The sequence below is a fragment of the Stegodyphus dumicola genome, chromosome 8 (assembly GCF_044657685.1).
Source record: "Stegodyphus dumicola isolate Sdum_Otavi_A_Nest chromosome 8, ASM4465768v1".
Classification (NCBI taxonomy): Eukaryota; Metazoa; Arthropoda; class Arachnida; order Araneae; family Eresidae; genus Stegodyphus; species Stegodyphus dumicola.
The window spans coordinates 91,353,887-91,585,826 of NC_140775.1; the positions used below are offsets into that span (position 1 = coordinate 91,353,887).

The following is a 231,940-nucleotide window of genomic DNA, read 5'->3' on the forward strand; positions in this document are numbered from 1 at the left end:
CTTATTATAAAAGTACTGTAAATAAAATATGACTCGAATCCTACCTTTGTTGCTTAACTTCTTCTATGTTTCATCTGTTTTAAGTAATCCGCAAGAGGAGAAAAGCTCGTATCAGTTAAACATTAGAACACCGTAAAACATAATGCTGAATAATCACTAATAATTTACACAACACTGGTAAAACACTCAGAACACAAAAATTGGAGCTATGTTCCGATTGCAATTAAATTTACACTTTCAGAATCCTCCTGAAATGATGAAACTAACGGACTCAGGCCCGTTGCTTTAAGTTAATTACAAGCCGAGAAAGTGCCTTGAAGAAAAAATGACAGTACCTATTGTTTCGTCTAAAATCAGAGTCGTAGCAGGATGAAATTCCTCTCCTTGGGGGTGGGGGTCATCGCAGTTTCCTTCTTTGTTAAAGAGCACAGAAGAAAAATAGAGCAAAAATAGCAACTCCTCGTTTAATTATCGGATGAGCTTCTAAATTAGCATCTCTAAATCGCATCCTTGAGCATAAAATCAGATCTGTTTTTATTTTTTTGATGACTAATATTTCTGGAGATATAGCCCCTTAAAATTGCAGCCAGTACCTTTTGTTCTGCTTGCGGTTTCCACATCCGGTAGTAAAACTGCACCTGTTGTCTTCCGAATTCAGAGCTGGCTTGACACACCATGTGGGAAATTAACAAAATTACGTTTAATTGGAGTTATAATTACCTAGAAGCTACAAAAACGGCATTAAAAGTTTCCAGAGTTGATTCTACGTTCAATGATAGGAATCTTGAGTAGCTTGGAGCAACAAAACCGCAGTTATGAGCTTGTCATTTATACGCTGCTGACAACACATTGCATTTGCATATGTATTTACTAAAATATTAATTACTCAAAAACTAATTCGTCTACAAGTAAGTGATTAGCATCAAACCACTCGTCTTGGCTTTATCTAATCGGCTAAATAACTTTCTTGTCGAGAGTTCGAAGGAATACGCAGAAGTCTTGAGAAACCGCGGAGCCTGAAATAAGCACGGCCACTCGTTCCGTCCCATAGGCCCACTCAGAGGGGTATGGTGATCGAACTGAGAAGGGCGGGTTTGTCCTCAAATCGCAGCTGATACCCACATGGATGCGAGCACGGTGCATCGGCTATCGCGAACATGTTTGGAACAAGGAAATGTGAAGGGGTGCCATATATGGAGGAAATGTGGAGGGGCGCCAAAGAAGGAGGGGTGCAGGTGCAGCCAGAGTGACGTCAGCACGCGTGGATCGACGCAACCGCCAACAAGCTGTGGCGGTCCTGCAAGTCACTTGTACCGCGATTCTGCAGCATGTGCAAGATACCCTGCATGTTCCGTGTCGACCAGAACCATTTCCCGTCGATTGGTTGAACTTGGCCTGCACTCATGGCGTCCGTTAAAAAGACTGTCATTGACCCCACAGCATAGTCGCCAACGTTTAGAATGGTGCCGGACTGGAGTGATCTGGATGACAGAATGGCAAAACGTCGTGGTCTCAGATGAGTCACGCGTCTCTTTATTCAGTGAAGTCGCTGCATACGTGTGTGGCATCGACGTGGAGACAGATCTAATCCGGCAGTAACTGTGGAACGCCCCACCGCCGAACAACGTGGCATAATGGTTTGGGGCGTTATTGCCTATGATTTCAGGTCACTTCTAGTTCGTATTCAGGGCACTATGATGGCCCAACGATACTTGGATAATGTACTTCGGCTGGTGGCAATCCCTACCTTCAGGGGCTGCCTAATGCAATTTTTCAGCAGGATAACGCCCGACCACACAGTGCTCGCATTTGCCAACATGCTTTGCAAGGTATACAGATGCTTCCCTGGCCACCGTACTCTCCTGACATGTCACCAATCGAACATGTGTGGGATGTGATTGGACGCCGTTTTCAGACTCTGCCCCTGCCTCGTTCAGAAGACGAACTGTGGCAAATGGTTGAAAGGGAATGGAGAGCCATTCCTCAGACACCATCCGCACTCTTATTGACTCTATGCCTAGACGTGTTTCTTCGTGCATTGCTGTCCGCGGTGGTCCTACAAACTAGCTTGTCTCGACATAAAAATCTACACATTTGTTTAGAATGGACAAAAGCTCATGTGGGGAACTACGGTAATGAAACTGTCGATAGGCTTGCTAAAGAAGCAGCACAGAATCACGAGATAACACAGACCTTGACGGTTTCACGCCCAGTATCTAATCTAAAGCGTCACTTACTTCTCACAGCCATCTCCTTGTGGCAAAATGCATGGAGTTCGGAGGAAACTGGTCGCCGAGCATTTGCCCATGTCCCTAAAGTAGATTTAGACCGATTAATCATGCCACCACAGCTGATCTTCTACATTACGGGTCACGGGCCTTTTCCCTTATATTTCGAGAGACATGGACTCTCTTCCTCAGCACTCTGTAGTTGTGGACAACTGGGCAATCCAGAACACTATTTAATCGATTGTCCACTTACTACTGAATTCCATATTCCTTTTCCACCAACGGATAGGACTGCCTTTAGTCGTTTTTTGATTAAGCAACGGCATCAAGTCAAAAAGATAGTCCGTTTAATTGACAAACTGATGAATCTGGGACTTGATCTTTGTGCCTTATAATATCGACATATGATTCAACTTCTTCAACTGCTTGTATATATTATAACCCATCTACTTTTATGCTCTGAAGTGTTTGTAACCATTGTAATCTATTATAATCCATCTGTTATAAGTCGCTGTGTATAGCAGCAGTCAAATATTTGTATATTCTCTCTCAGCATCTTTTTCTAAGTGCAATCAGGTAATATTGTCTATAACAGTTCAGTTGTCCCTGTATCTATGGTACATTTAATACCAGGTGCTGTTTAGTATCTGTATATCTTGCATTTGCCTATTTACCGATGAATAATAATGTTATCTTTTGCATATGCACATTTATTATCAAGTGCTGTTAAATATCTGTATATATTGAATTTGCATATTTATCTGTTGCATATGTATTGTCCTAATAGTCTCTTTGTTGTCCATAGCAGCTATCAATGTACTTATGATACATTTTTTACCAGGTGCTGTTAAATATCTGAATATATTAAATCTGCATATTTACCTATGAATAATAATGTTATTGTCTATATTTTTATCTTTTGCCCATGTATTATCATACATATAACTGTCTGTATTCCCTCATAATGCACTATGATAATATCTACATTGAAAGTATTTTGCGTTTTTCACTATATAATAGTATATAATATCTTGGCATATCTAGTTGTGCGTATTAATGATACATTGTTTGCCAGTTGCTGTTAAACATCGGTATACCATATACTTGTATATTTGGCTATACATTATACTATTACTGTCTTCTTTTCATCAATTGCCCATGTAATATCATACATTTAATTCTCTGTGTAATAATAACACTGAATGTATTGGGGTGGCTAGAGATTTTCATTGTATAATATATATCCAACCATTATCCATTGTTTTAAATATATCCATTGTATTTATACCAACATTGTATTTATTTTGTGTTTTTCACGGTATAATATATGTTCATAATTTGTGGCATACTTAAGTCTATATTTCATCCTTTGCAAATGTATAGTAACACATTTAACTGTCTGCATCAATTTATTTGCTGCATAAGGATCACATGCGTCATGACAATTTCAAATGTATATTTGTGTTACCAACACTGAATGTATTTTATATTTTTATTGTATAGTATTGTATAGTATCTACTGTATCGTATCGTATTGTGGAATTGTTTAGTATTGTATAGTATCTTATATCAGTTGGCTTTATACAGGTCAAATATGTTAATTTTTATTCATTATAATCGTTTAATTAGCTTTTGTATTGTATTGTAGCATTGTATAGTATTGTATGGTATCTTATATTAGTTATCTTTTATGCAGGTAACTGCATCAATTTATTTGCTGCATTAGGATCACTGGTGTCATGACAATTTTAAATGTATTTTTGTGTCACCAACACTGAATGTATTTTGTATTTTCATCACTAGTGTCATGACAATTTTAAATGTATTTTTGTGTCACCAACACTGAATGTATTTTGTATTTTCATTGTATAGTATTGTATAGCATCTACTGTATCGTATTGTATTGTGGTATTGTATCTACTGTATCGTATTGTATTGTGGTATTGTATAGTATTGTATAGTATCTTATATCAGTTGGCTTTTAGTACAGGTTAAATATGTTAATTTTTTTTGTATTGTATTGTAATGTAATATTGTATAGTATTGTATGGTATCCTATATTCGTTAACTTTTATGCAGGCTAAATATGTTATTTTTATTCCTCATAATCGTATAATTAGCCTTATTGCATGTTTTTCCCACAATACCACGTGATCAATTGTATTGTACCGCTATTGCATTCTGTTACTAAGTTTGGTACGAATCCTGTACCATAATTGCTAGTAACCAATGTATCGACCTTTGTATATCTTAAACACAGTTGCATGCTAAATATATTTTGTATAACATATTCCTTTTTCCTAAATATTGTTGTACTATAGGGATTGAATGAGTACCGAGATCAAATTATATTGTACGCTACCTACTTCTTCTGTATCACATCACTACCTGCGGTATTGTAACATGACTTTGTCATAGCGAATATCTAGTTTATTACACTGACTTTCAATATGTTGCTTTGTCAAATATATGTACTTGGCTATGCAATGTATCCCGATCCAGTTGTTAGTCTTCTGAATTAAGTCGAATTCTGAATGCTTTACGCATTTCCCATGTATCAGTACTTCCAGTCACACACTGATGGCTATTGTATTCTTTTATTTTTATTTCTTTTGGTATATCCTCTGTGTATTGCTGTAATCATTTACATTCATTATGTCACTATGTTCTCTATTTTTATGTTATATTGTCATTAAGTCTAATTCTACTGTCTATATTTTACTCGTTGTATATTATTGGGCTGCCCAACATCAGACTGTACTTTAGCTTATGTATATTCTATATTTGTGTGTATTACACCTTTGTAAAATTTTTGCTTATTGTCAAAACTCGCCCTTTTTGGCCCCGCATGCTTTTGTTATTTTATTTAATATATGTGGGGCCTGGGCGGTTGTTGGGACTGTCTTTCGTGGGCATTTGGTCTGTTGGACTGCCCCCGGGTTGAATTTGGCTCTGGGTTTGGGCGCCTGGTGCGTGGCGTCTTGTGATTCCTCTTTAGGCTCTAGATATAGGTGGACGTGGTGCTATACCGATTAACCTTTTGGTAAAGGGACAGTGCCCACGTCCTCCGTTGCTTATCGCTTATCCTACTGAGCCATGATTAACCACTATGGTAAAGGGGCGGTGCCCACGTCCCCTCGTCACTTATCACTTATCCTACTGAGCCGACGCCGTTCTCGCTCTGTATTCTGACTATCATTTTGAAATAAAGATCACTTATTGCTGCTTGCTGTCTCTGTCTTTTTTCCAAATTTCACCATTTTCTGACGACTCCTTCTTGGTGTTGCATTTTTAATGTCGAGCAGCGTATTTTACAAAGAACATAGAACTTCTCTTTAAACACATAAATAAAACTATATGTAAGCACTTCCGAGAGAGGGATCTATTAGCTTAACACTGAAGTTATTTTCATGAAAGAAACTCATTGCACTTTCAGACACAAGAGACTGGGTCTTCTTTCATCTATAACAATTACGGTGCTGAAGTGCTGAAACATACCTGCTTTTTTTTTTTTTTTTTTTTTCTATAAATACGATGGAATCTACACTTACTATTGCTTATTGAAATAAAGGGGGCGGGGCAAGGAAAAGGAAAAAATAATAAGTATAGTGAAATAAACAATTATCTAACAATTATATTTAATTATCTAACAATTTTATTGTTCTCATTATCTAACAAAACTGTTAGATAATGAGAACTGAAATGTGACTAATTAATTAACTTGGTAGATACTGAATGTGGAATCTTATAAAGAAACCTATTTTACTGACTGAAGCCTTTTATTGTTTGAGCAGCATATGATTAGTGATGAAAAATTTATCACGGTCTTAATGCAAAATTTTAAAGATGGCTTTAAAATAATCGTATTCACCAACTGATAATTGCTTTAGTTAATTTTAATAGAAAAAAAATCAAAGGATATCTGTACAGAATAACAATAAAGAGTAAGGAAAGATTTTTTAATGCAGACTTTTTGAAACACGCCGCCTTTAGCATGAATTTTCATAGCTCTCTTAATTTGATTGCTGTATAATTCATAATGTCTTTACCACTTTAGTTTATTATACAATGGTCAAAAGAAGAGAGCTTTGGGTTTTTGCATTAAATAAGGTGAATCTTACATTAAAAAAGAAAAAAATAATAATTTATTCAATATTTTGTTGATCTCTCAGCCCTTAATATCTAGAATAGTAAATCTATGGAATTTTTACTGTTAAATTAACTTCTTTTTTAAAGTTTCCCATATTTGTCATAATCTGCCAATTTCAGTCCGTCGCTACCAAACAGTTTAATTTCATGATTTGTCTTTATGCTTTTTTGTTTCTCGCTAGATGGTATTAAACTAAGGAAAATTATTAAATTAGCGCATTTGTACAGAATTTGTACTACTTGAAGAGAAATCTGCATCTTACTGTGCCAAACTGCACTGAATCTCTTAACTGCTACTTATACCAAGCAAAATTTGAATGTGATCAATTATGGATATTTAATTTAGAATCTGTATTGTACTTTTATCTATTAACAGATTTGTTATTACATCCTCTATTAGTTTTAATATATATCCTGTTTATAAATTTTATGCAGAATTAATTTCCCCATTTCCATATATACTATGTTACGTATGCCTTAAGTATCAAATTCTTCATACCATAAATACTTCATTCGTCATATCGTAAAGAGACAATCCAGAACCTTCAGAGTAGAAGATGACGTGAAGCTGTTTTAAAACTTGCAGTGTTAAGATATGAATAGATTGTTTTCGCTTGCACATAAGCCATAAGTTCTGAAATAAAACATAAGTAAAATTCATATAAAAACAGTGCTCAAATAGCTACATTCAGTGTTGGCTTAAGCATTTTCGCCGCTCTAGGCAAATAATACAGTTGGTGCTTTTCGTATATTCAACGTATTAATACTTGCAATCAAAACATACATTTATTTAATAAACTCAAAGAAGAAAAATTTAATGTTTGCAAATTATAATAAATTAAATATACGGGTCTTTTGTAAGACAAAGATGATAATAAAATGAGTTTTTTAAAATAAATTTCAGATCAGAATGTGGAACTGTCAAAACTCTAGGTCCACCCGTAAATTAGGAAAATTATTTTCTAAAGACTACAAATAAACGCAGGAAGAAATTTCTTCAACTTAAGTTCTAGAAATTTAGTCCCTGCTTCGTGAATATTATCTATTTAGAATCTTAAGTACTTAAATTCGCAAACTTAACTTTGGCTTCCAAGTTTGTGATAAAGAGTGATTTAGTAATTAAAAATCAAACTGAACTTGATTTGCTCCATTTGAAGATCTAAAAATTAGACCTTGAAACTGAGAACCGAAAAATTCTCATCTATTTCATGATTTAGACAAAAGATCATAGATACATTAGAGGATTCTGAATAGGGATACTGCATCGACAGATGATTTAGCAGCATTACTGAGCATTTAATTTAAGGACTGACACCCGCATAGACACCCACATGGAAGGTACAGTGCTCTGTTAATCAAATTCAAATTTTTACACTGAACACCTGCATATTTGTTTTTCATATTAGCACCACTATTATATCACTCACTCCGACAATTACTAAGCTGAAGATTAATCTAGTTCAAATAGTTCAACAAGAATGCTATCGATCTTTGGATTTCAGAAACCAAGTGAACCTTCTTTAAGTCTGAAAGTGTTTTAATTTATTTTAGCATATTTTACAATCAAAAAGGTTTTTTTTTCTTTATGGTTTATGTCTGGTGTGCAGTCAAATATGTTCGAATAATTTTCTACTATAAATAATTTGGGCTTGATTTCCTTTTTAACATTTGCTACCATTAAAATAAAAACTTCATTTTTAATTTTTCTTTCCCAAATGGTAAGCTTGTGTCATTTGCTTTGTCATGATTCTTCAGATATGCTTCTGCAGTAAACTTCTGAATCAAACTGTCCGAGTAATTAGACCAACTGAAGGAAATTCCAATCGCATTCTCAGATAACTTGAGGTAGTTCTGCTTGAAGCCGAGTGATTTTAGCAAGCTATTGAAGAACTACGATTAGTCTCTTTACAACCTCTCTCGAATATTTTCTTTAGCATTCAGTTTTTTTCTTGTATATTGACATTAACATCCTTCTTCCTTTTTAATTTTCTTTCTTTTACAATCCATTGAGTACATGCTTTGATGTCACAAACTGTTATTTTATACTGTTGCATGATTTTCCAGTTCCTTCTAGTATTCATGAGATTATAGCAGTTTATTATTCCGAGTAAGCGAAAACAGCATCAGCATTCCACAAATGTTGATACTCTTTTCCATCGGTATCATACTTGTTCGCAGTTTTCCCAAACACTCATCGCACGACTGAGCTGGCTGCATGGGCGTTTTCAGGGTTTTTTCAACGTGTAACGTGTATATGAGCCAGCTTCCCTTAAAAATTCCTCCACGAAGGCATCCCTTCTCTTAGGCGGATAGCTGCCAAGTGTTTTGCTGTAATCACATAAACTAAACCAAACTCAAACTCTCGTAAGCAAGCTCACACAGGAACAATACTTTTAACTTTGGGATACGTACAAAGGCTGTTTACACATTTTTAGAAGGATTTCAATAAAAAATTTTACAAAAGCAAATGTTTAGGTTAGCTTTACTTGATTTAGGCAAAGCACTCGAGAGCTACCTGCCTAAGGTGAAAGATGCCTTCGTGAAGGACATTCGACCACATCTGAAACAGGCTCGTATTCACGTTTTACACGGGAGAAATCACTAAAACGCCCATGCAAACAGCCCGTTCGTGGGATTCGAACCTCGCACAGAACTGCCAGCATTCGGCGACTTTTTCACTCGGCCGCTTGCAAGTGTTTAGGAAAAAAAAAAAATCCTGACAACAGCTTATTATTTGATATGAAAAATATTAACTATTATAAATTTATTCTTCTTTCAAAATGACCCACGCAAACATGCTGTGGATTGAAGGATATGTTTTTGCGCTTTCCAAAGAGAAATGTTCTTATTTCTAATTTAAAAAATGTCGTAATATGAATGGTATTGAAATTTTTAACTGCAAAATAAGCAACATTATTAATTGGAATGAGAAAAACCGCCAGTCGTTACTTCTACATGGAAAGAAGTCTCCAAACGTCTACCTGAAAAAGGTAAAACTTTGGTAAGCAGAAAAAATCTGCCGACGCAGAAATCGGTTGCAAAGTCTAAGTAAATCTGTAGCCAATACTGAATAAAATAATAAACGAAGATTTACAGCTTAAACCTACTAGAAACCATATGGCTCAACATAGAACAGTTTATAGAAATTCGTATGAAAATTATTTAGGAGTAGATAAATGGAAATATATTGTGATCCTTGATGAAGCGTGGGCTTACCTAAATGACTGCATTAAAAAAAGGCCTATTTCTTATCAAAAACGAAGAGAAAAAATATAGTAATCTAGTTCCGTCAATGGAAAGAAAGTTTCAGCAAGGAGTTTGTGATTGTCGCAGAATTCTTGCAATAAGAAATTAAAAATAAGATGAGTTAAAAAAATGTTAAAATCAATTCAACGTACTGTCAAGAGAAAATTTTAAGTCCTATATTTTCAGAAGAAATTCCATTTCTTTATCCCTGGTTTTCAAAGAATGAAATTTCATCTAGATGAAGCAAAAAGTCATATTTCGAAAAGTACCATTGCTTTCCTGGACAAATATGAATATTGATACATGTACTGTGTATGTACCCTTTCAACGTATTCCAGCAAGGTTCTCTGACGTTTCACCTATGGATTGTTGTGCCTTCATTCTCTTGAAAGGAGTTCTTTCTAAGCACAAACCTACTGCTATAGATCCTGATATTATTAGGTAATCTTGCGTTTTAATATACGTCTGTAACAGACATGTCGATGGAAGTAATAAATTGTTTTTAAGCTTTCCAGATTTTTGCTGAAACTATTAAATTTAGATGTGTAACTTCAGTTTGCTGAATACAGTAGACCTGAATAATTTTGTCAATGTATAGTTTTCTTAACACTCATACTGTTTGCTCCTTTTTTAGGTTAGTTTCTCAACGCTAAGACTTTCCAAAGTTCAGCTTATGCAAGCGTTTCATGTATTAAACGTACCGAATAATTTTATCGTTCCTTCGTTCACTTTAGATCTTACTGTATTCATATCCAGATGGGGTTTTTCCTTCATATTTAAATTAGTGCTGCCAACAATGAACAAAAAAGGATGTTTTTAATGATAATATGAAAATAAACGGGATGTTCGTGTGGATTTGGAGTGACTTAAACTGTAGGTATTATATTCTTTTAATGCGAATTGAGAAGTGATTCGATGACTGATGGTATTGACTAAATTTTACAACATAGAAGCAAAATAACTGTAGCAACAGCGAAACACACAAGGAAAATTAAAAACACAGATGACTTTTAGAAGAGAGAGAGAGAAAAAAAAAATAATTTGAAAATTAATGACTTAGTCCTTACAAAGAAATAATATGATCTGTCAAAAGCTACCTTAGAATGGTACAATTATAGCAATGAAATATATTGTTACGTTTTTCTTTTCTGACACCAGTTCGTTAGCTTATTTTCTTCCTTCACGTTCGTACGGGGTTCGTGTGGATTTGGAGTGAATAACGACGACAGCACTTGATAGAATATCGAAACACACTTTATTTACCAATATTAATCAGGACAGCTGCAAAATCACTTTTACAGTCGTTGAACTGTTATAAACACGTTGACCCGTTCAGCGACACACCCTTCACACTGTTAGGCAATAACGGTGGAGACAGCTTCACTGCACTTCTTACAGCAGAATTCAATGGGAAATTCTTTTCAGTCCCTGCGTGAACGGTTTTGAAATGGCGTTCTGCTTTCCTTTTCTTCCCAACTGATACACTTACATACCACAATAAACACACATTTTTGTCCTTTACCTGGGTAAAGAAGTAATCGGTTTCCTATTCCGAATGAAAGTGGTAAGTTTTTCTACATTTTGCTAGAACACGGCATCATTAGAACAGACATATCTTAGTACCAATATGTAAAACAGACTATCTAAATTAGCAAATGTCTAATATACACCCTAGAAACATAATGTGAGCAATCTCATGCGTATGCAATCAACTATGAGTTGAGGTTGACATTGGCAGTTGCGCGGGAGAAATAAGCAGTTTTTGTCGTCAGCGTCACCTCAGTAGAGGAATCAAGGTTAGCCAATCGGAACGTTAACACGATCTACCGAAAATGTCCCCGCGAACTACTCGTAGCTCGCGATCAACGGTTTAGCAATCACTGTCCTAAAGCATCCCGAAGATGCTCGATAGGATTCAAGGCCGGTAATTGAGCTGGCCACTCCATGCTCTGAATTGTTTGCTCCTGAAGATAATCATCAATGATGCGAGCCCTGTGTGGTCTAGCATTGTCGTCCTATAGCAGGAAACCTGTTGCTCCGGCATAACGGTGCCCATAAGCATCAGGATGTAGTCCTGAGGGTTCCCGGTTCCACGTGGAAAGGCATGGAGGTCTGTGCGTCCACCCCAAAGAGATACCACCACAAACACAGGCACTGTCTTCTCCGAATGCTTCTCTTTCACGGATATTTGATTTATGGCAAAAGGTTCCATGTTCTCTCCAAATCAAATAGCGCCTACTTTCGCTTTGCAAAACCTTGACTCATCCGTAAAGAGAACAGGCCCCCACTGTTTAGCCGTGAAATGGATATGTTGACGTGCCCACCTCAAACGTTCCATTTCTATATTGTGACGTGAGCGGCAAGCAAATGGCTGGTTGCCTCGCGTACAGACGCACATTTGACGTAGACACCAACCTGCTGGTGGCTGCAGCAAGGGACGATTTGAGTTGAGTCGGAAAGGCTATTCTATGCCTTCATACGAATAACAAGAAATATCGGTCAGCGGCGCTCGTCGTAACTGTTCGTCGTCCTTCGCTGAGCCTTTTGGGATGCCTTTTGAGATGCCTTTTGGGATGCCTTTCGAATCTGTAGTTAGAAACTGTTGCCAAAGTTTATGCATCACAGAAGGATTTACATTTAGTAATCTGGCTACTTCTGTCTGACGTGTCTCTAGTCTCCCAATAGCTTTCCATCGCAGTTTTTCGGGCAAATGATACCTGGAGGTCATTATTACGATTTGGTTATCTCGGATTTCTTTTCTCAGTATCACAGCGAAATTTACAGGGTTTCTCTCACACCTGAAGTTTTATGGTCCTCGCAGATGACGCATTTAAACTGCAGCGCCACTCATTTGCATACTGCAGTTTTATTCAACAACATATTCAAATTTTATACGGAATGGCTTATTTTTGGACAAGTTATTGCTATTTTTGTGATTTTTCCTTAGTTTTTTTAAATCGGTATATTTCGGAAAAATAAAGTTTTTCTGAAATTAACTATGAGATGATCTGATTGATATCCTTGTACTGTGATAAAAATTTTGGACATAACTATTTTTCTTTAAATTATGAGAAATATTCATGCTACATACATAAGATATGCAAATTGGAAAAAATATATGATACATGGACTTGCAATTGTTATATAATAGCTTATTAATGATCCGCTAGGAAACAATGTTCTGTTTATAGATACTATGATGTTGGATCGCTCGATTTACACGGAAGATAGGTTCCGCGGAAAACCGTGAAAATTGAAATCTTGGATTTTGCTATGTAAAACCGTGTAAAACTAAAAAAAACTAAATGTGCATAATTTATTTATTTATTTACTTTACGCATTAGGAAAATATAAGATCATTCAAAAAATTATTTTAAGTTTAATCACTGTCATCACTTTCATGAGCTATTAGTCTTTTCTTCTTGATATGTATGATGTCACTTTCATCACATGAGCGTTCTTAATAAGATTATGCTTCAATGGTTGACGAATTAGGGAAGATCTCAGATCGACAAGACTTTGTAGTGAAATCCGTAAGTAACAATTGCCTGGGTTTTTTCCCCCTAAATCTTTGTAAACCTCCTCATATTGATTAAACACTTACTAAGCTTCCGTTGGAATCAGAGAGCTCGTTGAACATTCGTGTCATATTGTAAAAAAATGATTACCGAAATCCTCAAAACCTTCTCCTCCTATAGTTTAGGTCAATTTATTTTATCTGAGAATATTCATGATTTAATGGTAATCTATCATTCTCATCTTTAGCAGCATTGGGTCATACTACTTTCCAGAAAGCGCTCAAGTTTGGTTATTTAATCTGCATATATGTCAGTCCAACATGCTTGACACAATCTAAGATTGTAAATTTCTTCCAAGCATCCATAAGAGACTCATTATTCTCCCTTTATTCTAAAATATACCTGATGGTTTGTTTGATATACAATGCATTAAAAAAGTCGAAATTATTCCTTGATCTAACGACTGTAATAAGGAAGTTGCATTCTTTGGTAAAAAGATAATTTCTACATTTTCGTTTTGTAAATCTTGAGGATGACCAGGTGCATTATCATTTAATAGAAGAGCATTAAAAGGCAATCCCTTTTTACTTGAACAATTTTTGACATCTGGGACAAACATGTTATGAAACCATTCATTCAAAGCTATGTCAGTGACCTATGCTTTCTTATTAGCCATCCAATAAACGAAAAGGTAATTTATGTTTATTCCTTTAAATGAGCGTGATATTTTTGATTTGTTAATAACCAACGGTTTCATTCTATAATCACATGAAGAGCTGCAACAGAAAAGAGTTGTTATACGACTTTTCGCTATCTTTTGACTACTAGATTATTTGCAAGCTTTAGCTGAATAGGTTCTTTCAGGCCTTTTTTTTTTCTCCAGAACGACCCGGACTCGTCAGCATTGAAGGTCTGATAACAAAAGTAAAGGAGTTGGCGGCAATGATTTCAGCAAATTTTGCTGGATATTGTTGTGCTGCATCCGAATCAGCAGATGCACTTCCTTCTTTCAATCTTGGATTATGTAAAGAATGTCTCTGTTTAAATCTCTCAAACCAACCATGGCTTGCGGAAAAAGATTCCTTTTTTTTTTCATCTGACGAAGTCGTCGACGGTGACCGATTCTTAAATGCTTTATAAGTCTTTAAAGCCTTATTTGTAAGAGCATTAATATCCATTAAAATCCGCTTTTGATTTTGGTCTTCTATCCATATTGTTGCGTGCGTGTCATTCGATCCATTACGGGTTCGTAATGGATTGAATGCACAAGTCGATAAAAAGTTAATAAAATTTATTATTATCCCAAGAAATAAAACAAAATGCTGAAATTTCCTCGGTGTATTGCGAATACGGCAAAGCACACTAGGGCTATCTGCCTAAGGGGAGGGATGCCTTCGTGGAGGATTTTCTAAGGAAAACTGGCTCGTATATACGTTACACATGGGGAAAACCACGAAAACGCCCATGCAGCCAGCCCGTTCGCGGGATTCGAACCTCGGACCGAACTACCAGTGTTCAGCGATTTTATCGCTCGGCCGCTGGTGGGCCGAAATTTCCTCGGAGATATTCGTACAATATCGCAATATCTCACAGTAGTTATATTTTAAACTACTAGAATATAAATAGAACTCATTTCAAAGCAGAGAGAAAGATAATCCGATCTCACCACGTATTCGCTACAGTCAATAACAGCACTAAGTAAAGAACTGAACCGAGATATTTTAATCCGGCTTTTATAAGAGTTTTAATCATGCACGAGAACATTCTTGTATTTTCTGGATAGCAAAAGAGTGCAATTACGAGATACCTATTTATTAAATGCGTGTGCTCCTGTAGATTTACTTTTTCGGCGTAGCTTTCTTTTAAAACTCGTCGCGCGCTGCATTGCACTGGGAAATTAAACAATTTTAACTACAATTCTACTAAAAGTAGCTAAATAAATACAAAACCCGTAACAATATCACTAATGACTTTTCCATATTCTCCATTGTATCATCTCTTAGAAAGCTAGCTGTAGATCTGCTTGTAAAATTGGCCGTAAGCAGAATAGTTTAAAGTTTAAGGGAACTCATACACCTTAAAGCCCATAAGATGTTGGAATAGGTGACTGTTGCAAGAATTGGGATAACTTATTTATTTTAAAAGCAATTACTACCAACGTTTTACAGCTGACTACATAATATAGCTGCTTTCTGAAATAGTAATCAAAAAGTTTGTGTTGCCACAAATATTTTTATAATTTAATCCCCTTTGTGACAACATTTTTCGTCATGTCTCCAACTTGCACAGTTTAAAACATTCTGTTTCATAATTTAATTCCATATTTAATATATAGCTTTTATAACATTTGGAAACTACTGTGAACCTAAAATTCTAAAAATTTCATGTTAAATTTTTATTTTATTTTGAGTTGAGTTTATAAAATGTATTTTATTAAAAAAATTTTTAATGTTTTCGTCCATAAAATTTCTCAATATTAAAATATTCATTAGATTGTTGGTTCAGTTAGAAAGTAGTGCCCATATAAAGAATTCCATCCAATTTCAAGTATGTACCATTAGCCATTTTTAAAATATCATGCGCGCAAGGTGGAAAAATGGCGAAATATTTTGTCACAAAGAGGATTAAATTACAAAAATATTTGTGGCAACACAAACTTTCTGGTTACTATTTTCCAAAGCAGCTATATTATGTAGTCAGATGTAAAAAGTTGGAAGTAATAGCTTTTAAAATAAATAAAATATCCCAATTCTTGCAACAGTCGCATATTTGAAGATCATAAGGGGTTTAAGGTGTACGAGTCCCCTTAAAACTGCTTCAAAAATGCACAGTGTTAGAAGATTGACATTCCACTTTAAGAAGTTTTGAGAATTTAAACAGTTTAAACAAACTCTTCAACAAGATCGTTTTGAGACTTTATTCTTCGAGTACCTAAATTCCTGGTGGGAAAAGATGTACAGTTTTTCCTAAGCTTTTAACAGTTATCTTTAGTTAAAGCTACTCTCCTATCCCTCCTAATTTCAGCTTACAATTTCCTATCAGTATATGTTTTCAGAATCGCGGTTAATGCAAATGAGTAAGAGCGGTATTTAAGTCGAAATTCCACTGACTACGTTCGAGAGAGAGAGATTCTGACTAGCGCGCGTTTGCCTTGTGGCTACACTCTCTCTAAGCTATTACTACCCTCTGCCGTATTTCAAGCCCTTGATAGCTTAGCCAGTCGAAGTGATATTTAAGGGCCAACTACTTAGAATTTTGATAGCTTTCGGTTATATATGTTTAGTTAAGATTTATTTCTTATTACTCTTGAGTGGCTCATGTGGAGGCTATGTTGTGCCCTCTGAGAAAGAAGCTGACTGTTCAACTCTTATTTTGAGAAATAAAGGGTAATTAGCCCTTTTTGAGTTTTACGTATCTGTTTCTGAACTAAAACGAATATTTGTTTACCTATTCACGAGGTCCCTATACACTTAGCTGTTAGATAAAGGTTGGAACCCCACAATTTTAAAGATTTTAAATAGGTTTAGATGGAGAATGATCGTGGTCATTGTAGGTCTTTTTTACAAAAAGCCTGAATGAAAATGGTAGATATGTTTTATGGTTTATATGATGGGAAGACAGAGATCATCAATAGGCAGTCACCTCAGACATTGCAGAGTCGTATTGAGAATTTCAAGCAGTCTCTTCTTACCTGCAGCTGTTTTGAATTCTGTTCTAGATAAAAACTTTCAAGTCTTTGAAAGACTGATGCAGTAAACCTGAAAGACACATTTTAATCTGGATAACTGTGTTCCAAGTGTTGGCTGGGTTGCTGACTTAGAATATTTCAAGGGAGACTCAAAAATTCTAAAAATAACTAAATTGAATTAACATGGATGGGTTAGAAACTAGTATCCTGAAATAGAAGATTCCTTTAAAGATAGTTTTATGCAGATGTTTATGAAGTTTTTGAAGATGAAAAGTTTTTATGAAGATGATGGCAGATGGCGTTTACAGGCACTGAAAAGGCTGAAGTTATTGCTGACAGCCTTGCTACACAATTCAGTCCAAATAACGACGTCTACTATAACCGTCCGGTTACACACGCGCATACACTCACGTGTTGAACATTTCCTAACACAACCCATCACGCCTGATCTCAGGCCGTCAGATCCAACTGATGTGCTGGAGTTCATCGATAAAATGAAGCTGAAGAAGGCCCCTGGCATAGATCAAATTTCGAATCGCATGATTAAAAACTTCTCCATTATGTATATTGTATGGATTACGGTCTTGATTAACCTTATGCTTAAAAGGTGTTACTTCCCTGACTGTTGGAAAATTGCCGCAGTCATTCCTATTCCAAAACCGGGTCAAAATTTAAATCTCCCCGTCAACTACAGGCCTTTTAGCCTCTTATCATCTCTCTCAAAAATATATGAATTTGTTTTATTTAAACGCCTCAATGAATTCTGCCGCGATCGAAATTTAATAATCCCGGAACAATTTGGCTTCCGGCCTGAACACTCCACGGTACACCAGTTACTCCGTGTAATGGAATTCATTCACGAAGGCTTTCGTAAACGAGAGAAAACTGGAATTGTCTATCTTGACACTGACAAGGCCTTTGATAGGACTTGGCATGACGGGCTTATTTACAAGTTCAAGTGGCTTGGTTTTTCGGCACAACTCATTAAAACTATCAACTCGTACTTGACGGGTAGATCCTTTCGGGTGCGAGTTCGCCATGAATACTCAACTTCGCGTCCAATCTGTGCTGGGGTTCCATAAGGAACCTCAGCTCAGACCTGAAATGTTCAACATCTACGTAAATGACATACCTAAGTCACCTAATGTCGATCTAGCTTTATATGCGGACGACACAGTCATCATGAACCAACATTTCAACACCTCCACGGTAATTTTTGCACTGCAGAATTATCTTTCAAGCCTAGAGCTCTGGCACGGACTTTGGAAGATCAAAATTAAAATGTCGCTAAATGTGCTGCCACTTTATTTATCCGAAGTACTTTAACAAATTTTTCTAACCTGCAGTTCTTCGGAGAACCAATTCCCTGGGTTCCTACCTATAAGTATGAGTCATACTTGATTCAGAATGAACTTGGCAACCTCACATTCAAAAAACAATTTCCAATGCGAAGGTTGTTAAAACCCAATTACTGCGTTTTTCGCTAGAAATAGCGACCTGTCTACGAAAAACAGTATTGTAGAAAGAAAAAGACACGAAATTTTTGTAAAATACGTGAAATTTGGTAGTTGACTGATGGAAAGAAAGAAATGACTAGTGGATTCTTATGGCCTTTTTAAAATGTTTTTCATTACACTGAGATGCAAATTGTTTAACCATTTAATCAGTAATGCTAAGTGAAAAGCTTACATTAATAGTAATTGCTATTAAGTATTTTAGTTGTTGATCAAAATCCGACTTGGAGTGCACAGGAAAGAAGGTATAAAAAGAAGCCGATTACCATTTAGTTAAATGACTGGATTTGAAATGTGATAGAACGCAAAATGATGAAGATTTGCGATATAAAGTAGTGCTAAAGTATGATATAATTCATGTGAACGAGATGTCAAGAGAATGAAGGGACTTGGATGTATCAAGTTCAAAAGTGAATTGAATGGCAGGACGAATGGAATTTATTAATGAAAAAACTTTCATTTAATTCTTCTTTATTATCGCCAAATAAAGTGAACGTATCCCCAATACAGCGAAACTAAACTGGGAAGTTTAAATAATTTGGATTCATAATAATGCATATAGGTGTCAGCAAGAAAAGGATTAAGAGGGCTTCTCATAGCTAATCACTCAGTCAGGTGGAAAGACGTATTTTGAAAAACAAAATGTGTTTATTTCAGACATAATCGAGTAAGGGAAATTAAATGATCAATTTCAATCGATGCGTGAGAAATGAAATTCTCGAAGTCTGATTTCTAGACATTTTAGCCCACCTTCCACTGGAACATTGGGGAATAAGAATTTTATATCAAAAGAAACAATGACGAAATTTGTAGGAAATATATCCTTCGGACTCACTCATAAAAATCGCTTACCTTTAGTAAATTGTGCCAGACTGCATGGTTTACACAAAATCCATAAAAGTGGCATTCATTTCTATCCTATTATATCGAATTTAGGTACCGCTTCTTACCAATTAACTAAATATTTAATATCTAGATTTTTGGCTTTACCAGTTAATAATAGTTACAACATAAAAAATTCAATAGAATTTATAAATAAATTTTTAAAATATTAATTTACACAACATATTTACAGCATTTAAAAAAAAATAGAATGATAACATACCCTTCTATAACGGAGACCATCTTTAAGATTTGTCACTGCAATAAGCCACATGTACTTCAGACAAATGTAAAATGGTTCCCATTTCATATTCAGGTATAATATTTCTATTGATTCATCTATATAATTGCACAAATCTGCTGTTGCCTAAAAATATCACAATATCTTTGTATGTTTCCCCGCAATCAAATAAAACAAATTACTATAATTACTGAGCATTTCTTCTTTTTCATATTGTCTCATATCACTTGAGATATTTCATGACTTAAGTTATAATACGTTTCCCATTTAAAATAGGATTTAATACAAAATAACAAGATTAACAACTGGGAATAATATTAGCAATTATATATAATGGGAACAATATTAGTAACAATATATATTTGAAATAATATTAACTACTGGGAAACCTGCATCTTTATTTGCACAGTTATTTTCAGATACAGATAACAGTTATTTTGAGACACAATAAAGCAATCTTTCATTTTTAGAAGCGAGGAATTCTGGGTAAAAGCTCTGATTTACCAGTAGAAATATTGCTGCATTAAAATTATTAAATTAAACTTAACAGATTTCGGTGACTTAATTATCGAACGAAATTTAATTCATCCATTTTTATCAGCTCATATTCATTCAGTGCTACATTGAAAACAAACACTACATTTCTTTTTAAATATTTAAATTTCTATTAAATTGATGCTCTTTTAATTTATGATGAATTCCCTGCATTCTTTCATCTCAAAAGTAGGGTTTAAATATTGTCGTGTAATATATAATATTCATACTTATATAACTGCTACAAATAAATTAAAAGAAAACTGTAATATTTCTATCACTTTTGAAACACATATTTAAAATTCTTTTATAATTCCATTAGAAAGAATTCTGTTAATTATGTTTTAGAATTTAGGATACTAAATTATATTAAGACCCATTATTTAGCTAATCAGAATATTTTATAATAGAATTTTTGTTCTGTATAATCAAAAATTATATATAACACAAAAAGAACTCAAAAATAAGTTTTTTTTGCAAGCAAAATTTCTTACTAGTAGGTTTGAATTCAAAGAAATTTAAATGTAAAACTATTTCTATTTTCAGAAAATAAATTTTTAAATGACTGATATAAGACATGAAAAATAGAAAAAGACGTAGCAAATATTGACGTAGAACGTAGAGAAGATAGATCGCAGATCCATACTGATGAGGAAGAATTCTGATTGCGTAGTATGCTAAAATGTTGAATCCATAATGATTAAAAAACTTGACAGCAGAGAAAGATTAAATTTCATTTGACATTTGTAGCCGCATGATACTATTGCGATAGGAAGAGAGCACGGTGCAAATTGCGTCCAAGCGGCAACAGATGTAGAAGCGAAGTGTGCACTTATCCAGTATGGAAACTTACCACGAGTAGGTTTCGGTTTAGGTTAGAAAGTTTTCAGTTCTCGAAATTTTGATTTCAGGTTCCATATTAGCTAAATCATCAACGTTACTCAAACCATGTGACATAGATTGATGTAGAAATGACGCAGTCCGGTGACGCAGTTACGATTTTTAAAAGCCTATTGTTAAATTGAATTATAAAGCTGATTTACATACGAGTATTTTTTATACTACAGATACACACAAAATATATATATATCGTATATATATACATACATCCATTTGTACATATATATTACATATATACTTATGTATTTACAGTATTACAGAAATTTTTTACAACAAATATCCTAATATCATTTCTGTGCAGTATGCTGCTGAAAAATTAGTTAATTACAGACGAAAGGTGATAAATGTTTTCTGGATTTCTTCTGGTGTATAACACTGAATTGATGGGTTTTTTACATTTTTATAAGGAGATTTTGGAATTATAATGATTTTAAATTTCATTTCTTTCATGTCTTCGTGGTATTAGCTCGAAATTTATTACTTTTTCGTCTATAATATACTAGAAACTTTCATACTATTTTCCAACTACAAAAATAACTGATCTACTACGACTTACCTAGAATTGGAAAGAAGAAATGCTCAGAGACTTAAAGAGACATATTAAATCACACATATTAAATAGCACACATAATAAGCAAGATTTAGACAAGAAAGTTCAAATTTTAAAGGATGTTTTCACCATTAAGAAAACAGACAAAGCTAGTAAAAACTTTAGTATTATTTGAAAGAGTTTCTACTATAATCTGATTAAAAAAGAACTCTAAAGCGCATAACCTTCCATAAAATTAAAACTGCGGAGAAAGCTGGACTGCAATTCATCGTAGACTTAAAATCACTACGAATAAATTTTACAACCTTTATGCTTTGCCTAAATTTCACAAAACGTCAGTCAAATTTCTATTCATAGCTAACGAACCGGCAATTATATGAAAGAAATAGACTAATGTTTTACTAAAGTACTTTAAAAAGTTCTCTACTTTATTAAAGATGCACAGATGCAAGACCACAATTTCAACTGTATTATAAGTAATAAAGACCCGATACTACTAGAAGCACTTTAAAAAATTTTTCTGTTACGACTTTGAGAATTTATACACGGCTCTTCCTTTACAAGAAGACTTTGACTGTCTTTCAACTCTACTAGATTTGTTTCCGCAAATTATTACTGTTATTTCCAAAGAAGAATGCCATTTATTAAAAAATATTCTTTTTAATAACTCCATTGCTTTAATAATACTTTTTTTAAAACAAATCAACGGAATCCCGATGGGAACTAGCACAAGTTCTGAGATTTGTAATTTGTACCTTTCCACCAAGGAAATTCATTTCCAACAACAGTTATCTCAAGTACAACGTTCATATTACTCTAACATTTACAGATACATGGATGATATTATTGCAATCAACAACTTCAATCAAATAGAATACGATCACATGTATCCTCTTATTTTTGAAGCTCAATAAAACTAACTTTCAACAAGATGTTAATTACCTAGATTTTCAAATTACGATTTTTAAAGGTATTAAAATTTACGAGAAAGAAGACATTTTGATTTCCTTACTATAAAATTCCTCTATTGGCACTCCAATATTTTCAAAAGACTAATGGTTAATACCATACATACTCAACTCCTTAGAATAAAAAATATTTGCAACAATGTCGAGTACTTACAAGAAGAAATCACTAACTTAGTCAAAATTCTCTTAAAGAATAAAACACCTCTATTCAAAATTTTTATATCTTTAAATATTTCTGGTATAAACTACTTTTTTTAAAAATTTCTCATCTAAAGTGAAATGATAACTATTACTTGAACCTTAATCGGAGGTAATAGTTGGATCACTACGATAAGAAATTTAATGTAAATATGTAAAAAGATCTTGTTTCTTTCCCTTTTAATTATTACTTATACTATTTTCTACTATACTGTAAATTTAATAACTGGCAAATCTTGCTTTTACTAAAAAAGTGGGGCTTCTAGTTTCAAAGACGTATTGTACCCCGATTACGTGAAGACGTTAATCTTTTATAACCTATATTTTCTCTTTTCTTCAACTTTGAGCCAGTTCTGTTTTCGCGTTTTAAGATGTTGCAGAGGACAGCATCTTTCAGAAGTTTCTTATGCCGGCCAGTTTGGATTTGACGTTCACCCTTCTCGTCGGTACTGATTTTTACAGACAGCATCCAACGTTTGGCAGCCCACACACAAAGTTTAACAGGATAGGACATGTTAAACACACGTTAAAATACTTAGTTCTGCTATTGGACACTTTGAACCTTATCGCATACCTTTTCCAGGAAATAAAAAATTTTTGCTTTTCCAGATTAGCCTTGAATTCAAATTTCGTTTGCAAGGAACACAGTTTGGTGGTCTTAAGATTTCAGTAAGTTTGCATTTTTTTCAAATTTTGTTTCAAATAGGTTTCAGTTTTCAACTGTTTTAGGCTCAGATTAGATTTTATTATTTATAGAAATCTCTATGAAAAGTTTTTTGTTTTCTTGGTATTAAAAGTTTAGGTTAGCATATTCGGGGACCACACAATTTTTGAGTGTTGTTTAAATGACGTTTGATTTAAAGCATATTTGTTTTGATCTTTCTTTATAATTGCTTTTGACTATCGGATTTACATATAATGTTATTAGACCGATTTGATTTTCGTCGTAGAGAAATAGTTTTTTCAATATACACTCACTTCCGAAAGTTAAGCACAGAGAGGAAAATGTTAATTTCCGGAAGCCAATCAGAATTGAAGAGGATGCAATTCGCTGCAGAGGTAGAAGGAAGTATGTAAATATGTTAGGTAACAGCCAATCACACTTTCATGTCAAGAAATATGCAAAAAAGGCAGTCTAATAAGAAGCCTGCTTTATGAAGGGTTACAGAAGTTGACTGTAAGTGCTGAAAGAAGGTATTTAAATCTTTCGTACAATTTGTTTTCAGGACATACGTGTTTCTATGATTTACAGAAGAGGAATGGAAGATTCTGAGTGCGGGCGTGCTGTGGGGCGCATTGAAGCAGGACGGCCGATCACAGATCTCGCTCTTTTCTTCGGCGTTCATCATTCTGTAATTTCATGCTTATGGAAACAAATCCAAACCATACAGACAGTTATCCGAAGACCCGTAGCCGGTCGCCCAAGTGTTCAACCCCTGCGGAAGTTCGATATATTGCTATTGTAGCCACGCGGAATCGCAGAGCGACCTCCACACGTGTGACATCGATGGTTACAGCGTCCATTGGTAAGGCGATATCTGCAGCTACTGTACGCCGAAGATTACATATGAGTGGACTGTACGCCTGGGTACCTCAAGTTTGTATTCCTCTATCCGTCCAATCAAAAGGGACACGATTACAGTGGTGCCGGGATCATGTCAATTGGAGTGTGTCTGACTGGAACAATGTCATGTTTACTGATGAGTTAAGATTTGCTCTGGAGCCAGATAACAAGCGTATAAGGATATGGCGTGAACAACGAACACACAATCAGTCCCAAAACATCACCGAACATCACGCATTCCGAGGCGAAGAGATTGTACGCTGTAGCAGTTGGCTCTACTTTTGTTTTAATAGACGATAACGCACGTCCCCATAGAGCTGACATTGTCGATGACTACCTGGAGAGTGAAGGGATTGCACATATGGCGTGGCCAGCATATTCGCACTGCCTTAATCTCATTGAAAATATCTGCGATGTTCTCGACCGTGCTGTAACTTCACGTTTCCCACCTCCTGCCACTCTTATTCAGCTGGAAATTTCTCTACAAGAAGAATGGCGATTGCTTAATTCTGCGGTGGTTGACCACCTAATTCAAAGCATAGTCACAAGGTGTAAACTTTGTATACAGATGAGGAGGGATCATTTACCGTATTAATGTCCTCTTTTCTCATTTTATGCTGTTTATTTTCATTTTATACATAATTCTGTTTAAGTCTCCAGTATGTCATTATCTAATAACTTACAAAAATTTAATATTGTTTTCAGTTCTGTATATAATTATTGATTTTGTTTTATGCATAAATATATATGCTACTTTCCTGCCGAATTTTGTGTCAATCAAAGCACTATTTGTTGATTTTTTTGCATTTTACATCTTCGTGCTTAACTTCGTGCTTAAGAAATTGTTTTTATTGTGCTTCGCATGTTGAGTATCGTGGAGATTATTTCTTAGAATTTGTTTCTATATTAATTTTCTCAATGAAAAAAAGTTCGACTGTATTTCTTGTTTGTACATGCATGTTTGTCATACGTGTGTACCGCACCATAAAGTTCATAATTACATTTTAGTACATGATTTACATGTACATTTACTGTTTGCTACATGTAGCACGTCCCGTCTTACAACATAGGACATGCTCGTGTAGTCGGACCAGCCGGTTTATTAGGACCAAAACGATCGCTTCCCGATGTGGTCCGATTAACCGGAATCGACTGTATATATATAATAATTTAAAATAAGAAATCTTTCCATGTACCATCTCCAAGGAACACAAATTAAATTTAAAACCACGAAAGAAAATATTTTAGAATGTAAATAGCATGGTAATGTATTACAATACAATGTAATAGCATGTAAATGTAAAAATACAATGTGATAGCAACGTAAATAGCATGGTAATGTAATGCGTAATGTATTACAATACATATATATGTGTATTGTAATACATTACCTATTATTGCATAAGTGTGACATTATTTGTAGCCAGGTTTAGCAAATAATGTTTTTCCCTCAATTTTATTTTCATTTATAATTACCTAATTCCACAAATTATCTCTGTTACTACATTAAGAAGTACCATTGTAACTGTTAAAAAGTAAGCAAAAGGTGATAAATTATATATTGCATATAAATATTTAAACTATAAATAGATAATCTGTCAGCAGTGATTTTAAGAGTAGAAAAATCTTAGAAATAAAGATGTAAATTTATATTTTTCTCCTTACAGGGGATTTTGAAACATCTGTGCAGCTTCTAACCATCTCCTTTACCAGCTTTCTCAGTTTTTCATCAAACTGTAAATATAGGAATAAAATAAATATAGGAATATAATAAATCAATATTATCAGATCAAGGATAACATTATAATTGGTCATTGGGAAAATATTGCGTGTATTTTTTAATGTTTCTGAATTTAAGAATTTACAGTGACTTCAAATCAGACTTTAAATGATTTAAGCACAATTTATTTTTTTACAAACTAATATAAAACACAGAAACATATCTCTGTTTCCATGACTTTCCTTCTTTTTAACTTTAATGTATTATATTTTTCAAATACTTTTCATATTTTCAAAACATTTTTGATTCTTTTTAATGAACCATTTTTCAAACTCTTAAAAATAAATTTCCCGCATATAACCAATTGAGTGAGAAAAATATTTAGTATTTTTTTAAAATACAGACACATCTTAATTTTTTGTGTTTCAGAATGTCGTGATTTTTTGTTTTGAGTGTTTTTGGCAATCTCCTATCACGTCAATCAATCAGTGACATTTTACAGCTATAGTTGCTCATTTTGTGTTACCATGTTACATTCTATTAACTTCCTTAATGTGTTAAAATTAATATTCTTATTATATTAAAATAAGGCTAAATAATAGTTTCGTCGTGGCGCATATTCATTCGGGATTTAATATACAACACTAAAAAATATTGCTGTAGATTTCATTTTTTCTTTTGTTAAAATTTACCACTATCCATCTAACGAATATATTTCTCTTCCTCTCCTAAATATTTTTATTGCCTCAATGGGCATATAAAGTCACTTAGAAAGTCAGGTGTCCTTTATTTTATCCAAGAGTACTAAATGAACTGCATTGAGAACTAAACTGTGCATCAGCAATGCCTGATAGCTTAATTGGTACCATGGAGAAGGAGTATTAAGCTTCCATTTATATCTGAACCTAAACATTTTTTATATTAATATTTTTCTTTGTATTTTTTTGAAAAAGTACTTGTTAATTCTTTATTTTTATTATTTACATAATTTTTGTTAAACAATACTTTATCGTTCTTTCTTCAGCAAAATGAGTAGAAATCCTTCGAAGCCAAATAAATGTTGTTTTATCTAGACAATGCTAAATTTTACATTTTTTATCTTTTTTTTATCTTAAGTACTAGCACCTAAAACCTATTTGCTCCTTAACTTCTGGAGGAAAATATAATGAAAAAGAGAAACAGCCTCTCTACTTCAACGGTTGTATTCCGAGTCTTTGGGGGAGAGAAAAAAAAAAGGAAAATTCACATGGAAGACAAAGAAGAGCTTTTTTGTGACATCTACTCTTTCAGATCGTGTCAAAAACAGAATTCTACAAGCCTTCTGTGTCGCATTTGTATTAAGATAGAAATTTACATCAATGTATGCTCTTCAATATTTCTTTGTTTTAATACACTTTGCTACTTAACTGTTATACTGTGAATATACATTAAAACTTTGATTACTTAATCTTCAGTAAGGCGAAGGTTTCGAGCGAATGATTTTTCGGAACTAGAAATTCAAAGGTGAATATCAAAGCATAGTTGAAAATGATACTATTTCAAAATTCAATTTTTATTTTTAAATAGGTGTGTTCTTTTAATTTTGGTTTATTGAAAACCTGGCTATATTTGGACTGATTCTTCGATTTTACTATATAAGCAAACTTTCTATGCGTTATATACTTATTTCTTAGCGCATAGTTTCAAATTAAGTATTTAATAACATATTACTTTTCGTCATATCCCAACGTATAGTAACATTTATGAAACTTAAATTTTTATTCTAAACCTCTTAAAAAGAATGTTCCATAGCTAGTTTTTTTTCCTGATACTATTAACGGTAATTCAAAAATATGCTCTTTAATATGATAGTTACTGATCTAAAAAATTGTCAACATTACGTGATTTAGATTATGTGCACCCAGTTTTTAGATTATTAGGTGGGATAGAATAAAATTGGATTCGGGTAAGCAGAAACGTTTGAGAGATGCTTTGTGTTAGCAATTAATTAGTTCCTTTATTAAAAACACATTCCGTCAAAACATTAATTGTTAAATACTTGCTTTATTCAGAAACATTACCGTCAACATTACTGCTCAAAAACTTACAGTTAAAAATATTATCGTTCTGAAAAAAACTGTTGTTGCCAATTGGGAAAATACATTTTAAATAAAATTAATACGTTGCGTTTACATTCGGGCATCCTGACTTAATTACGACCTCGGAACATTAAGAACTTATATTTAAAAAATTTAAATCTCTAATATTAATGTTTATAGTTCGAAAGTCTTTATCTGTCATATAGATTCACCGTCGTTTTCTATTCTTTTTCCGTGTCCTAGTTTTAGTAATATGCGGCGTGTTGTTATCGTTATCCCCAGTAACACTAATGTCATCACCATCATCATCGTCTTCTTCTGATTCAGCTTGACACTGCCATGACTTTAATTGGCTCACATGAGCTGTCGTACTAAAGAAATGTCCTTTCACCTTCTCTTCTAATTGAGTCACTCTATAGGTATCACTTGGTAAAACTTCTGTAACTACCAAAGGTCCTCGATACTTTTGTTGTGTTTTGGTTGATTCTCCAGTTGATTTAGGTACTCTTCTTATAACTACTATTTCTCCTCGTTCGAATGTTAAAGAATTACTTTTCTTCTTGTCATAATTTGCTTTCATTTTCATCTGTATATCTTCAATTCTCTTCTTTAACTTCTTCCTTTTTAGATGCTCTCTTTTACCAGTAATTACTTTCTTAGGTGATCTGTCTATTCCCTCATTTATCTTAGATTGCTTTGCAGATGGATTTACATCTTCCCGAGGTTTATTTCCTTTTGCAATATCTTTCTCCGGTTGTCTTTTGTTTCGTTTCTCAACAAACTTATTTTCCTTTAATTTTGTTTCTTCACCAGCAAAATTATCTATTTCTTTTTGTAAACTTTTTTCTTTCCCTGTATTAAACTCTTTCTCAAGTGTTGTAATTTTACAATTCTTACTATATTTCTTAAGCTTTTGATTATAATGCTTTTCTTGAATAGACTTACATTCTTTAATATTATTGATATCATCACTTCTAGTTTCTTCTTTAGGATATTTATTTTCTTCACTTGTATTCTGTTTAACGGTTTTCTTTGAAGTCCCTTTCCTTTTGAGTGATTTTCTACCTTTGGAATTAGTTACTTTTACAGTATTTGTATTTTCAAACTTTCCATCATAGTCCAGAGTTGCTGCCTTTTCATCGTTGTAGTTAGTGACTGGTATCACTGTTTCTCAATGTATTACTTCCAATAATGAGCCCAACTCATCTTCCGATCCACTTATTAAAACATAACCGTTATTTATTTCATCAGTTTTAACTTTCACGAAATTAACCGTATTACTTTCGATTTGAGTTTCTTGGGAAGCCTTCAGTTTAATTCGCGGAGTGTTGCTATCATTTTGCAACTGTGAAAATGGGCAGTCATTAGCATAGCGTATGTGCAAGGTATTTCCTATCTTGGCGTATGCAATATGCGGTAAATCAATCCATGTTCGACCAACTAATAAGTCGCATGGTTGCGTTTCATCTCCTACAATTAGAACTGTAATGTCCTTTCCTTCCACATTATCAATCTCTAAGTTAACAGTTACTTTTCCCAATGTTCTAGCGGCTGGTTTATTCTGGTTCCCAAAGCCAAACAATTCCTCCACATCAGGTTTTACAATAAGATTCAGTCTCTTAGCCGCAGACTGTTTCAATAAACACGAACTAGAACCCGTATCTATGATTGCAGTAATTTCTTCCCCATTATTGATGCGAGCATACTTTAAATATACAGCTGGTGAAACACCTGAATTCTGGTCCACGGATAAATTATTTTTAACATTTGTCAAGTCTGGATTCTTAGACGTACACCTTTTAAAAGTATGACCCTTTTCATTACATTTCCTGCAAATAATTTCTTTTTTAAGCTGAGGACAATCCGTCGCTATATGTCCATAATCATTACAATTGAAGCATTTCGGCTCACCTTTTCATTGCGGATGCCAGAATTATATTCCCTTTTCCTTTCGTCTGTTTTATAAAACTTATCTCTCAGATTGTATTTATTATCAAAACTGTTTTTAAAACCCACTTTGAAATTACCATCTGTCTGCATGGAATCGTTAACATTTCTTTGTCTTGAATACTGATTATAGGATCCTTCATAAAATTTAGAACCAGATTTGGGCTTAGAATTATGCCTAAAAGTTTTATTTTCTACTTGAAGTACTTTTATCCCTGCCCGAATATTTTCATATTCATCTAGTTTTTCAGCTAACTCTTCAGGATTAATGAATTTAGACCAATCATCAATGAAATGGTCTCGGATAGCAGCGGGGACCCTCTTCTTTAATTGATCAGTAATAATAAGTTGTTTTAAAGAGTCAAAATCTGTTACATTTAATCCAGCAAGCCACTCTTCAAAATAATTTTTTAATTCAAACGTGAAGTCCTTCCACGTATTACGCAAAGTTTTAATATGATCAACGAACTTTTGCCGAAACTGTTCAGGGCTTAACTTAAATTTTCTCAGTAGCAGTTGCTTAACGTGCTTATAGTCGTTAGCTTTCTCTTCTGATTCACGGGCAATTAATTGAGTTATTTCATAAGGCAATAGACCCAACAGCTGAGAAACCCAGTTTTGTTCTTCTAACCCAATACGTCGTGCCTGTCTCTCAAATAAAACTAGATAAAAACTTATATCACCTTCATTCAAATCATACTTATGCATTAATTTACTCATATCACAAATATTACTTCTACTAACATTAGAAGGAACAGAATCATTTACATTACTACTTCTGATTTCCGCTTCTATTTTCAATTTTTCAAGTTCAAAAGTTCTTTGCTTATCTTTTTCTTCCATTTCAAATGCTCTTTGCTTATCTTTTTTTAAAATTTCCATTTCAAATGCTCTTTGCTTATCTTTTTCTTTTTCTAAAATTTCTAACTTTTCCCTGTCTAAACGATCATTTATAATTCTATCTAGCATTTGTTTAGTAAAGTCTTCGTTATAATTCTTACTATTCAAAATCATATCTCTTAAGCCTACAATTTTAATATCAGAAGGAACATCTACATCAAGTTCCAAAGCAAGTTCTTTTAAATCACATTTTTTGTCTCTTGCCAAATAAGCCATCTTAGACTTTAATTTTCAAATACTAATACAATAATTATACTTAAGTTCTTTCCGTTTAATACTTAGACATAACATAAACAGTTTATAAATTCACGTACCTTTCTACTTTCAGTTTTGGCGAGCTTCCGCATTCAGTTTAGGCTTAGCGTACGTTAAGGCAATACGTTGTTAAATCTAGATAATAATTCTAGTTTATCCCACTTCTGAAATGTTAGCAATTAATTAGTTCCTTTATTAAAAACACATTCCGTCAAAACATTAATTGTTAAATACTTGCTTTATTCAGAAACATTACCGTCAACATTACTGCTCAAAAACTTACAGTTCAAAATATTATCGTTCTGAAAAAAAACTGTTGTTGCCAATTGGGAAAATACATTTTAAATAAAATTAATACGTTGCGTTTACATTTGTTTCTCTATCCCTTAGGAAACGGGTTTCAACACAACTATTTACCCTCCGGGATTTACCTTAAACTTAATTTGCAACTACAAAGTCCAGAAAAAAAGGGGTATCCCCACAAAACAGAACTGAAATTTTATGAGAATTTTTGACTAGGATACAAAATTTATGGAAATCTAACTATAGGGGGAAAAACTGATTACTGTTGTGTCAATACTGAAAACAAATATTTCTGAAAGAAAGAAATTTGGAGAAAAAACAACAATATGCGGAAAATCCGCTTCAAAGAAGTTGCGTGTTCAAGGCGAATATTTAGACATTCAAACTATATTTTGTTAGAGTTTTTCACTCAGTGCAGTGTACCAAATATTCATTTAATCGCTTATGTTAACAAAAAAAGACAGAAGAAATAATATTGATGGCGAAATCTCAGCCAGATTTACTGAGCATTCAATATTTTATCCAAAGAATTACATGAATGTCAGCTAAAGCCGTTTCCGGGATTCATGAAACTTCTCTTTTTTTTCATTTCATGCCTACAAAACGCCTAGCATCTAAAGGCATTCAGCATCATTGTTCTCTTTTCATTATTCTAAGTTTTTCTCTGACTCAAAACCAAGATGTTTCAAAAGTGATTATGATATATAAAGAATAAAAGCATGTGGATGACTCAGGATATATTTGCAGAATGCCTCAAAAATGTTGCAGGTTATTAAAAAGATTAAAATAATTTTTGCGTAATAATTTTTATGTTATACTATTTGATACTTGCAATTTAAAAAATGAAATATTTAACCTTATTCTAAAACTTTTCAGTAAGATGATAAAATGTAAAGATGTGTAAAACGGTACCAACGATAAACTGTGTAAAGTAATTAAAAATTGTGTAAAGCAATATATGCATCTCCTCCTAAATTAAAATGTTGATTATATAATTTTCTCATTTATATATATTGTTTCTAAATGGCCCATTGAAAGATTATTAACCATTTTTTACTGTATTTTCTCTTTTAATATATGAACTTTTCAAATGCATCGTAGCATATACTGGGTAACAAAGTTTTCTTTCGAATAAAATAAATTCAAATAAATAAAATAAAATTCTCAAAGCATTTGTATTAATAAATATACTTGAAGTACATATTTCGAACAAATATATAGATATTTTAAAAATAATTATTTAAAAAAATATAATTCAACTGTGTAACTCAAACAAGTAAAATGAAATTCTAAAAAGAAAAATAATTAAAATAACAAATGTGATTTAGAAATATATTATAAAGTAAAAATATATGCAAGAAAGAAAAACAATGCATTCCCTTCCCCGCTTGAGCAGAATGAAAGGGAAAGTGAAATTGTTTGCCATAAACTGAAACGTTCGTAAACTGAATTATTCTCGGCACAAAGCAAACAAGTGCGCCAAGATAAATTCTTGAATTACTCATTAAAATTTTCACAAAAATTTAAGTCATAGAATCGAACTATGAAAAAAAAATCAACATGTCACTTCAGAAAAAAGTCTTATTTACTGTAAAAATACTTTTGTTAAAAGAACGATATATGTAAATCTAATATATATCTAAAGTAGCGCTTTCGAGGTATGAAAAGAGCAAGTTGAATTTCGTCAGCCGAGCAGAACGGAGACTATAGAACTGTCCCTGCCGTTTTTTAAAGCCGGTATACATATGGATATAACTGTTAGATGCATACAGTAACAAAAAATTCATCTGATTCGTTTTATTTGTATGATTATTTACTGCAGTGGGAAGGAAATAAGCCCAGAAAATCTTGAGATGCTAATCTTGAGCTTGAGATGCTTGATTAATCTTGAGATGCTTGAGATCTCCTGTTTCAAAATGATGGAAACTTCATTTAAAATATATATAGTATACAAAGTCGAAAATCTGTACGTCCAATAACCGTAATAATCTATTTATTATCTGTAATTTCTATTAAAATTAAAGTAATTTCTATTATTATCTGTAATTTCTATAAAAAATTTTTTTAGAACTTTTATTTTTTTTATTAAGTGCTAGAATGGGGAATACAATATTCAGCAAACAGAAGAATGGTGTAAATCAATTCCCCCCCCCTCAATTAGCTGAAGTTTCGTTTGACGAGAAACATCATTTATCCACTGCAGTATTTAGTCCTGAATATTGTATAACTTTTAAATGCCTGCCAAATAAATGAACAATATTTTAATTTCTGGCTCTTGAATAGTTGTGTGTGTCGAGGGAGGGGATATCTTACCTAGCCCTGTACAAAATAAAAGCAGTTTGATGATCCACATTTCTGGAACGGAATGTTACACATAATAGTTTTCTTTTGTTGGCGCAGCAGGGAAGATGAAAGGAAGACATAAATTTTTCTTTTGAGAAAACTTTTAATTTGTGTAAACATACTGTGGTTTAATTACTTTTAAATTAAAAAAAGAGAATTTCTCTGGTTATTTTCTTCTGCATTCATTCAGGTATAATTAAAAAATATGACGCTTTTGCTAATTCTTTCGGCTGCTCCTTATGAAAGACAAAGGAATTATAAACTATTATTTATTATTTAATATTTAATGATTATTGTTTTATTTTTGCATTAATTTATTTTACTTCAGTTTTGTTTTTTGTTGGATCAAATTGCTTTTAATTTGTGTCGACCTGTTAAAAAGTTTACCACTCTCGTTTGATACAAAATCCATACATTTAACCTCTTTCTTAACCCTTTCAGGGGCGCAATGTTATGATTTTTTAAAAGTTATGAAAAAGTAAGCATAATGACATGCAATGGTCCTATAGACAACATAAATGAGTTTAAAAAATTTTTTTTCGTCCCCCTTTACGGAAAGGGGACCGGTTTCGCCTTGAAACCAGCGCCCGTCTAGAGCACTTAAGACTAGACATTTGCTTATTTATCTTTACTTTGCTGAAAAGTATCTAAACGTAACTCAAATCGCAGATTATACTAGTAAATTACTGAACAACTAATAAAGTAAGTAATATTTGCATAAACACGCATTTTTAATTATAAATAAAAAATTTAAAACAGGAAACAAAAAAGTATGAGACAAAAAGTAATTAATAATGCACTAAATTACTTGCATAAAACTATGAAATATTTTAAAAAATTATGTTTAAAACTAAGAAAATTATATGTAAAAATAAAATAAATTAAGATGCATACAATTATTTAACTATGAACTAGAAGCATGAGAAAAGCGACCGCTAAGAGAAGCATAATAAAAACGCTTTAATATAAAGTTTTTTGTGTGGAACATTGAAAGGAGATGAGTGATGGTATCTGTGGGTATTTTTTAAAATGCTTGGCTTGTTTAATATCCAGCTATGAAATTTTATGCTGGAGAGAGCCGCGAATGTGATGGTTTTCAAATATCAAAATTGAAACAAAAATCTTTTTTGTTAATGGAATATCTGAAGAAATGCTAAATGAAGATGATATAATGGAAATTGTTTCTTGTAATGACAATGCCCCAGCCATTAATCAACGCCAAACAGTTTTCACCGATAAAACACGCCAAAATATAAAACGTAACAAAAGATTTTAAGGAAAAAGAGCCGCAAAATTTTCTGACAAATGCAATACATGAACAATATCTTTATCGCAATGGCAATGCTATCAATCAACTAACAAATGGCAAGATCTGTAGTACGATTTTAAATACAAGAATTATTGCCACCAATAGCAAAGAAAGTGAGAAAGACATTGTTGAGAGCGAAAAGAATTCAATTGTCTGTTTAGTGGGAACTCTGGACAGGCCCATTACATAGCTTGAACAATGGAACTTTGTAACAGAACAAGAAATGTGTGTCTCTATAAAATTTAATGAGAAATCATTAACACATACACACACACACACACACACACACGCACGCACACACACACACACACATATATATATATATATAAAAAACAAAATAAATACAAACATGGTTTTTTCCAATGAATAATGTCCTTTAAAGTCATTAATATGTTTCATTATTTCATAAACAACCATTTCAAATTTGTTATTTTATAATTTTTACATGTCTTCTTATAAGGTGTTTCCCCCTGCCTTCGTGTTGTGGTGGTCTGCAGGCTGGGCGCGTAATCCAGAGGTCCGCGGTTCGATTCCCGGCGAAGGCGTCACTCATTTTTCAAGTCTCTTGATTCCAAATAACCTAATGTCTATACTGGCGCCGGAACTGAAAAGGGTGGTGTATGATAATTTTCCACACCCAGGATTTGGCGATTGGGTCTCCTAAAAACCGCAGTCGCTCTTTAAAAGGGGGAGTATATAAGGTGTTACTTCCGCCTTCTTGGCGTGCCTAAGTGATGTGGTGGCCTGCACGCTAGGCGCGTATTCCAGGGGTCCGCGGTTCGATTCCCGGCGAAGGCGTTACTCTCTTTTTTTTTTTTTTTTTTTTTTTAATCTTGCCTGCTTCCAAAAGTCTATGTCTACACAGTCCTATGTCTGTGTCTCTACAGTCTTACCAGATTTAAATTAATGATCTAAAATCTGGAATCACCAAATCAACGAATCTAGATCTCAGACATACTGTACATACGCTATACGTAAAATATCATTTAAATGAATTATAGGCATTAATTTAAAGCAATGAAAATAAACTCTGTATGATTGCAACATGTTGCTTCATAATTAATCAGAAAAATCCCCTACTTTTATTTGAAAAACAAGATATTCTTTAATATAGACATACTACCTAGATTTAGGTTAAACTTGAATAGATAAAACAAAATATGACAATGATAGTCATTTTGTGAAAGTTGTGTAGTAAATATTCATGCACGTGAAGCTTCCCTTTTCATATATGCGTATGCTATTGGTAGTAAAATGCAACAACATATGCATACATTTAATCATGTTAAATAGAATACTACCTAGAGGCAAGGGAAAGGGAAAGTTAAACTAAGAGGAAATGCAACTGTACTACCTTTAATAATATAGTGAGAGTTACCTTGTATTTCATACAGCATACACAGAATGCATAATATTTTTATTTTCATTCATTTCATAGTTTATTCAAAATATAATAATCATTGCTTTATTTTTTATCAAACTACACAATTAATACATGCTTAACATTAAAAATATTGTATATCAGTTTCAAAAATGCTCTGCATTCAACATAGTCTTCATTAAACTTTTACACTTGATAAAAACTTCCTTTTCCCCCCGTTATTTTATGTAATAAGTGCTATGTTAATTTTAAATTTCTGTTCAGTTTCCCTGTTAAAAATGTTAACTTTTTTCCTCCATATGGTGTACATTTGTCTAATTTTATTTTTACATTTTGATTTAGTAAAACGTTATTTTTCAGATGATATATTTACATTTAAACAGCTGTTTAAAAGGATTATTTTCAGGCTAAGAAACAAGCATTTTCATTGATCCTTCAGCGATATATTTTACAATTTCCACGAAGAATTTTTCTCAGATGCATACGCAGTCTTATTATAAATATATGCATTTATTTACAGTAAAACGTTTTTTCTTTATAAATGAATAATTTCATATCCTGTACCTAAAGTAAAGTGAATTTTGAAACCAAATACTTACTTGCTTCAAAACTGAAAGGAAAATATAAGATACAGCAATCTGCAGATCATTCTCAACAACAATCATGGGTTTAATAACAGGGAATTCATCGGTGGAATCTAAAGATTTGAGAACTTCTTTGATTTTTTCATTGGTATCATGAAGATGTTCGTATACTGCGTACACACTACTAAGAGCAACACAAAGCTGGGAAAGAAATATAAAAATATAAAAAAAGGAGAATAAATATTAATTCGAATTTAATAAAATTCAGAGAATTAAGTAATCTCCTCTTTTAATTAATGATTAATAATTACAACTGCATCTGATACAAAAGGTATCAATAACTTTCAACTTGCAAAAGAAAAAAAAAGTCTGTGCTGAAAGCTCTGGAGTAAGCAGTCATGCACGTGAAGATTCGCATTTCATGCATGCATATGCTAGTTGCAGTAAAATGCAGCATACGGATATATAAATGTGTGTCCGTGTGTGTGTGCATATGTAGAGAGAGAAGGGGGGAAAGGCAGGAAGATAAATAGATTTCATAGATACATAATGTGTTTTATTGCTGTTTCAATCAATTTGGATCACCAATATCCCAATATCATATTGTAGTGTCTCTGAATGACATATTTTGGTTTTCGATCAAGAGACCTACTATGAATTGATAGAACTTTTCATTCTATGTTTAGTGTTTATTACTTCAACTCAGATATTTTCTTTCCACTACACTTGCACTTATTTGAAAAAAGTAAGAAATCTGAATTGTTACCTAAATGTATTTTGGTAACCAAGCATGCAGCCAGTTTGTTAACTTGGGTTTGACCGATACATGTATTCAGCGGTCTCAAGCGGCCACTGAAGTATTACAATATTATAGCGAGTGCATTTCGTTTTAAATTATATATTTATAAAAATTTGTATTTTCAACTTTTTAAATAACATACTTAATAATTTATAAAATCTTACCAATTATTGGAGAAGTCAAACGAGAAGATGAGCTTTATATTTGTAAATTTTGCAGGACTAGTTTCGATGGTTTAACTAGAGGACCACTTCCTCAGCTGCCAAAGTACAAATGAATGAGATAAGATAAAAATGGCTGGACAAGAGTCAAGCTACTTGCGCCATTTATTGATGAAACAAGAAAACGAAAACATAATTTATTAAAAAGTAAAGGCAAAGATGCATTGGAATTAGGGTCTTTAACTAGAACAGAAAGATTTTAAGATTTTTTTAATGTGAAACGTATCTAAATATCTAATTCACTAATACTAGATGATTTTTGAATAAATTTGGCTGCAGAAAAATGGAAAGAGTGATTTTCGGCCCAACAGTGCTGGCAACAGAGGACTTCTATGTTTCTGTTTACCTAACATATGCCTTATGTTCCCTAACGCGAAATTTTAAGACTGTCTTAGTTTGACCAATGTAATTTAAACCACACAGGCAAGGAATCCAATAAATACCACAAGAATTCATATTCAGAATGGGGTCCTTAAGTATGGAAGTGGAAATTTTATTGATAGGAGAACAAACGACTCGAAAGTTAAATTTCTGTGCAATTGTATAGGTAATTGATGGAAAGAAAAGAATGACAACAAAATTCTTATAATCTCCTAGAACAAGAATGAGCCTTTTGATATGTTGAGGTGAGAATTTTTTAACTGCTTGGTTAATAATGTTGGGTGAAAAGCCACTGTCGATAACAACTGCTTTTAAATAATTTAGTTCTTGATCAAGAGCCAATTTGGAGGAGCAAACTTGAAGTGCACGGAAAACAAAGGAATAAAATGAAGCTAACTTCTGTTTAGTTGGATGAAATGATCTGAAGTGTGATGGAAGGCAAACCGATGAAGGTTTACGGTAAACAGTCGTACTGAAGTTAGATGTGTTACGTGCGACAAAAATGTCCAGGAATGGAAGAGAATTGTACATCCTATTTTGGATATGAATTCCTGGGGTATTTATTGGATTCCTTGCCAATGTGGTTTAAATTACATTGTTCAAACTAAGACAGCCTTAAAAATTTCGCGTTAAAGAACATGAGACATATGTTAGGAAAAAAGAAACACAGAAGTCTGTTGTTCCGAAAATCACACTTTCCGTTTTTATGACTCAAAAATTATTCAAAAAGCATCTTCCATTGGTGAATTAGACTTTTTAGATGCGTTTCACATTCAAAAAATATCTTTCTGTTCTAGTTAATGACTCTATAATTCCAAGCCATCTTTACCTTCAGCCTTTAAGGAAATTATGTTTTAGTTGTCTCGTTTCATTAATAGATGGCGCCAGCAGCTGAATGCCTGTCCCGCCATTATTATCTTATCTCGTTCATTTCTATGTATGGTTCTGTAGTTAAACCATCGAAACTAGTCCTGCAAAATTTACATTATATAATGCTTATTGTTTGACTCCTCCAATAATCAATATTCGGCGTGTTATTTTAATCTAAATATTACCAATTATTAAGCCTCCACACTTTTTAAAATAGTAAAAAAAGTAATTTGTTAACTTTTATAAAATTGCGTAAGTAGCTTTCATAAAATAATAAAAACAATATTTTGTAAAATTACGTAGCTTTCATAAAATTTTGAAACTGCAAAGAAAGAAGTATCACTTACTTTCTGATTTATTTTAAACACAGACTCCTCACCAAAGAAATGTTTTGCTGTAATTTTTTCTAAAACTACTTGCATGTAATCAAGTACGCAGGACATCATAGCCTATAAAATATTACTGGTATATGTAAAATATATTTAATTGTTAAAATTTTACGTTTCATGTCACAATAAAAGAATTTAAAGAAATGAACTATTAACTGACACATTTTCTGAGCATGAATAAGAAGATTAAAAACAAATTTTTTCCTTTATAGATTAAGAAAAATGAATTAAATACAATTTAGAAACAGAAATGTCACGCCGCTCAATCGAGATAGTGGTTAGTGACTCTGGCTGCCGTATCGAAGGGCCCGGGTTCGAATCTCGGAGGAGGCATGGATTTTTGTAAATATGCAATGTCAGTGCGGCATGGGGCACTCTAAATATATGGCGAGACGAAAGTCCTCTCGAGAGGTCGATGGTAGAGAAAGAGAGAGTGGGAGACTCTCGGACTCGTACCCCTTCCGAGGTACTTTGTCTCAAAATTGGGGGCGGAACTGGGCTAAAGTCAGGCTGCCACTTATAACATGTTCAAGGCTTTTGCCAACGACAGGCGCATTTAACTCCTTGTCATGATGAATGTCGTGGGCTTGTGATGTCAGACAAGTGAGACTGGTAAAAACAACAGCAGAAATGTGGGTTTGGGACTAACCTGAAATATACTGCTGTCAAACTTTTAAGCACATTATAATAACAACATAACTGGAAAAGTTGTCATTTGATTAACTCAAACTTTCACACGCAGACAGGCAAAAAATATAAATCACACATATATATACATATATATGTGTGTGTTTACCAAACTTGGTACGTTACAAAAGAGAGAGAACAAGAAAGGTATGCAAGCAAATGAAACTTATTTTTGTAAGGGATGTGACTACCTCTAACATTCATACTTGCTTTGCACTGATATTCCATATTTTCAGTTAAGTTGTCAAGCACACCGGAGAGCAATAACTGTTATTTTTCTAACAAAGCAGTTCCAACTCTTTACCTGAAAGAGATACATGGGCAAAGATCTAAAGAAATATAAACGATTTTCAATGAGGCTGAAGTTGGTTACTCCCTGAGAGCAATGCCTTGATTCTAAAAGTACACTGCTGGTCATGAAAGCAAATACTTTCGTGAAGGAAAGCAAATACTAAAAAGATATTTATTGCACGTAAACAGTATGGCATGAAGACAAAATGATTAAATTTGTGCGCATTTTGGAGGTTTACGAAAGTGCGAAATTAGTAGAAACAGCAGCCAACCCTGGCAGCTCAAACGACCCTTACCCCATTAAGCATGAAGGCAAACTGGGCTTGGATGACAGAAATGAGCAACTCATTTCATGCTGCTTTGCTCATTTCATGCTGATTGCAATCTTCATTCGAATCTTTTCTCATCACTTGAAACCTTCAGATCCTAAACTAAAAATCTTTAAAATAATTTAACTGAAAACTTTAGGAAGATTAGTTTTATTGATATTTAATAGAACCATTGATTAAGAACGAAGAACAGGATTGTAATTTCACGGTATCCTGAATCACCAATAATACCTCATACTTGTCTTGAATGTCACACTGTTTCAAAACACCATTTAATGAAATCTGCCAGAAATTTCAAGTAACCAATATGCTGCACACAGTGCTGGCGGAAGCAAGATTGTAATAATTATACATTTATTATGCGCATTGCAAGGCCTGCAGTAATTATCTGAGCTTAATAATTATGCGTTAATAAACAAATATTCATAATATTATTACACTAGAAAATTCTGAGATAGGATAAACTGCATTTAGTACAAATATATATTGTAAAATATCTTTAGAATGAAATTAGTAATGAAATTTGTATATATTTAGGACAGACGCCAGAGGCCTTGCGACGGCGTCAAAAATCTGTAGGCCTTGGAGGGCAGAAAGCATAGTACCAGCTCTACGTATATTTTCAATACTTTTTTGTGAAACCGTCTCTTATATTCCGTTCCTTACAATCATATTGTCGAATGAAAGTGTAGAGGTTATTTTAAGTTTCTAACAGTTACTTTAATTTTTTAACATGCTTTACTGTATATTATGTTTCCCACCTATTATTTCCTACATAATAAGTTTTTAATATCACTTTGCATGTAAATGCGGCAGAAAGAGTATTTAAAGGAAGATTTCGTTTACTTCAGCAGAAAAACTTTGGAATACTTAGTAGCACGTGTTTGCCGTCAGACTACTTGGTTGATTAAAGCTAATTATGCTTGGCCGTATTGTATGTGCCTGCTGATATTCGCAGAACCAGCAGCGTTAGATAATTTTGTACAGCTTCGGCTATGTTCAGTTTAGATTAGTAGTTTCGTATCTTCAGTTTAAGCATAAGAGGAGGCTTTTCTGTAAGCCCGAGAAAAGGGCCACATGTGTTCTTAGTTTGGAATAATAAAGGCTGAGTTTAACTCTTCTCTGGACTTCCCATTTACACACTTATACTCAGCGATAAGCCACTGCATAGTTCAACAAGGTTTCTACTAATTTAAGCATAAACAAAGTAGCTAAAAACATTACAAATGCCTCATATCTGTGAAAAGCTATAATGGCTTGGTGGCTTTAATTCAAGCTCAGTTTATTCATTTGGACAGTCTAAGAATTCATATACAAATTTTAGTGCTTCACCATAGTTACTCTTGCTATTTCATCTCTACTTCACTTTCGTCTTTATTTCTTCTAGGGAATCCGAATGAGTCTTTGCTACTAAATTGCTTGCATTTTATAAAATGCTACAGCCTTTATCGTTCTAATTTTCCCCCCATCTGCATTTCACCTGTTCTTTCATTTATATTTTCAAACTCATGAACAGCAAAAGTAACTTCAGAGGCTCTATATGTTTTCCTCAATGTAGGTAAGCCATTCCTGTTTTACGATAACAAGTAGCCATAAATTATCATTAAATTCAGTTCATCGTAAGCTTAAAAGTGAGATTCCCTGAAACTGTGAGTTTCTCTTAAAAAGTAAAATGCATTCCTTTTCTTCCTAAGACAAGCTAAACACATTTCTGTGTGACAATATGCTGATAGACCACAACAGAGTTTATATATATATATAAAAGGATGGCTTTCGATTAAGCGAGGTTTTACTTTAGTTTCTGACGTATGGTGAGTAAACGTATGGTATCTAAATATAACGAGTATTTAAAATTCAAGTTATTTAAGAAAGTATTTAGATGTGAATATTATCTAAAATAATATAAAACCTAACAATTAATTAAACTTAAGCTAATTTTCCCTTAAATATGCGACTAAATTTCTGACGGAAATCTTTGAAGAATGGGAGTGTTACTCTATCAAACCAGCAGATGGCAGACTATTTGAAACATCAAGGATGTCGGAATGAAAAACCGATCAGGTGGTAATATTGTTAACGCTATTGAAGTTGACTTATGTTAGAAATAAATTAATAAAACATTCCATTCTAATCTTAATCTAAATCTGAAAATGGTTTTCTGTTAAATTTACTGTGATCCAGGTACTATTATTATCCCTAAACTTGATGGTAGTTAAAGCGTTATGAACAACAATGTTTGCACTGATAGGAGTTGCAAGATTTGTAATAGAAGACTCATACTACTATACCCTCAAGGAGTCTTCAGTTTTTTAACTTTCAAAATTATGACCACTGCTAAATCCACTGATATTCTTCCAATACACTACAAAAGCCTCTAATGTTACCTGTATCTACCTATGCTGGGTTTCATTTCCTTCTCGAATTTCACAAAACTGCTATATTATTTCTTTCTGCTGTTTCCAGTTCAAGAACTTTTCATTCATATCTTTAATCAAATATGTATTTATTCTCCCGTTCTTCACCAAAGAGATGAGCAATTCGTTGAATTCGATTTTAGTACCTAATTCATCGTTGAAACCGCTATCAGATACCCGTCAGGAAATCAAATCCCAAGAATAATTTGATAAAATATTCTTAATATATAAATAATTTGTGAAATAAGAATAATTTGGCAAAATATTCTTAATATGTAAATAATTTGGGAAATGAGAATAATTTGGCAAAATATTCTTAACACAATAAATCTGCCAGCAAACTGCTTCAAGATAAAAAATATGAAACTTGCTTTAGAATACATTGAAGCGAAATAAACATCTGTATTAAAATACAGATCAGATTCTTATCACAGGAATATGCTTAAAATTGCCAAAAAAATTAGAGGAGATATAGATGGGGAATTTGAATTCAGATCTGCAATTAAAACCCGACGAAGGCAAGTCACGTCAGGTTCAGTATGAACATGAAGATAAATTTAGAATTGGCCTATAATATGTTTTTGATATTGCATGCGGACTCCCTTAGATGAATGTTTTTAACCACTAAAAACTTGCACTATAAGTTTTAAGTGATTTTAGTTTAAAGCTACATTTTAGTTTAAAGCTACATGTTTTTAAGATATTTAAAAAGATAAAGTTAAAACCCAAAATCACTTCAACATTCTTCAGTTAATTACATCTAGCAATCTATCTTTCCTAACTTACTCATTTCATTAAGAATATTATTGAATTTGCTTGCTGATGTTTTAAGCAATGACAGATCATTTTCCAAACTAAAATTAACTAAGATTTATTTACATATGAATTACGTATGAGTTTACTTACGTATCAAGAGTATTAATTTTGAACTTCATTTAGAAAATTTCATTTTCATCTTTTTAATAAATGAAGGGTTAATTTAAAAAAATGCAATCTTAATTTGCTTTTTATGAAATGCAGATTTTAAATTTTGTTTAATTGACATTAAATCAAGTTATTTCCCATCTTTTTGTTCCCTTAGTCATAATTAACGGTTTCGAGAGATTTGAGGACTAGTTAGGATCTAGACGTAAAAAAATAAAGAATTAATTTTACTTCTAAAAAACAAAAATTAAAACAAAATGTAATGAAACTACTAGAAAAATTTATACGATATCTTCAAAAATTTCGAGATGTGTTCTTGAAGTCTTATTATGGGCGTATCAGCAAGTTCAAGATAAAACCAAAAGCAGACGTTTTTTAGAACGCAAATTTCATTCAAAACAAAAGAAACGCATCTTGCATCCAAAATTCCAAGCATGATTTATGTCACTTTTTTAACATAGCTCTACTGCATTGCATATTGCATGCTATTGCATTTTGATCTTAGGTTTATCTTTTTAAGGAAAAATTTTAAAAAAAAATATTACAGTTTGACAGAGATTTGCGTCAAATAAGAAATCTTAATTTTCATACTTAATTATGCGTTTAGAATATACTAACATTTTTTTTTTCTAGACAGAAGCTCTGAACAACGAAATCATAATTATGGAGAAAAATAAACACATAATTTTATTAACAGTAAAATGAAATAACTTACATTAGTTAAAGACTCATGACTACAGCACTGGTCTTCCCACTTCAACTTCAACCATAAGTCAGTAACCTATATCCACAAAGAAATAATTTATTTTACCGAAAACGTTTTTCCACACGCATTTTTATCCGCGGTTACATGAATACTTAAGTATCAGTTTTTAAACCTCCGAAGCAGAACTGCATTGACATCCAAAATTCAAGAAATAGAAAAATTTGAATATTCAGTAAAAAATACAAAATTTGTATGCATGCTGAAACTAATATGCAGAAAAAAATTGCATACCAACATTTATTAATAATGAAGCGTAGGTTCGTTATTGATAAAAGCAACCCGTTTTATTCTGAGCCTGCATCTCTAAATTATGAACTTTAGAAGGAAAGGCCAAATTTTGCAAATTTTGTAGATGATACCTCACAGTGATGGAAGTTAACAGAGCCCCTTGAACGTGACCAGCAACAGAAGAATATATCCTGAGCACTAAAAGCAATCATTCCATCATTTGCCAACTATCGAACTCGTATCAGAATTAAACAACTGCTCACTAAGAACAATAAATGGATATCAAAGAGCCATAAATCACGCATAACAACTTCCTATATCTGAAACCACAACTGCATAGGTCAGTAATTGTATTAAATTTGTTTCCGATCTTGCAATGTTAACCAGAAGATCTGTATAGCCGAGGATAGTTCATAGACAGCTGCATACGGATCAGCTGTATGCAAGACAGCCAGTGAATTGCGTAACACTGACACTCTCGAACACCGAGACTAGATTGAACTGATCTATATCTCACCTCAACAAGACTCCACGACAATGTAATATCTTGTATATTGACTCATTATGATCTGCAGACTTGTAAGGATTATGTTAAATTTATTAACAGTTAAATTTTGAGTTAAACTTCCTTTCCTATCGCTTTTTAACTTCAACTTACCACTTCCGGCCAGAACGAAGTTTTAGAATCACGCCTGAATGCTAATGAGGAAGAGCGGTATTTAACCGCAAAGTTCTACTGTCTTAGTGAGAGAGATACCAGATATTCTGGCTGCACGAGTCCGCCTTTTTAGGCTACTCTCTCGTAAGCTATTATTACGCTCGGCCGTACTTTAGGCTCTTGATAGCTTCGCCGTCAATTAGCGTTAAGGGGTCAACTCTGTTAGAATCTTGATAGCTTCGGCTATATCTCTTTAGTTAAGATTAGTTTAGTTTAATTCCTAGTTTCTTAAGTTCAAGTCCAAGTGTCGGCTTTATTGTACAACTCCAAGACAATGGAGTTAAATCTTATTTGAATAATTAAGGGTCTTTTAACCATTTTCAAGTTTATTCTTTGTCTCATAAACTCAAGCGATTATTTGCTTACTAGTTCTTAAGATTCTTCACTTTCAACTGTAACTTAGTGGGGAATCCTACATTTGGCCCCCGAAAAGTTTTCAACGGGCTATGTCGTTAGAAAGTGGGAGGTTCACGTTGACCCCTCCGACCTTTCAGGTTCCTCAGACGTCTCCAAATCAATGGAAGGATTCGGATTTACATTGGAAGCGATGCGTGCCTCTATGAAGCCAGCCGCAACATTTGAGGGCAAAGGCTCAGTGATGACCTTCCTGCAGCAACTAACATGCATTTCACTTTGCATCCTGTGAACCAGCTGTAGAAAAGGACCATCGCTACTACAGCCTTAAAAGTTCAAGCCCTCAGCTGGTATAAAGCGATTGTCAAGTTCTTGTTGGGGGACCCAGGTTCAGAATCGTACAGCTGGGAAAATTTCAAGTCTGCATTATCAAAAGCATTTCCAGTCGTTAATGACCGTGCGAAGCTAGGGTCGGAATTATTTAGCAAATATCAAAGCAGTTTCGAGAATTTTTCAGAGTTCATTCTAAGAAAAATCCAAATCTTCAATTTATTATACGGGAAGATGCCCGATAGTGAACTTATAGAGGTAATTTCACCGCGTCTACTACCGTCAGCTCAAGTCCGTAACCCACAGACATTAGTCCAGCTCGCGGTGAAGTTCCAAAGCAGAAGGAACTCAGAGAAAGCGCGTGCGAACCAGTTTGGCCAACATTCAAGGTTTACTCCTCAGAAGAAACCGCAAGTTGAGCAGAATGTGTATCGGGAGAAGGGAAAAGGTGAAAAGTCCAATAACAAAAGCGCGGATAAATCAAAGTGTGGCGGAAACCAAAATCTGCGAAAAGAGGCGGGCAGAGAACCGAAATTTAAACAAAAACCGGTGATCAAGAAGGAGGCACTGTCATCGAGTGGGAAGAAAAGCCTCTCAGAAATACGCCTAAATAACAGTGGTGGTGCGAAATCTAGCCATGCCGGAGATACATATTCTTGTAAATAATGTTCCAACTACTGCCTTTTTGAACGCAGGGACTCAGTGTTCATTTCTCTCAGAAGATTTCTTTAAAGAACATTTTCGTCGTTATAGACTATTTAAAACTGCTGGACAAAAAGTAATTGCCGCCCAAGGAAAACAGTGCGTATGTTTGGGAAAAACCGCACTAATGTAAAAATTAAAAATGAGGTGTTAAATAGTCGTAAAAAATTTACTCACATCCGTAATAGTAAGGGTCGATTTCTTACGCGCAGCTGGCGCGAATCAATTTCCAGAATTCTACGTTTCAGGTGCACATGGAACCCCGTGGAAGAAGAGGAAGGGTCTATGTCGGAAATAGGCTTAGACCATCTGAAGCTTGAAGAGAAAGAAATGATTGAAAAGATAGTAAGAAAATTTAATTCTTTGTTCAATGAAAAACCTGGTTTCTGCCAGGTTTCTTCTGAATAATGCTATTGATTCAGGGAATACCCCTCCAGTCCGGTCGAAACCTTATCGACATTTTAGTTTGGTTTGGTTTGGTTTATTTAATTACGGCAAAGCACACTAGGGCTATCTGCCTAAGAGGAGGGATGACTTCGTGGAGGACTTTCTAAGGGAAACTGGCTCGTATACATCTTACGCATGGGTAAAACCACGAAAACGCCCATGCAGCCAGCCCGTTCGCGAGATTCGAACCTCGGGCCGAACTACCAGTGTTCAGCGACTTTACCGCTCGGCCGCTGATGGGCCGTTCGATATGATAGAGTCAAAGAACAGATTCTGAAACATCATATAAAAACAATGTTAGAAAATAAAATCATTATGCCAAGCACTAGTCCATACGAAAGTGCGGTGGTCCTTTGCAGGAAGAATAATGGGCCACTGCCCGACCACCCAGACGCGTACAGGTTTGCAGTCGATTATCGCAAACTTAACTGTATAACGAAGTATCCCACGTATCCCCTACCAATAATCGATGAAATCATTAAAAAAATTCGTTCTAGTAAGTTTATGACAACCTTAGATTTAACGTCTGGTTATTTTCAAATTGCCGTAAAACCCGAAGATGTTGAAAAGACTGCGTTCATTACAGTCTTTGCCTTCTTACGAATGCCGCTTGGTTTAAGCGGAGCGCCGGCTGCTTTAAAAAAGCAATGGGCATAGTTTTAAGGCCAGTTTTGGGTAAAAGTACAATCATTTATCTTCATGATATAATAGTCACCAGCGAAACGATAGACGACCATGCGAAACACTTGGAAGAAGTTGTTAATTTGCTTAACGAAGCCGGTTTTAAAATAAATGCAAAAAAATGCAAGTTCGCTGCCAAGGAGTTGCGGCAGCTTGGGTACAAGATTTCGAGAAATGCACCGATAATTCCAAAATATAAGCGATTGAAAGTTACCCTCCCCCGAACACAGCTAAGAAATTATCTTCGTTTTTGGACTTATGATGCTATTACAAAATGCTTATTAAAGACTTTGCCAAAATTGTTGAGCCTCTCCTAGTGCTGAAAAGAAAGAAAACTAGATTTTCTTGGACAGCCGAGGCGAACACCGCTTTTGAACAACTAAAAAATGCCCTAATTAATGCTCCTCAAATTCTCAGAAGGCGAACAAGATCTAGAGATTGCTGCAGATGCGTCCGATTATGCAATTGGAGCTGTGCTTTCCCAGAAAGGGCAACCGATAGCTTTCGTTTTGAATTCTACCCAAAGGAACTATTCAGCAACAGAGCGAGAAACGCTCGCTGTTTTATTAGCCGTTCAGAAATTTCGTGTCTACTTCGGAAGTTCTCCGATAACACTATACTCGGACCATGCGACAGTCGGCCGCTTGTATTCGGGGAAAAATTTATTGCCTCGCCTGATACGGTGGGCATTAAAACTACAATAATTTAATTTAATTATGAAACACGTGCCGGAAAAAGAAAATTTAGTTGCCGATGCCCTTTCAAGAATAAAAATCGATGAGGAGGGGAATACAGTTAAGTGTGCTAGGATGACTTCAAAAGTTATTGAATCCCGTTAATCCATAGTGGAAGAATTAAGAAAGGATCCGGAATTTAAAGACATTTACGCATATCTTGAAGACCATGAAAAGTTTGAACATGTATATTTAACAGCTATTCGCAATCGGGCTGAGCATTACGAAATAATCGACAAACTATTATTCTGTACAAAAGTAATAAATGATAATCAGGAATACCTGCCAGTGATCCCAGCGAGTCTACGTTTAAATATTTTAGAAGAATTGCATGATCTGCCGTCCGCTGGTCATTTCGGAATTCGAAAAACCATACAGAGGGTACGCGAAGCGGTTTATTTTCCGCCGTTGCAAACAGTAGTTACGGCGAATGTTAAGTCGTGTCATTTGTGCCAATTAATAAATGATGTTAATTACAGCCTGGCCGGGTTTCTAAAAAACACAAAGACCACTTTCCCAAATGAAACGGTTGGCATAGATTTGCTCGAACCCTACCGTAGAACAAAAATAAATAAAAATAGATATTTGTTAACAATTGTAGACCCTTTTTCAGAATGGGTAGAAGTAGTCACTCTTAAACGAGCTTCAGCTAAAATATTCGCAGATTCGTTTTTAAATAAGTATATTTTAAAATACGGAGACCCACTAAAAGTAATATAAGATAATGGAAAACAGTTTGTTAGCAGTATATTTAAAAATCTGTGCACAGGACTTGGCATACGCTATCTAAAAATGGTACCATATAGACCGCAATCGAATATCGCAGAACGCGTAAATAAAAAATATTGTAAAAATTATCAGTGGATATGTTAAGAATTACCATGTTGCTGGGACAACTGTGTCAATGAGTTAGGTTTTGCCTCGAGAATAGCAAAACACGATACCACACAGAAGACCCCCGCGGAGTTATTTCTAGGAAGAAAAATTGTAACGCCCTTGTATAAGCTGTTCTTTGTACAGCAAAGGCAAGAAGAATTCAAGTTAAAAGACATATAGAGAATTATCGATGAAGCCATTAAGAACTCTGATGTAGCAAGGCAAAAACAGAAAATATATTACGATAGAAACAGAAGGGAAATGGAATATACAGTAGGGTAGAAAATCTTAAATTTAAAACATTCCTTATCATCCGCACCCGAAAACAGAGTTTCAAAGTTTGAACCCAGGTTTGAAGGGCCGTATATAGTGAAGAAAATAAAAGAAGCCACTTTTTATTTAAAGGCCGAAAATGGCCAACAACTGGTTGCAGATATTGACCAAATGAAGCCTTACTACAGCCGTAATGATTTTAAAATTTTACAGGATTTATTACAGGATCCTGGAAGGGAGGAAAGAATTCCGCCAGCTCAAAAGCCCAGCTGGAGTCTCCGAACAAAAATATGGAAACAGACGAATCAATCACTGGGCAAGCGGATACAACCAGGAAAAGGTCCAGGCGAACAGAAACGGAGGAAGATAATGCCGACGGACCAACGAAACAGAACCTAGGATTCAACAAAAACACCAGTACCGCCGGGTAAGAGAGTGAGGCCTGCTGAGGAGGTTCCAGCGAAACAGCGATTTCAACGACGGGCGGAATCAACAAGACTCAAGCCATGTTTTCCAGTGGCAACAACTACTAGGGAGGCCCAAGGAGATCCAAAATTGAGGACGAAAAGAGATAAAAGACCAGCCGATACAACCGTGCCTGATCAAGAAGTTAGAAGGTCCAAGCGCAAGTTCAGAGACGCTGAAGGACGAATGGCCCCACCAGAGCTCAAGAGGAGACTCAAGTTCCAAAACCCGCAGCCGTCCCGTAAAAACCCGGAATTCGTACACAAAGGACAGAAGAGGAAAAGGAGTGGAGCAAAAGACACGGAGCATTAAAGTTCCAGAAGAAGGTTGGAGGTCCTGAAGTATCCTACATTTGAACAATTCTGTCAGACCATAATGGAGGAGTACAGAAAAAGATAAGTGAAAATTTCCTTGCTTATTTTGTTTTGAAAGATTCGAATTATATCATCTTGTTCTAAGTTGCAAAAGATTTTTAGAAAAGTTAAATCTCAAATAGCGAGAACTTAGTTGTAAATAGCTTGTAATCATAGATTTTTATGTTCGCAATTTGGCGAGAAGCTACTAGCAGTAAATATTTTGTTAAGAACTCGCAAGTTGCGAGAATTAAATTGTCAGTATGTTTAGACGGAAAGATTCTTTGAATACTGAAATCTGTTAACCTAAAGATTTCGTATAAAGATGGTAAATTGTAACTAAGCAACTATAACTTTTGATGTAAAGCGAATTTAAAAGTGATGTGTATATATCTAAATGTTTATGTTAAAGCAGAAATATTAGATATGTGTGTTAAAGTGTCGTAAATTTAAACGTTTACAAGAGATAAATTTTGGCCTCCGTGTAAATGAATTTGTGAAAGAATTGAATGTTTTAAAATATATGTATGTGTGTTATTCTTTCCAGCTAACACTTTAAAGTAAATTTAAGCTCTCGCTTAGTTACATTAGGAAAGTGTTGGCGTGTAGGGAGGCTTGTGAGGTCTATTATGTCAAATTTAACAATGTTAGGTGTTGTGTAGAGGTAGTTTTGTTCGCAGTAACACAACATAAGTACCCTAAGTACATTTCATAACAATTTCTGGAGAGCATGGGAGCATGGGAAGTTTAAGTATGAAGGAAAACGTGTGATGGCCAAATGTTGCCATAACGGAGTAATTGTAAGGAAGACTGAAATGTTTTGTAAAAATAAAAAGTACTTATGCTATTTCCTTCCAGATAATTTAAAAGGACTCAAAGCCTTGACCTCCTTGACCAAGAAAAAACTGATGTTTGTCGAGAAACAGATGAAAATTTTTAAAATTTTCTAGTGTTAGTATAGCTTTAGAATTGCTATAAAGTTGGCCCTAAGAACAGAAGTTTAAAGTGAATCTAGTTAATGAATGAGTTAGAAGTGTATAGTTTAACGTTAGAAAGTTTTTAGACTTTAAAGTCTTAAACAAGGTCGTTTAAAGAACTTTAGCTTTCGACTATTTAAAGTCTGGTCAGGAGTTATGTAAGGATTACGTTAGTTTTATTAACAGTGTTAAATTTCAAGTTAAACTTCCTTTCTTATCGCTTCTTAACTTCAACTTACCACTTCCTGTCAGAACGTAGTTTTAGAATCACGTCTGAATGCTAATGAGGAAGAGAGGTATTTAACAGCGAAGTTCTACTTTCTTTCTTTCCACCGACAGTGAGGCAGCCGGTCCACTGGGTAGTTAGCATATCGGACAGGTAGCCCCGCTGACGGAAATATCTTGATCAACATAACACACTTATATATACATATTGTGCTCAAGACGAGTGCTTTTGGCAGTGCAAACAAATGCTGGACGAGACGATAGTGCAGTGATGGAAGAAGGGTGCATTGCGGGTGAGAAGAACAATTTCAGTTACATATTTACAGAGTTATGGATAAGTGGTTACAAAAGACATCTACAACGTGAACAATAAATGAGTACAATGCAATATATGAGCAATTAACAAAGTGACTGATTAACAGTAAAAATAATATCTAAAATAGGGCTAAATACTAAATAGCAATACTAAAAATAATAAGAAGTAAAATACTAAAAAGCGAAATAATACATAAAATAAAAAAAGGCAAAACAGTGAAAACAATACATAAAATAAGGCAAAATACATAATTCAAGGTTCATAAGTCAGGGTTTACAGTTCAAGGAGATAAGTATATTCAGGGAATAAGAAAAACCGAATAAGCTAACTTAAGATAAAATTAGTTCATTACAGGTACAGAGCATACAGGGGCTGTGCTGGTGACGAGGATGGAAGCTGAGAATTTGCGTGCAATATTTATGCAATCGCATATGCGTTTCAATGCATTGCAATTTTTCGAAGTAGCTTCGGCCCATGCATGGATGTGGTTTGTTACTGGTTACCTAAGATGATATTTGGCGGTCTCTCTGCAAGCGAACAGATAGTGGTCCGGATCTCCTACCATCCCGCATAAGCAACTGTCGTTTTCGCGTCGTCTGAAGCGATGCAGGTAAGTCATGAAGGGACCATGTCCTGTTAGAAACTGAGTGAAGTGAGACGAGCCAGTTTTTAGAAGCCGGCAGACTTTTGGAAAAAATGTGTGAACTCTTCTGCCGGTGGTCTCTGTCTCCCACAGATGTTGCCAACGTTTGAGTAATTCTCTCTCGACGCTCAGCTTTTAAGAATGAGCCCGGAAGAGGCACGTAAAGTGTGCGAACGTGAGGGTCAGTTGCTGCTCTTTTGGCTATTGCATCTGCAGTTTCATTACCCAGTATTCCGGTGTGAGCAGGTACCCACTGGAGCTCAAGCCAATAGTAATTTGATGTTCTTAGTAAGAGCTTTTGTATGGACCCTGACTACATGTGCCTTGGATTGCCTGTAGGCTAGAGGCTGAGTCTGAATATATACTGTAATAGTTATTTTCCAGTGTGTAGACAAGTGCAGCTTTTAATGCAATCAGTTCAACCTGAAAAACTGAGTTGTGGTGCTTAAGCTTTCTTTCCCAGGTCCTTAAGATCTGGTTCCCATGTAGAACACGGTATCCGCTATCGGTGCCACATTCTCCTTTGGAACCATCGGTGTAGATTGCAGTGGCTTTGAACCACGTTGGTGACCTGCAGTTCATCGAGATGTTGAATTCGGCCGGATGGCAAGGTGGCTCGGGAATGCTTTGCTCATAGTCAGTATAAACATAAGTCCTGTCCCATAAACTTATTGTCTCTTTGAGTCGGAGCACTCGCACTATTGCACTCTCACGCTGAGCTAAGAGATGCAGAGGCGGCAGTTCAGAAATCACGTTTAGAGCATTAGTCGGCGAGGCTTTATATCCTCCGTTAATGCTTAGGAGGAATGGTCTATGTGCTAAACGTAGCATATTCTCCATTTTAGTAGTGATCGTTATACCTCACATGGAGGCCCCATACAGTGCAATACGCTCAGCAACTACAGAGTACCACGTCTTAAGCATCCTCGAAGAAATTCCCCATGTTGGAGCTGCTGAGTACGGAATTAAATATCCTGTGAAGTCGTGCCTTGACCTCCTTTGAATGTGGCACCCAAGTGAATATGTCGTCAATTATAACTCCAAGGTCCTCAAGTTTCTGACTATTTTAATATTTTCCCCATGAGGTTGATGTACGGGGTTCTTCGATGGCGCTTACCTGTGCAAATAAGCATACATTGGGTTTTTGAGTTGGCAATAATTAACTTACGGTCATTGGCCCATTTGGCCATCTTGTCCATTGCTTGTTGCGCCCTAGTCTCATATGCGTTGCGGTTGTGCCCTTTGGTTACCAGCAAAAAGTCATCGACATAAGCCAGTATTTCCGAGTGAGGATCTGTGTTAAAAAGAGTCAGCGCTGTGTCGGCTACAAGATTCCAAAGCAGTGGACCCATACAGGATCCTTGAGGACAGCCTCTATTGAAGTTCTACTGTCTTAGTGAGAGAGATACCAGATATTCTGGCTGCATGCGTCCGCCTTTTTAGGTTACTCTCTCGTAAGCTATTATTACGCTCGGCCGTACTTTAGGCCCTTGATAGCTTCGCAGTAAATTAGCGTTAAGGGACAACTCTGTTAGAATCTTGATAGCTTCGACCATATCTCTTTAGTTAAGTTTAGTTTAATTCTTAGTCTCTTAAGTTCAAGCCCATGTGTCGGCTTTATTGTACAACTCCAAGACGGAGTTCTGTTAAATCTTATTTGAATAATAAAGAGTCTTTTAACCCTTTCCAAATTTATTCATTGTCTCACGAACTCAAGCGATTATTCGATTAATAGTTCTTAAGATTCTTCACTTTCAACTGAGAACTACACAGTGGAAAATCCTACAGTCTTATTACCAAATGTTATTGGACTGAAGAATGCCCGCAATTTGTTGTTCTGTCAGGAACATCATGAAATCACAAATATAGAGCATAAGTCTGCAGGTTTGTGCAGACGTAGGTTTGGGCAGGCATTTATACTGACAGCCACATCTTCCTTTTGAAGTATTGTGATTGTGGTGGGAAATATGAATATCATTCTTACCCAGTTCTTGTGGTCAAGTGTCTTAATAATACTTTTATGGATAACAGTGTGCAAGTTCCCAAGATCCACTTTGTCAGCAGTGTTCCATAAAATGGCCATCAAGATCACTCAACTTGAATCCTGTTGAACATGTATTCAACATGCTTGAAAGACACGCAATTTCTCTTCATGACTCTCCTTAACCTTTACAGACTAACAGAACATCTAATATATGAATGGGCAGAGATATCCAAAATTGTCAGAAATATTTTCTAATTGGAATAAACTGGTGCTGTCTCTCATTTAAAGTGAGTTTAAAACTCCACTGTCAGTAGGATCTTACTCGGTTAGAGTGCATCAAGATCTGATGCACTGTACATGATGTACCAGGGCATCTAGTTTTGGAGTAATGGATGGAATCACGGTGGCTGTTTGGTTTAACATCTTCTATCCTGAAGGCTAAGGCCTTCAGGATGGAGTTTCACTTCCGTTGCGCCTCGTATCTCAGGACGTAATGGAAGTGAAAAAGTCAGCATTAGTTCCTGTCTTCAGAAGCATAGGGAGCATGTGCCAGAATTCAAGAGTAATCATCAGTATAAAATTTTCCTAACACAAGTATAGGGATTGGAAGAATATATAAGAAGTTACACTTCGTAAATTTTTTAAAACAAATATTTTGTTTAAATTAAAAAAGTCTGAAAACAAATATTTGCATTATTGAAGTATAAGTCTATGACCAAAGGTTGCGAAAATAAAGACTGGTTAAGAACTTTTGAGCCTGCTGTATATACACAGCTGATGCCTGATTAACTAAGGCTGGATTAACTGAGCCTTATCTAAAAAGTGTGAAAGGGAACGATGGAAAAATTACTATCACAGACCATTAGAATAAAGCAAATTTCTACAGGAAATACAAAAATGAGATGAAATGCATAAGATAACAACAGTAATACCAGATGAAGTCACGGTATTTAAGAACTGTTTTATCCACAGCAGTATGTAATTTAATTGTACAATGTAATTTAATTGTAATTATCTGGAATAATAAATATTATTAAATCGTCCAGTTAAGTAAGTTGCTAATTCACAAAACTGAACTAAGAAAAATATTTAGTTTTATTATTTAGCAATTTAATTAAATGTTAATCTTTCGTAAATTATACAAGAGCAATGTGAACAAAAACACATTTCAACCGTGTGCATTTTTGCCGTGTAGATAAACTTAGTATTACATAACTGATGTAAAACAAAATTAAACACATATATTAATGATTACACTTTGTTTGAATCTTGATAAAAAAATGCTTAAATTTCCTTTATTGCTCGGAAGCATTTCCTTCAGTAATTTTTTTAGGATAAAAATTTAAAAACGCAATATTCAGTGATCTACCAGGAAACTGATGTGATGTAAAAATGAGTAAGTGGGCAGCTGTGCAATTAGTATTTAATTTCTTCACACTACAAGACAAAAATTTATCTGATTTCAGGAAAAATTCGATGGCATTATTATGGCAACGAGTTTTGATAACAGCATATTCAAAATAACCATACTGATAAGCTATTCCCACTGTGCAGTAATTAGTATCTGCCAGAAATGGCTCAAAATAGGTAATAATTTTTTCTCTTAACAAAACATGCGATGGCCACATTTTACCGATTCCAGAGACAGCACAGGGTGCCTTATCTAGAGCATCAGGACAGATGTCTTAGATGATATTATAATATGTAACTTCAATTAAGATGATGTGTTGAATGTAATCATGGTGTTTATGTGAATATCGTTTGCTTCATTTTATTGTTGCAAACAGCGTAAATTCCTTTTGTTTTTCTTCCTTTAGTTTTGAGCTTTATGTGTGGCAACAAGATAATTGATTGATAGAATTGTGTTTGTGACAGCCATGTAGAATGGCTCGCTTATTTTGTATCAATTATTTCGCATCGCTGACATATTATTTATAATTAGTGTAATGAAATAAAAGTGTAGGAATACAGTCCATTTGTTGATTGATTATTGTTTGTGAAATAAAAGTAAAGAACATTTATTGTTGGTCAAAAGTCTAGCCTGAGAGCTAGTGAAGATAGTGACTGTTCTAAGTGTATTCTAACAACGCTAATATGCATATGGTTGGTAAAACATTACTCCACTTTGTGAGGTAAGTGGATTTTGAACAAAAATTCGTTTAATTTGTTGTTAAATTTTAAGAACATTGTTGTAATACAGCATAGAATTCGATTTCATTTTAATAATAGTGTTAAGTGATTTAAGAACAATTTCTGTTTTTGAATTGATCAATTATGAGTGAACTTATAACTTTTAAAACAAAAAGAACGGTTTTACGCAGAAGTGTTACTAATTATGTAAAGAAAATTGAAACTATTTTAACTGCAGATTAAATTAATTTAATAGAACTAGAGGAATGTGTCGAATTATTGACACAAAAAGAAATTGAGTTGAGGAAGCTTGATTCCGAAATCGAAAGTTTGATTACAGATACTAAAGAATTAGAAAACGAAATAGATAATGTTCAGGAGTACACAGATAAAATTTATTTGTGGAAATTTAAAGGTGAAAAAATATTAAAAAATCAAAATAGTAAAAATAATTCTAATAGTGTAATTTCAGAACAGGTTCTTGACAATATTAAATTACCCAAGTTAACATTACCGACTTTTGGTGGTAATATTACAGAATGGATAGCTTTTAAAGATCTTTTCAGTGCTTGTGTAAGAAATAATACAAATTTATCTAATGTTCAAAAATTGCAGTACTTGAAGGCTTCGTTGAAAGGTGAAGCATATCGCATTATTCAAACCATTCAAATTTCGGATTGTAATTTTGAAATAGCATGGAATCTGTTAGACGAAAGATATTCAAATAAGAGAGAACAAATTTTTGCAAATATTAAACGTTTTCTAAGCTTACCAACTATTCAAAATGAATCAGCATTTGCTATTTTAAATTTAGTTGACAATATTAATGAAGTAATTGGTTCTTTAGAAGTATTGAATCAAACCATTGATAATTTTGGTGACACTTTAATGACTTATTTAATTTTGCAAAAATTAGACCCTTCTACAAAATTATGGTGGGAACGTCAGTTAAAATGTAATGAAATTCCAAAACTTACGACTTTAATTAAATTCCTAAAAACCTATGCAAGAACACTTCAAAATAGCAAATCAACAAGTAATAAGGTACCTAAATCTGTGTTTCAAAATAAGAATAATGTTCTGGTTGCTACTTTGGGTTGTGGTTATTGTAAAGAAGATCATAGTTTAGCCAAATGTTCGAAATTTCTAAATTTATCGGTTCAGCAAAGGATAGAATTTGTAAAATCTAATCGTTACTGTTTTAATTGTTTATCTAATATGGACTTGCTCAAAAAATGCAAGAGTTTAAATACATGTCAACATTGCTTTAAAAAGCATCACAGTATTTTGCACATTGTAAATAATTCAAAGAATAAAACTCAGTTAAACAGTATATCTCCGCCTACGCAATCTATCCCTAAAAGAGATGAATTAACGAGTCCTAAGGACGTTTCAGCCACAGTTTGTGCCTCTCATTATGATTCGAATGCAAAAGGTAATCAAACCAGTCACATTTTATTGTGTACTGCTTTAATAAAAGTTCAAAATTCTGAACAACAGTTTGTGAAGTGTAGATGTTTATGTGACACTGGATCTCAGAGATCATTTATTTCAAGGGATTGTGTGAAGAAATTAGGATTACGAGTGAAAGATAATTCCATTTCTGTATCATGTCTAGGAGAATTTAATTCTATAAGTAATGAGGAAGTCGATTTAATATTCACTTCTCATTTTAAAAGTGATATTCGTGTATCAACATCAGCGTTTGTACTGGACAAGGTGACAGATAACATTCCCTATGTATCTTTGCCATCAATCATCTTCGATATCTTCAATGATTTACAATTAGCTGATCCATTATTTTACAAGTCACAACCAGTTGACATTTTATTTGGAGTAAATGTATTTCTGCATTTAATGACGGGAGAAATTGTCAAATGTGGTCCTGATCTACCATTTGCTCTAAATTCGAGGTTGGGATGGATAATTTTGGGTACTACAAATTTTGAATCTACAAATTTTGAGCCAGTATATGTAAATCATTTGAATACAAACACAGATGAGTTAGTAAATTCTTTCTGGGAGTTAGAAAAGTTTCCAAATGTACAACCTTTAACAAATGAAGAAAAACTTTGTGAAGAACATTTTAAAAACTCGCATTTTAGAGACACATCAGGTTGTTATTCAGTTGCATTACCATTCAAACATAATAGAGATATTCTAGGTGACTCCCGTGAAGTGGCGTACAGAAGATTTCAATACTTGGAGAAGAGGCTGTTATCTATGAAAGAAATTTACAACCAGTATATTCAGTTTATGAAAGAGTACTTTTCACTAGAACACGTAGAATTAGTGCCAGACACAGATTATAAATTAGAGAATAAACACTATTATATCCCACATCACTTCGTGTTGAAGGACTCTAGCTTAACAACAAAATTGAGAGTTGTTTTCGATGCGAGCGCTAAAACAACTACAGGTGTTTCTTTAAATGATACACTAATGATAGGCCCAAAAATACAAGATGACTTAATTTGTATTTTACTAAGATTTAGACTTCATAGCATTGCAATAGCCGCTGATATTAAAATGATGTACAGACAGATAAAGGTTCATGAAAAAGATAAGAGATTTTCAGAGAATCTTATGGAGAGATAGCCCGTATAAACAAATACAAGTTTGTCGTTTGAAAACAGTTACATATGGAACTGCAGCTGCTCCATATCTTGCAACCAAAGTTTTGAGTCAGTTAGCGATTGATGAAGGATTGAACTTTCCAAAGGCAAAGAATATAGTTTTAAGAGATTTTTATGTTGATGATATTTTAACTGGTGTAAAAGATAGTTCGGAAGGTATTGCATTGATAGACGAATTGCAACAACTGCTAAAAAGTGGTGGCTTTGAGCTTCACAAATGGTCGACAAGTGAACCGTCATTGTTAAAAACCTCTGACTTAACAAACACAGATAGTGACAATATTCATCGTGTAATAGAAGACAAAACATTGAAAGTTCTGGGATTGGAATGGCATCCGGACAATGATGAATTCAAATGTAATGTCGGTGTAATAGAGTATCAAAGTGTTCCGACTAAAAGAATTATTTTGTTATTTGTAGCAAAACTATTCGATCCATTGGGGTGAATAGCTCCGTTTGTAATTCTCGCTAAAATGATCCTTCAGCAATTGTGGAAATTACAGTTATCATGGGATGATCCTGTAACAGAAGAGATTGATCGAAATTGGAGAAATCTATGTAGAGAAGTTAAACTTTTGAATTCTATAAATATACCTAGGAAAATTCTGCTACCTGATTATTTTCGAGTGAACTTCACGGATTTTGTGATGCGTCTGAAACAGTTTATGCAGCAGTTATTTATATCAAAACTTGCAATAACTCTGACATTAATGTTAAACTCGTAACAGCTAAAACTCGTGTAGCACCATTAAAATCTATTACGATTCCAAGACTGGAATTATGTGCAGCAGTGTTATTGACACGCTTGATTCAGTCTGTAAAAGCTGCATTAGTTATAAATTTTGATTTAGTGCAAGCTTGGAGTGATTCACAAATCGTGTTGTCATGGCTAAGGTCAGATCCTAAAAAATGGCAAGTATTCGTATCCAATAGAGTTTCTGAAATACAATCCATCTTACCACCTGAGAACTGGAGCCATGTCGATGAAAAGGAAAATCCAGCTGATTGTGCTTCACGTGGGTTATTTCCTGCAGAACTATTATCTCATCAATTGTGGTGGAATGGTCCTTCTTGGTTAAAGTGCAGTGAGATTGCCTTGTCTAAAAATATTCTTATAGATGAAGAGGCATTACCAGATGCACGTAAAACAGTCTCATTTGTAGTTTCTGAACCTGTATAGGAACTTGCTATTATATCAAATATATCTTCATTTCCAAAGTTACAACGCATATTTGATTGGATATTAAGATTCATATCGAATTCTCAAGTAGCATATCTAGAAAGAAATACGTCTTTTTTATCTAGTAATGAAATTCGAGTTGCAACTTTCTGTATTGTCCGAATAATACAGTGATTTCACTTTTTTAAAGAAATTCAATGTTTGGAGTTGGGAAAAGACTTACCTACAAACAGCAACCTCCTTAGCTTGTTCCAATTTTAGATGACAACAAAGTGTTGCGTGTAGGAGGAAGACTGAAAAATGCGCAACTATCAGAAAATGAAAAACATCCAATCTTATTACCTTCAAAACACAATCTGACAGAAATCATAATTAGACACTTTCATGTCAAATATCTGCATGCAGCACCGGAAATTCTTCTATCTTTAATTAGACAGCAATTTTGGATCATAGCTTCTAGATCTGCTATCCGAAAAGTAGTAAGATCTTGTATCACGTGTTGCAAACTTAGAGCTAATACTGCAAGTCAAATAATGGCTGATCTACCGGAATCTAGAATAACACAATCGCGACCATTTCATCGAACTGGAATAGATTTTTCTGGACCGTTCATGATTAAACATCGTGCAGGACGTGGACAAGAATCATTTAAATATTACGTATGCTTATTTGTGTGTTTTATAATCAAGGCAGTACATCTTGAAGTGGTAGAAGATTTGTCAACAAAGGCATTTTTAAGTGCATTGAAACGATTTATTGCAAGAAGAGGGAAACCATTTGAGATTTATAGTGACTGCAGTACTAACTTTAAAGGTGCAGACAAAGAAATCAGAAAATGTTTTTTGCAATGTAAGCAAAATCAAGAAATTCACAAATTTTTGTCTTTAGAGGAAATAAAATGGATATTCAACCCGCCATCATCTCCCCATTTTGGTGGACTATGGGGATCGGCAGTAAAGTCAATGAAATTACATCCAAAAAGGACTGTTGGTGATACTGTGCTGACCTATCCGGAATTTCAGACCTTGATAGCGCAGGTTGAGGGTTGTCTCAACTCTAGGCCATTGTGTCCAACATCGGCTGATCCAAATGATTTAACTGCATTAACACCTGGTCATTTCCTAATAGGAACGTCTTTAACTGCCATACCTGAACCAGACCTAAATTATAGTTCCTTCAATCACATTGACAGATGGCATGTGAGACAGTTTATTTTTCAGCACTTCTGGAAAAGATGGAGTTGAGAATACCTGTCTCAGCTTCAACAAAGACCTAAATGGCAAAAAAGTCAAAACAATTTAGAAGTCAATGACTTAGTCCTCATCAAAGAAGACAACCTTCCGCCTCTTAAATGGAGGTTAGGGAGAATAATTGCTGTTCATCCGGGCTCAGATCAAAGAGTCAGAGTTGCTAGTATTAAAACTGGTCATGGTGTCATAAAACGACCAGTCGTGAAATTGTGTCCTCTTCCTATTCAGACTAAAAAACTATGAACTGCTTCGCATATAATATTTTGTATTATTTTTCTTATGTTTATTTTTTATTACAGACTAAGAAGTTTCAAAATGCTCCAACTGTTGAAATCCCCTGGGATTTCAACGAGGGCCAGGATGTTTATGTGAGTATCGTTTGCTTCATTTTATTGTTGCAAACAGCGTAAATTCCTTTTGTTTTTCTTCCTTTAGTTTTGAGCTTTATGTGTGGCAACAAGATAATTGATTGATAGAATTGTGTTTGTGACAGCCATGTAGAATGGCTCGCTTATTTTGTATCAATTATTTCGCATCGCTGACATATTATTTATAATTAGTGTAATGAAATAAAAGTGTAGGAATATAGTCCATTTGTTGATTGATTATTGTTTGTGAAATAAAAGTAAAGAACACATGGTTTGTCGTATATGTTTGAGCACAAGTCTCCATAGCTACAGATTTTCTCCTGTACAGGTGTTCGTGTTTTTCATCATCACAAACAGTTAGAGAAGAGGAACTGGAAAAAGGCTCTGAAATCAAATAAATCACTTTTGTTAGTCATCCACAATAAAGTAGATAAACAAGCTCATGCACTTGCTGCCAAATTCTTCCAAATGAAGATGGACGGTTGGAGAGCGTATGATGATCTAGGCAAAATTTTGAAGAGAAAATTTAAGTCTATCACCCCAGTAGAGAAACCTCTGGGTATTCACACTTATTTGAATAAATAAATAAACTAATATACTTTTTCATATGACTATATACACTGCGAAAGATGGCATCTTTTGAGAAAATTTTTCTTTATGCCATGCTATGAAGGAGATTAATCGATGTTCGAAGAATAAAGAATTTTCTTTATAATCATGCCGCTTTAAATTTTCTGGGCATAGAATCATTCAAGCATGCTAGTTGAACTGGTGAAATTTTTAAGACGATTTCATACCAACATTGATTGAGCAAACTTTTGTTGCAGGACGATACCAAATATCAAGGAGCAGCTATCGATATCTTGTGGAATCTGTGTCTTGTTGAGTTAAGTCCTTTTATGCTGAGAGAAGAACTGATATCATACTACGTAGGTGATTTTAGTATTCTGGCCATATAAAAGATATTTAAAGGCTGATTGCTTGTTTTTATTTTCCTTCAGTTTTCATAGCATGAATTACACACATGTCCATAAATTAAGGATAACGCAAAATCAGGCGAAGGAAGAGTTAGAAGCAGAACAAATCTGACTTATTTGTAAAGCTTATTTATTAAACAAAAGGTAAAGAGCAAAAAAAGATGCTATATGTTTGATATTATTAAAAAAATTAGCGACTTTTTCCTCCCTGGAGCAAATTAAAAAAAAAAAAAAAAAACACCTATTTACAAAAATCACTATTACATGGTTGGTATGATTGTTAATACATTGTATGTCTCCCAGACGATGCAATACAGTCCGTACTACGCCTAGGCATGCTGAGTATCAAATTATCGATCTGATCTTGGGGGATATTACACCACTCAAAAAGCAATACTCTCCGAAGTTCCGGTAGACATGTAGGAGGAGGTTGACGGGCTGCAACTCGTCGGCCAAGCATGTCCCACACGTGCTCTACTGTATTCAAATCCGGTGAGAATGCTGGCCAGTCCATACGGGTGATAACCTCCGATTCGCTTACAATGTTTGTACGATGAGGACGGGCGTTGTCATCCATAAACACAAATTGTGCCCCATGGCGCCCCGAAACAAATGTATATGTTGTTCCAGAATGACGTCCCGATAGATATGGCTTGTCATGGTTCCAATTTGAACATGCAGGTCAGTTCTGGAACCCAGAATAATTCCATCCCAAACGAGCAATCCTGCACCACCGTAACGGTGTCGTTCAATGATGTTTTCTTGGTGGTAACGGGTACCTGGATCTCTCCATATGAAAGTCCGGCGAGAATCAGACTGCAAGCTAAACCAGGATTTGTCGGAAAACATTACACAAGCCCACTGTTGCGGTGTCCACAATGCATGCTCTCTACTCCAGGCTAACCGCAGGCGACAGTGAGTTGCAGTAAGTGGAACGCATCTGACAGGTCTACGAGCATATAGACCAATCTGCCCTAAGCGTCTGTACACGGTCTGCCTTGAAATTGTCGTACCAGTGGCTGAAGAGAGCTGACGAGACTGGTCTGAGGCTGTGCTCCGCCTGTTTCTTTTGGCAGTAACTGCCAAATACCGGTCCTCATTCGGCGTTGTAACTCTGGGGCGACCTGTGCTGTAACGTCTACTCACATTACCATCATCTTGGAATCGTTGCCAAAGCCTGGAGATGACACTCTGGGCAATTCCAAGTTCGTCTGATACTTCCAGTTGGGTACGCCCGCATTCCAGATGGCCGATAATTCTACCACGTAAAAAATCATCCAAATGCGTGTTTTGTGTCATAACTATTTGGTTATTGCACTGAAATGCTTATAAAGCGCCTGCGAACAATTTTACTTCTTTGCCTGTGTTTCTTATACTCTCTTACACTCTCGTCATTGTCACGTACCATCGGTGTCAGAAGATGTGTGTAGTGATTTTACAGGTGATATATTTATTTTAGAGTTCGATTTCCGCGTGACTCCGAATTATCCTTAATTTATGGACATGAGTGTATAATATGAAAAATGTTTAAAACTTAAGATAAGAAATGAAAACAAATTACTCTTAGAAAAATTAACATATAGTATTTTCAGAGCTGCGAAATTATTTGTGATTTTAAAAATTTTAATATAAAAATAATTAAAAATTTTAAATCGTGATGGGAAATTTACTGATTAAATTCAACGCCCATAATCTATATCAGTTCAAAATCAAATAGAATAACTAAAAACTAAAAGCAATATTATTACATTTCTAATTCATACCATCTCATCAATTATTGAAGTTACACCTGCCGCAGATGATCCATCATAGGAATTCTCATCTTTTCGTTCCATCTGTATTTAAAAAAATATTGTATTTTTACTGTATTTCACGTTCAAACAGCAACTCTGTAAGTTAAATTCTTTTATAACTGAGTAGAGTAAAATAAGTGATGAAAAGTTTGAAGTTAGGGATTTAGATAATTTCAAATAATTAATTACATTATCAGTAAGCACAAGATGCTTAACAAAAGGTGATGTATAAATACGGCAAAGAAGAAACCAGTCAAAGATTACACTTTCTTCAAACCACTCAGAATATCCTTCCATTGATAAATAAGATCTAAAATAGAAAAAAAAAATAAAAATTAGTTAAATTGCTTGCGATATGTCTTAGGATTCCAAAAGATTACTGATAATCAATAAAAGCTTTTAATGTTTTTTCAATTAAAGAAACTAATTAAGTTTTTACAACAAAAATTTTTAATTTTCACTAAAACATAGCACATACCTGTCAGAAAGAGGCCGTTTATTGTCCCTTAAAATTAACAACTTTTGTAATTGTGAAGGAAGGAAAAAATACAATAAATTAAATAACATAAATTTCAAGTCTTTAGGTGTAAATTAAATTGTTGATTTTATATGATTTTTTAAAATGCTCTCAAATTTGTGGGACACTCTGTACACCTTTTTTTTCTAATGTTATTTATTTATTTATTCAGAAGGATGAGAAGAGAACTTCTTTAAAAAGGAAAGTTATTGTGAAAATACCCCATACAAATAATAACTCAGAACTGTTTTGCTATTTAAAAAAAACTGTGTAAGGAAAATTCCAAAATTTCTTAACATCGCATCACATGCTTCAAACACAGACACATAGAAAACATCATACACTACGCATGTGAATTCAGCTTTGAAAAAGTAGCCCAAAAGTAAAATTTAACATTAGATTAACAATAAAGAGCACATTTAAAGAATTCTAAGAAATATCTTTGCATTAGTTGTAAAGTCATTAGGTTATTTTTGAAGCAGGACAGATGAAAAATGAGCAACGCCCTCTCCGGGGCTCGAACCACGGACCTCTCGAATATCCGCCGAGCGTGCTGAGCATTACACCACGAAGGCATGCTAAGAAGGCGGGAGAAAAACCTTATACAGTTTTATTGTTATTAAGTACTTTTACTATAAAATTCAAATAAAAATGAATAATGAATTCAAATAAAATATATTCAAATAAAAACGAATATGATGAAAAATGGTATTAAATATTGATAAATACTTAATACCATTTTTTTAAAAAGGGGAAGAAAAGCAGTTGTTGAAAAACAGAAGAATTCTAAGTAGTGAAATGTGAAAAATTAAACATATATTTCATCAGCTGAATTTTTTTTTTCTTTCTTTTTTCATAATTTGGAGGGGGGAAAAGGTTAAACATGCAGCGCAAAAGAAAGCTTGCATGTTGCAAAGTTTGAAAATTTTCTTTTGAGGGTTGCGTGATATTTCATTTCTTTTAATACAAAATTCTAAGGATTATTAAACGATCAATATATAATGAATTAAGTGACAAAGAGTATTATAATATCTCAATATACTGAAACCATAAACTGAATCATTTCAGATAAAACCACAGGTATTACTGATTGTGAAAAACAACCTGAAAGTCACATAGCTAGAGAAAATGTGCTATTTGACAGTTCTCTAATAAATTTTTCAAATTTTTCTAACAGAATTAAAAAGGTCCAGACATTTTAAAAATGTTTATTCAATGAAAGAATGTTATTGGGTAAGTAGAAAAACTTTGCCAGTAGTAAAAGAATAGCAGGTATGGTTATAACGATATGTTCTAAATCATGGCTGAGCAGACTTTTTCATGGCACGGGCTACTTCTAATTTTTTTAAGGTGATGCGGTTCATTCAGTGGCGTGAGTGTGGTGAACTAAAAAAAAGGTCTACAATATTTATTATAACTTAATAATAACTACGGAATATGTATTTACATACCTACAAAAAAAATTACTATTTTAAAACTGCGTTTAAAGCAAAACGCAATGTACAAAGATCATAATAATAGCCACAAATATAAAAATTTCAAATGATGTATTTCTTATTAAACAATTCAAAATAAATCATTTTCATCTAAAATTATAGTTAGTAGAAGACTTAGTCTGCGTACTGTCCACCAGTCTTGAATATCTCGTATATAAATTATTAACTACTAATCTTGCACTGGATTCTAAGTGGTTGTCTGTGTAAGACGGGAACGATATGTTGTCTTAATTATATTTGTCGTTGAAAATGTAGCTTCACACAAGTAGGTAGAGCCATAGAACAATGTTAAATGAAATGCAACTTTTTTTAAAATTAGGATACTTTATTTATCTTAGGTTCTGAGCTACGTGCTTTTAAAATTATGTCAGTTTAAAAAGAAAACCTTCGTTTTTCTCAAGATAAAAAGAGTAAGATAAGATAAAAAGATAAAGAGATTAAAGAGAATATATAATTTATATTTTCAATTATTTCTTTCACATCAGCATTGCCAAAGGGTAACACAGGAAGGAAACAATTGGTTCTAATCTACTCAATTCTTGAAAATTTTTTTCTTTGTTTAATGTACCTCCGTTTTTAAACAACTCGTCAGAAATATTTTTGGCATTTTTTAGTTCATTCTGCAGCAACTGGGAAGATATTAGGTCTAACTTGTTTTTGAAAGTATCAAAATCCAATCAATTCTACTATTGTTTGAGTTTTTCTTTGTATTTATAAGTTGACTTCATTAAGATGGCTTGTTATATCAACAACAAAATCTAATTCCATCAACCAAACGTCATCGCTAAGTTCAACGTAAGCTTTATCATTTGATTCCAAAAAATCTTTTACCTCTTCTAGTAGCTTTCTGAATCTTTGTAAACATATACTCCGACTTAACCAACGAAAATCTGCATGGTATAACAGTTTCCAGTAATCAGATTCGTTTTCTTCTAGTTGGAACCGAAATGTTCTTCTCTGAAGAGTTCTTCCTCGAACTTAGTTCACTGTTTTTCTGCAGATTCCCATAACATGATGCATATTTAAAATTTTATAACAGAGGGCCTGTTGGTGAATAATGTAATGATAAGAAAGGAAATGCGGTATGTTATCGTCTGTGATACACATAGCCAAAAATCCATTGGCTGCTGGTCATCGATGGGGCCCCATCAGTTGTCATCGATACTACTTTATATAAATCGGATTTTTTTCCCTCCTGCATGCATTTCTTGTAGGCCCAGTAAATATCTTCACCTTGTTTTTCTTCTTTATAAGTTATATTTTTAGTAATTATTCTTTTACACTCATATCCTTAAAAACATTTTTCATAAAAATGCAAAGTTGAGAAATATCAACCATGTCTGAAAACTCGTCCGACTACAAAGAAAAGCTAATACAGTTCGTAATATCTTCGGTCAGCTGATCAGCTAGATCAGAATTCATCATTTCTATACTGAGCGTGACAGTTCTAAGCGAAAGTTGTACGTCTTTAATCGAAGAAATAATTTCATTTTTGTTCTTGAATGAATCAAATAATGAATCGCTGGCATCCAGAAACTCCTTTTTTATTATTTCTACATCCACGAAAGGATTCTTATGTTTTCCTAACACATGAAAGATGCAACTGTTGCAGCCTTAGATATGGTATTGGGTAAAATGATTGTTGTTTGATTAATTGCGATTTAAATTCTTTTGAATTTTGTTTGCGCATTTCGCTTTTTAACGAAAAATCTGTATCGAAACTCCCATGCAAGCTTTTGAAATGCCTTTCAACGCTTCCTTTTTTTTTTTTTTTTTGGAAGTGCCAAACTTGCACGACATATATAGCACATATATTTTGCACTCACCATTGTAAAAAAAAAAAAAAAAAAAAAAAAAAAAAAAAAAATCTGTTTTTCCCATTTTGTATGAAATTTATATGTTTTTCTTTTCTTAACGCTTGTTTCCGACATTGTACTCTTCTTTTAAAATTTGACAGATTACTACTTTTACTACAAAAACACAAGTAACACAAAAGTGTCAAATTGGATGTCTGAAGAACTTAAGCTACTGTTAGACCATGGAGCGTGGACGTATTCAATGCAGCGAGCAGCGAACATACGTGAACCGATGAATCTGTACCCGGCGTATGTACTTAAGCGTCATAGGAGAGCTTCCAATGAGGGTACATGTGCCGTCTACCCACTCAATTATTTGCTCAAGTAAACACAGTCGCATCTGTTGTGAAAATCCGATTCTCCGGTCTAGCTGACGTCGGTGTTCCATAAATATGTTTCTTTTAGTATGCGTATAGAGACATTAGGATTTTTTGGAAGCAGGAAAAATGAAACATGAGCTTATATACTCCCCTTTTAAGGGGCGACTGGGGTTTTTAGGGGACCCAATTGTCAAATCCTGGGTGTGGAAAATCATCATCTACCACCGTTTTATTTCGGGCGCCACTATAGAGACATTAGGATTTTTTGGAAGCAGGAAAGATGAAAAATGATTAGCGCCTTCGCCGGGAATCGAACCACAAATCTCTGGAATATGCGGTCAGCGTGCAACCACCACACCACAAAGGCATACTAGGAAGGCGGACGAAATACCTTATATACGCATTTTAGGTCTTAGTAAGGGCAAAGGGCGGTCAACCCAAACTGTCTTAGTGGTTCACCTGTCGATCGCGATCGGTTTAAAGTCCATCCCTGTTCGAAATAATTGAAAAATAAGAAGAAGAAACAGATTTTAATTATAAGCTTATAATAAAGTTGTAGCAATAATAATAGTTTTTTAATTCTTCTCTAATGTGATAATCAAGGCTGCATATAATAAAACCTGAATGTCTGAAAATGGAAAAGAAGCTTTTCGGTAGTGATAAAATATGTGACCTACCACTTTTAGTTAGTTGTATTACCATGAGTGATGAACGGTCTGCTTATAAGAGACTCGGCCAATCAGAATACAGTCATCGAATCGTAAACCATCAAAATAAATTTGCCAGTTCTGCATAAGTACTAATAATCAGACAAATGAATTGTGTTGGGAGATTCTGAAGCTAACGATTCCACACAACACGAGTACTAAATCGCAAATGCTTCCACGTTATCTCGCAGAAGCATGGTGGAAATCTGTTAGTAAAAGTAATTACTATTGTTTGTTCTTATGCATTTGCCAGAACGATTCACAAAAATAGTCCTATTAAAAACCACTCTTGCTTTTATTTTTAAAACTGAAAGGAATTTAAATTTAATCTAATTATAAAATTAGTAAGTTATTAAGATTAAGTTCATTCATAGAATCGTTTTCATTTACATATGCTTAATTAATTGCCTTTATTTTCATATCTAAAACTATATTTTAGTGGCGCCATCTAAGAAATAAACAGGTTTGTTTTTTTAACTTAGTAGTCTGACATAGCTTAGAACACAGACAAGGAAAAAAAATAATACATTAAAATAAAACATAATATATTTAGAATTTTTTAGAGAAATCTTCTGATTCCTTAATGCAGTCTTAACTAATGATCTTTTAATGTTTTAATTCCAAAGTTGAATTTTCATATATTTGGTCCTCTTCTCTACTCTGTCTGTCAACAAATTGCTTTAAATTGTACACACTGCCTTCTAGTATTTTTCGATTTGCAGTTAAAAAGAGAAGGTACTAAATTATAAATCTAAAAACATAGTTTGCTTAAATCACATTTTTTTTTACAATTTACCTTCAGTTATTTTTAAATATGATTTTTTTTAGAATTATTTATATTTAAATTAATCTGAAATGAAACAAAGTTTAAAAATAATAGGCTAATATACAATAGATATCTATGTGCAGGAGCAACTTAATAAATGTTGCTAATCACTGATTTTTAAACTCTAATTAAATGTTTTAAAGTTTCATAGGATAACTTTAGTATAATTTATTTTAATTACATATAACTGTATTCTTTTGTATTATACACATTTGTTTTTGGTAAAATTACGATCGAGAACAAATATTTTATTTAAAAAATGCAACTTACAAAAATTGCACTTGAAAAATAATACAGCCTGATAAATTACATTTAACAAATATCAATTGTTAAGTAGTAAAATTAATAAGGGAAAATTTCGATAAGTTCATAGATACTAGAAAATGAAAACAGATCAATACTGTTTCTAAAAAATGCGCACAGGGTAGACAAGTACATGCATATAATTATATTTATGGATTTAACAATTAATTTATAGATTTAAAAAATATTTAATTTACCGATAATGTTGTTGCTTAAATTGTATAGATTTCTGAAAGCTGGGTGAATAGTAAATGGTCTGTAATAATAAGTCAATGAGGAATGTTGAAAAGCTATAAACGTAAAAACCTTTTTTCATGTATCTATATTAATTCAGCCATTTTTTTCATTTAGGTCACACTTGTAGATATCTCTCAACTTAAAAAGTATACAGACGCATTTAACTACCAATAACATTTAATTCACTAAAACACAAACAAAAAAAAAATTCCACATAGTGTATTGCATAATTATTAAATTTTCAATGATCGATCCTAGTGAAAACCATTCTTTTACCTCTCATACAGTATTTCAGATTTTGAGGTGTCTAAAATATCAAATACATACTTCAAAAAGGAACGCATATTATTCAAAATGTAATTTACTAAATTAGAGCTAATCTGTTTTAAGCTAAAAATAATTTTATGCTTTTAATAGTCTTCAGTAAATAACTTAAGTTGGCATATTTCGTAAATTTTGTATAAATGAATTTTTCTAATAAAAGGATACAAATAGTTACCTTTCAACTGGAAGTTTACTCATTACATAATTAACCAAAATTCTAACATTATGATACAGGTCAAGCATTTTGAGTGATTCCATTTTTCTTTGATGTTGCTTTGAATTTAACATCGCAGTTACAAGATGCATAATTATAGGCTTTATGACTTCACAAACCTATACAGACATTGCAATTAGAACAATATTCCACATGGGAAGTATATAAAATATAGGGAAAGAAATGACTTTAATTATATTAATAGAATAGAAATTAATTTCATCAATAATTACACATAATATTTTCAAATCACTAACTTTGGAAATGATGTAGTATGCGATCTACCACTTTTAATTATAATTTATTTTTTAGATGGCTCCACTAAAATTGGTTGTTGTTTTAATCATTTCTTTTTCTTGCCATTTTATCACGTGTTCGAATATGAAAACTATCAATTATTTATTTTTGTTAAAAGCCGTTATTATTGAATTATGAAACTATTTAAATTAAAATTTAATTGAAATAAAACTACAATGAGTTATTATATTAATTAACATAATCCCTTTTCGTTTCTGCATTCTTAAACATTTGCATTTATTTTCATATTTAAAAAATACCATTTTAGCGGTGTTATCTTAAAAAATAACTAATTAATAATAGTAGATCACATATTACATCATTACTCTAACTTTATTAAACTAAGAAACAAGGTATTGTTATAATTTAAAGCATAATCAAAGTTCTTTGCAGCATAAACTGGCAGAAACGCTCAGAACCGAAAATTTACCACATCATGTTATTGCTCAATTCACTAAGGCAGCGTTTCTCACATATTTTAGCCTCACAACTCCATGCATATAGTTGTGACATATCACAAACTAGATGCATATAATTACTCTGAAGAAAGAAGATAAAGGAAAGAGATAATGCGAAAAAATAATTTAACAAATCAAGCTAATAAAATTTTTAAAAAATTGACATTAAAAAGTCATAAATTAATTCATAATTACAAGCGAATTTACATCATTGCATAGTAAGAAAAAGAGTATTTCAAAACTTTTTGCTATCCACGCATCTTATTTGTAGTAACGCACAAGCAGTAGATAAGCATAATGCATTTTAAGCATAATACAGCGCAAGGAGAATGTATTTCCCCTTTTAAACCTTTGAAAAAAATGAATAAAAAAAGCAATTATCCCAAACAAATAGAAACTAATAACACGTTAACTTACCTGTTATTTAAAAATAAAGTTAGTGAATTACTTAAAAAAAGACATTTTTCATCAATAATAAGTGTGTGCATTGGGTGATTAAAGTGCAACCAAATAAGTATCGTATGCATACCATAACGTGAAATCTTGCTGGTTTACCGAGATAAAAAATGCTCAGTTTTAACAACTTAAATATACTTCCGGGTATTAAATATACGTATTTAATAGTGATATTATACTGCTTATGCTAATTTTTTAAACCACTAATTCATGCTACTTTCAAATAAATTGACTCAAAACCATATATATCTTTCTTAACAAACTGCAATATGAAAATTTTAGATTACAGTGTGACTTCTCGAAGAATTGAACGTGAAAGTTTCAAAAAAGTATTTTAGAAATATAAAAATGGTAAGGTTAAAAAGAAACTGCAAATTGTTCTTTGTATACACTTTTCAGTTTAATAACAGAAATTATTTTAAGCAAAGCAATTACAGTAGGCTTATTCATTTAAGAATTAGTCACACAGAAAATTAAAAATATAGAACAGAAAATCTTATATTTAAAAAGAACTCTTCAAAATGGCAAAATCAAATGGTAAATAAAAAGTTATGATATTATTTCGTCGTACATTAAGACTATAGGGAGACTTGTGCATTTATTTAATAATAAAAAGGTTTAATTTTCAAGACATAGTTCGTGCATTTATTTCACTGAACTACTTCAACACAAGTTTCAGAACAAACATTTACATCAAGTGACAATACTTTTTATTTGCCAGGACAGAAAATCTGTGAACTGAAAACAATAAACATATTTAAGATGTTTATTGTTATTTTATGATGCTATGGCATAAAACTACACAACAGCTCTGTAGCATCATTAGAAGTTTCTCGGAGAAACTTCCTTTGACGTGTTTAAGAAATTTCGTAAGGCTCATATGGAGCTGATACTTGAGTTATAGGGTCTATAGCTGCATATCTTCACACATATTTTATATACACAAAATGCATTACGCCCAGAGCTCTACTACTTGAGTGGTTGCAGAATTAATAGAAAAGACGACTGCATAAGTTTGCAAATAATATTAGTATTATGACTTTTAAGAATCTCCTTGCATATTTCTGCTTATCGTAGTCACAACTAATTCACAGCAAACTTTTATTATAACTAAATAGTTGTTTCTGTTACCGAGTTACTATAATTTGCTAATAGAAAAACAAAAGAAATGTCCACCATCAAAATGAATCGGTAAAATGTGCTGTGCTATTCATGTTTGTTGTTCCTATAACTATTTTAAATGCAGACTAGTCAATGAATGGCAGGCAAAGTCTTTAAATTTGATTTTATGCTAACTATTATTTGCTCTAGATCTTTGTACAAGACAAAAAATTATTTTGTGCAGCTTTCTTTAATTGCCATTTCATCGCATATTTTTGTAAAACTAGTAGTAACTTTATTGAAGAAGATGGATTTTAGCACTGAAGGCTTGGGACGTTAATTCTGAGGCGAGTATTTTTTCTCGTGCATAATTCTTTTACAGGACTGTAATGCTGGATTATGCATATCTTGTTTTAAGATTTAACATAATATAGAAAAACTTTTAAATTTTACAATCGTAATTATTCATGAACCAGTATGCGATTTTGTGTGAATAAATAATCATCTTATACTAATACAAATCATTTACACCATATTTTGTAGCTTTGTAACGTAAATGTATGCACTAAAACATTCCTACTAAGCTTATGGGTATGAAGAAAGCCACAAATAAGGTAAGTAAAAGAGAAAATGTGTGAGTTTTAATAATTTTACATCATTTAAAAAATTAAATTTCACAAAAAATATGCTGCGCTGCTAATTATATCAACAGGTTCAGATTTTCGTGAATTACTAAAAAACTTGACCAATTAGTGATAACTTCAAGTATACAAAGAGAATGAGTATAACCACCGGGTTGCTCTTGAACTTCTCTAAACAAATAAACTTTTACCTTAAATATTAATCAAACGAAACTATCAAAACATTTTCCTTCTTATTATTATTAAAACTTTCTTTTCCTGCGCAAAAACTCAATAAATTCTGGACTTATAATTTTAACCCTTTCCTGACAATCGCAGCTTATGGTACAAATAATTAACAGCAGGCCTATCATTTTAACTCAGGATAACCTTTTGTCTATGTCACTTTAAAGGATGCAAATCAGTAGTGGGAAAGGGGCTTTAATTTCAGGAGTTTCCTTTATATTTCAGTCTCTTCGTCCCATCAATTGAAAAATAAAGATCAATTTTTCTCAGCACATGGGGGAGCGCCTTTTGGCATGTTGGTAAGATAACCATCTTCCACAGCGGTGAGCGTTTGTTCGCATTCCAGAAAAGGCATAGATGGTGCAAGTATATATAGTCTAATAAGGTATGAGGACAAAGCACGACATGAAGCTACGCAGCAGCTCTATAGTATCATTGGTAATTGAGCTATTGCTGAATCTAGTTAATAAGTTTAGAGAAACGACACCTTTTAGAGGTTCCAGGTGAGCTCCGTTCTAGCGCACACTTAATTCTCAAGCACCACTCGACGGACAGTCTGAAGTCAGTAAAGTACCGCCTCCGAGTGCCAGAATTTAGCCACACCTGTCATTTTCATTGAAACATGAATTTTATATACATTGATTACGTACTGCTGCTTTCTTTTGTAAATTACGTGCTTTACCTTAAATTTTGTATATTTGTTAGATTGCAATTTTTGTGAAGCTTACATTGTTTTTAACATCTGAACTTATTTCACAGTTCAATTCAAGCTGATACTACATATCTAATGTTCTATAAATGGTAATATAAGGAAAAACATATGTAATAATGCTAAAACAAAATGTATATAATAAAAACACATAATAAAATTACTCTAAAACGTAAACGTTTTTCCATTTGCTTTTTAAAATCTTATTTCTGCACAATATCTGAAGTGCTGTTATGTTCAATAATGTTATTTTGGCACTCATAATGTCTGAAGTCCCATTATGTTTATTTTTGAACTAGTTCATTCCGTTTTCTGCATTACTGATATGATGTGTACTGGTACATGTTTTCAATACTATAGTTGATAATTTGCAAATTAATTAATCACATATTTACTAGTACTTGCTTTGTTGTAGTGTCAGTTTCTTAAGTAACTTGCCATAGACGTACCCATGTTCTGAAGTTACTGAATTACTTTGCATGATCTGCTTTTTTTGGGTACTTTGCTTTTATAATATAGTTTTTGAATGCTTGTGTATTTGTTGATGAGTGTCTAATGCGCTGATCCTTCGTCAGATTGCAACAGAATACGTAATGATCAGGGTCGTCTCATTCTAAACACATGCACATCTCTACGTTAGAAATTTGTTGGCGTAAAAATATGTGAGGAAGACCTGTTAGATAGTAGCTGATATACGAATTATTGGAATTTGTTATCTTGTTTGCTTTTGGAAATATTTCATGAAGATGTCTGCCTTATTTTGAGAGTAATTCTACTCTTTTCCCCATATTTTACTTCTCAGTTCTATTTTAAGGCATATTTTGCACATGGGATCTTGATAATTTCATTTGTTAGATCTTTAGAGAGAAAGACTATGCTGTTTCATTTCCTACTATGTCACTGTGTGTCCATACGATTTTGAATTTTATTTGTGGATTAGCGCTGCTTAGATTCAGAAGGTTTTGTAATGTAGGGTGTTTGCTGCGATTATTTTGAAGTGCTTCTAAAGCTAACTGGCTATCTGACTTTATTAAAATTGCTTCAAACTGTTCGTGTATTTTAATGTTTCTTTATGTCTATAATTTCAGTTTGAAAAATATTATTGTTTTGTTACAGTTTTTCTTGCTATGTTTCTGACCCCTTGTTGTTGTGAACCACCTGTATATATCATTGCATAGGTATTATTTGCTTCTCATTATAGTTCACTGAAATAATGAGGATCTAATGCAGAGTATCTTCTATATGACAGTTCAGGGATTTCGTACTTATCTGGAGATATTGTGTCATTATACAGGTTTCGGAACTGGAAACTGGAAACCTGTATGTGAACAGGTTTCGGAGCTGGAAAATAGTGAATTTTACTACTTCTTTTAGAACTTGAATATAGAAAAGCTCCTGGAAGTATACATAAAGCTTGGTTAGAAGTTATTCTGTAGGCTTTTCTGACTTGCAAAAGAAAAGACCTTTGACTAGTAAAGAAGAATTCTCTTTTTCGTTTTGTTTTTCAATTGGTGCCCCATAGTTACAATATTGGTGATTACTATTCTACATAGAATTCTTCTAATATGAGGTTTCAGTCACCAACTTTCGCTTTGCTTCTGAAATTTAACGCTTTTTTGGAAGTTTTTAGTTCTAGTAGATTCGTTGCCATTTCGAAATTATTGTCTAAGGTAAGACCTAGAAATTAAATATTTTTTATTATTTTTATTTTGTCCTTTTAGGCTGAATTTAGGTTGTCTATTAATCTTTTATCTTGGTCTGTGGAAGATTACTGCTTAAACTTTTCCTGAAAAATAATTACTTTTTGTTTTTGGCATCTTTTATGTAAAATGTCAAGTATTTCATTAACCTTTTTCTGTAAAATTTCTCTAAAATGTCCACTCATTACCAGAGATTATCATTAGTATAAATATAAATTTTTTAATGTGGAGAGAAGGTGCATTTGAGAATTTATGTGTCATCGCTCAAATGTTTGTACTGAAACACAGCTCTTAAGGCAGCCTCTTGCCTTTCTACTGAAGCATTATTTTAAATTATGATCCTTTTTCTTTCTTAGAAATACTCTTTGATAAACCATAGACATTTTTTGGGCAGCCAGCTTCTGCTATTGCATTCATAACTGCTGGACACCTTAGGGAGCCAAACTCGCATTTCATACTTATGATTATGCTGCGTTTATTTTCTGCTTTATTGGTACTGACTTTTTTAATTATGGCATATATTATGTTAATAGTGCTAACGTCTTTGAGGCATCAGAGCACTTAAAATGCTCTCGAGTCGAAAGTCTTCTTGAGAGACTCAAGTTATTGCATTTGTGGAAGATGAAGGAGAGAAGGCCCTTGGTTCTCTGTCCCTGGAGTTCTTGATGAAAGTTAAGATGGAGCTGTACAATTGCAAGGGTTTCGCTCAATAGACGACATGACAATTGTTATGTTAGGAGCTACCAAGTCGAAGAATTAAGGAAAAATGTGCAGTGATTTCACGATTCGAAAGTGAACTAGAACTCTGGCATAGTTTTTGGAGAAAGATGAATGTTAAAATCAATAGCAAGAAGCAGCTAACATTGGAAGACTTGGAAAAAAGCAATGATTCGTTTTTCACAAATAAACTAACTGAGTGCTCGTTAGAACCTTGTACCGAGTAAAAACTTCATTTACACAATAACAGGTGATTCACATCAGCATGAAAGAGTAAACTGTGGTGAGTCCCTCAGTTCCTTACCTGAAGCCCAAGCGACAAATAGTGCTGTGCAAAACTATATACTAACATTGCAGGCATAAAATATTTTGCAGGGTGCCATCTGGAAGCAGTACTATGTATTACCATATGTCACCATGAGTGTGAAGTAGCTGCTTCAAAATTATTTTAGTGATCATATCATCTTGTTTCATTTTCCTTTAAAATAGTCCTTGATCTCTTCTGTTCAACTTCAATGGCTTACACACTTTGGGGCTATGTTAAGTCTAGAGTCTCCTTGAATAATTCGTTTGCCGGTTGTTTAAAGAAAAACACTGCAATAGCAGTACTGAGTATTCAAATGTATGTACATTGTGCCACTGCTGTCTCTGTCACTGAACATATGCACTGCTTCCTTGATAAAATATATGAACATTACGAACATTTTTAAGTTTTGTTCGTAATAAACAGTTTCCTCTTGCTCTTATAATTGTTTCTTGTTTCACTTTCTGCTCGTTATCTTTATTACATTTATCGTATCTACCCTCTCATTTGAAAATCAGTAGCTTAGTTGTTTTTTATTCTATACAAAACATTACTAGTACTTAGTAGTTTTTTATTCTATTCATACCCTTATTTTACCCCATTACTATGCATATCACGCCTTATACTGTATTTTACCATATATATTCTCATACCATTATGAAGTTCCAGTGATTGTACTGGAAATTTTTATACTACAGCTGCATCCACTGTAACCATGAGAAGTATTCTATTCCGTTCTCATAGATCATAAAAGCATAAACAGATTCCTTACCTCTAAGTTAATAATCAAATTATATTATAATTTAGTTAACTTCCATGAGATATAGTTCAAAAATATTAAAACTACTATTCTAAAATATTTATTCGCATTAAGTATTATTCCAAATCATTTATTCTAAGAAAATTAGACTATTTAGCACGTTTTTAATTAGAACATTTGTTTAGAAAAACTTATACATACCACATAATCTAGTTCATCAAAAATGATCTTTGAGTAACTCAGTGACCATGCCCTGTAATATTAAGAAAATAATCAGCTGAAACAAATACTCATGGATACGGAGTATATATGTATACTCAAACTGTACATGTATGTATTTAAACATTCACTTGCATAAAAGAAAAATAATTAATTGATCACTTTATGTATAACATATAAAATATGACTTATGTTTGTTGATAATTAGATTTGTAATAAAAAGCATGTGTTTTATGCCCAAAAAAGAACTGTTCACTTCCACGCCTATCGAATTAATTTCCACCTTTTCGTTGCCCTGCGTTGGCAACACACTTCTGAGATTTGTCGTTCGTAGAATTCGGTCGCTCAAAGCGTAGCTGGCCTGTAACAGTTGTAATTATTATTTTATAGCTTATCTGTACTGTTGAATTATTACTAATTGTTTACGTACAATGTTTTATTATTAAATGTATTCAGTTTGGTTTAAATAGACCGAGAGTGACTGAATTTATTAAGTATATTTAAAGTCGAAACTGCGTCATCCATTTCGGCGCCATTCTAACACAGGAACGTAAACAAGAACAAAAATTGTCCTTTATAAATAATACATAAAAATGTATGCATCTGTTAATTTACAACAAAACACGTGTTTTCAGCTTAAAAATCAGAAAAGTAACCAAGCTGCACTTGAACTCACAACCTCTTACGCATTGTTAACAGTGCACAGTGACCATGTTAACCATTGGGTACACATTTATTTGAAACGTCTTTGCACTTGGAGCATATTTAATTTTGTGGAAAAGTAAAAACAGTAGATTTTATCAATAATTAATTTATTTCGTATTATTCATTGTATATACTTCTACATAATATTGAAATAACTTAAGCAGTTAGTATTACAAAATACTTTTAAACAAATAAACTCTGGTTATAATAAATAGCAAATTATCAATAATTTTAAAGCGTGTGGTACTTTTCAAAACCAGACTAGCAAATGCAGTGATACTTTGCATTCTTTGCATTGCTAGATAGTATCCTTCCTAATTTGGTGTTGACGTATCAGAACGCCATGTGCTTCGTTGCCCAAACAAATGCAACAAATGATCTGATGACGTATCAGAACGTCATGCGCGTCTTCGCCCAAACAAATGTATGACGTACTGATACGTCAAATGTAGCCAGAGTTAATAATACACACGAAGAAAGCAGAAAAGTCAGTAACTATAGAAAAACGGAAATAGGGCCAACTGTAAATAAAAAAAAAATTCGACTTTTCTTGATTCTCAGAGCTTTCAAAACATAAGAATACAGCAATGCAAAAAAATGAGGTAAAAAAAGAATCATTCTGTAGTTTACAATAACGAATCACTTGTGTTAAAAGAGAAAAAAATCCTATCATTTATAAAGAAATCATTTGGAAATTATGATCTAAAATAAATGCCATATGATAAATTAAATTTGTTAAAATGATAAAAAATACATAAAAAGATTTCCCTGCATATGTAATTAGTAAATAAAATACTGATACAGGAGCTGGCATTGCTCTTTCGACATATGATTACCGTATGCAATATTGTTGCAAATGTTGGTCACTGTTGTTGTCAATTAAGTTGGCAGCAGTTTTGTTGCCTACGACACTCAGAGTCATTCTTGCTAACACATGTGCCAGCAACATGTTCCTGATGATGTGTCAGCAATGTGTTTTCTTGTGTAAATGGACTGATGCAGGCAACGCTGACATTGAGAGAAACTCATTCAGAAACATAATGCCCCCTAGCGTACATAGGACTTCAGTGATTTTCAATGGCACATCTTTGGAAAACTGTTGGTTACAATGAATGAACAATGTTATGTGATAATTAAAAAGAACTGAAATTTTAAATAAGATTATTCTCTAGATTAAATATTTAGCAATTTGTTTTTTAAAGGTACAGTATGGATGAAAGAAAAATTGCACGAGAGAATATAAATTGATGATATTTCATCAACTTTGATGAGATGCGCAGATAACACAAAATGCACTGATATACCAAATAAAGTACATTTTTTTTTCTTTCAAATTTCTCAAAAATACTGAGCCAAAATTAAAAAATATGTGGTTAAATAGTAATAATTAAATAATGCTGTGCCAGATATGTAATCAAACTTATACATGCAGGTGAATGATATAAGAGAAGAACAGCCATGTTGCCCAATGAAGATCAATATTTAGCACTTTCATCCAGGCACCAGACCAGAGGATTGTAGTAATCATTTTATGAGTTCTTTGCTACTAGAACCTAACATTCAAGAATTATTGCTTCCCATGGGTTTCATGAGAGAAGGCTTTTTGCCAGAATAACTGTTATTTGCAGCCTACTCCCTCTCTCACATGATACAGCTTACTTCACATGATCCAGAGAATGTCAACCTTAGATCAAATTTCGGTGGACTCAAGCTGTCTCCAGTGTGAGACTGGATCTAACCTAGAGCAGTGGTCTGAAACCCAAATTGCGTGCAGATTGAATGAACGATTTGAAAACAGCTAACAGTCCAAAATCGACATTTTTTTATCAAGAAAATAAATAACTATTTTAACTAGATTTTAAATATTTATCAAAACATGTATAAAAATAATAAAATAAAGGGAAAAAATTCAGATTTATATTTATTTTCCATTTAAAACTTAATGTTTGGTACCTGCAAAATATTTTTGATTACACATTTTAATTCAAACATACTAACATCTAAATATTAATATTTCAGACTGAAATTTAATTTAAACAATTATAATCAGTTTAATTAATCATTAAATAACTTCAATTTAAACTAAACACAAGCAATTTATGAAAACTTTCCAAGTGGGACGAAACTTAATATATAATGGCAACTGGTCTCTTTTTCTTATTTATAAAATATTTTCCTGATACATAAATTAAAATGCACATGCTGATATATAAATAATTATAAACTTCATTACATTTTACTACAGTTAATGCTGATACTTAATGGAGTCTCGATCCTGATAATTGGAACCTTGGAGAAAAATTACTACTGAAAACTATCTTCATCACGGATTGTAGATGTTCATCGATCAGTTAGATTCTGTTCTTATTAGATTTCAGTTTTGAAAAACAGCTGTTCATATATAACTGTATCCTAAACAAAGCGATTATTCTTATACTAGCGCTAAGATTCTTAATTGAGCGTACGTTTTTGACAAGTACGAATAAAAGTCAATGAGATGTGTATGCTCAGACCTTTGAAGAAGATTTATATTACATTTTTTAAAATTAATTAACTCAATTTATAGATTTTTTGGTGCTGTATTCACGTTTATTTTTAGTTGTATTGAAATTAATATAAGCTCGGATTTCAAATAAATAAAATCTTGAAATCTGCAACAAATATATAATTGAAATAATGTATTTTTAGGCTATATAAAATTGCTTCAGGGATCGCCAGTTTGAGGCCATTCATATAGAATTTTTTTATGCAATTTCATCTGAAGAGAGTTTGAGACCTGATACAATCCTTCTAACAAATGCTAGTAAAAGTGGATGGGACAACATATTTTCACCATTTGTCGTATAGTTATAGTTCCCTGCACAAACTGCGCATTTCCGCCCCAATTTTTAAGGCAGAACCCGTTAGAACATGGTCCGATGTTCTCCCACCAACCTCTTAAGAGGACTTTCAGCTCGACGGGAATTTTGAGAGCCCCCATGCCGCATCATCATCATAGATGTTCAAACAGTCCCACTGTGGGAAAATGCATTCCTCTGAAATTTCTCCATGTTGATTCTTTGATTATCTTCGATCTCCAGATGTTCTCATTAATTATTAGGAAATTAACTCAATCAGCCGCGGTCTTTCCTGCCTTCGCATTTGGGTTTAAAAAGTAATACTTTTTTAAAAACACAGTTATTCCGCATTCAGATCATGTTAGCCATCCAATTCATTCTGTTAATTTTTATTTATTTCGAGATATCAGGGGGTAATTTATATATTGTAAAGCTAAAAATTGTAGCTCCTCATCCAAATTAATTTTCATTTATACTAACAACATCAAAAATTGCAGTGTGGCTTTCCTCCAGCTTTATCATTATGCAAGTCTTAGTAGCGTATGTCAAAACAAGTCTGACAAGCATTTTGTAAATCAAAAGCTTCGTTTTCCTTGATAGAATCTAGATCTGAAAGACCTTCTTTACTCATAAAAAGTCTTATTTGCCAGATATAGCTGATTCTGGATTTCAGGAGAATTCTGGTATCAGTTGTAATAATAGATCTCAAACAGATAAAACTCATCAATGATTCAAAATTATAGGAGTCAGCTTCAAGACAGGAAGCCGGGATTCTCTTTTTTTTGAAAATAAAAGCTTTCAAATATATATATATATATATATTGCTTCCTTCTCATTTATAATTAAATCCATTCGACTTGCCGCTAACTTAAGAGCAGGGAAAGCCTCTCTTTGAGCAGGAAAAACCCTAGCAATCACATCAACATCGTCAGACACATATTGACTCCGGAGCATGTGGGAAAACAATATGCTGTGTATTAGAATATACACCAAACTTTAATAAAAATCGTCAGACAATATTAATAATCAAGTATTTCATTATTAGCAAGTTAATGCCTTGCTAATAAAGAGATTAAATAAATAATAATAAACTATAATTTACTGAATGAGATATTTGACAATTTAACAGTCATTTTATTGTTTTAATTGGTAATTAGTTTATTATTATGCACTTTTCTTTATTTTCTAATTTGAAAAAAAAAAGTAGTTTGAACCTACATTACATTTGTGTTTGATGAGTGGATTTTCTTCACTTTTTTCTAGGCTCGTATTAATTATTCTTATTATTTAAAAACCACAGAATTATCCAGTAAAATCACATATTTTTATGAATTTGTTATTTTTCAAATATAAAACATCGGGCGTCCACGAAGCACGGCAGAAATTTAAAAGTAGCCTTTAAGGCAAAACCGGTTCGTCACCACTGCCTCAGAGTATGGACTCAGTGGATCTTATACCTTTGATTTTTTTCTTTTTACTTTTCAAGAGGAATTTCTACTCAAAACATTTTAAATGCTAATGAGTATATTTGAACTTTTTAAATTATTAATTATAAAAATGAAATTGTATCAAATAATTTAAATAAAATAATACTTAATTAAACAAAATACAAGCTTATATTTTAATTTTTAATTGAAATCAAGACTTACCTTAGAAATATATCATCTAAAATTATTTGATTTTTAAGAAAAGTTATAAGGATTTGCTTTAAGATTTCAGAAACATCCAATATTAAACCTTCATTATCCTACAAGCATATTGTTCGGGTTAATAATTTATTTCGGAAACAATCTACAACAGACATACATAAAATTCAACACAATTATCATAATTAAAAATATTAATAAAATTAAAATGAAATTTAAATCTTTGCTGGAAACTAAACCACTATTTTTCATGACAACATAACAGCACTGAAGCATCTCAAAAAATCACCTCTTAGAGAGAGGTTTGAAGATGCAAGGATCTAATTTAAGAAACAATCAAATACACTCTTTTGAAAAACAATCGAAGCACCAAGAAGGACTTTTGCGATCGTGACGAAATTTGGTATGCAAAAGCATCTTGATCGAACATGCAAATGATCAAAGTTTCAAGGCAAATGAACAGGAAATACGATCATAGCGCGCATTTCTAGTGCGCAATTCGCAAAGTGTAAAACCAATAACGGAGGTGGAAAATTTATCTTTTTTTGTTGCTGCCATTGTAATTCCGTAAGGAAACAACTAAAAATGCCATTATGACGATATCGAAGACCTTACAGACAACTAAAGACTTCGAACGTGGTCGCATTGTAGGGTTGCGTGAAGCTTTGTGGTCATACAGATCAATAGGCCACCACCTGCAGCTGCAGCGTACAGACACTGCTGTGCAATGATGTTGGCAGCAGTGGTTGCTACAAGGAAATTGCCGACGAAATGAAGGCGCTGGAAGGCCAAGGAGCACAAATGCGAGACAAGATAGGATGATTGTTCGCCAGGCCCGAACCGCCCCCAACGGTATCATTGGCGACTATTCAACGCATTACACCCACGTATATACTTCCCTCGGTACCGTCCACCATCTCACGGCGCTTGTCTGAGGCGATGTTACGCTCACAGACGTTTGCCTTTGACCCTACAACATCAGCGGAGTCGTCTGGAGTGGTGTCGCAACCAATCATCATGGCTGCCATCAGACTGGCATCGTATAGTGTTCAGCGATGAATCCCGCTTTACTCGTGAAGCAGATGACCACCGTGTTCGCGTTTGTAGAGGACGGGGCCAGCGGTCCCAATCAGCCTTTGTTTTAAAAAGGCATACAGCCATAACCCTGGTGTGATGGTGTGGGGTGCTATTTCTTATGACAGCAGGTCATTTTTAGTCATCTCCCGTACATATTTAACAGCTAACTGCTGAACGATATGTTGATACCATCCCGAGGCCGGTTGCATAGCCTTTCATGGCACGTCATCCTGGGGCCATTTTCCAATGATTTTCCAATGTCAGGCCACATACCTCTCACATATCTCCGGACTGTATCGGTGCGGTTGATACTCTTCCTTGGCCAGCAAAGTCAGCAGACCTTTCACCAATCGAGCATGTCTGGGGCATGGCAGGCCGCCAGATTCGGGCACCACAAAATATCGCATATCTGGAGCGACAACTGATGAATGCCTGGCAGAATGTGTCGCAGGAGGACATTAGGAACCTCTACCATTCCTTGCCTCGACGAATTAAAGCATGCATTGCCGCCAGGGGCGGTTCGACCATCTACTAAGTTGAACACTTAATAGGTGATTGTGAGTCGTGAACAGGTACTGTGACCTTGATTTTTTAATCATTTTATTATCTGTGTATGAGCTATGCACATATTCAGTTTGATCAAAAGCAACCACTTACTTCATGGTACTTCGACTTTTTTTTTTTTTTCCAAAAAAGTGTAACTTAGGCTTTTAGATTATAACATTTTTGGTCACATGACACCTTTTTAGTAAAAAATACATAACATTTAAATTTCACACAGTAACTGTTCAGGAAACGTCCAAATTAGCAAGCTGTTCATCATACTAAATATCTTTGAGGGCGGATAATATCTCTGATGGACAAAATTGGTCCACAAATTATCAAAATAACACGAAAGAAATTACTTTTGTCTGAGGATCGCAAATATATGCCCTTTGTTTGACACAAAATTTCAAATTTTAACATTTCAACGAATTAAACTTTTAAGGTCTTGCTTCTATATTAATATTTTTTTAGATGTAAAATGTTATGTTTTTTAAATTAGCATTCAAAAAATTAAGAGCGTTAAGATGATATATATAAGAAATTAATATACTTGATGTCATTTCTCAGTTCCACTTTAGGGGCCCACCAGCGGCCGAGCGGTAAAGACGCTGAACACTGGTAGTTCGGTCCGAGGTTCGAATCTCGCGAACGGGCTGGCTGGGCGTTTTCATGGTTTTCCCTATGTTTAACGGGTATACGAGCCAGTTTCCCTTAGAAAGTCCTCCACGAAGGCATTCCTCCTCTTAGGCAGATAGCCCTCGAGGCTTTGCCATAATCACACACACATAGTTCCACTTTAGGGAATCTTTTTTTCAATGACAGTAGCAGTACTTTTAAAGCGTATGTATTTTATGAAAGCACTTCAAACTGATACATATGAATTATATTTTGAAACATTACACTTTCAAGTATCAATACGACATACATGATGTTCTTTTAAACTGAAACTACTGAATCATGTGTAGTCCTATCTATCAGCTGGAATGCCTCCAAATAATAACGATGAGATAGGGAAAAAGAATCCCGTGAAAAAAAAAAATCCGAAAGTTGCAGGATAGGGGAAAATATGGCACTCTTCTAGTCTACACAACTGAAAACTTGCATGAAACGCAGGTAAAATTTGAAAATGCAACTGCTCGGCTACATAAACGACATCAGCTTCAGTAATTCAGTCTATAATGATATGGGGAAAACAGCGGAAGCTTCAACATGCGTCTCATTTATGTCAGTGCATGATACATATGAGGCTGTTTTATCTTCATCAATCGAACGCAATCGCCACTTTTCGTGAGTTTAGAAATCGCAACAACCTGCCTGAAGACCCTCTGTTAATTAAAGAATTGGAAGGCCTGATTCTAAAGCTCAAAACATCAGGATCCTTAGCAGTTCGGTTTGGTAGAGAGCAGAAACCCTGTGTCAGAATAGACCTCTGTGATATCGCGACTGCAATCATTGACTGCACTAGTGGGACTCTTGTTGGTAGCATCAGCGGCCGAGGAATAGCGTGAAAATTGGATTTGAAGCAGTCAATAGTATAGAAAATCTTATGGAAAGTGATTCACTTTTACCCATACAAGATAAGGCGCGCGCAGAAATTAAAACACAACGATTATGATTATAACAACAACGCTGGCATATCATCTGACGTTTCTTGCTAGGATGGAGGTCGACGATGCTTAGCCGTTGCTTAGCCGTGGAAAGATGAGTGGCCAATTCTGTGGAAAGATGAGGCCTAAACTTTTTCATAAACAGGACTGTTAAAACTCACAATTCTTTTAATTTGTTAATCTGAACAATTCCATGCAGTTCATTAAATTCCATTGTATTTACCGAGAGTCACTATTTAGTGTGGCTTCACAGCAGATTTCATCAGTGGATCATTTTTCTAATGAGAATATAACTTTAATAGGATGATGCATTTTAACCTTTACTGCAAAAAATTATCTTGATATGATGACTAGTTTTGTCAGTCTCCAACTTCAATAGCGGCGTTTCTGTAACCGGTCATCTTTATGCAGGACGGAGCACCACCGCACATTGGTCAATCGGTTTAGCGCCTGCTGCGCCATCACTTTTATAATAAAGGGTCATACGTCGTTTTTTCCACTTGCATAACCGCCTCACTTCCCAGATCTAATGCTATGAGACTTTTTTTATACGGTTATTTGACGTTCAGGGTCTGTCTTGCTGGATCTCGACTTCGACAACAATAAAGGACAACAGATCAAGGGGTTTTCTGAACATTCCTGTGATATGTTACGTTCGGCCGTTGAGAATGTTGTGTATAGGATGCAATGTGTGAACCACGAGAAGTAGTCACATTGTAAGTGTTACAGGTCTATGTTCTTTCTGAGAAAGTGCTTTTATTGAATAAAATCCTACACTGAAATATTATTTTTTAACTCTTAGGGCAGTCATTTGCTGCATTAAAGCGGTGTTAAACAAAATTTCTTCTTTGTAACTGCTTTGTCTAGTTCTCAGCTGTGTAAATTAGAACAGCGCTATATTTTCCATATCGGTAGCTTTCGGAACTCACGGAATCTTTTTTCACATTCATCATTCATCCTCTTATAAATTTGGTGATATTTTCGCTGATAGCTCTATCTACACATGGCTCTGATTACTGTCAGTTTATTCAAAAGAATATAGTAAAGTTACATTAAATTTAAATACTTTACTATATATATATATATATATATATATATATATATATATATGTGTGTGTGTGTGTGTGTGTGTGTGTGTGTGTGTGTGTGTGTGTGTGTGTGTAACATTTATAAAGCGCAAATTTGGGAGCACCGAAATAAGAACACTGTGAGGTAGATGCGCAGAAATGCTGATTGCAAAGATAGTTGATGCTTAGAGCGTCCATCCGTTTTAATGATGAATAAACAGTCGAGCTGAATCAAAATCCACATTTATTTAAGTTCACGTTTTGTGGCCGCAATTCACTTGGCACTCTAAGCGTGCCCATTTCCAGAATATTCACAATTTTGATACTATACCGGTAGAAGATTGCCTAAGCGTCATAGCAAGATGAATGCGTAAGCCAGAAGAGAGAGAGAGTGTGTCGCAGTAGTACTGCAGAGGAAGAAGGGAGGGAGGCAAACAGTTTCTATTCCGAATTTTGGTTTATAATTACTTTGATTGGGCAAGAGAAATCTGCATTAAGGGTTATGTAAAATCGCATGATTAATTTGATGACGCAGTTTAGATTTATGGCTCTATTTCTAACACAGGGAGATGAAGTTTCCAATTTAAATAAAAACAAAAGAGGTTATAGTGTGTAGGAATTTATATTTATTTTAACTAATAATTTAAATTTTAGTTCAGACTTTCTTATAAGCCTTCATTCCTCTAATTGTCAGTGCCAGAATAGTTAAATTTGGTAGCGCGCGTGAAGAATGCAAATTCTACTTTGAGGGGGAAAGTTTAAATATCGAGGTTTTAGAAGGGGAGTGAGAGAGTTGGGTTCGAGCAGTCGTCTTTGCCATAGGTACAATTGCTGATTGCTGGTTCAAGTAGCTTAAATGCATTGATCTGCTGTCACTAGTGTTTGAAGGTGGTCGAAGTTCGGTATCTCGCTGAGCCCTGTAGGTTAGTTTAGCATTTGTTAAAAATTTCGAATTTTGATTTTCAATTACTTGCTGTTCAATTACCGCCCAAGTAGAGGCGAATTTTGTTAGCGTCGAGTTGACGCAGTGTAAATTTTAAAGAGTTAATAAAGGGTTTGAAGCCTTCTTCTGTGTAGTTTCCTGCTACTCCTGTATCCAGATAGAAGTTAACCCGCCTGGACACTACAAGTGAATTAAAATTAGAAGTTTGATTTCATATTTTTTATCTTACACACACACACACACACACACACACACATATATATATATATATATATATATTGTATACCAAAATGATTAATTATTAATAACTGTCATTCATTTTTATTATAAATCACACAAGCATATTATTCTGAATCACTTTGATGTACGTTTTTTGCTAATAAACTACTAATGATTATTATACATTATCTTTAGATACAGTAAGCGCTGCTTAATGTGATCGCGCTTGTCCAAGACTAGTTTGATAACTTTAAGCGATGAGAAAAACATCAATAGAATCTGACCAATTTAATCTCCATATAACTAATATACCATAAAGCATCCCTTATTTCAACATTTACAGGAAATTTACCAATTTTATTTATTTATTTTTTTCTTCTTCTTTCTTTTCCTTCTTCACATGATGTTCTTCGATTTGCTTCAAAAAGCAATTAGCAGATATCGTTTTCTGTTACTGATGCTTCAACTTGAATTTTTTCAGATATTCCGCAGCGAAAAAGCAAGGTGATCTAGAATTCAGCTTCATTATTCGCTAAGTCTGATAAATGTAGTCAATCGTCCTAAAACTTGGAAAACGGGTTTATTTGCACACGGTAGTCTTAAATCAAGACTAAATTGATTGGGATTTAATTTCTTATCTCTGCCATTTGGCGATTTCTATAGTCTATTTTGACCTTATTTGGCGCTTTTATCTTTTAATTTGCGATTTTACCTCAGCTTTAAAAAGTCTATTCTGCAATATTTTTACATCATTAACCGAACTGTTGATCATAATAAGCGATGTGCTTTCCCTGTTTTTGTATTTCATTGGTTTCAGGACTTCAATAATTTGATAACAGTAATGTTTGAGTGATAACATTAACCACGATCACATAAAGCGTGGCCTATTGCATTCTTACTTCTCTGTAATGGAAAAGCATATTACCAATATAAAAATAAATTTGTTAAATTGTTTTGTTGCGTGTTCCCCAAATGTTGTATTTAAATATAGGAAATTTCAGGATTTAGATTTATTAAGATATATCCGAAAGCCTTTATCTTGATATATTTTCCAGTGGTTCTGAAAAACTTCTTGATTACAACTAAATGAATCTAGCTGTGAGATGCACATAATGCTATTATTTTAATATTTGGCAAAATTTGAATCTTTACCCAAAAGAAAAGTCATGTTACTTACTTCCAAATCTTGTCTATAATTAGCAATTATACTAAGATACCACTCCATAGCTTCTTCCTAAAATATATATAAAATTTTTTACAAATGTTAACATTTAAAAATTTTTTTATATTGCTATTCAAAGTCAAAATATTCCAAACTCTGCAGAAAAGGATATTTAATATGAATTCCAAGAACATCATTGCCAGTTTTTTCTTCTTTTGAGATAATGCGAACTCCCACTTCCAAAACATTAGACGATTTTATAAATATTTGACAAGACACACAATCTCTTATTGAATAAAAGGATAAAAATTATTTAAAAAAAAAATCTACCTTAGGCTGAGATATATTTTGAATTAAACTCTATCAATTTTGGGCAAAATTGATACATCTTATTTACATCTGAATGATACACATAAAATAAAAATTTAATAATATGTAAAATATAAATTTTAATGATGTTAAATAATATGCAAAAATAAATTTATTCAAATAGAAAGTTTTGATCTATGTTTGATAATTAATATTTATATGGATTTAAAACATTTACTTAAGCCAGTGATTCTCAACCTGTGGGGCGCGCCCCCCTAGAGGGCGCGAGCACACTAATGGGGGGGGCGTGAGCATATCCAAGAGAAAATGTTATTAAAAAAATTGATTAAGTGACTGAAAGGAAAGAACACACACACACACATACAAAACAAAATATATTCGACATATTTAATAATTAACTTATTAAATTAAAACAACTTACTAAATTAAAAACAAATTTAATAATTATTAGTGACTTCCTTGGGCCTGTCTTGCAGAGCAAAGTTTTTCAAAGGAGGGTTTAATATTAGAAATAGACACTCTCAGTTCTTTTTCTATATTTAGCTGAGATCTATATTTTGTGTTCAAAGAAGCTACCGCAGAAAATCCAGTTTCACAAAGGTAAGATGTTGAAAATTGTAGTAGAATGCGAAATGCCTTTGTTTTTAGTGCAGAAAACTCATCATCCACTCCTGCCCAAAATTCAAAGAGTGATTTATTACTAAATTGTCTTTTGATTTCGCCGCTTGCCGTGAAGTCTATGAAGGTTTCTTCCTCTTCAGTTGAGAGTCCTTCGGGAGTATTTTGAAACGGATCCCTCACCCACTTGTAACTTGGTTTCAGTTAGTTTGCCGTCAGCAAGAAAGTACTTTTTAAAATTCTTTGCTAGCATTGCTAAATGATTTTCAATGGTTACAAAAACAACTTTTACATGTTGTTCTTCAGCCTTGTAAGTTTTAATGCAATCATTCAAATTTGCAAACATTGTTAAGTTTTCTTGCTTTAAATTTCTGCTCCACAATTCCAATTTCCTATAAAAAGCATTAACTTTATCACTCGTATCCAATATATGTGTATTTGCTCCTTGCAGTTGAAGATTCAAGTTATTTAATTTCTCGAATATGTCGACCCTGTAGCTCAATTTCATCACAAATAAACTATCGCCAAAAATTCTCAGCTTCCGGTCTGTTTTCCTCTTCTAGGAAAACGGCGATTTCTTCTCTTAATTCATAAACACGTTGCAAAAATTTCCCTCGTGATAACCATCTTGCCTCGCAATAAAATAGTAATGCTGAATGTACTGCACCCATGTCTTTACAAAGTGCGGAAAAGATTCTTGATTTCAGAGGTCTCATTTTTATATAATTTACTACGGTTACAACAGTAGTTAACACAATATTCAAACCAGGACTCATTTCTTTGGAAGCTAAAGCTTCTCTGTGGATCACGCAATGTGTCCAGACGCACTGTGGCGATTTTTGTTTCACAAGTGCTTGAATACTTTGGAATCTTCCGGACATAGAACGAGCACCATCGATGCATATTCCGACGCAATTTTTCCATTCTATGTTTGCCTCGTTCATAAAATCATTTAGGATAGCAAATAATGCGAGTGCTGTTGCTTTGAGCAGAAAAGTAATTCTTCTACTACTGACAAATCATCACAAAATCTAACATAGGTAATGAAATGAGCATCTTTATTACTATCTGTTGCCTCATCGAGTTGTATTGAAGACAATTTGTCACGTAACTTCGACAAAAGCTGACACTCTACATCTTCAGCTATATCAGCAATTCGACAGGCAACAGTATCATTTGAAAGAGGTATAGACTGCAATTGTTTTGCAAAATTATCGCCAAACATAATTTCTACAATTTCAATCGCGGCTGGCAAAATAAGCTCTTCACCAATGGTGTGAGGCTTTTTACATCTGGCTATTTTATATGAAATTTTGTAACAGGCAATTAAAGCTTTTTCGTTCACAGACAAAGTTTTTTTAAACAATGATTTTTGCTTTTCATATGATTTTAATTTTAATTTGAAGAATTCTCTGGGTTTGTTTACGTACTCACTATGAAGCGTTTCCAAATGTCGTTTAAGTTTATTAGGTTTCATGCTGTCTGCCGCCAACATTTTGAGGAAATGATACACAGGGGCCTTTCTTCTTCATTTACTTCAGTACTAGTGAACCCAAAATTTAAGTATTCTTGAGAATATTTTCTTGATTTTATTTTCGGAACCACGCTCGTCTGTGTACTTGTTGATGTTTGTCTATCGTCTAATGCTCGCTTACGCCCGCTTAAAACTTTATCCATGATTCTGCATAAGTCTGCTGCCGTGAATATTTAATACGGTGAATTGCAATTACACGAAAATATATATAACATACACATTCAGAATAGATTCAATAGCGATAGAAGGATCGACTCGAATGAGATTGTCTGGAATTGAAATTGGCGTCATAGAACTTTCTCCTTCTCCCTATGAGAAAACATTTGTTCACATCTGCGCACGCTCGTAACTTAACTTTTAAGCTGACCAGACAAATTCCAGACAAATCGAAACTTCTCGCGAAACCGTAAAAAAGCCCGACATGGCGGGACGCAAGAACAATAAAAATGCATAGGATTCTTGTGTTTTCAATGCTGAGGATCGGTGTTGCAAAATGTCAATAAATTTCCGTATTCTTGGTAATTTGTAAAGTTTAAGATTAAGGTTGTAGTGTAGGTTTAGCGCCAAAATACTCAAAATACATTATTATTGTATACATTTTATTGTATGCGGTGGGGAGGGGGGGGTGCGCGATGAAAATTATGATTGAAAATTGGGCCGTGAATACTAAAAGGTTGAGAAACACTGATTTAAGCTCTAGATTAATAAACCTTTTTTAAACTACTTTGTATTTGTAAATACACAAAATAGTCCAAATTATACAGTTTTTGTAATTATAATTAATGGAATTTATCGCTGAATCAAGCATTAGACTGATTTCAAACTTCAGATAAAAGGTGAAAGTATCTTGGCTCTTAACAAATTAATCTATTACTAAATATTTCTAACTTACATGTGTACTTTCATACCTCACATATACTTACGTTTTGCAGGATTCTTCAAAATTTTCCAATGAATTTATTTATTAATTAGTTTGAGAATTTGAAATAATAAATGAGGTTCTTTCACTAAAAGAAAATGCTTTAGAACATGAAAATTTATTTCCATTGTTTATTAATCATTGTGAGTTGTCATACTGAAGTTATTAAAAATTGGTAAAGAGACATGTAGCAGATTTTGAACTATGACAGATTTATGTATGAACAAAATGCAAATTAACATGACACGCTTTTATCCATTCTTTCAATACATATAAGTATGTGCTTTAGTAGCGCAAACAATTTGCCAATATATTCCAAAACTACTTTAGAAAAAGGTGGGCTTTTAACGAAAATTTACGATTAAGTTTCTCATGACCGACAGTTTTGCAAAATTTTCTAAGCAATTTTCCGAATGTTCCTGAATAAATTATTCATAAAATTCTACTGAAAATGAAATGCAAATACAGAAAAATTTTACTAAATTTTTTATGGTTTATTTTAACTTAAAATAAAAACAAACTAGTTATATTAAGCCATTAAGTAACAAAACATTCTTTACAGCTGTTGCTATTTATATTTCTGGCCTAATAATAAAAACCAAATGTTTATGACAGTAACTTGTTTTATTGTTTTGCCAAATATTCTCCATGAAGTGCATGTATTTGAACCAATTTTCGAAACACTTTTCCCACTCCAGTCGAAGTAACTCCAAAACATGCGTCTTGAATGCATCAACCGCTCCTTCGGCTGTCACAAATCGCTGACCACGTAATTTATTTTTGAGGTGCGGGAATAAAAAAAAAGTCAATGGGTGCAAAATCAGGGCAGTACGGCGGATGACCCATCAATTCGATGTTTTGGCCCGTTGAAAATTCCTTTGTTTGAGCTGATGTGTGAGAGCTCGACAGTTCTGCGCTGCTCTAATGCCACTGTCGCCGTGTGACCGGTGATGCTGAAGAAACAGGTTCTTCTGTGAACAACTTTTATTAGATTTGGCTCGTCTTGGAAGGTCCATACAGTCGACTGCTGTTTTGTTTCGGGCTCATATGCATACATCTATGATTCATCACCTGTGTAGATGTTATGCACAGCCTTTGATGCCACTTTTTGAGTGTTTGTCAAATTATGAGGGATCCAACGAGAAGAAATCTTTTTTTTTTTTTTTTTTTTTTTTAATGGTCAAATGTTTCAGTTAATATCTTATTGACGCTTATCATACTAATTCCTCTTCTTACGGTATGTCACATGACAATCTTGCTTTATCAGTTCACGCACAGCATCGATATTTTCCGGCACAACGGATTTTGGATAACCTTCACGGAATTCGTCCTGGACTGAACGTCGACCACGACTGAATTCGTTATACCAGTTTTTCACAGTTCTGTAGGATGGTGCTTTATCGCTGTACAAAGAATTAAGTTCATCGAGGCACTCTTGTCTTGATAATGCACGTCGAAAGTTATGAAAAACATTTCCACGAAAATGTTCACGACACAATTCTATTTTTTGCCCGAGATGAATTTTCAGTTTACTATAAATCAAACATATCACGCTAAAATGGCAAAACGTTCTGAAGAAGTTATGGTTAAAAATATCAAACTTTCGATTGGAATCATCTGCGGTCGCCTAGCAACACTTACTGTTGTCAAGGACAGAAATATAAATAGCAACTTTCGTATAACATTTAATTAAGATTATGAGATGGATTAAGATGAATTAAGTACAACATTTGTAGAGACATTAGGTTATTTCAAAGCAAGAGAGATGAAAAATGAGCAATGCCCTCGCCACGACTTGAACCACGGACGTCTCGAATACGCGTCTAGCGTGCTGCCCACTACACCACGAAGGCATGTTAAGAAGACGGGAGAAATACCTTATATACTCCCCCTTTTAAAAGGCGACTGGGAATTAGGGGACCCAACAGCCAAATCCTGGTGGTGGAGAATCATCATCCACCATCTTTTTTAGTTCCGGCGCCACTGTAGAGACATTAGGTTATTTCGAAGCAGGAGATGAAAAATGAGCAACGCCTTCGCCGGGACTCGAACCACGGACCTCTCGAATACTCGTCGAGCGGGTTGACCGCTACACCACGAAGGCATGCTAAGAAGGCGCTAGAAATCCGTTATATATTTACAGACGAATCAAAACGCCAGTTTAAAATTTAGTTAGAAAGCAAAGTCGTTTGTAGATTTCAAAAGTAATTTCGAAATAATTCCATTCCAAATTTTAAAATCAATTCCAAAAGCAATAACTCAAAATCAAAAATTTTGGATCAGGTGAAGATTAAAACGTAAGTAAGTATTTACACCAAATATTTTATCTACTGCGCTAAAAAAATCAGGTCATTAATTGAAAGATTTTTTTATTTTATTAAAACGTTCATACTTCATTATTCCTTGCAAAAGTTGCAATGAAGTATATCTTTATCATATTAAAAACAAAATACAGTAAGTGTTTTTTATAGGATTCTCACTGAAATAAAAAAAAATTTAATTTCCCTGATCAAATATAAAAAAGTAGTTATGAAATTAAAGATTGACTGAGTAATTTTTTATATTTGCTACAAAATAAAAAGCAGCTAAGAGATACATTATAAAATTTTCATTTCTTTTACCATTATTGTGAAGTAAGTGATGGAAATATGTATTAGAAATATGCATTTTTAAAACAAAATTATTCTAGATAAGGAATATATATATATATCTATATATATACAGGAATATAACAATATGCATTTTTAGAATTAAATTGTTCTAGATTAAAAAAAAGTGGTATTTAATTAATATATTTGTTTATAATAAATGAATAACAAACGTTGTACGGATTTTTTAATTACACTATTTACTTTTGAACGCTAATTGCTCTTGTAATGAAAGGGATAATAAAATACATCTAGTCATGGACTCGCATCCTATTTGCTTACAAGTGACCAGTTTTATGGCTATTCTTAAATAGCGTATTCTACAAACAATTCTTAATAAATAAAAGAATATATCTGAATTATTTAAACAAGAGATTTGAATTTGGCACCCTTTATTAGTTTATGTAATTAGATTTGGCAACACTATACAGTTGTTGCCTCACCTCGCTATTCACTCAGTATACATTCATCAGTTTTTGCAGGAAATCTTTTCCTTCGTGCTCGCATAATTCTCTGATTAATTAATCTACAAAATGGTTCCAAGAAGAAAATCGTTATTCACCTAGCAATCAACAAGCTAAAAAAGGAAAGAAAGGCAATTTACACATATAAATGAAAGTGATTAAACAATATGATGGTCGGAAAAAGGATTAATGTAAACTGCACATTGAAGGACACAATTTATAATAATGTAAAGGAATCTGTTTCTCTGCAGTCCAAGTTATTACTAAATAAAGCTAAACCAATTCATGAAATGAAAAAAATTATTAAATACATGGACTGACCAACTGTAAAAAAGTGCCATGATCACCAGCTTTTACTTAAAAAAATGTGACTATTCTAAACTTTGTGAGATTATGCTAGTAATTTTACAGCTAAAAGTTTACAGATAGTACAGCTGCTTCGAATACTTTAAGCAAAGACTTCAAAAGTATAACATTTGTGCGACAGGCGCGGTAGCTAGATCAGACATAGAACGAACATGTAAAATGTAAATATGTAGAAGTTAATATCATATTTGTTGATGGTGACAAAGAATCTGAAAAAAAAATTCTATTGTAAAAATTGCTTTGCTTTGGGAATGCATGTTCCTTAGAACTTATATTCATAAAGCAGCAAAAAGTATGCCAGTTTTTAGAGCTTATGAATATCAATTAACTTTTCTGCTTGATGGTAATGTCACAGCTTTTAAGTTAAAGCCATTTCTAATTTATCATTAGAAAATTATTCAAAATTGTTAATCAGCATACACTGCCTAGTTTATTTTCACTCCAATGCCAATGGATGACACAACTTTTATTTGAAGACTGGTTTCATCAAAATTATATTATTCCTGGATAATACACCTGGCATTCTGTTACACTTAGTAGATTTAAATCCCCATGTGAACATTGTTTTCTTGCAAGCATAGCATTGTTAGTCCAGCCTATGGTAATATTCTTCGATATCAGGCAAGGTAACATTCTTGTACGTAAGGCAAATTATTCATGTGTTACTTTCGCCTACGTTATTGCAACAAATGCTTCAAATTTGATTGCAGCAAATGTCTCTCAGACTTCATTGCTTGATTTCTGGAAACTGTTTAACATTTTGAATTGCATTAGAATTCTTGTTATTGCTTTGGAAAATGTTAGTAATAATGTATGAATGGAATTTAGAAAAAGATGAGTTAAGTGTGTTACAAATAAATTCAAATTTTTCGATAGTAAGAATTATTGTCAAGTATTCTTGAAGATACTATTATGATCAGTGGAATTTCAAGTTGTTGAACTGCTGGAGAAAACTTATACAGCTTTTCTTTTAATACAAGATAACACAAAAATTTAATTAATAGTGCAATAATATAAAAGTAAAATTTTCACATCAAGATATCAAGCAATAACTCAAAATTATATATATATAGCAATTGCAATAATTCAAAATAATTTAACCTTAAACTTTTCGTTTATTAAATAAAATGTATGAGATCCTGATATAATTTGTTTTAAAGATTGCCATTAAAGATCATAGGATATAAAAAAAATGTTAAAATAAATTTCCCCAATCATTACAGATACTTATATTTAGAGATAACGTCTATGCTAAATACATTATACTTAGATGGCCATATTTATAAATTCTGAAATATATCTCAGGATTTCATTATCATTACGCTTTCTCACTAGAAATTATATCAAGCAATTGAAACTGTCTCCTTATATTAATTCACTTCAATCCATGAAAGATCTACATTTCAAACATTCTCTCACCAATAAAAAAAGATGCACAATTTACCAAAATATAAGAATAAAAAAATGAGCTCACCGATCCTGGTAACAGAGTAGCAATATATATTATATATCAGAATGGCAATAAATAAGTATAAATATAGATATGTAGGTAGGTATATAGATATATGTGCGTTTAGTACGGCCGATTGCAAAGAGAAAGGCAAATACCCAACTGCATGTTACAGTTGTGTATTTCAACGCTATCGTTTTTGAGTTATATGAGATACATACGTACGTAGATACAGACGTCGTAAAAAAATCTCTTCTCCGAATCCATTTTATAATCCATTTTGAAAAAAGGACTACTTTATTTTGTCCGTATGTGCAGATGTGTCCCCCAAATATCACTCAAATGGATTCGGGTACGGTTAAAATGGATATTTTCGTTGAAATATGGTACCCCAAATTTTTCGCGATTACAATACTTCCTTTACTTTGTACAAGGAAGTAAAAAAGGTAATTAATTTTTTTATATAGTTGGTTAATATAGGTAAATAAAGACACAAAAAGTAACATAAAAAACTGCACAGAAATGTTTCTAAACAGCTTAAACCATACTTGAAGAATTTTGTAAGCATCCAAATAAGTAAAGCCTGATTTCTCTTCCAGAAAATGCATGCACCTTAAATAAACGCAAACAAAATAAATTCATAAAATATGAAAGATAATTTTTTCAAAATATATTCAAAAGCATTATATTAGTAAAATTTAAATCATTATTAAAGAACATAACTCTTCTTAAGGAATAAAGAAATTAATATAGTAACAAATTTAAGTATATGAACACTACCATTTTTATATAAATTTAAACTCAATTCATTAAATATAGACTGGTCATAAATTATTGAACACATTTCGTTGATAAACAGCTCATGAAGAGAACATAACAATTTATGTTAAATACATTGGGTCATGCAGAAAGTTATGCAGTTTTTCAATTTAAAATGCGTTTTTTTTTCTAATTATTTTGTGCCCGCTGATAAGAAGTAACCTTAATTGAAGCCTATGTTTAAATACTGTGTTTTATGCTCATTCAATGCTATTCTAACATGTGTTGTGGCATAATTCTTTTTCAGCGTAGTACTAAGAATGAAGAAATCAGAAAGAAAAAATTCATTTTCATCATAATTAACTCTTTTATTCTAAAAAAGTAAAAAATGCTCGCCATATTGCTCGTAAATTATGTACTATATATGGATAAAATGGTATTTCTGATGACACAGGTTCAAAGGTAGTTTGAAAAGTTTAAATTAAGTGCAGAAATTTTAACCTTGAAGATGATGCTAGCTCTGGACGATTATCTTTTGTAAACAAGGATGTTTTAAAAGAAGCTATGTTATACATGTTCGTCTATGTTATACAGTTCGGGAACTACTCAGATACACTGTAAATATATTAGGTATTTTTGATGCGGAAGACATGAAAAATGAGCAATGCCCTCGCCGGGACTCAAACCACGGACTCAACCTCTCGAATACGCGCCGAGTGTGCTGACCACTACACCACGAAGGCATGTTAAGACGGCGGGATAAATATCTTTTAAGACTAAATATTTTAAAAAGTACAATATGCCTCCATTTGAAAAAGACTGGGTATATAAGCTACGATATTTGGTCACCCTATACTTTAACCCTCCAAGGATTATGGACATAAAATTTCGCACAGAAGGATGGCCTTCCAATTTGTTATACTGCAGACTTTCTGCTAACTCCTGATGCATCTAGTTTCAGATTGAATGTATACTGAAAGAAAAGGCGTCAAGATACACTGAAAGGATAATTTTGGAATTAATTACGCAAATAGCACCATTCATGACATTTTTGGGGGAATTTCGGAATTTCAAAGCGAAATTAAGCAAAGCGAAAATAACAACTTTTGTTGCTAAAATTTAAGTGCTAAATTTCTTATTATCCCTTACTGTCTTTCATCCTTATATTCTCTTACGAATATCCTCTCATGTAATAAATTAATTGTCACCTCTCATACCATTCTTAAAGACTTTAATAAAAAAGGTGTTGATGTCATCTTTTCTCATGCACGTGACCACACTGGCAATCTAGGAAATGAAAGGCGTGATTGGTTGACAAATCAGGTTCAGGTTCAGGTTAATACTCCAATGATACTGCCGAAGTCATTCCCCCCCAAAAAAGTAGGAATGAAACAATACTCAAGTGAAATTAATTACACAGAAATTCTAGTACTGTCTCTTTGACTAAATTATTTCTTCCTTCCATTCCTCACGAATGAATAATAAAACTTTTTCTGCAATTTCGAAACTACTAAATTTCTAACTGGACATAGTAATTTCAACTCATATCTGAAGAGATTTGAGCTGTCTAATACAGACTTGTGTTCCTGTTGCTTTGGGGGAGTGTAAAAAATGTCAAACATGTGTTATTCTACTGTTCAATCTTACGGAAGGAAGAAAAGAACTATTTCTAAGTTAAACTCTGTGATATTACATTTCCTCTTCCTCTCAATGTATTTGTTCAAGATAAAATGACATTCTCTTTCTTTTGTATAGTTATCTCTTACGTGTCATCTGTGAATTTGTAAGTTTATTTTATTTTGTGTTGTGTTGTTGCATTTGTTTACTTTTTTTACTTACCTCTGTAAGCGTTATGTAATAAATACTATGTGGTGCACAAGGAATTTATATATTCAATAAAAAATTTTTAAAAAGTCAAAATGCTTGAAGGGTTCATAACGTAGAGTATATGCTTGCTCGAGTACAGGCATGCGATTATTTGATGAAAAGAAATAAACTACTTTTTTTAGATGGCTGATTAATGGAGATAAGAATTGGATCTTATATAAAACAGTAGCAATAAAGTAAGCTAAAAGAATCTCCTTTACTGGAGAGTGGAGTGGAGCTGCACCCCTAAAACTAATTTTTTACATAAGGTGGGATGGCAAAGCAACTGCATAATATTATCGATTGTTAATACCAAAAGAGGCAATAAATTGAGAAAATGATGTTTTCAAATAGAAAATTTAAAAGCAGAAATTAAAGATAAGTTCTCCGAATTAACAAACCATTGAGGGGATGTCTTCTATTATTACAATGCTCGGCCCAAATTTCGACGAATGTCAAACAGACTTAGAGTATGGCTGGGGCGTTTTGTGTTTCATCCATTAGAATTTGCCTCTTTGCATTTTCAAAATCCTCTGAACGGCATTGAGTTCACTCTTTTGAAGCCTGACAAAAGCGCTTTCTTAACTTCTTTACGAATAAATACAGAGGCTGTTCGCACATTTTTAGACGATTTTGGTAAGCGTTAATAAAAAGGCGTTTACTGCAAAAGAAGTAATTGCAATTGTACTATGTTTTTTTAAAGTCAAAATTATCGTCTGTGGCTTGAAAGTTTTGTTTTTATTAAAAATGACGAATTTAACAAAGCAGTGGTTCGAAGGCTACATTTACGCTTTTTCCGAAGAGAAATATGCATACTTCGTTATCCAAAAACGATTTGAGAGTCATGGTTTTGTGATATCTAAAGCGTCGATAGGTAATATCATCAACAAGAAAGGAAAAAAACGTCAAATTGGAGCCTCAAAAGTGGGACAAAAATTCCAAACAAGTATCCAAGGAAAAAACGGACATCTTCGACTACTGCAAAGGTACGTTGTTTAATGTTAAAAGAAAATCCCTTTAGTCAAAGGACAGGTGCAAAATCATTAAAATGCTCGGTGTTCACTGTAAACAAAATGATAAACGTTGATTTAAATCTTAAAGCGAAAAAACGCAATGTGCATCGTCTTCTTCCAAAGCATATCGCTCAACGCAGGACACGCTAACCCCCTGAATTGAGCTTGCATTTTCACAAAATTAAATTCTCTTCATCATTTATTGAACATCTTTTGCATGGTGACATTTGAAAGCTCTTATAATACCCTAAAATTAAGGACAGAATGATTAGAAGTTATATTTATGGGATGAGATACTGGTGTTTTCCAGAACGATGTGTGCACTGCGCAGTTATCTAAACAGTGAAGCTATTTTTTGTTATTTTTAAGTTCGCTGTTCTGTTTCAAAAGAAAAAAAGGGAAAATACTATTTGCCACCCAAACGTTCTTGCAGTTATGGTAAACTGGAAGTAAATTCTTGATTCCTTTGCTGCAGAATTCTATATGAGAAACACTTATCCAAAGAAAAATGGAAAACAATTGTCCCAATAGATGAAGCATGTGTGTATTTAAATGATTGTAACAAAAAAAGAGCCATTTATTATCATAAAAGGGGAAAAAATTTTAAGTACATGGTTCAAAGAATCGAAAGAAAGTTTTTCTAAGGGATTCATGATTGTTGCTGGTTTTTCTTATAATGACAAGTTAAAAATAAAAAGAGTGCAAAAAAATGTCAAGGTTAACTCCAAATACTATCAGAAACATATTTTATCGCCAATTTTTCTGAATGAAATACCATCGCTTTACCCACAGTGCCATCAATCTGTGAGGCTCCATCAGGACAAAGCTAGAAGTCACACATCAAAATCCACCGTAAATTTCCTAAAAGAAATAGCACAAAAAACTGGTATCAAGGCTGATATCCTTACTAAATCTCCCGATGTGTCAACTATGGATTTTTGTGCTTTCGGACTTTTAAAAACTGCATTATCCAAACGTTGTCCCAAAACCCTAACAGGACTCTGGAAAGCTGATCGGGAGGAATGGGATAGAATACCTCTTCTGCCACTTCAAAAGGCATTATTATCCTGGAAATTGCGGTGTCGAAAGATAGTTCAGAATAAGGGATGTCAAATAGACTCCATATTAAGTAAGTTAACAAAGCAGTGGTTCGAAGTTTGGTCTATATTAAGTTAAAAAAGATAGTTCAGAATAAGGGATGTCAAATAGAACATTTAAAACACAAGAATTTTATGCAATTTAGTTTTGTGAATACAATATACATCGTCTAAAAAATGTGTGAACAGCCTCAGTGTAATGAATGAACTTTTTTCAAAAAAAGGATTTTCCAGCTGTCAGAGAGATTTCAAAAAGTCATGAAACAAAAAGGTTATATATGCAATTCAATGAATCTGTCTTACGTTTCTGTACTACTTCATTTTCATTTATCATAAAAAAACTGCTGAATGATGACCTAATATATATATATATATATATATATATGAAAAATGTAAGAAAAATACGCTAGCTTAGCTCTTCGCGAATGCGCAAACTTTAATTAACTTCAATTCAATTACTTAATTGCAATTCAGGATCTTTTCCCTAGACCAGTACCTTCTAGAATTTGCTAGCCTACTACGTAACCGCTACTATAAATAACGAATGCGCGCCATTTTGCGTCAGAAGCTTTCCTCTCTCTGTGCCTTTAGGGTCTGCGCTACTGCGCTTGCTCTCTTTGTTAGAATAAGTTATGATGCATTAAAGTTTAAATACTCTTATTTAGTAACGAATAAATGATCTACAGTGATAATTGAATAAAAGCTATGGAATAAAGATGTACCATTAAAAACTAAATCAACTTGCCTCTTCATTTGAATTAGACTTATCAATCTGCAAAAACCATGCCTGAACTTTGATGCCGACACATACATACATATCTACACACACACGCATACCGTGTTTGCAAAACTCTTTATCTGGCCTTTATTTTCTTAATTGGTGGTTGACAGACATATACTACCAGATAAAAAAAAATGATTTAAATGATGCAAATATTCATGTTTCTGATTATTTATAAATTTTATTAGGAAAATTATGAAACTTTTACGTTATATTTTCCTTTATACTTATATATAACAAAATTTTAAACTCAAAAATAAATAAATAAAATAAAATGCAAAAGGTATGATATTTGTGCAGCAAAAATTGAGGTGTTTCATTTTTAAAATTGGAGATTATATATAGTGGCCATACGCAAATTGAAGAGTGAAATGTTTGCATTTGCTTGTAACAAAAAATAAGATATCAGTTTAGAAAAATGCTTCTCATTATTGATAGATTAAGTGACCGACATTTACTAGTATTCCCGCATAGTACTGGTAAGAGCATCTTGACAACCAACCAAACTTCCAGGTTTTCAATGTTCCCACCACTATGGTCTCTGAGCCATAGGGAGTGATGACGTCGGTTGCCCAGTTCAACAGTGGCTAGAGAAAAACTTTTTTAAATCTGCCGTCTAGGGTTTGGAAGTCCTGGAGCCGGTAGCATGATTTCCATAACCTTTTCCTTACCTCTTGGGGACCTTTGACTGCCTGACCCACCGAATATGGAGGCTTCTCATCTGGACCAAGTACGCATAATGCTTGAGGGCATAAGACTGAGAAACACGCATGTAGTGCTATTACCCTTACTTGCTGGCTAGGCGGATGTTTGAAAGTGACATGCAGAAATCTCAGTTTATCGGCAGCAAAATCGCATTTATGGCACACTTGCTTATTTTGAGTAGCCATCATCTTCATTTCTAAATTTTTTACCATGGAAAGGCTTTTTTTTCCTTTCTGGTGTGCTGATGATTCTCAGGTCCAGACATTAGATCATTCTGAATATTGGATGTTCGGATTTTGGACTTCGTATCGTAATATATCTTTAGCGTTTGAAAACTTACAAATTCCCTTCCCCGAATATTTTTTGACATATCAGTTGCAATAAAATTATAAATTAAAGAAAATGTCACATAGTAGTTAATCACGAAAGAATAACATTAAGTAGCATTTGTGGAGGGAATCAACCTTGAATTATTGTAATTTATTTATTAACTGACCTATCCAGGCAAACGGAAAATGGCGTCAAATATACCTAAATTTTGAAATTAAATATCTCGGTCAGTTTTCTTGTATGGGGTTAATAACTTTCTAAATATAGGTTTTGGGAAACTAGGTTTTTGTAATTTTTATATATTTTTTTAAATTACAAAATGTAAAATTAAATATTAGCGTATGTAAAACCTTTTTATGATAATTACTTTTCTAGACACAGTGTATGCGTGTGTGTGTGCATATATATATATATATGCATATATATATATATATGCACACACACACACACACACACATATATATATATATGTAAAACAAAAAATATATAACTTTCTAATAATAAATTAAAAATTGCCCTTTATCACCTCTTTTAAATTTGAACATGTTCCTCTCTTCCTTCTAAAAATAGCAAAACTATAATATAATCCTTACTTGCTGTAATTCTGAAAAGTGGTCCGTCATCTGATCTTTATTGCGCAATTATTCCTGAATGCAATGAAAACTCAGCCCAGCATCTGAATATTAATATATTATATATATATGAAATTCAATTCGCTTAATGACGTCAAATATGCCCAAATTTTGAAATTAAATATCTCGGTCAAATTTCTTGTATTCCTGAATGCAATGAAATATTAACCCAGCATCTGAATATTAATCTGTTACATAGCTGAAATTCAGTTCGCTTAATGTAAATATTCTTGAAATGTGATGCGAAATGTAATCTGTTTAATGTAAGCATTTCTTGGTATAAAAGATCTTTGCTGCATAGTATATCATTTTATGGTCATCTCTCTTCGGTCTCCCTTTTTCGCCTTTTCGCTTCTTCTCGCTTGCAAAAGTTAACATCGTCTGGTCGCTGCTTGATTTCCTCCTATTGTTTCAGGAATGTGGTACATCATAGATAAATCCTGGTTTGCTTATTCGGCGCCGTAATGTGGTGATATGGAAAAACATCTTTTAAGAATGTTCAAAAATAAATTACGTTTTAACTTACGGAACATTTGTTTGCAAATCATTCCTGTGACGATTCATGTGGCGATAGACAGTCAAAAATGTCAACTGTATGTTATCCTAAATTTTATTTCAACTCAGAGCTGTTCCAAGCCCATTGGCTGCTCGCGTACTTATCTAGAGTTGCAGCCCACAAATTTAAAAAAAAAAAAAATTGCTCAATGAGTAATAAAATTTTTATTTCATATTCACTAAGTACTTACATGTGACAAATTGTATAAAAAGCACTTACATATGACAAGTACTTACAATGAATTTAATGATTTAAAATATTTAGTCTTGGTATAGCGAGAGTCCGACCTCCCCAGATTTTAGCCGACCGCATACTTTTACTCGCTGCAGCCCGATAGGAACGGCCCTGTCCCAACTACAATACTACAACGACTGCCAAAAATCTCTCTATGTCAAAAGAGTCATTCGATCACCACTTCACCAGTAATTATGCTTATTTTCATTACATATGCGTAAATATATATATATATATTTATATGTATATTGTTTCATAAGAATAAATTGAGTTTAATTAAAAAATTAAATTTAAATACATATTGAATTAAATATTCTTTGAGCTATTGCTGCAAGGAATGAAATTTAAATTTAAACAAATTTAAATTCTCAACAAATACGTATAAAAGTAAAAAAGCAAATTTAAATTCTAAAAAAAGGAAAAAAGCCAAAATAATTTAAAATAATTTTAAAAAATGCAAACATGTAAAAGATTTAATTCTCGAACTAATCTACAATATTATTTAAATTCAGTTATATATGTGTGTGCGCGTATGTATACATTTGTGTATTGTGTGTGTGTAATCAATGAAATATGAAAACAAACTTCTAACTTTAATTTGGAAATAGTTTCTTTTTTTAAATCATTTTAATTGGCCCTTAATGTTTTTATACGTACACTAAATTTTAAAATATTTCAGTACGTACTTCTTTTATGGTACATTATATATTCCAGATAATATTCAGTCTTTCATCCATGTGTTCCATGGAAGTATGGAAATTACTGTCTTTATACTTCAATTCATTTTTGAAGTTCAACAATGTTGTGTAATTTTCTTACATAAACATGTTTTACAAACTTCTGCGAAATTAATTGTTTGTATGTAGGGGCAGAAATATGACTTAAAATCAAGTTGATCAAAAAATTGATTCAAGTAACATTTCCCGAATTTCTTTATATGAAGGTTGGTAAAAGGCCATGTTTGCCCATCAAAATTTTGTAAATAATAGATTATAAGGGCAATAATACCTGAAAAGAAAAATAGCGTGAAGAATAGAAACAAACAGATCTGACAGAAGATAGAGAAAAAAAGATGAGAAATTAAATATCAAGCAGAATATTATATTTATCGTACAATAAACCTATTATGAAGAGTTTTAAAAATCTGATGATTTTGTCAAAAGAGCTGTTTCAGTTGTTACATAATTTTGTACATAACGCAAACTTATATATTCCTCAGTTCACTTACTATTCTTCGTTGAAATTTAGAAAAACTATGACCACCCATTCTTATGAATATATTACTTTACTAAAAACAAGGACATATTCAAAAGCAGCATTTAATTTAGGCACGTATTTCCTTACTTGAGCATGTAATATAATTCACTTGCCATATCTATACTTTGAACATCAAACTTTCCATGTAAATCTTTTAAGGCATTTACGGTATATTCAAAAAAGTTTAACATGCTGTTATTTAGAGCTTTCTCTAAGTCTTTTTCCAGCGGATCATCAATCATACTAATTAATAAAGCTTCAAGAAGAAACTTCAAGAAATAGAAGCTGATGCGGCCCTCTCCTCTGCTTTTCAGTGATGAAGCCACAATCCATGAGCTACAAAGAAAATATTTTCAGAAAGAATTTATGTCTTATTTATACTAGTTACAATAATACTTATAACAACAAATCAATTATTTATATTATGAAAAAGGCATTCTGAGCTAGAATTTTTAATTCTAAATTGAATCAATTGACGAATTACGTATTGATAATTGTATCAATAACTAATAGCCCACATCTTTTCATGAACAACTCTAAATCCTAGTTAAAAATCATTCATATTATATAAAATTATTGTTATGATTAAAAATTACTAACGCATTGGGGATGAAAAACTGCCTCCCCTCACACACAGTGGAATAGCTTTATTTCTGTTTGCTTAATTATTCCATTAAAAGGAAATAAAATTACCATCCAGATAGCTCTGAAGATGTCATTGCATGTTGGATAGCGTGTTGATGAATCAGAGTCAAAGCTGCATTTGGAAGGATTTCTAACCAGTTTTTCCATAAACCAAAACTGTGTTCCTGGAAAAATTTGAAAATTTCACATAAACATTAATTAATTGTAAACTAAGCTTTTCAGGCTTTTAAAAATATAGATATGCTTCACACAGAGAATACCATCTGTTCCAGGATGGTGCTTGTTATGCAATATGCTCCTTCTATATGCTACTATTACATGAATTTTAACTCAATGTCAAACCTAACATAAAACTGTAAAACATAAAAAAAAATAAATAAATAAAAAAAAAAAAAAAAAAAAAAAAACCACTTCAGATTCTTTGAAATTTTTTTATGATGAGAATATTGCCAGTATACTAACAATCAGAGCCATGCCGTGCTGTGATACAGAGAAGAAGCGGCATAAGGTGGCATCGTAAGGAGGCAGCATAAGCAGCGAAATCAGTCTACAATTTGAACCATTCAATAATTAAAAATCTTTATTTGTCTCTGTTACTCTGATATTCATGTATACGATTTATGATTTGTCATACGCTTCGTTAAAAGCTCTTTCGGAACATTTTGATATCGGCTTTTGGTGCAGATGCATCTTTGGCGAGCGCAACAGACTTCTGATCTGACAGCGCGAAGCTGCTGCTTTTGTTTGTAATAGACCGCGCAACCACTCCTGAAAGCTGAGACCGTAATTATCATAAAATACAACTTCACCTGTTGATATTTCTGCTTTAATCTTACAATTATTGACAAATTTGATTTTAACGTTGTAAGGTATATCCTAATTTTATAATAGTTATTTTAAGTTAAAGCATCTTTCCTGTCTCTTCCAACTTCAGCTTGCAATTCCTTACCAGAATAAGATTTTAGAATCGCCTTAAATGCAGATAAGTAGTAGAGAGTATTTAAGTCGAAGTTCACTGACTTCGAGAGAGCGATTTAGAAATCCTGAATAGCGCGCGCTTGCCTTTTGGCTACGTCTTTCTAAGCTGTTGCTGTGCTCGGCTGCCGTTTTACGTGCCCTTGATAACTTCGCTAGCTAATTTAATATTACGGGTCAACTTGTTTAGAAATTGTGTTAACTTCGTTTAAATCTCTTAGTTAGTCAACAGTTAAGTTCTTATTTCTTACATCTTTAAGCCCAGATGGAGGCTTTGTTGTACGTCCTGAGAGAGCGCACATCTGTAAATCTGTGTTTTGAGCAATAAAGGGTAATTAACACTTCTTGAGTTTACGATTTTGTTCTCGGACATAAGCAATTATTCGCTTAGTAGTTCACTAGGTTCCTCAACACTTAGCTAATAGAGATAAAAGTGAAGAATCCTACATTAGCACCCGAAACACTTTGATGAACCATGTCGTTAAAAAACGAGAAATTTGCGTTGATCCCTCCCACCTTTCAAATCCCTCAGCCACCAGCAAACCCCATGGAGGGATTCGGTTTTATCGTAGAAACCATGCGAGCAGCTATGAAGCCAGCCGCAACGTTTGATGGCAGAGGTTCCGTGGTGACTTTCCTGGAGCAGCTGGACCTGCATTTTACCTTACATTCAATAAACCAGCTTCAGAAAGTTAGAATTGCTATAGCTAATCTAAAAGGCCAAGCCCTGGTTTAAGGACATTCGAAAATTCCTGTTGGGGGATCCAGGTCCCGAAACCTACACATAGGAAAATCTGAAAAGTGATCTGTTTAAAGCGTTTCACGGAGTTAAAGACCAAGCGAAGCTGGAGGCAGAGCTTTTTAGTAAATATCAGACGAACGTCGAAGATTTGATGGACTTTATCTTGAGGAAGATACAAATATTTAATTTATTGTATGGAAAAATGGCGGATAGCGAATTAATTGAAGTAATTTTGCCGCATCTGTTTCCGTCGATTCAAGGTTTCCTGAAGATAAGAAATTCCCAGACCTTAAAAAACCTATTTCAGCTTGCCGTGAATTTCCAAAGCAGACGAGCAGCTGAAAATGCGCGTTCAGAAAATTTCCGCCAGTATTTGAGGTTTCCGCCTCAAGAAAAACTTCAAAGTAAGAAGTATCCTTATTGGCAAGCGGGGAAGATTGAAAAAGACGATAATAAGAAGACGGGTTATTCGAAAGCATTTGGAGATCGCATTAAGCAGCAGAAAAAGCAAGGGGCGCAGAAAAATAATTTAAATTGATCAGAGTGAGCAAGAAGAGGGCCCGGTTACCCCCTGGGAAGAAAAATACCTCGGAAATTAAATTAAATAAGGTAGCTGTACAGAATTTGGCCTTGCCGGAAATTCATCTTTTATTAAACAACGTCTCTACTACCGCCTTACTCGGCACTGGAGCTCAATGCAACTTTTTGACGCAAGACTTCTTTAAAAAGAATATTCGCCGTTACAGACTATTTAAAACTACGGGGCAGAAAGTAATTGCCGCCCAAGGAAAATAGTGTATCTGCATTAGGAAAAGTAGGACTGCGCTTGCAAATAAAGAACGAGACACAAAAAGTGAATTTTTTGGTAGTGAAGAACCAACTTATTATTAGGTTAACTAACTTATTATTATTAGGTTATTTAGGGGCTGGACATTTTACCCGCAGCAAGAGCAAAATTAAATTTTAAGAACTTTACCTTACAGGTTCAGATGGATGCTGTAGAAGAAGAAGAGGAGCCATGCTAGACGTAGATCTAAATCATCTCCAGGAAGAGGAGGAAAAGAAAATGGAAAATTTGGTAAGAATTTTTTATAGAGAAGCCCGGTTTCTGTCAGGTGGTGCAACATGAGATAAATGTAGGAAATGCCCCCCCCCCAGTTCAGGCTAAGCCTTATCGCTACGTGTGAAGGAAGAAATCTTGGAATAGCATATTAAACAGATGCTGGCAAATAAAATAATTGCTCCGAGTAGCAGCCCCTACACAAGCCCAGTAGTTTTATGTAGGAAGAAAAAACGGTCTTCCACCGTCATCGGAATTCGTAAAGATTCGCAGTTGATTACCGTAAACTGAATAGTACAACTAAATATCATACATATCACCTCCCGATAATTGATGAGATAATTAGAAAAATCCGATCTACTAAGTATATGACTATGATAGACCTGACGTCAGGCTGTTTCCAAATTGTAGTAAAATCTGAGGATGTCGAGAGAAACGCTTTTATAACGCAGTCCGGCTTATATGCTTTTTTGAGAATGCCGTTTTGATTTATGGAGAAATTTATGGATGCTAAGCTTCGAATAGAGAACTTAAAATAGTTTTGTGAGTAAGAAATGGTAAGTAATATGGTATAAAATGCCATTAATTCGTTGCAATAGTTTGCGTATGAAAAACATATTTTCGGTATTTTTTTTCAGAATTCAGATTTTGAAAATAGTTTTCTTTTTTTTCATACATTTTCATTGCACTAAGTCTCCTAGCTCTCATGAAATATCATTGTTATTCACAAATTTTCATGAAAGATGAAAAATATTTGAATTTTTCCTTGAAATTTTTAGTGTCATTCAGTAAGCACGTGCAATTAAACTCGTATGGCACTCTCTAATTAATGTGAAATGATATTCTTTGAAAAAGATTGGGCTATGTTCTTAGAATTTACGAAATAGTGAAATTTTTGGTATGAAACGATAAAAATCTTGCATGAAGTTCGTTATATGTTCACTCTCATTACTGAAGATCTCTTACTAAATTCTTAAATAGTGACGTTTTTACTCTTATTATTTTCAAAATTTGGTACTTCATGAATTAAATAACTGTATAGATATACTAACCTTTATCGAAAATTCAAATATTTTATTAATTGGTTGGTCTTATTTAAATGGTTTAGAAGTAAATGAGCGGTAGGTTAGGCAATTTCTTTCAGAAATAAAACCGTATTTGAAAACTCTGTAGATAATTTGCCTTACTGAAATTGTTCTAAATTTTTAAAAATATATGGGTGATATGATGCTATATTATCATCTACAGTGTTTTTTCTCTTTGCAAATAGTGTATAGAGTTATAATAGGAATTGAAACTTCTTTCTATAGCAGAATTTATTAGTATCTCTAAAAGAGGAATTAAAAAAATAAATTCATGTTTTTGTAAAAAATAATGTAGTATCTGGTTGTCATTATGATAGAAAGTGTTATGCAAAAGTTTCAGAGTTGTAAAAATATGATTCTGAAATGACGTTTTCTGAAAATAATCAATGTATTTCTCAATATTATAAATTAAAATAGTCAAAACTAGAAATCTTTTACACAATATGAGCATGAAAGCCATTGAAAAATCTGTTGCAATCGTATAAAATTTAACTCGAAGATGAAAATTATTGCTTGCATGATTAAACAATATCAAAATTTGGTTTGAAACTAAATCACTGAGTGCTACATATAGATCTGATCGTGATTGTTTCAAGGTCTTTTAATGGAAGATATCCTGCTTTTTAAGTAAAATTATTTTCCTTTTCCGATGAAAGTAAGTCTAAAGCTAAATCTTTGGAAAAGTGAGATATTCGGATTTTCGTCTGTTAGAATAAATGCGCATGCCTACATAAAAATAAAGTTAGGATCACTGAATTTTCTCGTTACTACAAAAGGATAGATTTAGAGAATAAAGGAAAATTTCTAAAAACGTTGGTTCATTACCTTACTCTTACTTCTTAAAAGTTGATAAATAGTAAGAAAACTCGTTGATAAGTTGTAAGAAAACTCTTTTTTAACCGTATACTGCTTATAGGAAATGATTTGTTACTCAGGTTTTATATTAATTCATTACAAGATTTTATATTTCGTTTAAGTATTGGTAAGGTTTTACTGTTCCTAATGAGTGGGATTTTCTTAGCGTGAACGTGGATATTAATTGCATTTTCCTCAACAACGCTTGGGGATAATTTAATAATGTATCGCATAAATATTCTTTTCTTTTAAAAAATCCTAATTGAAAGTTAATTAAAATTATTTGGATTAGTATTAAGTGTATGTAAAGTGCTAATTGTACTACAGAATGATTCATGACCTTTTCTGTGTATATTGACAAGGGTAAAAAAAGTGAACTTCAGGTTTTTCCCACTAAAAGTAAATCTGGAGCCGATAAGAATCTGTTAAGACTCATTTTAGGTACATATATTGCTTTCTATCGCACATTTCTAAACATTTGTTGGGAATTCTGGGTGAGTAACTTAAATTCGGTAAAGGTTATATCTTCATTTGGGTAAAACCTTATATATTTTATAGTAAAAATTGCTTATTTCATATTTAGTTCTTAATATTAAGAAAATAGTTCTAAGTTAGTTATTCTATACTGTGGGAATACTACAGGAAAAGTTAAATGATTTATATGGTTTTTGGAGTTTTTTTCTCTCAGAAAACGGTAATATTTAGCAAATTAAAGTTCTCGAAAATGAATAGAAAGTTCGTATAATGCAAACATATATTATGTACAATTATAAGAAAACGTAACACTTATTTGGGTGTAATTTTGTATTTAAAATCAGTTATTCCCCATTAAAGGTGTATTAGTAAGGAATATTTAATTGCTATGATGAGTATTGTACGAATAAATTTCTGTATTTGTGATGATGAAGATTAAAACGTTCGAAATTATAGTGGAGATTTGAGTAAAATGTCTCTTACTCTTTCTCTCTTTGGTTCCTTCTGTAAATATAGGTATATTGGTAATGATATATGTTGTGTAATGCAAAAATATATCTACAATTATAAGAAAAAGTAACACTTATTTGGGTGTAATTTTGTATTGAAAAGGGGATATTCCTCATTAAATGTGTATTAGTAAGGAATATTTAACTGATATAATGAGTATTGTACGAAGAAATTTCTGTATTTGTGATGAAGAAGGTTAAAATATTCGAAATTATAGTGGAGATTTGGGTAAAATGTCTCTTACTCTTTCTCTCTGTAGTTCCTTCTGTAAATATAGGTATATTGGTAATGATATATGTTGTGTAAAGTACCTCACAAGATTTCGTTCGTAAGAAAATAAATTGGTAAATAAATTAATGCAAACTGACATTTTCGAAAAGAACATTTTAGTCTAAGAAATTAAAAAATAGTCTATATATGAAATTGTCTAGTGAATTAAGTTGGAACTGGACTAAGTTAAAAAAAATGTGTTAACATTATGCGTTAGAAATAAATGCATATCAATAAAACAAACTTTCAAGAGATGAAATGGTAACCAATGGGTAAAATCAATGGTCATTCATTTCTTATTCAATACTGGAAATGTTTACCTTAGAAATTTCTTTTATACATGTAACGTCAAATTTCGTCAATTTCACATGAAAGTCGTTCATGAAGGTAGAAATATCCGTACTTAGTGTAGGAAAAGGTAATAAAGTGAAAATTTACATAGTCGAGACATTTAAAGTGATGTAGAATGCATTCAATTAGTACAAATTACTGAATTAAAAGGTACTGAGCTTTCAAAATAATAAGAAAGAATTTTGTATGAGTACATGAAAGAATAAATATAGTTCTAAAATTATGGATGAAAGTTGAGATTTCATTCTAAAAATTGAGAATCTATCAAACTAGCTTAATGAGAATCAAGATTAAAAACTGAACATTAGTTACATTGAAGAGCTTAAAAGCATATATTCAGATATAAAGGGTATTCAGAATTAAAAGGAAATACCAGAATATGCAGGAAATGTTAAAGTTTGAAAATGCAAATGAAGCTAATAATGAAGTAAAATAGTAGGATAAGTCATGGTAAAAGTACTACAGAATGATAAAATGTATAATTTGCAAATTAAAATAGTACTATAAAATATGGACTAAGTAAAGGGCTATTCAACGAATTGGATATAAATAACAGTTAAAGGTTGTAAAATAAAATGCTTAATTAAAATCGATCTCTATTTATAAGAAATTTAAGCATGTTAATTTAGCTTAAATAGTAAAATCAAAAGCGCAGTTACAATCACAAATTATAAAACAGAGTTAAATTTTAGAGTATGTTGGAAACTAGAAAGAAACCCAGTGTCAGAAAAGTATAACAATGACATCTAAAATTATCTAAAGTTCATGCGTATGGTGGGAAAATGTAATAAACAAGTTCAAAATTAGAGGACTTTAAAAATTGCGAAGGTATAAAATTTACGAAACAAGTTAAAAACAACATCTAAAATTAAATAAAGCTCATATACATAGTAAGAAAATAGAAAAATGAAGCGCCTGTTTGGAATTAGGAAGGTTAAAACTTATGAAAGTCGTTACAAATTAAATGAAAGTCATGTGAAAATATAACAAATTAGTTAAAATTCTTAGTATGTTGGAAACTAAAAACGATAAAAATAGAAAGGTGTGTGTGTGTGTGTGATTATGGCAAAGCCTCGAGGGCTATCTGCCTAAGGGGAGGGATGCCTTCGTGGAGGACTTTCTAAGGGAAATTGGCTCGTATACACGTTACACATGGGGAAAATCACGAAAACGCCCATGCAGCCAGCCCGTTTGCGGGATTCGAACCTCGGACCGAACTACCAGTGTTCAGCGACTTTACCGCTCGGCCGCTGGTGGGCTAAAAATAGAAAGGAGTTAAAATTTACATCTAGAATTAAATAAGTCAGGTATATGGTAGGGAAATGTTATAAACAAGCTCAAAATTTACGAAGTTAAAAATTACGAAGGTTTAAAATGTCCGAAACAAGTTAAAAATTACATCTAAAATTAAATAAAATTCATATATATTGTTAAAAAATATAGGAATTAAACAAAAATTAAAAGTATATTTGAAATTACGAAGGTTTTAACGTATGAAAGTAGCTATAAATTCAATTAAAATCATGTACATAGTGTGAAAATATAGCAAATTAGTTACAATTTAGAGTATGTTGGAAACTAAAAACGTTAAAATATAGAAAGTTAAAATTTACACCTAAAATTAAATAAAAGTCAGGTATATGATGTGAAAATATAGGAATTATATTAAAATTACAACTAAACTGGAAATTATGAAGGTTAAAATGTATGAGATAAATCAAGTAAAAGTCACGCACATAGTGTGAAAATATAAATTGGTTAAAAATTAGAGTATATTAAATGTAATGAAGGTTAACATGTACAAAACAAGCTATAACTGTTACATGTAAAATTAAATACAAGTCATTTATATAATCAGAAAATATATGAAATAAGTTAAAATAGATAATATGTTGAAGATCACTAACGTTAAAAAGAACGAATAAAATTAAAAATTACATCAAACATTGAATAATATAACGCACAAAAACGCGTGTTTTCGTAATGACACTCGTAAAATATAACAAATAAGTTAAAAGTATGGCTAACAAGTATGAAAAAAACTCTGGGTAAAATGAATTTAATACTAAAAGTGAGTAATGTAATTAAGATTAAGGAAAGTACGTCTTATATTATGAACAGACGATTTAAGAAATATGGTAAAATTCTGAGTGTATAGGATCACTCAATCATTAAATTCGAAAATAATATTCGTTAAGGGTACCTAGGAAGTAATCATCATATACGTAGTGAAGAAAAAACACAAAGCCTAAAAATTTATTAACGAAAGACATCACCTCCGGTAAATCAATAAAATATAATTGTGATGACATGTAGCAGTTTTGTAGATATTCAGTCATAGGATAAATACAAGTAAGAAAATAATTATCTTCCAAAGAGGTTATCTGTGAAGGAAATATTTTATTGTATAGTAATTTCTGTTTAAAGAAACTCAAACACATACTTGATATATGTTTTTAAGAACTCAATATAAGTAAGTTCACAAGTGATCGCATGGATATAAATGTCTAAATCACCAAATTAAGAAATAGTACTCACTATGGTTTGTATTTTAATAAACTTCTGATTTGGTTTAAAATTTATTATCTGTATGAAACCCATTATATGTAGCAGTATTATAGACATTCAACCTTCGAGTAAATACTGTTAAGGAAACATTTTATTATATACTAATATCTGCTTAATGAAATGAACTGTATCAGTCACTTGATATATGTTTTTGTACTTGATATATGTTTTTAAAAATTCAATATAAATAAGAAAGTTTACACATTATTATATAACTAATCAGTGCCTAATATTACTCAAATCACCAAATTAATAAAACCTAAGCATACGTCTTTTTTCTGTGACGTAGTAGCTCGATAAGGCTCCCTGTCCCCATTTTCAGATAAGCCTCCCTTCCACGGCTAAGCATTCCTTCTCGGGAGCTCCCTCAACTCCCGCTCCCTGAGCTCCCTGGCTCAGAACTCTCATTTCCCCTACTAATAATGCTACTAATAACTCTACTAATAATGCATTTAATTTGAAACTCTTCATATAAATAAAATAAATAAATAAATAAATTTGTTACTTAATGAACATAAATAATTTTAATGAACATATTCTTACTTGAAAATGTAGCTGTTGCTTCTCATAACACTGGCGTAGAAGTGCCATATGAATATGGATATGAACAGCATGGTCCTTTCTCCTTTTTGATATAAGCTGTATGAAAACGTTTACTTGCCCTCTCGTATAAACTTTTCTTGGCCCTTTCTTAACAGTCCAGAGAACATCTTGAGCAACGCAAGGTAAATACTTGAGTGGAAATTATAATGACAGTAAATTTGCCACATGTTATGAAACATTAAATTTAGAATATAAAAATTCAATAAATAATAACGCATACAATCAAACCTTGGTATCTCAAAACTCCCTCAAAGAGAAAAAAGTTTAAATGAAGTCTTTTTGGAATAATAAAAATAAGAAAAAGTCGAAAAGACTAAAACTAGAAGTTCCCAGTTTTTAACCCGAATCTTATCATTACATAATGATATCTACTACCACTATACCTATAAAAACACTACTTATTTCAAACAAGAAAAAAATATTATGAGAGAAAAAAATAGTGCATATACAAATTTTTAAATGCTGTTTTACTTGAAAATAAGCTTGAAGTATTTTTGGTTGGAATTCTTGCAAGATGAAAAAGTAGTTTTACCTTTATTTCCTGGTTAACTTCCCCAATCAAATAATCTCCAATGTGATTGTGTAATGGATCATTTTCTTTCGTACTGAAAAAAAAAAAAAAAAAATGAATGATAAAAATGGATTACAATTTTTTGCAATTTGATATTAAATTTATAACTTTATGCTAAGTAAAAAAAAAAAAAAAAACTAATAAGCCTTTCTTTAGACTTTTCTAATTTCTTTTCTTTAGGATAAATGGTTAGAGTTTTTTTTTTTTTTTAAATGTGTGTGTGTGTATATATTCTGCAATAAACATCGCAACCAAATTATAAAATCATCAAATATAAAAGTCTAATATTTTATGAATTTTTTACACAATTTACATTACAATTACACAATTTTTTACAAAACCATTACATAAATATAATATTAATTAAAATCTATAAGAATTTAAACAACAGCAAAAAAGTTATCATATACTATATTCACTTTAATTGGAGTAATGTTTAGCTAGTTTTCAGTCATTGGGATGAAAACAAGGGGATTGTAAACGTGTGTTAATAAAACAGAAATATGCTTATCAGCTTAAAAAATCTTTTATTGTAATTTTATAAATAAAATAAAATTATTTGGGAGGCTCAGGCTTTTTCCAACAAAACATGTCAATTATTCATTTATGTGGCTTTTATGTTAGATGACAGGAATCAAACTGTACATTAAGTTAAAAAATTAATAATATTATATTTAAAGTCACCTCTTTTCCCCTTGGTTCATTCTCCCCCTCCAAAACTATTAAAAAGAAATAGGTCAGCAGTTAATTTTGAAAAAAAAAAAAAAATTGAAGGTATACATAACAGTACAGTTCCCTTGAATTTCCCACCAAATTAACAGATATAAAACTGTCGAAATATGGTATAAAGCTAAGAAAAAACATTCATTTAAGAAAAAACATTCAATGTATCCCATGACATTTCACTGCATATACTACTCATTATATCTGTAGAGAATTCAAAGAACATTCCATGTTATTCTAACTATCCATTCGTTTAAAAAACTGATCAGTGTAAAAATTCTAATTCTTCTTTACCATAAGTACATAAACGGCAAAAACTGAGAGAAATAAAGCTAAGATATTTATAATTTATTAAACAGTAAGATAAAAGAAATTTTGCATTTCCCTGTTAGATTAAGTTCTTTGCAAATTACTAATAAATGAAAGCTTTAAAATTTAAGTTTTTATTTCAGCTTTAACTTTGACTATTATCAAATTAGTTGCCAATATATCAGTGAATTAAATATACTCAGCAATTACATAAAAATGAAAAATAAATAATCTGAAAGCCCACACTTCAGGAGAAGGTTTTGATAGTTTTTCAATAAGTCCGCGGCGAGATGACCTAAAAATAATAAAAATAAAGTACATTATAATAAAATGTGACATTTAAATTTAACAGTATGTGCAAGAAAATGATGCATTCACACTTACCATACTTGCATATGCAAACAATCCAATGAGCAATTATTCACATCCCTGAAAATTTTACATGATAGTATCAAAAGAGAAACATAATTCAAGCTTGAAACTTTTAATTTAAAACTATGTATAAATCTCAGTTTCTTAATCGAAATTCAAGCACTAAATTCAGCATGAAAATCGATGCAAACTGTAGATTTTTAATACGCAGATAATTATTTATTATACACTTTTACATATCATAAATGCCGTAAATAACACAAAGTCCCTGTGCCTCCCAAATTTTTATGACACTCATAAAGTATCATGATTTTTCCACCTCACTAAAAGCCAGAATATAATTCTCCCTAACAGTTAAGTGTACAAATGGAACGGTTATATTGGTAAAATTATAAAAGTTAATGACATTAGCAACTCACATGAAAAGTGCATATTTTGCACAATCATATATTGAACACTTACATCATAATTAGTGACAAGAGTGAATCTTTTGTTCATTGCACGTCTTCTCAAACCAAACTAGGCTCAAACAAACAAAGTGCATCTTCTTGTACCATATAATTTTCTCTCATTTCCTTACCATAACAGTTTTCTCATAATACTTGCTTTTTATTACAGTTACTTGCCAAAAAATCAATTTTGCCTGAAAAGCAATAATTTATCAAGTTCCATCAATTAGCAACAAACATGTATTTTTTGCTGATATCCAAATGTCAATCAGATCCGTGTAGTCAAATTTTATTTTTATTAAAATATTTTAAGACAGCTGAATAATATTTTCTCTTACAGAAGTAAATATGAATGAGCTCTGATTTTAAAGGGCTTTTCATGATTCAAATTCAGTTTTTTAAATAGTAATTCAAGTTTGTTCTGCTCTTCCATAATAAATATGTTAATCTTCTATTTTTATTGCTGTTAGCAACTGAAATTCAGTTTCGAAATTCATTCAAACTTATAGATGTGAAAGGAGATCTCAAAGCAAAGGAAAACAAGTACATATTACCACAGAAAGTTATCATAGGCGTAGAAGTGAAACTAAACATATATATAATGAAAATGTTTAAATTAATCAGAAATGCAGTAACGTCATATATGAATTAATAAGATAAAATTCAATTTCTTCCAAATGATTTTCTCTTACACAGAAGAGATTAGCTAAACCTGCTGAGAATACACTACTTCTATAATTTTACTTTACCCTACTGCTATCTGCAGCTCTTTTGAATTTATCCATTCACCGGCAATTCTTCAAAATAAGCTGAGAAAAAAAAAGAGGAGGGAAGCTTTTTAAAAAAGATGTGTATTCATTTTTATAATTTTCCTTTTCATTTCTATTTTTTCTACACTTTCTACTATATACATAAGCAAATCAATCCTTCTGTTAATAAATAATATTTTTAAACACCCATAAAACAAGAAAAGAGAGGTTGTGTACGGGAATATGAGTGTGATTCCTAAAAAAATTGTCAAATTTATGTAATTTATTATTTTTTCCATGATAAAAATGAGGCGTGTATAAAAAAAAAAGAAAACAAAAAATTTCATTTTGAGTAATATAAAAATAAGTATTCTACTTGCATAATTTTCATCCATTTCCTTTACCCCCCCCCCGAAAAAAAACTTGAAATCATGAAAATCTAGATAAGAAAAATTATATGGTATTATCACATTTAAGTTAAAAGCGTAATTAGATCGTTGCTTCCGAAAAATTTGTCGTATGTGCAATTGATTGGGTGCGTGACACTTAGCTGACGAGACATTTAACCGACACCAATTAGCCGACAGGACATTTAGCCGACAAGGACACTTAGCCGAGAGGACATTTAGCCGACAGGACATTTAGCCAACACAGAGAGTTAGCCGTCAGAACATTTAGCTACGGGAAATTTAATTTGCCAAGACATTTAGTCAACTGGGCATTAAGCCGACAGTAACGTTTAGCTGGCACGTACCCAATAATTATTCAAACTTAATATCAATTACAAAAATTCTCGACTTCGCCATAAGTTCAACATTTAAAGTCATTTTTTTCACCTATCAGTAAAATTCATTTTTCGTATCTTAAAGATCCCATATGTACTTTTAATTCTTGTGTAATTTAGCATAGTTTGATATATATCGTGCTGTTTGGTGTATATTGGCCAAATTGAAAAAGCGTTGAACTTTCTCGTCAGGGAATATGAATTAATTTTCGAAAGAACTTTTTTAGCTAACTACGACGGTCACTTTAGTTATATTTTAATATCGGATTTGCAAAAATTGTCCGTAAAGCTTCTTCATTTAATCAACTGTGTTCCTTTGAATACCTTTCACATCATTAATAATATTTCTTGTTTAGTAAGCGATATTAATTTCCTATCTCTCTCTTCTTAATGCTTTCAAATTTCTAATAACTTTTCGTTTCCTTACTATTTTACATTACTGTTTTATCATTACTATTTTGTATATTAAGTAAAACGGTCACTGTATTTCTGTTAAGTCCAGCAGCGGCCGAGCGGTAAAGTCGCTGAGTACTGCCGAATTCAGTCCGAATTTCCAATCCTGCTAACGGACTGGCTGCATGGGTGTTTTCGAGGTTTGCCACATTTGTAACATGTATACGAGCCAGTTTTCCTTTGAAAGTCCTCCACGAAGGTATCCCTCCCCTTAAACCAAACCTATTTCTGTTAGGTGACCGCTGGCCACGAGACACAAATTCCTGGATCAGAACCCTATCCCAGATTAATAAATATACGATTCCTAAAGCGTAAATTCTGAGAGTGAAAATTGCATTTAAAAAAAAAAAAAAAAAGTAGTTCCAGTGTGGCGAGGAGTAGGGCGAATCATTCTGCTTCCTGACAGGGAAAGGAAATTTCATTAGTGGGAGAAGCCATACGACTTTATACGGGAATGAATATAGCACTGATGTGTTGAGCAAAGTAGCAATAAAATGTGAAAGTATTAGAAATCTGAAAGCATTGGGAAGAGCGAGACTCACTGGCGGCTAAATATGTGCCTGCTAAATGTCCTGTCGGCGAAGTGTCCTTGTCGGCTAAGCGTCCGTGTCGGCTAAGTGAGTGAGTGAGTGCACCGCTATGATGGCTTCCGACCACGGACATGAACCAAACGGAATTATATCCATCACGGCGGGGAAAGACTCCAAAGTAACAAGGTTGAATATTATATACTAATAACAGTTTTTACATATTGATAACTGCAAGGCACTAAGCGTTATTCTGGTTATCTGCTTTAAGTTCTGAACATTTGAAACATTATAATATTATCCACGGTTGTTTCTGCTTAGACAGTGTCTTGAGATTTTCTCTATTTTATCAAGGGCTATTCTGTTTTTGAGTGTGTTATTCGTCCACATTGTCCAGGCACAGTTCGCTGGTTTCTTCAAGTGCTAGGTTCTTGTATGCACACAATGGAAGTAATAATGGTCCGTATCGCCATCCTCTCCGCATTCGCAGAAGGAGTATCCCTAAGTCTGAATCTGTTCAGGTATACTGTTCTTCTTCTTCAATGGCCAGACAGCCCAAGATAGGCCCTTGCCTACCTCAGAATCGAATTCCAAGCTCTTTTATCCCTGGCCATAGACATCGAATTGGTTATTTTTAAAATTCTTAAGTCTGTTTTCAAACAGTCGAGCCACCTAAGTTTAGGTCTCCCTCTTTTTCGGGTGCCGAATGCTCTGGCGGAGAAGATCTTTTTAGTTACTCGATTTTCATCCATTCTTCACAGGTGTCCTGCCCATTTAATTCTCTGAATCCTTGTATATTTTACTATATCTATTTCTTTAAAAGATTTATAGAGTTCAGAGTTAGTTCTTCTTCTCCAGATATTGTTACATTTTATGCCACCAAAAATACGTCTCAAAATTTTTCTTTCAAAGACAGAAATGATACTTTTAGCTTTTTCTGTCATAGCCCAGGTCTCAGCAGAGTATGTAAGAATGGGTCTGCTAAGCTTTTGTAAATTAAAATCTGTTTCTCTGCTAGTAAAGTTAGACTTGGAGTAGTTTTTGAGGCCGAAAAAACATCGGTTAGCATCTGTGACTCTACTACGGATCTCAGGCATTAAATCATTGAGAGTATTAACTTCTGATCCTAAATATTTGCTAACAGTTTCAAATTTGTAATTCCCAAATTCAAGATAGGGGCTGCTGTCATTACCACATGGCACGTATTTAGTTTTATTTCGGTTGATTGCTAGATGCATTCTGCTGGCTGCAGTCTCTAGAGATGTAAAAGTCTCTCTAAGTGACTCAGGAGTGCGTGCGACTATGTCAGTATCGTCAGCAAACGCAAAAATCTGAAGACTTGTTAAAGATAGTTCCACGAGTATTAATGTTGTAGTCTTTTATGATTTTTTGGAGGGCAAGGTTAAAAAGCAGGCAGGCCAGTTTATCACCCTGTCTGAGCCCATTTGAAACAACAATAGGTTCAGAAAGATTATTCTGGATTTTAGCCCTAAGTTTTGTCTCAGTAAAAGTAATGGTGACCAAATTAATAAGTTTTTCAGGTATTGCAAATTTTCGCAAAGAGAGAACTTCGCAGATTAAAAAGCGTATGCAAAAAGAAAAAATAATATTTCTTTGTTCTACATTTCAAAGAAGTCAGTTACAATTATTAGTTTTAGTAATTTTCTTTTCGCTTACACTTTGTACTCTACATCATAGACCCATACCTTGAAGTTTGCTATGACAAATCATAAGCTTCTAAATAACGTACTAAACATGATGGCTAAAACTGTGTGAAGGTAAGAAATATATAAGTAAAATATGATATATTAGTTGCGATTTTTTGAATCTTAGCATTTCTGCAAATAAGAATTTAAAATCCATATTTCTAGGATATAAAACTTGGATTCAAAAAATACTATATCTAAAATTAACTTGCACACTCTCTTTATATGTCTCTTTAGATGCATACTCTCCTTAGGTGAAATGCAGTCTCAAACGATTTTAATTAATTGTAAAAGATGGGTAATTTTGATTCTATACTGATGGAGGTTACCTTTGATTATCTTGGCTATAAAAATCATTCTTACAGACATTTCCCAATTTATATAAATTTTTGCTGAAGTTTCTAAGATCATACATTGAGTATAAATGAAGAAATAATGAATATTAAAAACTCTCTCATTTAAAATGCGTTAAAAAAGAAGGTATCTCAACTTTTAATATTCAAAGGAAGTTAATAGCACAATACATTTGCTTTGTTAGTGAGGGGCGATTATTTAAAAAATAATAAGTTACTATTCAACTTAGACAATTTATAGCTAATGTACTTAATTTTGTATTATACAATGAATCCCACACCAGCAGTATTTACCTCCGAGAGAAATTTTAAAATAAAAATGAAACAATAAAATTAAAAAATATTTTAAGTATTAAAAAAAACAGGAAACTTATAACAAAATTATATATTTAATATACTTTTATATTAACCACTTCTAGGAACTTCAGCTGATGTAAGATATGACACTAGTTTGCCAATAAAGTTGGATTCTATCGTAACCATGCTTCCAACTCTTGCTGTCTTTTTTTTAACCACATATATAGTTTTCTTTCCTATTAATTTCGACCTGTTCTGTCTTTCAGTGTGTTATAATTTTGTTATTTCCTTAAGGGGTCTTCTGACCAGAAATAAGTTGCTTCTTTTCAGAGCCACTAATATTGCTGAACAGTCAATAATGATTTAATTTTCATACAATAAAGTTATACATCATTGAAAGAAAACATGCTGTTAAAATCCAGCCTTAACAGATGGCTATACAAAGAATAGGAAATGTACCTGAAAGAAACTGGATTATATTTAGTCCAACCGCATAATTCCTTTACTAATCCTAAGCTGCAAACACTGAAATATGAAAATTCAGGAAATTCTTGATTGAAAACTAGGTTTTCGTGGTGCTTGGCACAAAAAAAACCTAGAAGCCATTTCAAAAGAACTCCAAATTGACTTAAATTCACTTTAGAATACATGACAATGATTTAAATTCACTTTAGAATACATGATTCAGGTTATTGAATTATTTATAAATATGATTCTGATGTGAAATATTTATTAGAATATTTAATTTGATATTCTAAATTTTATGCTTTTTGCCTAATATCCTTTTGTAATTTTCTTGCACAAAGTACTTTTAAATGTGATGAAAATAAATTAGTGGTTAATGTACATAGTTATTGTGTGGATAAGCTTAATAATATTTAATTTACTGATAGGAAACAAAGTTAAATACAAATATTAATCCTTTAAATATTGATGGAACCTTCATAAAATGTTCTAAAGGTATCCACACTAGATTTAGACAATTCAGGTCAAGTAAAATTTAATAAGAAAAATTATGCTGAAAATCATTAGAAGCGGAGAAATGGAGTTTGTACAATTTAAATTCAATTATTTCAATAAATTTCGCTGATTATTGGAAAGGCATTTTCTTTAGGAAAAAAAAAAAAAAAATTTCAACGCTTTTTTTTTTCAACGCCGGAAGCTTTATTTAATAGCCTTAGTCTTGCGCCACTACAACTGGCCGGAAGCGGTAGATATTTAATTACGTAAGAGTTGTTTTTCGGGATTCGAACCCGGGCTCATCGCTTCAGCAGTCGGGGTCACAAACCTTTATAGCGGCTGGATGGCAGTAAAGGCTAAACATTAAAACGGGGAGTTTGAGTGATTTAATGGAGAGTGGGAGATGTGATGAAATACAAGGAGAATTATACTAAGGATATACTAAGGAATTAATATAAGCAATATTTTACAAGAATTAGCCATGGCAGATATATCTGTCACAAATTTAAACAGTTTAAGTAAACCCTTTCAGACATGAGGGTTACGTCAATACTACACTGCGCGTACGGCATAGCAGCTTTCCTTAAAATTAACTTCTGTGGAAAAAGTGCGTTAGATATTGAGATAATTAAGATAAGATAAGATAGATAGTTAGATATTGTTCAAATTAAGAAATTTCTGTATAATTTAAATAAATCTAAATATAATTTCATTTAAAGGGGGAAATGAAAGGAATGTTGATTGAAAGGAATTTTTTTTTTTTTTTTTTTTTTTAATAGATAGATTCATGACACTATTACTTTTTTCAAAAGCTAGTGACTTTTCCCTGGAAACTGATGCAACTCTTTAAAAATTTCGCGTTAAGGAGACCAGAGTTTTTCAATGTTTCTCATAAAATGTCTTCGTCTTTCTTCATTTTCTCAATCTCCATAACAAAATTAGACTGTTCATCCTATTTTCTAAGCAATTCGTTTAACTTTATGGAAGACACTTCATCTTCTTCTGTACCGCTGCTTTTAGTGTTAGCTAGTGCAATAGTACGATCCTTCTTCATTCTTCATTTCTCTATTAATTCTTTGACTTTCCCCTCTACCCGAAACACTTAGTAGCCAATGGCTTTATCAGTCCAAGCTATTAATGCTTTCTCCCTATTTTCCAATTGCAGAATTCTTTAAGCTTGAGCAACCTTTGCGAATACCGTCTGAAACTTTAAAACTAGACAGAATCATTTCTTCATCCATTCCATTACTGTTTTTACGTTTCATTCGTTTACAACTAGCTCTATTGAAAAAGATGAAACTTGTGTACCATTTGTCAGCTTACCTAAAATTTTAATTTTCTAAGATAATATTAAAACTTTGTGTCCTTTTGATGCTTTGCCATCTTCATTCTTTCCGTTTTAGACGTCATACTGAATTTTTTAAATTAAGAGAAATACAACGCGAAAAGAAAGGGAAATAAAAACTGGTAAATATGTAATTACAGATTTGCTAACAGGAGAGAAATGATCATACATCGACTTGGGTTGCTCAGCTAGTGGATTAAAAAAAACTATGCAAAATCGCTTGCTGCAAAGCCATGCTCGACAAAAGTTTACTGTACCTTTGAGAAGTATGTTGAAAAAAATGGGCATGTTCTCTTTGTAATTAATACGCATTAAGACCTTACAAGACCTTGAAATCGACATTCATTTTGCTTACTTTCGTAGACACTGTGGAAATTTTAGAAATGAGAGAGCTGAGGCTCTAGCAAAAGTAGCCAAAAAACTTTATATTCATTTAAATCTCCGTGTCCCTGTTTCTCAATAAAAGCGTTTTTATAGAAATGATTCTATAGAATATCTATTCTAGAGAATATCTGGCTTCATCAAAAGCATAGTGCACCAAAAGTTTTTTCCTGCAATTTTTCACAGCATAACAGTTGTTCAATTTTCAAAAGATTTTAAAGCAACTCAATTTTTGACCGGACACTGTAAATTTAAGAGTTATATAAAGCGATCTGGATTTGCTTCAAGTGCTTCTTTGTACAGCTGCAATAGCGGCGGTGAGGATGTTAATCATATTCTTCTTGAGTGCATTCATCATCTCAAGCAAAGGAAGATACTTCAGGCAACTCTGAAGCACCTCTCTGTATAATGGCAACCAATCTTTTCTGAACTTTTTCCGACAAAAGAGACAATTTCTGCTTTTCGAAATTTCATTCTCAATATAGATTATTGAGCTCTCATTATTTTATTACTTTTTATTTTATTTTATTTTTCTTTTACTTATTTTTTATTTATTTATTATTTTAACTTTTAATAATTTTACTCATTTTCAGTGCTATTGCACATGTATTTATTTTGTTAGTGATATAACTTACTTGGGTAAGACTCGTGGAACACGAGGTGTTAAAGTCGACCCCGCCCCGAAAAAAAGGATCCGTTAATTTAATAAAATGCTAAATAAATAAAGACATGTAATAAAAAATATTAAGAAAACAAATATGCATTTTTAGAAATATATAAAATAAAATTATTATTTCACAGAATAATGTTGGTATTAATATTATTTCTTTAAAAAAACTAAACGCAATAATCAGATAGCATGAGTTATAAATTCTTCATATTTCAAGAATAACTAGTTACCTGTACTATAACTGAGATAAATGTTTCAATGATTTTAGATTTCTGTAAAATACGCTGTGAATATGTCACATTAAAAATACACTTACCAAAAATAGTACCTACAAACAATTCTTTTGTACTTACAAAACAAAAGCCTCATGCCATAATAATTCCGAAGAAGAATCCTTAACAGAAGTGACATAATTCTTTCCTTCCTGTATCCATAATTTACAATATACACGAGAAAATTCTGAAATTTAAAAACTTTATAAGGAATGAAAGATTGCTAATAAGGCCTTTAAATTACCATCAGTGCTGATCACTCTGCAATAATGTTACAAAACTGAGCAAACTAAATTTCATCCTATTGATTAAAATATTTAATACATAGTTTTAATGTAATCATTTTAACAAAAGTTTGTGAAGGGTGAAATACAAACTTAAAATTAATTTACAAATATTCCTTCAGGCTCTACATTAAAATTTAGTTAATCATTTAAATGGTTCAGTATCTATTATTAGATATAACATAAAAGACTTTCAATAAGAATTACCTGAGAAAGAGGGAGATATTTTCATTAACATATTTGCAAAAATTTCTAAAGATTTTGAAAAATGCCATACAAGAAAAGTACTTCCTAGATTTATTAGTTAACTTGAAAGCCTTTCAAAGAATTAATGATACTCTTTTGCCATGACTTATAATAATATCCAGAAAAAATTTTGCTATGACTCGAAATTACTGAAGGGATTCTGTAATGTAATGTTTAATGTTCCAGGGTTTAAGCAAAGTTTAGATTTACCACAGACCTTAAATTTCCCACAAATATTCTATGATGGATAAAGAATTGCAAAATAAATAAATGAGCTAGATAATCCCATTTAGACTAGTTCTAGAAAATTTCATTTATATAAATGCCTAAGAGTGAAAGGTTTATCTGTTGAAAAAAAAAAAAAAGACATTTTAATGTGAATACTAAATGTATGGCACTGATGTGATGCCTTTCAACTAATCACTTCGCTCTGTCATGTCCTTGTCCATTTGTGATCTTATCTTTGTTTCACAAGCAAACTAATGTATGCAGTTATATGCTCATGAATGTTAGTACCATTAATTAAAAGTGCAACTATGAAGGTGTCTTCTTTAGAAAAAAAAATAGAGTCAGATAAGGTGGAAATACATTTTTGTGATATAAGCAATTTTTATCATACCTCTTAGTGCAAATGGGTAAATCATTTCAAAAGAATTTTGTTCGTCACAGGTAACTCATTTACAACCGGTGAGTTTTAAAGCGTAAAGTATACAAAAATTACAGAGAGAGAAATATGCATGTAATCATGAATTTTAATACTGTTAATGAACTACATACCAGTATGTCGTGGGTGAATGATTTTTCCTTCTTTAATAATTACAAACAACTGAATTTTTATCTAGAATAATATGAAACAGAAATCCATTACAATAGATAAAAAGTAGAAAAAAAAGCATGCATTATGATAGGAAATGACGTTACTAATTCTTAGAAAACAAGAAAAACATTACCATAACCCACATAAACCGAAAAAAGCAATAAGTCATTCAAAATTATTAAATGCAAAAAATTTGCTAACTGAAACTAATAAAAAAATTTATTTCATTCTTATTTTTTTGGGTGGAGAGAAAAAATTGATTTTAGTGCATTTAAATTACCTAAAGTGTTAATTTTTAATTAAAACTTCTTTTAAAACTTGATGTTAAAACTTCATTTGGGCAAGTAATAAACTAATCGAAATAATTACTCGAGGAGGATTAACGTTGCACTGATCAAAATTACTGAATAATTCTTCAAAATTTAGCTGAACAAATATACTTTGGATACAAATCATTATTAAAATGAAAAAAAAAAAAAAAAAAAAAAAAAAAAAAAAAAAAGATGTACTATAAAAGTTCACCACCATGATTCTCCACTACCAGGCTTTGGCGATAGGGGCACCTAATCCCTAGTGCAAGTCAAATTGTATTTTTACATGATGTTTAAAAGGGGGAGTATATAAGGTATTGGTATTTCTCCTCCCTTTTTAGGATGCCTGCGTAGTGTATTGGTCAGCATACTCGACGCGTATTCGAGAGGTCAGTGGTTCGAGTCCCGGCGAGGGTATTGCTCATTTTTCACATCTTCTGCTTCGAAATAATCTAATGTCTCTATAAAGTTATCTTAATAAGTGCAAGTATTCATTTCAGATTCCTCTGTAAAGAGCACAAGATCAGATATAAATTATTCTTTCATATAAAACATTGAATTTCTTAATAAAGGAAAGAAAAAAAAACATGCAAAAAATCAGCAATTCAATTAAAATGACTTTTTATTTAAAAGTTAAAAAAATAAAGCCTCATTTACATGAATGTGAAATGCAATGAAAGACTTCCCTTATATGCTTCAAGCACAAGTTTATTCATTTATTAATAGTTTTCACTGATTGATTGATTACATTAGCATTCAACAGTTTTATACATCATAGTAAATAAAAGCATAAGAGTGTAAACTCCCTTAGTGGCATGATCATCTTTATCCGGTTATGAGATTTTTCCTCAATTGATATATATTAGATTATAATTTAAATTATTTTATTTTCTAGCCTTTTTGAATGACGTATACATCACCTGAATGAACGGACGTAGATGTTAAAACATGTAATCATATAAATTTAGTTGATAAATGCTGTTTAAATACAGTTCTTGAAGAGCAAATCAAAAACGTCGTGCAAGTCAAATTGTATTTTTACATGATGTTTAATAGTATTTTTGATTGCACTGTTGCTGTTAACAAGATTTCGTTAAATCAAGAGGAACTATATATCATCTTGTTTTACATCTTTTGTTTATGATCTAATTTATGATTTTCAATCGAACAAATAAATTTTTAAGCAAAAAATCCTAATATCTCTGTAATTTCAAGACTTCTGAGTTAACATTTAAGCAACTTTATCTTAACCAAACCCGATTCTAATTTACGTTTAAGAACGATGTTTAGAAAGACTACCATTGTAATTAAGGTAAATATAAGGAATTTATATTTAAAGGTCCAATGTTTCTCAATTTTTAGCTATTCTTTGCCAGATGGATTTCTACTATGTTACATGCATATGCCCCTTTTCTCATTTCTTAACTCGTGGCCAACTGTTAGGCTATTTTCGAATTCCATTTTAATAACTACTGGAAAATTATCACGCTATATACAGACAGCCCTTTACTTTACTTAGAATAAAAAATTCTTAATTCCTTTCAAATATAATTTGTTGATGAAAACAAATTGAAATATTTTATTATCAAAAAACTAAAATAAAGAAAAGAAGGGAGGGGAAAATAATGAATAAATTACATCGTTCTTTGGAATTTCCTCTTTCATTATTCTGAAGTCTTCATCTTTAAATCCTTCACATAAAAACAATATATATGGATATAACTGTTTCTGATGAGTTAAAAATGGATAAGCTGGGTTTCCAATAAAATTCTGCATAACATTTACAGCATGAAAGAAAATGTTCTTTTTATCCTAAAAATAAAACAGAAGTATCAAAATATGACAGAAATAAGCCTAAAGTATGGAAGAAATAATATAAAGATAATAATAACAGCAGATAATTTGTTGACATATTTACTATCCACAAAAGTCATTTTAAAACACTGGACAGTTCAACTACCACACCGATTTCTGAAATATCTGGAGTTTGACAAGTCCAACTTCGATTAGCTGATATATGATTTAAATATGTTTTCGATTTTTTATTTTAAGTCCTTATTATAGATATTCTAAAATTATTACAGAACATAAAATCTGTGTAGATGCTGAATCATTATGGATATATGGAGGCAAATATTAACAACAGAATATTCATTAAAAATATATAATATATTGTGTTGCAAGACTAATAGAAATTCATGTCGGAATAGGTAAAAATAGGTAAAAATAGGAATAGGTAAAAATGTCGGAATAGGTATATTTTTATAAAGCTTAGCGGATAAAATATAATCATTGATATTACAAAATTATAATTATATGAACCTAAAAAGCAAGATTTTTGTTTTCTTTTTAGGTTCATATATTTCTTTTAGGTTCATTACATATGGAATTAGTGTGTCTTTAATCAAAAATAATGCTGCAAATATTCACATAATTATCATTTGGACATTATGCATTTAAGTGCATTTTTCTGCAAGGGAATTTTAAGTAAAATGAGCAATTAAAAAATGATGATGTGTTTATTAATTTCAGGCTATTAATTAGATCTAAAAAGTCCCTAACTGAGTGTTCGAAGCAAAGTGCTTTCTTTTTATGGCCGGACACATGTTTGTTTGCCAATAATTTTGGCTAAACACACCAGCCATTTAATTACCTCATTACCAAGAACATTGACAAAAGTACATCGTATAGGAATGGCTATCTCTAAACTAATACAGAGAAAATAAATGAAAAAATAATTAAGGCTTACAAGGAAATTGATTTTATTCCCTCATTTTGGGACTGAAAGTTCAATTCCGTAAGGAGAAGATGCAATGAATCATGAAGAAATATTTGACGGGAAATATACCTGTCTGAGTATATGCAGTAAAGAAAAGTTGGCTCTAGTGTAGAACTGGGTGCCCTTTAGATTAGCGACAAATTTTGTTAAGAAACCTCATTTCTGGTTACCATGATAATTTTAACTTTGTTTTAGCTTCCTGATTTTTTAAAAATGAAAATAGATTGATGTGTACATGGACAAAGTTAAGGCAGTGCACAATACCTAGTTTGTGCAATTCTCTGATTTTTTTAAGTGAAAATAGATCGATGTGTACATGGACACAGAATTTGTGCAATTTCTTGACTCTTATTTTGGTTTTGTGCAGCGGCCATCTTGAAATTGTGCTTTCCTGGCGCCAATCTTGGCGTCAAAAAAGAATCGCCAAAAAACAAGAGGCACCCAATTGTAAACTTTTACCCAAAAGTTAATTAAAAAATTTATTGAAGCTATGCGACACTTGCGACAGTTTCATGGTCGACGGGATGATAAGTAAATACTACTAAACTCTTTTCCTCCCACAAAGTAAGATTTTTAAAAACACTTTTTTGCAATGCCTTTATTACTTTAAATATTTATTTTTATAATTTATATAATTTATTTTAAAATATTTATTTAAATATAGAACATAAAATAAATAATCACGAAAGCATATGAAATGACGTTTATAAGCCGCAGGTCAAATTAAAAAAGTATTCACATATGTTTTAGATGAAATCAGCCTATATGCGGTCAAGTCGTAAATTTACAATTCTTTTTTTTTCATGGGGGAAGTTAAAAGGAGGGATAATCTTGTTTGGGACCTTGAGAAAATGTGGGTCTCGTTTAAACATCTAACTTCTCTACATTCAGTTTATACAGAGGAAAATACAAATTGAATTCCTCGAATGAATGCAATTTTGTGCAATGGAAATGTATTATTGAACGATAAACTGTAAGGCAAAATAGCATCTCTTTTTAAAGCCATAGGAGTAGAAAGACAGATATTTGTTACATCATTGAATTTGAAGTAAATATTGAGTTTTTTTATTTCTAATGCTATGTTACATGTATCAGGGCTTAATTTCTAAAATCAGAAATATCGGACCCCTATTAAGCTCTAAAATTGGAAGTATCGGAGTCCTATAGAAGACCTTGAGGAAAGAGGTAGAAGAATAAATAAATAAGTAAAATGACTGATAAAATCATTAATAATTAAAACATTCAGTATTAATGTAATTAAATAATTAATAGTTAAAGTAATTAAACAATTAAAATTGAAATTTAATAAAATGCAAAGAGATTAATTAAAATTTAATAAGCAATTTTTAATATAATTTTATTACTAAACAAAAATTACATTTCTTCTGAAATTGTTGTTCAGTTATATAAAAGTGCCGGAGCCTGCTTATTTAGGGCTCCAGCTAGAATTATGAATTATCCTCAAAATTATGAAGTACCAGGGCCGGTTCCGGTGGGCTCCGGCGCAATTTAATTTCTGACATGTATGCGTAGTAACTGAGTATCTGAGGAAATAGTCATAACCCAAATGGCTTTCAACCTTTTCACGTCTAAAAGGACTGTTTTTCGATTACATTGTGGTCGCTGCTTTTTGGTTAATTTCCTAATGACATATAAACAATAACTGTTTTTATTTGCGACTTATGAATAAAATAACGCAAACTAGACTGCAGAAAATTCTTCAGAATGAAGTTAAACAATACTGAAAAATACATTATTGATGGACTTTTGGGTTTTATATATAGTAGTTAATATGGAATCCTTAAATTATATGTATAGGTATATATAAACAAAACAAACTATAGAACAAGGTATAAAATACCAAAGAAAAATATCTTTACTATGCAGTGCTCATTACCAAACGTATATTTAAAGTATTATCAATATAAATGGTCAGTTAGGTTTCGCATATATATAATTTATTTTTATATTTTGTATTTTTTGTATTATATTCAGTATTGTACATGTATCTGAAGTTTAATTTTACTTGTTCTCGTTTTGGGTTACGACTTTAAGCAAGAAAGAATTATTAGGGCCTTCATAGGGATTAAATTTTATACAATCAATTAAGATCCGATTTTTCCTTTCTTTTAATCATTATATATATTTAAATACTACTTTATAAGTATATATAAAATATAGCAGTTTTTTAAGCTACTTATTTATATATCTATTGCTTGGTCTGGTTTGTTTGATTATAGCAAAACATTCGACGGTTATTTGTCTAAGGGTAAGGGTGCCTCGCGGAGAACTTTCTAAGCAAAACTGACTCTTACTCACGTTACACGTGGGGAAAACCACGAAAACGCCAATACAGCCATCCGGTTCACCGGGATTCGAACCCCGGATTGACCTGACAGAGTTCAACGACTTTACCGCTCAGCCGCTAGTAAGCCACACACACACATCCACACATATACATTAAATCATATTTACATGCCGTTTATAAAGCATAATTGAGTGCAATTTAATCATAAAGAGTTAGAAATTATTTTACGTAATTACTTCGCTTCGTAGACTTTTTGTAAGCTTCACCATATTTTTAAAGAGAATCTCAATACTAGTTTCATTTCCAAGCCGTTAATGTACCTTATTTTTTATGCTTTAAATTACATTTAGAGAATTATTTCACCCAATTATAGCTGAAAATGCAGTTTTTTTTTTTTTTAATGAAAAGTTTAAGGATAAGAAGAGAATTAAATCTTTTCTAATTATTCTTGAAGCATTTAAATTTAAAAAAAAGGGCACATTAATAGGGATCACTGAACTAAGGTGCTCGATAGAGAACAGATTAATTAGCTACTAAATTTTGATTTTCATTGAGTAAAAATGAATTCATCTGCATTGTACTATAAGAAAGTAAATACTCAAAAAATGTTTTTTATATTCTCGCAGTCATAATATTTTTCTTAAATATCTAATCTAATTCATATTTAGATATTCCAATCCATTACAATTAGTAATAAATCGATATAGTAAATAAATATTTAAAATCAATTAAATGGAATTTTAATATCAAAACTTTTCGCATTCTATATAATTTGTCTCCATTCTAATACCATGTACATTCTTGTATACATTACTGACTTACAGTGAAGAATAGAAAGGAAATCTCTAGCTCCATTCAAGTTTTTATTCCTGATATACTAATACTGAATGAGACCTAAAAACACTTTTATTTTACAATATATCTCCCCTTATGTTACCTAACGCACCTGCTTATTTTCCCCTTTGCAATTAACGTCAAGGTTCCCGTCTTGACTGCACTCGAGATGCCACCGTTTTAGATAACCATTTATTGAAGAAATTTATTAATTAAAAAAATAAATTCTTTAAAAATTTATTAAAATTTAAGGCACTCTTCTGTTTTGAGGGCCGTAAAAACATTGCAGCGAAAATGTATGCGCAAAAGCGCCAAATCTGGCAAACGCACCCATTTAACAGCGCGCCAAATCTAGAGTACGCGCTGGTTTCAGATTGCATAAGTTTATATAGTTCTATATTTCTTAAGACGCCATTGAAATACTAGTTTAATTTTTAAATCCTTTTTTGATTTAAAATCCTTTTTTGATTTTAAATCTTTTTTGGGTACTTTTCCGTTTTACCGGCGCAAGCGATAAAGTCGCTAATAATAGTGCAACCGATGCCAAACGGAATATTCTCGCTGGTAACCTTTTACGCCTCATTTTCAAAACAAGTCGCAGCTTTTTCTTATCAGATTGATTGTTTCTTTCAATACTGACATATAATTACATAGAATTTTTATCAGATAGTTCAGTTTTATGTCTAAGGCAATTTTCGGCAATTAAGTCAATTAGGATGCAATCACAGCGTTTACCCGAAGCCGAAAATATAGAAAAGTTAATGTCAAGGGTTAAATTCATCAATTCTAATGAGAATGCATTAGCGAAGTAAAGCACTGCAGTTTTACATAATTTCTGAGTAAGTTATTCGTACGAAATTGAAATATTTCTTGCATTTAGACTTGTGTTCCAAATTAAGATTTAACATGAAATTAATGTAGATAATTACTGAGAGCATTAGATTTTTGTAGAGTAGTTTACGTGACATGAGATCGCTTGGGGTCACGTGATATGAACCGGCGAATCAGGATGTTGAACCATGAAAGCATAGTGAATTCTTAAATTAATGTCTTTTTACAAATTTGTTGTCTTTATTTATCGGTTTTTATAAAATTTTAAGCGATATTAAAATGTTTATGCCTTTAAAAAAAGAATTCTTAAAACTAACATATTTTTAAATATTTTTTATGTGTATACTGTATGTTGACGCCAATAAAGTCTGCTTGGCGAGATTTGCGCCGGCGAAACGGAAAAGTACCCTTTTTTGATTTTAAATCCTTTTTTGATAGCCTATGGATTTAACCTATGGATTATTAGGGTGCACTTCTGAATTCCGATTCTGAATATTTTCAAAGAAAAGACATCATTTATTAAAGAAAATTACGTTTGAACAACCAACGAGACGAAATTATGCTTTAGCGATAAGTCGGTAGCGAAATAGCGATGCAGGCATCCATTCAGTTATGTTTAGCAATTTTTATATAAATTATAATAATGATCTGAAATAGTTATTTACTCTTAGGCTTCCATTCAGTCCTGTTTAGCCTTTTTCATATAAATTATAATAATAAAAAGTATTATATGAAATTAACCTTACATCTAAATTAAAACATCAATCTTAGATAGTTATTTACTATTATACTTCCTTTCTTGCCGCAATTATTAGGGTTGCCGCAATTATTTTTGGCAGTATTGGCATCAACAATAGTTTGGCGATTTTTTACGGCCCTCGAAACCGACTAAATTTAATTACTTTAAAGTAAACTAAATCATTTGATCCAACAGGCACAAATAACCTGTTTTAACTGAAGCACAACCCAAAATTTTGAAAGCTGTGAATAATTAATTGTGAATAAGTGTTCTTATTTAATTTTATTTCATTTCCTGAATTAAGTAATAAGTTCCTCATGAACGCAGAGCTGTGTATGCTTTCCTAGTTTTGGCAATGGGCATTTGACTTGCTGAACAAATCTTAATATTTTACTACAGGTTTTATACTATATTTTTTAAATATAAATCATGACGATTTAAGTATGTTTTTCTGCAGTTCTCTTTTACCTTAAATGATGGCTTTTATTCTTTTTCCCCCCTGATTTATATTTCGAGCTATATTTGTTTAAATATGTTTTGCAGATTTTTTAAAATTTGATACTAGCTTTTCCTGCATATTTATTTCTATCACATTCAAAACTGCAATTGTCAAAACACTTCATTAGGCAATTAGTTACTTATTAAAAATATGCTGTTGTTTTGTAACTTGTATATATCTCTTTCAAACAGAATCACTACTTTTAAACAGTTCAGCAATTTTAGTATCATTTTAAACTATAACTATGACAAACATAGGTAGATAAATAGAAATTTATAACGCAGTTTTAAATAAACAAATTTTAAAAAGCAAGTATTTGAATATTTGTATTTGAAATATAATATAAAGAAAAAAATGAAAGGATTTTTAATGTGAATTAAAATGCATTTAATAAAAGCTGCTTTGGAATTCCATTTCTATTTAAATTATAATTTTACCGTATAAGATGTTTCAAGCTCATCTAATTGCGAAATTTGGCTTTCAACTACAGGATCACGTTTTAATCTGTTAAAGGCATCACCCAGTTCACCTGTTTCTGACTTTCTGAAAGATAATGCAGTGACATATATTTCAATACATTATAATTCAAATTTAAAAATAAGTAACTAACATTTAAAATTTAAAATAAGTAAGTAAAATAAAAAAATATAAAATTCTTTAAATAAAACATTTTCTTCAATAAAGAAGTAAATTATTCCTGCAAATTCTAAATTCCCAAACTAAAAACACAAAGTTTCATTTATTCATACTGAATTTTGAAACATTATACAATTTCTTAGCTTTGAAAGTACTCAAAATGACAACACTTTTCATTATAAAATTACAGTTCAGATAGCAAAATAAATTTATCATTAATGTTACGAAAATTTTTAAATAAAATTAAAAGTAAAAAAAAAAAAATACTTCATGCATTTGAAAACTGATGTAATTGTACCTTTTTTTAAGACAATTACAGCAAGAACAAATCTCTTTACAGCGCATTACGAAATCATCTATTAAAAAAGAGGCATAAATGCTACCATTTTAAATGCTCGTTCCGTAAACAGTGTAAACAGTGAAAGAAACGGTTGCCAACTAATATTTTAAAATTCTTACTTCCACACCTTGGATATCAGAATTTTAATTTAGTTTTTCGAGTATCAGCTCTACCTATCGCTGTATATTATCACATGAATTAAGTTGTGCTTGAAAGCGATGATATGTCAAATTACAGAATATGTTTCTTGGGTGCTAAGGATTTAATCTATAATAGTATTACAATTTAGCAATTCAAATGTCTCCATTTGAGGAATCTGATTGCGGTAAACTTTGGAGAGAATGTAAGAGTACAATCGTATTAAAAATTCTAAAAATATGCAAATATAAATAGTTTCATCCAAAAGCAATATTAAAAACAATAATTTAAATTTACGCCTTTTAAAAAATTCTTTTAAAATTTAACTAAAAGAAAATGGCATTATTGTAATTTTTATTTCAAGCGGTAGCTGTGGTGATAATTTTCCAGAAAAAAACAATTGTTTATCAGAATGCTGATATAGTTGGATTTAAGATATGTTAACACGTTGAGCCCGGTACCGGTCCTATAGGGACCGGCAGTGAACTTTCCGTAAGGCCGGCGTCGGTGCCTGTTGACCGGGACTGGAATTTTCGTTCGGCTGGCGTCGGTCCGCGGGACCGACAGTATTAAAGTTAAAAAATAAATATAGTTTCAATGAAATGTGTTCAAATGTAGTCTTAATGAAATTTATTGAAACATTTTAACTAACAACAATTAATTTTAAATAACAGTTAATTTTATTTTGGAAGCAAATTTTTATATAAACCCTCGTGGTGCTACTTTGGTAGACGGTTGCACGAATTTTGGCGATTTTTTTTTTTTTTTTTTTTTTTTTTTTTTTTTTTGGCAAGCGATACGATTTCTATTTATGGTAACCGATACTTTGCTGTCATTTTATTAAAAAAATAATGCCTTTATTATGCATAAATTCCGTGTTTTAAATATTATGTATGGCTTCTAAATATTAAAAATCAATTTTATTTAAAATAAAAATTTTATTGTTTATGATATTTTATGTTGTGGATGATGTAATCAGTGACGTCACCTTACTTAAAAAGTAATTGTTTTTAGTATCTATAAATTTAATCTAATGTTTTAAACATTATTAATGGCTGTTAAATATTAAAATACAACTTAATTTTGCATCTTTTTTCAAAAATGATTTTATTATGTATGATTATTTAAATAATTTTAATTCTATGCGTGATGTAATCAGCTCCTTGATTGGTTACTGAAAATTTGTGCATTACCGCGCCATTTTAAAATTTTATTATTCATCTCTTCGAATTCCTTAGATTTCAACGTGAATGGATATGTCCGTTTCGAAGATAAATGTTATTATTGGTAACTACCAAGAATTATTGGGATCGGAATAAAAAAATTGTCCTTTCAGACCTTATTTTGGCCAACCTGGCTTTCCTAATCAAAGATTTATTTATAAATTGTTACAAGGGTCAGAGGAAATTTATTTTAAATTTTTGGAGGAAACCTCGATAATTGCTTCTTTAATGAAGTGCGAGAGATGCTGATCACAGATGAAGATTGTTGAAAGAGCCGATTCTGAGGACGCCCGTATATGGTATTGTGGTTACGGTGGAAGAAATAACTTCTGTAACGGTAAAAAAATGTATTAGAATTCCTCCTTTTTACCGGACGGACCGAGGGGAAACGGAATTGAGGCAGGACGTCTTTTTGGTGTGCTCCCGAAAAAGCGAGTTTTTTCTCAGCAATTTTAATCCTACGAATATAATTCTTACATTAAATAGTGCTCGAAGTATCCCTGTACATTTGGATACCTCATATGTGTGTGTGCGATTTGAATTAGTTGAGTTACTAGTGTTTTTGCGCCATCAACAAGGGAAAACAGGCAGCAGCAATTTTACGGTGAGCGTGCCAACCTACTAAGTCGACACTGCGACGGAAGGGTGCCGCGGAGCCACCACGTGGTTATCGTAGTAGGCATAAGAATCTAGTGATTTCCAGCAGTGCCACAAAGTGCTTAAAAGTTTAAAAAATCAATATCTTGGAATATAATCATCGCAGGAATCCCATCTAAAGAAGATTAAGGTAGGGTTCTTATAATCTACCTCCTAAAAACTTCAATAGCCTCTAACTGTGTAATCTCAAATTTTGATAATATGACATAGACTTCTTCGTTCAATTCAGCGGTAAATCTACCAGCTTTAAAATGTGTAATTCTTAATACATTCATATCTTGTTTAATAATTACAGTAGAATCCTCATCTAAATAAGTTTTACCTTGTTTTATGCTCCATCTGATTATGTGTTTATTTTAATTCTTTTTCATTATTCTGTGTTTTGTTTATTTAGTATACATGTAACGCTAATGCTATTTGTTATACTGTATGATACTTTCAAAGTGCTAAAATTGCCTAAATACCTAAACCAATATCTCTGCTTAAAATAATCCTAGAATTTTCTTCTGCACAGATTTTAAATCAGTATTGTATTTTTATGTGTATATATATAGAGTCATATATTTCTTTTATGTGCATCTGTAATAGTTGTATGTCTTAATTCACTGCCGGCACAATCTAGATAAATTCTAAGTCCCCAACAGGACGGCCATATTGCCAACCCTGCCAAAATCTCAGCAGTAGCTGCGCAGGGTCCGTCCATGTAGTTCGGATATAACTTCTGCTTTGTATTTAATTGCTATTAACATTGACCTCTCATTGAAATTTTTGCTTTTATATACTGTGTCTGCTATCATGTATTGTATAGTGTGCAACAGCATTTACAAAAATCTCTAAGTCCGGAGTCGGACAAATTCTGCATTGCACTTAATTGCTATTAACATTGATCTCACATTGAAATTTTTGCTTTTATATACTGTGTCTGCTATCATGTATTGTATAGTGTGCAACAGCATTTACAAAAATTTCTAAGTCCGGAGTCGGACAAAGTAAATAGACAACTTTTGTTATTATTATCACCAGAGGTTCCTAAGCCTAAATCTCAACTTTTTAACCTAAGCCCCCTTCTTTAATTATAGTACTAGACACACCAAATTCTAATAAAAGATCCCCCTAGTCTTCCCCTTTCAATAATAAATAACTTTCATTGAATCTGTCCTATTAGTTACCCCTCAAAAAATACTTTTTCATTAGCTTTAATTTCGTTTAATTTCACTTAATTTCTCCTATTTCACAGCCCCTAACCCCCAGATACTAACCAAACCTAAAATGTCTTAATCCTCTCTTCCTCCTCTTTCTGAAAACCTATCACTCAATAGTTTCAAAATTACAAGCCCTCCCCTCATTTTTAATATTTTTTTTATTTTTATTTTATTTTATTATTATTATTATTATTTTTTTACCTTTTTATTTTCCGTTTTTTACTTTTTATTTCTCCTATATCTTCCCTCCTAATACACTTAGTCTTGTAATTCTTTCAGTCTCTCTCTCTCAGCTTGGCCTCAGGTTTTCAACAATATTACACTTTAGAACCTCCCTTCAAATTTATTTTCTCCCTATTTTTAATCACTCCTTATTAGCATTTTATTTCTCTTCCAACTTCCCAACTAATAGTAGTAACTCCACCGTACCACTTCTATTTACTAACATAAACTCCCTCCTTCATTCTACCACCATCCCCTCATATCTATACTAATTAATATTTTGTCAATGAGTTTAATTAACCTCTTGTCTCTCATTTTCACTTCTAATTTCCACTAATCAGCACTCGTAACAGTCTCAAAACTACGCAACAGAACCCAGCTTTTCTCTTATACCCCTGCGCCCTCCTGACTTACCCTAAAACACATTAACTAATTATTCCGTAGATTCTCCCCCACTTTCCAATCTTAACGTAGGACTTGCGCATCAGTACTCACCACCCTCATTTCCGAGCCTCTGGCGTATCTCCTGGGAATGTCAAGATATATACTGCTGCTTTTCTGTATTGAATTGATTAATACTGTTGTTATTCTGCATTGAATTACCCATTTACCTATTATCATACTTGTGAAATTACATTCCTGCATACATTCAAAGTGCATTTTCTTATTTACTAACTTTGCTATCCTCACCACTTGATGTCGCATCTTCACTGTCCGAATCACTTTAATGTCCTGTGATACCACAAATTAAGCATATGACTGGTGGTGCCACACTGTGATATTAAGTGCTTACATCACGCATTCTCCCACCTTGCATACCTTAGTGTCCAACATAACAAGGGCCTTTTTAATCAGTGCATTTCAAGAATCAACGTATCCGCTCTGACATGTCGCGTCCCTCGTTTCAACCGACCGACACAGAGAATACCCAGTCGCAAGGCATTTTAGATCCTGAAGCTTTATTGGCATCGGACTTATCGCACGAAGAACGTGTAGCCGTCCTAGCAGGAAACATTCGGCAGATCTCTGCAACGTTTCGAAGAAATAAATTCCTATTAACCCAAGATTTAAGGGAGCAATTGGAAAAGTTCTTAGACGTCCTACAAGAATTAGCACTTGCAGGACCAGCATACGCACCAAAGCCAGTAACTGAAGACACAGGCACTAATACTTCTACCTTTGTGTGCTGTCAAGCAGTTCACGCCTCCACACACCCTGTGCAACAGCTCAATAGCGAACCAGCTCTGACTTCGCAGTCCAATACCTCCATTCCAACGTTCGCTGAGGTATTGCGTAAATCCAGAATACCTAGCATCATAATCAAGCCCATCACTAAGAAACCCACTGGAGAGCTAAGGAAAGAACTACAAGCAAAAGTTCCCCTTACAAAGATCCCAGTCACAGTGGAAAAGATACAACCTACGCCACAAGGAGGATTAGAGGTATTCTGCCAGACAGCAGAGGAACTTGACCAACTGCAACAGCATATACAAAAAGCCAACATAGATGTCGACGTCAAGAGACGCCAACGACGACGACCGAGGATTGCCATACACAACGTTCCTGAGAGCACCAAGCCGGAGGAGATCATCTCCGAGCTTAGTACAACAACGGGAACATCGTCTAAGCTCTACAAGGCGCTATACCGACTTAAAGAAAGGCGACCAAAGACAGTCAAGTGGATTATCGAATGCGCAGCAGAAGGATTTGTCGCCGCAACCAAAGCCCGACGCATCTTCACTGCATGGCAATCCCATGGCATATCTGAATTCATTGGCATCAGGCGATGCTATCGCTGCCAGCAGTTCGGGCACAGTCAAGACGCATGCAGGTCAAAGAAGATGTTCTGCGGCTTCTGCTCCGGCCCGCATCCAACCAGATGTTGCACAGCTGAGCAGCCCTCATGTATTAACTGTGGGGACTCAAACTGTAGATGGGGCACAAGATACAACTTCTTTCACCCGACTTATGCTACCGAATGCCCAGTCTACCAGCGGGCAGTCGATACAATCCGCAGCAATACGGATTATTAATGACAGACCAGCTTGCACGACCTCGTTATGTGAAAACAGTAAGCAGATGAAAGATTCATCAACGACAAAGGATGCACTTAACATAATGCAGTCGGAACGACAATCAGAAACCAGGTGCCTGCAGATCAACCTACAGCATGCACGTGCAGCAACATCGCAGACAGCTCTCTACGCTGCAGAGGAACGAATAGACCTAATCTTAGGTCAAGAACCATACTGCAGGAATGGTAAAGTAGTCGGCTTCCCCTTACAATGGAGCATTTATCAAAAAGAAGATATCGATCAACCACCAAGAGCATTTATAGCAAACTGCAACCCCAAATGGTCACCATTAATGATAGCAGCCGAAAGGGACTTTGTAGCAATACTATTAGAGGTACTAAATCTAACAGTGGTTCTGGTTTCAATCTACTCTCCACCAACAGAAGAAGCAGACCCCACATTAGAACGCATACAACGATTGATGAGATCGCACCGAATTGCTAACATACTATTTGCTGGAGATTTTAACGCACACAGCACCACCTGGGGCTATGCAATCACAGCTCCTAAAGGCCGCATACTCGAGGACTTTGTTCACAGCAGTAACCTCGTAATTCACAATCGTTCGGATGCACCGCCTACATTCAATAGACTACACTCGCGCGGCTGGCCAGACCTTACCATCACCACCCAACAGTTGGCACCCATACTGCAAGACTGGACAGTCGTCGAAAACCTTAGTATCTCCGACCATAATTATATACGGTTTAATCTAGCAAATAGCACAGCCACCTCTATTCTTAAACGGTACAATCTCCCTGGACGGAAAGTTCGAGCATTCACAGCCATCATTAGAGCCCGTCTGGCACCTTTTGCAACCGCAATAAGACAGGCCAACAGCAAAGAGGCCCTCCAGAACCTCACCCAAGACATCTTAACCGCAATCAAGAAGGCATGTGATGAAAATCTTCCCCTGCGCACGGCCAAAAGAATCACAACGCTGAATTGGTGGAATGGCACGCTTCGAAGTCAACAACAACGGTGTCGTGCTCTACGGCGACGCCTAAAGCAAGAGCGCAGACATAACCTAGAAACCTCCACCCTGCTCATTTACCAACGGGAGCGAGCACTCTATAAGCGAATGATTCTGGAAGCTAAGATAAGCAGCTGGAGAAAATTCTGCACAGAAACTACGACCACCTTTGGTATCCACCACAAAATCGCAGCTGGCAAACTCTTCAAGCCGGCAACTCTCTACCTCCAGCCAACGCCAAATACTAATGACCATCTCACGGAGGCTACGTTATCAGAGATCCTAAGGACAGTCTTCACCAAGGACAACCCGACAGAAGACACAGCCTTTCATACCATCGTCCGAAACCAGCCTCTTGAAATAAATACCATGGATGACCCTGATATTACAACTGCAGAAATACTCCAGGTCCTGCGCCAGCTTCCGCAGCGTAAAGCACCTGGACCAGATGGCATCGACAACCGGATAATAAAATTAATAGTGCGAACAAATGTCAACATCTTCCAAGTGCTATTTAATCAGCTTCTTCGTACCGGGACATTTCCCAGGTGTTTCAAAATCGGTCATGTAGTCTTGTTCCTGAAGAAGAACAAAGATCCTACGAGACCAGAGTCATTCAGACCGATCTGCTTACTCTCTACCCTGGGTAAGGTTTTCGAAAAGATACTCATGACAAGGCTAAGACACCATCTGCACAGAACCCGGTTCCTGAGTCCAATTCAATTTGGCTTTAGCCCAGGTAAATCAACACTACATGCTCTGATGGAAGTCAAAAACCAAATACTGGCTAACAGATCCTCTGGCTACCACACAGCGTTCATTTCAATAGATCTCAAGAGCGCTTTTGATACGCTGTGGTGGCCAGCAATATTACAAGCTCTACGAACCGCTAACTGCCCAAGCAATATTTACAACACTATCGTAAACTATTTAGTGGACCGCCGGCTGATCCTTCCACATAACAGCGGAATTATAGAACAAGATCAGACACAGGGATGCCCGCAAGGCTCATGCGCCGGACCGTTCCTATGGAACATAACCTTCAACGGAGTCCTCAACAACCCATGGCCTGACCATACAAGGATTATCGCTTACGCAGACGATACAGCCCTAATCGTCAAAGGAAGAACCAGGGAAAAGCTCCAGGCCAATGCAATCGAATCCTGCTCCCTTTTTCAGGAAAGATGCACAGCCCTAAAACTTCAAATAGCAGAGGCCAAATCTCAAATTTTGCTCGTCCCAAAAAAAGGCGGATCGCTGGCAAGACAGCCAAGGATAACTTTAAACGGACATCGCCTCCGCATCACTCCAGTGCTGAAATATCTAGGAATTATCTTCGACACCAAATTAAACTGGATCCCCCATGTGCTGGAGCTGAAAAAGAAAACTGCAAGATTAGCCCAACAACTAAGATATATGCAGGGCTATAAATGGGGTCTCAATCCCTATATCCAGAAAACGCTTTACACAACAGTAGCCGAGAAAGTTATAACTTATGGAGCGGCTGTTTGGTCAGCGCCTATGCAGGGCCGCAAAGTCAAGCATCTACTTAGCATACAAAGGCCTTTTCTCCTGAATGTCACCAAGGCCTTCCGAACATCCCCTACAAATGCGTTATGCGTACTAGCGGGATTGCTACCGCTCCATCTGAGCGTAGAAAAGGAAGCAGCCTATCAGGAGATCACTCAACTTGGCAATCTAACCACCTTCAGAGACGAGCTATACTCACCAGCCGAATTTGAACAAAAGATGATACGCCTTGCCGATCACCCCTCAACGCAGGGACAGGGAGTAAAGATTAGCATCAAGCAAAACACCAATGTAAAGGAAGATGATCTAGTCTATTATACCGACGGGTCAAAACTAGATGAAAATACAGGTTGCGCCTATGTTGCGCTCAGACAGCAAAGCACAATAGCACAATGGAAAGGTCACCTGGACACAAACAACAGCGTGTTCCAGAGTGAAGTAATGGCCATCAAACAAGCTCTACTTACGATAATCCAACAGCGGCAAAGAGACAGCTTCATTATAACAGACAGCCTCTCCTCCCTGTATGCAATTGTGAACCCTGTGCACAGCTCCCCACTGATTGCAGAGATTCAGACACATCTGCGCGACCACAGCCATCTTAACACCAGGATAGAATGGACCAAGGCCCACGTTGGCAACAGGGGGAACGAGCAAGCAGATCAACTTGCAAAGGAGGCTGCGAAACATCAACGCGGAACATATCACCATCCCTTGGCCAGTTTCATATTTAAAGAAAAGTCTGAAACACAAGGCAAAATCCGTTTGGCAGGAGGAATGGGATACTGGTGAGACAGGACGCCGTGCTCACTATCACGTCCCTACGGTAGACTCAGACCGTCTCATAGTGCATGCACAAATGGTCCGATACATTACCGGACACGGTCCTTTTCCCGTGTACTATGAAAAACACGGGATCGCACAAAATGCACATTGTATATGTGGTGAGATGGGCACCCCAGATCATTATGTTACCCAATGCCCGCTTACAGCAGATCTGCACCTGCCAATTCCAACTACAAACACGCAGGCTTTCTGCAGATTTATGGTTAAAGACAAACGTACTGTCCGAAAAATCAACAAGATAGTTGATAAACTCATGAACGTGGGCACAGACTTATGTCTAATCTAAAGCAAACGTGCTAAGCTATGATATGCAAATGCAAGGTGGAGTGTGCAACGCCATTTACCATGTGCCATGTATCGTGTAAATTAAAAACCATGTCATACAAACTCCATGTATATATAACTATCGGCATGATGTGCTATGAGCAGCTCACAAACTAAAACTGTAAATAATGCAAATGAACTGAGTCAGTAATGAACATTACGCACTGAGGTCAGTTATCGTGCATATAACTATGCACTTTGCAGCGCGTATAACTGCCTTCAACAGAACAGCAACGTGTCAATACTGGCAAATTACGCAATGCAGGACAGTTCATGTACTACGCGTACTAATACCATCACATCCATATACCGCGACCTATTCTAAGGTGCGAAATGTAAGTAATGGAGGAATGCACAGATGCAAAATTCTGCAGTAATATGCTAACTGTAAATGCAAAGTAATCTATGTATATTAAGGAATGCTAATGTAATCCATTATATGTTTTTGTACATGGTAAATATATTAATGTAATGATTAAGCAATGTATTATAAGTGTAAAGAACTTCGGTACAGAATAACATTGTAAAGCTTACCGGCTTAATTATAAGGAGTAATGTAATATGCACTTTCGTATAAGTTAGTCGGTATAATTTATCCTGCATAATGTTTCACCAGTGCATAACAAATTTCCCTGCGTGTAACTTAACACGCATCATGTATATACACCCTTCTGTGCATAATGTTTTTCCTACGTATCACTAATTTCCCTGTGTATAATTTAATGCGCATCTTGTGTTGAATGCGCAGCCAGTGCAAAACAACATTATTACAATCTGATGATAATGTATCTGTTACCAGTATACGGTATATTAGGAAAGAAAATTAATGTAATAAGTATTTGGAAGTTAATGTAATGTTAAGGTAAGGCGTTATTTTGTCTTGTCAATCTGATGTGTAGAATATAATGTAATGTGTAAACCATGTATCGCAATATAAAATATGTAGTGTAGTATGTACTGATAAACTATCCTGTTAATTTGATATGTAGTACATTATCTAATACGTAAGCCAAGTATCGTAATATGTAATGTAATCGTAATAGTGTCATATGTATCATAATATATAATGTAATATGTAATACAATCGTATTAGTGTCATATGTATCATAATAAATAATGTAATATGTAATGTAATCGTAATAGTGTCATATGTATCATAATATATAATGTAATATGTAATGTAATCGTAATAGTGTCATATGTATCATAATATATAATGTAATATGTTATGTAATCGTAATATTGTCATATGTATCATAATATATAATGTAATATGTAATGTAGTCGTAATAGTGTTATATGTATCATAATATATAATGTAATACGTAATGTAATCGTAATAGTGCCATATGTATCATATTATGCAATGTAATATGTAATGTAGTATGTACTGATTAATGAGCAACATGACACAGAATGCAAAGCCCAACTGAAGAAATGTGAATGCAAACTTTATAATAGTATTATGCATAACGATGTAGGCAGTGTATCGAGAAGCCTATCATGTGAATAAGTTATCCTGTATAATGCAATACCTGTGTATAACTAATTTCATGTGAATAATCTAACCCGTATCGTGCTTATAACCCCCTATTGCGTATAATGTTCCTATGTATCATTAATTTCCCCGTATATAATGTAATGTGTACCCAGTGTATAATGATAATATAATGCGTATCCTGTGTCTAATGCGAATCCTGTGCAAAATAACCCTTTTATAATGTACCAATATAGGGTTTATTAGAAAAGAATTTTAATGTAATAAGTTGATGTGAAGTTAATGTAATGTTAGGATAAGGTATTAATTTGATATGTAGTATATAATGCAATGTGTAAATCATGTATCGTAATATATAATGTAATATGAAATGTAAGATAAAGGTGGACGTGGTGCTGTACTGATTAACCCAAATGGTAAAGGGACAGTGCCCACGTCCTCCGTCGCTTATCGCTTATCCTTTTTACCGGCAAATTTTTTTCATTGATATCTAAATAATGACTCCGATTTTTTTTGTGGTACTTATCAATATACGACAGGTAAAATACACAAAAAAATGTAAGTACATACTTTTCTTTCACTTTATAATTGTATACTTCAATTTTTATTAAAAAATTTATAATTTAATAAAAAATTAATAAATTTATTAAGAAATTAATACACTGTTTTCAACAATTGCGGAGATATTTATTTCCCCATATGTTTTAATGTTAAATAATTATATCCTAAAGAACTTATTGTATTTGAATCCTTTTTTGAGGGCCGTAAAAAAATTGTAGCGAAAAATGTATGCGCAAAAGCGCCAAATCTAGCAAACGCGCCCCTTTAACAGCGCGCCAAATCTAGCGTACGCGCTGATTTCATATTGCGTAAGTATATATAGTTCTATATTTCTTCTTAAGACGCCATTGAAATACTAGTTTAATTTTTAAATCCTTTTTTGATTTTTTGATTTTTAATTTTTTATTTATTTATTTATTTTTATTTTTTAATATCCTATGGATTTAACAATTTGGGAATTGCCCATGACGAACAGTCGGCAATAGAATTTTGGGTAAAGTGCAGAATCATCCACTGCTTGACGCGTTTTTAAGAATTGCACGTCCTCTGTATCCATGTGCACATCGACCTATTTTCACTTAATCTCAGAATTGCACAAAAATGGCACTGCGCACCCCCTTGACTTTATCTATGTACACATCGACCTATTTTCATTTAAAAAGTAAACTAAAATTGACAAAAATCCAATTGTTTTTACCCTTGTAAAACGCAGCAAACAAATAAGTGAGCGATTCTGCACTTCTGAATTCCGATTCTGAATATTTTCAAAGAAAAGGCATCATTCATTATAAGAAAATTACGTTTGAACAACCAACGAGATGAAATTATGCTTTAGCGATAAGTCGGTAGCGAAATAGCGATGCAGGCATATATTCAGTTATGTCTAGAAATTATTTACTCTTATGCTTCCATTCAGTCATGTTTAGCCTTTTTCATATAAATTATAATAATAAAAATGTATTATACGAAATTAATCTTTCATCTAAATTAAAACATCAATCTTAGACAGTTATTTACTATTATACTTCCTTTCTTGCCGCAATTATTAGGGTTGCTGCAATTATTTTTGTCAGCATTGACATCAACAATAGTTTGGCGATTTTTTACGGCCCTCGAAACTGAATAGTATTAGTATTTGAATATTATTAGTATTGAATTAATTAGTATTTGAATTTAACTAATATTTAATTCTTTTAAACGTTGATATGATGTCTTTAATTCGATATTCAATTTAGGTAATATTAATCCAGTTAAACGTTGGCGCAATGCTTTTATAGCGGTGTTTTTATTCTATTTCTTTGCTACATGAAAGTAATAATTTAACCTTACTTTAGTATTTTATACTCTTAGTAAGTGTATTTATTTACATTTGCCAGCCATCTTAAAAAACAACGTTTTCAACAAAAAATTAATCCATTATTTTTAACGATATTTATTTTTTTTTAAAGTTTCGAATGTTTTACTATCCGTAAAATACGTAAATACAGTGTTTTTCAAGATGGCTGACGATTTTAAAAACCGCGCCAACAATTGCGCCAATGTAAATCGCCAAAAATCCGTGCAACCGTCTACAAAGTACCACCGTTTCTCTGCTAGTTAATCTTGCTATTTTTAGGGCCGTGCATATTAACTGCTGGTTAGTCTATGTCGGTGGTAGTTAAAGGCCAACTAAACGTTAAATATTTCCGTGCAGCTTCGGCTGATTTATTCAACTCGGCATTAGTGTTCATTTAACGTTTTCTGTTTTGAATTGGCGTCAAAAGTATTGGCGATGTGCACCAGGAGTGCCATCTGTTCATATTATTCTTGAGTTGAAATAAAAGGGTCCTTTTACCCTTCTTGTGTGTTGTTTCTGATACAAGTTGAACTTAGCGAACACGATTTAGCTTCCAAATAACTTTAAATTTAGCTACAATCTTATAAAATTAAGTTTAATTATTTAGTTTCACTATTGGAACCTAAATACTTAGAAAACATACAGGACCGTGTCAATAGCGATAGCGGCAACAGATTTATTTTTGCTAAAGATAAACTTTTAAATGTATATAAGGAAGTATATAAGTCAGAAAATAAATGTATATAAGGAAAGTGAAAATGTCTTAATAAAGAAACTTCTTTTATCGCGACCGCATTCAGAAATGCATGCACGTATGTATGGGTGTATGTGCGTATATGTGTGTGTATACACATACATGCATAAGTACGCTCATATACATCCATACATACACATACATACATTTCTTAGTCCGGTCCCGATAACAAAAGAGTACCATGAAATTAATTACCGCCATTGAACTTAAAAACATGAAACCATGCCAACGGTTCCAAACATTAAGATCTGTTGCTGTTGACCTACTAGAGAAAATCTGATTAAAAGCTTATGGCTTGAAAAATTATCAGAAGCAATCAAAACCATACTGTTAGTGAGCAAAGAAGATATTTCAAAACTTGTTGCAATGGAAGATAAAATCAACGATAAGAATATACGTACAGAAAATATTTCATGTGCGTAAGCCCACAGAAACAATTATCTAAATCGGCAGAGGAACACATGAAGAACTGTTAAACAGAATTCAATTTTGGGAACAAAAAAGGGCAAAATTAGTGTTGAAAAAAATTTTATACTAAGAGCAAACTATAATACTCCTCGCTCACGCTCAATTAATCGATCCAGAGCACCTTACAACACTAATTTAAAATATTGTTACTTTCATTTTAAATTTAGATATAAATGCAAGTCAGAAAAATGTCAAGCACTATGTCAATAGAAAAACCAAATAACTGGAAATCAGGAAAACTAAACATCGCAGCAGATTCGAAGACAAGCTGTGCTGCAGACATAAAAGATTGTCCCGAATTTCTTTTATTTACAAAAGATAAAAAATCGAATTTTCCATTTCTCGTTGAAAGTGAAACCGATATCAGCATAATTCCTGCATCATCAACAGATAACTTTTCTGCCTTTAAATTAATATGCCGCAAAATTGTTCAGAAATTTTAATGTACGGAATTGAAATTCTTAATCTTGACTTAGGTTTACGAAGAGATTTCCACTTTCCGTTTATAGAAGCAAAAGTAAGTAAAGGAATATTAGCAACTGATATTTTAAACAAAGCCAGTTTACTTATTGACATGAAAGGACAGCTGAGATATGATAAAAATTAAGCTTTGCGTTAGAGATGACGTCCTTCACTACTTTAAGTAACAATATAGCACATCAAACAAGTCTAATAAATATTCAAATATGCTTTCCAAATATTCTGATATACTTAAGCCAAACTTACTAATCTCAGATACCAAGTATGATGTCAACACACATTTTACTATGCATTTCAAACCTCATCAATTTGAACCAAAACGCCTAGAAATAGCTAGTAAGAAAGAATTTAAAGTCACGCTAGATAATTAAATAATTTGGCCTTCTAACTTTCAATGTTTAAGTCCATTATATATTTTAATGAAATAAAATGGTTCATATCGTCCATGCGGAGATTACAAGAAGTTAGATTCCCATGCAGTTCCTGATAGGCATCCAATACTAAGAATTGAAGATTTCCACCACATTTTAAAAAATATCATTTACCCCCCCCCCAAAAAAAACTGTTCTCTTTGAAGCATATTATCAAATATCAACAACAGAAGAGGATAAATGTAAGACTGCGGTAATAACCCCATTTGTCTTGTGTGAATTAAATGTTTTCAGAATTGGTTTGAAAAATTTAATTTTCAACATTTAAAAGATTCATCCCTAAATTTTTAAAGATCTAAATTTCACTTTTGCTTATGTAGATTACGTATTGGTAGCATCATGTAACCAGAAAGAGAGTGAGAAATACCTGAATCTAGTTTTTGAACGATTAAATAAATATGGCTTAAGAATAAATTGGTCAAAATCAACATTTGGGGAAAAAATTGCAGAATTTTTAGCGTATTTGATTACATGTGAAAGTTTTTATCGATTACCTCAAAAGGTAGAAGCTATATTCAATTATAAAACACCCCAAACTATCTACGAACTAAGAACATTTTTTGGCATAATCAACTTTTATCGTCGTTACTTAAAAGACGCTGCAAAAGCCCAAGTTATTTTACATGACTACTTGACAGAGTAAAGAAAATCTTTTATTTCAAACGCTTTGCTATGGTATTTGCAATTTTATTCTTCGAATGGTTACTGAAGTCATCTATTCTAAGTTTATCTGATATTTTTGGGGTTGATGCAATTGAGTAATCTTCAGATTCATCACATATTTCATCATTCTGTCTAAAAAGAGCTATCGTTTGCTGTAACTTCAGAATACGACAACAAATAATTCAAAATGTACGATAATGTGATTATTATTATGATTATGTTTTTGCTTTTCTCTCTCTCTTTTTTTTTTTTTTTTTTTTTTTTTTTAGTCCAAAGGGACTTGAGTCCCGAAGGGCTATTGCTTTCGTTTTGGCATTTTGCGTCGGACTCATAAATGTCGGTTCACTTTTCAAACTGTTGCCACAAAATGCTAGAGTCCTGCATTATATTTGAAAAAATTAAATAATGAAAAATCTGCATAAATGTATGTATATTTCTCGTATTGTGATAAAACAACGGTACATAGAACAATCGAATTTTGAATGACGTAATCCTACTACGAATATGGGCATCTGGAATCCCAAATTTGAAATTTGGAATTTGTTTTATTATCGATTTCATATTTTGTAAAACTTTAACGAATTTTTGAGTAACAAACTCAACTATTTAAAAGCGAGCAATGGCAACGTTGTTCAGAAAAAACATTTATATCTCCAGCGCGTGAGTCTCTGTATCGGAAATTCTAAAGATATGATCGTTTTAAAACTATTTTGCGATATTGCTGTTGCACTGGATCTTATGGTTTAAGTGCGAAGAACATGATATTTAATAAAGAAAGGTAACACACAAAATGTTAAAAAACGCCCCTTTGGACGTGATTTAAAATCTGAAACATTTCAGATTTTTTTTTTTTTTTTTACATAAAAAGATGTGTGTAGACTTTTTATTTGGGACCTCGGTGAGCTCCAGCTAAAAATATGATTTATCTCAAAAGCTGAGAAATACCGGACACAAGCGCAATTTAAGCTTTGCTTTAATGTTTAATGTGCAAAGTAAGAATTTCTTCCTTTCACATTATCCGTTCTAACAGATATCATGCCTAATTACATTTTTGCTATAGCAATATTCTATGTCTTCGGATGGTTTCTTAAAAGAAATTTCAGAAGAAGCAATATATTTTTTTGTAATGTTTAGACTCCTTCCAAACCATATCGGAGCTAAATGACATTAATAATAATGTGCAGTCTGACCTCATCAGATAACAATTTAATATCTCAAAAAGCGTTTACTATTGAAAGTTAGAACTTCAGAAAACTGTAAACATCTTAAGAACACAAAAAATGCAGAATATCATAAGAATTTAACTGCATATCATTCTGCATCAGTTTCATAATATATCGCGCTAAAATGTCTTTTAATAATTCTAACAAACTGCAAATATTCTTAAAAATATCACTTTTTAAATTTTGTTGGATATATCGCAAAGTAAAAGTGTCTATAACAGCTGCATGCATCTCTCCTATTAAAAAGTGAAGAATCTGTATCTGTTATGTAATGAAGAATCTGTAGGTAGGTTTATATGTTCTTCGCAATTTAGGGAAAACGACAGCACCTACGACCAGATGTCATAGTCCTTCCTCCCTCCTAACCTGTCCACCTCGAAGCTCGAATTCTGAATTTGTTTTTTTTTTAATTTATTTCATATTTAGTACGAATTTAATGAATTTTTGATTAACAAAACTCAGCTTTTCGAAAACTATCAGTGACATTATTGTTTGAAACATTTCTTTGAATTTTTATTTTTAACGCGCTAGACTAATGCTCTGGTAAAATGAAATGGAATACAGTGAAAATCGTTTAACACGAAACTGGGGGAGGGGGGACTGAAATATTTTTAATATAAGTAAATATTAAGTAAAATTATAACGAAATAAAGCATAATAAAAAAGCAATAATATCTCTGCTTATTTCTAACAGCAGGATAATTTGATAACATCTGATCCAGGCGGTCCACTCCTCCCATTTTGTTGTTGTAATATTTTACAATTATTTTTTTTTACAGTTCTTTTCCGTGTTTCATCATCAATCATAGAGTTATTATGGACTGTATTCATTAAACGTATATCCTTCTTGTTTTTCCAATTTACAACCTCATTTTTTCTCTTTTTCTGCTGAGTAGACTTTGAAGTCATCTCTCACTGTCCTGTATCTTTTGTAAAATGGCGCGAATATTCATAAAACCCGAAGGAAATTCAATTACAAATAGAATGCCTGATTAGTGCAGCCCTCTAGGAGGTATTAGAACAAACAAAAATAAAAACTCAAACAAGGAAACATCTAGAAAGCGTTTTAAACGTTTAAAAGTTTTAAAATGTAGAAGAACGCTTGAAGCGCGTTACGGCTGCCCTGCAGAAGTTTCACTTGAACGCGCTAGACGCGTTACGGACGACGAAGAGGAAAGCAATCCTATTAAACTAGAAACTGGGGCGTTTGCCCGTCAAACCTTTTTAGAAGAACTATAATAATAAATTTCTAGAAATCTTAAAACTCAAATTGCTTTTATCCAGGAATCCGATGTTTTGGAATTGATCTAATTTTACCTCCTCCCCATTATCCCTTGGACGTTTTGAATTTGAATATAAATTTTGATCTTATTCAAAGAGTTGTTAAAAAAGAAATGAGTGATTCACAATTGAGATCTACTGCAATGAAAACTATTCGGTTTCGCTGTCCTCAAAATGAGTGGATGCGTGTCTACACTGACCGCTCTATGTTAGAGAGAACGCGCGGTGCTGGAGCAGGTATCCATAGCTAGCTTTTTAATTTTTACTTAACAATGGGCCTTCTTACTATTGCCTTTGATAGGGAAATCGAAGCTATTGCTGTGACTATTCAACAACTGTCGATTCGCCACTCTTTTGTAAAGGCAGTCATATTGTGTCAGATTCTAAAAGTGCACTTCAAGCTCTTCTGAATAATCAAAATAGTTCCCATAGAATCTTAGTGTGTTGGTGTATTTACTTATGGCAAAGCACACGAGGGCTATCTGCCTAAGGGGAGGGATGCCTTCGTGGAGGACTTTCTAAGGGAAACTGGCTCGTATACACGTTACACATGGGGAAAACTACGAAAACGCCCATGCAGCCAGCACGTTCGCGGGATTCGAACCTCGGACCGAACTACCAGTGTTCAGCGACTTTACACGCTTGGCCTTTGGTGGGCCCCCCATAGAATCTTAGACTGTAGGCCTTTGCTTAAGGCAATGGCACGCAGAATTTTTTTTTTTTTTTCTAATAGATTCCTGTCCACTGTGGAACTATGCGAAATGAAAAAGCTGTACATTGGTTAAGAAGGGAAGTTTGATAATGCAAAGCATTAATCGATCGCTTTCTTTTCATAGGACTAAATTGTTTGTTAAACTGACTAAGAAAATTCTTTAGCAGGATATGCTTCAACGTGCTATGGATAAGAGATAGAGGATTCTGGGGGAAGGGACAAATTTCATTCGCAGTTTTCCAAGAAAGACAGTGGTAGCTCTATTTAGACGTCTGACCGGATATGACTGTTCGTGAGACAACCTCTACAACGCTGGAATGGTGGGTTCCTCAAACTGTATTTTGTGCGACTCCAAATAGCGTATGATTTTTGCACATTTGAATAATTGTATTGCACTTTCTCGATATGAGGTACTGGAGATCCCATGAACTAATGGCTAATGCTTGGCATTTGTGAAAAAAAATTCTGATGTGTACACCACATGACTTCCTTATACGGAATATTAAATTATACGCATTTTTTCTTGCATTTTATTTAAACTTATTAGATTGAATTAAACCTACTTCGCCGACAGCGCATAAACCACAATAGAATAAATGCATTCTTTAAAATTCACTTTGTTTACTATAGCGACACTCTGGCGCTAGGTTTACTTAACAATATTATATTTCATTCATATTGTTGCGTGCGTACGGGTTCGTTATGAAATGAATGCACAAGTCCGATGAAAAAGGAATAAAAATTTATTATTATCACAACAAAAATGCTTAAATTTTCTCAAATTATCATGCAGTATTACAATATCTCACAGTAGTTATCTTTTAACTACTCAAATGTCCAATAGAACTTAATTCAAAACAGCTAAAGAACGCTAATCCGCGAATTCGCTATAATCGACAAGAGCAGTTTTCTAAATAACAACAAACTAAGCAACTACTACAAACTGAGATGTTTTCCTCCTTTTATAAGATTTTAAAATCACGCGCTAGAATTTTCCAGTACTTTCTCGAAATCAAAAAGAGATATTTATTTATTTAATGCACGCGCTCTTGTATTTTCAATTTTCCGGCTTAGCTTTCTTTTAATATTCGTCACGCGCTGCACTGCGCGAGAAATAAAACCATTTAATTTATAATTGAACTAACATTAGCTTTTTAAATACCAAATTCGTAACAATATCATAACTCAGAATGCACAAAATGTGCATCATTTAAAGAATTATCTAATCGTTGCCACATGTTCTATTCAAATACTATAATAAAGCTAGAACTACGTATAAAAGAAATTAAGCAAACAAAACAAAACAGAAACAGTTTTTCACAGACGATTGAGTATTTCTCATTTAATTAATTCAGTTCTCACTTCGCGAGAAGGCAAAAATACATAAAAACTCAAAATATCTATATTAAAAATTACGAAGTAAATCTCAAACGCTTATTTCCTCGAAAAAATTCCAGAAAGAATTAAGCATGATTTAATTGGCAATAATAAATGAAGGCGTTATCTTTGTTGTTGCGAAGCTAAGTTTCTCTAGATTGGCAACAAATCCACTAGTCTCCTGTTTCAAATGTAAACATCAATGGCCGCCATTAAAAACAGGCTTAGCGGCAATTAAACAACTTTAAAATTGCTGATAATTCTAAAAATATTGCACACAGATTTACTAAAGGCATAAAATCCTTAACCGGAAGATAAAAACAACATAATTCAATCATTTTTAAAGCAAAATATGTACAATTTACAAACATATAAGAGTAAAGAAACTGAGATCACTGAGCCGGGTAATAGAGTGGATATATATATAAATATATTTATATACGTTTGGTGCTGCCGATTGCAACCAAAATACGAGGTGCACATCTACATGTTATAGCAGTCCTATATACAAAATTCCAACTTTCTGAGGCTACTCGCTTTTGAGTTATGCGAGATACGTACGTACGCACGAACGTACGCACGTACGTACATACGTTCGTACAGACGCCACGAAAAATTCTCTTCAGAATTAATTTTAAAGCAGTTTTTATAATTTTTTTGAAGGAAAAGAGTATTTTATTCTGTCCTTACGTACAGATATGATGCAAAAACATCGTTAAATTGCATTCGATAGGGGTCAAAATGGATATTTTCGTTGAAATATGCTGCCTGAAACTTTTCGCGATTACAATACTTCCTTTTTACTTCGTACAAGGAAGTAAAAAGGAATAAACAAATAAAATAAATTTTTATTTTAAATACGAATCGAGCAACCGAATAAGAATTTTCGCAGTGGACGCTTTATAGAATATTATAAATCCATTTTATTTAAGACACTTATAAGGTATTTCTCCTGCCTTCTTAGCGTAGTGGTTCTGCACGCTGGGCCGGTATTCCAGAGGTCCGTGGTTCGATTCCCGGCGAAGACAGTTGCTATTTTTCGTCTTTCCTGCTTCCGAAAATGTAATTAATGTCTTTACACACTCATAATATAAACTCAAAAAATAAGTCAATCAGTAAATAAAATAAAATATTATTCAAAAGTAGCAAAATACTGTTAAGCGACGTCCTTCGTTTCGAAAGGGCTTTTATATAAAATAATCCCCAAATTCCTATCACATATGAAACGGTCAGTCATAGACTCTCAGGGAAAACATTGCCAAACAGGTAGAGTATGGCACCCACCAATTAGCAAAATTACAATTATTAACGAGTTCTACTCATACTGCCATCGATTCCTGATCACTCCTTCAAGGGATCGTTTCAGCTATTAGAATGGTAAGAGAAAACATCCTTCTGTATGTGAGATAGAATTTGCCGTTTGCGTAAGTGATATATCAACCAGCTCGTTACCAAATAACTCTATGCCTCAAACTTTGAGTGAGATTTATAAGAATTTCTCTCGCTGAGGGCAATAAGGAGTTGATATTCATTATAGTGTTTGTGTTTGAGACACTATAGGCAGAACAATTCTTCCGCATATATTTCGTTGTCAAAGTAAAAGATTTTTTTGCATTTGTCATGAATTTATTCTGAAAACTACCGTCTGTATCACCTAAAACCTTGCCTGAATGCACACTGCGATAGAATGTACAGAAAGCAGAACCTACGTCTGCCTGTCTCCGTTTGTACGTTCCCTTAATGTCCCTTTCAGATCCCCGTGTATCCTCATCTTCTTCTAACAGTAAAAATATTTTTCAATTTTTGCAGTAAAATTAGAATGTTGGAATATTCAATTGTTTCCTACCATTATGCCTACAAGCCATACATTCACATCGTCTGCAGAAGGATGGGACGAATAATTTTAATCAAAGAAAAATTTCAAGATCCATCGTTTCTCTCTTGTCGATAAATTGGCCTTGCGAGAAAATGGTTTAGAGCAGAGGCATCCAACTTTTTCCCTTTTTTCATAAATATAGGACTTTAGTAGTGATCATTCGGAAGCACCTAGATTCATTGTCTCTCTACGCTATACATTTTAGCAATTGCCATAGTTGAATTGTATAGCAAGCATTTAATAACATATTAATAACAAATGAGACTTTTTTTCATTCAACGCTAACGATAGATGTTCTGCTTCTTATTTCTCTTTCCCATGGCAGCTATAATAATAATAATCAATACAATAATAATTAATATGTAATTATAATCAAAATAGAGTTAATTTATGTGGATTGTAAAAATTTTAATGTTCTAACAGTTTTTTATGTTATTGCGAAATCGTTTATGAAACAAAATGTTCCTATAGCAGGTTGTTCATAAATGTTGCCAGCCAAGCAGAAAAACTGCAAATAGTTGTTGCACAATTGAATTAAGGTTTCAATACACAATCATCAACTGAAATGAAAGTATTGTTACGAATTTTGTAAATACATACAATTTTAGTGAAATTATTTGTAAAATTGAAGTATCTCTTGTATAACGTAACATGAAAGTTCTCGAGAGAGTGAAGCTTTGCCGGTAAAAGAAGATTACAGGAGCAAGTCCATTTAACTTTGAAGTAAACGGTTATCTCGCCAAAGATAGTGCCATGCTGCCAATGGTGGCTTTTTTTTTTTTTTTTTTTTTTATTTTTATAATGGACAAATTTTTGTGTCTACATATGGTAAGAAATAGTCAAGGCGAGATTTTGGTCCTACTCCTGTGTAACTATAATTGGTCCTATCAATAAGTAACTGTATGCCTTCCAGCAAGTTCCAGAAATCGAAGGTACTGGAATACTGGAAATTTCTTGGCGGCCGACGGAAAATAATATAAGCCCTGAGAGAGCACCAGCTCTCATTTTTTGTTCAGAAATAATTTCGGAGTTCGCTCTTCAGTTGAGCTTTATATTGTGTAATGTTTGATGTTCTCAGTAGTTCGAAGTGATAACTACAGATTGTGTTCTGTCATAATAAGAAAAGGTGTAAGAATACTTTTGTGAAAAGTTTTCAGAACTATGCGTTTCTTTTGGGAAAATAAATTTCATCAAACTATGATCGGTTCTGATGTGCATTCAATCCATCACAAACCCGCATGCACGTAGCAGTATTTTTTCAGTACCAACCACTGCAAAAGCAATGTTATCTCTACTTCTCATTATCATTTAATTTCAAAAGAAGAATTCAAATTACAAATCCATGAGATGAAAAGTTTGATTAGTGTTCACAAGATTCAGTTTTTGTTAAAAATTTAATTGTACAATTGGTACAGTTGTTAAAATGGCGAAGTTAAAATAAGATTTTTTACTAAAATTATTTATTACAATTATGAGTGTTTGTGGTTCAAATATCTGAAATTTAGTATTTAGATATTTGAAATCAATGGCCACTTTAAAATTGCTTCGCAGGCATATTGAGGCTCACTGTTTGACCTCTCATTTAGACATTCCAATGTAGGAACAGAATTGTTTGTGATTTCAAAATATTTCAGTTAGAATTATTTATGCTCCGCCAGCCCTCTGTGGCGCGCAGTTACGGGACTGCCGCTTATAGAAATCGTGACAAGACGGTACGTCCTCAGGCAGTTGTCCAATGGAAACTTGCTCTATTTTCGACATTTGAGTGCTCTTTCTTTTCCGTTCTTTTTTCCACAAGCACTATACTAATGTCTATTTATGGACATTTCCTTTCTCTGCGCTGTTTCCTCAGAAAGTATTAGTTCGTTACTTATTCCTGTGCTTTAGTTTATTTCTCATCTTAAAAGCAAGAACTCATTTCAGCCTTTTAAAAATCTTTCCACTTAATCTGATAATCAAGTGACAGTTTCAGGGTTAATCTGATAGTCAGGTAAGAGGTTTGATTGTTTGAATAACAGGCGATACTTAATCGCTAAAGCAATCTTTCTACATCATTTGGGTTTGTTACCTGGTCGAAAAAAGTCTAGAGCAATAGGAAATCACAGCAGGAAGTACCCAACCCTCTCATTCAGCAGGAACAATAGTTGACCTTGGAACTTCAAACTAGATACTTCACTGATAGAGTTGCAAGTGTTTATGTCAAGAATGTTTAAGAAGTAATTATTCAATTCAATTCACTCGTACTTTCTACAGTTTTCTTTATATTGAAGTTCTGGAAGCATTTTGTCAGCATAAACGTTATACGTAATTCCTTTTATATTATATTTACCGAGACACTTCTTTTTAGAATCGTCACTTAACAATCCATTGCACAATCGCAGTAACTGTAAAACCGTGAACGCAAACTGCTTTTTTCATGATTTGTCAAATCTTAAAATATTAACTGAATATATGATATTTATTTGTCAGCCAAAAGAATCTACTTATTTGATTGATTTTGGCTAAACCAGCGAGGGCTATTTTTTTAATGGAGAGTGATGCCATCATAGACGACATGTATTCTTTTTAGTACAAAGGGGCAATTTGCTTAGAAGAACTATTCATTTCGTTTTGCGTTGATTCACTATAAATAGCGGATCACTTTTCAATTTGTCGCCACCAAATATTAGAGCCCTGTATTTTATTTAAAGAAATTAAATAATGAAGAATCTACATAACTGTATGTATGCTTCTCGCATTGTGATAAAACAACGGTACTTAGAGCCATCAAATTTTGAATAACGTACGTTTCACCTAAATATTGGCACCTAGAAACCGAAATTTGGAATTTGTTTTATTATCTCTTTCATATTTTATAAAGCTTTAACGAATTTTTGATCAACAAACTCAACTATTTCAAAGCAAGCAATAGCAACATTGTACGAAAAGAAAAATTATTTCCAGCGAGCGAGACTGTGTTTCAGGAATTCTACAGATATGCTCATTTTAAAATTATCTTGCGATATTGCTGTTGAATTGAATTTTATGGTTTAAGTGCGAAGAACAAAATATTTAATAAATGAAAGTAACACACAAAACTTTAAAAAAAACTCCCCTTCGAGTGTAACGTAAAATCTTAAAGCTTTCAGATTTTTACATATTTTCTTTAGTCCAAAGGGCGTTATCCCAGAAGGGCTATTAATTTTATTTTGGCATTTTGTGTTGGCTCATTACAAGCCTTGTTTGACTTTTCAAATTGTTGCCACCAAATATTATCGCCCTGTATTATATTTAAAGAAATTAAATAATGAAGGATTTGCATGAATGTATGTATGTTTCTCTCATTGTAATAAAACGACGGTACCTAGAGCCATCAAATTTTGAATAACGTAATCTTCCACTGAACATGGGCATCTGGAAGCCCAAATTTGGAATTTGAAATTTGTTTTATTATCGATTTCATATTTTGTAACACTTTAACGAATTTTTGATTAACATACTCAAGGATTTCAAAGCGAACAATGGCAGAAATGATCAGAAAAAAAAAAAAAAAAGTTTCTATCTCCATCGCGGAGACCGTGTACCGGAAATTCTAAAGATATGCTCATTTTAAAATTAATTTGAGATATTGTTATTGAATATAATTTTATGGTTTAAGTGCGGGGAACGTGATATTTAATACACAAATGTAACAAACAAAATGTAAAGAAAAAAAAAAAAACCCTGCCCCTTTGGGGATAATGTAAAATCTCAAATGCTTTGACATTTTTTTTTCAGTCCAAAGAAGCAAATTGCCCAGGAGGACTATTAATTTCCTTTTCTCATTTTGTGTTGTGTCACTTTTTAAACTGTTGCCACCAAATATTATCGCTCTTATTATATTTAACCCGGGAAGACGCGCGTGTGGTGTTTTTGCACCCCACGCTAAAACAAAATTACCTGTAATCTCCCCCCCATAATCCGAAATAGTTAGGTCCATCAGTAGCTGCATCCAAGCTCATGTTCTACTCGTTTCGAGTGGAAACTGCAAATTCTGAGCATTTATTGTGGTTTAAAGAACAGTTTGGGGTGTGCCGCCCCCATGCGCGTTTTCGTGTTGCTATTTTTCAGTGTGAAGCCTTGGCGTATTGAAGTCGTTCTGTTCGGTCTTTTCCTCATTTGACGTATGATCAAGAAATGAAAAGACTTAAAAAATTAGTAAAGGAGGTTTCGTCGGATGAAGATTCTTTAGAAAAAGAATTAGGAGAATCAGATAATGAATATATATTTAGTGATCGTCAGTCTGTATCAAAAGAATGCAATTCTTCAGAAGTAATTCCTTATGATCAAACTGACTATTTTAGAAGAAAAGACAAAACAATACAGTGGCAGAAAGAACCCTTTCGAGGTCAAAGATGCATGGCGTCCCATAATATTATAAAAATTTTGCCTGGCAATACACATATATCTAATGCGTCTTCAACCATCGATGCATGAAACCTAATATTTGATGACACAATGAGTGAAATGATTGTGAAACACTCTAATATTTATGTAAAAAATATTTCGGGAAATTTTAAAAGAGACGCAAAACGTTGCTGTTTTTAGGACTCTTATACATAGCTGAATTGCACAAATTTTCCCGTACATATGTTAGAGATTTATGGGCGATTGATGGCACAGGATTGGATATTATTCGCAAAACCATGAACTATAAGCGTTTTCTTTTCATTCTTCGTGCCTTATAATTTGATGATGTCGGAATACGGGACAACAGAAGAAAGAGTGAAAAATTAGCTCCAATAAGAGAGTTATTTGAAAATTTTGTCAAAACCTGACAGATTTTGACAAAAACATGTAGGATACTATGTGACTTTGAACGTAAAGCTAGAACCTTTTCGAAGTCGATGCTCCTTTCGGCAGTATATACCTAAGAAACCTGCAAGATATGGCATAAAGATATTTGCTGTGGTTCATTCTAGAATCTTCTATACTTTCAACATGGAAATTTACGTAGATCAGCACCCACATGGGCCATACAAGAAAGTCAACAGTTCTAGTGAAATAGCAAAGCGCATCTTAGCTCCATTATACAAATCTGGAAGAAACTTTACCGCAGACAGTTGATATACCAGTTATGAATTGCCCAATTTCTTACAGAAAATTATTTGATGAACCACAAACAAAGGAAAAAAAAAATATAATGCCGGATATGTTACATGTGCTGAAGGCAAAAAGACAGAAAATCAAAAACTACATGTGTGAAGTGTAAAAAATGTGTGAAGAGCACTGTGTTTAGATGCTTTATATATAAACTGCAAAATATCTAATGTTTGTTGATCTGATGATATCTGATGCTAATTGATCTGATAGTTAATAACTCGTTGTTCATGCAATAATTCTGCAGAATTTGAATTATAATTGCATTCACAAATAAAAATCATAAACATCAATAATTCCTAGTCATCTGAAAAAAAAAAAAAAAAAAAATTGTTTTTAATCTTAAAATTAACATTACTTTAAGCTATTTTATATAATAAATGTTGCAATTAATATAGAATGCATTCTTTTACTGAACTGTAATAATATCTTTAATTTGTACGTCATTTAATTGCTTGGGGTGTGTTGACACCCCATACGCGTTCTCGTGTTATATAATACAGCGCATGTACCCTCGGGTTAAAGAGGGGAAAAAATGAAGAATCTGCATAAATGTATTTACTCGTATGTTTCTCGCACTGTGATAAAACAACCGTACCTAGAGTCATCAAATTTTGAATAACGTAATCCTCCTGCGAATATGGGCGTCTGGAAACCCAAAATCAAAATTTGGAATTTGATTTATTATCGATTTCATATTTTATAAAACTTTAACGAATTTTCGATTAACAAATCCAAGGATTTCAAAACGAGCAATGGCAAAATTGTACAGAAAAAAAAAAAAAAAAAAAAAAAAAAAAAAAAAATTACCTCCAGCGCGTGAGACTGTATCGGAAATTCTGAAGATATGCTCAATTTAAAATTACTTTGTGATATTGCTCTTGAACTGAATTTTATGATTCAGGTCCAAAGAACATGATATTTAATAAATAATAGTAACACACAAAATGTTAAAAAAACGCACCTTCGGACGTTAATTTAAAATCTGAAACTTTTCAAATTTCTTGTTTCTTTTTTTAGTCCAAAGGGGCTTTGTCCCTGAAGGGTTATTGTTTTCGTTTTGCGATTTTGCGCTGGTTAACTATAAATGTCCGTTTCCCTTTTCAAACTGTTGCCACCAAATGTTAGAGTTCTGCATTATATTTGAAGAAATTAAATAATGAAAAATCTGCACAAATGTAGGTATATTTCTCGCACTGTAATAAAACAACGGTACATAGAGCCATCGAATTTTGAATGACGTAATCTTACTGCGAATACGGGCATGTGGAAGCCCAAATTTGAAATTAGTTTTATTATCGATTTCATTAGGATTTCAAAGCAAGCAATGGCAGCGTTGTACGGAAAAAACACTTTTATCTCCAGCGCATGAGACTACGTATCGGAAATTCTAAAGATATTCTCAATTTAAAACTATTTTACGATATTGCTCTTAAACTGAATTTTATTATTTAAGTGCGAAGAACGTGATATTTAATAAATAAAGGTAACAGACAAAATGTTAAAAAAACGCCCCTTTGGACATAATTTGAAACCTGAAACCTTTCAGATTTTTATTTATTATTTAAGTTATTGACAATATTGATAATAATTCAGCAGCGCTTAATCGCCAATAATGTTTCATTATGCTAAAAATTAAATTAACATTCATTATTCACAGAAAGAATATTAAGAAAGAGACTTTTTTAATGCATTCAAGATATCAGGCCGCGTTTTTAGAAAACAGGAAGTATAGGAGCCCTAACATGTAGTGTTGTGCCAGGAGTTAACAAAAAGTCATATAAAACAGTAATCTCTGGTGAATGACGTAAGGGTTTAAAAATAAATTTGGCTCAGAGGCAAACATATGAAATCGAGATTCTAGGAAAGGATTACTCCATATACTCCAAGAGCCATATCGAGAACTTCATATTTTAGATGGTTCCCAAATCATTCTGCTATCATCTCATATATATATATATACAGAAAGTTAGCCTTAGAAGCCCACAGGTAAGCTTGTCTGTCTGTATCCGATCCCATCTTATCTTAATATGTTCAAGCATGAACTATTGCATTCATTAATATTTTTACATTTTACATCAGTTTCGAAAGGATAAAAATATACGCATTTTACAATAGCAGTATCGATCAATGAAAAGTTTTAAAGACTGAAATTCAAACTGTTAAAAAAAGGGGGGGGGACTTCTTTTAGTCACTAAATGAGTCGATCAAAAGAAAACAAAAATTTTAATAGACTGCGTTCTGACTTTGAAATAAAGAGTTAATAAAGAAATTGTACAAAACGAAGAAATGTAAAGTAGTTGTAGTTTATTACTTTTTACTTTTAAACAATTCAATAAACGTTTCATAAACTATTTAAACGGTTTCTATAGCTTAAATGGTGTAAGGGTTATCTTAATTTTATTAACAGTTACATTTTAAGTTAAAGTTCTTTTCCGGTCAAATTCTTAACTCAACTTACTACTTCCGGCCAGAACGTAGTTTTAGAATCCCGTCTGAATATATAATGAGGAAGAGCGGTATTTAACCGCGAAGTTCTTTAGTCTTAGCGAGAGAGAATCAGAGTTTCTGATTTATGCACGTCTGCCTTTTGGCCACTCTCTCTCAAAGCTGTTATTACGCTTGGCCGTACTCAGGCCCTTGATAAGCTTCGTAGTCAAATAGAGTTAAAGGGCTAACTCGATTAGAATCTTGATAGCTTCGGTTATATCTCTTTAGTTAATCTTAGTTTAAGTTTATTTTTAGTCTCTTAAGTTCAAGCTCAAGTGTCGGCTTTTATTGTACACTCCAAGACGGAGTTTTGTTAAATCTTACTGAAATAATAAAGGGTTAGCTAGTCTTGTTGTTTCTTGTCACACGAACTTAAGCGATTATTCGCAAACTAGTTTTTAAGATTCGTCACTTTCTACAGTAACTGAGATTTACACTTGTGAAAATCTTACAACGGAAACGTGAGAATTACAAAACTAAAATCTGGTTTCGTGAAATACTGAATGCCCAGTTATTTTCGTGCTTTTATTAAATATAAACTGTTTATTCAATGTGTCTGAATACTTAAATATAGTGCATTTTGAAAACTTTTTGAATGAATAAGTTTTCTTACCGAAAACATTTTGAATAACCTTTTTCAAAACATACAGATTTCAAAATATGTGATCAATAGTATAAGTGAAGAAAAAATAAAATGATTTTGCTAATAATTAATGACTGATATTTTCAAATAAAAGTAAAAACCGCAAGGGTCCGAAAAACAGATGTTAACCACTGAAAATTAAAATGAATTTACTTTATAATGTATAACCGATCATTATTAACATTTGCTACATTATTGTAATAAATAAATAGATGTTTTTAATGTCATGTGTTTCATACCTGGCACAGAATTGTTGGAGTTTCCTGTATAATTTGGAATTCCGAGCATTTATTAGAACGGCAGAAATTCTCTCATGTTTGGAAAGTTTAATTATTTTGTAGGGTTTATATTTATTTTAACTAACATTTATTTTAAGTTTAAACTACCTTTCCTGTCAAGCCTTACTTTCCCCTGGAACTGCCAATGCCAGAGTATGTAAATTTTAGTAGAACGCGCAAGGATTCAAATCATCAGCGGAAGTATTCTGAGTTAAATAGAAAGGAAACGAGTTCGAGGTGTGCTGTTCTTACTTCACGAGCGCGGAGGTAGTTAGCCAGAAACTAAAGAACCCCGCGTTTCGGCCTGTGTGCTTGCCTGGAAGTATTGTTAATCGTTCAACGTGATCTTTAAGTTTGCTGAATTAGCAGCGGTATTGTAAAACGCGGTGAGGTTAGTTACTTTTAGAGAGCCTCTTAGAGTCTTGTCTTTAGTTTCTTTTCAGGTTATTATTTTTATTTGACCGCCGAGTTGGCGTAGTTTGTGAGCGTCAAGAGCACGCACTTGTAATTTATTACGTTGAATAAAAACGGACTTAAACCCTTAACAAGACTCTGTCTTTTATCCAGTTTCAACAGTCACCTCTTGGTTGCGTGCAAGTTGGAGGCGCGCAACGCTACAATTTTTTACGTATAAAATAATCTCTCTTTTCTGCTATTATGAAAATTAAAAAAAATTTCCATAAGATTTGAATCAAGCAAAAAATGTTGTAAAGTTGTTTTTGTATTTTATGAAAAAATTATGCATGGAAATGCAGTTTCCTTGCTTTATTTCTGTTTAATTTTTTAATAATGGAATATATGAGAGTTATTTGGTAGAATATTTTATTTATTTGAAGGGTATTTTCTTCTATGAGTTGGATCTTATTTGCATTCACGTGGGGGGTGATTGAAATTTCCTCGTGCTTGCAGCGTGTTTTGCCAAGAAAAGGAACGTGACAAAGTTGCCCTCAATTCAGTAACCCATTTTGCTTAACGCTAATTGAGGAAATCCAGTAATTTATTCAATGCTGAAGATATTTCGGCATTGTTTAGTAAACAAATATGTTTCACAGTGATAAGAGGTAATTATCAATTGTATGACTCTACCCTTCCTATATATTTTTTAGCCAAATTGTGACTCACGAGTCGCATGAGGATCTTAAGGATCTTTGATTCTTTAAATCCGAATTTTTTTGCAACAAATAATGGTTTCATTTTTAAAATGCATTTTTAATTTGCATTTTGAAGCAGATATAGGATAATGACATGCTTGTTTATCAATCAGTAATTACTATATAGAAATAAAAATTATTATTATTGCTGCGAAATAATTTACAATATCATTTAAATTCTAAGAGCGTATGTAAATTAATTCCACTTATCTAAAACATGAAAAAATATATTATTTCAAAAAATTAAATTTATTATTCCTAAAAATTGCATAAGTGAATAATTGTTGAGCAGGCAGGAGATAGACTTATCAAGGTGAAGTAGCCCCCATACCTAACTCTTCAATTACTCAATTCGTGTTTCGTCAATTAAATTAAAAATTTTTATTTTATATTTGCTTTATACGAGTATAGAAATTTATATTTTCTTTATACGAAAATATATATATATATATTGTTACGGATTTAGTATTTAAATAGCTTATGTTAGTTGAATTGTAAATTAAATGGTTTTATTTCCCGCGCAGTGCAGGGTGACGAATATTAAAAGAAAGCTAAGCCGGAAAATTGAAAATAGAGCGCGTGCATGTAACATTTAATAAATACCGTATATACCCGCGTATAAGTCGAGATATTTTGGACAAAAAAAAGACTTCAAAGGGGGGGGTCGACTTATACGCGGGGCCATAAAAAATTAAAAGAGTCGAAAGTTCAAAAATTTCTTTATATAATGCAGTTGTTTTCTTCCCGCACTCAAATTGGACGACTTATCAAATAAGTCACTTACTTGAAGTAATTTCATGACTTAAATTATGTGACGAACTAATCACAGAGTTTCATACTTTAACTAGAGTTAAGTTTCGATTAAACCAAAGAATTTTCGGCTCCCGAACAACCGATCAATATTGAGCAATAAAAACGTTTCGCCAACACGCCAAGAAAAGAGAAATGCAGATAGTTTTTACGTACGTATAAGGCCCGATATTACATTAATTGCTCAGTGGGTTAAAGATGCTTGAAACGAAATACCCTCTGAAATGATTATAAAATCATTTAAAAAATGTTGTATTAGCAACGAACTAGACGGCACGGAAGATGATGCTGTTTTTGAAAGTGAAAATGACGACGAAGGCTCTAGTAGTGATTGTAACAATACAGAGTTCGACACTGAAAATATGTATGATGACGAGCCAATGACGACAGAAGAGTTCTATGAAATGCTTGGCGAATCTGACCATGAATCGGACTTTGAAGGATTTTGATTTTGTTTATTTACCAAGGTATTTTTTTATCGTATATTTACTTTTTTTCTGAGATGATTTTGAATAAATGTAGTACTTAAAAATTTTTTTTCGAAGTTTCTCGATCGATTTCGGAAGTGGGGGGTCGACTTATACGCGGGTTTCTTATTTTCTACGAATTTTTTATGTCGAAGTGAGGGGGTTCGACTTATACGCGGGTATATACGGTATCTCTTTTTGATTTCGAGAAAGTACTAGAAAATTCTCGCGCACGATTTTAAAATCTTATAAAAGGAGGAAAACCTCTCAGTTCGTTGTAGTTACTTAGTTTGTTGTTGTTTAAGAGTTTGTTTAGAAAACTTGTTGACTGCAGCGAATTCGCGGATTAGCTTTCTTTAGCTGTTTTGAATTAAGTTCGTTTGAACGTTTGAGTACTTAAAAGATAACTACTGTGAGATATTGTAATACTGCACGAATATTTTAGGAAATTTAAGCATATTTGTTGTGATAATACATTTTTGTTCATTTTTCATCGGACTTGTGCATTCATTTCGTAACGAACCCGTACGCACGCAACAATATATATATATATATATATATATATATATATATGGGTTCTTTAGTTTCAAAATCAAAGTTCATATTCAAACAAAACACATTTAATAAAACATTAATACATCTATAATATACGAGCAGTTCATCTATTAATACAACATCTATAACATCGTATCTATTACCACGATATCTATAACATCTTATATCTATTAACATGAAAACTATAACGTCTTACATCTCTTAATACCACATCTATATCATCTTGCATCTCCTTTCATAAAACAAAGTGGCGAGAATTCTATCAATTTCACTCGTGCAGTCAACAGCTAAAATCTAAACAGCGCACGAGGAAAACTATTAAGCTATGGATTTAAAATCCCACATTCGGCCTTCCTGCTATGCGTCGACCTCGACGACATTATTCTACTCTTGGCATCATAAATCATTGGTCATCTTACATCATCGTTGTCTTCGGTACAAGAACCATCATCAAGAATAAGCCGAAACCTGAAAAGAAATACGAAGGGAGAGGGGAAGATTGTGTGCTAAGGACAAAATTGAAAGGAAACATCTTAATTGTCCTTCATCTTTGCAACAATAACATCGTCAACAGTCCCTTCTGTTTTTCAGAAATTTCATCTAAATTGAAAAATATCTTCAGTCTTTAACATTTTCGAAAACTTCATTTCATCTTAAAAATAAGATTAATTGAAATAAAAGTCATTATTAGGTGAAAAATCATAGTTTGGTTATCAGTCGTATTACTCCAGGTTTAAATGTCAAAATCAGTATTATTTTATACATCTTCTTCTGCTTGAGTCCATGGTTTTATGTATTCAGTGCATGCACTTGTTTTAGTGGGTGCTTCATGATCTTCTTTTACAACATCATAGTCATTATTCTTTATTTTGACAATCTTAGAGGAGCCTAAATACTTTGATTTTAACTTAATGTTTGGTCCAAATTGCGTTCTTTTGATTGCTACTAAATCATAAACTTCATAACATTTTGAAGAACGTCTTTGAAAGTTATATGTTTTCTTATTTTCTTCTTGTACCTTAAACATTAGTTTTTTCGTATCTTTTCGGAGCTCTTCTCGGTAAGTTTCAAACTATTTTGAATTTCTGCGTCAATTATTTCTTTTCCAGAAGTATAATCTTTATCTGCTTGAAAATTAGAAGCATTCTGTTTGCTTACTCCAGATATCGAATTAACAGCTGATTTTGCTTTAGGAATCTTCTTTTTGGGACAGAAGGTTCTGCAAAGAAAGATTTACGCCTTTTATATAATCTTGTCTTAGGTTTAGTTGATTTGTAAATTGAAGTCACACTAGATGGTGTTGCAACAGCAGCAGCATCACATAGGTCTCCATAATGTTCCCAGTCATCAGCATTAAGAATTTCTCGTAGCTGACGAAATCGTTCATCAGTGATACGTATTTTTCTTTTCAGTTCTGCTTGTTTCGCAAATAATCTCTTCTCCATAATTTTTCTCATGCGATCCTTTTCAAAAGGTAGCTTTTCTTGCATTTTCAGTTTAACACGTTGAACTTCTTTTTCTTTCTCCGACAGGATTTTATTTCTGGTTCTCATCTGAAATTTTACAGCTTTTACTTCATTCTTTGCTTCTGATAGTTGTTTCTGTAATATTGCTACAATCTGTTCTGATACGGAAACGTTTCTTTCCAAAGATCTAACGTGTTGTTCAGGAGCTTCCAAATCCATTTGTAAAATAGTTTTTTACCTTAGTTGTTCTTTACCTATAATTGGTAAACGTCTGAGTCTCAAAGAAATAGGTTGGTCATCTTTAAAAATAACATGCATTTCGGTATTAGTAGATTTTCTTTTGGCTTGTGTTCCCTTAACTTTTTCAGACATCCCAGGATCCAGTTCTTTAGCTGGAAATTTCTCTTGCTGTTTACTCTTTCTTACTGTTGATATTTCTGTTTCACCAGCATTATATTCAACTAGTTTCTCAGATTCTGAATTCTTTCTTTTTCTAGAACTCTTTGGCCCTGAAGTGGGTTTTTTTGGATTCATTAATTCTTTCATTACTCTTTTTGTCTTGCTGAACATTCTTATGTGGGCTTTTTCTTCTTCCTTTAGGAATAGAGTTCTTCTCTTCCTCTACATTTTGCAATTTTCCTTGTCCACGTTTAACATCACTTTTCTCTTCCTGAGGCTCCTCTTCTTTTAATTCATCTTCAACAGCATCTCTTTCTTCTATAGGATTTTCAGTTTTATTAGGAATATGATTTTCAATTAAGTTTTTTACTTTGGACTTGCATGCTTTATTAATATCCAAACTATTATTTAATTCATTTTCTTGATCAATACTTATATACATTAAATTCAATTCAGTTTCATCTTCTACTTCTTTCATAGATATCCCACTCTTGTTTATAATAATTTCTATTTGCGAAAGCAATTCATTTCCAATAACAGCATTTTCTTTCATTGTTCCTTGAGGCACAACATAAATATTTGACTTAATTTCGAAATCATCAATTCGTATGGAACCTTTAAAATAACCTATAGGTTTTACTTTATTATTACCAAAGCCTACTAGAATCAAACTGGAAGAATTAATATTAGGTGAACCAATTATTTTATAAATATTTTCCGATACTATATTTATATCACTTCCTGTATCAATCAGAGCTTTACGTCTACATTATCTATCGATACAGTTTTATGCATATCATTCAACTGCTTCTTTACAAATATATGATTCACTCTGGCAAGATCTTTTATATTCGTCTTATTTTTTTTGTACATTCTGCAGATATGTGTCCAAATAAGTTACAACGAAAGCTTTGTTTTCCCTTGCTCTTATTTTTGCAGAAATTCTCCACGTGACCAAGATTCCCGCAGTTATAGCAACGAATATTTGTTTTTATTTTACTTTCAAAATGGTCGCTTCTGGTTTTAGAGTTAGGCTTAACGGATTTGTTTTTATCATTATCTAATTTAATTTTTTCATATACCTTAATTTATTCCTGAAATTCTGCCAAAGTTTTACAACCGTAAAGAATAGCTTTATTAAATGTAGAATCGCTTATACCATTAATAACATATTCAAATAAAGCAGCGTTTTCAATATTTCCTTTAGAACACATATTTTTAATTGTCAAAAAATATTAATATAGAGATTCTTTTTGCTGCATTTTACGTTTTGATAATAATTCATGTAACTGAGCAGAGTTATACTGAATACCATATTCATTTACTAATGAAGCCTTAAGTGCATTCCACGAATTAATTTTCGTTTCACTTTCAATAAATAATTTTGATTTGCCAGTTAAAGATCTTTTGGCAAATATCAATTTCCGTAATTCATTTAGTTTCAACAAATTAGATACATCCTCAAAGTTTTCAATGAATTTGTCAACCGAATTATACGGATTACCATCAAATTTAGAAATCAAGCTTTCAGTATCATTAAAATTTATATACGCATTTGAAAACTGTGAAAAGGGAAATTGAACTGATGACTTACTAATATTTTGTTTTAGTTAATGATCTTCATCAACAGCAGCAAAAGAAGAGTCGTTGAAAATTCGAGCAGTTGATGCATCGATTTCACTATTAACAGAAGTATTCCTTCTTTCATCTAATATTGCTTTATATTCCTCTATTTGTTGTTTGTAATTTGATTCCGATTCTAACACCAATTTTTGTGGGTTCTTTAGTTTCAAAATCAAAGTTCATATTCAAACAAAACACATTTAATAAAACATTAATACATCTATAATATACGAGCAGTTCATCTATTAATACAACATCTATAACATCGTATCTATTACCACGATATCTATAACATCTTATATCTATTAACATGAAAACTATAACGTCTTACATCTCTTAATACCACATCTATATCATCTTGTATCTCCTTTCATAAAACAAAGTGGCGAGAGTTCTATTAATTTCACTCGTGCAGTCAACAGCTAAAATTTAAACAGCGCGCGAGGAAAACTATTAAGCTATGGATTTAAAATCACACACACACACACACACACACATATATATATATACATAATAATCTAATCGATTTCCAACTATTCATCGTTCTCTAATCATGAGAGTAGCAAACAAAATAGTAAATAATGCGATTTCTGAGAATTATATGTAATACTATGTTATTTTTGGAGCAGGTAAAGCCATCAGCCAGCGCAAAATACAAATACAAAGGTCTTTCAGAAAAAATGTTGTATAATTTTTTTCTCTTAAGATTTTATTTTATTTTAAGTTTGCAGTTGTTCTGTTTCTCTAGCAATAGTGCCTTCGTAGGATACTGCTTTTTTTCAAGTCTTCGAATGGTTCAGGCAGTTGCTGAAGAAACCTAATTTAGGAAGAAAAAACGTCAGTTCACATAAAGCCTCTTTAATATTAGAGGCGTATTTGACGTCTGGTGGACTCTGATGTAAATTTTATGATGAATAAAGTAAAATTTCTCATTCGGATTTCGTTAGAACCATGTCCATTCTTAAGCCAGTTAAGTGGATTTTGTAAAATGCTCTACAAAAGTTTTGCAGGTGCGCACTTTTTTGGTGGCTTTGCAAATGCGGTCAAGAGCAGGAGACTGACGTTAATTACAGAAGGGGAAAGTAAACGGCTGTGTCAGGGATCATAAGAGGAGATATATTTTAAAAGAAAAGTGTTTTTAGGTCTCATTAAGTATCAGTATATCAGGAATATATATCGCGCGCTGGAGATAAATTTTTTTTTTTTTTTTTTTTTTTTTTTTTCCGTACAGTGTTGCCATTGCTCATTTTGAAATCGCTGAGTTTGTTAATCCAAAATTCGTTGAAGTGTTATAAAATATGAAATCGATATTAAAACAAATTTTAAATTCAAATTAGGGCTTCCACACGCCGATATTCTATGGAAGATTACGTTATTCAAATTTTGATGGCTCTAGGTACCGTCGTTTTATCAAAACATACATACATTCATGCAGACTCTTCTTTATTTAATTTCTTTAAATATAATACAGGGCGATAATATTTGGTGGCAATAATTTGAAAAGTGATTCACCGTTTATAGTTTTAAATGCAAAATGCCAAAATGAAATTAATAATCCTTCTGGGCAAATTGCCCCTTTCAACTAATAATGTATTCTAAGAGCGATGGGCTGATGCCTAGCAGTAAGGGTTTGGAATCAAGAATATATTTCGCAGAACCATTATATTACTTGCAAGTATTTCATTAACTGATATCGTTAAATTTTGAAATTTCATATAAGCTAGAAAAGGGATATAAAAATTAGGAAATATTTTATTTTTAAATAAACATTCAATTTATGTGTAGATAGCTGCAAATATTTTACTCAGTTGTTGTAGCAGAGTTGTAATTTTATTGGGGGGAAAACTAGGAAATTCCACTGGTTAAGTAATGGAAAATCGAGAATTTTTTGCGATCGAGGAGCAAAACGCTTTTTTCTGGGAGGGGGGGGGTTCTATACCAGAAACGAAGCAATAACACAGATAACTAGCATGTAACTAAATAAAATATTATACATTTTTTTAAATTAAAAATTTACATTTATTAATCAATTTAAGAAATCCATACAAAAGCATTAAAGTGAAGATTACTGTTTAATTTGACGGTATTTTTAGACATTATGCTGTACATAAAACCACTTTTCTTCGTTAAGAAGTTCGTTTTTAAAAGGTACCCTTTTTTCATCGAAATCGTCGGCACTGATACGAAATGAAGGGCGATTTATACTATACCTCAATTTCCTGGCCTGTAAGACGCGCAGTGATTTATCAGGTTAAAACTTGGGAAAAATACTTAGACAGAAAAAATTTAAGTACCTATTTTAATGATAAACACTTTATACAAAGAAAACGGAACTGTTGCATTAAAAAATTAGCAAATACGTCAGCGTTTCTTAGAATCCCAGAAATTCATCATCACTGTTACTAATTATTATTAACATCATCACTGTTATTAATGTTATTTTCACTTAGGTTGTCACTGTAACTAGATTTGCCACTTTTCTAAAACACAATGCCATCCTTATTTCCATCTAGTGCACTGCTAATTCCCCATTTTTTAAAAGATTTGTTGCAGGATAAAATTGGATAATAGGATAAATGTATTTTTCAGTATTAACTTCATACTGAAGAATTTTCTGCAGTCTAGTTTGCGTTGTTTTATTCATAAGTCTCAAATTAAAAACAATTTAATGATATATGTCATTAGAAAATTAACCAAAAAGCAGCGACCACAATGTAATTGAAAAACAGTCCTTAGACGTGAAAAGGTTGAAGGCTATTTGGGTTAAGATTATTTTCTCAGATACTCAGCTACTTCGCATACATGGAACATAGCATTCGAAATGAAAAATTCAGTATTTACTGCAAATTCATTGATGTAACAAATATCTGTCTTTCTACTCCAACTTCAAAAAAACTGTTATTTGCCTTGTAGGGTTTATATTTATTTTAACTAACATTTATTTTAAGTTAAACTATCTTTCCTGTCAAGCCTTACTTTCCCCTGGAATTGCCAATGCCAGAGTATGTAAATTTTAGTAGAACGCGCAAGGATTCAAATTATCAGCGGAAATATTCTGAGTTAAATAGAAAGGAAACGAGTTCGAAGGTGTGCTTTCTTGCTTCACGAGTGTGGAGGTGGCTAGTTAGAAATTGAAGAACCGCACGTTTCGGCCTGTGTGCTTGCCTCAGTAGATAGTTAAATCTTTCAACATAATATTCAGAAGTTTGCTGAATTGTCAGCGGTATCTTAGAACGCGGTTAGGTTAGTTACGTTTAGAAAGCCTCGTAGTTAGTCTCTTGTTACTATTCTTTTCTTAGTTTCTTATTTTTATCTTACCGCCGGGTCCGCGTAGTTTGTGAGCGTCAAGAGCACGCATTTGTAATTTCTAAAGTTGAATAAAAAGGGATTTAAACCCTTCTCAAGACTTTGGTCTATTTCCAGTTCCCAGCAGTCACGACTTTGTTGCGTGCAGGTTGGAAGCGCGCAACTTTACATTGGCGCCCGAACATTTCCCCAACTGAAATGGCCGAAAATTGGATGGAAGCTGCGGGACAAGAACAAGAAATGGCAAGCCAATTGGAAGGATTTGGATACCTGGTCCAGACGTTGAGAGCGTCAATCAAGCCAAACGTCAATTTCGACGGAAAAAAATTCAGTGGCAATATTTCTAGAAGGCCTAGACAATCACTTCCAGCTCCACCCTGTGCCTGAAAGACAAACAGTTGCCATCGCCACATATGCTCTAAGAGGACAGGCCGCGCTATGGTGGAAGAATATAGGCAAATTTTTATTAGGGGAATTCGGAGGCCAGACATATACATTTGAAAATTTCAAAAAATCGTTATTAAAGGCCTTCCCCATAGTGAAAGATCGAACAAGGCTAGAAGCCGAACTATATAGTTTCTATCAACGGAATATAGAAGAGTTGACGGACTTTATTCTGCGAAAAATAAAGCTGACGGATATGCTGTATGGGAAGAAACCCGACGCGGAGATTATTGATAAGTGATAAGTGACGGAGGACGTGGGCACTGTCCCTTTACCTTAATGGTTAATCAGTAAAGCACCACGTCCGCCATTATCCAGAGCCGCCAATGGGGTTCGCTGCCGTCCAACTGCCCGGGTCCCAGTGTTTGTTGATATCTGAGAAAAATATAAGTACATGGCCATACAGGGGCTTTTTTAACATGCTACTTTTACAATACGTTACGATACTAATGATTCAATTATAATGCATTTAAAAACTAATTTTGCAGCATGCACTATATATTACGATACTGATTTATACAATTCATACATTACCAATTATACATTAGAGTACTAATTATGCAATTTCAATGCATTATAATACTAATTATGCAGTACACACATAAACTTTACAGTGCATGTTACGATGAATAATAGAAACATTACCAATTATACGATTATTATACATTACAATACTAATTACATTACCAATTATACAATTATTATACATTACAATACTAATTACATTACCAATTATACAATTATTATACATTACAATACTAATTACATTACCAATTATACAATTATTATACATTACAATACTAATTCAGTGCTACTGCTAGTAATTCTGATAAATATTACACATAGTTATGCAGTAATTCTCAAATGTATTCTCAAGCATGTAAGTACATATTCAGCAATTTTGAACAGTTTGGCACTGATCAAGCCTAAGGCAGAAGGTATGTGCATGACTTTTATTATTATATTCACGCAAATAGACAATTGATTGATAATGTATTCACTTGCAGGTGTTTTTTTCAAGCACATAATTACATGAACATAGTCAGTGTTACTAAGCTATTTGGCAAAGATCGGTGCCTAACGCAGATAGTTTGTCCATGGTTTTTGTTATTTTTTCCACAAGATATTTTTGTTTAATTATAAATTTACAATAGGCTTGTCTATTAAGCTCTGGTAAATGAATGTGATGCTGCTCTGTGAGTGGGCAGTCTGTGAGATAATGATCCGGGCTGCCTATATTACCACAAACACAATTATCTGTTTCTGTAATTCTGAACCTTTCAAAGTACTGTGGAAACGGGCCATGCCCTGAGACAAATCGGACTAACAGTGAATTCCCTATATTGCGTTCAAGATGCACCTTTGGAATAAAATAAGCTGTCCTTCGTCCTGTATTGCTGATATTCCATTCATTTTGCCATGTGTCAGTTGCTTTCTGCCTGAGTGTTTTTTTGAAGTGTGACATTGGCCAGAGTATATGATACTGCCTTATATTGTGTTCTGTAGGATTTTCAGCCGCTTGCTTTGCTAAAGTATCAGCAAATTCGTTCCATGCATGACCTACATGCGCTTTGACCCATTTGAGGAAATATTGGCTATTGTAGTTTTCCCTTAGTATCTTTTGTATTGCAGTTACAATGGGAGAAGAGTGATCGGGATTATTGATCGCATGTATCGAGGATAAACTGTCAGTAAATATGATAGCTCTATTATGACGCTGTTCTACTAGGTAAGTTAATGCTTCTTTTATAGCCAACATTTCGCTCTGGAAGACAGTATTATTTTCATGCAAGTGCCCTTGCCAAGTATGTAGAATGTTTTGGTTAGCGACTGCAACAAATGCACTTCCTACGCCATTATCAATTTTCGATCCATCTGTATATAGGCATACTTTAACTTCTGGATCTGTTGCGTTTTGGTGCAGTATGCGGACTCCAATTCCTTTCTTGGCTGGATGTATTTGAACATTAATTAGAGATCCTTCATAATCCGAGGGGTTATAAATCTCATCTTTGTATTGAGTAATTTGACTTAATTGCTTCAATGTTTGCCTAGCTGCCTCTTCTTCAATTCTAATGTGTAAAGGAAGTAGTCCAGCAAGCACATTTAAGGCATCCGTAGAAGTTGTACGATAGGCCCTAGTAATCAGTAGTGCAAATGGTCTTTGAATCATGTTTAAGTACTTGATTTTCCGACCTTGCATTGGTGACGCCCATACAGCGCATCCATAGGTAATGATTTTTTCAATTACTGTTTGGAAGAGGATTTTCTGAAAATGGTGACTGATGCCCCATTTATTGCCTTGAAATTGTTTTAGATAATTGGCTATGGTCACTGCTCTTTGTTTCAGATTGAGCAGGTGCGGAATCCAGGTGAGTTTGGTGTCAAAAATGACTCCCAGATAGCGCAAGGTTTTCACTATTTGTATGCGTTGATTGTTAATGCAAATTCTGGGCTGTCTGGTAAGTGAGCCACCTTTTTTCGGGAAAAGTATAATTTTTGACTTGTTATCAGCTATCTTTAATTTCCGCTCTAGACAAAGTTGATGAAATTTTTCACAGACTTCATTACAATTCCTTTGTATTTCATCGCGACTCTTACCCTTTACTATGAATGCTACATCATCTGCATACGCATGTATGCTTGCATATTCAGGCCAGGATGTCGCTATGATATCATTGAAGGTAACATTCCACAGATGTGGCCCCGCACAGGATCCCTGAGGACAGCCCATAGTTTGTTGGTTTTCCAATATTCCACTATTATGAACAATGATGAGACGTCTGTCAGAGAGATAGTGTGAAAGCACCTTAAAGATGTTGCTGGGGCAGTTAACTGATCTTAATGCTTCCTTTATTGCTGGCCACCATAGCATATCAAACGCGCTTTTTAAGTCAATGCTGACTAGAGCCGTGTGATAGCCATGGTTACGGTTGTCATAGATGGCCTTTTGTATATCATTTAATGCATGTAACGTAGAGCATCCTGTGCGAAATCCATATTGGCGTGGATGCAGATAATTTCCAGAGTGTAGATGATGGCGAAGACGATTCATGATCAATTTTTCAAAAATTTTCCCCAGGGATGGTAGCAAGCATATAGGGCGATATGCCGAAGGGTCTTGAGGGTTGCGGTTCTTTTTAAGGAATAATACAACTTGTCCAACTTTGAAGGCCTGTGGAAATGTGCCTGTGTGTAACAGTTTATTAAATAATTTAACAAAGAATGGCAGGCAAGCGCCCACTGCTATTTTCATTATTGCATAATTAATTCCATCAGGGCCTGGGGCCTTCTTTTTTGGTAATTGTCTTAGGACTTGTTTTACCTCCATATTGGTAAAGTGGACGTCGGATGGTGTTGGAGGTGTACTGTTGTTAATTCTCATTTGTGTGTGACTAGCTGTATCATCTTCCAGAGAGTCTTGGTATATAACCGAGTTTAAAATACTCTGAAAAGTTGCAGCTGTATGTTGGTTGGAAAGATCAGGAGATGTAATTAGCGGAAATTGAGTAGGTTTAAAGAGTTCTTCTGTAGCTATCTTGTGTGGTATGCCATAGACAACAGTAGACTCCGTACAGAATGTTCTCCAAGACTGCAGTCTCGATTGCACAATTAGCTTTTTATAGGCCGCTCTTTCTCTCTGAAAAATCACAAGTGTATTTGTTTGAATATTGTTCCTTCTTTCTTGCTTGAGGCGACGACGAAGAGCTCTGCATTTCTTTTTTTGAATTTGCAAATCCTGCGTCCACCAACTGATGTTTTGTATTTTCTTAGCGGTGCGTGTCGGCAACTGTTCATCACAGACATTTTTTAAAATTCTCATTAAGTCATTTGTTAAGTCTTCCATTTTTTCCGAATCATGTGCTTGATCCAGTGATGATTCAAGTAAGGCAATTTTCTCCTTTATGGTCCTTGTAAATGCAGGTATTTTATTGTTTGGCAGGTTATAGCGGCGAATGATCATGGTTGTAGTTGGGCTGTTAATGTCAAAAGTAATGTATTTGTGATCCGAAAGACTTTCAGTTTCTTCCACTTGCCAGTTTTGAATGTTTTGTGCTATGGAGAATGATGAAATAGTCAAATCCGGCCAGCCCTGTGCATATATGCGATCAAATGTTGGTGGCGCATCAGCAGTATTGTGTAAAACCAGATTGTTGGCAGCAATAAAGTCTTCCATAAGTTGACCTCTGGAGTCTGTCTGTGCATAACCCCATCCTGTATTATGGGCATTGTAATCTCCCGCCAGCAAGATGTTTGAAGTCTTGAATCTTTGCAAAAGATCTTGGGAGTGTTGCAACGAGGTACTGATATCTGCGGATGGCGGAGAATACTGTGAAACTAATACTGCAGTAAAGTTTTGCAACTCTAATAGTATGGAAACACTATCTCGTTGAGTGGAAATGATAGTAGGTGCCCAAGCCGGATTACAAGAAACTATTATCGCACGTGGTGGAGAAGATGGATCAATATTTTGATAAACTGTCCACTTTAATGGGAAGCCTATCGCTTTCCCACTTCGTGTGTAAGGTTCCTGTATAAACAGAAGATCAGCTGCTAAGTTGGTAGCAAAGGTAACTAAGTGCGTAGTGGCAGATCGGGCATGTTGTAAGTTGATTTGTATACATTTTAAAGGCTGTTCTCTTTGGAAATGCGCGACATTTATGTGCTGTTGGGATTCTGGACTATTGCTTTCTGTTGTCAGGTGGCTAGGGGTGTTACACTCTGGGATGGGGTTAGTATTCTGTACTAAGTCTAAATTTAAATGCTGTTCGTTGGTAGCAGGGACAGTTTGAATCGTAGGCTGGGTGTTGATAATCGAAGTTAGTACCAAATCGTTTATTTGAGTCACCGCAGTTAATACAGGCTGGCATTTCTGCTTTGCAGTCCTTAACATTGTGTAGTCTTGCGCAGTAGGAGCAGAATGTCTTCTTACTTTGGCACTTATCTTGGAGATGACCGAATTGTTAACACTTAAAGCATCTTTTAATTCCAAGGAATTCTGTAATTGTATGTGCTTGCCAGTCCGTGTAGATTTTTCGAAGTTTGAGTGCTGCTGCAAATCCAGTGGTAGTACACTCGATGACCCATTGCACTCTGTTGGGGCGTCGTTCTTTGAGCCGGAAAAGCGGTTTGTAAAGATTTGCGGAGACTCCTGCAGTAGCACTAAGCTCGGCAATGAGTTCTTCAGGCCTGATCTGCTCAGAGACATTGTGTATGGCGCATCTGGGGCGTCGCTTTTCTCTTCGTTTGACATCAGCTTGTACATCTGCTTTTTGTATATGCTCCTGTAATTTATTTATGTCGTCTTGCGTGTTACAGAAAACTTCTATACCTCCTTGTCGAGCCTGCTGTATTTTACTGACAGTAACAGGAATTTTACTCAGAGGAATCTTCTCCTGAAGTTCACGACGTAACTCTCCTGGGTGTTTATTATACTTAGGCTGAATTATCAGACTTGGCTTACTAGAATTACGTAATACTTCCGCAAAAGTCTGTGGTTGAAAAGGTGGCGGGAGCGAAGGCACTCTTGGTTGCTCGTTGCAACTCTGTTGATCGTGAGCCGGATGTTGTTGTGAATGCGTATGGGCAATCTCACAACACAGGAGGGTTGATGTGTTAACTCCTATTTCAGCTTTATCAGCCTTGATTATATTATCAGGGCCTGCGAGAGATAATTTTTGTAGAGCTGCAAGTGATCCTAGCAGCTGCTCCCTTAGATCTGTTGGGAGGAGGTATTTGTTTCCACGATATGTGGTTGAAACTCTTCTTATGTTCTCACAAAGTATGCCCACCTTTTCTTCGTACGCAACGTGTGAATCAAGAAGCACTGAGGGGTCTAATTCACTCTTTTGTAATGCTATGTCACTGTCAGCTGAAAGTACTGTATGTCGTGACATGATATGTTGAGAATGAATTTAATGATGATGCTTAAAGCACTAGAATTAACAGTGCCACTTGCCAGTTAGAACGATGTTAGAGAGAACTGTTTATCAGTAGATTATAACTATAGGAAGTAAATCAATACATAGACCAGTTCGTTGTGTACTGATTGTCAGTTAGATAGCAGTAGACAGTACTGTCAGACAGGTCAGTGCTAAGTACTGGTATAAAATGAAAGTTCAGGTTACAATTAAAAATTACGCTAAATCTATTTAAGATATAAATAACAGATCTAGAGAGCACTGGTTCTGTTGGGTACAAAGCACACTGTGAACTGTAGAGTGTGTGTGTGTGTATTTAATTATGGCAAAGCACACTAGGGCTATCTGCCTAAGAGGAGGGATGCCTTTCGTGGAGGACTTTCTAAGGGAAACTGGCTCGTATACACGTTACACATGGAAAAAACCACGAAAACACCCATGCAGCCAGCCCGTTCGCGGGATTCGAACCTCGGACCGAACTACCAGTGTTCAGCGACTTTACCGCTCGGCCGCTGGTGGGCCTGTGAACTGTAGAAGGAAGTTGAATGCGCTAACATTAAATTACAAATAATACAATCATACAATGTTACTGCTCTGTTTAGTAGTGACAGAATGTCTCTATTATCAGAGGGATGTGACAGATTTCAGTATGTGTTAAGGATAACAGCAACTTATTAACTTACTGAATATCAGATAGGATCAGCTAGATAAAACAGTTAGATACACTAATTCTGTAACATGAGATTTCATAATGCACAGTAAATAAAAAGGGGACGACACAGCAATTTAAATATCTAGTCAGTGCCTATTATCATAATTATAATATCAATAGCAATTATCACAATTAAGATCAATTAGTCGTTATCACAATTAAAATATCTAATCAGTCCTTGTAAACAATAAATGAATGGTTCTACAGTATGTCTAATTTACCCATCAAGTAGACCCTGCACGGCAATTGGGTTGTTGCACTTATATAATTATGTACAATCAGCACAGTGAGTAATTAAGTTGCAAAAAATATCCCAATTAGCACTTCATATTAACAATCAGCGCGGAAAGTCTAATTAGCAATTTGGTGTAAACATCAAATTAACATAGCAATCACTTAATTAGCACAGGAATTTGACATTGAAGTTAATTAAACACAGTTAAGGCATTCCATGACATTCAATTTGAACAATAAACAACCAATCAACACCCTTTTAGCCAGGTAGTTAGAGATTGGTACTTAAATAATGTAATTAATTAACACAATTTGCTGCTTGTCTAGATAATCTAGTAAATTTAATTAGGAAGACCAATCAATTTCCGTTCAGCACAGTGGTTAGAGGCAAACACAATAATTAAGACATCCAATTAACAGTAATGGTATATATCAGTAAATCTAATTAAGATAACCAATCACTGTCCGAATATCGCGGCGATAGGAATAAGGCACAGTTGCGAATTTAATTAAATAGCACTTTAAGAGTAATCCAATTAACACTGTAATTATTCAAACAACTCAGTTAAGGGTAATTTAGTATATCAGAACCAATTGACACATATGGTAATTGGGTAAAAAGTGACAAGAGCGTGCCAATCAAGTAATGGATTAATTAATAACAAAATGCGTACCTTGGCTGCAGTATTTCATTTGTAGCATTCATAAAAGCATTAATCCAGGTAAGTCAGAGGGAAACACACACTTTAACACTATTACACTGTGAAGATTGAAATCATGAGTGAGGAACACTAATTAGAACTAGTAGAATCTATTGAAGAACGTTAATCTGAAATCACTAGTGAGGGACGCTATTTAGCACTGTCAGAAACTATTGAAGAACACTAATTGAAATCACTAATGAAGAACTCCGATTGTAATCACTAATGAAGAACTCCAATTGAAATCACTAATGAAGAACTCTAATTGAGATCACTAATGAAGAACTCCATTTGAAATCATTAATGAAGAATTCCAATTGATAAGCACTAATTAACACTATTTGAAACTATTGAAGAGCACTGATTGAAGTCACTGTTGAAGAACACTAATTTGTGTACTCATGACACGGGCTTGTAGTAATTAGGAAACTTGGTTAGATGACACAACTCCAGGACCGGTGGCGGTATTAGCAGATAAGCTGTTTCCAGACTTCCACTGTCGACCATATATTCTACTTTTGTACTAGTGTCGTTTACCTTGGTTGCTAACCTTCTCTGTACTATCTATTAGCAGCCACGGTAAGCGAATTGACATTTGGCCGCTATTTTCTCTGCTCTTCTTCTGTATAATGAGTTTCTGCAGAAATCGTTCAAATATTGTCACTGTGTAATCCAAGAGATGGACATAAATCAGGTAAACACAGTCGCGCGAAGGTGAAAATCCTGTCTAAAATAGTCACAAAAAATGAAAACTCGGGTTGTAGTCGTCCAAAAAATTTGAAATTTATATCCCTGTAATCCCTGTCACATGAGGAGTCCAAAACTGAAAGTTCCGAAGAGATACTTCAGTTAGTTGCCTAATTAGCGAAAAGACGAATTAAAACGCAGTCCCCTTTGTTGGTCTTCTTTCCCCTTTGTTGATAGAAAGGAAGTCGCCGACGCCGGGGGGTCGCTGGACTGCAGGTGGTCGTTGGATCGCTTGAAAAGGTCAAGGGTCACGGACACCTCGTGGCTGCAGAATCACTTACTTTAAAAATTAATTACTAGCGGTATAATTAACCAATTGTCTTGAAACTGGTCTGTAAATACTCCTTGTAAGGTCCTCTTTCCAGCGATATAAAATTCAATATTCTTCGGCTTCCGGCGGTCGCTCAAAAACAATTTAAGGTTCAGCCCCGTTGGATGTTAAACTGAGAAATTAATGAATCCGTAATTAATGAACCGTTGGTCGTAGAACCAAAACATTAGTGTCTACGTATTCCTACTGATGTGGGCTAAATAATAAAACTTGTTTCACCACGGATATTATTGAAATAATCTTACCGAGATTGTTACCTGCTGTTTAAGATTACTTTGAAATTAGAAACCCAAGCACATTGCAGGAGCTCTTCGAATTGGCGGTCAAGTTGAAAAATCGCAGAATAGCGGAAAAAGCTAGGGGGGCATCGTATTCTCAAAGTATTCGAAGGCAATCTTCAAATGAGCAGACCAGAAATGCAAACCGCTCTTATGGGGGAAAGAGCTATCAAGCTAACTCATCGAAGCTTGAAGGTCAAGGCCCAAAAAGGAAATTCGAAAACAACCGTCCGCGTACCCAGAAGGCAGAAGTTGAAAGGAAAGCTTTAAACGAGTAGAGGGGCCTGTGAAAGCGAGGGTGCAGACCCCGGAAGTTTTGAAAAAACCCTCAAAAAGACACTTAAATACGGTCATCGTAAAAAACTCCCATCTACCAATTATACAAGTCCTGGTTGGCGATGTACCAGTAGAAGCCCTCATTGATACAGGTGCAGAAGGTAATTTTATGAGTGATACATTTTTCAAGAAGAATTTTAATAGGTTACGATTATTTAAAAATAAAAACACAGAAATTATAGCGGCGCAAGGAAAAAGCTGTCAATGCATCGGGAAATTATCATTAAACATACAGGATAGTTCTATTGTGCTGGAGATGGACCGGAGGGTGGTGGAACCAGTGGAACAACCGCAAGTTGACCTTAGCCATTTGAATGACCATGAAAGTCAAGCCATCCAGCAAGTGGACTCAAGCGTAAAAGAAGTAGAAGGTCCAGAAGTAATGTCACCCGTTCCACGACCCAAGAAGCGGAGAACTGAAGAGAAACCTAGCCCTTCTACAACCCATGCGACGGTACCGAAAAGAAGAAACGAAAACTTTCAGACCATTTAAGAAAAATAAGAAAGCAAAGCCGCCGCGTAAAGAAACCTTGGTAAAGAGGAAAACACCACTTACAACGTATCGCAGTAGAAATTCTACATCGAGGAGAACGCTCCCAGGGCAAGAGAGTCAGGTGCAAACAAGGCCGCCGTTCCTGAAAATGAAAAGACAGCAGGAGGAACGAAAAGACCACCACCAACAGAAGAAACTCAAGCATGACTCCAGACCGGAGGACGCCAAGACCAGCCGTCCAGGGGAAAAACGGAAAACACAGCAACCCAACGACTACCACTCCAAGAGGCCAGCATGCAGAGGGCGAAAAAGAAAAAGTAACGGGGACGACAATCGGAGGACATTAAGGAGAAGACTGACGTCCATGAAAGCTATAACGTGGGAGCAGTTCGGCCAGAAAAGAATGTCGGAGTTCCAGTCATCGAAAACTCAAAGATAAGTTAAAATCTTCTATAATTTTTTTTTTCTTTTGTTCCGAAATGTTATGCGTAAATACGAAGTTCTATGTTTTGACAGAAGTCAATGTGTCTCGGTTGAGACTTAGTTTTGTTTTACTTTATTTAGCTAAGGCAAAAGTATTATTTTCTTTAAGTATAAAATCTAAGAACAAGCAGTTTCTGTTGGTCGAAAGACTAATTCTGTTATGTTAAAGCCAAAATTTGGCCGAAGATAAAAATAACTTCGTATTCTTGTATTAATAAGAACTTTAGTTTCAGTGCCGCCAGCTTGGCGAAGAATGAGTAAAGTAAAAATTTATTTTTCTCTTATACTTTTTATGGTAAATTGTAAAAATAATATGTATTAGAATTTTGTAAATATACGTAAATACTTGAAAGTTATGTAAAAGTAGAATTTAGTCTAGAAGCATAAAATTTTAGATGCTAAAGTAAATGCTCAAAAGCAATGAATTCAAATTTAAGTATTAAACTGTAGATAAAATCATGCTTTAGAGCGAAAGCCTGCATGTCTAAAGATGAATGAGGGGGAAGTTAGAATGAATATGCTTTGTAGGGTTCTCCACCTACACTTGAATTTTAAGAATGTTAAAGTAGCTCATCGAGTTGTAGAATGTCGAGTAAGGTGTGTCTATTTGGTCGTTGAATTCTAACAAATCATTGTGGTTAGGGGAAGTGTTGCAATACTAAAACACGAATATTCCCGTTTGACACCACACATGGTGGAGAGCCAGGGTAAAGTTAAATTCATGTTTGAATACTTGAATGAATGTGAATTAAGCAGTAACTAAGGAAAATAAATCGTTCAAAAACAAAAACTTATTCAGTGTCAAGAAAGTGTAAATTATAATGTATTTAGAAAGATACTGATACTTATTCCTTCCAGATGCTAGAAGGAAGAGAACAGATTGATTGCTGAAGTCCAGGAAAAGTTGCTGTAAGAAGAGAGAATTAAATAAGTATACACAGAAATTTATTATACCTTTTGTGAGATAACAGATTTTTTTTATGTAAACGAGGCTCTTAAAATTTAGTTCAGAATTGTAGAAACATTTCAACAAGTCGTTTGTAGGACCTGCTTCCAAGTTTTCCAAATTCTGGCAGCGGCAAATGTAGGGTTTATATTTATTTTAACTAACATTTATTTTAAGTTAAACTATCTTTCCTGTCAAGCCTTACTTTCCCCTGGAATTGTCAATGCCAGAGTATGTAAATTTTAGTAGAACGCGCAAGGATTCAAATTATCAGCGGAAGTATTCTGAGTTAAATAGAAAGGAAACGAGTTCGAAGGTGTGCTTTCTTGCTTCACGAGTGTGGAGGTGGCTAGTTAGAAATTGAAGAACCATGCGTTTCGGCCTGTGTGCTTGCATCGGCAAATTGTTAATCTTTCAACGTAATATTCAGAGTTTGCTGAATTATCAGCGGTATTTTAGAACGCGGTGAGGTTAGTTACGTTTAGAGAGCCTCGTAGTTAGTCTCTTGTTACTATTCTTTTCTTAGATTCTTATTTTTATCTTACCGCCGGGTCGGCGTAGTTTGTAAGTGTCAAGAGCACGCATTTGTAATTTCTAAAGTTGAATAAAAAGGGATTTAAACCCTTCTGAAGACTTTGGTCTATTTCCAGTTCTCGGCAGTCACCACTTTGTTGCGTGCATGTTGGAAGCGCGCAACTTTACAGCCTTACAGTTTATAGTTCAATAATACATTTTCATTGTACAAAATTGCATTCCTTCGAAGAATTCAATTTGTATTTTCCTCTGTATAAAAACTGAATGTAGAGAAGTTAGATGTTTAAACGACCCCTACATTTTCTCAAGACCACGAGCAAGACCATCCCCTCCTTTTCAGCCACCCCGTGAAAAAGGGGTTCTAAATTTACGACCTCACCGCATATAGGGTGATTTCACTTTTTTACCTGGAGCTGTAATGACTCCTTGTTAATCCTCGGCATAGATCATAAATTATTTCATCTATGACTATGCATGACAAATGTTTTAGGCTCAAACAGAAAACTGACCACAATATAAATTCTGGTCGAAAGTCACTCTACCTCTTGTAATATTCTACTCAGAAGCAACCACGTTTCGTCAGATTATTCGAGAGAGAAATCCTTCACTACTTCATCAAATCTCCATTTCAATAAAGTCATGTGAAGCGGTAAGGAACTCATCCGGCACATTTTATTTCCATAAAGATTTTCTCAAAATTTTCTCGCTTCAGCAATGTGTTCGATTAAATTGAAAATTTTGTGGGTTGTGCATATTCTTGACATTGGGCTTGTTTACGCCGACTTAGATCAGAGCCAGCTTGCGCGCCATTTACACTGTGGAAGCCATGGCAAAACTGCATACTTTGAATAATTAATGTTTTTCTTTTAGTGTAAAAGTCTCCACTTGACGTTAATTTATGACGGAATAATTTCTAAGTAAGTTTCTTTGCTGATCGCATGGTATTGGTATTTTAAGTATCCAGTTTTAAAAATTCAGTGAACTCTCTCATAGCGACAACATCTCGTAGACTCTTCAAAGTAAACAGTATTTCTGAGAACGTAACATCAGTATTTTCGAAACATCGGTACTGAACATAACTTCTATGGCCCCTATTCCCACTGAAAACCAAAATCATTTGAAAAACGTGGATAGTAATCTTAGATAGACAGTTAATGATTTTATGGTACTTTTCCGTTATGTACCTGCCATGCATTCTGGCAGGATTTTTTTCATCCTAAGTTATTTTAGCTATAAGAATAGTTTACAGATGGCTCACACACACGTACACACGGTACGTTTTCGCTATGCACATGGACACACAAACTGTACTTTTCCGTTATGCACATGTGGCAGGTGCCTAACGGAAAAGTACTGATTTTACTTTCTGTATGAATGATTAATTTCTGGATATTTATTCTTAAATTACCGTACTTGCTGTAACTACTTAGCTTAAAACTGGTTCAGGTGTTAGACTAGAATCTGAAAACGACAATTTGAATGTATTTTTTTTATGATTTTTTTTTTTTAGTTTTAAATTTAAAAAATTGTTTTTTAACTGTAAACTTTCTTTAAATGTCAAGCTGTAAGCAAAATTTGCAAATTGCGTCCTGAGCCAGGGAAGGACTCAGTACTGCAATACAAATATTCTAAATTCATCTTCAAAATGTAGGGAATCCTGTCGGGGCGATCACCTTGCTTAGATGATCACTTCTAGAAAAATTTTATTTTAATTCCCGATTTACTTCATTATTATTTATTAGTTTAATTTATTAATATTTTATTGATTAATTAATGTTTTATTTATTTTATTTGATTTGCTAATTTTTGTTCTCGTTCTTGACGGCATTTTGTAGAGTTCTAGTATTTTTGATTTTAGAAATTAAGTTTTGAATGCAATATTAGGACAAGTTCATAGATTTTTACATGTGAACGATAAAAAATAGATTTTCAGTAAAAGAAGCAAAGGAAAGTATCTATAAAACTTCATAAAAATGCTATAAAAAAGGCAATAAAATAACAATAAAATAACAAATTGGTTTACAAATTATATATATACTTTCATAAAACAAGAGCTGCCTCTAGAGGTCTTCACCAGTGTAAGAGTAGACAAATGTAGGCACAGTTTAGCATAGGTATTAGAATGATTGTATAAATTGCAGTTAAAAAATCACATGAATGTCATAACATAAAGGAAATAGCAATTTCTCAGTTTATTTCAATCAAACAGCACATTCACAAGTCACAAAAATACAAGAGGGAAAACAAAAATAAAAGTTCCCCCTCCAAAAAAATGTGTCTTAAAAATAAATTATGAATAAGCTTGATTCTAATAATAATAATTTGCGAGCTTTCTCAACGCAGAGAAATTTCCAGTTTTTTCAAAATTTTATTAAATATAATTAACTCTAGTCCTATGAATTATTTGAGTTGAATGTTCTCTGTTTTTCCCTTGATACTGAAAATAAATGTTTTCATAATTTCTACCAAGTATAAATGTCAGCGGTTTCCGTAACATGATAAATGAAATGAAATTTGCCAATAGAGCATTTTAACGACACCAGTATTCAACTTTTATTTGCCACTAAGATGAAATAGTAATTGAATTTATTTATTGCTTTTGATTGCAAATATTAAACACAAATTAAGCAAAATATTTGAGGAATATATGCATTAATTATTTTAATTATTTTCATTGTATGGTATTTAACAATATATACACAAAAACAGCCAACTTTATGTAATTAAAATTTCCATTATTTACTTATTTTTTATAAGCATTCTCTTCATAAAAATTCAAAATACGCTTAAGAGGGTTATCTTCGTGGAAGAGCTCTGAAGTTATCTTCGTGGAAGTGCTTTGATGCTTCATAGTGTATTCTGATGTTCAGCTGGAAATTATCCCGCTCTTAACAGAGCCTCGTGAAATCTTGTGAAGGCCTTCATACTTGAAAGTCTATTATTTGGGAATCATTTTGGAGAATGAGAAGAAAGGAATAAGAAAAGGAGGCTGTTTATTTCTGTGTATTCTCTCAGTCTTCTTAGCTGTGAGAGTTCTAAAAGACTGGCTAACTACGAATACTTCTGACAAATCTGATGTTTTCCTTGTGTTCACATGTGCGTATACACAGTAACAGAAATTCAACGTCTAGACCAGGAAAACATAAATACCGAAAATATACATATGACCTATCAATTTAACGTGAAAATTACGTCAAGTGTAATAGAGCTAAGCAATCTGTCATGAAATCACAAAAACACCACCGTATAAAACGGCGAAAATTTAAGCAACTGTAAAAGACGTTTTCAAAGAATTTCTTGTTTATCTAACTGAGATAGTCTGCGACTGAGTCAATCTTCAAAGTCAGCATGAAAAATTTTCTTTCTCACACAGTAAGGAGCTCTAGTAATGATTCTGAGGATATTTTTCTGCAGCATCTGAAGAATCTATGTGTCTTTCTCACTTGCATTTGCCCATGTGGGGGAATGCGTACGTAAAAACGGGTCTGATGACAGATATGTACATTTGTTTCTTTCTATTAACGAGAGAAGTTGATTTTTGAGTAGATGGTAAAGTCGAAATGTTACTCCCAGTGCTTTGCTACGGAATCTGTTTATAGGTATAGACCAAGTAAAAGACCGCTTGAGAGCGATGCTTAGTTGGCTTGGATAACTCTTAGAACTAGCTGTCCAAAGAGGTGATGGTGTTCCTGAGTTCATCTTTTCAAAGATATTTTCTAATGAGATTTGTCTCGCTAGAGGATTTTTCTTGAAGTTTAAATATCGTGTGACTGCCTTGATTTATCCATAATCGTCGTGTCGTCTGCATAGCAGGCGACCAAGGAGTTGTGATAAGTCCTGAAGCCAGGGAAGTCATTGACATATGAAGTATTGGGCCTGAAACAAAACGCTGGAGGGCCTCAGCGTAGATATTTCTGGTACTTGAAATAATGCCACCTTGCCTGAGGGAGAAAGTTCTATGTATGAAAAATGAATTGATCATATGGATGATTTCACGTAAGAACTCAGTGTGTATCAGCTTGTAGATGAGTCCTGTATGGAAGATGCTGTCCAAGTGAAGAGTTTTATGGAAACTACTTCGTATTTACATTACACATCCGAAAAATCGCGAATATGCCATGCGTTGGGATCGAAACTGAATTTTTGGCTCAGTCTATCTGACTCAGAGAAGAAGGAAGGGAAAGGATAGACGAATTTTTAAGAGAAATTAGCGCACACTCAAGTTTCACATATGAAAAATCACAAAAACTGTCATGCAGTCAGCCAGGATTTGAATCTCAAGCAGCCCGGATTTAATTCTGGATCAAACTACTACTATTCAACAGTTTTACAGCTTACAACCCCCATTCGCCGGAAATCGAACTTTGAATGAAATACCTGCATTCAGCGGTATTATCGACTTTAAAGTATTATTCACTGGTAAGAGAAAATTAATCTGCTGCAATCCTTGCTAAATTAGGAGCATAATGTATGTCTGAATGTATACTGAATATTTTACAGAAAAACATTGAAGAGGAGAAAATGAGTATGATGATGATTACAAAAACGAATGAGATAATTTGAATATAGAAACTGAAATTAAAGAACGTAACAACTGCCAATAAATTAGATCTCGATGACAATGTATAGCGCACGTAAGATTTAGATTTTTTAAAATTTTAAGAAAAGGAAGCAGAAGTTTAAGAATATTTATGAAATTCTTTCTTACGATACGAACTTCTTAAATATTACAAGAATCCAGAATACAGTTGCAAATATTGGCTGATTTTAGCTGCGAAATTAGCTGGAGTAGTAGAGTGAGTATAATCGGCAAATTTATCAAAATGGGGAAAAGAATAACTCCTGAGGCATTAAATTACATTAAAAACTAATTGATAACTTGCTTTTGTAAATTAATGCAATTAAAAAAAGAATTGGAAATTAAATATCTGGATTGTAACTGCGTTAATTATTGAAAAAATTGCTTTCCCTCTTTATGAACTAGAGCAGCAAAATTTGGTTAAAACGAAATGAAAATGGGGTAAGTATACGAATTTAACCGATTTTGATCCAACTTTTAAACACCGCAAAAGAATTACTTGCATTCTGCAGTCATTAATGCCCTCTTACATTTACCAAATAAAGAACCATTATCTGAACATTAAAAGCACGGCACTGAGTATACTCTTTAGAAGAAGCAAGTTTTCATTTAAATTTAGTTTTTCACAACAAGAGGGGAAAACCATTAAGTTGCGCAACATGTTAAGTCTCACGACAGTGAGAGACAAGTTCGAAGCAGCGATTCATTACACGACACACATAGTACGCAATCCTCACTTTTGCCCTCAATATGATAAAAATAAAATTAAAAAAAAAAGAGTTTTTCAGACATAGTTTTCAAATTAGATTGCATTTATTCGAAACAAATGGGGAAAAGTTTTTCCGACATTACACATTTATTGATTCATTAAAATTATCCCACCAAGGTCTGTTTAAAACTGAATGCTTTCTGGAACTGAAGTTCATTATCATAAAGTTAAAAAAAAAAGTTTCTTGACTATTTGCATGTTATTAAGAAACTGTTACAAAAACATAATAAAATGAGTCTCAGATTGCGTTTTAAGCCGGTTGAGACATTAGAAACCCGAGAATACTGAAAGAGATTCGACGTTCAAAAACTTGAATCTTCTCGTTTTTTTTTCGTTATTTGAGTTACGAATTCTAATTTAAAAAAAAACTGCTTTAATATTTCATATAAAAAATCTGAAGGGTTCGTTTTATTGATTTCCAGCAGAAGTGTTCATTAATAAAAGAACGCGACTAGTATCCTGGGGTTTAGCATTCTTTTCTTCAGCTGTGGTTTAGCGTGCTAAGTTTTTATTTGCGTTAACTATTGGAATAGTTTTCTTTACTCTAATTTCACTTTTATTAAAAGAGTTTAAAAAAATTATTAGAATTTGAGCTGTTACTCATATTTTTATCAAGCTACTTTACTAAGAAGATGAATTATTTTAACTATGCACGTCATTTTTTACTAAATTTGTATCATTTAATTAATAAAGATTTTTTAGAACATTATGCTCCAATTTGTTTTTCATTATATTCAGTTGTCAAATTTTGCTTTAATTAAGCATAATAATAGGTCCTTTTTTTGTCTTTCGTCTTCTGATTATATGAAGGATTCAAATATAAACATGATTCCAGGACCGTTTAATATTTCGATTCGAAAAAAAAAAATTAATTTGTCGTATCTTTAATTTTAAGTAGTTAATGCATCTTTTTTTTTTTAAATTATTTATTTTTATAAGAACTTAATTTATTTGTCAATGCACAAACATGGCGTTATGATTTTAACATGACGTTATGATTTTTCTTTGTTGCCAAACTCGTTTTGAGTTTTAAATGCCGTATTTTTTCCACTAAAATACAATTCTTTAATTTCAGTAACGTTTTGAGGGAAAAGGGGAACTTCGATTTCAGGAAAATAAGATTAACTTCTAAAATACAACTAGCGAATATTTTTTATTTAATTATCTGCTTCCAGTTCTAAAACTTCAGTATATCGATTTAAATTAAAAGCTCACAAAAAATTATTATTTCAGTAAAAAAGACAAATGAATCAAGTTTTCAGTGGCGCTTATATTAATCGAAAAATATAGAATACGAACATATATCGAGGATACAGAATACGATTTTACAGTTTTGTGCAGCCAATCTTTAGATTTCGGAAATCGTTTCTCAAGATATCTATGACAGTTCTCAAGAAACTAATAAACGTACGTTTGGCGGATTAAAAAGAGCTTTACTCTTAACTGACTCATTCCAACTGTCGCTGTATGCCGTGATTAGTACAAAGATTTCGTACTGCGTTACAAAGATTTCGTACTGTCTTAACTTTTGGTGCCTTAAAAAGGCGCTTTTAGTAAAACGATTGTCAAACAGTAGGTCGAGATGGACAGAATAGAGGATGAAAATGACTCACATACCATCCTGGTTAATAAAAAGACGTCTAATGCATAATTCATTGTTTTTCCTCTTCTCTATGTTTATTTGCTTGTTTCAAGTGAGATTACGAAATTGTAACCCCGTCCAATAATCATTACAAACTTTTTTTTTTTTTTTTTAGCGTGTTCAAAGATCAAGGCTAAGTTAGACATAACACACGACACTATCTGGCATAATAAAGGTTCAGTGGGGAGATCTTTATTAGGAAAACTGCCTTATATTTATGTTAAAAGCAGGGAAAATTGTGAAATTATTCACGATAAAAGGATGAAGGAAGGTTTCAGGTTCTAACGGTTGCCTAAAAGGATTTGTTAAGGTATTTTAGGCTTTCGTCGATCTCACAGTCTACCACTCTGCTGTTGCCCTCAGTCCTGCTAGCAGCCTACCCCCCTTTTTGGTCTATTAAGCTTTATTATTAAGCATCGTGTTCTTCGCACTTACGTCGTACACAATTAAACAACAAATTCATAAATTTTTAAAAACAGCATAGCAGCATATGTTTAGAATTCCCGATGCAGTGTTAAGTGTTATCATACATTTTTCTATTTTTTTCAGTCTTTACTCTGTACATCATATCAATGTTCAATTTTCTAAATATGAAAACTGAACATTTTTTTCTTTTTTAGTCCAAAGGGATTTGAATCCCGAAGGACTATTAGTTTCGTTTTGGCATTTTGCGTCGGACTCATAAATGTCGGTTCACTTTTCAAACTGTTGCCACAAAATGTTAGAGTCCTGCATTATATTTGAAGAAATTAAATAATGAAAAATCTGCATAAATGTATGTATATTTCTCTATTGTGATAAAACAACGGTACATAGAGTCATCGAATTTTGAATAACGTAATCCTCCAACGAATATGAGCATGTGGAAGACCAAATTTGAAATTTGAAATTTGTTTTATGATCGATTTCCTATTTTTTAAAACTTTAACGAATTTTTGATTAACAAACTCAAGGATTTCAAAGCGAGCAATGGCAACGTTGTGCAGAAAAAACATTTTTATCTCCAGCGCGTGAGTCTCTGTATCGGAAATTCTAAAGATATGCTCGTTTTAAAACTATTTTGCGATATTGCTGTTGCACTGGATCTTATGGTTTAAGTGCGAGGAACATGATATTTAATAAAGAAAGGTAACACACAAAATGTTAAAAAACGCCCCTTTGGACGTAATTTAAAATCTGAAACATTTCAGATTTTTTTTTTTTTTTTTTTTTTTTCCTTTTTTTTTTTTTTAGCTCAAAAGGACGTTAGCCCAGAAGGGTTATTGGTCTCGAAACGGAATTTTTCGCCTATTCACTTATAAATGTCCGTTTCACTTTTTAAATTGTTGCCACCAAATATTATATCTGTACTATATTTAAAGATATTAAATAATGAATATTCTGCATGAATGTATGTATGTTTCTCGCATTGTGAAAAAACAACGGTACCCACGGCCATGAAATTTTGAATAACATAGTCTTTGACCCGAATATGGGCACCTGGAAACCCAAATCTTGAATTTCGAATTTGTTTTATTGTCTATTTCATATTTTGTAAAACTTTAAAAAATTTTCGATTAACAAACTCAGCTATTTCAAAGCGAGCAGTGGCAACATTGTACGAAAAAAAAAAAATTTGTTTCCAGCACACGAAACTGTCTATCGGAAATTTTGAAGGTATGCCGTTTTTAAATATTTTTAGCTCAAAGGGACATTAACCCAAATGCTCTCGAAACGCGTATGTATGTGTAAATGGAAAAAAAAAAAAAAAAAAAAAAAAAAAAAAAGGCCCTTTGGTGGTAGTATACTAAAATCAGAAAGCTTTCAGATTTTTTTTTACTGTTATTATTAACGTTTTGTATGTTAACTTTGTTTATTACATATCATTTTATTTATTTATTAAATCGTTGTTCGCACTTACGCCACATAAAAAATTCAGTTCCATACCAAAATCACTCAATGTTAAATGTCAAACAGACGACATATATTTGTTTAACATAAACAGACAACATATATTGACACTCAATGTCAAACAGACGACATATATTTAGATTTTCCGATAGATCGTCTCGTGCGCTGGAGATAAAAACGTTCTATTCCGTGCAGTATTGCCAAAAATATTTAACGTCATTCTATGAAAATATTGAATACTTTTAATTAGATAGCTCATGAATTATATGCATTTTTATTATTAAAATCAATCCGATTTAAAAGTACGAAACGAATATTTTTAATAATTGCATTAATTGCTTCCATATAGCTTAGTTTCTTAATCCACAACAAACAGATTCAAGAAAACATACATGCAGCTAACCCATTCAACCATCAGTATAAAACAAAATATCTTCAGAAAAAGCAAAAAGGAAAAGAAACATGAATGGGACAACAGATGATTTCATAATATTTGGAAATCGTTTTTATCCTCAGGAATGCATGATTAAACAATGAGTAATCCTGAATGATTGAATGCTAGTCTATAAAAAAGAGTTTTAACCGATATTTTTATGCAGTTTGAAATCAAAGACGAGTATTGTTCTTTAATGCCATTGATAACTTAGTTTCTTCGTTCACAAAATGTTTATCCTTTCGTAATTTACAGTGTATTATTTTAGTTTTGCTTTGAATACTAATTGAATTTACATCATCAAAGAAACTCATTCGTCCAGATTAAGTTGTTTGCAAATAAAGGTACATTTTACAGTATTTTCTGTTAAGTATAATGTGAGTAATTTTTCTTTCCTATGTTCTTTTAACTCCCATCGGAATAGACGTGGATATCGTTCTCGATATTACCCGGCTAATTTTGAGGTTGATAGTATTTTCTCTAAGTGGTTTAGGAGAAAATGAACTGTTTAGAGAGATTTTTTAAAATTAATTTACGAAAAATAATTTTAAAATAATACTAATTTTGAAAATGATGTGTTCAAAACTGAATCTTTCAACTGTGTTCTGAATATAAGCCTAACCGTGAATTTTCCGAAACAACTTTCCTCAGATTAGTTAGGAAAAATCACAACTTTTTAAAGTATGACGGCGAGTACATCGAATCGTTAAATTTGTCTCTGAAAGATCTCCAAATGTATTATCTGCGGCGAATGTTACTCGCACTCAGTTAAGGTTTCCGTGTATGGTAGAAGTTTATCTCAACAATTCCAATTACTATCTTGGATTTCCCGGAAAACACTACAAGCATCATTTATTCTTCCAGTCGTCAGACATTCTATGATTAAGATTATGAACACATACTCAACTCGCCGAACTACTTTGGTCGGCATGTCGCAGGGTTCATTATTTATGCTGATGACACTCAATCTTCTTCTAGTACAATGATCCAAAAACAGTTATTATCGTATTACAGCATCAAGTTAGTCACTGAAGGCTTGACAAAGAGATTGGAAAATTGTAATTAATGTGAAAAACTGTGCAGTCATAATTCTCCGAAGATAAGTCAACTTTGAAGTATTTTATATTCATTTGTGCAATATAAATTGTTCTAGATAAAGTAATACCATTTCTTTGGCATTATTTTAAAACACCAGGCTTACTTTTGTCTCAGGTTATGAAATTATTCTCCAACGTTTTGAGTTTCTAAAAGCAGACTTTATTCATTAATGCCCTACCAGTGGCAGAAACGACAAGATCACTGAACCTAGTTCGACTTCGACTCAGCTTTGAATGCCGGGATGTGCCTTTCGGTGGCGTTGTAAATGCGGTCAAGATGAGGATATTGACTTGATAATTGCGAAGGGCAAAATGAACGAGCATTGAGTTGAGGGTGCCTGAGCAGTGGCCCTAACTAGTGTAATAGTTATACGATTTCCGATCAGATGACAATACACTGACTACCAATAAGTATTTGGACACCTGTCATAGAAAAGAAAAACTAACTTCTCAAAATCAATAGTTGGTAGGACCTCCACGAGAGGTAATGACAGCGTGGACCCTCCGGGGCATACTTTACACAAGTCTTTGTATGACAGCTAGTGGTATTTTCTTCCACTCGGCTTGGAGAAGACATAGAAGTTCCTTCACCGATTTTGCACGGGTAGTGCACCCCTGAATACGGCGATGCAACTCGTTCCAGAAGTTCTCGACAGGGTTCAGGTCTGGACTCTGGGCAGGCCAGTCCATTCGATGAACTCCATTGGCACCATACCAAGCCTTGGTTAATGTCGAAACATGACAACTGGCATTGTCGTCCTGAAAGAAACAGGGGTCCAACCCGTAAAACAGCCACAACGTAGGAAGCACATTGTCATCCAAAATACTGCAGTAGGGAGTTGAGCTTACCATGAATGGGGACCAAGGGTCCCAGCCCATACCAGGAGAAACACCCCCCAGACCATAATTCCACCTTCGCCGAACTTGACTGTTGGCACAATGCATTCTGGCAGGAGACGTTCTCCAGGTAGACGCCAGACCCAGATCCAGACCCTGCCATCCGAACAGTAAAGGGTGAACCTTGATGTGTCACTCCAAAGAACCCGTTTCCACTGATCATTGGTCCAATTTCGATGTGCTTTGCACCACATTAACCGAGCAGCGCGGTTGGACTTTGTGATCAAAGGCTTATGGGCAGCAGCACGACCATGAAAACCAAGCAGATGTGCTTCCTTACGGATGGTATTCATTAAAACAATACTCCCGGATGCTTGTTGAAACTCCTTGCGGATGAGGGCTATCGGTTGGGTGCGGTTCTTCCGAATTTATCTGAACAGCACTCGTCGGTCTCTATCCCCCAGTTTCGTTGGTCTGCCGACTCGGGGCACATTCCGACAATCACCCCTCACCTTTCACTTCTTAATCACATAGGCCACTGTCGATATTGGATACTTCCGATCGCTAGATATGTCCCTTAAGGATCGGCCACATTTGTGATACCCGATAATTATATCTTTCTCGAAAACAGAGAGCTCCGAACTGCGAGGCATCTTGCATGCGACTAAAGCCGATGCTATTTCCTACACGATATATACCGGCGGAGTCCGTGGCGTACCTTAGGACCGCAGATATCGTCATTTTCATAGGTGTCCAAATACTTATTGGTAGTCAGTGTATGATAAGGAAGAATAAGTAGAGGGTGGGAGTATACAGCACTTTGAAAAAAAGTTCGTATGATAAGCATCAGGAGAGTAACATTTCATGTAGCGTCGGATTTGGAGCTGTAGGAACGATGCAGATCAAACCTAACCTCCTTGATGAAGATAGCGTTAAATGCAATAGACAAAAGTAATAGACATCATCCGAACCTTCCTTGGGTGGTCTTTTTCAGGTAGTTTGCCGAAAGCAGTATGGCGCGAGAGCAGTGGGTGTGAAGCAATAATTGAAGTAAGTGCTGAACTGAGGAAAGAAGCATCCTTCATAGGAGACAGCTAGAAGGCAAATAGGTGAAGCAAGGAGTAACGAGAAAGTATTCGAAAACACCGAAACCTCCATGAGTGTGTTCTAGGTAAAGATGCCCATACTCTTGCACATGTAAGTATCTAATTTGAAAAATAAAAAAAGCAAACTTTGGGTACCTTTATGTCGGAGAAATGATGTGCAAATAAAATTTCATTTATTTTGATAAATTAGAATAGCAAACTAAAATTCCACTTGTACAGCGATTCTCTCACCTTACAGTAACGAAGATTTTTTTTCTACAAATTGGAAATGGATCTTCATGATGTTGCAGACAGCTTTATGTTGGGCACCATTATGAAGGTCTTTGGTCGCTTTGGCATAAAAGTGCCGGTATCTTTGTGACAGGACACCCTTATTAAAACGTCTCGAATGTCGGTAATCAGGATGCATAGGAATTTTTGTGGTTTCTTTATGTGTGAAGCGAATACGAAACAGTTTCCTTTACAGAGTTGTCCACGAATGTATGCCTTTCCTAAGACAAGAAGCCCTCGTATGCTTTGTCGTAATTGACTAAACGAACTATCCAGTTTCTCAAAATTTTGCTTTATGTGAAAGCAACAAATTGCTTGTTTACAAGATCATTATGGGTCATATCTGTATCATGTTTTATGCATGTAAAATAAAAGTATTATAAACTTTAAATATTGCAAAAATAAAATCTTGAGACTGATCTCTAATAATTCTCGGTTTTCTAGAGATTTAAAAATATATGAGAATCTTGGAACTGAATATTTTACTCAGTAGTTTGCAGAAGTAATTACGAAATTTTATGCAACGGAAAATCCAATATTTAAGGTCTATACATAATGCCTTCTGTATACAGTTTCTAGTAGTTCTTTCGGGATTTATATTTCTTTCTGATGCATTTGCTTTTTATTTATAAATCTAATTTTCCTAATTTCTTACTAATTTTTGTTCTTCAAAAGAAATTATTGTTTCCGAGCAGCTATCAACTCAATGTTGTTGATGTTCTTCCAGCTTTAACACTGAGATGGATAAATCCTAGTAAACCTCAGGGACGACAGAAACAAAGTATGAGAACTCAAAAAAAAAAAAAAAAAAAAAAACAGCTAATTTATTTTAATGATATAAAATTATGAATAATTTGCCTTTGCTTTTAAATTGAGTAAAAAAACACTTCGGTTTTATAGGATAGCACACAACAATTCCTCTTCTCTCGTTCTTTCTTCACCCTCTTTTTTTTTCTTTTTGTTAAGGAGGAGGGGCAAAATTTTTAAAACCTGGACGAACTTTGTTCTTTACAAGAGAATAAAACCTCCCTTCAAATGGAAAAATATAATTAAAACATTCAAAGTCCAATTTATAAAACTGGAGGTCTTTCAAGGAGGCGCTCTTTCCTCTAATTCTCTTCACTTCAAGAAATATCACTAACGCGAAATGCATAAAATATTCCATGAAACAACCTAATTTCACCTTTCTGTATATATTTCTTTCATGATTTAAATTTATTATGCGTCGTATAAAACATTAACTTATACTTTTTAAATCAACTCAATTCTTACTGATTTTATTACAAATCGCAAAACCTCAAATAATTAAATTACAATTAAACTAGTGTAATAAAATTGCTTATCAGGTTAATAATCAATCCCACTTTCTATAATCCTCACATTCACGTGACATCAAGAACTTCACATGTGGTAGTCACGTTAAAAAAAAAATCGGCAGCGCAAGTTGTAGAATCATTAAGATTATTTTTAAAGCAGGAGTGATGAAAAATGAGCAAAATCTTTGCCGGGAATCGAACCACGGACCTCTCGGATACGCGTCGAGCGTGCAGACCACTACACCATGAAGGCACGCTAAGAAGGCGGGAGAAATATCCAAGTTCCTAGTTCCGCTGTGAGCCGCAAATAGCTGGCTGCAATGCCAACTGTATTCCGGCTGTCATAAGGCAGACGCTTCTTCGAGCACATCTGGTGACGAAATGAAAGACTGTGAGACCAGAGGATGGCTTTACAGGTGTAGGGGGAGTGACCATTTGTCACGTGTGAGATTTGAAGATGTCTGAATGGCTAAGGTAGTTTCAGGCAAGTAACTGAGAATACAGGCTACGCATAAAATTACATAATAATAAACAATTAAAATATATATATATAAGAAAAGTAATCAAGTTCCTTGATGCTATGTACAATATATACATTATTTACATGCCAGTAAAATGTGTAAGCGATAAGACGAGCTACGTAGTCAGGAATCCATAATCATGTGATATTCACTTGAGAGGGTTACCCTCCCGGATTGTGACCCATGGAGATGCTGCTTGAAAGTCGTAAACAGTTCATTACTGCTATTGAGCATTGACAATCGAAATTACCAGAGCTAGGTGAGGAAGACTTGGTTTTTGCTTAGCATAAATGCCGTAAAAGGACGAAAGTGTTTGTCTTTCGTCAATGTCTCATAATGAAACAAATTGAATGCACTGAGATGATCACACTCTTCTGAACTTTTGTAGAATTTCTCGTTTAGTTTTCGTAAATAGTCCTTGATCGTGTCAGTTTTGAGGTCCTGGTGGAGGCGTTTATTTCTTACATAGTAATATGGGCGTTTGTCATAATCCTTAAATATTTATTTTGCAAGATTTGCAATTTATTTATGTCTGAGTCAGTGACGGCGGCCTAGGCTGGAGCAGCATAGATTATGGTGGGCCGAATCGGGGAGAGATAAATGAGTCTTTTCTTAAATAAATCCAATTTAGAGTATTTGCCGAAGAGCGGGTAGAGGGATTTAATGACTGCAGTTGCTTTTTTGCGGATATGGGTAATGTGCGTTGTCCATGGGAGTCTGTCGTTCAGTATAACACCTAAATATTTGTGAGAGAAATACCTTATAAAGTTAGCATTTGTTTCAAATGGAGGCTTCAAATAAACGGTATTAGTTGCCAATGAATATGTAAGGCAACTATCCAGGATATGATTTTTGAAGAAATACATAAAATCCGAAACATAATTTAAAACTTATTACTTGCTTATAATTTCATACTTTTAATAAGTAGACTTGAAAGGAAGTTATTTGAAACTTTATATATTTTATATCTTGAAAGTGGAAAGGCTTAGAACCCTATGAAACAAAAAATTTCAAATTTAACTAAAATGAATTTATGGGATTCGTCGTGAAAAGCACAAAAGTAAAGCTAAAACTATTTTAGAGGAAAAAAATTTGAACAAGAAAAGTTTTTTAAAGTTAATTTGAAATGTCTATGATCAATTGGTTAAAGGTTATCGCGAGTAACCTTTGACTACCACGCATTTGAATTTCCTTGTTCATCCTAAACAGCGTATGAATTTCAAATTAAGTGCTTGGGTCAAATAGCACAATTTGGCAGTCAATAACTTCCACGTGCTCTTGTTGTGACGGAAGTAAATAATCCAGCTAAATAGGTCTTGGTCTCTTAACAGGATTAGTGACGAAAGTATACAAAACATGCAAGTTATAAATTCTCAGAACGTGATATTTCTCCGAAAGTTCGAAAATAATTTTTAGATAGCTTTCATAAATTGAATTGTTTGTTGGAAATTTGAAATAATTTTTTTATTTGTTTTTTACTCAAGATATCGACATACACAACCGCTTATCTTATATATTAATTATAAATTTTAGCCAAGTAGAGTTATTAAAATTTGAATAAATAAATAAAAATATCACATCGTCAACACCACGTCCAACCACTAATCTATACGATCGCTGTTTCGTGATATAGTTTTACTGATCAAGGCAAAGCATGCGAAAACTAACTGCTCAGAGAAATGAATGCTTTTGTTGAACGACTTTATATTGCGTTTATGTTACAAATGTAGAAAAACTTCCCAAATACCTATGCAGTCATTCCATTGGTCAGGATTCGAATCTATGACGTAGTATAAATGAGTGAATATTTCGACCAGGATTATCCATTTAAACACAAGTACGCCCATTCGTTTGAAAGAAATTCTTTTAAAGTTTTGGTATAAGACACATATTTAGAAAAATTGGACTATAACATTTATCATAATTCCTCTTATATGACATATGTTTTTATTCTAAAATATCCAAACGGCACACTGATAATGCATAAAAGTGAAAGCAACAAAAATTCATCGTCGTGATTTGAGCGTGGAGCCGAATACGTTTTAGAGCCATAAATATGATTTGTTTCAAGGCATCCAGACATAATTTTTTGGCGTATAACATTAATCTCAGAAGTTAAAATCTAACAGATTAAAAGCTGAAATTGTTGGATACAAAAGGTATTACCTAACCTTTATACCAGTAACAGCCATGTATTAAAATTCGGAAAAATTGAAGAACTGCAAGCAGATTTGCCAAAAACCACAAATAGTTATTTGAAACAGTAAAACATTTTTTTAATATAAATGTTTCAAGTAATTTATCGCATTTTATAATTAAAATGTTATTTAGGTAACTACGAATCTATGAAAAGAACTAATTCTTATTGTTCTCACCCTCCGTTCAGAAGCACGTTTCTGTGACACACAAATTTAAAAGCTTCTTACAATGTACTGTACATTATAAAGACAGAAATTCAAGTATTCTCTTCTAGTTCTCAATTTCTTTTAAGGTTATAACTTTCAGTCGATCTTAATAAGAGTAAAGGGAAAAAGAAAAACTTCTGTTTCATTCTAGTAAAGAATAACAATACGATTTGAGGAAATCAGTTGTGATTTTTCTTTTAACTTTAGAACGAGTAAGATAGAACAGAGTACTCTATGCGAAACTTCAAATTCGCTAAATGAAAGCTGTTTAATACAAATTGCCAACTTAAGAGGTGTTTTGCATAAAGAATAATAGTTTTAATTGGGTTACACAACTAACATGAGATCCAACATATGTTGAAGAAAGCTAACCCTAAATCATTTTATTTTTTCATTATATCATCAGAGCTTTATCATCAAAGCTGCAAATTATATCATCAGAGCTTTTGTTTTTTTCGAATTTAGACTATAGTTTAAACAGATTCATAGTTCCATAGATTCGAGATACATCAATGACGTTGCGTGCTGCTAAAGTATTTGTGTTTTCAGCTGCTTGAGAATCCTTGGTTGTTCTAAAAATAACATCTCCATGACAGTTGGTCGCAGAAATGGCTCAAATTTACAATTCTCTGAAAGTATTATATATATAATCTAAAGAATGAAACTGCTAATTGTTAAAATAACATATCGCAGCACCATCTTTATTTTAATCGAATAAAATTTCAAAAATAAGACTGCTGTCTTTTAGAGATGTGAGGCGCGTTTGAAAGACCAAAAGAACCTCAGTTTGGCCATATTCGTTTCTAGTTTGGTTTATTTTATTATGGGAAAGCACGCTAGGGCTAGCTGCCTAGGAAGAGGGATGCCTTCGTGGAGGACTTTCTAAGGCGAAGTAACACGTCTTTACGTTATACGGGCAAAAACCACGAAAACTCCCGTGCCGCCAACCCATCCACCTGGAATCGAACCCAAGTCGAACTACCAGTGTTCAGCGACTTGGTCGGGTGATGGGCACTGTGTATAGATTTCTTTTAAATGAAGAATGGTCAATATGATTCCATTCACTTCATATAATAAAAGACACATTGCCTACATGTGTAAGTATTTTCTTGTTCTCCTGTAAAGCAAATTAGAGCTAATTTCTTTTAGGTAGCCTTTCCCAACTACATCTCTCCCTAGGAAGATATAAGATGATAAGTGTTGAAAGCCCTTTCTTAATTACTGAATCAACTAGCTCTATTTTAAAATAATGAAACGGCTGAAATGTATTTTTTGGGTAGTTTTCCATTTTTATATATGGTGATGCATTCGGTCTTTTCCTAACCCAACCCTAAAAATTTTATTCCCAGCACGGTCGGCTTTCCTGATCTCCATGTATAAACATGAAAAAGGATGGTTTTTATATCTTTTCGTATTGCGTTCTTTTTTGCAAAGCAATAAAGTGATTTGTTCTAAACTACCTTTTTATTTGACCTTACTTAAAGATCAAATTTTAGCAGCACTTTTTCCCTTGTTCTTTACTTAGGCTAGCTTATTGCAATGTACTATGCTAATTATATATATTTTTTAGTCAGAGGGAAAAAAAGAATATGGGGTAAATTTAAACTCAACCGAGATAAAATTTCCTAATTTATGATGACTTTTTTTTTTAGATTGAAGTGTCTCTATAAAAATGAAGATAAGCAAAGATTTTTCCAGTCTGCTTATCGTAAAGTTAATATTTTTATACATTTATGTGATGAAGTCCTTGATTGGAAAAATCATGCTTATGTACAAGGGATGCTATAAAATCTGATGTAAAGATGAAGCTTAAAATGAATTTTTAGAAGTGCCGATAAAAACTAACCGTACTGCCGCCCCCTTCCCCGATGATGTATAAAAATTTATTTCAACTCATGCATTGAATAAAAGTTTAGATTTTGTTCCTGATGTGCCGAGTTTTGAATCTAGAGTATGATGTAGAGAAATAAAATATAAGGCTCTTCACTTTTATTTATTTACAAAAAACGCTGAAGATACGAATAAAAAATTGAAAGTCCATTAGTAATTAAATGATGTCCGACAATTTGACATGTTTTACAGTATCTAATCCCATGTAATAGTAACAGCTTAGTTAGCAGGTTGTAGGGCCATACATTTCATTAAACGAGCGATGGTATGCTGGTAGGGTAACATACCGGTATAAAATGACATGAAAATATAAATAGCTGAATGACTAGGTGTAAAATAAGAAACAAACTACTTTGACAAGCTTGAGCTTATTGCACTTCTTAAGGCCACCGGCGGCCGAATTGTAAACTCCCTGAACACTGCAATGTTTGCTTGTTTTAAAATAATCAGAAGTTTTTAAAATTTAAATCACATAAGCCTCTAAATGTCAAGATACCTGTGAGGAGACATATTTAATCGCACTTTTATATACATATTTAAGTGTTACTGATTAAAAGAAAAATTCGAAATGCTGTAAGTTTTTATATTGCAGAAAACATTCTAGACAGAACTAGATAGCTTTAACGTAAGTCACAATTATTTTCGAAAGGTCGCTCTGGTGTTTTTGCTGTATATGTAAAATATTGTGATCACTCATTACAACATACATTCACAAAAGCAGATTAAGCCTATTTCCGTTCTCAGCTGGATGCGAAGAGTCATTATAAAAAACAACTCTAGTTCCTGTGTAAATTATAATGTTGAACACAGCAGTTCCTTTTCCTCTTTCTTAGAATTTTCTAAATGACAAAAAAAAATTTCACTCTTTTGAAACGAATTCAGAACACACAGCTTAGCGATGTTATATGAAAATACTTCTTGGAAAATTTCTTCAAGCGTAACAGAATTTCTGTCATTTATTAAAAGCTTTTTTTAAAAATTCTTAATAATTTAATTTTATTATTATCAAAATGAAACTCATGCGTACGAATTTTTAAGGCGGGAAGATGCTTCGTTCTCTCTTGATAAACAGAAGCTAAATTTTTTTTGGGAGGGGGGATTCTTCCGCACTCCCCTATGATTAGACCAACAACAGATCAAATGATACCCTCTCCCCCCCCCCGAACGGCAGGCACTAAGACCAAATGATATGCAGATGTATTCAAGAAATGAAAATACCAGCACGTGTAGAGCCAAAAGTCATCAATTTTGTGAACCTTGCTCCAAGGAAATCGCTAAACTGACTCCATCAGAATTTTTATGAGCACACTATGTCCTTCAAAAGAACCATCAAATTGTTAACATTGAAAATCAAGGGAGTAAACAAACAGTTCGATTTACGCGAATCCAAACATCATCAGAAGGGCGGTGGAATGGTCTTATCCACTAAATAAATGAAAGTAAATACTAGTAGCCGCAGGGGAATTCGGGAACCTGTTAATTTTTTATCTCCCTCGACGAAACCTTGGAGGAAACGTGAGACAAACAACAATTGCCTTGATTCTGGCCATTGGTCGTAGACCACTGCTGTATTTGGCGATTTTCGCCTTTGGCTGTAATTGAATGAAAGAGAAATTAGCTTTTAAAGTAAATAATTGTTGTGACTTTAAAGCGGCAACAAAGAACTCTACCCTTTGTTTGTAAACAAGATGATTTGTGAGAAATCCACACCGCTCTTAAAATTTACCATGTATTACGAGTGATAATTCACTCATTTTGTTTTTTCCGATTCTAGTCTTCCAAAATAATTGGCACGTAATATTTTTTACTGTTCCTTATTTTTACAACATTTTTTCTTTTTTAAGATTAGATTGAATTATTTAAATTATGGCAAAGGTTATCTACTTAAACGGAGAGATGCTTTTGAAGTGGTCTTTAAAAAAAAAAACTGACTCATATTCACGTTACACATGGAAAGAAGCACGAAAATTTACATACAAGTCCGCTCACGCAGATTTGTACACGAATCTGCGTGAGTATTCAATGGCAATTACTAGTATTCAATGGCTGTCGCTCAATGGCAATATTATTTTTAATGTAGCTTGTGGGATGAATATAATGCACCTTTTCAGTATAAGTGATTTGAAGCAGAGTCTTCGTAGTACTGCAGTACCTGAAACTTATCAATACGAAGCCTATAAGCAAATGTCCAGACGGAACAAGCAAAAATTAGTGTGGGACGTATTATGGTTCTACAAACAAATAACTTTCACCGGTAGACGAAACAACGTTTTAGGGGATATATGATTTGGTAGCTTTCTTTAAAAATTCAGAACGTCAAAGATTGGATTGAATTATTTGGGTTACGGGAAAATACACGAAAGCTATTTGCCTAAAGGGGGGAATGCCTTGGTGGAAGGCTTTTTATGATTTGATTTGATTCATTTGTTTACAGCAAGGCACACGACGGCTATCTGCCTAAGGGGAGGAATACTATCGTGGAGAACTTTTTAAGGGAAGCTGGCTCATATTCACTTACACATTAAGAAAATTACGAAAACATCCATGCAGCTAGCCCATTCGCCTAAAACTAAACCCAGGTCGAACTACCAGTGCTCGGCAACTTTTCAGTCCGGCCGCTGGTGGGTTGGTTTTCCGTGGAAAATTGGTTCAAGAATTCTTGCCTACGTTATGCATGGGAATATTTTGAAAACTGCTATATTGCAGGTCGTTAGCGAGAATCTGAACCTGGGTTTCGAACTAAAACCGTCGGAGAAATATATGCAAAATGACGGGCGAGTGCCAGCCTAGAGTAAAAAAAAAATATCAAAACAGTAGTTTTGCTGACACTAGAGTATACTTTGTTTACACATTTATTTAATTATTGCACACAAGGTTTGCTGATCTGTTTCGTTTTCCCTGCATCATTTAAGTTTCTCGCTTCACATTTTCAAAATTTTAAATGTACGTGAGTGATATTTTTCTTCAAAAGTTTACTTATGCTAAAATCCTCTCCTGAGTTTTGATAACATACAAATTAAAATATTTTATTCAAGCATATTATCAAACATCAATTATAACTGTAAGCAGTCTAATTTTTGTCATACTCAACGAAATAGAAAGCATATTTATTAACTGGAACTAGCGGCCAGATGGTAAATTCCTTAGAATTCAAATTGCTAATTGATTGTTTAATCGATTAGGACAAAGCACTCGAGAGTTAGTGAATCATTATCGACTTCAGCAGCATTAAAAATCCTCGATTGAAGCTAACACAAAGTAAGAGAAATTTGACATGACTGAAAATAAGTTAATTGTAGTCTAAAGTAGTAAGTAATAAATAAGTTAATTGTAGTCACTGTAGTCACTTATTACAAATTTTTCCAGTTAAACAATTTCTTAAGAAGTTAATCTAAGATACACAACTTAAATTTCAGAAGTAGCTGTTAAACATAATCATTGCTCTCGGTACCTAAAAGAGTAAGCTATTTCGATACTTAACGTATTATTCTGTCGACCGACAGAGTTTCGGACCATAACCCATTGGACCATGAAAGTTAGCGAAGAACCTCCCGAAGTTGCGCCAGTCGCTCCTTCGGAGTTCTAAAGGAACGGATTCCTTTTTACTTCCTTGTACGAAGTAAAAAGGATGTATTGTAAACGCGAAAAGTTTCAGGCAGCATATTTCAACGAAAATATCCATTTTGACCGCTATCGAATGCAATTTAACGATGTTTTTGCGTGATAGCTGTACGTAAGGACAGAATAAAAGACTCGTTTCCTCCAAAAAAATTATAAAACTGCTTTAAAATTAATTCTAAAGAGAATTGTTCGTGGCATCTGTACGAACGTATGTACGTACGTACGTATCTCGCATAACTCAAAAACGAGTAGCCTCAGAACGTTGAAATTTTGTATATAGGACTCCTATAACATGTAGATGTGCACCTCGTATTTTGGTTGCAACCGGCCGCACCAAACGTATATAAATATATTTATATATATATCCACTCTGTTACCCGGCTCAGTGATCTCAGTTTCTTTACTGTTATATGTTTGTAAATTGTACATTTTTTGCTTTAAAAATGATTGAATTATGTTGATTTTATCTTCCGGTTAAGGTTTTTATGTCTTTAGTAAATCTGTATGCAATATTTTTAGAATTATCAACAATTTTAAAGTTGTTTAATTGCCGTTAATCCATTTTTTATGGCGGCCATTGATTGTTTACATTTGAAACACCAGACTAGTGGATTTGTTGCCAATCTAGAGAAACTTAGCTTCGCAACAACAAAGATAACGCCTTCATTTATTATTGCCAATTAAATCATGCTTAATCCTTTCTGGAATTTTTTCGAGGAAATAAGTGTTTCAGATTTACTTCGTAATTTTTAATATAGATATTTTGAGTTTTTATGTATTTTTGCCTTCTCGCGAAGTGAGAACTGAATTAATTGAATGAGAAATACTCAATCGTCTGTGAAAAACTGTTTCTTTTTTGTTTTATTTGCTTAATTTCTATTATACATCATTCTAGCTTTATTATTTATTATAGTATTTGAATAGAACATGTGGCAACGATTAGATAATTCTTTTCTTTAAATGATATAAATTTTGTGCATTATGAGTTATAATATGAACGAAATATAATACTGTTAAGTGAATTTAGCGCCAGAGTGTCGCTATGGTAAACAAATACTAGTGTGAATTTTAAAGAATGCATTTATTCTAGTGTGGTTTATGTGCTGTCGGCGAAGTAGATTTAATTCAATCCACTATGTCTAAATGAAATGCAAGAAAAAATGCGTATAATTTAATATTCCGTACAGGGAAGTCATGTGGTGTACACATCAGATTTTTTATATAATAAATAATTGGCATTCGGTCCACTTCGCTTTTGGCGCTTCGTATAAAGGCTTTGGTGGATTTCTACTATTTTCATAAGTCTACCTTATTTTACAAAACTTTGTGTTTAGAACGCTGTGTTTTAAATACTAAGTTCCACTAGGTAACTCTTCCAATCTGCTAGCTATCTACTATGTTTTGTTGGTCATATTCAACTGAACAAGTGTCCATTTACATGCACTTTTTTTTTTTTCTTTTAGACAGGATCCCACAACTATAAAAAAAATCCACTGTTTGTTATTTCATAGATGGCAGGTCCAAAGTTTTAACGATTTTTTGGAAAAGAGGGAAAAAGGGCAGCAGTAGCAATTAATTTACACCTTTTTCATAAATGCAAGATGTGGCTTATCAACAATTTGGGCTGCCCCGCCTCATGTAACTCAATCACATTACTGGTCCACTCCCCCTTTGGGCAAAGATGTGGCTTATCGATAATCAACCGGGGATACACCAAACAATACTATGAGAGTGTTGTTAAGTCACGCTTCCAATAATTGGTTAAATCGCGCTACTTGGCGGGAGCTTTCCGGTCGACGGATTAATAAATAAGTATCGCTGTTTTTCTTGAGTAATTAAGTAAGTTTTAAATTATTGGGTTCATAAACTGTATGAATATTTTTTTATAATTATGTTATAATACGGATAACAAAGATAGGCACATTATCGATACTAGACGTTGCTATAAATAATTTGGTCAAAAATAGAAGATTATTTTATTAAGTTTTATGCATATAATTATTATTACTATCAATTTCATTTTTCTTATGTTAAAGTGAAATATGTCGATCTTAATTAGATGGAGCCTTTAAAATGTGCTCAAGAAGGCCTCATTGACTCAAACCCGCAACTCTGATTTCTGAAATAACAGAAATGATGTAACACTGTTACTACTTTAAGAATAAAAAAATTAGTTGAAATAGTTAGAAGAAGCAAGAATAAGATTTAGTTTCCTGTTAATTTAATTTGCACTAACTGCATGCAACTTTCGTAGCATTTCTTAACAATATTTTCACCAGTAAAATTTCTTTAAAAAGCTTACCGTTTCTTAAAGCATTTAGATAAATTTTTTTGAGGAGCAGCATAGAAAGACACACTGAGGGATAGAAATGAGACAAAGGAAAATTATATCATATTTACTGTCCATGTCTTCAAACAGAGTGTCGCAGAGCTTAAGGTTCCTTTAGGTTTCCACATGCCAAAATCAAGATTTAAAAAAAAAAAAAAAATTGGGGGTTGTTTATTATCCCGTCGACAGTGAAACTGTCGCCAAGTAGCGAGATATAGCGGCGAAAATAGCTAAGCGAGACGAAAAACACTCTCATAGCATCTGCGCTTTTAATTGATTCTCCATAAGCCACTTTTTGTTTTTATAAATAAGGATGATGAGATGGACGCCAGCTAACAACGGCTGAACTCTGATTGTCAGGGATGAATGCTGCTACTATTATAGCCATAATTACTAACAAATCACCAAATACAAATGGAGGCCCAGGTATGAGCCTTGGTTCTTCAGCAATTAAAATAGTTCCATTTGCAGCATGAATGATGCCATGGACATTGGCTGGAATATTTTCAGTAATGCCTTCACTTAAATCTATATGAAACAGATAAAAGATGAAACCATATACTGCAGGCCCATTGCACACTTATGGAGTGCTGTATTCCATTACAGGGTAATTCTGCGTACAGACAGTGGCTGGTTATTTTTTATCATGTGACGAAGAACAGCAATTGCACAAACGAGTTGTCCTTTGCAAATAGTTTCATGTGTGATATCAGCTTTACACAGAGAGAAAAACACGAAAATGCCTATTCAGCCAAACATTTCGCTTCGAGCTAGCCCTGTTCAATGGTTTTCTCTTTCGACCCCTAGAGTGGCCTAATACACTAAGTGGCCAAACTATTATGACCACCCCCTCAATACAATATTGTACCATCTTTCTCTCTTAATACTGCATGGATTCTTCTTGGCATGGACTCTATGAGATTTTGCTAGGTGGTATAAGGAATTCGAGATCATATCCGTATCTGACCTTTCCAATTCCTTAAGATTTGATGGTACTGGATCCAGTTGTTCGATGCCCCATTCGATCTCATTCCACAAATTCTCAATTGGATTGAGATCTGGGGATTGCGCAGGCCAACCAAGTAAGGATAAGTCTCTGTTATGCTCTTCGAACCATCTGCGGACAATGCCAGCTTTATGACAGGAAGCATTGCCGTGCTGAAAGTATCTATCTCTTATAAGGTACACCATCAACATAACAGGATGTACTTGATCTGCGATAATACTTAGATACCCTTGGGCATTCAGACGTTGTTCCACATGAATCAAAGGATTAACACAATGCCAAGAAAGCATCCCCCAAACCATAATATTGCCTGCACTAGCTTGAAGTGTTGTGACAGTGAAGCTGGTATCCATGCTTTCGTGCTGTTTACTCGATATACTGCTGTTAAACGCGATGACAGTCTTATTCTGGTACCCATAAAGTGACAGGCAGATACTTGTGTATCAGCCAGCACTCACCGATACATCACCGAAATACCATTTCTGACTCTTGTTCCTGCAAGCGTTTGTTAAATCTAGAAGCTGCTCTTGATTTTCCTGGAAAGGTGAGATTTTTTTCTTTTCTATTCTTGTCAATGCTCTTTTTCTTTCTTCTAAAGAAGGCTGGGAATGGCGTCTTGATATATTTCAACATCAGCTGCAGACAATTTACAGCAAGCGTCATTTTTGGTGAGCTGAGTAAAGGCTCGTTTCCACTACTGCGTACGAACGCGTTGCGTCAATTGAAGACACACCTACGGCATCCGTACAAGCGTTTCCACTGCTGCGTATCCGTAAAATAGTTTCATTTTCCGCCGCTAGGTGTCACTGTAATATTTTGGCGCCAAACAAGCAGTTCGCGAGTTACGACGCTGAACATCTGAATTTTTCCCGCTTAAGCGAGTATTGTTTGTTTTGGATTTGATATGGATCCTGACGTCAAACGCAGAAAAGATTTGTTTACTAAATTTCATGTTATTGGAAATTTTTATTTCTGCTTATGAACTGCGAAAGTAAAGTACGCTAGCAATTTTTACATAAGTAAGGTTATAATGCATATTATGAACATCACTAATTCCATAGAAGCTGAAGTAAATTTAAAAAAAAAAATTGTGTTTCTAGAAGCCTTAAATATTATGAAATAATATATATATTATTAAAACTAAAATGTACTGTTAGTGAAAAAGGTAAACAAATAAATAAATAAAATAAAAAGTTAACGGGATTAAAAAATAGTTGGTACTTTAAAAGTACAGAGCAACTGTAAAGAAAGGTTCACAATATTTAAGCAAAATTTGCTATGCTTGTATACCGCTGACTTCAGGGTCATAGCTGGATAATTTATTAGAAATCTCGTTTGTTTTAAAATGCACTATGGGCAGTTATATTTTATGCTTAATCCATAAAATATTATTTTTAATTTAAACATTTTTAATTCATAGCTCTTTTTATAGAAGTTATAAAAATAAGATTTTTCTCTTTATATATACACACATTAGGTAAAGAAAATGGAAATATTTAATTAATTAATTCCTGCGCTTCTGCTGGAGAGGACTGAATTTAAAAGGAATTATTATAGTAATTTTTTGTTAAAAAAATGCTTAGGGCATTAATACTGTCTCATGTTAATTGGAATGAAAGTTTAGAGTCGTAAACATCCCAAAGTCTGAGCACATGTATATACATTCACATAAAAGTGAAACTAAAAAATATATATATATATCTGCAGGGTTTCAAATTAAATTAATAAATAATTCTATTGCGCCATTGCTGCAAGGAATGAAATTTGAATTTAACAAACATTTTCTATTCGTAAAAAGCAAATTAAAAGTTAATTAAATTTAAATGAAATTTAATGCAAACAAATAAAGGATTAATTATTGCTGCGAACTAATATACAATATCATTTAAATTCTGAGAGCATATTTAAATCAAGTGGAAGTATCAAAATCCATCAATAAATATATAATTCCAAAAATTTATTTATCCTATTATTCACTTATGCATTTTTATAAATTTTTTAGGATTAAATCTATCCTATTATTCATTTATGCATTTTTATAAATTTTTTAGGATTAATAAGCTATATTATTATTCACTTATGCATTTTTATAATTTTTTAGGATTAATAATCTATCCTATTATTCACTTATGCATTTTTATAATTGTTTTAGGATTAATAATCTATCCCATTATTCATTTATGCATTTTTATAAATTTTTTAGGATTAATAAATTTTTTGAATTATATATTTATTCATGGATTTTGATACTTGCACTTGATTTACATATGCTCTCAGAATTTAAATGATATTATAGATTAGTTCGCAGCAATAATTAATCATTTCTTTGTTTGCATTAAATTTCATTTAAATTTAATTCACTTTAAATTTGTTTTTTACGAATAGAGAATGTTTGTTAAATTCAAATATATATGTACAGGATATGCTTTAAATTAGTGTATTATATAATTTTCAAACTTTTTTGCGGGAAAAATTTAAATAAATAAGAGCATAAATAAAACAATATATTTAATGCATATAATAATAGAAATAAATTATAAAACACGAATATAGATCAAATTGGAATAAAAAGGTAAGAAAGTTGCAGACAGGGTGCAAAAAGCGTATGGGATTCGAACTCACGACTCCAAAAAAAAAAAAAAAATGAACATCCTTACCATCAGCTTTACCACTAAGCTAGGATTGCACGTGAGTCGTATGCATATTTTGGCTTATATACATCATCAACTAAATCAATTCTTAAAACTTAAGTTTTTTGGTACTATTTCAGTGTGCTATCGTCTGAAAAATTTACCAGAGTTTGTTCTTCAGCTTCTAGTACATTTTTTACAAAAATCATTATCTTTTAAAGTGGCGTTCGACTGAAGTTAAACGGGCTGCTAAAAATACCGGGTGATGAAAAAGTCAGTATAAATTCGAAAACTTAATAAATCACGGAATAATGTAGATAGAGAGGTAAAAATTGACACACATACTTAGAATGACATGGGGTTTTATTAGAAAAGCAATAATCTGATCAGAAAAGCAATAATTAGCATAACAAATTAAGACAAAGCAAAGATGATGTTCTTTACAGGAAATGCTCAATATGTTCACCATCATTCCTCAACAATAGCTGTAGTCGATGAATAATGTTGTGAACAGCACTGTAAAGCATGTCCGGAGTTATGGTGAAGCATTGGGGTCGGATGTTGTCTTTCAGCATCTCTAGAGATGTCGGTCGATCACGATACACTTGCGACTTCAGGTAACCCCAAAGCTAATAATCGCACGGACTGAGGTCTGGGGACCTAGGAGGCCAAGCATGATGAAAGTGGCGGCTGAGCACACGATCATCACCAAACGACGCGCGCAAGAGATCTTCCACGCGTCTAGCAATATGGGGTGGAGCACCATCCTGTATAAAAATCGTACATTCCAGCAGGTGTTCATCAGCCAAGCTGGAAACGATGCCATTCTGTAACATATCGGCGTACCTCTCACCCGTCACGGTAGCAGTTACAAAACCAGAATCACGCATTTCCTCGAAGGAAAAAGGCCCGATAACACTAGATGTGGTACATCCAACCCATACCGAACCATTTTTTTTTTATTCTAATAAAACCCCATGTCATTCTAAGTATGTGTGTCAATTTTTACCTCTCTATCTACATTACTCCGTGATTTATTACGTTTTCAAATTTATACTGACTTTTTGATCACCCGGTATATTTCATGTGCTTACAAATATATGTTATCCAAAAAGATATATTTATAAAGGGAAATACAAATTTAACATACTCTTCAATGAACTGGAGTATTTAAAAGGCTATCAAATTTAATTTATAATTAACGTTTTTAGTTTTTACCTGTTTCAAAAGAAAAAAATAGCAAATCTTTTAATCATATCTAATTTGCTATAGCAGTTTGATATAGTCAGACATTCATTTTCATTAAAGCTAAATGAGTATGCAGAATTAAAAAATTATTATCAGAATAAATTTTGCTATTTCACGGACTTGGAATTATAATTTTTGCCGCTGATTTTCTTGAACTGAATTTCTTGAACGAACAAGTACTGTAGTTGCAGTTATCTTGTTTTTCTTATCATTTTTAACTAAATTCAGCTGATTGCTGTCTTTTTCAGCACGCAGATTTCTCGCTATAATGTTAATTTATAAATAAGTATTTTTTAGCAAAACATTCTTTCCCTATTAGCAAGCGTTCATCGCTACTTCTGCCGCCATTAATTTTTAGTCACTGCACCTGATTGCTCCTTTTTTACCACGTGACCCCAACGCGTCCGCAGACATACGGATAGAAGTTGAACACTGTTGAACTCCATCCGTATGTCATCCGTCACCGCACACTGACCGGATTGCAGATGTCAAAGTGAATCCGCTCGCTGATTGGAGAAACGCATACGCACCGCAACGCATACGCAGCAGTGGAAACGGGCCTTAACTCCCTTCCCCCTACCTCTTAAGTCCACCAGCGGCCGAGCGGTAAAGTCGCTGAACACTGGTAGTTCGGTCCGAGGTTCGAATCCTGCGAACGGGCTGGCTGCATGGGTGTTTTCATGGTTTTCCCAATGTGTAACGTGTATACGAGCCAGTTTCCCTTAGAAACTCCTCCACGAAGGCATCCCTCCCCTTAGGCAGATAGCCCTCGAGGTTTTGCCGTAATTAAATAACCTAACCTAACCTTAAGGCCCACCAAGAGGTAAAATCGCTGTACATGATAGTTTGGACCTGGTTTCGATCCCAGACAAACGGGCTGGCCGCATGGGTGTTTTCGTGGTTTTCCCTATGTGTAAAGAGTATACGAGCCAGTTTCGATTAGAACGCCCTCTATAAAGGGATCCCTTCCCTTAGGCAGATATCTCTAATATGCTTTGCCGCAATCAACTAAACCAAACCAAACCTAATTCTTTCGTCAAGGAAAATATTGGGGAACAACATTTCTTCCTCTCGGATTTCTTTTTACCTAATCTTTCTTTCTTTTTACCAACGCTGTTAAGTTCATTCGCGCCGAGACATGAAGCAATTATTACGTCCAGACATATTGTATTTTGTAACCGTAACCGTAAGAGTTCTGTTGTTTTAAATCATCACAATCCTCAGCGCCTTACCTTCAGAAAACAACATCCTGAAATTTCATTTCGATTGGTTTAGCGGAGAGTCCGCTAGGACTTCATATATCAGTTAAGCGTTTTATGACCATCTTGTGTGTGTGTATATATACATATATAAATTATTTTTCATTTTCCTTAATAAAACCTATTTTACCTTTTTATTTTTGTGTATGCACATGTTTAAGAACATTGATCTGTGCAAAATCGAAAAGTCGCGGTGAAAAACGGTATATATTTCCTTGATGAAACAATGCATGGAAATTCCTACGTGTACGATTTTTAAAGAGCAAAACTCGAGCATTTCACAGTTTTTGTAGGTATGGCTTAAGATCACAAACCTTTAAAATCTTTTTAAAATCATGTAAAATTCGCATCAGTAAATGGTGGACAGAAATGCATAGAATCATTAGGCGTAGGAGCAGGAAAATGCTCCTTTCTGTCTCCCATATGCGCTGATATGAACCATAGCTATGATACTCAGTATGACGAACATGATGTTTCCAGACACATCCCTCACAAGCAAATCAATAACCCGCATTAATAAAGCGTTTTTTAAATTTTTTATTGAGGAGGGGGCGGAATAAAGGATTTCAGATGTCAGAAATCGCACTTCAGGTCTAAATAACAAATTATTAAGACAAGATACGTACAAATCATGAGAAATTTCAGAAATAAAAGAAAATCGGGAGAAATGTATTCTAAATCGGTTTTCCGCAGTATGGAAATCAGGTGTCTCCCGTATAAATCAGGAAAGTTACCACATGCGAGAGTGTTTCGGTTCTTATTCAGAGAAACTGTACATGATATACATATGGGAGTTTAAAATCAACAACAGCCGATAAAATATTAGAATAAGAAATGGGAACTGATTTGACAGATATCATTTACATTTTTATTTAGCTGAGTTTATAAGGAGTCACAAAAAAGCTGCGAAAAATAATAACCTGATACAATATTGAATGTTACCGCTAAACGCAAGCAAGAAATCGGAAGCAAAAAAAGCCTGTTTTATGAATTTGTTGACATCGAAAATACTGAGTGGTTATAATTAAACTTCCTCTATAAAAAACATTTATCAGCACAAACGGGTGAACACAATGCAACGAAATTTTGTATACGGGCTATACATGAGATGCGCTCACGGAATTTCGAAAAAATATTTTTAGTTACAAAATGTCCACCAGAGGACACCTTTACAGGAAAAACATGAAACTTAACACAATAAACGACCAAAGCGGAAATACAGAAACAATATTAACATTTATTGACTAGTTTCTGATCACCTTGTCATCGAATCGCTTTAAGTAAAGGTAAGGGAGATACAAAAACAGTTCAGTTTGCAGAAACAAGAACAGATTGGGATGAAACTGCACAGGAGCAGTTGTTAATCGTGCCCAGGACTATGTAGGGAAAAGTGCTCCACGTGACCACCCTCATTCACCTGCAAAATTTCAAGTCGATGGACAGTGTGTTCAACAGCAGATCGTAACTGATCAGTTGTGAAGCTTCGCACATGAAGCATTATGGAGGTCTTTAAGTCATTCAACATCGCTACACCTCTACGATACACCAGACTTTCTAAATAGCGCCATAACCAGAAATCGCACGGAGTTAAATCCGGCGAACGTGGTGGCCATGGATTAGGAAAAGAGCGACTAATGACACGTTCCTCTGTGAAGTGTTGGAGCAATAGCACCTTCACGGAGCCATGAATATCTGGGGGCGCAACCATCCTGCATGAAAATGGTTCATGTAAGGACACACCTTTGCTGTAGTGGCGGCACAACAATCGTCTGCAGCATTTCATGGACCGTAACAGAACATGTAACAGTCAACGTTCACCGATTCCTTTAAAGAAGAATGGCCTAAGGATGAATCTCGCCATGAATCCACCCCAGATAGTGACCTTTGGAGCATGTAGGGAATTGTCAGGGTGGATCCGTGGATTTTCCATAGCCCAAATGCGCCAATTCTGTGTGTTGACTGTCCCATTGAGGTAGAAATGAGCCTCGTCGCTCTAAAGAATATTCCAAGGCCATGACAGATCAGCAGTCATTCTGATGAGAAAACTGACTGCGAATGAGAGACGTTGTGGGTTGTCCCAATCAAGCAGCTCCTGGGTATGGCGGATCTTGTATGGGAAGTAGTGCATTATGTTTCTGAATACCTTTCGGAAGGTGCTGTAAAAAGAGCCTGTCTGTCGAGAAACTGCATGCGCGCTACTACCCCAAAACTCTGATATCTGTGACTGTGCGTCAACAGCCGTCTTGACAGCCATCAACAAGTACCGGTGTGACACGTTTACAGCCTCTTCCAGTTTGAACTCCTAATTTCCTCGTCTCTTTAAATCTCTTAATCATGAACCGAATACCTTTAGTAGACATTGGTCCACACCGTGGGTTCTTTCTACGACGAAATTCACGAACTGCAGCAGAAGCAGTCCCCTTATTTCACGCACGTTCAACTAAAGAGACCTTCATTAGTACAGCCGAAACATCTACTTAAACATCACAACCTCTGCAAACGTTTTATAACCTAACCTGTTTTGCATAAAGCTTCCTCTTCTTTCCAAGCATGCAAACCTCGACATTTTTCTCTTACAACTGACAGCTTTTCCCGATTTTGCATTTTACTATTCATAATTCTTGTTCTGGATTGTAATATTGTTTCTGTATTCCGTTTTGGTCGTTTATTGTGTTAAATTTCATGTTTTTCCTGAAAAGGCGCCCTCTGGTGGAGATTTTGTAACTAAAAATATTTTTTTCGCCATTCCGTGAGCGCATCTCGTGTATAGCCCACATGCAAAATTTCTTTACATTACGTTCATCCGTTTGCGCTGTAGGATGCCGTTAATAGAGGAAGTTGAATTATAACCACCCGGTGGTACATTTCATCACTTAAAAGCGGGAAGGGATTGTTGGTGTTGTATCGGTAAGTACCGTTTAATACACGCTTATTACAATTTTATCCGGATAAGATGTACAGATGCTGATAAATCTTCACAGCTTTAAAGCGATTAAAAATTAATATTTAAGAAACAATTGTTGATACATGGTATTTGATAGAGAATTACATCTCTATTTTGAGAAGATTATAAATGGGTAAGAGGACAGAAATTTTTGTTCGTTGCGCAAAATTAACAGAAATAGCCGAGTTACTTTGTCTTATGCAATCAATGGCATTGAAATTTGCGTAAAAATTTGAGTCACGTTTAATAAACATATTTGTTGTAAAGATAAATTACAGTAAAACTCAAAATATTCTCACTGAATATCATGACAGTCGTTCTCAGTATTCGAAATCTTCGGATAATTGGAAATTTTTTTTTCAGTCCAACAGTTTACTTTATCTTATTAGAAGTAAGGAAATTTTATTCTTTACTACGTTAACTATCAGCATGTTATTTCAACAATAATTATACAGTTTAAAAAAAACAGAATCTCTTTTTATTTCTGTAAAGCAAAATATAAAACGTATAAGGTATTTCTCCCGCATTCTTAGCATGCTTACGTGGTGTAATGGTCAGCACGCTGGCCGCGTATTCGAGAGGTCCGTGGTTCGAGTCCCGAAAAGGACATTGCTCATTTTTCATCTCTCCTGCTTCGAAATAGCCTAATGTCTCTACAAACACACCTTTTAAAAAAAATTAAGAAATGAAGTTATTTTTTATTTACACCTAAGAATATCATATATTTCTGTGTAGCACAGTTTTGATATAATATTGGTTATGCCTGTTTCGTTCCCCCCTTCTTCTCTCTCTCATTTTCTGATTTCTTTTCTTTTTTTAGACCAATTTTTACAACCAAGCTAAGCAAAACTCCCTAAGTAAAGCGAAGGACAATAAGCTCAGGTACAGTATGTAATTGCTTTTCTGTTTATGTTTGCAAACATAAACAGATTGTTAAAATTTACCGAACAGGCTAATCTACTTTTTTTACACACTCATTTAAAGTGTCTATTTTACGATTACTTTCTTTCATATTGCTCATAGGCGTACCCATCATTTGACAGATGACAGAAGCATTTTTATTAACTTTTAAATGGCATACCAATTTTTCATAGTATAGTAGAATGCAAATTTAGAATTTCCACTAGTCCTTAAACAAAATTTTATATATCGCATATATTTTTAAATAAATTAATAATTATTCATGCAAATGATTAATAATTTTACTTTGCGATAAAATGTGCTCCCAACAGTTTCACTGAAATTGAGGAAATTGCCGAAATACAATACTTTCTAAGTAAAAAGGGAGAAAGCTTTAATTACAATACTGCCAGCATCCATGCCACACCATTTATAGATTGATAACTGATAGATTGATAGCTTTATACCGCAACAGAGTCCAAAAGACGGTTATTATTTTGTTTGATCACATTTTTTTTTCTTTATTTCCTTCACATTTTTCTTTATTTTTTATTTCAAGATATTTCCAAGACTATTATAGAAGATTCAGTAGTTTAACGTATGGGTTCAAGACACTGCGCAATCCACGAGTTCCATGACATTGACAAACAAGTCAGAAACAGCAAGTCAGTCTAAAAGTTGAGAAATTTTCCTTCTTTTTTGGATCAAAACGTGACTAGACATACTAGTTTTGAAACAAGAATTGTACTTATTTCTGTCTGACGCCCTTTTGAATTGGCAATATCTCTAAATACTAACTTCGACCCTAATGAAAAACCCAATAAAAATGACTGGCTTTAATAAGATAATAACGTCATTAGTAATGAGAAGAGCCCTACGATATTATTATTTATTCTATGTATTTTATGCAAAAGAAATTTATCTTTTATTTTTGCTGTTAGTGCTAGTGGCTCCAGGAAAATCTGCATTTGTTGGTGCTTACATATTTTCAGCTCATCTTTTAATAAGCGATTTAAGTTTCTTTTTACGACAGTAAATAATAAATAAATCAGCATACAAATATCATCATACACGTATGTTTCAATAGCTTTTATGCTTGTTATGATAATTGGAAGGTGATTACCTTGAAGTTGGAGACTAAGCTTGCAAACATTTTTTTCATAAATGACAACTCTTCTAAGCTTCCGCTTTCTTTGCATGGATATTACATTTTCATATCCAATACAATATTCATCTTTTGTAGCTATTTAAGTACTTCGAGAACTTCCTTTTCTTCACCATATTTTAATACGAGGAATATCTAATTCATGCACAGAAGTAATTTAATTTCAATGTTGCAGTTTTGTTGAACAATTGCTTCAGGGCAACTATACAAAAAATTGAAATTCTCATTTCAAATGCATACTAAAAATATTTTCCCAGCTAACTACGTTGAATGAACTTTTATTTTAGCACTAGTCACTAAAAAAATAATTTTCTATTATAAAGCTTCTTTTCCTAATTACCTTTCCGTTTTCCTTTGACAATTCTTTTTGGATAACAGCAGTTACTTCAGAAACAATAAGACTTACTGTGCCATCACTTGTTTCTGTGAATTTATTGTCACTTCCATTAAGTTCGTCATTATCTCTATTTTCATCTTCACTCTCAGTAAACCATATTTCATCAATCAGTTCCACTAACTGGTATTGTTTTCCATAATATAAGCTTTCCTACTATTTATTTTATTGTACTGTATTATATAAAACTCATAAACAATGCATAAAGTCACAGAACAGTGAGAGAATCAGTCATGGACAAAACTATCATTTTCCTATTTCTGTTTTAAAATAATTTTTGAAGTAGAAAAATTCATGTCAATTCTGAAATGTATTGCAAAAATAACGTACATAATTTGGTAGCCTTCGCTACCACGCCATCAGTAGCATTCTATAGAACCTAGTAAGTTCCGAATTTCTAAGGAATAGAATAATGCTTTACATCAAAATGACCAAACAATACACCTGTGTTCTGTCCAACGTTCAGCCATTGCTTCAATCTCCAATGATCTGTCTTGAATATTTTGTTCGTGTTTTAAAACTGATATTTACTCACTGAACGCATGAAGAGAACTAAAATATTTTCACTGCTAAGTGATCTCTCTCAGACTTTTTTTTATATTATTATTATTATTCGCATTTTAGAAAACATTATTTCTAAACTTAAACATTGATTAAATGAGTGCGTCTATGATGTACATATTTCTTCAGTCTGAATCATATTAACCAAGATGCTGATACCACTGATAATTCTGGAAATAATTACTAAAGTAACAATAAATAAATTAAAAATTAACGAGTGTAGGTTACTCATGCTTTAAAACTCATTTATTTTATAATCTCTTAAAAAAAAACATCAAAACGTTCGCAGAGAGAAAAATCATAAAATTAGATTATAATAATAAAGCTTATAACATATTATTGATTGTATTATTAGAAACATAAAATTCATAATTTTAAATATATAAAAATAACATGTTACCTGTTTTTCAAAATAAAAGTTTTAAAACTTAGGATTTCATTTTAAATTGCTTTACAAATCGTTGCCATCCGCAGCTTCAAAATAAAGAATAATTAAGTCAAACCTTTTAATATTTTCCAATGTTTTCATACACTGAATTAGTATTTTTTGGCTTAACAGTTCATATAAACTTTGTGAATAAACATACTAGAAGAGCCAAAAAATTCGAAAATTTGGAATCTTTTTTTTTTTCAACTCCAGACCGTAACGATTTTTACAGATGAAGAATCTGGAGTAAATCCGGATACTTTAATAAGTTTACATCTCAAATATAAATAGTATATAGAATATAAAATAGTAATATAAAATAACATTTAACATTATGTAAACGTGAACATTGATCAGCTGACTGCGTTCACGGCACATACACATTTCCCTCCCTTTTTCACCTTTTCTAATATATAAGATAAAGTATCTCTCAACATCTATGAATGTCACTAAGAACTTCATGCTAAGAAAACATATCAGTGAATAAATGGTATTTTGTCGACCTTAAATAATAGGTACTTGTAAAAAGCAATCAAAGTTCACTTTGGCAAATAGGAATATCTATGCAGTCTTTAAGCTAAAATTTCGCATAATGGCCTTGTATGTATTTACATGAAAGCAAATATCTTTTTCGTTATCTGATCTCATGAAATTAACGTAAATTAATTTTAAACTAAATTTTATATTCAAATTTTCTTTAAAAAAAACTCAGTAATTATTTTTATCAAAATAATAATTATGCCTTTTCTATTAGTATTCCCTTATTATTATTCCTTTGCTAATAGTAACGATATGCATTTTCCCTCATGCATATTGTTACTATTAGGAAGGGAATAATAATAATGATTATCTTTAGTATTAGTTATTAGGCTATCAAAGATCCAATCACTCAGCACTGGAGGAAAAAAATATAAAAGAAGAAAAGCCAGTTGTTACTATGAGCCACGTGCCTTATTAAATAGCCAATCTTAAGGACATTCTCTCTTTTTTTTTTTTCCTTTTCTTCTTTTTTTTTTTTTTTTAAAGGCAGATAACCTTTGCGTGCCTTGCTGCAATTAACTAACAAACCAACCGAAAAGCGAAAAGTGTCCTCAAGATGTGCGCAGGTAATCATCAGATTATCTACTTTTATCATTTATTTAAATTGTATAACAAGCATTAGTCACGAACAGGCTGTTGAGAATGAAATAAAACTATCATAACTCAGCAATATAGACTTTTGTTCTTGTTTTGTTT

At 33.4% G+C, this 231,940-nt stretch overlaps 1 protein-coding gene across 1 annotated transcript; it reads right to left on the bottom strand.

Moving 5' to 3' along the window:
* Nucleotides 1-6,870: 6,870 nt before the first annotated feature.
* LOC118191630 (uncharacterized) lies at nt 6,871-145,921 on the bottom strand. The gene is made up of 26 exons (XM_085823004.1): nt 145,806-145,921; nt 140,611-140,716; nt 133,822-133,995; nt 131,833-131,881; nt 130,607-130,712; nt 121,592-121,636; nt 121,452-121,502; nt 120,137-120,209; nt 119,545-119,733; nt 110,160-110,275; nt 109,554-109,802; nt 96,545-96,840; nt 93,868-94,151; nt 91,923-91,979; nt 85,290-85,387; nt 80,081-80,132; nt 72,473-72,630; nt 65,901-66,021; nt 65,682-65,753; nt 45,021-45,086; nt 40,652-40,798; nt 39,619-39,720; nt 37,016-37,201; nt 25,846-25,914; nt 19,449-19,592; nt 6,871-7,011 (listed from the first exon to the last, which is right to left on the bottom strand). Exons 1-26 carry the CDS (start codon nt 145,919-145,921, stop codon nt 6,871-6,873), a joined length of 3,267 nt encoding a protein of 1,088 aa, XP_085679130.1.
* Nucleotides 145,922-231,940: the final 86,019 nt, after the last annotated feature.

Coding starts and splice junctions, on each gene's coding strand:
- LOC118191630 (XM_085823004.1), bottom strand. CDS start 145,921: ATGGGCTTGATTATGATGCTAGGTATTCTGGATTTACGCAATACCTCA. Junction 130,713..131,832: donor CATTCACCCACGACATACTG/GTATGTAGTTCA, acceptor TTTAAATTTCAG/AATTTTCTCGTGTATATTGT. Junction 121,637..130,606: donor TGGCATGAGGCTTTTGTTTT/GTAAGTACAAAA, acceptor TAAAATTTTCAG/GGATGTGAATAATTGCTCAT.